A 247,816-nucleotide genomic window follows, 5' to 3' on the forward strand; every position below is an offset into this window, starting at 1 on the left:
AAATGTGAAAAATGGTTTTTTGTGTTTTTTTAATGATGGAAGTTACGTCAGTTTTTTCCTTTATACTTTTCTGTTTTTCCAATTTTCCTTTTTTTTTTAAAGATTTTATTTATTTATTTGAGAGAGAGAGAGAGAGAAACAGCATGAGAGGGGAGAAGGTCAGAGGGAGAAGCAGACTCCCTGCTGAGCAGGGAGCCCGATGTGGGGCTCTATCCCAGGACTCCGGGACCATGACCTGAGCCGAAGGCAGTCGCTTAACCAACTGAGCCACCCAGGCGCCCTCCAATTTTCTATATTAAAACAAATTAGCAAAAGGAAAAAGAGAGAGAGAGAAAGGGAAGCAAACCAAGAAACAGACTCGTAACTGTAGAGAACAAACTGACGTTACCAGAGGGAAAGGGGTGGGAGGATGGGGGAAATAAATGATGGGAATGAAGGAGTGCACTTGTTGTGATGAGCACCGGGTGTTATATGGAAGGGTTGAATCACTATATTGTACACCTGAAATTCATATTACACTATATGGTAACTAGAATTTATTTTTTAATAAGATTATTTATTTATTTATTTGAGAGAGAGAGAGAGAGAGAGAGAGCTTGAGCAGGGAGGAGGAGCAGGGGGAGAAGGAGACTCCCCACTGAGCTGAGCCAGGAGCCTCATGCAGGCTCAATCCCAGGACCCTGAGATCGTGACCTGAGCCAAAGGCAGATGCTTAACTGACTGAGCCACCCAGGCGCCCCCTATGTTAACTAGAATTTACATGAAACAATAAAAGTATATTATTTTTACAATGGATAAACAATTAAGTGAAATACTGTGTAAAGCATGCGATGGGAATAAGGAAGTGGGTCCAGGATCCCGGTTCTTGTCATCCATCTCTCAGTGGCATTTGCTGTTTATTAGGGAGCAAACAGCAAATATTATGCGGCAAGACACTCTGCTAGATGCTGATGATATAAAGATAAATGGGCACAAAGTCTGTCAAGGTGTGTGTGTGTATTTTCAGGGGTAAAAACTATTACTCTAATTTTAGTGTACAGGGCAATTGTTTTGTTTTTGTTTTTTTACAAACAAAACTGAACTTTCACATCTAAAATGATCATTGTCCTTTTCAATGTCAACACCCAAGGAAGCTATGAACCAATTTAATGATGCCTGCCAAGAAATAAAGTCGTTTGAGCTTTTTAAAAATTTGTCTTCACAGTCTGCAGAAATATGTTTTGAGTGTCCTCAATAGTAACAAATTCTGTAATTTACTGATAAATTTAAGCTTTCTAAACAAGAGACAACCTAGCATTGCAGCAAAGAATGTGGGCTTTACCATTACAAGTCTGAGTTTAAGTTCTGGTCATTTGACATTGAACCGTCGATTTATTCTCACGGCAAGTGAAATTCCTCAATTGTAAAATGAGATTGTGAATGTAGAGCAGTTCGCTTAGTACCCGGATGTGTAAGTTTTGAACGTTTACTTCTATTGTTCTCTTCATTATTGTTATTAGTAGACTAGTAAGGGACTTACTTGAGAGAAGTTTCAGTTGAAAAATGAAATATTGCTATCAGGGAATGAGCCCAATTTTCTTGTGTGCTTGGTAAATTTGTTCTAAAGATTCTTCCTAAAGGGAAATTCTTTTGAAATTCAATACTTTTTGGTTAGATCAATCCTGGTATATAGTATCTATTTAATCATCGTCTTACTTAACAGCCAAACCTTTTGCCCTCACACATCAGCACTGAGGAATTCCTAACATAAAAATAATAACATGTCCTTAAATGGTTTTTGAATTTGCAGAGTTCATTAAAAAAAGTCATTTCCTTTTTTGGTTTTTTAATTGTTTTATGATTCATTGACTTTGAACTTGTCTAATCTGAAATGAACTGTCTCCTGGGAACAAGGTCAGATCAGTTCAATGAGCTGATGTTCACTCATTTTTTTTTAAGGTTTGTATTATTTCACATCTACTTAAAATATACTTCCATATGTAAGGAACATTGTGCTTATAGACCAATGTATGGTTGGTTAGATCTGCTTTTACAGTTATAACCTAAGTTAAGGAATGTTTCATTTTAAATTTATATTGGGAATTCACTCAATCATGCATTCAACACTAGTGTTTGAGCACCTGCTGTATGTCATGTGCTATTTTAGGTTGGCGTGTATCCATGAACAAAGCAAACAAAAAAATCCCTGACTGGGTAGATCTTATATTTGATGATGGGGATAGGCAGATTGGCAAAAGAATAAAACAAAATAAGTGATTTAGTAGGTTAAAATGTGGACGGTGCTATGGGGGAAAACAGATCAGAAGAAGGAGACCAGGTGTGCCTGTCAAGGAAAGATCACAGTTTTAAGTAGGATGACCTCATTTGAGCTAAGACAGGCTAGAAATGAGGAAAGATGTGAGTAAGGAGTTAAACTCTTGGAAATCCTTGAATATTAACACTTAAAATTATTTCTGTAAAATGGTTCTATTGTAGGGTAGTTGTCATGCTTCAGTGTTTCTAGATTCATGGATATTTAGGTTTATAAGAGAAAGTAGAGGTCACTGCATGAAGTTCCTTCATTACACCAAGTCTCTAAAATGCTATGAAACTGGGGCACCTGGGTGGCTCAGTCAGTTAAGCACTGGACTTTTGTTTTCGGCTCAGGTCATGATCCCAGGGTCCCAGGATAGAGTCCCGCATCGGGCTCCCTGCTCAGTGGGGAGCCTGGTCTCCCTCTCCCTCTGCTGCTCCCCCTGCTTGTGCACTCATTCTCTCTGTCTCTCTCTCTCTCAAATAAAATCTTTAAAAAAATAATAAAAATAAAAAATAAAATGTTAAGACACTTGACCAAGGCCACACAATCAGTTATAAAAAGGACCGAGCCAACAACATAGGTTTTCTGACACTGAGTTTGCTGTTCTTTTAACGTATTGAGAGGGGATTCTGATGGTGAGGATTTCAGACTGGCTAGTATGGGATACTTGTTAGGGGAACAGGTACATTCATATTCTCTGGCTCTTTTACTTCATATTTGAGTAAAGTTTCTCTCATTTTCATTTTGTTTTTGCCTTTGATCAATCAGAGTAGCCTGTTTTAATTACCATCCTTCAGGACCCAGGAGAAGGGCTATCAGTTCCAGAGTGCATTCTATTTATTTGCCTTAATGGTGTTTGCAGTCCAATTATGTAAAATTTTGGGCCTGAGGTTTATTCTATTGTTCAATACTTAGAAAAAGATGAAAAAAATATCACTCATTGCAAGTTGCATTTTTGTTGTAACTACTAATAAAAGGATCTATGAAAATACCTTCAGTATTAACACATAAATTGAGGGGATGATGCTAACCACAATAACGTAAAAATATCGTAAAACTTGTATTGTGTGACCTTTTCATGATAGGCTGATGAAATCTGATTCTTATCTTTTAGTTTCCCTTGCATTAGTCCTTCCCAGTGAGGTATTCTATAATTCTGCCAAATATTTGACTGTCCTGTCTCTGTTGTGTGATATGGCATGACATTGTAGTTATCATGTTCCTTCTGATTGGCCATTCATACTACAGTGCTTTTTTCTGGGAACTGATAATAAAGTTTCCAATTCTGCTATCATTTCTAGCTTTGTGCCTTTTATTTTACTGATTACTATGCATTTATGCATTAAAATCAAATAGTGCTCACCCAAGCCAACTATAATTTCATCATATGGCAAAGGCAAACCTTCTTACTATTCTGTGATCAAGTTTTCCTCATCCCCCATCATCTTTGTTACCATTAAAGATAGTAAATTCTAAAGCACAGTCTGTGGAAATTGCCACCTGGGTTGCACAACAGGTCTCATGTTGAGCACTAAACTTTTGATCCTGTCCCCAAGTTGGTTTCTCTTTCAGTGACCACATCTCAATACACAACATTTACTTTGTGTCAGAAACCTGGGCGTGGACAGGAGTCATCCTTGAAACCCTTTTCCCTGCTTTCTTTGTCCAGTTCCCGAATCCAACTTCTTCTCAACAGTGACAATAACCTTGTCTGAACCACTATAACCACTATTCTTTCTTACTTGGGCCACTATCAGAGCTTCCTAAACTAGGTTCTCCAGTTCCATTCTAGATCCCTTCTAATCCACTCGCCACACAGCAGCCAAAACAACTTATAAAAATGCACATATGACCATGTTACACCCCCATGTAAGACTGGCAGTGGTTTTTCCATTGCCCTCAGTTTCTATAGTGAAGGCCCTTCATGATCTGGCTTTTGCTCATCTCTCTAGACTCAGGCTACTTCTCTCTTTGCTCCTTCAGGATCCAGCCATGCTGGCCTTCTGGCAACTCCTTGGAGCTTTGCTGTGCCCTGTGTTCCTACTGCCTGGACTGCTGACACAGTCTTTCTGTACCCTCTCCCACCCCTCCCAATTGCCCAACATGTGTTTGTGTGAACACACACACACACACACACACCTCATCACCTCACTACCATTTATTCATTCTTCTGGCTTAGTGTAAAAATCACTTCCTCAAGGAAATGTTCCCCATGCTTCCTGATTAGATTTGGGCCCCCTGATAGTAGTTCATGAAGTATCTTATATTTCTCTCACATCATAATCGCAACTTCTGCTCATTACAAAATGTGTCTTTCCCATTCCCATGTGAGCTCTATAAGCACAGTTTATCTCTGCTTTGTTCTGTTTCCCAGCAAATAAAGCACAGTGTGCACTCCATAAATATTTGTTTGAATGAAGGAATGACTGAATTAATATCATTGCTAGTTCCCCTCATTTCCCCCTCATTATATCCTACTGGGTAGGATTGAAGGATGAAGATTTTCAATCTTCATTCCACATTTGTAGAACAATATTACAAGGTCTTAGCTGGCAAACAACATGACTACTCTCATTTGTCATTCTCAGAAAGAGTCCCATCTCTTGAGACTAGGAAGAAAGTAACACATTAGTAATTTTTTAAAAATTGGCTAGAGCATGTCTGAAATTCTTGGATCTATGGAGATTTGCTTCTTGGGCTTATGTACATGTTGAATTAATTATACTTGGAAATGCTAATACTTCCTTAATATTTGTCATTAGATTTGGACATCTTCCATCTTTAGGGTTTGAAGTAGTATGTAAGTTTTGTGGATAGAAACTAAGTGACACGTACACACCTTTTTATAACTAAATGATGTTCTATGAACAAATACATCTCAAATATCAATTGTATGGTATCTGAGTATTATCTCTTAGATCGATGTTTAAAACAGATTGTTTTAGCATTTCTATAAGCTCTGAAAGATATTCACTGACCACCTGACTACAGAAAGTCAGCTAGAAAGGCAATGTTCTCATTTCATTGAGTGTAGAATAGCTCGTCATTAACTTTCCTTTTAAGAAATCATAGTAACTTGGGGCACCTGGGTGGCTCAGTCATTGAGCGTCTGCCTTTGGCTTGGGTCATGGTCCCGGGGTCCTGGGATCGAGCCCCGCATCGGGCTCCCTGCTCAGCCAGGAGCCTTCTTCTCCCTCTCCCACCCCCCTGCTTGTTTTCCCTCTCTAGCTGTCTCTCTCTCTCTGTGTCAAGTAAATAAATAAAAAATCTTTAAAAAAAGAAATCATAGTAACTCTTATCTACCTTGAGAAAAGGTCTATGCTTCTGGCTGTAGTTTTCTTTCTTACACACCATGTTTAGGACAATGATAACAGTGATAATATTCACTGAATACTGTATTATGTAAAGCCATTATCTTCCATCAACTCATTATTAAAAATTATGGGCTTATGGAATGTCAGAATGTGGAGGGGAAAAAAGATTTTAAAACATGTGCATTCATACCTTCCCGTTCTATGTATTTCCTAATTATCCCAATTATTCCCAATTTCTCAGACACTTGCCTTGCCTCCTTTAAAGGAAATAACTGCATAAATCCTGTAACCCTCTTGATGGAGAAGACTTTAGAAAGAAGAGGGGCTTTTTTCTTTTGTAAAGTTTAACTTTTAATTTATATCCTGACTTGAACTGCCTCATCAGAACAGATAAGGCAAATTTTCATGAAGTTTAATTGTAAGATAGAGGTTCTTGGAGTAGAATTTTCTCACTGCCACATAGATTGAAAACTCCTTTATGGTTTCTTCAAACACTGCCATGACCCTAGTATTGTGGATGAAGGACTTTAGGAAGGATACCTTGATCAAACTGACATTTAGATCCACTAGGGATTAACTCTCCAGGATTTTGCTTCTTAAACACCCTTTCTTTAAATTGTAGAAGAAAACATTTAAAAACCACAAAACCATTAAAGTAGGATACTGGTGTTTCTTCACCATCCTAGAATCATCATACGTGATACTCTTTTAGTCAAGAAGACATGAAGGAATACATGAAATTGTACAAATCAAACATGTAGACTAAGGTTCCATGCCATTACCCCCAGGCTATAACAGTATTAAAAACTGTTCCCATACACACTCCACTCACAGAGACTCTGAAAACACCTTTCTGGATTTAATTACCAAGCTTCTCATGTCCCAAGGCTATCTAACCTGAGTGCCATGTCATCCAGAAACTAACTCTGAAAATAACTCATCAAATCATTCAAATATACTCTAGCTTATTAGTTTTATTAGGCCTAATTTTACCTTTAAGAAGCTTGAAAATACATAACAATCACTAGTTCAGGTTGGCTTGAAGTCTTCATGAACTCAAATTGCTTTCCTCGTCATCTTGATGGAGACCATTTTAAGTTCTCCTTACAGCAACAAAACAATGCACCTCGAATATTTATCCTCTCAAACTCTGATATAGTTACATTTCGTATTAACTTATGTGGTCTACTTAGGGGAAAAAATCAAACATGGAAATATGGGTTCTCAAAAAAAAAAAAAGATGTCCTTCAGACACTGGCTGTCTGAAAAATCTAAATTCTGTTTCTTAAACATGTAATGTTGTTCTGAACCTGAGGAAGCATGGAGAGGTGGTTAAATATATGGATTCTAGAATTCAAATTTCTGTCTGGGATCCTGAATGCAAATTTCTGTTCTGCCACTCACTCACTGTGTGGTATTAGACAGCCTTTTAATTTCACTGAATCTTCATTTCCCTTTCTTTATAATGAATATAATCATAGCCCTGCTTGTGTCAGAATTGTGTGAAAAAACACCTGATTTATAGCTCAATAAATATTAGTCATTATTTTTATTTCCTTCCTTCAAACGCATTAGGAGCTCCTTTGAGGGAAAGGACTAACTCATTTCTCTTTGTATCCAGATGCTCAGTACAATTGCTCAATAAATATTTGTCAAATGTTGTTGTTACAGAATTCTTAGATCTCCAGGAACATCTGCAACATTCTATTAAAAAATGTTAAAATAATGTATTTCCTTTGGGATCAGATTACCAGGACATAGTATGTGGTGGCAAAGAGCAAGGAACTCCTTCCAATACTGGTCAAATCTTGATCATACCAGAATATCTAAAAACCTTCCAGGGTGCCTGGGTGGCTCAGATGGTTAAGCATCTGCCTTCGGCTCAGATCATGATCCTGGAGTCCTGGGATCGAGTCTCGCATCGGGCTCCCTGCTCCTTGGGAGCCTGCTTCTCCCTCTGCTTCTCTCTCTCTCTTTCTCTCTCTCTCTCCCTCTGTCTCTCATGAATAAATAAATAAAATCTTAAAAAAAAAATAAAAACCTTCCCAATTATGTGATTTTCTTCCTTAAAGGTAATTCATTATATGCATAACTACACATGATTAATGTATAACTCTAACATTTTTATGTAGTCATAAATCAAAAATGATTTCTTCATGAAATCTTATGTCCTGATTCTTTTATTTGCAAAATGTACACAAAACCAAAAGCCAAATCTGCATCGATCAAAGAATTTCAGAGAAGCACTTAAAAAAATTAATGCTTTCTTTTTTTTTTTAATTTTATTTATTTATTTGACAGAGAGAGACAGCGAGAGAGGAAACACAAGCAGGGAGAGTGGGAGAGGGAGAAGCAGGCTCCCTGCCGAGGAGGGAGCCCCGTGTGGGGCTCGATCCCAGGACCCTGGGATCACGACCTGAGCCGAAGGCAGACACTTAACGACTGAGCCACCCAGGTGCCCCAGTGCTTTATTTTCTTTATAGTACCGAAAGATGATACTGGCACAAACTGAATAATCAGAAGACAACAGTGTGGTGACTCAGAAATTAACTCTGCTGTATATTAGAAAATAACATGTAAAAGAAGCATCACAAGTAATGGTGAAGAAGGATTTTTCAATAAATTGTATTTGAGCAATTGGCTATTTATGTAAAAATAGATCCATTTAGATTTTTACCTCATACCACCTACCAAGATTATTTTGGACACATGCTTTAAAGTAAATAAAAAAGAAAGCACAGACAAATTGGAAGATATAATTAGATATGTATCAAACCTCCAAAGAGAGAACTTTGTAAATTTAGAAGTAATAGAAAAAAAAAAATCACAAAAGAAAGGGTTGACAGATTTGACAACATAAAGACATAAAACTTCTGTGGGTAAAAATAATTTAAAGGCAAGCCAGACTAGAGAAAATGTTTACAGCAGACATGAAAGACCAATAATTAGTATCTTTACTGACCAGTGAACATACTATTATAGAGAACCTACTAGGTCTCAATGTCTGCATCTGCAAAATGGAGATAAAACAGTCTCTTACAGGGTTTTTATTTGAATTAAATGAAATAATGTATGTACAAGTCCTAGCACATAGTAAGCAACTAGTGAGTTTATTTTTAGTTTCCCATTATACAAATATAAAGAAAATTAATGACTTTACAGTGCTGAGATAACACTAGATATATGGCATGTGGCTCTTGGCTAAACAAAATTAGACATTTTAAAAGATAGAAATATTCAACCCAAGGGCAAAATAATAGTTGGTATTTAGTAACAATAACTTGGCCTTTTTGTTGTGGTTTTATGTTTGCCTGTCCTCTATGGAAAGATTTTTTAAAAGTAATCTAACTGGTAAGGTGTGGGGAAACATGCATTTTTATGCATTGCCATTGTATTTGTTTTTGGGTTTTTTCTAAGATTTTATTTATTTATTTATTTGAGAGAGAGAGAGTGTGGAAGGAGGGGCGGGGGGTGAGCCGAAATCAAGAATCATACGCTTAATCAATTGAGTCACCCAGGCACACCAGCATTGCCATTATATTTGCAAATTAATGTAAACCTCTTGGAAAACAATTTGGCTTTAAATAAAACAAAAGACACAAACAAAAACCTTACAAGTGGGGCGCCTGGATGACACAGTCAGTTAAGCTTCTGACTCTTTGTTTCTGCTCAGGTCATGATCTCAGGTTTGTGAGATCAAGCCCCACATCAGGCTCCACGCTCAATGCAGAGTCTGCTTAAGACTCCTTCTCCCTGGGGCGCCTTGGTGGCTCAGTCGTTAAGCGTCTGCCTTCAGCTCGGGTCGTGATCCCCGCGTCCTTCCCTGCTTGGTGGGAAGCCTGCTTCTCCCTCTCCCACTCCCCCTGCTTGTGTTCCCTCACCCGCTGTGTCTTTCTCTGTCAAATAAATAAAATCTTTAAAAAAAAAAAAAAGACTTCTCCCTCTGCCCTCCCCCCAACCCCCACTCTTTCTCTCTCTCTCAAATAAATAATCTTAAAAAAAACAAAAAAATAACCTTACAAATATTAACATCTGTTCTAGTAATTAGACTACTAGATAAGGTTCTAGAAAAGTAATTCTAAATACAAAATACCTTTATGACAAAGGTGACTATCACAGTATTATTTGAAGTGCAAGTAATGCACTGCATTACTTAATTAATAATTAAGTAATAATTACATAATAATTATGTAATTAATAATTACATAATTAATTAATTATCCTACAATAAGGATATAAAAGTAAATTATGGTTTATGACTACTTTCATATACAAAAGGACTCTGAAATAACACAGCAAGAGTTTACAATCCAAGTAAGTAAAAAACACAGGATATAGAATTGTTTTTAGCATATGATTACAATTGTATAATCATAGCATATGATTATAATTGTATAATAATCTTTGCACACAAAAGAGCCCTGAATATTTGGGTAAAGAAAATGTGAATTATTCTTTCCAAGATTTAAAAATAAGCATGTACTATTATTTTATGAGAAGCCTGATACAACTTTAAGTAAAATTTCACTGAAAGAAAAACTTATGCTTTTAGCTTTTGAATTTTATAAAGTATTATCAGAATATAAAGGATTATTATTTAAAATGAAGAGTTTATATATTTTTAAAAGTCCACTTAATGTCAGTTTTCCCATTTGAATATTTGATTTTATGTAATGGGCAAGGCATTGTGCTCTGTGACACAGGTTTCGTGGCAGATAAAAAGGAATACAAATTTGCTCTTGGCTTTAAGAAACTCACAATTAGTAGAATAAGTGAAGTCTTGCCATATAATAAGATTTCTTTTTTATAGTTGAATTTAGTACAGGAGAAATGCACCCTTTAAAACTTTGATTCTGAGTTATTGAAGCATAAGACTAAGTTTGAGCTGTCTACCTGTTGGTATATCAAGGCTCATGGAGATAGTGAATGAGGATATGTGGAAACTATTATATTTAGGTTTAACTGAAACTCACATATCTTATGTCTAGGTGCACAGTGGAGAATTACTTGTCCCTAGGGGCAAAGAGGCACCCTGAGTGAGGGCACTCCTCACACGAATGGGTCTCTACTGGTCTCTGCCAACATTTGAGAAAACAATAGGCTTTCAGGGCTGTTTAAGCTAGGTACTAACTGTTCCCATTTTTTTCCTTATTAATACTTCCACATATATTGAATATATCTTGCTTTCCATATGTTTTAAGGTGTTTTGGTATATTTTTATTCTGAGTCATTACATGTAGGTTTTAAAATTGAACCATCAGAGGACAATCTGATATGCAGATTCAGTAGGAAAACTTCATTACAGCTCTTAAGAACAGAGCAAATACTTCAAACACAACTATTCCAAATAAACTTTCTTTTCTATTTTTCTTCTCCTTTGTTTTTGTCTTTTTGTAATTTATTTCCCAGAGATATCTGAACTACATTACAGGAACTTTATTTTAAATATTCTTTGCTCAGAAATAAAACTTGAATTTCTTTCAATCAAATATTAGTTCTGAAATGGGAAATTGCCAACTTTGAAAGCTTTATTTCTGTTTATTAACCTGTAAAAACAGCTTCTATTTCTATCCTTTAGATTCATGATAATATCTAATTTCCTCTACTTGCTTGCTCCTCATTTTAACCAAGCTACTCTAAATACTTTAATAATTCTTTTACTTTATAAAGTTAGTTCTCTATCCCAAACCAAAAAATAAAATTATAATATGATGAAAGAAAAAAAAACTTGACTAATATTTATGTACTGTAGCTTACATTTCCTAGTTTATAGCATTTCAAAGTTCATGCATGACCTTGCATTGCAAAGCATCAGATCAAATAACGATATTTCTCGAGGTAAATCTTATTAAGAAGAGCGTTGCAATCCAAAATAAAGCAAAATATAGTGTGTTAAAAGTCAGCCAGTTTAGATATTTACAACAATTAAACTATTGGTTTCACCTTTTATTTGTATTACTGGTTTGTTTCCTGTCTCTCCTGCTACACTGTAAATTCCTTAAGGAAAGGGCTCTGTATCTTGTCCACTTCTGTAATTCCTCAAAGCCTGTGCCCAGAATAGGGGCTTCATCTGTACTGGTTGACTTAATGAATGAATAAGGTTGGGCTGTGCATTCACTCCACGGAGTTAACGAGAGGCCTAGAAATGAAGAAGGCAAAAATGGGGAGTTACTCTAATATAATCTACCTGCTCCTTGCCCCCAATCTCAATCCCCTCCCATTCAAATTCTATACTGCACCAGAGTGACCTCTTTAAGGTTGATAGAAAAACAAATCTAACCAGGGTACTCTTCTGACTAAACCATTTCGATGACTCTCAACTGCTATCACAGTCCAAGCACTTCAGGGGAGGGAAGAAGCTGTCTTATTAATTTTTGTAACGCCAGCAAAATACTTAGAATACGGGGCGCCTGAGTGGCTCAGATGGTGAAGTGTCTGCCTTTGGCTAAGGTCATGATCCCAGGGTCCTGGGATCGAGCCCCGCATCAGGCTCCCTGCTCAGTGGGGAGCCTGCTTCTCCCTCTGCCTCTGCCTCTCTCTCTCTCTCTCTCTCTCTCCCTCTCTCTCTCTCTCGCTCTCTCTGACTCTCATGAATAAATAAATAAAACATTTAAAAAAATACTTAAAATACAAGCGCTTATCAAGGATGAGTGAATGAAAAAAGGGGAGATAAAGTAGGAAAAGAAAGCTGAGGCTGGTCTCATTGATTCAAAAAGTAACAATGGAACAACTATCAGATGTCAGATACTGTTCTACATCAGTGAACAAAACACCAAAATTTTTGCGCTAGTGAAATTTTATGTCGTAGTGAGAAGAGATAGAAAAGGAACAAATAGATGAGTGGAAAATACATAGTATTAAGATGGTGATAGGTGCTGCAGAGACAAAGCAGTGTAAAGAAAAATACAGGGAATTCAGAAGAATAGGGTTTGTAATTCAAATAGGGTATCAGGATGCCTCGCTGAGTAGGTGACTGAAGGAAGAAAGAGAATGGGCCCTGTTCTTATCTGGGGTACAACAGTACAAAGGCCCTAAGGCCCCGAGGCATGCCTGGAATGTCCAAGGACCAGCAGGAAGCTGGTGTGGCCAGAGCAGAGTGACCAAGAGGCATGAGCAGTAGGATACCATGTCATAGAATTAACAGTGACATATAATTAGATCCTGTAGGGCCTTTCACTTGGAGAGAGAAAACCGATGGAGAGTTTGGAGCAGAGGAGTAACATAATCATCACTGGCTGCTCAATTGAAATGAGACTGTTGGAGGCCCGGGGCAGAAGCCGGAAGCCTGTCCAGAGGAGTAGCAGTGGAGGTAATGAGAAATGTTCAGATTCTCCATATATTTTGGAGACACTGCCAACAAGATTGTAGAAGTGACCAAAGGAGGAAGGAGAAGAAGGGCAAGTGGTCATATCAGAATTTCCAAGGTTGATAAATTTGAAAAGGTACGTTTAATCTAATTTTATATGGGGAAAAAAGATTTTTCAATACAGACCACAGAAAGTACAGATCTACAAAATCTCCTTGCCTGGTGGGGCTGAAGGATACTCAGATTACCGAAGAGAGCATTAAGAGAGAGCCTAACAATTAACCTCGTTCTTAGCTTTGTTATTAAGTATGTTGAGCGCTGTGTATTGTGTGAGACTGTTGAATCACAGACCTGTACCTCTGAAACAAATAATACATTATATGTTAAAAAAAAAAAAAGGGAAAAATGAAGGGGGGGAAATCGGAGGGGGAGCTGAACCATGAGAGACTATGGACTCTGAGAAACAAACTGAGGGCTCTAGAGGGGAGGGGGGTGGGGGGATGGGTTAGCCCGGTGATGGGTATTAAAGAGGGCACGTTCTGCATGGAGCACTGGGTGTTATATGCAAACAGCGACTCATGGAACACTACATCAAAAACTAATGATGTAATGTATGGTGATTAACATAACATAATAAAATTTAAAAAAAAATAAGTATGTTCATAGTAAATAGAACGTGTAATTTGTATCTCTACGGCTATTGCTCCAAGTAAGTATAAGACATTTTAAGGAGAGTCGATGTTTTTAAACATTTTATTTATTTATTTGACAGAGAGAGAGAGAGAGCACAAGCAGGGGAGCAGCAGAGGGAGAGGGAGAAGTAGGCTCTGCACGGAGCAGGGAGCCCGATGCGGGGCTCGAACCCAGGACCCTGAGATCATGACCTGAGCTGAAGGCAGACGCTTAACTGACTGAGCCACCCAGATGCCCCAAGGAGAGTAGATTTTTAACATAAACTTTGATGCAATAGTAATGGGATAAAATAATAAGAAGCATCTGCCCTGAAACTTATGTACCTGAGTGTTATTTATATCTCATATTCAGTATTTTCTGTTACTTGGAATAATAAGGCATCTTAAGGATGAGCATATCCTGAGCTGTTACTGAGTTGTTGTGACTTCTGGGTTGTGAGGTCTTGGAGGTCTTGTGCAGTGTGAGTGTATAGAAGAAAAGGACAAAGATGATTCAGAATAACCAATTGGGCAAACTGGACAATTAGAGAACATTCTTTATAAAACTACGAAGAAGAGGAAATGTCTGATAAGGAAGGATAGATCTTCTGCCCAATCTGGAACTGACACAATTTCTTGTGTTCAAAAAAATAAAAAAAAAGGAAAGAAGGAAGAAAGAAAACAATATTAAGGTCAATTTCACAAAGGCTTTGCCAAGCCACATTACAGTTTCGGAGATACTGGCTGAATCCAGACTTGATGCTCTGGTCCTTCTTCCAGGAAGAACAATTAATAATAATAGTTAATAGCTAACACTTGTTAAACACTTCCTATACACTCTGTTTTAAGAGCTTCATTCGTATTTCATTTAATCTCTTCCAAACCCTATATAATAGGTACTGTCATCATTATACAAACTTCAGATATCGGAAGACTGAAGGACGTAGAAATGTCAGTTCCCCAAGGTGACATAGAGCTCATGAAGGACAGAGCCAAGAGTAATTACACAACTTCTTGGTAAGGGCACACAGAATTTGTCTGAAAAGAGTTCAGTAAACCATATTCACTGTATCCTTTGAGAGTTAACAGGAAAATCCACATATATCATTAGGGAGGACTAAGTAGAGTAATGCTTAATTTTGTCTCAACTTGACAGGCTGTTTGGTGCCCAGATTAAAATTACTTCTCGGTTTGCCTTTGAAAATGTTTTGGATGAGATTAGCTCTTGAATTGATGGATTCAGTAAAGTAGATTTCACTCCCCAATGTCAGTGGGCATTATCTAAGCCACTGAGGGCTTGAATACAGCAAAAGGTAGAGAAAAGAGGAATTCACCATCTTTTCTTTTTCCTCCCTCACTGCTGAGCTGGGACTTTTCATCTCATCGCACTTCATCCTTATATTATTATATAATATTATATACATAATATTTTATGCACAACATAGATTATATATAGTGTTGTATAATATAGTATTTCATATATACTGTTATTTTTAAAAAAGATTTTATTTATTTGAGAGAGGAAGACAGAGAGAGCATGAATGGGGGTAGTGGCAGAGAGAGAGGGAGAAGCAAGCTCCCCACTGAGCGGGGATACTGGTGGAATCCAGACTTGATGCTCTGGTCCTTCTTCCAGGAAAGAACAATTAATAATAATAGTTAATAGCTAACACTTGTTAAACACTTCCTATACACTCTGTTTTAAGAGCTTCATTCGTATTTCATTTAATCTCCTCCAAACCCTATGTAATGGGTACTGTCATCATTATACAAACTTCAGAGATCGGAAGACTGAAGGACGTAGAAATGTCAGTTCCCCAAGGTGACATAGAGCTCATGAGCAGGGAGCCTGATGTTGGGTTCACTCCCAGGACCCTAGGATCATGACCTGAGCCAAAGGCAGACACTTCACCAACTGAGCCACCCAGGCGCCCCTATATATACATATGTTTTATGTATATATAAAATACTATACATACCTATATATGATAGCATACACACACGCACACTATTGGCTCTGTTTCTCTGCATAACCCTGACTGATATAGGTAGAGAAAGTGTATGTGTGGTAAGGCAGAGCAGGGGGCAAGCCCGTAGGAATGAGATATGGGCTGATTTAGGTTATATGTTCTAATTTAGTCTATCCTATTAGAGTTCTGCCCAACCCTGCAAACTGGAATTCACAAAATCAGTAAAATAAGATTATCTAGATCTGATGGCCTGGGGTTCTGTTAAATGGTTTAAGACATTGGTCTGATTGCTAAATTTCACTTAAGTGGGGGGTAGCTGAGGCATAACCAGGACAATTCTGCACTCAGGCATTGCCTTTATTATTTTTTATTATGTTAATCACCATACATTACATAATTAGTTTTTGATGTAGTGTCCCATGATTCATTGTTTGCGTTTAACACCCAGTGCTCCATGCAGTACATGCCCTCTTTAATACCCATCACCGGGCTAACCCATCCCCCCACCCCCCTCCCCTCTGAAACCCTCAGTTTGTTTCTCAGAGTCCATAGTCTTTCATGGTTCGTCTCCCCCTCTGATTTACCCTCCTTCATTCTTCCCTTCCTGCTATCTTCTTCTTCTTCTTTTTTTATTTATTTTTTTAAAGATTTTATTTATTAATTTGACAGAGAGAAACACAGTGAGAGAGGGAACACGAGCAGGGGGAGTGGGAGAGGGAGAAGCAGGCTTCCCGCTGAGCAGGGAGCCCGATGCGGGGCTCGATCCCAGGACTCTGGGATCATGACCCGAGCCGAAGGCAGACGCTTAACGACTGAGCCACCCAGGTGCCCCTCTTCTTTTTTTTAACATGTAATGTATTATTTGTTTCAGAGGTACAGGTCTGTTATTCAACAGCCTTACACAATTCACAGCTCTCACCATAGCACATACCCTCCCCAATGTCTATTAAAGAAAATATTCACTAGTTAAAAAATAAAATAAAATAAAATAAAATAATAAAAAATAAATAGAGAGGAAAGAATGAGTGAGCCAGCATCCTTGAGGCTGGGTAAGGATGGGTCAGGGGAAAGACTGGGCATCCTGAGGGTCAAGAGACTGAATTGAAATGGACTGTCTCTCACAAGGACGTCCACCCACCAGACATCATCTGCCAAGCAGAGGCTCTGCTCAGCTTCCTCCTGTCTCCATCCCACACGAGCAGACCCACTTCCCACAAACAAGCTTCCATCACATGGTTTGGGCACAGAGGCTGAGGTCATAGATACCTGTGTGGGGCTATGGGCAGGAGAAATCCTCACTCCATACCCAAGCACATGTTAGAACCAGTTTGGATTCTCCCTATGAATCAGGCAGGACAGGCGTAGCATCTCTATCATAAAACTACAACTGGAAAATCAGAAAGCAATGGCGTATAGCCTGTGAGTTGATAAAAAGACAAACATTCAATATGTGACCTACACGGTTACTATACCTCAGACTAATGATTAATTCTGAACTTCCTGGCATATAGAACATAAAGAGACAAATGGTCTAATATATATATGTGCATATATATATACATATATACACACACACACACAAATGATCTAATATCTAAGGGTATATATATGTATATATATATCCTTCAAGGGAAGGATTGCCCTCCTAACAATGGAGTCTAAAGGAAATTGTTAAAAAAAGGGGGGTGCCTGGGTGGCGCAGATGGTTAAATGTCTGCCTTTGGCTCAGGTCATGATCCCGGGGTCCTGGGATCAAGCCCCACATCGGGCTCCTGACTTGGTGGGGAGCCTGCTGCTCCCTGTCCCTCAGCCTCTCCCCCTGCTCATGCGCTCTCTCTCTGTATCTCTGTGTCTCAAATGAATAAATAAAATCTTTAAAAAAAAGAAAAAAATTATTCATTGTTGCCCAAGAAATTCTCAAACTCTTGTCTTTTCTCTAATTTACTTTATTTTTTCTTGGGTAGAAGATGATAATGACCCAAACAACCAAACCTTGATGAGGTATATGTCAAGTGGGGATTCCCATATATTATAAAGAAGGGATTTTCCAACAACAATCTCACACACTGTATTGATGGTTAGAAAACCCTGAAGAATAACATGTAGGCTTCCCATATAAGGCAACACCACAGGAGTATTACTGCAAAAGCAGTGGAGGTCTTTATGTTTTTTTTCTTTTTTGGTATTGTTTTTCTTCTTCTTCTACAAAGTACAATCTGGCCCGGTGCGTGAGATTGCACAGTATGGGTACCTGTTATTAGGGACCTATTAAGGTTTTCAAGTGAGAACTGGAGTTTTCAGTCACAATGCCTAGGACCCTAAGTTATTAGCGAAACTCTAATGAAGTCTTGCATCCTGAGTGTTGTCAGATCATAATGCAGCAACACTTGTAACTTGCTGCTTTCAACCATTCTCCACACGGCAGCTGGAGTTATCATGTCCAAACTCAGATAGGGTCTTAGCCTTTTGCTACACACAGTTCCGGGGCTTCTCAGTGCTCTTAGGATAAAGATTAAAATGCTTAACGTGATCCATGAGGCTCAAGCAAATCCTATCCTCCTTTTTGGTTTTATGTCCAACCATACCCTTCCACTCCCCCTTTCACTATGAGCTCCAGCCACACTGACTTCAGGCACAGGGTATTTCCTCCAGTCATAGGTCATTTGTACATGCTCTTCATTCTGCCTACATGCTTTCTACCACCATAATCCCTTTTCCCTAAGTAATTCCTAATTCTTCCTTCACACCTCAGCTCTATTATATTTCTTCCCTGACACCCCTGCACGGACACAGGGTCATTCAACTCTGGGAGCCCTGTTGACGTCATATTCTATGGGAATAGTACCTCCTGAAGTCCTGTTCCCAACTTCCTCTTTTATAGGGTTTTGTCTCCTTTGGAGCATTTACCATAAATTTACATAAGTTTATATGTGTTTATTTCATTAGTTTGTATTAAAGCCCCTCTCTCTCTCATCTAAACTCAAAGAAACCAAGAATTTTTGCTTACCATTGCACCCTCACAGCCTAGCACAGTATCTGTCACAAAATGGGCAACTGTGATGATTCATTTTACATGTCAACTTGACTGGGCTCAGGGATGCCTTGATAGGTCCTAAAACATTATTTCTGCATGTGTCATCTGTAAGGGTGTCTGTGAAAGAGATTAACACTGGATCAGTAGGCTGAGTAAAGAAACCCACCCTCACTGATTTGTGTGAGCATCATCCGATCTGCTGAGGGCTTGACCAGAATAAAAAGGGAGAAAGGGTGAATTACCTTTCTCTGTTAGCAGAAACATCCACTGTGTCCTGTCTTCAAGCCTGTTGGACTCAGAACAGGACTTATGCCATCAACCCTCAGACTCTTGTGCCTTTGGAGTCAGACTTACATCACCAACTCCCTGGTTCTCAGGCCTTCAGACTTGGACTGAATCACACCACTAGTTTTCCTGGTTCTTTAGCATGCATATGACAGATCCTGGGATTTCTTGGCCTCTATAATTGCATGAGTTCCTTGCTATAATGAATCTCCTCTTATATCTATCTTTTTTAAAAGATTTTTTATTTATTTGAGAGAGAGAGAGAGAGTGAGCATGTTTGTGTGTGGAGGGGAGCAGAAGGGGAGAGAGAGGTAGAATCTCAAGCAGACTCCATGCTGAGTCTGCCATGGGGCTCCATCTCAGGACCCTAAGATCATGACCTGAGCTGAAACCAAGACTCAGATGCTTAACTAACTGAGCCACCCAGGCATCCCATATCTATCTTTTTATATACGTACACATACTATTGGTTCTGTTTCTCTGGAGGACCCCAGTGCAGCAATTGAAAATATATGTATTGAGTGAATAAAAATGACAAATGTTGTTTTCCCAAGACTTGGAGACCCCCAGTGGGTTGATGGTCTCTTTGAAGTTAGCCATATCAAAATTCCTATAAGAACAGCAATAGAAATGGTTTGGAGCCAGGAGGAAAACACCAAGTTAACAAACATTTAACAAAATAAATGACTTTAAGGAATGCATTGCTTCTTTTACCACTGTAGTAGGCAAAGTACTAAAACGTCCTTATGATCTCAGCTCTCTGCCTTTATGCCTGTGATTACATTACTTTATATGGCAAAAGGGATTTTGCAGATATAATTAAATTTACTAATCAGTTGACCATGAGATAGGTAGATAAGCTAAGTGGGCTAAACCAAATCACATGAGCCCTTTACTTTATTTTTTAAAGATTTATTTATTTGAGAGAGAGAGAGCTCAAGGGGGAAGGGCAGGGGGAGTGGGGGAGAGAGAGAGAATCTCAAGCACACTCCCCACTGAGCACAGAGCCCGATGAAGGGCTCAATCTTACAACCCTGAGATCATGACTCGAGCCAAAATCAAGAGTCGGATGTTTAATTGACTGAACTACCCAGGCACCTGCACTTTTTACTTTTTTACAGATTTATTTTAGAGAGCGAGCCCTCGAGTAGGGGGAGAGGCAGAGGGAGAGAATCTTCAAACAGACTCCCCGCTGAGTGCAGAGCCCAATTCAGCCTCAACAGGGCTCCATATGGGGCTCCATCCCACAACCCATGAGATTGTGACCCATGAGATCATGACCTGAGCCAAAACCAAGAGCTGGGCCCACTTACCCCACTGAGCCACCCAGGCACCCCCACATGAGCCCTTTTAAAACAGAGTTTTCTCTGCCAGTAGCAGAAGAGAAAATGAGAAGTTCAAAGCATGGGAGGGTTTCCATGTGTTGTTGCTGATTTGAAGATGGAGGAAGCAATATGGAAAGGATTTGAGAGTGATTTCTAAGAGTTGGGAGTGACCTCCAGCCAACAGCCAGCAAGAAAACAGGGACCTTACTCCTACAACCACAAGGAATTGGATTCTGCTAACAACCTGAATGAATTCATAAGTAGATTCCGCCCACAGCCTCCAGATAAGAACATAGCTTGGCTAACACAATTTCAGCCTTATCAGACCCTGAGCAGAGAACTCAGCCATCTACAGAACAGTGAATTAACAAATGGGTATTTTTAAGCCACTAAGTTCATCATAGTTATATGACAATAGAAAATTAATATAACCACTAAGCATTGGCTTCCAAAGTCTGCCAACCAATATCTGAGAGGATATTAACCTCATTATCAAGATCAATTATATGAACCATAATAAAAAACATAAGCTTGATAAAGAAATGAATGATGACCACAGCAATCTTTTTTTCCTTGACATCATAGTTTAAAATCCTATTTAGAAGTTTGTGAGTAACCCATTTCTCACCAATGTTTAGCTTTTGCCAAAATATCCCCAAGATGGTTATTTTTAAGAGCTTACATTTGAATATGTTGCCTAGATAACTTATAGAAAATTACTTCGTAGAATTTGTAAAATTGGTATTCACATATTTTTACCTATGAAAATAAATTCTTGATGTTAAAGAGATTTCTGTGACTGTACTAAACTCACTATTAATCTTTCTGTTTTTGAGCTAATGTCTTGCTCTTTTATAATGTTTTTATATACTTTACAATATATTTTAATATCTAATAAAGTAAGTCTTCTCTGTTACTTTTCTTTTACCAGATAGTCTTGGCTATATATGCATGTTTATACTTACAGGTGAAATTTAGAATTACTTTTCCAAGATCCAAAGATGTAAACCCACTTACTTCATCATGGACAATTTAGTCTTTCTGATAACTTACTAAGATAATTAATAATAGGAATTATAATAATTCCATGTAATGCTTATTGCATACTTAGCAAGTGGCTGTCAATATTATGAGTGCTACATGAATAAACTCAAATGATATAATTGTTTACCTGAGAACTAAGAGAATCAACTGAAAACTTATTAAAAGCAATAAGCACACTTAGAAAGGTAGTTGTGCAAAAATGAAGTTTCCCTGTATAAAAATTATATCTACTCAGAAATACAATGGAAGAAAAAAAGTCATAATATCAATCTAGAATTCTATGACAAAAACTATAAAACACCAAATGAAATAAAAGAATATGCAAGGAAATAAAGAGACATACCCATGGTCTTAGAACAAAGCAAATATCATAAAGTTGTTAATTTTTTTTTACCTAATCTAGAAATGTAATGCAATTCTAATCAGAATTTCTATAGGCTTTTTTGGGGGGGTGAGAATCTGTCAAAATGATTCTAATGTTTATATGAAAGAACAGGCATTCCAGAATTACCCAAGAATATTCTGAAAGAAATAATTAGGAGATACTAGTCTTACTATATGTTTAAAATAATTATAAGGCAGGGCACCTGGGTGGCTCAGTCGGTTAAGCATCTCCCTTTGGCTCAGGTCATGATCCCAGGGTCCTGGGATCGAGGCCCACATCGGACACCCTGCTCCGTGGAAGCTTGCTTCTACCTCTCCCACTCCCCCTGCTTGTGTTCCCTCTCTCGCTGTGTCTCTATCAAATAAATAAATAAAATATTTAAAACTAACTAAATAAAATAATTATAAGGCTTCAGTACTTATTATATTTAATAACCCAAAGACTTATTCAATTTTGGTAACACCAGATCACAATGATAAATCAATGGATCGGAATAGAAAAGCCAGCAATGGACTCAAATATATAGAAATATTTAGTACCTGATGAAGGTAGCATTTCATATCAGTGGAAAAGAATGCATTATTTAATGCCACTATTGGATAACTATTGGCCATTTGGAAAAGTTAGACTCTTATACTAATTGATTCCTACATCAAGATAAATTCTATATCAAAATATACAAATGCCAAAAAAAGGAAAAATAAACATTCCACAGAAAGATATGTAAACTTTTATAATCTAAGCATAACAGAAAGCTTTTCTAAGCATGAAAACTCAGAAACCATAAAAATGAAAATATGTATATTTGGCTGCAAAAAATACACAATTTTTGAAAGGAAGAAAACATTATAAACAAACACAAATAGTGACAGATGCTGAAAATATACATCAACTGTATGTAGCATGAGCCCATCTGGGTAAAATTAAGTACATATATCTCTTTTGTATTCCTGGAGAGATATCTTGAAAAAAGTTGCTGTGAAATATTTATGTTAGTAGTCTCCGTGGATTTATTATCAAGAACACAAACATTTATTGCAAGTGAAAATTACTATTTAAAAATGATTACATGATAAGTTTAATATCTCAAATCAGTAGGGAAAAGATGGACCATTTAATAAGTAGAATTGGACAAATGGCTAATTATTTGGAAAAAATAAAGTTATATCCTAATTTCACATCTTCATGTAATCCATATACATAACGTTGTTTTTTTCCATTCAAAAAATATTCATTGAATGCTAACAAAGATATACCAGATGCTAAACACAATGAACATGATATCTCTCCTCCTGGGGCCATAGCGCATATAAAATTTTACAGAAATATGTTTTTAAATAAGAACAATAGATGAGCTATTTCTGATAGAAACAAGCAACGATGAAATCTCTGTATAATCTTGGGAGTGGCAAAGTCCTTTCTAAAATGACCAAAAGAAAAACCAATAAAGGAAAAGATTGATGAAATTCATTTATATAAAACATTTCAATGTCTCTTTATATAATAACTTAATGGGCACCATAAATGAGGCAACCACAAACAAGAAAAAGTAGTTGCTATATGTATAGTAGACTGATATGATAAAAAGCCATTATAAAAAAGACTAATAATCTTTTAGAATATATAAGCAAAGGGCTCAAATAGGCAAAACCCAAAGACAAAATATAAGTGACCAATAAGTACATGAAATAAATGCGCAATTTCACTACTAATAAAAATTAAAATATAAATATGATAATGCTCTTTGCTTATTTTATTAAAAAAAAAAACAACAGCACATAGAATGATAGCTCCCAGAGTGAGAAAGGCTGTAAGAAAATGCTCTTATGTACTGTTAGTAGGAATGTAAATTGGTAAGACATCTCTAGAGAAACGTTTAATTTGTATCCGTTAAAATTTTTCATATTGTTTGACTCAACAATACCTCCTGAGTCAAAAAGTGTATGCAACCATTTCTCTTAAAGCAGCAATCATGGATATGCAGATATTGTAGTGCTAATGCTGTGTATAATCACATAATTGGATAAATGCTGGAAGTTCAACAATGTGGGGTTGATTGAATAAATAATGATACAAGTACACCATGGAACACTATTTTGTTATTATGGTGCTATAGAAGAGTTTTATTGTCATTAAGGGGACATAGAAAATATTGATGAACACTACATCAAAAACTAATGATGTAATGTATGGTGATTAACATAATAAAATTTTAAAAAATGTTGATGATACTTATCAGGAACACAGAAGAAGAGGGGAGTGGGTAAAAACCCAAAATAATGAGCTGGAGCATGCCGACAACGGTTCCCTTTGGTGTAAAATCAGTCAGTCTGGTACAACATGAGGCTAAGGCTCTAGTGCAAAGGGAAGGGTAGGATGGAGGAAAGAAATGAAAAGACTGCTGTGCTCCCTACATTGATGAGGTGACTTTCTTGCTAGCTCCAATGAAGAAACTCTTCCTACTTTTCCTATAAAGGATTATGGAAGCTTGAGCTCTGCTGCTTTCAACTCTGGAGACTCCACATTCAATGAGCGATGCAGCTGGTCATCATACACAACTCCTCCTGATTCTTAAGCATGATGTGTGCAAAGCAGAGGTTTTGTGTTTAGCCTCACCTGGAGCTACTTTCTTCAAAAGGTAGCAAAACGTGTTAGGGGAAAAGAATGGTCCTGATAAAAACAGCATGGAGGTTCCTCGAGAAATTGAAAACAGAAATACCACATGCTCTTGTAATTCCATCACTGGGTATTTACCTAAAGAAAATGAAAACACTAATTCAAAAAGATACAGACACCCCTACGTTTATTGCAGCATTATTTACAATAGCCAAGATAAGGAAGCAACCTAAGTCCATTGATAGATGAATGAATAAAGAAGATGTGAGATATATATATATATATATATACACACACATACACACATAAAATATTACCCATAAAATATATATATAAAATATGGAATATTACCCATATTTATAATATGGAATATTACTCACCCATAAAAAGAATGCAATCTTGTCATTTGTGACAACATGGACAGACCTAGAAAGTATTATGCTAAGTGAAACAAGTCAGACAGAGAAAGAAAAATACTATATAATTTTACTTATATGTGGAATCTAAAAAACAGAACAGCGAACAAAAGCAGAAACAGCTCCATAAATACAAAAAACAAACTGATGGTTGCCAGAGGGGCAAAGGGGGGGAGATGGGCAAAATGGGTGAAGGGGAGTGGGGGATATAGGCTTCCAGTTACAGAATGGATAACTCACAAGGATGAGAGATACAGCATAGGGAATATGGTCAATAATATCGCATTAGGTTTGCATGGTGACACGTAGTAGCTACACTTGTAGTGAGCATAACATAACATATAAACTTGTCAAACCACTGTGTTGTATACCTGAAACTAATGTAACTTTGTGTGTCAACTATACTTCAATTAAAAAAAAAAGGATGGCAAAATGAAAAAAAAAAAAAGAATGGATCTAATAGATCCATTTTCCATCAAGTAGATCAAGATTTTAATCTTGGCTCTGCGACTTACTGTGTGACTTTCTGCAAGTTACTTAACCTCTCTAAGTCTACGTTTCTTTGTTTGTAAATGGGAGAATATAACAGTACCTACTTCAGACTCCCTATATCAAGATTAATTGATATAATCCATAGCAATGTCTGGAGTCGGTAATTTTTCGTTTGTTAACAACCCTCTCCAAGATTTAGAAAGAAAGAAAGAAAAAAAAAAGGAAAGGAAAGGAAGGGAAGGGGGGAAGGGGGAGGAGGGGGGAGGGGGAGAGGAAAGGAAGAAAAAGCCCTCTGAAATAAGGGTCCCTGTTGCCTTCTTAAGGAAACTGTAAGACCAAATTCACCTTGTTTTGATCAGCCATTACCCAAAAAGTAAGTCTTAAAAAAAAAAAAACAAAAAACAATTTGTGACACCTGTCAAGGTACTCTTCAACACAGCCTGTAACGCCAGCCTCACCATCCATACCTTATTGTACCAACATATTTTGCACTTCTTTGATCTTGACCTTGTCTGCCACCCCTTCCATGATGACCTCTCAATTTTTGCTCTTTGGTCTTTCTACCCTCTTTCCTCAACGGAAGCCTAGATCTCCCCTGAGGACCCTTGCTTCCCTTGTACTCTCAAACAGATTTTTGTTTTGTTTAGTTTTGTTTTGTTTTGAAATATTTACATCCCTTTCATACCTTAGAGCCAGAAGAATAGTGTCCCTGCTGGTTTCTACTGCCACTTTTAGACCATTATTTCTCCACTCTCTTGTAAAAAGCAAGCAAACCAACAAAATTTGCTCTCAATCCTTGAGGTTTAGGTAATTTGACAATACCATCATCTACTAATCTTCCACTTATTCCTCCTAAATTATTGGAGGTACGATAATACAACAGCTACTGTGTATTCTAAATCCTGCCATAATTCTGGGTGACTTCATAAGAACATAAATAACCATTCAACACTCTGACTTCTGAATGTTTTTACCTGCTCTCATCATCAGACCTACCCAGATACTCCTCCGTTGCCACACAATACCATGATTACAAACCTTGGGTTTTATCATCACCCATAACTGCTGTAATCAAAACTGCCAATTTAAACCTAGTGCTCTCTGACCACAGTATCCAATCTCTTCTCCCAGTTTGCTTGTTTAACTTTGCCCATTATGATTATTCTTCAAACTCAACAGACCATCCAGTCCTTTGCTCCTCCTTCTCCACCTCATCACTTCCCTCCTTTTTTCTTTCCCTATATCCGACTTTAAGAGCATTAGAGCATTGTTAAGACAAATTCCTCGTATTTCTGTCTTTTCCTTTTACCCTCCCATAAAATCTCAGTCCTGCTTGAAATCAGTATCTTCCTTATTACCTGCACGGCAGCATTCTAACTGTTCTGGACTGAATGCTTGTGTTCCCCCCCACCACCACCCCCAATCCATACATTGAGGCCCTAACCCTCAATGAGATAATATTTGGAGACGAGACTTCAGGAGGTAATTAGGGTTAGATGAGCTCATTAGGGCAGGTACTGATGATGGGATTAGTTCCCTTCCAAGAAAAGACACCAGAGAGTTTGTCCCCAGCCTCATCCTCTGCACACAAAGAAGAGGTCATGAGAACACACAGGAAGATGGCAGCCACTGACAAGCCAGAGAGTTCTCACCAGGAACCAAATTGGCTGGCACCTTGATTTTGGACTTCCCAGCCTAGGACTTTGAGAAAATAAATCCCTATTGTTTAAAGCCACCAAGACTATGGTATTTCATTATGGCAGCCAAATGAGAAGTCTAGGACAATAACAATACCAAAGAAAATCACTTGACAGGGTGGATGTGTCTCAATGTGATTTCACCATCACACCCTCAAATGGGTCCTCAAACACTGACCAGGAGTCCTAGATTTCATTAGCCAACTTATTCTACTACTCACTCTTAGAAGGACTATTTCAATTTCTCAACTGGTGATGTCTTTCATCGCGTAGATAATGCAGAAGCTGTCAGGTGGCAACTTCCTGGACTTTCTAATAATAAAAGCTCAGAACTACTTACATCTGCACCAACACTCCCATTCTTTTCTCTGGTTACAACTGCAAATTGGTGTCTTTAACCAAAGCTGAATCCATCCTTCTGTGCCTTGGAACCCATGGCTTTTCTGCATTCTCTCTTCTGATCACTGTTTCTCTCTCTTGTTTCCTTCCTAGTGGATTCATTCTGTCAACTTTAAAATGTGCTGAAGTCACTTTGGTGAAAAAAAACCACAACAATTGGGATGAAATACCAACATCCCACTATTTAATATTCCTCTATGCCACTCCCCTCGTTCTCCCCTTTCATTTGGCTTCCACCTTCATTGTTCCACTGAAACAGTGCTTACTGATCTGCAGGAGTACTGTGTATATAAAGGAAATTGGTTTTTTGTCCATGATATTAGTTTTCAAGTATGTTTTCTTAGTCTGTCATTTTTCTTTTGCTTTGTTTATGGAGAAACTTGCTTTGTGAATTTTTTAAAAATGTTTTTAAATGAGAAAGCTGCAGAAATTTCTGTACATTCCCTCCCTTAGAAAAACTATTCCTTAAGATTGAGCTGGGGAAAGAATGACAGCCTGGTCTAATTTAGCGTAAAAAGTCCTCTGTGTGGGGCTGAAAGCAGCGCTCTTCATTAAAGTGCTGTGTAACATTACTATGACCTTGTCTAAGACAATCAAGAAAACTGGAGTCAATGGAGTGGCTCTTCCTCAGCTTACTGCCAGCTCAATGAGGACCAACAATGTGATATGCCTGCCCAGTTCCAACTGTATTAAGGAAAACCTAGAGACTAGAATAAGGGAGAAAATAGCCCCACTACATCCTCTTTAAAACAGATCACTTCTGGAATGATCTCTTTCTAGAAATGCACGTTGGGGTACCAGTGATACTACATCTTTGAGAAATTGTGCCCAAACATCGATGTATACTTTGTCCATGCTCTAAAGTTCTCAAAGTAGCTACATTTATTATCTCACTGATCCTCAATATAAATCTATAATGTACCATTATCCCCATATGACAGATAAGAAAACTGAGGTCCAGAGAGGATAATAGACTAGCTAGGGCGTGGAGCTTCCAGAATTTAAATATAAGCTTTTCAGTTCCAGGATTGGCTTTTTTTTTTTTTTTCTTACTATACTATGAATTGAACTGTAATAAGCCCAGAGGCAGGGGGCCAAGATTGAGGATTCTGGAAGCCATATTCCAGAAGGAGCTTTTGAAGAAACTAGAGATGTTTGGCCTGAAAGAGAGATGCTTTAAGAGGGTCTGTGGTAGCTGTTGTCAAATATTTGAAACCGATTATATGGAAGAGGGAGGAGACTTCTTTATAACTCCAGAGGGCAGAACTAGGACTAATTGATTGAAATTATGATGAACCCAGATGGTGAATACAAAACAGTCTAAAAGAGTGACATGTGTTGAGCTGCAGAACTGTGTCCAGATAGCTCAACAAAGTAAAGACTCAGAGCAACAGAGAACCAGCCTGGCTGCCTGAAGTTGGTCGGAGGCAGGGTCATCAGCACAGGTGTCTGCAGCTGGATTTTCACCTGTTTTTGTGGGCCAGCTGTCAGGCCAAAGCACCAGTCCTGCTCAGTTTTGATTCTGTTCCCTGCGGTTTCCTGACCTGGGCTCATGTCCTGGAGGGGAACCCTGGTGGGTCAGTTTGGAAAGTTCATATTTCAGAGCTGACTGCAGGCCCCTCCCACTCCCTGACTGGATTTGGACAAAACCTCTCCTAGTACCTGCACAGTTCTCCATAGGCCTGCAAATGTTCCCACCTATTGGCTATTTGCGATTTTCCTGCTCTAGGTCTGTAGATGCCCTGTGGCGTCCCTCTGCTTTCTCACAGCTGCTGAGAGCACCCAGGGCTTGCTGCTGTTGGTTGTTTATCCCAACCTCTTTGCATTAGGGGTTCATGGGAATATCTCATCAGCGAGTTTTGTGGTAAATGTTGTCCACAGCTGGGTTTCTTGGTTTTGCTTCTTAGTAGCTCTGTTTATGTGTGGGACTTCAAAAAGATCCAAAACCTTTGCTGATCCATCACCACCATCCGGCCAGAATTCTCAGGTCTGCTACTGTTACTTCAAGTTCCTTCTTCGGCTCTCTGGCTAGGTAGCTGCTGATTTAATTATGTTCAGTTGTCTCTTAGAAACGAGCATCGGGGGCGCCTGGGTGGCTCAGATGTTAAGCGTCTGCCTTCGGCTCAGGTCATGATCCCAGAGTCCTGGGATCGAGCCCCCGCATCAGGCTCCCTGCTCAGCAGGAAGCCTGCTTCTGCCTCTCCCACTCCCCCTGCTTGTGTTCCTGCTCTTGCCGTGTCTCTCTCTGTCAAATAAATAAATAAATCTTAAAAAAAAAAAGAAATGAGCATCAGCATATAATAATACACAACACTTCTGTGAAGGGGTTTGGAGTTACGAAATAAATTAAGCTCTGCTAAAACGTAACTTAAAAAAGGAACTCAAGAAGATTTAAAAACAAATACAGACTATTTTTTTTCACAGTGAGTTATGGTCCTGGGTGGTTAAGAAATGCCATTTATTCACATTTTTGCATTCTTCACCCCAGTAGAGAACAATTCTCACAGTTGGATGTCTGACTCAGTAATCTGTCAGTTTTGCCTGACTAAAGTCACATCACTGATTGATGCCAAATCTCGCTCAATTAAAGGTTCATTTTTCGTTTGGCTGTTGGCAAATGCAACACTGATTATGGGTTATTAGCACCCACCCCCTCAGATTTCTAATGTGCTGGGAGAGGCCCTGGGAGTGCTTGCCTGTATGCCAATTACAGCGGCCGCAACAGCCCTCTGCTGCACCTTTCTATTCTGGGCCCCAGGACACCTGCCAGTATGTCTAACTGTAGCGGGGGATATGTTTATTCAGGTCCTTCCTAGGGAGATTAAAAGAAAAAAGGGATCCTTTCCAATCTCCATCTCATTGCCAGCTCTGCACCTCCACACTAAGAAAAATGGTGATATTTTGTGACAACATTTGGTTCTTTTTAACTTGTCTATTTATTCACTTGTTCGTTTGCTCTTTTATTGTATTCATTCAATAAATATTTTTGAGGGCTGGCTCGTGAGGCAAATGAAAACAGTTCAGAGACCACAGAAGGATGAGACCGAGACTCACAAGCCATGTGGAAAGTAGTCTCTGCTTTCTTGCAGGAGGTCCTCAGCAGGATGTGGAAACCATGAGACAATTGTGGTAGCCACACCTTCCTGTTGGGCCCTTCCTCTGATGTTTTCTGAGGAGAAGAAAGACCTGGTCTGCCATTGGCCAGTTCTGCCAAAGGACTTTAAGTTTTTCACTCACTATCTTCCACTTTGGCATGACCCCTCATCCCCTCAACACATTCCGGCCTTGAACTGTTCCTCCATCCATATCAAGGCTTTATGAGAATGTAACGTGGCGGATCCTCCCTGCACGGCTGAGGCCTCCACAGGAGTGCACTAGCAGCATGGAGTCCATGTTCCTGGACTACCCCATCAAGTTTTCTCTGAGTTCTTGCTTCCATGCCTGATTGGGCCCAGGGGTCTCCACTATTACCCAGGGTATTTGTTTGTGAGGGCTGTTTTTCCAACTTCCATAGGCCCCCTGTGCTCCTTGGCTCCTGGCCCCCTCCCTCCATCTTCAAATCCAGCAGTGTGAGTGTCTTCTCTCTAACCTCTGCTTTTGTCTTCACATCCCCTTCTCTCACTTCGTGGACTTTTAAAAGATATTGTGTCTTCGGGCGCCTGGGTGGCTCAGATAGTTAAATGTCTGCCTTCGGCTCAGGTCATGATCCCAGGGTCCTGGGATCGAGCCCCGCATCGGGCTCCTTGCTCAGCAGGGAGTCTGCTTCTGCCTCTCCCCCTGCTTGTTCTCTCTCTGTCTCTCTCACAAATGAATAAATAAAATCTTTAAAAAAAATATTGTGTCTTCAAATTTATTCATCTTTTCTGTCTGGCTCCTGTGTATGGGCATGCTTAGAAAGGCTACTTCTTTGAGATTAAAATAAACAATGCTTTGGTAATCTCTCTTGCTTATAGCAATTTAGAACTGAGGATATTTAGATGTGAGGATATGTTACCGTTGTAATACCGTCTTTCTTGATGGGGAGAAAGAGGAGGTTGGGAAAATGGTGAATAAATATGGCCTGCCCATTCAGTTCTACAGCATTCCTATAATTTAAATTAGGCATCTACTATTTTCATTATTTTTCTTGGGAGTCTTTTTACATCTCTAAATAACCTTTGTTCAAATGCTCAGATAAATGAAATAAAGAACTGCCACTGGTGCTGGAAAAAGTGGAAAAAGTAGTGTGAAAACTCATGTGGCTTTATAATAGTATTATACTTTTTAGTGAATATAATTTCCAGATTTGTCTTCTAGAGAAAGGAGACCCTGGACATATCGCTCAGGACAATTAAGAAAAAGCATTATCAAATAAGGCCCCCATGTGGCAGCTTAATGATTCGCTGTACATACAAAAAAATGGCCTTTCTTAACGAGAAATCTTTTTCAGCAAATACCTATGTCAACTGAATCCCCTGAAAAGTAGCATTTGAAAAAAACTCTATTACCTGATCATCTAAGGTGAAATTTTACTAAGTCTTCAGTCATAAAGATAAATTTATAGCACAAACAACATGAAAATATACCTGAGTGTGCCTGGGTGGCTCAGTCGGTTAAGCATCAGCCTTCGGCTCAGGTCATGATCTCAGGGTTCTGGGATCAAGGCCCAGTCGGCTCCCTGCTGGGCGGGCAGTCTGCTTCTCCCTCTCCCTCTGTCCCTTCCCCTGCTTGTGCTCTCCCCCTCTCACATTCTCTCTCTCAACTAAATAAACAAAATCTTGGGGTGCCTGGGTGACTTAGTCATTAAGCATCTGCCTTCAGCTGAGGTCATGATCCCAGGATCCTGGGATCAAGCCCCCATCAGGCTCCCTGCTCGTGGGAAGCCTGCTTCTCCCTCTCCCTCTGCCCCTGGTTGTGTTCCTGCTCTTGCTGTGTCTAAAATAAATAAAAATCTTTAAAAAATAAATAAAAAAACCCCAAATCTTAAAAACATGTACTTGAGACTAGAAAGCCAATTTTGAGAATAATGACACCTCACTCTTCTGTATTTGACATGACCACTTGGTTTTGTCTCTTTTTTTAAAAGATTTTATTTATTTATTCATGAGAGACAGAGAGAGACGGAGGCAGAGGGAGAAGCAAACTCAACGCAGGACTCAATCTCAAGACCCTGGGATCACGACCTGAGCCAAAGGTAGACCCTTAACCTACTAAGCCACCCAGGCACCCTCGGTTTTGTCTTCTTGATAAGTGTGAAGGATGTGTATCTTCTCTCTACCACGAGACAAACCAGCATAGGTGTCTAGGAATTTTCTTGGTAATTGATGGCTTTCCACTCTTTTCCTTATGCAGTTTTCAACTGTGTTTAAACCACAAAAATTTCAATGTGAGTCGTATTTGTCATTGCCAGTGCAAATACTTTACGGAGACTGCCTCTGTAGTTAGTGCATCTGTTTCCTGATGGCTACTTCTGAATTCAAACTGTTGGTGTAGCAAGAGGAAACAAGTTAATTGGAGCTTCTAGAACAGCAACTCTCCTTAAAAGCATCCATGTTACCATGGAGAAGACAAGAGATGTTTGGGAACAAGTGCACCGACATAGAAAACCCTCCTGCTTTTATTATTGTGAAACAGAAAGTTTAAAGTCTAAGTTATTTTCTCTAATTTTAATGTGTTAATGTTTATTGCAGTAAGTTAGTTGAGACAAATATTTTTTTCCCCACACAGATCTTTATTCTACTATGATTAGACTTAGTAGCTGAAAGGGGCTGTTTTTGCCATAATGACTTTAAGAGATTTAAAATTTTTTACAAACTCAAATATTAGTCATCTACAGCTTTATTATACAAAACTGTTTTTTAAGCGTTCAACATAGAGCCAGTCCCTCCTTTGTATAATATACACAAAATACAAGGATATCTATACTAAACTGTATGTTCTATAACGATCTTCTTTGACAGAAACCTCAAAACCAGAGGTGGAAGTAATAAGAATTTTGGAACTACCGAAATTGTAAAATTACAGTAAAATAATGCTAAATGTAACTTCAAGTTACAGTTAACGAACATTTATTGAGAACCTGTTGTATGCGGGGCACCATGCTAGGCTCCACGGGGACAGTAGTTAGGGATTTCACTCTGAAATCTGAGCAAAGGGAGATAGACGGCCACTTAGGTGAGTGCCGGAGAATGCGGCAGAGGCTAGGACCTTCCTGCTGGTAAGGCCGGAGGGTGAAGAAGCGTTGCAAAGTGGGCGCTAGATTCCAAGCACACGCGACCAGGGCGGCACTCTTCTCCGGGAGCAGCCCAGAGAAGCCAAGGCCCAAACTGCCCCTAGACTCACTGTTCCTCACCCAGTTCCGGGGTCTCTGCCTAGGCCCGGAGAAGGGTGCACATCAGGACCGCGCTCGTTCTCAAGTGAGCGGTCAGTCCTGGCTGCAGGACGTGCTGAGGCTAAGGGAGGAGCGACGTGGCGTGGACGGTCAAGAAATCCCGCCATCAGACGCCCAAGGACGATATTCTACAGGCAGTTTCCCTCCCCCGGCTATTTGTGGCTGTTTTCCAGACCAGAGGGAGTTAGGACAAAAGGAATCCTGCTCTTTTCCTGGGAGTCAAGTCCTGGGTCTGTTGCGAGCGCCGGGCTGCTGCATCTTCGGGGCTGTGGACCTGAGAATAGGCTTCCGGCGTGAAAAAGATCAGCCGCTAAAGCTAGAGATCCCAGCAGTTAAAGCTGGGCTCCCGGCAACGATCAGCATTCCTCCCGGAGCTCTCCCGCGCCACGCATCCCACAATCCCCGTGCAAACTGCAGCGCTGCTCCGCTGCGTGCCGGCTGCCTGCGGCACGCGGGCTGCGAGCGCGAGCCCGGCGTCTTGACAGCTGCCCACGCGCCGGGGCGGTGCTCGAGCACGTTACTTTAAGGAGCCACGCGGCCGGCCCCGCCCCTCGCGTGCCGCGATTGGCTCCAGGTGGACTGCGTTGGCCTGATAGGTGCAGGGAGGGCGGGGCTGCGCGCGCGAGGCCCGTGGCCTCACCGCAGCAGTCGCGCCTGGGGTGCGAGTGGCGGCCGAAGGCGGGTGGTAGGGCGTGCGGGCCGGCGGGCACGCGCGCGTGCTGGCAGCCGAGATCCCTCGGGAAGCAGGGGAGCGCCCGACACCGCCCCGCACGCGCCGCCCTGCGGTCGGCGGCGCGCGCGAGGGCGGGGGAGGTGCGTGCCTGTGTGCGCGTGAGTGTGTGTGAGTGTGTGTCTGTGTGTGTGTGTGGAGCTTGGGTACGGAGCGCGAGCCGTCAGTGCCTCGGTACGAGTTCCCCCGCGGTCTTCCACACCCTCCGTCGGTCCCCGCTTCTTGCCCCACGACCCTCCAGTGCCCCCACGGTCGCAAAACGAGCGAGCGCATTGGGGAGCAGGTGTGGGGGCGGGAGGGGTCGCAGCAGACAAAAGGGGTGAGGGGGTCAGCCCGCCATGGCCTCCCGGAGCCTGGGGGGCCTGAGCGGGAGCCGCAGCGGGGGCGGCGGCGGTGGCAAGAAGAGCCTGAGCGCCCGCAATGCTGCGGTGGAGAGGAGGAACCTCATCACGGTGTGCAGGTACGGCTCGGCCCGCAGCTCGCAGCGAGGGGAGGGGGCCGCCGGCGCCGAGGGCTGAGAGCTGAGGGCGCGAGTCCCCGGGGGTCCCGCAGACTGGGGGGCCCGTGGTCCCAGGCTTTGCCGCACCAGGCGTGTCCGCGGGCGCCAGCGCCCTCAGAGGGGCCGGGGTCTGGGCACCGCGAGGCCCCGGACTTTCCGACAGTTTCAGAGACGAGCGAGGATAAGGCTTGGGGCGGGGCTGGGGGAGGATTTGTTTTGAATGTGTCTTCTAGTGTCAGAGTAAGAGAGGAGGACAGAAAGGAAAAGCTCTTTCATTTAGGGCTCATTAAGCTGTCAGCCAGCTTTTGGTAAAGTCGTTACTGTGTTGTTTCAAAATCAGAATGCATTTTGTTTTTGTTTTGGCTTGTTTACGCATATATTCAGTTATTTCATTCCACCAGTATTGAGGGTCTACTACAAGCCTGCCTTGTGTGTATGTGTGTGTGTGTGTGTGTTTTCTCTCCACTTTTAAATTGCAGAGCTAGTGCAGTTTCTGCAGTTGTTATAAAGAGTGGGACTTGTGGAGGATACCTAGTCTTCGTGTCAGTGTTTTATTCCAAGTCTGCCTTTCCTTAAAGAGTTTCTAATTATAAATGTAGTATTCCTTTACTCTAGGAAATATAGAAACATAAAGGGAATAATTAGTATCTGTATTCAGAAATAACTGATTTTTCACCAAACACCTCAGCAGCAACCATCGGTTATCCTCTAATAATTAAGAAATGACACCTTTTCCTCCTTTTCCATTTCTGTGTATTTCTTCTTGTGTAAAAATGTGTCAAGCGTCTGTCGCAGCACACAGATATTTATGCTAGGAGTTATATTCAATAACTTTGAGTGACTTTTTGTTTTTGTTTTTTAACCTGGACCATTACAGATGTTTGCCTAAATAGCAGGAAGACCTGCCTCCCTAACTGTATGGCACTTTGAGCTGTAAACAATAAAATAATGTGGACTTGGTTTAATTTACCACTTGTGCTGTCTAGGATGCAACCTTTTGAGGAAGACAGGTATTAAATTTTTTTAAATCCAGGCAAATCTTCCTTTTTTAGGTTAGGAAAAGAGAACAATAATCAAACCTGATTTATCTTACATATATTAAAGATTATTATTTTATTTTTTTAAAAAGATGATCATCTCAAGCAGGATCCAGCATTCTTGGGGTAATATATTTCATAAAAGCTCCCTCACAGTTAAACTTCACAGGACAGTTTTTTGCTCAATTGTCTTTTTAATTTTTTTTTAATTCTTCACACTATAGCATCCAATGCTATATTTATTGAATGAATAATTTCAGGGTGGGTACTCTTGCTTCTCCATTTTTGTCCTGGCTGATTTTAGGTTACTTGATGTTCATCTGCTCCCTCATCTGAGGCAGGCCAGAAGAAAGGACTTGTATCTCAACCTTATTTAAATAACATTTTAAGTTATGTTTAAGAAATTTCAGTCATATCACACTGATTTGTGTGGACAGCTGTCCGGGCTTGCTGTATTTTCATTAATTTTATTTGAATAATTATTTTCTATTGCAAAATGAATATAAGTGCTGACCTCAGGTATAATTTACACATAAATTTAGTGTTATAACTAAAATAAATTTCAATTTCTGGCTTAGATTTCAACGTGTGTATTTGGATTTACTACTAAGGCTGTTCTTCATGTACGAAGAGTTGGTGATTTATATAAATTATCATCCATCTCAATAGTAATGGGATCTGTTTGATAGGCTTTGTCTAAAAGGCTTTTACTTTTTGGAAAAAAGTCATTCTAGGCCATTTGTATGTTTTAAGTAGCTCTGCCTGAACAAATCAATATTTGTGCATTTATGTTTCTTTGCCTTTCAGAGTTACCAAATTGTGGTATCTTACCCTTGTCTCTTAATGAATTCATTTTTTAATTTTTATATATCAAGTTAGAGGTGATTTGATATTTAAGTTGTGAAGAAGTTGGTTTAGTTTGAGTTCTAAGTTTACTTTGTCGTTAACGAGTTCTGTGTCCTTTAACAAGCCATGCAAACATCTCATTATCTAGTTTTCACATCTGTAAAATCATCTTAGCCTACATCATTAGTAACCTTCAATAACAGCCCTAAAACTAATAATAGACTTCAAATAAAATGTGTTGATATTTTCTTTTGAATTTCCCCAAATATGAGCAGGGTAATGGTAGACATATATTTAATGATAGCTAGATGAGGTATGTGCCTTTTTCCCTCTAAAGAAAAACATTTTGAACTTTGCCTCCCATTTTATGTTTCCCTACTGATGCTCTAGAAAACTTGTGAATAATTTACCAATGCAAATCAAAACAAAATACCCCCCCCCAACCACCTCATATCATTCTACTGTATCTATAATATTTATGTGATATAATGCTTTTCTTTATCCCTTACACAACTTAGGCATATTTTCAGCTTTGTTTTAAAGCCTTATTATGTAACTAAGCAATTCTTTAGGTATAAAGTCTTGTACAAGAACAGTATTGTTATGGTGTGGAACTTTTGAAGTGGGTTGCTGGGTTAGGTAAGAGAGTCAGGACCTGAATTGAATTGAATTTCGATTCATTGTGATTATGTATGTAATTCTTTTGTCTCTTGTTTTTGTTCTATTGAACATTTATGTATTGTAGCCTTAAAAATACTTGTATGGTACTTAGTACTATTTTATCATGCTTTTTACAGATTGTGGTGGAAAGAAAGTAGTGAGGAGAGAAAGTCATTGAGGCCTCTAAATATTCCACATTCAACTCCAAAATATTCATAGACTGATTTTGGCTCTTTGTACCAACTAGTATTTTCCCTGCATATTCTTTACCGTTTAGAATTTTGAAAAATTAATTTTTTAAAGTCCTGCAGGCTTTTTTAAATCTCTATTTTTCATCTATAGAAAACCAGGTGCATTATTAGTCATTTTTCTGTCATTTTTAAGCTTCACATTTTATTGAAAAACTTACATATTCTTTTGCTTTTACTTCTGTTGACAAAGAATTAAAATGGAAAGTCTCTTTCTGTAGGTCAACATTGGTTTATGAGAAAGTTATTAAAGTATATAGTTTTTACATGCATAATCAGATTTTAATATAACATTTGTTTAACTTTTACAATCAATTCCTTAAGAGAAACTCCTCACAGTCATAATTTTCCTGTCTTGTGGATAGAAAGGATTAACAAGAGCCACTTAAGGAGAAAGTGTGATGAGTGGAGACAAATGATGGTTTTCAAAATTAAAGTACTTCTAATAAGATGTACATAGTTATTCTTGGTTTTCTGTAGGTGAAGATATTATTTCATAATTTGAATGTTATTTCAAGTAACAATAGGGCCTTATTTTTCCAGTGTAGTCAGGAAATGAGGTGCTTCTATTTTCCATGTTACTAATGTTTGAGTTAAGCTTAAAATTCTCCCATCAACTATAGTGCTCTACTCAGCATTAGTTGTGGAGTGCAGTCTTCTGTATAACTGAAGCTTATAATTTAAGTGTTTAAATTTAAGCCACAATAAATATTATTATTTAAAACATTTTGGGTGAATCACTTTTAAAAATGGATTTCATATTTCCCTACCTTCTTTTAAAAGACTCTGTAAAGAATAATAGAATCTTTATTGAGGATTTCACTCTGAATCTGGTTCTGTGAATATGTCCTATGCAGTGGCTGTCCTTGAGGACTCTTGAGATGCATAGAGCTTTTTGCAGCATGGCCCCAGAAGATTGTGTGTTTAAAGTTTTTTGTCTGCTTTTGCATTCTACTATTGCTTCCCACCAAGTTATCTATGTTTCTTACAACTCTGCCTGTTTCTAGCAGCTCTTTCCTTTGTGCTTCCTATCCTCATGTGCTTATTATAATTGGCTGTGAACTAGGAAAGCGGATAAGTAAATTTATCATGTGTTAAAAAAAAAAAAAAAGCAACCAGAGGCCTCGGTTAAATAAGTGAGCTTTAGCATTCTGAACTTAACATTTTAGTTGATGAATAATTAGAAAAAATGTCTCTTCCTATGTTTGAACTTAGTGGGTGAACTGCAGATAAGGAAAACGTTAGTATGATTGGCAGTATGATCCTTTAAAGAACTTCAAATTGAGTGACTTACTTTCCTTGTACTATTTGCTTGGGTATGCCTCATGAGACTGTTCATACCTTGGCTACAGTGATTCTATTTTTAGCTAAAGCTCTTTTAGTCATGCTCTGTGTGGCAGAACTTTGGGTTTGGTCTTTGATCAACATTTTCAGTTGTATTCTTTTGGAGCAGGTTCAGTATCATTTCTAAGAATTGTTAAGAGCTCTGATAGTAGGTATTCATGATGGAGGTAGCATGATCATCTTTTCAGCTATTAGTCCTGGATAAGCTTCTCAGCATTCATAAAAGGTCATTATCTCTTCCCCTAGCTAAAATGAGTTCCTACTCAACTTAGGGAGCATAGCTGTCCTCCACACATGTAACTTCCCTGCTTATCTTTTAAAGATTTTATTTATTTGAGAGAGAGAGCACACAAGAAGGCGGAGGGTCAGAGGGAGCAGCAGACTCCCTGACTCCATCCTGGGACTGCAGGATCATGACCTGAGCTGAAGGCAGTTGCTTAACCAACTGAGCCACCCACGCGCCCCTTCCCTGCTTATCTTAACTTCACTGCTTATCTTTTTTTTTTTTTAAGATTTTATTTATTTATTTGACAGAGAGAGACACAGCGAGAGAGGGAACACAAGCAGGGGGAGTTGGAGAGGGAGAGGCAGGCTTCCCGTGGAGCAGGGAGCCCAATGTGGGGCTCCATCCCAGAACCCTGGGATCATGACCTGAGCCAAAGGCAGATGCCCAACGACTGAGCCACCCAGGCGCCCCAACTTCACTGCTTATCTTAACTTCACTGCTGATTGATAAATGTCAGAAGCTCAGATGAAAGATTGGATATTCAAGGGGGAATATGTGACGCTTATCCACTCATGTATTCAGTCTTACAAGTTTAGGAGATACATATCTGAGCTGATCCACATGATCACAAAGCAGCTGGGTATGTAGACAGCATTGCTTCACACACTCCTATCACCAGTTGCTTTTTCACAATTATGCCTTGGTAAGTTTCCATCAGCCTATATTGTGTGTCATCAGGAAAAACCGTCACAGAAGGTCTTGAAGTTGTTGTCAGGGACGTTGTTTATCATGTCATATCATTTTGTGAAGATTTCTATGAGAAATAGCTGTCTTATTTTAGTGCCAAGAATTGTATCTCTAGGCATTTGGACTGGACACAAATGTGTAACTGACAACTTCTTTTTTCTTATACAGCTTTAGAAATTTTAGTGTTAAATTTGTGGCCAAGCTCTAAAAGATACATAGAACATGGGAGTAATGCATTTAGCATTATTCTTAGCTCTACTTTGTTTCCACATTTTTCATATAAATTATTATTGATTTATAATCTGTATACAGAAAGTGCACATAGCGTAAGTGTACAGGTCGGTGAATTTTTGTGAAGAGGACACTACATTGTAACTAACACTCAGGTCAAGAAAAAGAACATTACCCTTCATGTATTTAAATATTCTGAAGTTTTTCTCAAAAGTGTTTCTAGTTGGGAATGTATATATACATCCCTTTTTAAACTTATTCTTTTATATTTTTATATTGTAACATTAAATTTTATTCTTTTTTTGCTGATATATAGACATAAAATCAACCTTTTAAAATATTTGTCTTGTAGTAATCTTACCAGATTTACTTATTAATTCTAATAGATTTTCTGCAGTTTTTTATTTTTTTAAACTCTGAATACAGTCATGTCATCTACTTATTTAAAACTTCATGCCTTTGTTTTCTTGTGTTACTGCACTGGCTAGGACCAGAGTATTGCAGAAAACATTTTACCGTGACTATGGACTCTGAGAAACAAACTGAGGGTTTTAGAGGGGAAGGGGGTGAGGGGATGGGGTAGCCGAGTGACGGGTATTAAGGAGGGCATGTATTGCATGGAGCACTGGGTGTTATTTGAAAACAATGAATCATGGAACACTACATCAAAACCTAATGCTGTACTATACGGTGACTAACATAACATATTAATATAAAATTAAAAAAATTTTTTACCATGAGGTAGATGTTTGCAATCACATGTTTTTTTCTGTCTATCAAAATAAACATAATTTATCTCCCTTTTTTTCCTATTTATGTAGTGAATTATATTGATTGACTTTTGAAGGTTAAACTACTCTGGAATAAAAACAGTTGTACTGTATTATCCTTTTTACAGATCTTTGCATTCAATGAGTTATTATTCCATTTGGGATTTTCACATATATATTCATGGAAGAGATTTATCTGTAATTGTTCTTTCTTACAGTGTCCTTGTTTAGTTTTGTCATAAAGATTATCCGACCTTATAAAGCAAGTTGGGAAATAACTCTTCAGTAGAAGAATTTGTATAACATTAGATTATTTCTTTCTTAAACTTTTGAAAGAATTCACCAGGGAAGAAATCTGAACTGCTAATTGTCTTTGTGGGAAGTCTTTTAGTAACAGATTCAATTTATTTAATAGACACTGTACAATTCAGATTTCCTGTTTCTTCTCAAATCAGGCTTCAGTGAGTTTTTCATGTATATTACCAAACTTATTCTTAAGATCTTTCAAATATCTTAATATCTTTTTATTGTTTAAAAAAGTTATAGTAATTTTCCATTTTCTTTACTGATATTGCTAATCTCTGTTTTTTCCATTTTTTTTCTGGCCAGGAGTTTATGAATTTAATGTGTCTTTTCAAAAGTCAACTTTTGGCTTTGTTCATTTTCTCTGCCATACATTTATTTCTTAACCCATTGGTTTCTTTATTATTTCTTTGACTTTAAGTTCCTGTTCTTTTTCTAACTTCTTGAGATGGGAATTTGGATAATTGTTCTTCAGCCTTTCTTCATTTTCTAATATATGCCCCTGTTTGGCATTATTTGGAGATTGTTCACAAGATTTGAAATGTTATATCTTTATTATTAATTAGTTTAAAATGTTTTCTAATTTCTGTTGGGATTTCTTTGACTCATGGGTTATTTAAAAATTTATTATTTAACTTTCAAACAGTGGAGGATTTTCTAGTTATTTTTAGATATTGATTTTTAACTTGATTCCACTATACTTATAGAGAACATACTCTGAAAGATTTCAAACTTTTGAAATTTTGTTTATGCTTGCTTTATGATATAGCATATGGTTAATTTTGATAAATATTTCATGTACATTTGAACAATATATATGTATTCTGTCATTGGTTGCATGTTCTGTCTATGTTAGTTGTATCTAAGTATGTTGTGTTATTCATATTTTCTTTATCCTTACTAGTTTTTTATATGCCTACTGTATCTAATTTTGAGAGAGATGTGTTAAAGTCTGTCTTTGAGTGTGTCTTTGTCTATTTCATCCTTTAGTTCTGTCATTTTTGCTTTCAATATTTTGTTGCTTTATTACTGGGTGTGTGCAGATTTAGAATTGTGATCTCTTGGGGCGCCTGGGTGGTGCAGTCAGTTAAACATCCGACTCTTGGTTTCAACTCAGGTCGTGATCTCAGGCTCATGAGATCAAGCCCTGCATCCAGCTCTGCTTCAGATTCTCTCTCCCTCTGCCCCTCCTGCTCATGTTCTCTTTCAAATAAATAAATAAATCTTTAAAAAAGAAAAAGAATTGTGATCCTTCATAGGGGTTGGATTCCTTTGTCACCTTGAAATGTCTTTCTTTATCTCTAATACTGTTACTGCCTTAGAGTTTATTTTGTCTGCTATTAATATAGCTAAAACAGCTTTCTTTCAGTTAATGTTTGTATGGTGTATCTTTTTCCATCCTTAACTTTTAATCTTTTTGTCCTTGAATTTGCAGTGTCTCTTGTAGGCAGGATAGAATTGAGTTTGGGGTTTTATCTAATCTTTTATTTAGAGTATTTAGCCCACTTACATTTAATGTTGCTGTGTTTGGGTTTATAGCTCCCATTTTACTCTTTGTTTTATGTTTATTTTTTTCTTTTTCCTTGCCTTCTTATAAATCAGTATTTTTTATTTATTCCACTATTCCACTTTTTCTCTCAATGAACTTGTTAGTCATAAATTTTTTTCTTGTTCTGTATATATGTTAGATTCCTATCCTTTTGCAGTTACACTTGATTTATCACAGTGTAACATAAATATAACTCCAGCTGCTTCCCCAGTAGTGTTAGAACCATTTATTCCTTCTCATCTTGGACATTTTAAGTCTACATATATTTTAAATTCTGCAAGATTCTTTTATTGCTGTATTTTATACTTGATATTCAGGCAATACACATTTGCATTTACCTACATATTTACCCTTGTCGCTGTTCTTCCATCAGATTTGGAAAAATTTTGGCTATTATCTTTTTACACTCCAATTACATGAGTGTTAAATTTTACCAGGCTCCACTTTGACTTATGTTCTTTCTTTTCTGTATCGGCTCTTCTTTATTCTCTCTCTGCTTCACTTTATATATATTCTATTGACTTCTTTTCCTTTTCATTAATCTTGTCTTCTGTTTCTCATCTACTGAGTAAATTAAATGAGTTTTAATTTCAGATGGTTTTAGAATTTTTATTTGATTCTTTTTTAATAGACTAATCCTCTTATAAAAATACATATCTTTTTATCTATATCCATCTTTTCCTGTCTTCCCTAGATCATATTAATCATAGTTACCTTAAAGTTCTTATCACTAATTTAGAATATTTGTATCATCTTACATCTTTTTATTGTGTTTTCTCTCTTCCTCTTTTTGTCATGTAGTCTTATTTTTTGGCACATCTAGATTTTTTTAATTGAATGCCAGATAGTATATATGAAATTTTTTTCAGGACTTTTGTTGTTCTCTAAGTGCTATTGTACTTACCCTTTTGTCAACCATTGTGTCAAAAGTGTTATGTTAAAACATAACATATAGTAGAAAAAGACCACAGAGGAGTAAACAGGTGGAGTGCACCTGTCAATTTGAAGAAAATGTGGTCAGAAGCATACTAGTGCCCATGGCTCATAATATAGGGTAATGCTCACTTTCTTTACTAATGTTATCTTCCTCAGGAAGATAGAGTGGTAGCTGATCACCTTCATCTAGTCAGGGATGGTGCCAAATCCAGGCTAGATATCAACCCTGGGAAGTCTTGCTCAGCCTTTCATTTGCCCCTGACCATCCAGGGTTTTCAAACTATGTTTGGTATATTTTTCAGCACCCTTTCTCTGGTAGTCCTAAACAATTATTTTGTCTTCTGGAACTACCAGATGCTTTATTCTGTTAATCAGAGGCTTTCTGATTAGGATTTTTGTCTTCTGATGACAAGAAGGTGTTTGAGGCCTTCCGAGGTCTCCTTCAAAAGCTTTCCTGGTTTTTCTGTTCCCTGCTAGCAGCCTTTTGTGGGAGTTAGACCCTGCCACACTCAGAATTGGCGGACATTCCTGGGTAAAAGCCAACTATAGCAGCCCACTGATTTTTGAGCTTTCCTCTTTCTGGAGTCTTTACCTCTCTAATTCATACTGTTCAGCCACTCTCTCTCTGCAGGCTTCAAACATATGATTTCTGTAATTCCTCCCCCTTCTCCCAGTTTTTCTAGCTGTACTCTGTGGGAGCATTGGTCTACCACCATTTACTCCATCCTCCTTAGTCTGTTCCCACATTTTTCATCTTCCCCAGTTTTAATTTATACAGCCAACTGATGGTATTTTATATGCTCCCATAAGCAATCTGAAGTCTTTTCTGGAATAGCTTATATAAATAAATATAGCACCAGTTATGCTGTAATCTAATTATCATTTTGTCTTTTACTAGAATGTGAATTTCTCAAACACTGGAATCATAGTTTATTCAGCATCTAGTTTATTTACAGCATTTAGTACATAGTAGGCATGTTTATCAAATGAGGTAATTATAACTACTGAAGAATAATAGTAGTGGATGACCATTTCCAAAATAAGGTTGAAGGTTGAATTGAAGAATCATCATCACTTATTTTTTAAAAGTCACCCTAATGATTAATCTCTAATGATATTAGAGTTTTAGTTTGAGTCCTGCATCAGGCTCCTTGCTCAGTGGGGAGCCTGCTTCTCCCTCTGCCTGCTCTACTTGCAGCTCCCCCTGCTTGTGCTCTTTTTCTCTTTCTCACAAATAAGTAAAAACTTTATATATATATACACACACACATATATATGTTAAAATTTTAATAAAATTAAAAACATAAAACATCTGTGTTTAACATCTGAGGAAAATATATTAATTTATGTCATACATGCAGAATATGCTTTTTGGAAGAAAAATATTAGATGAACATTTATGACTAGTAATGAAAATTCTTTAATTGAAGCAATTTCTATTTCAATCAGATTTATTTTATAGTTAAGCCTAACATTGCCAGAATTCAAACCCAAATATATCTGATTTCAAAACCTATGCTTTCTCCTTATGTGCTTCCTTCAGTGTCTGTGGCTACATATGAACTGGTTCTAAATCGCGTGTGGGTATATGTGTTTGTATTTGAGCCATAGAATCAGAAAATGGGAACCTTCATTTTCTTAGCATTTCTGGTGTTCATAAACCATGATTGCTACCTATTAAGTCCTTTAGAAAATCAGTTTACATACAGACACTTGAAATTCTTGCCTCTTTTTCTGTGCTTAGATGTTATTCAGTGAAATGCTGATGCTCTAAAAAGCAAGAGGATATGTGCTAACACTTAGTAATTTTTGTGTAAGTTAAAAATTAAACACTTTATGTATGCTATCTCTTTTAATCTTCACAATAATTTGGTAATTGATTACTGAGGAAAGTGAGGTTCAGAGAGGTTAAGTGTCTTGACAGGAATGGATAACAGCAGAGCCAGGTGTGAATCCAAGGCCTTCTGATATTAAAGCCCCAGTTCTTCCTATTGCTGTATTGCTGCTGTATCTAGTTTACTACATAGTTTACCGATGTTAAAATATGTTACTTGAATATTTTCGTCTGTTATTGGATAAAGAGCATTTGGATTCCAGAAGGATATGTGGTCCAAGGGTATAAAGTATTCTTTATTAAAATGATTTTAATTGGGAGTTCTTTCATGTAAGAGATTTAATGAATTAATTTATGTTAAGATGGGAAGTTCTCTTGGTTTGATAGCTTTCTGATTTTCGATGTTTATTTTTTTGGAAAATTTTGTCTTATCCTTTTTTTTTTAAGATACTGCACTAATGTTATTTTTCATGTTGGGAAATCTGTTGTCATCAGTCTGCTTATATAGCAATACAAGATGTTAATTATATGGTATCTCATCCTTAAAGTACTTAGGTTAACAATTCTCTTTAAAGGAAATTTTGTCAACATATAGTACATTATTAGTTTTTGATGTAGTGTGTTGGCTAACTGAACGTGATAAAAATAAATAAATGAATAAATAAAATAGTGCACTTCACAGGTGCTTAATTGAAAAATAAAAGAAATTTTGTCAGTACAGGTGAGGAAAATATTTTAAAATACACTTTTCTCTCTCCTTTTAATTTTTATATAGGGTAAGAATTTTAAAGATAGTAAACACTAATAAGAGACTTAGGCTACCATTTCAAAGAAATTGGTTGGGACATTTTTTTTCCTGTGTTCCAATAAAACTTAATTTATAGAAACTGGCAACAGGTTGGATTTGGCCTGTGGTAGTAGTTGCAGACTCTTGCTAAAATTATATGTGTAAAGAATTTTTTTCTTATAAAAAGATTAAAATTATAGAAAAATTAAAGAGTGAAATATACATGATTTTTGGGAATTCTTACTTTCATAATACTTAAAAAAAGGCAAATTTCTGATTCTAAAAGATTTTTTGAGTTTCTGGTGTAAAATATAAGAAAGGAAATAAGCTATTATCTACAGTTACTGATATGAATTATATTTGGGTAAATTGTATCCTGTTTCAGGCATCCATGTCCTTGTTGATTATTGATAATGGATATTATATTAATGGCAGAAGATAGTTACCTGCCCCTTTGATAAAGACTACTAGCAGTAATAAACTTGTAAGGAATTCTGTAATTTTGGTGTGAAATAGTGGAAAGAATTCTATCTCAGGATTTGGGTAGTAATGTTCTACTTAAAAATACAACTTATGAATGACTTTTCTGAAATCCTTTTAGTTTTGAAATGTGATGATTCTAGATGCTTTTATATACTTTGGTTATCTTCAGATATAATTTTGTGGTAAAGAGATTTAATGGTATAGGTAAAAAAAATCTGTTCTGTGTGAAATTTATGTTTTTTTTTTTTTTTTTGTCTTTTTGAGAGGGAGAGAGAGTGGCGGGGGGTAGGGGGAAGACAGAGGGAAAGGGAGAGAGAGAGAATCCTAAGTAGGCTCCACACCCAGCACAGAGCCCGAAGGTGGGCTCCATCTCACAACCCTGAGATCATGACCTGAGCCCAAATTGGGTCAGATGCTCAACCAACTGAGCCACCCAGGCACCCTGAAATTTATGGTTTTTGAAGCATGTTTGCTTATTGTAAGGGAATGGGAATATATTTTTTCCTACTCGATCACTCTGCATATATGTAAATATATATGTATGTATTACTAATGCAGAGCCTTAAATATTAAACGTGGATTTCCACTTCTTAATAGTTTCTTTCCAATAATGTAGAGTTTAACAGAGTAATAATTTTTTTATTTTGTTGTCACATTTTTACTTTTTTAATTATTTATAGTTAAAATTATGTTACAAATCTATGACATGGGTGGAATTAGTTTAATGTAGTGTAATGAAGATTTTTTAAACATAGTTTTGGTAACTGTCTCATTTTTCTTGGTATGTTGCCAAAGATAAAAAGGAAGTTCATGCTTTCTTAGGTTTGAATGTTTTATTCACAATCATTCTTGTCTATTTCTGACCCAACAAATATTTTCTTTGGGCATTGAAAGTGGAAAAGAGAATCTGTTTAGACAGAGACATTTTAAAACTTGTGCTTAATTATACAACCCTTTTATGAACATTTTTGAATTTTTAATTCTTATGTAAAAGCTGTTACTTAGCCTTGATTTGGTATTTTTAGACATTCATCAAATTGTCATTTCATTATTTTAAAATCAGTCCTCTTCAGGAAATAGATGACTAATATTAATGTCATCATTATCAGGAAATAGCTCAGCATCTGTGTGATATTTTTTTAGATGTATTGAAATTCTTTTTACAGGTTTGGTTTTTATAGCACATCTTAGTTACTGTGTTAGGGAGGAAAAGATTCTCATTATTTTGGCATGATGGAGCTAGCTGCATGATTCTAGAGAACTAAGTGCTGAGTGGGAAGACTTGGCTCGTAGAAGTAAAACATGCATTCTAAGGAACTAGGTTACCTTCTGAGGTTTGGTTTGTGTTGGTGGAAGGGGAGTAGGATGTAAATGATGAAGCAAAGGCAGGAAACATTCTTTTTTTTCCTTATCAATCTTCATATAATAAAATATTTAAAATGCTTTCTCACCCTTAAATATCTTCATGCTTGGAAATAACAGAACTTGTGTCTAAGGGTATGCTTTAGGATATTTGGACTTTGTTTTTATTTTTGTTTTTATTTTTATTCAGGTGTTGGATTAAAAGTAATTTAGTACTCTGAGATTTACCATTTTAGGTTTTTGTCATGCACACAGTGTCTTCTGTAGGAATATAAGCTACTGGTAACATGATAAAAAGATGCATGTATTTTATTGACTATTGACTGATGCATGTATGGCTCTTGGTGCTACAAAAATATATGTATTAATATCCATGGCCTTTCTTCCTGTTATAATTTACAATGTAGATAATTTGTTAGGATTTTGTATTATTCCTGGAGGACATTAGTGACTAAAATCTTATCAGATTGTTATATGTACAAATTCAATACTCAGCGGCACCTGGGTGGCTCAGTCGGTTAAGCATCTGCCTTCAGCTCAGGTCATGAGCCCAGGGTCCTGGGATCGAGTCCCGCATCGGGCTCCCTGCTCAGCAGGAAGCCGCCTTCTCCCTCTGCCTGCTGCTCCCCCAGCTTGCGCGCGCTCTCTCTCTCTCTCTCTCAGTCAAATAAATAAATATCTATTTAAAAAAAAGAAATTGAACATTCAAACCTAGCTCTTTTTGATGAAATAAATACTGTGTTATTTTTATCTTTAAGTAAAATTTTCACTTCATTTCACTGATGTGCATTATGATCTTAAATGCCATAATTTTTTAAAGCGATAGATTACTTCTGCCTTGAATGTGATTGTAGAGTCCTACCTAATGAAGATTGGAGGGAAAGATTAAAACATTACAAAGTTTCCTTTTATTTAGGTCAAAAACCAAACTAGGGGTTTTGCTTATTCATTTTAGGAACATTTTTCAATCTCTTACTGAATAAGAACATTATACTTACTTATTCTTATTAAAAGTTTGCTAAGGAATGGCAGCATATCATTTTTCTCCTGTATTACCAGTGAGATGGACATAGGAAACAAAAACAAGTTTTCAAGTCCCTTTTAATCTGGTTTATCTGTTTATCTTCTTTTTGTTTCTATTCATTTATTCATGCATTACATCTGATATTTATCTAACTTGACTATCTTTTAGGTACCAGAGACCACTTCATCAGTGTTGCTTCTTTCTTAGCTGTTCTTATTTTTTCTTTACATAATGGCTTCCACCTTTGAGTCCTAGGTGTAGTTATAGATAGTACCATGTACTGAACGTTAATCCACCGCTGTCAAAGTTATTTGTCCTGACCAAAGAAGACTGAAAATTATTTGAATAATTATTTTCTCAGTGCTCTCAAGAATATATAATTACTAGTATTCTAAGAGAAATGTTATTTAATTACATACTAAGAATGCTTTAGGTCGTGGTTCTCAAAATGTGCTCCTGGACTCACCCCTTCAGAGGTCCAAAAGGTCAGAAATTATTTTTTTAATAGTTCTAAGACAGTATTTGCCTTTTATGTTCCCATTCTTTAACAAGTGTGCAGTGGAGTTTTCCAGAGGCTACATGGTGTATAATATTAAAATAACTTGAATACAGAAGCAGATAGGAGGATTTATTCTCTTCTGTTCAACACAACATTAAAGATATTTACAAAGAGGTACAACAGTGCTATTTTTGCTAATTTTTTGTTTTGGAAAAGACACATTTTATAAAATACATTATTATGCTAACATGTAATGAATTTTTCTGTTTGTAATTAATAAATTGGGTAGTCCTCACTTTGCACAGTTCCAATATGTACTATTTCAGTTACTACAATTCAGTTAATACCAGGCGTATAATAACACAGTTTGAGTTTGACTACTGGGATATATGAACTGTGAGTAATTGCATAAAATAAAATTTTGTTGCTGGCACCTTAGTCTACAGATCACTGTGTTAATAACAAATGCACATCATGATCAGTGACCAGTCACATCTCTTTTTTCTAAGTCTGCCTAGCATTGGTCACTGTTCATGTGTTATTAGTCGATGCACAGAAATCAAATCCTGTAGTTGTGTTGCTTCCTTGTGTCTTGGTGATAAACCCACATGATGTTTTACAAAAATGGATAATTGAAAGAGTGAACTGACCAACAAAGATGAAAATGTGGCGAAGAAACAGAAAGTGCTGACATTGGAAGTGAAATTTGAATTGAACTCAAGTGGAATTATAGAAGAAATAGTTAATCACAAGGGCTCCTGGATGGCACAGTTAAACATCTGACTCTTGGTTTTGGCTCAGGTTGTGATTTCAGGGTCCTGAGATCAAGCTCCGCAGAGTCTGCTTGAGATTCTCTCTCCCTCTGCCCCTCCCGCTGGTGCTCTCTTTCTCTAACATAAACAAATCTTGAAAAAGAAAGAAAGAAAGAGTTAATCATGGGAATACTGACACTGCTGCTATTCAAGGGAATTTAGGTATGCAGCCAGAGGAACTTAGTGAAGGTGAATGTATTGATATAAATGAACAGAGTGGTTATGACAAAAAGGAGGTCCCAGCAGAAGTGGTGCTGGCAAGCTACTTCACATTATAGGGCCTCTTTCAGATTTTCACAATTGAAGGTGCAAAGGATAAAATGTTGGAAACTGGTCCATACTTAGAAAGGAATAATTTGCCAAGGCATAGAAAATATGCTCGGTCCATATCTTTAAGTTATACAGTAAGAACACAAGCACTGTTCAAACTACTGTTGGTAAATTTTTTTTTTTTTACAAAGAAAACCCTTAAATTCTCAGTATTTCTAATGTTTTAAATCATAGTGTACTATATAAGTGTGTTACTGGTTTTTTTTTTCATTCCCCTACACATTATAACTGGCGATGAAGAGAGTTTTTAGTGTAGAGTTTTTAGGTGTAATCATATACACAAATCTCTTTATATTACCCTTTATACTTATCTCTTCTATTTTCTGTCCCTATTGAATAGTATAACCAACAAGCCTAAAACCTAAGAAATAGTTTGTACTCCTTTATCTCCTTCATAGTTTACATTTCTAATTACTAACAGCTCTCATAGTTTTCCCCATTGCTTCCTTCCTCACTGATTGTCCTTACTTAGGCACTCATTTGTCACCCTTTATAGGGTATGACTATAAAGGATGGCATGAGGCAATTGCTTGAGATGACAGAACTGTCCTGTCTTAGAACAGAACCATCCCAACTTTGATGCCGGTGACATGAATGTTGTTACATGTCAACAATCATAAACTTTTTTTTGTCTTGTCATGGTATGGGCATGTAAATGTTTCTTTGCTATTCTTTCAAAATGGGGCTTACTAATAAATCAACAAGTACTTACTGACAACAGTGTTCAAGGCATTGTCCTCTGTGCTGAAGCTGAGGAAGATATAAATGTGCAGAAGATATGTTTCTGCACATTTATATGTATGTCCCTGAAGGAATTTATATTCTAGTGAGATAGATACTACAGATAACAGCAGTAAGATAAACTGTAATTGTCTCTTAAAGGTCCGTACAAACAAAATGCTTGTGCTAGGAATGTGGAGAAAGATAATTCTTCATTGAAGAGGTGGCATTTGAGCTGTCTTGGAAAACACATTGATTATGACAGTCAAAAACAGACAAAGGACATTCTGATAAGAAGGAAAAATATAGCACACTCTACAGATGTGTAATTTTTCCTTTTTATAAAGCCCATAAAAACTTTGGATCTACACTTCATGCATACTTGCATCCTGTTTCATTCAATTTTGTATTCAAACTCTTAAAAGCATTTGCATCTGACACTTAAATTTCTTATAAGCAGTATAGTAGCTTTTGAGTTTTTGGATTTAATAATTTAGGTCATTTTTAAATTCTGATTTTAATGTCTGTGAAGACAATGAGCTAATCCTAAGTCTTATTGTGTTCAATAGATAGTAAATATATAACTAAAAGCCTGATATTTATGTAAAATTTTCTATTCACAGAGAAAATTTTAATAAGTAGAGTTTTCAGTATATATAATACTTATAAAGTATTTTTATAATACTTCCCCAGATGGCTTTCTTTCCATTTTTCCTACTTAAGTGAATGAATCAACTCTTTTTTTCACAGGTTTTCTGTGAAGACCCTGATTGATCGGTCCTGCTTTGAGACAATTGATGATTCTTCTCCTGAATTTAACAATTTTGCAGCTATTTTGGAACAGATTCTAAGTCACCGGCTAAAAGGTAACAGAATTAATGTATTTTTAGTCTCACAACAACTTTCTTTTTTATAAGCTTGAAATTTTAGAATCCACACAGTCTGGTATAATTTAGGTAATAGCCATATTTCATCTTGAGAAACATAAAACTGATTTTGGAATGCCTAATCTTTTGACCTATCCTTTGTCCCTGGAAATGAATTTCTTTTCTCCAGTTTATGCCAGGGTGCATTAAAAGTGTTGAGTGCATTAAGTGTCTCATACAGGGAGCAGAGTCACTTTCCGTAAGTAATTAAAATGAAAGCTTAAATTAAACAGTAGCCCATCTTTGAAGGTTACTGGATGGTATTTTAACCAACTTACAAAGAAGCGTCCAGGCATTAAGTTTGTTTGCTTAATCTCTACTTCATTAAACTTTGGAATCTTTGAAAAATTTTTCACCATAAATAGTTAAAAGAAGTATGTAAAAAAATATGCTCAACTATGGTTTTAAAATAAATCAGTAAATATATTTATATTAGAAAGATAAATCTCTTAAAATTTAGAAGGTAAGATGGGAGCAGTGGTCTCTCAGAATTATAAAATATGTTTACTTTAAAAATACCTGTAAAATATAGATGATTAACACCAAGAAACATTATGTAGCATAATTCTTAGTAGTAATAAATAATAACTTTATTACATTAATTCCATTATCTTGTCTTCCTAAAGGAAACCTGATCATCAGATGTTTTCACTTAACCTTTTATTAACTTTATTATCTTAATGGTATAGTTTCAAATCAGTAATCTGTTTTGGTAATATAACTTATTAGAATCTCAAATTTAAGCTAAAGGATAATTTTCTATGCTTTTTGATGGTGAAAGCCTCAAGTTTTACTCGTAGATGTTTAAATCCGTTGAGCAGTCCTGTGGGCCTATAACAAAGGGTTAAATTTAATTACAGACGAAAACAAAATCTGGACTCAGTCAACCTTTTGCAATTTAAAATGAGGTCCATAAAATCACTGATGCTTTTCTGTTAAAAGTTTGTTATTTTGCATTTAAAAAGTTATGTTTCTTATTTTTGCTGCTCTGTATTTCCTAAATTTTCTGCCATTAATGTTACCTTTTATATGAAAATAAGTTTTTATAAAAGCAAAGGATAGGAGAGTATGTTGAGATACTGTCTGGGTTACTATATTGTGTGGTGATAAAATTTAAAAATTTTATATATAAATTTATAAATAATACATGACTAAAAAACAGATGCAACACAGTAGACCTTGGTGTACCTTAATGTTCACAAATATTTTATCATAATACTTCAGTTCCCTTAATTCAGTATACTATTTAGCATATGATTCACTCATGAAATACATAAGCAGCTGTCAGCAGAAAACAGGCCATGTTGAGATTTCCATGCTGAGTGACTCATGACCACATACGTGGACCCCTCCTGCACACTAGCCTGCCATCTTTTGAGTCCTGCCTCAGCAAAATCTAGATGATAGACCTTTAGAAATACTTAAGAGTGAGTGTCATTTCTGAGAAGCCAGTGAACTACCATGTTGAAAATAGAATCCCTAATTGATTTATGGATAAGAATTCCACTAGTGTGACTAAGACAGTAAAAATGATGATACAGTGGAATTTGTGTTAATTTTTTACGCTAAGTAAAATTAGTAATTTAAAATATGCTCTTAAAAAAAGTTTCTGTAGATTGACTAATGTGGTCGCTGTGGTTAGTATAGATATGAATCATGAAATGATCTTTAACTTTTGAGATGAAGTATTTTAAAGACTCAAGTGTCTACAGACTTCCGACTTCCATATATTATTTTAGTATTCTAGCACATAGCAAATTGCTTTTATTTTTGGAGAAATTATATGATTATTTTGATAGTACACCTAAAATTTAGTATATAACAGCTAATTTTCCAGTGTTTGTCTTTATAGAAGTACAAATTTAAAATGTATAACTTTGTGGGTTTGTGAGATATACTTTTCTCCAGCTACTTTTTATTTTTTAAATAAAAGGGCATTTAGTTTAAATATTAAATTTTTCAGAGAAAGATAAAATCCACCCCCAGGCAGAAAATAAGCTCTAGTGACACAGGTAATGTGGAAAACTTGAAACAGTTATTTCTTTTTTTTTTTTATTAAAGATTTTATTTACTTATTTGACAGAGAGAGACACAGCGAGAGAGGGAACACAAGCAGGGGGAGTGGGAGAGGGAGAAGCAGGCCTCCCGCGGAGCAGGATGCCCGATGCGGGGCTCGATCCCAGGACCCTGGGATCATGACCTGAGCCAAAGGCAGACACTTAATGACTGAGCCACCCAGGTGCCCCGAAACAGTTATTGCTTTTTTCATTTTAAAAGTCCCATAATTGAGGAAAAGGAAACTTTTAAAATGACATACATTAATCCTGTTTGCAGTTATTATGCAGTAAAATGATGATCGTACTTTCCTGGAATATAGCTGAGAACTAGGAACTAATAATCAGAAAATATAGAATTCAAAGAGACCTCAGTTCAGATCTTCACTAATTTTTGGACTTTTATTTTTTTTAAAGTATCATCCTTCTCTCTACCCCATCTGCACCTGCCCTAATAAAAGCAACTATAGATGCTGGGTGTGTAAGTGGAATGTCTTGTTGAAGCAGATTGGGGAAATTGGGCGTTTTACCTGCTCAGCGGAAGTTGTACCCCACCCGACAACTCCATAGCACCACTTCAGGTAGCGCCATGAATCGCACATTAAAAATTATTCTAGGTTCTCTCCTGAAGCAATCCACTCAACGATATTTGTGATTGGTGGACATACAGTCTTTGTTTTAATACTTCTGATGTGTGGAAACTTAGGATAGTAAAGCAATTCATCACATTTTGAGGCAGTTTTGATTCTTAGAAAAATCTTATGTAAATAAAGCCAACCTCTCTGAGTAGCTTTGATCTATTTTCTGCCACTTTTTTCAGTATTGAGCCTAACAAATATTAAAAGATTGCTATTATATAGCCCTTTCTCCTCAGTCCCCCTTTTTCCTAGGTAATGTATCTCTACTTCCTTCAACATTCTGGAACCACCACTATCTTACTCTTCTGGTTTATCACTGGTTTATTAGTATTGCTCTTAAAATCTGATACTCAAGAGCTGAGTAAAGTGCTTCAGAGAGATGAACTCTGTATTAGTTCAGAACTTAAGATTACACTGACATTTTGATTCCCATATCACACTTTTGGTTCACACTGAAATTAAGACCATCAAATCCCATAGTTTTTTAAAAATTGAACTATTCCTTATTTTATGTTTTAGTTCTCTGATGAGTTGCCTGTGTACAGGTTTGCTAGGGATAAATACAGTATTATTTCCTTTGTCATCCACTTTAGAGATGGATGAACTGGCTATAAAAAAGAAATTTAGGAGAACTCCTAAAGATGAAGGGGACATACTTTTCCCTATTTCTCTCACTAAGTATATCTAAAACCCTGGACATTAGTATAAAAAATAAAAGAAGACTCCAAAAGGTAGAGAGAAGAAGGGAGACTTCCTAGGGACTGTAAGACTTCGGGAATGACTTGATGGGTTCTTTGAATTTTCTGATGGCCTTGTATAGCCAAGACTGGATAAGCCAATAGATTATAAACATCAGGTACAGAAAGCTAGGCAAAAGACTTTTATTTTTAATTTTTTAAAAGATTTATTTATTTATTTTAAAGAGAGAGAGAGCATGAGCAGGAGGTGCAGAGGGAGAGAGAATCTCAAGCTGACTCCACACTGAGTGCAGAGCCCGACGCAGGGCTCTATCTCATGGCTCCGAGATCATGACCTGTGCTGAAACCAAGAGTCAGATGCTTAATCAAGTCACCAGGTGCCCCAAGGAGGAACACTTTGACATTCCCTCCTCTACTTTAGCCAAATGCCACAGAAAAAGTGTGGTACCACCCCCACCCAGGCCAGAAAAAGCTAAATGAGGAACTTAGAATTCCCTCCTCATGAGATATAACAGAGTGTCCCACCACCACCATCAGAGTGGTATCAGAGAGGGTCAAGCAGAGAACTTGGACTTCTTCCCTCCTGGCTGATGGTGAGCCTTCTCTTCCCATTTTACCTCCCACCCCCACTATGTTAATGAAGAGCCTGGACTTCCATTCCCACCCAGCAGTAATGAGGGGTCATTTCCCTGCCATCCTGAGGCTGTGTCAGAAGAGACCTGTTGGAGACTTGTGTCTTTCACCATCACCCAGCAGTAACAAGACTACTCTCAGTGCATTGTCAGTGGAGACCATGTAGAAAGCCTGGACTCCCACCTCCACCCAGCAGTAGTGAGGGCTCCCCACACTCAAATGTCAGTGGAGGCCAACTGGGAAAAGTGGACTTCTCCCTCCACTTGGCAGTAATGAAGTTGTGCCCCCCTACACCTGCCCTTCTCCTGCTAGAACTGTCAGAGAAAGCCAGTGAAAACAGAAGTTTTAAATAAAGTCCTGAGACTTATAATATGAACATGTCCAGGTTTCATTTGAAGATCACTCGTCATACCAAGAACCAGGAAGATCTCAAATTGAATGATAAAAGACAGTCAATAGATAGCAACACTGAGATGTCAGAGGTATTAAGTGTTAGTGACAAAAATCATAAATTGGTCATGATAAAAATGCTTCAGTGAGCAGTTACAAACATGCTTAAAACAAATGAAAAAGTAGATAACATCACCAAAGAAATAGAAGATATAAAGAAGAAGCAAATAGAAATTTTGTTACTGAGAGTACAAAACCAAAATAAAAAACTCAATGGATAGGCTCAACAGGAATATGGAGGGGACAGAGGAAAGAATCCGTTGGGGCTCCTGGGTGGCTCAGTCGTTAAGCATCTGCCTTCGGCTCAGGTCATGATCCCAGGGTCCTGGGATCAAGCCCCACATCAGGCTCCCCGCTCGGTGGGAAGCCTGCTTCTCCCTCTCCCGCTCCCCCTGCTGTGTTCCCTCTCTCACTGTGTCTCTCTCTGTCAAACAAATAAAATCTAGAAAAAAAGAATCCATGAACTAGAAGACAAACAGAAATTTTTTAGTCTAAACAACAAAGACTAAAAATAATCTAAAATTAAAAGGTGGATTAAAAAAAAAACAGACCTCAGGGACCTGTGGGACTATAACAAAAGATCTAACTCTCTTTTCATCAGAGTATCTCTGAGAGGAGAAAGAGGAAGGGACTGAAAATGAGCTAAAAATATATGGCTGAAAATTCCCAAATTTGTCAAGAGATGTAAACATACAGATTTGAAAAACTGAGTGAATCATAGTGTAAATCCAAAGAAATTCATGCCAAGACACATTATAATTAAACTTTTGAGAAATAAAGACAAAGAGAAAATGTTGAAAGTAGCAGAAGTATTACACCCTGTCTGTAAGGGAAAAACAATTTGAATGACAGCAGATCTCTCATCAGAAACCATGGAAGCACTTCCTAAGAGAAAAATGCCAAAACAGACATCTATATCTAGCAGAATTATCCTTCTGTAATAAAGGGAAAATCTAGACATTCTCAAGTCAAGGAGAACTAAGGAATTTTTTGCCAGTAGACTGGCTAGAGAACTGTCTTCAAGCAGAAATGAGATGATAAAAGAAGCAAGAAAGAACACAGTAAATACAGTAAGCTTTCCATTTTATTTTTTAGTTTTGTTTTCTCTGTTTTTGATTTCTCTGTTTTCCTTTTCTTGTCTTCCTGTGGGTTACTTGAATGTTTTTTGGAATTCCATTTTTGTCTGTCTATGTTGTTTTTGAGTGCATCTCTTTGTATAGATTTTTTAGTGGTTGCTCCAGGTACTACTTTGTATATCTATAATTTATTACAGTCTATGAATGTCATCAATTTCCAGTCTTAAATTTAAAAGTCATACCTTTCTTCATTTCCCTTCATTCTCCTCCATTGATAATATAATTGCTTTAAAAAATTAAAAATAGAACTACCCTATAATCCAGTAATCACACTACTGGGTATTTTTCCAAAGAATACAAACACAGTAATTTGAAAGGATATGTGTATCCCTATGCTTATTGTAGCATTATTTCCAATAGCCAAATTATGGAAGCAGCCTGTGTTCATTGATAGATGAATGGATAAGAAAAATGTGATATATTGGGACACCTGGGTGGCTCAGTCAGTTAAGTGTCTGCCTTCAGCTCAGGTCATGATCCCAGGGTCCTGGGATCGAGTCCTGCATCGGGCTCCTTGCTCAGCAGGGAGCCTACCTCTCCCTCTACCTGCTGCTCCCCCTGTTTGTGCTTGCCCTCTATTTCTCTCTCTCTGACAAATAAAAAATTAAATCTTTTAAAAAATGTGCCACCCACCCACCCACACACACACACACACACACGCGCACACATAATGGCTCTTATTTAACCACAAGAAAAAATAGGGTGCCTGATTGGTTCAGTTGGTTAAGCGTCCAACTCAATTTCAGCTCAGATCATGATCTCAGCATGGTGTGATTGAGCCCTGCCAGGGGTTCCACGCTGGGCATGGAGCCTACTTAAGATTTTCTTTCTCCCTCTGCCCCTCTCCCTGCCCCCACTTGCACTTGAGCTATCACTCTCTTTCTAACAAAAACGAACAAACAAACAAAAGAATGAAATCTTGCCATTTGCAAAAACATGGATGGGGCTAGAGAGTATGATGCTAAAAAAATAAGTCAAGGAAAGACAAATACTTTATGATTTCACTCGTGTGAAATTTAACAAAGAAAACAAGTGAACAAAGGAAAAACAAAGAGATAAACCAAGAAAAAAACTTTTAACTATCTATAGAGAACAAGTGCTTAATTACCAGAGAGGAAATGGTGGTATGGGAATTAAGAGTATACTTATCATGAGGAGCACTGAGTAATGTATTGAATTGTTCAATCACTGTATTATACACCTGAAACTAATATAACAGTATGTTAACTATACTGGAATTAAAATAGAAAACTTGAAAAATACATATAATGGCTTTAAATATCCCCCTACAAAAGATTAGAACCGCATTAGAGTGTTATAATTTTTGTTTCCACCATTAAATTTAACTGACAACACTTAGGAGGAGAAGGTCAGCCTATTTCAGGTTGCTAATGTGTCTAGCACAGAGTCTGGGACATACAAGACAAGGAAATGTACCTGCTATGTCATTTTTGGGCTTCCAAGGTCCCTAACCAGTCTTCCTTTTATTCTCCATCTTCAGAATATTCTCATACTTGTTTTATGTGTAATGTCCAGAGTTTGTAGTTGTGTTTAGCAAAAGGAAAGTACATCTACTTTATCTTGTCTGGAACCAGAATTCTCCTTTAATTTTTTAATGTGAAGAACTATATCGATAGTTTTCCTAATGTTAAATCATCAATATATTCTTGGGATAAATCCAATTTGAGCCTCATGTATTGTTTAAATACACTTGGCCAGATTTAGGATTTAGTTTGATAATACTGTAGGAGTTTTGGTTCTGTGTAATTTCTGTTTTGTACTTGTTTTGGTTTTTGTTACCAAGATTATATTATCTTCACTAAATGAATCAGAGGTGTTTTATCTTTTTTAATTCTTTGTAAGAATTTTCCATTAAGTTTGGAATTGTCTGTTAGATTTTGCCAGTAAAAACCCTGGGCCAGGTGGGGTGTGTGTGTGTTTGTAGGTCTCTTTAGGTTGTTGACTTCTTCTCATTTATATTCTTTTCCACTATCAGTTTTTTTCTTTTCTATGCCCTCTTAATTGTTTAATCCCTAGTTAGTTGCAGTTTTTGCTTTCAATGTACCACATTTAAAATAGCTAAATTTATTTAAATGGTTTTAAAAAGTTGAAGCTCACTGAAGAGATCTAAAGACTAAAATTTATGGCACATGTTCATCTTTATAACATTGTTTTAAAACTGAGATTCTGTTTTTTAAACAACTTACACCCTACCCTCATTATTTGTGAACCATCTTCCCCCTCTTCTGAAGGATATGGTGTGTTTCATTTACGTTGCTCTTAAGGAATGAAAATTCCATCAGTGGATACCTGGTGCTGTTATCTTCCATGCAGTTGTCGGCCAGTTGGTCCCCTTTTGCATTTCTCATATTATTGGTTCTTTTTCCCTTTTTTTCATAAACAATATTGCCAGAGATTTGTTAATTTTATTAGTCTTTCAAGTAATTAACTTATGGCTTTTTTGATCATTTATGTATGCTAATCATATTATTTCTTATGTTATATTTTCTTTGAGTCTATTTTGTTATGCTGGGCTCCTAGCAGATTATTTTTCAAAGTTCTCTCCAAGTAATGCTTTGGTTACATGTATAGGTTGGGGTATGTAATATTTTTATTAATATTCATTTTTAGGTAAAAATAAGAATTTTACCTTTTCATTTTTACTTCTGTGTTAACGAAATTATCAAAGAATTTGGTCTGTATGGCAGATTTTTTATAATTTTTAAGTTCTGCTTAATGGCCTACCTTATGGTTAGTTTAATAAATGTTTCATCTTAAGAAGAATGTGTATTCTCTAATTGCTGATTATGTTCCTGAAGTGTTATTTACATTTTTGATAGCTTGATCTATTAATAACTTAAAAATTTGAAACTTTTATTATTCTGATGGATTTATCAAGTTACTCTTATAGATCTATTTTTGCTTTCTCTATTTTGAGTCTGTTTTGGTATATTCAGTTTTAGGGTTTTTATAGATTCCCTTATTTCCTCTTTATCATTTTTGGCTTCTTAAGGATTTCTGTGATTTTTTTCATGTGCTCCCTGAGAGGGAGAGGCAGAGAATCTGAAGCAGACATCCAGCTGAAGAGGGCTCTATCACACTACACTGAGTTCATGACCTGAGCAGAAACCAAGAGTCAGACGTTTAACTGACTGAGCCATCCAGGCACCCCAATGTGCTAACTATATTTTAAAGTGTGTTTGTTATATTTTATCCAGCATTTCCAATTTTCCTATTGTTCTGTGTTGCGTAGCAGGAGGATGTTCCTAAAATTCCATGTTTCCCACTCCATAGACAAATTATTGCTATCTCTAAAGAGATCTCCAAAACTTTCTCTTCTTTTCTTCTTTGAAAATTATCCTTGCCCTTTGTTGTTGATGTGAGTGAATAGCTAAACTTAATGGGCAAAGTATGTAACATCGAGATAAAACAACCGTGGCCCTAATTTTAAGTATTCATTAGTTCCTTTTAGATAGTCTCTACTATCATGTGATTAAAAATATTTTTCATTAAAAAATACTCAAGGGTGCTGGGTGGTGCAGTCGGTTAAGTGTTGGAGTCTTGATTTCAGCTCAGGTTATGATCTCAGGGTCCCTGGATTGAGCCCTGCATAGGGCTCTGTGCTCAGTGGGGAGTCTGCTGGAGATTTCTCTCTCTCCCTCTCCCTCTGCCCATCAATCTCTCTCTCCCTCTTAAAAAAAAAACAACACTCAGGCATGTATATATATTTGTACAGTATATATCACTTATACTGTAATATGTAGTCAGTTTATTGTATATGTTAATGTTTGTGTGATATAGTATATAATATATTATATTTTTTTAAGTTAAGACACCCCCTTTTTCCTGTGTCCCTCTATTTATATAAATCCACCTATTTCCATTCTGTGGTCTTGGGTTTTAATTTCTTTTTTTTCTTTCCCTTGGATGCAAGGTTCCTTTTTTTTTTTTTAAGATTTTATTTATTTGAGAGAGAGCATGTGCATGAGCAGGGGGAGGGGCAGAGGGAGAGGGAGAAGCAGATTCCCCACTAAGCAGGGAGTGTGCAGGGTTCTTTTCTACTTGAGCATGAAGTATACTCCTGCTTATTACCCATTGAAGCTTTTATTTGAGTAGTCATTTCATTTTCCAGTTCCATTGCATTCTTCTTCCTTTTTATTCCTTTCTTTCTAGCCAGTTCTCTCTCTCTTTTAAGATTTATTTATTTTAGAGAAAAAGAGAGAGCAAGGGGGGAGGTGGAGAGGGAGAGGAAGAGAGTTTCAGCACAGAGCCCAACTTGGGACTTGATCTCACAACCCTGAGATCAGGACCTGAGCTCAAACCAAGAGTCACACACTAACCAACTGCACCACTCAGGCACCCCTCCAGCTGGTTCTTAGTAAGCTTTTCTTACAGATGGTTTTTCTCTTTCCTCTGCTGTTATTATTGCATTCTGAGTTTTTCATTTCATTCTTCGTTTCTCTGGCAGATTTCCTAAGAAAACGTCCCTTATTTTTCTACTGTATCCTTTTTCAGGCAGCATGGGTTCTATTTAATCTTACGTCTTTTACTATACTGTACTCTTTATCATATTATAGCCTTCAAAAATTACAGTGGAAAAACCTAACTGAATTTACAGTTCTAGCCAAGATGGAGTAAGCCCACTACGATACAAACTGTTAGAGTCTGTTCAGGCTGCTATAGCAAAATGCCACAGACTGGGTGGCTTAAACAACAGAAATTTATTTCTCACAGTTCTGGAGTCTGGAAAATCCAAAATCAAGGTACTAGCTGATTGTCATTCTGGTGAGAACTTTTTTCCTGGTGAGAATAGAAGGTCACATTCTTGCTGTGCCCTCACGTGGCAGAGAGAAAGAGTGCTTTCTGATGTCCTTGCTTATAAAGACACTAGTCCAATCAGATCAGGACCCCACCCTATGACCTCATTCAACCTTAATTACCTATATAATCACATTGAGTGTTAGGAGTTCAACATGTGACTGTAGAGGGAGGTAATTCAGTCCATACCACTCTCCCACTGACTGCATCTAAAAGCTCTGGACAGAATACAGAAAACTGCCACTTGTATACTTTGAAAAACAAACAGTAGCAGCCAGATTGAGGAAAGATATCAAAATTTGAAGAGGAATTTTTATGGGAGTGAGTGCCCTGTGTATTTTTGTTCCTGTATCCTCGGGCTTTAACCCGAGATGGCCTCAGTTCTGTTTTGGCCTCAGTTCTTAATTGCACTGTGGATGCAGATAGCAAAAACTCCAAGAGTAACCTTCTCTTTCTAGCCAGAGGATAAGGAGTCAGGGAGTGTTGGAGTCTTCCCATTTTTTTTTCTCTTTTTCCTTGCTGCTTTACACCCAAGTGCAGCTTAAGTTGCCCAAATCTCTTTGACAGTGGGGGAGAAAGGTAAAAAAAGTTCTGATAAAAGGGAAAAACCTTTCATCAGGCTAGAGAAATTAATAAAGGAAGGACCTGGGAGCTGAAAATTGTATCAGGGAAGAGAGAGCTGGAAAAAAGACTGTCCTAGTTCTGTATGCTAATGAGCAGCATGAGTCCTGGCTTCACACCCAAGATTCTGAGCACTGAGCTAGGATACTGCCTAAGTCCCAGAATGGCATGTATATATGGGCAAGACCCAAAGAATCATAGCAAAGACTTAGCAAACTGAATATTGGAAACTCTGCCCATGTAAGAGGTAAGAAAGAACTTGGCTATCTGAATTTAACCAGGTTGATTGCCTCCCCCAAAAAAGCAAAACAAAAATCAACATACTCCAACAGATTTTAACAGAATTCAGAGTTTAAAGATAATATTAAAAACATCTGGTATAAAACCCAAAATTGCTTCACATTTGAATAACTAGGAAAATATGACCAGTTCTCAAAAGAAGACAATCAAAGATGCCAATCCTGAGATTAATTACCAAAGATATTATAGCATCCATTATAACCATGCTTCATGATGAAAACATTCTTGAAATGAGTAAAAAAAAATAGAAGTTCTGAACTGAGAAATACAAACCTTTAAAAAGAACAAACGTAAATTTAAGAATGCAGAAGTACAATATCTGAAAACACTATGTGGGGCTCTATAGCAGAATGGAGATAGTAGAAGTGTTTATGAATTTGAAAATAGATCAATAGAAATTACCTAGTCTGAAGAACAGAGAACAGAACTCAGAATTCTATATCCAGTGGAAACATACTTTAGGAGTAAAGGCAAAGAAATACTCAGATGAAGGAAAACTAGAATTGTTACGAGAAGACCTGATCTAAAAGAATGCTAATGAAAGTTCTTCCCTTTACAAAGGGAGATGATACTAGAGGGAAGCTTGGAACCTCATCAGTGAAGAAAGAACAACAGAAATGGTGAATATCTAAGTCAAGTAGCAAATTTTATTTCTCTTCTTAAGATCTTTAATATATGACTATTCAAAGTGAAAATTACCAACACTGGTTGGGAGGTTTTATATTTTCATGTAAAAGTGACATTTAAAATAAAAAGCAGAAAGTAAAGGGTCATCTCTTTTTCTTGAAATAGTAAAATAACTGTAAGTGGTCTGTTAAAGATTAGGTATGATTTTGTAAGTGTTAAAGCAGTGACTATAAAATCCTGAGAGATTTGGCCAAAAAGCCAATAAATAGATTAAAATGGAATGCTAAATATACTCAAATGATCTAAAAGAAGGGAGGAAAAAATGAGGGGTAAACAAAAAACAATAGAATAGTAAACCTAAATCCAGCCGTATTAGTAAATGCATTAAGTACACATTATTTATTGGAAATATAAATTGCATTAAATATAAATGATGTGTCAATTGAAAGAGATTGGGTAAAAAGAATAGACTCAATATATAAAGAAAACCACTTTAAATATAGTGATACTGATAGGTTAAAAGTAAAAGGATAGAAAAAAGATATTGCATGCAAAAACTAATGGAAAGTTGGAGTGACTATATTAACATCAGGCAAAGTAGAGGAAAACTGATGGGATTGAAGGTGAATATTTACATGATAAAAAGGGTTACTTTGACAAGGAGATAAAACAAATTCTAAACAACAGAGCCTCAGAGTAAAAGCCGATAGAACTGACTAGGGAACTAAAACAGAAAAATTCACAATTACACGTGGCATCTTCAGCAATCCTTTCATAATTATAGATCAAGTAGACCTAAAAGCAGTAAGGACAGAAAAGATCTGAACAGTATTATCAATCAACTTAATTGACGTTTATAAAACAACTTATTCAACAACTGCAGAATGTATATTCTTTTCAAGGGCAAATAGAATATTCAAAAATATCTAATTCTGAGTCATAGCACACAAATCTTTAACAAATTTGAAATAATTGAAAATCATATAAAGTATGTTCTCTGATTATAAACAATCTAGAAATTATAAACAAAGATCTGAAAAATCACCAAATATTTGGAAATTAAAAAAAAAACGAACTTGTAAATAACTCATGGGTCAAAGAGGAAGTCTCAAGGAAAATTACAAAGTATTTTAAGTTGATGAAAAATGAAAATGCATCATAGAAGAGAACATGTCACAAGAAAAAATTAAAGGCCAATATCCCCGATGAACATAGATGCACAAATCCTCAACTAAATATTAGTAAACTGAATTCAACAACACATTAAAAGTATAATATACCGTGATCAAGTGGGATTTATTCCAGGGATGCAAAGCTGGTACAACATTTGCAAGTTAGTCAGTGTGATACACTGCATTAACAAAATGAAGGATAAAAATCATGATTATCTCACAGATGTGTTTGACAAAATTAACATCCATTTTTGATAAAAATTCTCAACGAAGCGGATATAGACCATATATGACAAGCCCACAGCTAACCCCATACTCAACAGTGAAAAGCTGAAAGCTTTTCCTCTAAGATAAGGAATAAGGCAAGAATGCTCACTCTTACCCCTTTTTTTCAACATAGTATTGGAAGTCCTAACCAGAGCAATTAGGCAAGAAAAAGAAATAAAAGGGCACCCATATTAGAAAGGAAGAAGTAAAACTGTCACTGTTTGCAGATGACGTGACATTGTATATAGAAAACCCTAAAGGCTCCATTAAAAAAACGGTTAGAACTAATAAACCACAGTGAAATTGCAGGATACAAAATCAGTACACAAAAATCTGTTGTATTTCTTTTTTTTAGATGTTTTTATTTATTTGAGAGAGAGAGAAACAGAGATAGAGGATGAGCTGAGAGGAGAGGGAGAAGCAGGTTCCCCACTGAGCAGGAGCCCAATGTGATGTGGGGCTTGATCCCAGGACCCTGGGATCATGACCTGAGCTGAAGGCAGATGCTTAACCAACTGAGCCACCCAGGCGCCCCATCTGTTTTATTTCTATACACTAATAATGAACTATCAGAAAAGAGAGATTAAGAAAAGAATCCCATGTACAGTTATATCAAAAAGAATAAAATACCCAAGAATTAATGTGAGGTGAAAGATTTACATATTGAATGCTATAAGGCAATAATGAAAGAAATTGAAGAAGACACAAATAAATGCAAAGATATTCTGTGCTCATGGATTGGAAAAATTAAAGAAATTGAAGAAGACACAAATGCAAAAATATTCTGTGCTCATGGAATGGAGGAATTAATATGGTTAAAAAGTCCACACTACCCAGAGCAATCTAAGATTCAAAATAATCCCTATCCAATGGCATTTTTCACAGAAATAGAACGGTCCTAAAGTTTGTATGGAACCATACAAGACCCCAAATAGCTAAAGCAATCTTGAGAAAGAACAAAACTGAAGGCATCACACTCCCTGATTTCAAGCTATCTTACAAAGCTATATTAAATAAAATAGTCTGGTGTTGGCATGAAAACAGACCCATAGATCAATGGAACAGAACAGAGAGCCCAGAAATAAACCCACATATATATGGTCAATTAATTTATAGCAATATACAAGAATATACAGTGGGGAAAGGACAGCCTCATCAATAAATGGTATTGGGATAATTGGACAGCCACATGCTAAAGAATGAAACTGGACCACTTTCTTATACCATACACAATTAAATTAACTCAGAATGGATTAAAGATGAATGCAAGACCTGAAGAAACTCCTAGAAGAAAACATAGGCTGTAAACTCTAGGTCTGGGTGGTGATTTTTGAAATCTGACACTAAAAGCAAAAGCAATGAAAGCAAAAAAACCAATAAACTACATCAAACTAAAAGTTTCTGCAAAGCAAAGAATCCAACTAAATGAAAAGGCATTTACTACTACTACTCCCTACTGAATGGGAGAAGATATTTTCAAGTCATCTATCTGATAAGGGGTTAATATCTAAAATATATAAAGAACTCCTACAACTCAATAGCAAAAACAAATCTGATTTTAAATGGGAAGAATATCTATATGTTGGCTAACTGAACATGTAAAAATACATAAAAATTTTAAAAAGAACATCTAAATAGACATTTTTCGAAGAAGACATAGAGATGGCCAACAGCTATGTGAAGAGATGTTCAGCATTACTCATCATCAGGGAAATGCACATCAAAGCCACAGTAACACCTCACACCTGTCAGAATGGCTGTTGCCAAAAAGACAAGAAATAACAAGTATTGATGAGAAAAGGGAACTCTTGTGCACTGTTGGTGGGCATGTAAATCGGTGCCATCACTATGAAAAACGGTATGGAGGTTCATCAAAAAATTGCAAATAGAACTACCATATGACCCAGCAATTCTGCTTCTGGCTATTTGAAGAAAAAAAACACTGTGTTAGAAGATATCTGCACCCCCATTTTCATTGCAGCATTATTTACAGTAGCCAAGATGTGGAAACAAGTGTCTGTCGATGAATGAATGGATAAAGAAGATACGGTATATATACACCATGGAATATTATTCAGACATAAAAAAAAAAGGAATGAAATCTTGCCATTTGTGACATCACACATGGAGCTCAAGGGAATTACGTGAAGTGAAGTGAGTCAGAGAAAGACAAATACCATATGATCTCTCTTATATGCAGAGTCTAAAAAAATAATAAAAAATTTAAAATACCAAGCTCATAGATACAGAGAACAGATTGGTGCTGCCTGAGATGAGGGATGGGAGGGTAGGAGAAATGGGTGAATTTTAAAATAAATAAATTATATTAAGTATTTTGAATTGAATGAAAAATGAATATGCATCTTATCAAAATTTGTGAGATGCAGTTAAAGCAATGCTTAGAAGGATATTTAAAGCACTAAAAGCTTATATTAGAAAAGAAGGTCTAAAGTGGGATTTATTCCTGGGCTGCAAGGTTGGTTCAACAACTGCAAATCAATGTGTTACAATACATTAATAAAAGAAAGAACAAGAACCATATGATCTTCTCAATAGATGCAGAAAAAGCATTTGACAAACTATAGCATCCTTTCTTGATTAAAACTCTTCACAGTGTAGGGATAGAGGGTACATACCTCAATATCATAAAAGCCATCTATGAAAAACCCACAGTGAATATCATACTCAGTGGGGAAAAACTGAGAGCTTTTCCCTTAAGGTCAGGAACATGGCAGGGATGTCCACTATCACCACTGCTATTTAATATAGTATTAGAAGTCCTAGCCTCAGCAATCAGACAAGAAGAAGAAATAAAAGGCATCCGAATCGGCAAAGAAGTCAAACTCTCACTTTTTGCAGATGATATGATCCTTTATGTGGAAAACCCAAAAGACTCCACCCCAAAACTCCTAGAACTCATACAGTAACTCAATAAAGTGGCAGGATGTAAAATCAATGCGCATAAATCAGTTGCATTTCTATACACCAACAACAAGACAGAAGAAAGAGAAATTAAGGAGTTGATCCCATTTACAATTGCACCCAAAACCATAAGATACCTAGGAATAAATCTAACCAGAGGGAAAGAATCTGTACTCAGAAAACTAGAATACTCATGAAAGAAATTGAGGAAGAGCCAAAGAAATGGAAAAACGTTCCATGCTCATGGATCGGAAGAACAGATATTGTGAAAATGTCTATGCTACCTAGAGCAGTCTACGCATTTCATGCAATCCCTATCAAAATACCATCCACTTTTTTCAAAGAAATGGAACAAATAATCCTAAAATTCATATGGAACCAAAAAACACCCCGAATAGCCAGAGGAATGTTGAAAAAGAAAAGCACAGCCGGTGGCATCACAATTCCGAACTTCCAGCTCTATTACAAAGCTGTCATCATCAAGACAGTATGGTTCTGGCACAAAAACAGACACACAGATCAATGGAACAGAATAGAGAACCCAGAAATGGACCCTCAACTCTATGGTCAACTAATCTTCGACAAAGCAGGAAAGAATGTCCCGTGGAAAAAAGACAGTCTCTTCAACAAATGGAGTTGGGAAAACTGGACAGGCACATGCAGAAGAATGAAACTGGACCATTTCCTTACACCACACACAAAAATAGACTCAAAATGGATGAAAGACCTAAATGTGGGACAGGAGTCCATCAAAATCTTTGAGGAGAACACAGGCAGCAACCTCTTCAACTTCAGCTGCAGCAAATTCTTCCTAGAAACATCGCCAAAGGCAAGCGAAGCAAGGGCAAAAATGAACTATTGGGACTTCATCAAGATAAAAAGCTTTTGCACAGCAAAGGAAACAGCAAAACCAAAAGACAACCGACAGAATGGGAGAAGATATTTGCAAATGACATATCAGATAAAGGGCTAGTACCCAAAATCTATAAAGAACTTATCAAACTCAACACCTAAAGAATAATCCAATCAAGAATTGGGCAGAAGACATGAACAGACATTTCTGCAAAAAAGACATCCAAACGGCCAACAGAGACATGAAAAAGTGCTCAATATCACTCAGCATCAGGAAATACAAATCAAAACCACAATGAGATACCATCTCACACCCGTCAGAATGGCTAAAATTAACAAGTCAGCAAATGACAGATGTTGGTGAGGATGCGGAGAAAGGGGAACCCTCCTACACTATTGGTGGGAATGCAAGCTGGTGCAGCCACTCTGGAAGACAGTATGGAGGTTCCTCAAAAAGTTGAAAATAGAGCTACCCTATGACCCAGCAGTTGCACTACTGGGTATTTACCCCAAAGATACAAATGTAGTGATCCAAAGGGGGCACATGCACCCCAATGTTTATAGCAGCAGTGTCCACAATAGCCAAACTATGGAAAGAACCTAGATGTCCATCGACAGATGAATGGATAAAGAAGAACACACACACACACACACACACACACACACACACACACACACACACACACAGGAATATTATGCAGCCATCAAAAATGAAATCTTGCCATTTGCAACGATGTGGATGGAATGAGAGGGTATTATGCTAAGTGAAATAAGTCAATCAGAGAAAGATACGTATCCTATGATCTCACTGATATGAGGAATTTGAGAAACAAGACAGAGGATCATAGGGGAAGGGAGGGAAAAATGAAACAAGACGAAACCAGAAAGGGAGACAAACCATATGAGACTCTTAATCTCAGGAAACAAACTGAGGGTTGCTGGAGTGGAGAGAGGTGGGAGGGATGGGGGGTGGCTGGGTGATGGACATTGGGGAAGGTATGTACTACATAGTGAGCACTATGAACTGTGTAAGACTGATGAATCACAGACCTGTACCCCTGAAACAAATAATACAAAAAATTTTAAAAAAAGTCTAAAGTCAGTAATCTAAACTTCCACCTTAAGAAACTAAAAAAGGAGAAAAACCCAAAGCAAGCAAGCAAGCAAATAATGTAGAAATCAGTGAACTCAAAAATACAAAAACAATATATAAAACCAATGACATGAAAGGCTAGTTGTTTGAAAACAATGATAGAATTGATAAACCTCTACTTAGACTGACCAAGAAAAAGAGAAGACACAGATTACCAATATCAGGAATGAAAGAGGTCGTATTAGTACAAACCCTGTGTTCAAAAGATAAGTGAATATTATGAACAACTCTGACCATAAATTTGACAACTCGAATAAAATGGACCATTTTCTTGACAGACAAATCCTAACAAAATTTACAAAGAAATAGATAACCTGACCAGTCTTATATTTATTAAATTAGTAACTAAAAACCTTGTAACAAAATTCAAGGCCTACATAGGTTCACTTGTTGGTTGTGACCAACTGTTTAAGAAAGAAATAATAGTAATCCTTCTCATTCTTTTCCCCCAGAAGAAGATACAATACTTGCCAACTCATTTTAAGTCAGCATTAGCCTGATGCAACAGTAGACAAAATATTGTAAGAAAAGAAAACTATATACTGATACTCTTTGTGGACCTAGAGCCTCGATAAAATATTAACGATCAAACCCTGGAATGCAAGGGCATTTCAGTATTCGAAAACCAATTAATGTATTTCATCTTATTAACAGATTAAAGAATAAAAATCATAGAATCATCTCAGTAGATCATTTGACAAAGTTTCAACATTTATTTATAGTAAAACCTGTCTACCAACCAGGTTTTAGAAGAGAATTTCCTTAAAGGGCATTGTGTTAGTTTGGGCTGCCATAGCAAAATACCATAGACTGGGTGGCTTATAAACAACAGAAATTTATTTCTTATGGTTCTGGAGACTGATAAGTCCAAATCAAGTCACTGGTAGATGTGTTTGGTGAGGGTCTGGTTCTTGGTTCATAGCTACCATCTTTTTGCTTTTGTCTTCAAATGGTAGAACGAGTGAGAGAGCTTTATGGGGTGTGTGTTATAAAGGCTCTAATCCCATTCATGAGGGTTCATGACTTAATTACTTTGCAAAGGGTCCACCTCCAAATACCATCCCATTGGGGATTAGGTTTCAACAATGGGTGGACACAAATGTTAGGTCTGTGGTAGGCATCTATGGAAAAGTATACAGCAGAGTTTCTCCACTTTAGTACTATTGACATTTTGGACAAGATAATTCTTCTAAAACTGAACATGAAGATGTCAGTTCTTTCCATATTGGTCTATAGATTCATTTCAATCTCAGAGTCTTAGCAGGTTTTTTTGTAGATATCAAACTAATTCTCTGTATGGTCAGACAAAATAGGCCAAATAGTTTCATAAAGGAAGAACAAAGTTGTGCACTCCAACTATCCGATTTTAAGATTTACTGTCAAGATAGGTGAGTAAGACTGTGTGTTATTAGTGAAAGCTTAGATAGTAGTAGGTAGGTAAAGAGATAGAAAGAGAGGAATAGAATCCAGAAGTAGACCCATACAATGATGCTTGCTTGGTTTTTGGCAAAGATGAAAAGGCAATTCCCTGGTGAAATGGTAGTCTTTTTCAACAGATAGTACTGGAACAGTGGGATACTTATATGCAAAAAATGAACGTTGCCCCATCCTCCACGCCACATATAAAAATTAATTCAAAATGGATCATAGACCAAATTTAAAATAAAGTATAAAAATTTTAAAAATATAGAACACCTTTTTTTTGTTCAATTAGGCTAATGGATTTTAGATATAACAATAGAAGCTTAAACCATAAAAGCAAAAACATAAAGTGAGCCTTATCAAAATTAAAAATTTTTGTCCTCCAGAAGACGCTATTAAGAGAATAAGACAAGTCATGGGATAAAATAGTTGCAAATCACATCTTGAATCCAGAATATACAGAGAACTATAAAAGTGTAATACTATGAAAACAACCAACCCAACTTAAAAATGGGCAAAAGATTTGAACAGATACTTTACCAGAGACAATACACATATGCCAAGTGATCACATGAAAAGATGCTCCACATCATTAGTCATCTGGGAAATGTTGTTAAAACTGCAGTCGAGTGCCACAACACACGTATGAAGTTCTGATGACAGTGTGGGAAAATTGGAATTTTTATATGTTACTGGTGGGCATGTAAAATGGTTTCTCAGCAATCCCAGTCCTTTACTCCAGAGAAAAGAAAACTTATGTTTACCCAAAGACCTGTTTACAGTAGCTTTATCCATAATCATTAAAACTGGAAACAACCTAAATGTCCTTCATGAGGTGAATAGGTAAACCAACTTATATATCCATACAATGGATAGACTCACCAATAAAAAGGAAAAAAACCCATTTCTACACACAGCCATGTGGATGAATTTCATATGCATTCTGTTAAGTGAAAGAAGAGAGACTCTGAAAGTTAGGTATTATATGATTACATCTTTATGACATTCTAGCAAAGGACAAACTGTAGTCTCACAGAATAGGATCAGGTGTTAGAGGTTGGTGGGGCATGTTGACTATAGAGCACCAGCCTGAAGGAGTTGTTGTCGTGTGTGTGTGTGTTTGATGATGGAACTGTTATGTATCTTATGGTCTTCGTTACATTACTCCTGACATTTTTCAAAAATCATAGAACTGTACCACATTAAATTTACTGTGAATTTAAAAATATGACTCATCCAAATTCTATTGCTTCCCATTAAACCATTTTACAATGGGGGAAGGATCCTCCTTTTTCATTGTAATACTTAAAATTCCCACTCTTTGATCTCCAATTACTTTAGGAAGTTGGGTAGTTTGTCATAGAACACTAAAAAGAAACTCCAAAGAACATTCTTTTACCATTACCTTTCCACATTTTTCTTGGCTAAATGTAACTTTTACTTTTCCTCTTCTCTGGAAATGAATCATAACATGAGTTTCCTGTTCTTTTTCTGGAGTGTGTGTCTTATTGACATTTCACCTCTACTTTCCTCTTCCCCCCAGCTTTACCTTGTTCCCCCTGATTGTTTCTGCACATACGTATCCTCTCTCTTCGTCCCACTTGATTTCTCGTTCAGTAATCGATCTAGGCCCTGTGCTAGGGTCTTGGGAGATCAGTTAAGGTATGCTTTCCCCTGGAAGTCTTGGAGGGCAGAAGGAGGGTACATCAGTAATAGTGTGTAGGAGTGTCACTGAGTCATAACAGAAGCATTAATGAGCATAATGTAGCACAAAAGAAGGAATAACTCATTCTGCTTAGACAGGTCAGGGAAGGCTTTATATAGGAAAGAAGCGTAAAAGTGGCTCAAATTAAAATTGAATCTTTAAAATGTCACCTGTGACTTTGATTATAGACTAGTAGTATAGACAGTTTAAGAAAAGTATGAAATTTAGTTGTAAAGTGGTCAGAAACAGTCTTGTAAACTTCAGCTAGGTGGTGGGGGGATGGGACACAGTGGTGAATTTTGTCAAGGTTATATGGAATATAACTGATTAAAATGAAAAAGTTTCTGAGCATCATAAAGGATAATCAAATAGTAATATACACTTGCTAAAGAAAAAAATGATCAAGTATAATGAGGCAGTGTCAAACTTCCTGTGAATCTGCTAATTTTACTTATTAACATTGGGCTTGCTGACTCCCATTCACTTCAGATTTTGCCGCCTTGATTCTGGTATTATTTTATGGTTGTGCTTGGGTGCCGTGGATCCCTTTATTCTTTCTCCATAGCTGTGTTCTGGCCTCGTCAGTCTTTTGCTTTCTTGCACCAGGCAAATTCCCGCCAGAGTCCACGAGTATAGCGTCTGTTCCGTGTACAGAAAACGCTTCTGGATACCGGGAGGTTGACTCCCCCATCCAGTCAGAACTCCTCCTTGAGGCCCACACCCTTGCACCACATTTTAAATTATAATGCACTTCCTCTCCTCTCATCCCCAAGCCCTCCTGTCTTCTTTTTCCCTGCACTGTTTTTTTTTTTAAAGATTTATTTATTGGACAGAGAGCGCGAGAGGGAACAGGAGCAGGGAGTGGGGGAGGGAGAAGCGGGCCGCCGCCGAGCGGGGAGCCCGCCGCGGCTCCATCCCAGGACCGGGGCCGATGACCTGAGCCGGACACTTAACGACGGAGCCCCCGGGGCGCCCCTTCCCTGCACTGCTTTTTAAGTGTTTATTTCCAATGTATTATGTGACTGACTGACTATGTTTATTGTCATTAATTGTGTGTCTTTACTAAAATGTAAGCTCCACCAGGGCAAAGATCCTTGTCCGCTCTGCTCACTGATGTACCGGATCTCTAGTGCCTGGGGTATGGTAGGCACTCCGTGAGTACTTGTTGGAGAGTAGAATCCTTGATGCAAGCATAACCTCTGGGGTTTTTTTCTCGCAATAACATCTGAATTCAGATTCTTAAAATAAGTTAGAATGCCTGTGACTTAACATTTTATAATTTCTCCAATCCACGTGAACTGTTATGATACTAAGCATTGCTCAGGAACACTGGCTTGAACCTCAAAGCTTTTCCTGACTTTGGTGATAAATAGTTACCTCCCCATGAGGCCACCTTTTGAAGTATAGTATAAACACTGTTAGAAACAATGGACAAAGATAAACCTGTTCATTTGGCTTTTGAATTTTCTTTGTTCATTTTTGAAGGTTTTCCAATTTTTGATTTTTGGTTTGCACACAAAATGAGACTGGAATTTTTTCTGTGGTAACATATGACTGCAACTCACCCAATAAAAAAACCCATATTCTTAGGCCAAAACATGATATAAGAGATAAGAAAGTGGGTCTGAAGGTTACCAGAATTTGGCTTTTAGACAATGGACAAGGCCGTTCTGAGAAACATCCTTTTAAGTTATGTACTTGGAAATTTAGGAAAGCTTGAGCAGATTTTGTATCTCAGAAAATGATAATATTAAAGTAATTCTTGAAATACGCAGTGTTATATGTAGTGTGCTAAATTTGGTTTAGTGTCTTAAATTGTATAGGGAATAAAATTAACCTCTATATAATATAGTAAATTTAAGTTTAGTAGTAAATAAGTAAACAAATAGATTCTAAAGATAAAAAGCCTTAGTTTGTAAAGCAAGTATGATGGAAAAAGTAACTGGAAAATTTAAGTGTCACTCAAATTTCTCTATTCTTCGTGTATCTTTTCCAATTAAAGTTATATTCCTATACTTCATTTAATATTAAACTTGTAGCCCTGATTTTTTTTGTTTTTCTGTTGCCTTTTAAAAGCCTCATTCTTGGGGCGCCTGGGTGGCTCAGTCGTTAAGTGTCTGCCTTTGGCTCGGGTCATGATCCCAGGGTCCTGGGATCAAGCCCCACATCAGGCACCCGGCTCGGCGGGAAGCCTGCTTCTCCCTCTCCCACTCCCCCTGCTTGTGTTCCCTCTCTCGCTGTGTCTCTGTCAAATAAATAAATAAAATCTTTTAAAAAATTTTTTTTAAAAAATGAAAGCCTCATTCTTCCCATTAAGATTTTATCCTGTAACTGGCATATAATCTACTTGACTTGACTTTTGTTCTGTATATACTTTTATCTTCTTGGGCTACCATTTTTTGCCTTTCCTCTTCCCTTCTACTCCTCATAAAAGTGACCAGAGATTAAAATTTAGAGCTGCAGGAATATTAATAAAATCTTCCAGAAATTGTAGATATAATTGCAGCTGGTATAACTGTCACATATATATTTATATTTCCTTTGCTATGATCTATATTTTGCCCTTGGTATATTGTAGGCATCTTTTCATGGCCATATTGTATTTTCCATTTAATTTTATTTTTTGGTAGTTTTAAGTGAGATTAAACTAATGTATCATAAAACTCACCATTGTAACCATTTTAAAATGTATAATTCATTGATATTTAGTATACTCACAGTGTTGTGCAATTACCAGTACTGCCTAGTTCCAGAACATTTTCATCACCTAAAAAGAAACTCCATACCCTTAAGTGGTCACTTCTTTTCTCTCCATCCCCCTCCCCTGGCAACCACTAATCCACTTTCAGTCCTTATGGATTTACTTATTCTGGACATTTCATGCAAAGGAAATCATAAAATATATGACCTTTTGTGTTTGGCTTCTTTCACTTTGCCTAAAGTTTTCAAGGTTCATCCATGTTGTAGTGTGTATCAGGTATCAGCAGCTCTTTTTTTTTTTTTTTCAGCAGCTCTTTTTTTATGGCTAAATAATATTCCATTATATGGATATAGCACATTTTGTGTATCTATTTAATGGACGTTCGACTGTTTCCGCTTTTTTTCTCTCATAAACAAGACTGCTGTGAACATCTGTGTATAAGGTTTTGTTTGAACAAATGTTTTCTATTTTCTTGAATATATTTCCATTTCATATTTAAGTACATAATCTGTTGCATGAATTAACCATAATTAGTTTTGTATTTATTTTTTCCTAATTTTTCCTTTCATAAACATGCTGTTAAGTTCCTGAACATTTATGTTTACATGGTTTTCTAATTTCTTTAAAATTATTTCCTGTTAATGGTATTAGCTAATGAAGTCTTAAAGTTGTAATTACTGAAATACAGGGTATACACATTCTGATATATATACTATTATTTTAATATATGCTGCTATATTGTCTACCAGAAAAGTTGTACTAATAATAATGTATGTAATTGTTATTTTTATATCCTCATTGTATTATTGTTAATATTAAAAAAATTCTAATATGAAAAAATTTTAATTTGATAGGGGAAAATATCTTTTTGGCCTTCTATTAATATGAAATACATAAAATATTCTGTTATTTTAATTTGCATGTATATACAAATGAGATTGAGGATATTTTCATGTTTATTAAAAATCTTTTTTTTTGTCATTTCCTGATTATGACCTTTGCCTATTTATTTTGTGGAGGGAGTTTTCTTAATTACCCTCAAATAGAAAAAAACTATTTACATCACATAGAACTAGCTTTTATGTTGCCCATTTTGATCAATAATGGTTCTTTTTTTCTCCTTGATATTGGTCTTTCTACATGATTTCTATTGGTATTTTATTATTTCATTTTATGCTTATCATTTTTCACTTGAGAGTTTATTATTTGTTTTGAAACATCTGAAATATTTTTCCTGTCTTAGTTTTATAAGATCTTACATAATTTTGTGCATGTTTAAAATTCTAAAACACAATCTCCACATACTTAAGTACTTGCTTCTGTTTGGAGTCATAGGATTGTAGTAGTACTCTTAATTATGGTATTTGCTGTAAGCATTTCTGGGTGAAGAACAAGAAAAATATCTTCAGTATTTGTACTTATTTGGATATATGGTCTTTATGTTTTATAACCAAACTAGAATTTTCAAGGAGTCATTTCAATCCCCTAATTTAAATATTTATTTATTTACAGAATGAGAGATTTACTAGTGGTTTTCAACTTTGTTATTTCTGGAGTATTTTTAGATTTATTTTACATGAACTTCACTTTTCAAATCCTTTCAAATTAAGGAATCTAATCTAGATTTGAGTCCTGAATGGGCATACCACCTAGAAGAAAATATTTTTAAAATACTTAAATAATATTTACCATTGATAACCGTGCCTCAGATATTTTTGAAATTTTTTTTTAATATATAAGAGAGGTAAAGAAATTTATGATTCTACCAGGTCATACAGATTCTTGGATTTAGGAGGAATTGATGGTCTCTGATGGTAGTTCTTTCTTATGTTTATTTATCTGTGTTTGTAGCCCTTTGCATTTCTGCCAGAAAAATAATTGGACATTTCCAGTTTGACCTGATGATTTTTGTGGAATTAGCATAGAGCATCTTACAGTACTTATAATTATTAAATTATACTTATAATTATTAAATTGTATTTTTTTTATTTTCAGTAATGGAAAGTTGCTGTCTCATTAAATTTTTGTTATGTAAATTCAGCATTTTTTAATGCTCAAATATTTCTCATTCTTATAGAACAAGGAAGAGATTGCACAGTTTAATGAACTTTAGTTTATTTTTGGAGGGCATCATAATTTCACTTACGTCTTTCTGATTTTCTAATTTCAAGAGTTCATTCATATAACCTAATATTTTATTAAAATTCTTCCTACATGTGTTTCCTTTAAAGTCACTATTACTTTTAAAGGAAACATATTTTTATTTTTAAAGGAAAAATATTTTCATGTTTTTGATACTCAGGTTTTAAAAATTGTTGAATCAGTGAACAAATACTTTTGTTTCTAATGTATCTACCATCTACCTATAAATGTCATTTTAAAGCAGTCTTTTGAAAGCTTAAGATAAGTTTTATATGATGGTACAATTTAATTTCAGAATCTTAAGAGATGAAAAATTACCACATAGAAAAGATAATATTGTTTCATTGTTAGCTGAATACAATACATACTACAGTTGTAAATATTGCTTCACTGAATGATTTTTCTCTTACATATATATACATGGCTTCAAGATCCAAAATTTCAAACAATAAGAACTTGCATGAATATTATCAGTGACAAAATAAAGTATATTCTATTTGGTATTGCCAATTAAAAAAAACTTGTGAAAATTCTGAATTACTATCTGATAATTTATAATCAGTTTTGTTATTTGCCTTTCAAATGGCAATTTACAAATCCATTTAAGGATCTTATTTTAGAATCCATCTTGGATCATTTAAAAATAAAGTCATCTCCCTGTAACTTTATTAGAAAAATACATACACAGAGAAAGAGAAAAAATTAGAATATAGCAAAGGCAGATATTCACCTTCTGCATTTATCAAATTATATCAATCATGATAATGTAGCTTAGTCATCAAAGAAGTCAAAATGAATAGAAAGCTAAAGTTGGAACAAGAACTAACATGAAAAAAATGGCAGAATAAATGGCATATTCATGAACTAGAATTATATTCAGTCTTATCACCAAGGCAGATTTATTTGTGGTCAGTGATCTTTTCTGGATGAAGGCCAATTTCCACATTAATAAAAAGATTATAGTTGGATTTATTTTCAGTTGTTTTTGAAAGTTCATTTGGGGTCAGAAAATACTATCTTTAGGATGATTAAACATTCTTTTATTGTATCCATTTCTGAGTAGATTCTTTTGACTAAAATTTCAGAAATTAACACCTACTATAACTATATATGATATGATTGTAATGGTACATTTGAATGAATTTTGCTTTTTAACAAAACACTTTGGTATACTTAGTTTTGTTGAAACTGTTTTTCTGCTCTGCTTAATGGTAAAATACTGTTTCTCTTAACATTAATATATTTTATAACAACGGGTTTTATTTCAGTTGCAAATGAGACCCTTTTCTCCAAACAATTCCTTGGGCCACTCTGAAATAATGTGAGCTTTGTAGTTCACTTATTCATTTACTTTTTTTGGCAGCAACTGTGCTAAGAATTTAAATTTTATATCAAAAATATTCACCCCAGTCACACTATAAGTTTACTGCTCATTTTTTTGTTTTGTTTTTCTTATTTCTGAGGCTGTCAGTGAGAACTCATAACCAACCAGGAAAACCAATTGACTGATTCTCCTCCTGTCAAATCTTGTCTCACAAGTAGATAGCATGAGGTGACGGCAAACAGAGATGGTATAGGCATGCTCTCTCTGGCCTTCTGCTTTCTCATCTATAAAATGAAAGAGTTGTTGAAATTTAATTACAGATAATTTGGAATCTAGTGGATTGTTACTTAGTCTGGATGCTCCTGGTTCCTTATAACTGATGTAGAGTAAGATACTAAATTATGATTAAAGCAATTAAGGCCTACAAATAAGTGAAAGCATTTTAATTTTTTAAAATTTTCATGTGGTATTTTACAGCCAAAATAAAAATCATTTGCATAATGAAGACATAAAGGCTAACATACTAACAGCTTTAAAAAAATACTAATCTATAAATTGTAATTTATAATAGAGTTAGTAATTGTTTCTCACTTCATACCAGGGATTGATTAAGTCATGACATAAATCTGGACATGATATATCTTATTTAATACATTTTTTAAAAGATTTTATTTATTTGACAGAGAGAGGCAGGCAGAGGGAGAGGGAGAAGCAGGCTCCCCGCAGAGCAGGGAGCTCGATCCCAGAATCCTGGGATCATGACCTGAGCAGAAGGCAGATGCTTAATCATCTGAGCCACCCAGGTGCCCCCTATTTAATACATTTTTTGAAGTAAAATTCTTTTCTTTTCTTTTTTTATTGTTATGTTAATCACCATACATCATTAGTTTTTGATGTAGTGTTCCATGATTCATTGTTTGTACATAACACCCAGTGCTCCACGCAGAACGTGCCCTCTTTAATACCCATCACCAGGCTAACCCATCCCCCCACCCCCTCCCCTCTAGAACCCTCAGTTTGTTTTTCAGAGTCCATCGTCTCTCATGGTTCGTCTCCCCCTCCGACTTATGAAGTAAAATTCTTTTAAGTAAGATTTTCGTGGACATTGTTTTTACTCTGATAACTTTTTTGGTTATGTTAATGACTGCAAATAAGCTACATAATTTTGTTGTCAGGGCAAAGATAGTAAACGTGGTTTAAACATTTAGAATTGTCTTAATATTTGCAATGAAAAGCACTCTATTCTGATTTGCATCTCAATGCTGAGAAATTTTCATTTTTGTAGTAGTTGTAGCAACAACATGATCTTCTAATGTGGGTTCAATTAGAATACCAAATTATAGTTCCTTTTGGATATGTGTTTCCAAATTTAATAGTCATTAAAAATGTTATACATTGAAGTAGGAGGATAGAGAGTGAATGGTCAACACATAGATGTAGCCAATAGCACAAACTATCTACATCTTCTTCCTTTCATTTTCATACATTACCGACTGTGTGTGCTACTGGTTTTGTTTGGTTTCAGAAAGGGTATAAATAATTGGCAAGGTATATGGGACCATGTCCTGTTGGAGATTTCAGTGTTTGGTTATGAGAGAAGAAAAGATCATTTTTGGGGAATGCGACTTTAGAAATTTGGCTTTGGAGTTTTCCTGTATAATTATACTAGGAATTTCCAAACAACATAGCAAGGATTTACAGTACTTTTCCAGATGTGGTTGTTAAACAATAATTGGAAGCTGTAGGAAATAAAACAGTATTTTGCATGAAGTCGGCATTCAGTCAACATTGGTTAAACTGAAGAACATTCTACTTGATATCTAAGTGCTGTTCTCAAGTCACAAAAAAAAAAAAACAAAAATTTTAACTCTTCTTAGGCCCAAAAAATAAGAGCTGTTCTTCAAAATGAATTTTCTTATAACTTTTAGAAAAGTTAACAGTAAAATAAATGCATTTTTAAAGTTGAAACTTTATAAGACATAGTTTAATAATAATTTTCCTAACAAATCTTATAAACTCTGAGGTGCAAAGCTAGCAAATTCAGTCAAGCTTTTGCTCCTTTTGCCCTGTCATCATCAGCCTATCATGCTTGGGAAAGAATGATGGCCCTGAAAGCAAACAGGGAGCCTGTTTCTGTGACTTACAGATACACTCCCTTCTCCAGTAGAATAGGTGACAAGGGACCTGTTTGATTTACGTGCTGAGTATACCTCATATTCATCTTAACTGAGTTCATTTTATTAGGTAAATGTAGTGTTTATTGCATCCAGATAATGTGTAGCCATCTTATTTGGGCTATTCAGTTTGCAATTGTAAACTTGATGGCAGGTTTCTTAAATATCTGTATGTTGTTGTTGTTGTTTATTTTTTTTAAAGAGATATCCCAAAGTTGCAGATGGCTGGCTCATCTCCAAATACCTCTTCAAGGTACTCTATGCTGGTGATGTCTCCCGCCACTGAGCTGCGCGGGAGCATGGAATTGACTTACTGGGGAGGGCTGTATCAGTTAAGTGATCTCTTTTAGTACATTGCATGGGTTTTGCAAAGCTTTTTTTTTTTTTTTTTTGCTTTTGTTAATCCAGAGGGCACAAATATGCTTATGCTAACTTTTAAATTAAAATCTTGTTGTAAACCCACACAATATAATAATCCATTTACTCTCCTTCTTTTCTCATGTGACCCCCTCCGTATTTCTTTAAGTTCCCATGGTTTTAATCACTTTTATTAATCATGTGTATCTGTGCAATTATATTTTATTGTAACTCTTAACAATATAAGAATTATTAGTTATCTCCTCAATTTTGTAAGTGCTGTGTAATAATATTTGTATTACATGCAAACTGGGGGCTTAGGGAAGATGTGTGATTTTTCCAAAGTTACTCAATGAAACATTCATGGGCAGTATCAATAACTGCTTTGCCATTCTGGAATCATTAGTGGGAATATATTCCTTAGTTTCCTTTCTCCCAGGTAGAATGCATGCCTTTATTCACTTACTCAAAACTTTTTAATTGAATTCCTATTGTCTGCAAAATACTGCTAGGCTCTGTACTTAATGGACTAGCCTTTTATTATATTTTTTAATTAGAAAAGAAATATATAGTCATATTTCTAAGGATTACAATAAGGCAAAAGATGGAAAGTAGAAAACAAGCCTCTTTTCCTCAACCCTCATTCCCACAAGTAATCATTTTAAACAGTTTCGTTTGTTTTCTGTCCTCTATGTATAGCCTTAATCACTACGGAAACAGATTATGCTTGATTTCTTCAGGGCTCACATTTATGTGTTGCTCTCTGTATGGAGTTCAGCCTTTGGAACTCTAATTCAGTCTGCTGGTATTCTAAGCCTTTTGTTAAAAAGCTGGTAGAAGACAAAGATGGTAAAATTACTGGGCTAAAAAGTTTAAGTCAAATTCATTTTTCAGATTTTCGGTGAACCTGGTTATCTTGATTTTTTTTTGTCTTGAAAGATTGCAAATTGACTCATTTTTATGGTATTAGATACATATTATAGATATTTGCAATAAATTCCTTACCAGTGAACAAGACATTGTCAGTAACAAAGAATAATAATTATGTTTTGTAAATTAGTAACTGTGCTTCATAGTTGTTAAATGATTTACTTGAGATGTCCTGTAGGTAACATACAGAGCTAGCAATAGAAGTACAACTGAGTATCTAATCTAGACTCATACTTATTAAGATTCAGCTTAATATGTAATTAGTTATTTTTAAAGTATTTAAATTCCTTTTTTAGAATATTAATATGAAATTTTATTTAGAAAATTAATCAAGGTCATTATTTTACTTTCAAAGCTTGGTAGTCTAATAAATATGAACCTTAACTAAAAATAGTAGTTTCTTTTAAAAAAGGAAAAGACTCTCTCCTCTTGCAGAAATGGGAGTTTTCTCTGCTTAGCAAAAATAAAATAGAAAATATTAAACTGACTTTTATAAATTAGCAGTAAGAAATTCAAGATTGCTGTTAGAAAATTTAAAGTGAAAAGTGAAAAGTTGAATTCATCTAAATACTAATATATTGGCAACAATGAATCCACCTGTAACCATTTTCCTTTAAGTATCTGAAAACTTTTACAGTGATATCAGAATGGTTAATTAAAATTCGATGGGACTATCTTTTATTGCTTGTCTAGTTGAGTAGCAGTTCCAAGGTGATAGTCTTTGATACTGTCATCTAGGTGATGCATTGTAACACTAATGAGACTTCAGCTTGGGGAATGAGTTTTTCATTTGCTCTTTACATAGGTAAGCACTTATACAAAGAGTAGAGAAAGGAAGTCACTTAACAGATTCATTTATATTTTATATTATCAAAAGATGATGTTTCAGTCACTACTTAGTAGAGAACCACTTTAGAAAATTTAGTCCTTGATGTAGTGTTCCATGATTCATTGTTTGTGCATAACACCCAGCACTACATTAAAAACTAATGATGTAATGTGTGGCAATTAACATAACAATAAAAAATTTTAAAAAAAAGAAAATTTAGTCCTTGTTCTTAGAAGGTCTCATTCCAGCTGTGAACCAACATATAAGCAAAACACAGATACATTGCATGTTGTAAACAGACGTCTAACTTAAGAAATATAGAAGAGTAATTTTATTTTATTTTTTAATTTTTTTAGAAGAGTTATTTTAAAATAACCTTGGACCTTAGAGATCACAGGCCATTTTTAGGTGCTGAAAATAAGGCAGTTTTGTGGGAAAGATATCACATAGCTGGTCAGTAGCACATTACCTTTTAGTCCAGCAAACTTTTTATTTTTTAAAGATTTTATTTATTTATTTGACAGAGAGAGACATAGCGAGAGAGGGAACACAAGTAGGGGGAGTGGGAGAGGGAGAAGCAGGCTTCCCACTGAGCAGGGAGCCTGATGGGGGGCTCGATCCCAGGATCCTGGGATCATGACCTGAGCCAAAGGCAGACGCTTAACCCACTGAGCCACCCAGGCTCCCCTAGTCCAGCAAACTTTTCACCCTTTCTTTCTTTGCCTTAAAATGAATTAGAGTCAGATTGATGGAATGTCAATAAGTTTTGAAAAAGTTGTTTAACTTCATCAGTGGTAAAAGTTAACTTCTAAGAAAACATGTAACAGAAAGCATATTATACACCTATCAATAGCTTTTAAAAGAATTCTGTTAGTGACAGGATATTTCTTTTCCAGAATAAAATTTCTTCAAGATATAGACTAGTTGTTTCCTTGCTGTGTGATTTGCTTTTATAGTTATTTTTAAAGGAAATGAAAATATTTGGGGAGTGATTGTTTATTGCTTCAATAGTTATTTTAAAAGGCACGATCAGCTTTTAGCTTTATTTTTTAATTTTTCTGTTGAATAGTGATTACAGACTAATAGCCTAAGTACATCTTTTGCTATTAATCTGTGCTTAAGTAAAAAGGATCTTCAAATACTATCTCAAGTAACCAGTTGAATGCTTCCATTATTTTTAATTAAATTTAACTCTTTCATAGATGCAGAAATTATTTAATTATTTACATAAAATTCTAGGGTATATGATTTACAAGAAAGTTTGTTTGGAGGCCTAACAAGGGAATACATCTTCTCTTAATCAAAGCAGATTCTTCTGAATGTGAAAAATTCAGTGTCTTTAATTCAGAACTTCACTTTGGAAATGATGTACATGGAAGAGGAAGGAAGATAATCAAGCCAAGTCATCCTCACATCTAGTTTGCTAAGTTGGTAATAGTGTTGTGAAGATACTACAGGTTTATTTATTTAAGGCCTGCAAATTATGATGATATGTTATTCTGTTAATTGTTCAGTTTCTCAGTTTGTAATCTGGGAAATCTTGCCATGGTCTCTTGGGTGAAAGTCTTATAGACAGCATATCTTACCCATAGCAGGAGTCCCAAGGATTTAGTGCCCATTCCTTCTCTGTTAACCTTAGCCTAGATTTTGTTTTTTGATATCTTTGTTTCCTCTCCTCCAAAATGGGGCCTTGTTACATTCTTTTGTGATTTTTTTTGACAGCTTTATTTTAAAACTTCTCATAAATTATTTTCCTTAACCATGTCAAACTCATGAGAAGGTTTAAAATAAAGTCAACAGAGAAAACTTGTGATGTTCCCTTTTTTTAAGATCCTTTCTTGATGGAAGTCTGGCTGTACCTCTCATTTTAAATTATGGAATGATTTAATTAATAGAAGCCAAAGAAAATTAGTTGAGACTAGAAATATCTTGGGGAGGTAAATTTGAAATGGTTGATATGGGAAAAGGTTGCAGTAGGGAGTAAATTTTAAGCATTCTTCTAGATTCTGAGCAAGTAAGCGGGAAATTTTAATTTTGCATCCCATTCCCACTTTGTTTACAGTACAGAGGAGCTTAGGTCTCTTAACTATTTGTATGATAATCGCAATAATAGTGGTAATAATTGTTAACATTTGTACCAGGCTATAAACTAATTGCACATAGATTATCTCATCTAATTCTCTCAACAGTGTTATCAGGTAGGTACTGCCATTATTGTCAACTTACAGAAGAAACCCTGATTGATAGAGTGAAGTTAACTCATTTGCTCAAGATCTCATATTCTTAACCAGTAGACATCCCGCCTCCTCTCCAAATGGCTAACAAATTAATGACATGAATATTGTCCTAAAGACAAACTATAGTAAGGTACTGTACCAGGACCTTTTTTAACTCAAAGAACAGAGGGGGCAAAAGAAAGTGACAGGGAGAGATTGAGAGGAAGAAGGGAGATTATAAGTATTCCTATATATTTTTATTTGTAGGTAGTAAGATTTGATTTTTAAAGAAAATCTTTAAAGAAAATTGAGTTTAGAGACATTGAGTTGAATAAGGATTTGAGAAGCTTTTGTATTTTTATTTATAAAGACAAAGGTATGTTTGTCTGGAATGTTTGACATTTGTAATGTAGGACGCACATTTCGTAATACCAGATTGTCATTGAACTGTCACTATAACAAGATAGATTTTTAAAATTCAAATTTTATGTGCCTTGCAATTAAGATGATATTTTGTGTTGATTTACCGGTTGATTTGTTTAACAAATATTTACTGAATGCCTACTATGAGCCAAGCATGAAGTGTTGGAGATTGATTTGAAGTCAAACAAGACACAATCCCTGCCTTACTGATAATACCACTTAAAATGTAAGATAATCAAGTAAATAGTTATAAGGATAGATAAGCATAGGGTGCTATGTCAGCACGTAGGGAGGGATTGACCTGCTATAGAGATCATATGTGGGTTACAAGAAGAAAAGGACTTTAAAATGTCCTGAATAATGAATAGGAGTTACCTATCATGATATGTACAATTTCTATTGGTTAATTAACCATAAATACATTATTAGAAATACCAAGGGGATCTTTTTAAAAAATACCTATGCCTGGGCCCACCCTTAAAGATTTTGATTATTTACCTTGGGATGGAGTCCAGGCATAGGTATTTTTTAAAAATCAGCTCAGTTATTGTTACAGGCCACTGTAGTTGGAAACCACTGAACTATCATTTGAGACATCACTCCTAAAATGGTGCTTGTTGACAAGAATACTTTTGATGTTGCTACAGAGAAGCTATTACTGGGGATAGGAAGATTTAAGATAAATAATTAAGGAAGCCCAGATTTAAAATGTAAAAGCACATCTTTCTACTTTAAGATTAAACAACTTCCCTAGGTAAGACTAATCATTCCAGAATACTAAAGAAAGAATTAAGGTGTCTCTTATATCCTACTTAAAAATGCTCAGAGTACAAAATGGTGCCCATGGACCACTACTCAGAGTCCCATATAGAAATATTAATACTGTTGTAAGATAACACGCAAAAGAATATTTGTTCATGAGTAGACACATAATTACCTGAATCTGAAAAATTATAGTGGTAAATGCCTGAAGGACTTTTTCATGGGTTGCCAACTAGAAGAGAGCAGGTGAATGACAGAGAGGAACTTTATTGGCTTTTTAGATGAGAATGTTGGGTAGATTATGTTTGATCAGTGAACATAGCATTCTAATTCATCATGTTTACTTAGAAGATAGACCACAACATTGTTTCATTTCTTGGAAGTTTCCTTATGAAAAGGAGAAAAAGTGTGTTATTTTTTCTGTTTCTCTAAGTAGAGAAAGCTTTAGAATGCAACCTTTGACATGTGAATTAATGGTTAACTAGAACCATAAGAAGGGTTTTCTGGGAGGTATCTAAAAGACTGCCTTAGAATAGTAGAATATTAAACTATTTTGTTTTTTTTTTTAGTGTCTGGTCCCTTTTTCTTTTCATTTGTTTGATTTTGTTGTTGAGAAAACTATAATCCAGGTCTATTAAATAAATGTCCACAGTAGCACAACTAGTTAAAGGTAGAGCAGGACTAGATTGAAAGCTTTTTTGCTACTTGGGTTAGTGCCCTTTTCACTATGGCACACTAGGCTATCTTTTATTTTTCAGAATTTTATTCTTGCATTTCGAATTTTCTAGTCTAGTTTTCTTTTATTTTGTATTACAATTTGTCTCCTGAAGGTCAAGTAACCTGGTTTGGTTATGAAAGTCCTCGTAGCTTCTGGGACTATATCAGAGTGGCTTGCCGGAAAGTTTCACAGAATTGTATCTGCAGCATTGAAAATATGGAAAATGTCAGTTCCTCTAGAGCTAAGGTAAGACATAATTAATAAAATGCCATGTGTATAATCCGCAGTTTTGACTCAAATAGAAAATTCTGAGCTCTTTGCTATACAATTTTTTTTCTTGGTTGGGATTTAGCACTTGACCATGTTTAAAATCTTTTATAGGTTTCTATTTTTTTTTTAGTTGCATATAGTTATTTAGAATGCTCTTGAATCTTCCTTTGCCTTATGAAGAGCAAGAAGGTTTGAAGCTAGTCACTATGAATTCTTTTTTGAGAAGCACAATAAAATATTTCCTGTTCTGTGAAGTTTCTACATTTCTTGAGTTACCCAAACCAGTGGCTCTCAGTGTCCTGAAGAACCCTGGGGGTTCATAATGTCAAAAGTATTTTCATGTAGTACCACGATGTTATTTGCCTTTTACACTATGTTGACACTTGCACTGCTGATACAGAAACAATGGTGGCAAAATTGCTGGTTCCTTAGCATGAATTAAGGCAGTGTCATCTAACTACTAGTAATCATTGAGTTTTTCCCAGTGCACTCAGTCAAAAAAAAAAAAAAAAAAAAAGAAAAAGAAAAAAGAAAAGCTAGTTCCTCTTTTTTTTTTTAGCACAAATTTATTTACTAACCAAAGGGATGATCCTAATTAAATCAACACTTTGAAATAGATGCATGTAAAATGTTTATGATAAAGATAATTGAACACAGTAATGAAAAAAAAAGCAGTATGGAGATTTGCTCATTGAACTGAGCTTGTTCATCCTCATAGCTAATTCCTGTCCAAAATGATGATGGAATTTTTACTTTTTCATAGACCTGAATATAGGTGACATTATTCATGACGCATTCCACCACTGATTTCCCATTTTCCAATTTTCTTGTGATAGTGCTTTCCTTCCCATCCCATTCCTGATGTTGAACCAACGCACTGTCTGTGAAGTTGCATACAGCCTGAGTTTTTCTGCCATTAGCTGTAGTTTCTTCAAACTTCTCTCCCAGGTTACATGAAAATTGTGTTGTTTTCAAAGTGCTCTCAGTTTTTATGGTGAGGTTTTTGCCATCAGAAGAGATGATACAATCTGGTTTGGCCATTGCACCCACTTTTCGCAGAGCCATTCCCACTCCTACTTCCTTCATGTATTCGTGAAAGCCTTTGCTTTCCACTAAGCGCCATCTTCCTACCAGCTGCTGAATGGTGGCCATGATGGGCGCAGGCTGGCGGGCCTAGTGAGCAGAGCAGAGTGGGGCATCCGGAGTGTGGCTTCCCAAAAGCTAGTTCCTCTTAAAAATGTCTATGATGGTGCAGTAAACATTATTAATTTTATTAAATCTCAACCTTTTAGTGCCTATCTTTTTAATATCCTGAGTAATAAAGTGGAAACTATGCATAAAGCATTTGCAGCATACTGAAATATGATGGTTGTCTCAAGAAGAAGTACTCATGTAGTTTGAATTGTAAGCTAAATTAGACACTTTTGTCACGTAATACTATTTTTACTCAAAAGAAAAGCATACAAACTATATTTTTTAGACTTAGGCATTTGGTAGAATTTTCTTTAAAAATGAACAAAGTGAGCCTGTTAATTCAAGGGAAACAGCTGACAGCATTGGTTGCCAGTGGTAAAATTAAAACTTTCAAGTAAAAATTAGAATCTTGGAAAACTTGTATTCACCATCTTAAGCCTAATAGTTTTCCTGTACATATAGACTTTTCTCATAACAATGATGTTGATATTAGCAAATGCATTTTTTAATTGTTTAATGAAATGTGTTAGCATTTGGTAAACCTGCAAAACTCATAATTCCAATGATTGATGCATGGAATTATAAAATCTTGCATGGGTATAAGATTTATTCAAACCAGTGGTTTTAATGAAACACAGTATGAAAAGTTCATTGATATGGTTATATTTTCCATGTAGCAGTTAGCCTTTTAGAAATTATCAGTTACTGAGTTTTAATGTAGAATTAAAGGAGAATGTCTGCAATTATCTGAAAAGTCTATAAAAGATTCCCTTTTGCAACTATGTATCTATGTGAGGCTAGAGAGCCTTCAACCAAAACAACACATTATAACAGATTAAATGTAGCAGCTGATCCTTAGTTTTCTTTTATTAAGTCATACATAAAAAAGAATTTGAAAAAATGTAAAACAGACCCACTTTTGTCACTAATATTTTTGTTTAGGAAAAGATAGTTATTTTTCATAAAATATGTTATTTATGTTAACATATAGTGGGTTTATTTTTTAATTACCTAATATTTTAGTTTCCAGTTTTGACTTATAGTAAATATGAATAGATAGAGCCCATATGAAAGCATTTGGAGTCTTCAATAGTTTTTAAGATTATAAAAAGTCTGAGCTGCTCATATAAACTGTATCGGCTGTGGTTTAGGAGTTTTATTTTTTTTATTGGATTGTCAAACTAGGTTCCTTACTATTTTTGGCACTTAAGAATTATAGAATGAAATCTAAGTAGAAAATAAAGATTGAAAATAGATATGTACAGTTTTAAGATCAAGAGATAATTTGTTATTTAATAGTTACAAACTTAAAAATTACGTGTTTATAATAAATGAAAGTATAACAGTCATCTTTCAAAAGTATAGTTTCTGAGTTTATTGTTCCTGCATCTATTTTTATTTAGGATATTTTTTCTTCTGGAAAATTACTGGTTACTATAATTGATAAAGGTATATTGAAATTAAATATTTTGTAAAACAAAAACTGATTAAGTTTTTAAAGATGAGATTTATAATATTTAAATTTAGTGAGATGATTAGAAACATAGTTAAACATTTTAAAATTTATAATGTGGAAGTGTATTTTGGGGTAAAGTTAATAGCTATGATTTTTGTCACCTTGCGAAGACTCAAGCCTTGGATTTCACTGTCTAAAAGTGAAATCTGCTACTCCCTCCTTGACTGCCTTCTGCCAGTCCAGCCAGGGGGCTGTCTGAGCAATAGTTAACTTTCTGTTTCAGTGTCTTCTAACTTTTTTAGATTGAATCAGTTTTCCTCTCTGACTCACACATTTTTCAAGCCAAATGCCTTCATTTTGAAGTCAATCATAGCTAGATATTTAAAAATAATTTTTCTTATAGTTGTTTAAATCTTGTTTTTATATTAACAGCTTTCTTCATAGCTATAATATTATCTTAGTAGTCTTTTGGCCTCTATTTTCTCAAACTCTTGACTTTATGCATTTATTTACTTTCTAATTGATTGACTACAGGTCTGAATTCTCCTTTGCATCTTCGTTGAGTTTGTATCATTTTTCCTTTCATGTTTTCCTTATGGTTTAAGAATAATATCTTGGTTTCTGTAGGTTAAGATTAAAAGGCAAGCTATAATTTGAATGAATCAAGTCTATACAGATAGAAAGTACCCCAGGTGGCACATAAACTTTATTTTCTCATTTTCAAATTAAAAGAAGGAACAATTAACATGACAAGTATATTCTAAGCCTCTTAAATATAGGAGATAATACATTTGTAGAACTAGCATATACCAAAATACAAAAGGTAATTGAGAAGTTAACAAACATTAGGAATGTAGCATTTGGACCTGGGTGGAGCACAGAAATGCAAACCCCAGCTGACCACCTTTCTTAATGAGACCTTGGGACTAAGCCGTATGTAGCAAGATGCTGCCCAGCAGAGAGAGTTAATACTTATTCTGTAAAAAACCAGTGTTGAGTATAAAAACATCACAGAACAATCATGTTCCAAATCCTGCATTTATATCTTTGTTTTGCTCAGGCCTCAGACAGGTTCCATTTAGTGGGGAAAGAGAGATCTGTGACTTGTCTGGTGATCCTGGGGAAAGTCTGCGAGCAAAGATTACTTCTGTCTTTATTCATTGCAGTAGGCAGAGCAAAGTACTTAATCTACTCAGTAAATCACACCTGCCAACTGTCAGGATTGAAGGATTAAGCAAATACCTCAGATGGCTGGTTTATTGAGCCTTTGAGCTGCTTTCTAGAGTGACTACTAGCCTATATGGTATCCATCTCATCCAGCCTTGACACTTGTGAAAACAGAACCACAGCACCAAATTTACCTGCTAAACTGTGCAACTCCGTACACTTGGGATCTTCATTTTTGAATTCTATGTAAGAAGCAGAATACCTTTGATTACACCTTTCAGGCTATGTGGATGACATTTTAAGCAGTGGAAGACAAGGTACCTTATAGGGAATGACTAATTCAGTATAGAAACATTCTTTAAATTTAGTTTTGTTTGAATCAGGATTGTCTGTGTCCTAGAACTACTGTACAACATAGATTCACATCATAGAAATTTGCCACCATGAGAGATCTGATACTTAATCACTAAGCTGAGATCTATGAAATGCTGACAGTCCTTTTCTTTGCTCAGTCCATGACCAGCTGAGCCTATTTTCCAGGGCTTAAACAAAGCCTAACAATGGAATAGAATATTTGAATTGAAGATCATGTCTGTAATCTTTCCATTTCACATCTCAGTTACATTGGCAGATATTCTTTCTACAATATGCAGAGGTTCTGGGAATAGGATTTCTGTATACGGGATTTCTTTTTTTTTTTTTTTAGGTTTTATTTATTTATTTGAGAGAGAGAGCATGAGCAGGGAGAGGAGCAGAGGGAGAGGGAGAAGCAGACTCCCTGCTGAGCAGGGAGCCCGACGTGGGGCTCGATCCCAGGACCCTGAGATCATGACCTGAGCTGAAGGCAGATGCTTAACCAACTGACCCGCCCAGGCACCCCATGGGATTTCTTATTTAGGTTTCAGATTAGAACTAGCACGCTTAGAAAACTAACTTCATCTCAGCAGGCATTTATTTCACTCCCTTTTGAACACATCCACCTTTCCCATCGGCTCTTGGGCTGATTACTTATAAGCATAATCTATGATTTCTGACAAAAACTCCCCAATTGGATCTTTAGTTAGTGTTATTTATCTTACAGATATTTCCATTGAATTTTCATAGTATTCCCACTGATTTCAAGCTCAAGAAATCCTTTTCCTCCTTTCATTTTTGTTGTTGGTTTTGGCGTCCCAAATATGAGCTCTGCGCTGTTCTTGAGTTCTTCTTGCCTTCCTGTATATCTTACGAAGTTTTTTTCTTTTTCTTTGTTTTTAAGAACAGCTCTTGTTTGTGGCTGAGTTAGGCTTTCCTAGTTTGTGCTTGCTTGCCCTGTACATTCGTTCTGTTCTTGAGTTTAACATGTTAGACCAATTTCTGAATATGCTGGTCCCATCAGCCATTCATATATATATTCATGCATCTCTCCATCAGATAAATTTTTATTGAGCACCTGTCCCATGTCAGAACTGTGAATGTAGCCCTCAACATTCTTAGGACAGAAGTCCCTAATCCCTAATCCCTCCTGGTCTTTTCGGGTCTCATCCTCTTGTTCACTTTTTCCTTTGTTCAAAAGCTGATTTTGTCACTGCTCTTTCTTAGAGGCAGGTTAGCCAAGTTTCCTATGGGAGGAGGCTGAGGTGGGGGCAGGCGGTTATTAATCACAGATACACCCGAGTTAACAGATACTAGAACTTTACGGTAAGGTATAGATTTGTGAAGATGCCATTTTTATGATCATTTTCTATTACTCACAAATCCATCTCCTCTTTAAACAACCACTTGATAGTTCCCAACCTGGAAGAATGTCAGACATGCTTGGCGAGCTTTAAAAATAAAGAAACAGTTTCCCAGGCAGAAACCAGACATATTCTGATTCTGCCCATTTGTTTTATACTCTCTCCATTTTAAATACTAATTTCATATGAGTCTTTATAAGATGCCACTTTCCTCATATCATTCCTTTTCCCCACTTGTGAGTGGTGCCTCTTAACGCCTACTAGCAATGAGCAAGTTACTTATCTGCTTGAGTTTTCTCCACATATTCAACAAATATATATTGAGTACCTACTGTGTGCTAGAAACTGTTATAAGTACTAATGATACAGTGGCATTGCTGAAAAGATGGCAGAGAACAAATGTTATGTGTGGTATATTTTAATGATATAACAAATATATACATAATATTTGTATATCCTGGTTTCACTGGCAGTTCCCAGCTCCCACTTCTGTTTCTCTAGCTCAGGGAAACTAGAAGAGCCCCCAGAACTCTCTGATTAGCCTCTATACCATGATGTGAACAGACAAATGCCCTTAGGTTAAAAGCTAAGATGAATGTGGGGCTACCTCAACTACCATCCTTCTCTCCAGTACTGTGGCCACTGCAGTCCTCATAACTTGGTTGTTCTATTAGATCTTAAATTTGTTGCTCTGCATATTTTATCCAATCTTTGGGTTGGATGGGGCCATGAAAAATGAAACTGTTTAAGAGATTAGAAAGTGATCAGGGTGGTGGAAGAAAGCACTCTTTTAGATATTGTAGGTATGGAAGACTTGTGTAAGGCAACAATGTTTGAGCCAGAATGTGAGTTATGGGAAGAAATGTGCTGTGCAGATAGTGAGCAGGGGAAGCAAGGCATATTAACAGTTGAGATTTTATTCTCAATGAGGTGCTAACTTTAATTTAAAAATTAAAAAATCTTTAATTTTTTTTGAACAATAGAGTACTATAATCTAATTTACTTTTCAAAAAGATCCACTGAGTGCAGTATGGAGCATGCACAGGGAGGGAGAGAGAGTCATGTCAGAAGGGTATAACTTGAGTCAAAAAACCCAGATGATCCTGGAGGTGAGAAATGAACCAGTTTCTGCTTCTAGTGATGACAAAGTAGCTTATATTAGAGCAACCCTTCTAACAAGAACAGCTGTAAAGATTGGATAAAATATGCAGAGCAACAAATTTAAGACCTAATAGAACAACCAAGTCATGAGGACGGCAGTGGCCACAGTACTGGAGAGAAGGATGGTAGTTGAGGTAGCCCCACATTTATCTTGGCTTTTAGCCTAAGGGCATTTGTCTGTTCACATCATCAGTATAGAGGCTAATCAGAGAGTTCTGGGGGCTCTTCTAGTTTCCCTGAGCTAGAGAAACAGAAGTGGGAGCTGGGAACTGCCAGTGAAACCAGGACTTAAAATACTGAGAGAACCGCAGACATATGTGTCAGAGGTTAGACATGCAGTTTTCCCTGTGAGCTGTTTGCCAACTCTTAGCTACCTTAAGCACAGAGCAGAAGTTTCATAAACCAAGCTGAAAGCAGCAGGTAGGAGGCAAAAAAAGCTGATTAAAGATTTCACAGTCTTGTTCTGGAGAGACAGAGGTTAGAATTCAAGGCCAAACAAGTTGGCAGGGCCCTGTAAAATACTCTAGGCTTTTATTTGAGATCCCAGAAAGGCTCCACCTGGGGAGTAAGGGAAATTCAGATGAAGACCAGCCCAAAAAAGGCCTAAAAGTGGTGTCCTTAAATAGTGCAAAGTGATTTTCAAGTACACTCCTTGCCTACTTGAAAAATAAATCTATTCAAAGGAAAGATAGCATTAGTGCAGCTACAAATTTTTATATGCAGTGTACAATATTGGATCAGAAACCACCGCACATATCAGGAAACAAGATCAAATGACCAAAACTAAGAAATATAAAAAAGACAATTGAAACAGACCTATGGGAGAAGCAGATAATGAACTTTTAAGTAATTGTAGTAGAAAATATAAGGACTAGTAGTACCAGAGAACTGGAGTATATAATAAAGTGTAAATAGAAAACTATAAAATATTCATTCATACCAAACATAGAACCTACACAAAAATTGATCATTGGCTGAGTTATAATTCATCTCTGTGGATTTCAGATTGAAGTAATCTAAAGTGTGTTCTCTAACCACAATGGAATTAAGCTATAATTAATAACAAAAAGATAACAAGAAAATGCTTAGGTGAGTCAACATTGAGAAGGACTTCTGAATAACTCATGGATGAAAGAAGAAATTACACTTGAAATTGAAAAAATATGTGGAAAGTAGTGATAATGAAATATAACATGTAAAAATTTGTGCTTAGAGGAAAATAGGTTTAAATATAGGCTCTCATGTATATGAAAGACTAAAGGCTAAAAATCAGTGATCAAAGTTTTCGTCTGAAAAGCTATTAAAAAAGTAATATACTGAAAAAGAAGGAAAGAAATGATAAAGAGCAAAATTGAATTAAATGAAAAAATGTACACTAGAAGAAAATCAACCAAACAAAAATTTGGTGGTTTTAAAAAGATTAATACAGTTGATAAGCTTCTAGCAAGACTATTCATAAAGAGAAAAAGAGAGATTATAAATTAACAGTATCAGGAATAAAGAAGAGGCCAATGAACCCCATAGACCCTACAGGCATTAAAAATCCTAGAAGGATATTATGAATAACTTCATACCTATAAATTTTAAACTTTACATGAAATGGGCAAATTCTTTGAAAAAAATCATAAAACTAACATGAAAAGGAAGAAAACATCTGAATATTCTGATATCTTCTAAAGAAGTTGAATCTATAGTTGAAGTCTTCCCCTTGCAGGCCCCATTTTTAATTTATTCTTATGGATTTGTAAGAATTATTTTTATTTTACAAATGAGTCTTTTGTCAGATGCATGTAATGCAGATATCTTTGCCTACTATGTAATTTGTCTTTTTGTTCTCTTAAATGATTACAGTTTATCCCCTGAAGCAGGAGGGAAGGTAGAGTGTTTAGGTTTTTATTCAGTTAGGTTGGTTGGTTTGGTGGTGAGATATTTCCTATCTTCTTGATTTGTCTATTTTTTGTTTCTTTGTAGAGATGAGTAGGGATAATATTGTAACCTAACTCACACAATTCTTGGGAAGATTAAATATCTTTTTTTAAAAGATTTATTTGAGAGAGAGAACATGAGTGGGGGGGGCGGGTAGAGAGAGGGTGAGAATCTCAAGCAGACTCCCTGATGAGCATGGGGCCCAAAGGGGGCTTGATCTTATGACCCTGAGATCCTGACCTGGGCTGGGCTGAAATCAAGAGTTGGATACTTAACTGACTGAGCCACCCAGGCACCCTGGGAAGATTAAATATCCTAATGTATATAAATATTTTAATGTATCTTAAAATGGGGCCAAACATATATTAATTACAGCCTTCAGAAGTGTTGACTGCTTTTTATTTATTTGTTTTTCAAAAACTTTCAGTGACAAAGAAATGAGTATTTGTGTCCCTGGAGGAAAAGAAAAAAACCTAAGTGGTTCACCGTTATCCAACTTTGATAAAGTCTAAAATCTTAAACCTGGTTTTTCGACTTCCCCACTTCATGGCCCCTACATTTATAAGTCTGTTTATCTTCTGTTCTAGTAAAAGTTCTTTTGCTGAAAGAAAAGAAACTGTTAAAATTAGCACAGTGTATTATTATAATACAATAGAGAATTCCACAAACATCCAAGGACAGGAAATTAAGTGCAGCCCAGTTTTGCATGTATTGAAATTATTAAATCAGGAAGCAGGGCTTTCCCCCACATTTCTTATCTAGCAATAGCACAGTCTTCTGTGTCTAACTTTCTCTGGAGAGCAACTCTCCCAGCTTCTGCTCTGGTGAAATCTTAGCCTTTTGATTCAAGCTACTACTACCAGCCTCCTTGTCTTTCAAAGGAAATTTCGAGAGAGAAACTTGGGATTGCTGACCAGTGGCTTGCCTCTTCCTTCCTGTTAGGTCAGCTACAGCTAACTGTAGGTTCCTCAAGGCTTACTCTGCAGAAAACAATGGACTGAACACTGTGCAAGCTAAAAGGGGTTTTGAGCTTGATGGGCAAATTGACTGCCATGCTAATCACACCCATATCATTCCTTTATTTCCCAACAATACTGCTGCTTCTAGTTGGTCAGGTTTTACCACTGTCTAGATTGACTGCTTTTTGATCCTTCCTATCCGGAAGTTTGGTGAATTCATTAAAGTTGTAGACATATCTAAAGAATGCTTTTTTTCTCCATATGGGTAGTCAACCATCATATATATTGATTAGTGTCACCTTTATTCTCAGCTGTCATTGAAGTGTTTTGATTTTCTATTTCATTAATCTTTATGGATTTTCTGGAGATTTGTGGGAGGGCTGAGTGAAAATAAAAGTAATCGAATTAAAAAATTCTCATTACAAATATGACCTCTTATATTCTTTCATTCTAAACAAAGAGTCCAGGAGAAATGCTTTGGATTATTAAAAAAAAAATAACTGGCTGTTCTCAACTATTGAATGATATTACCCCTTTCAAAAATAAAATTAAATTATTCACTTTAGTCAGAATTGTCTTTTTCTGTGATTTTTCTGCTAGAAATTGGTTCTGAGTAATTTTGCTGTGCATTTGTTTTTTGTTTATTTTGGCTTAATATTCAGTAATAGTTTTTAGACTGTCCTGGGTGCAAACTCAGTAATTCATGATTTGGATGCATGATAAATAATGAAATTTGGTTCATTATTAGTTATCTAAAACCTCCCTCTGGAAGGATAGGTGGGAAATTTTCTTAAGTGGTGTGCCAGTGATTTTTCTTTTAGAAGAGAATGGATTCTGTTCATGTTTTATAAGGAGACTCATTTTAATTAGCATGTTGATTTGGGCATTGAGGCAGAGAGTTATGAAAAGAAGTCTCTGATCCAATATTAATAGTTACGTCCCTTCAGAGGATAGAAAGTTAGTATGATATACTGTATCCTGTATCTCTAGAGAACAAAGGTATACTATATGTAATAAAAATTTACCCATTCTTACCCACTTAAATATTTTTTAACCTTTATCAAATGTATATTTTGATTGAGTTCTTTACATATTAAAATGCTTACATTTTTGATGACACACTGGGCAAAATATATTTTTAACTTGTAATTATTTTTCACATTTGATTCTTTCTTCTTCCTTTTAGGGTAGAGCCTGGATCAGAGTAGCACTCATGGAAAAACATTTATCTGAATACATCTCTACAGCTCTGAGAGACTTCAAAACAACCAGGTTTAAACATCCTTTTGATTTTCAAATATGTATTTAAAACAGTCAGCTAAAGATTAGAAATAAAGATTAGAACGAAGATTAATTCCCTTCTAAAGTCTTCAACTATTTTATTTCCTCTTTTTGTACTGCTCAGGTAAATCCACTATCTTAGGAAAATGCCATTCATCAGCTAAACAGACATCTACTTTGGTTTATCTTTTGAGGCTTCACATTATGTCTAGAATATCTTTTCTCTCAATCATTTCTGTTTCTTACACTTTCAATACCTGAAATTTCATTCTCTCCACAGACTTTTCCCTGACCAGTTAATTTGAAGGAAAATCTAACTATGAAATTTCTACAGCATTCTTACTCTTTCCACATTTTATTCTTTGTTTTAATTCATATATGTAACTAATGATCGCTCAATTGTCTTTTTATGGCAGGCTATATGCATGTTGTTTTTCTTAGGTTGTATACACTTAAGAGATGACATGCTGTGCCATGTGAAAAACAGGACTTTATTATTTTTTTACGGTGGTAGAAAAAAGATTCATATTAAGACAACAGGCATTCCTATAAAATCCTGGTCTACTAATCTCTGTTTATAGCTTTTGCTAAAGAAACTACTTTTCTCCACTTCAAAAGTATTTGTAAATGAAAATGTTCAATAATTTCAATACCTTAAACATGTACTGTTTAACACAGTGGCCACTAACGACGTGCCACTGTGTAAATTAATACTCATTAAGAGTAGGTAAAATTACTAAATCACTTCTTCAGTTGCCATATCACATTTCAGGTGTTCAGTAGATATGTGCAGCTAATGGCTACCAAATTGCACAGCACAGATGCATAACCTTCTGTTGGACCACACTGCCTTAGACACTTCTAAATTACCATACTGATTTCTACCTCATAAATCATGTTTGTGAAAGAGAAGATGACAGTGACAACTATAAATCAGTTTTGATAGAGGAAATTAGGTCCACAGATAAAGAAATCATATACCTGGAAGAATCTTAATTTCCATGTCCTGATGCAATATTTGGCATTTTGGATTTTGAGAAAATCTCGACATTTATTATGATACATTCTTTTTTTTGTTTTGTTTTTTGTTTGTTTTATTTCCCACTTTACTTAGATATAATGGACATGCTGTGTAAGTTTAAGATATACATGTTTATTTGATATGCTTATGTACTACAAAATGATTACTGCCATATCATTAACTAACACCTCTATCATAGCACATAATTATTTGATATATAATTATTGAATTCTTTTATAGCAATATTCTTTAGGGATATTTCTAAAGATAGGCAGTGAAATGATGTTTGCGGTGAACTTCATGAAATGAAAAATTTTCTTTTATTTATTATCACTAGTAAATAAGTTTAGTTATGAAAACTAAATATTAAGGATACTAAGGCTTTGAAAATAATAGTATCAAAATCTCATAGATCAAACCTAATACTCCTAAATTAATGAAATCAAAACCAAGTTTACACAGAAATCATCTCCTGTTCAATAACAAGGCTGCATTAAGGTTATGGTAGTCTTCTGAGTAAAAATTAAAGCATTAATAATCTTAGTTGTTACTCTTGTTTCTTAGACAATTGGGTGGGGTAGAAATAATTCTCAAATAGATTATTTTTAGAATGAGAAGTTCAAATATTTAAAGGGAAATGCTTTTTGCCTTGTTCTGAGGTGTTAGCTGTCCTTTTTGATAAAAAGGAAATGATTCAGCTCAAAAAAGTCCATCAAGTAAAAATACTTTTGTAACAATATATAAGCATACCTTATTCAAACAGAAACATGGCTTAGGAAATGTTTATACATACATACATGCAAATATATAATGTTTATATATATACATACACACAGTACTTAAATGTGAATATCATGGCTCTAATTCCCAGGAAAGGAAGTAAGGAGTTATTTCAGAATTCTCATCTTAGAAGTTAACTGAAAAATGCGGTTGCAAAGTCTTCCTTTTTTTGTTTTAAACTATTTACACTGTTTTTTGTTTTTTGTTTTTATTGAAATCAAACCAAAGAAACTTCTTAATTTATAAGTAAACTTGATTGTGAACCTCTAGCCCCAGCGTATCTATTATTTGGAAGATTAGGTTTGTAAAATACAAGCAAACTATTGGAAAGAATAGTTACACCTTACCTTTTGTCTGGATGCTGCCTGATATAGTCTGGATGCTGCCTGATATAAGTGCTTGTAGAACAATGAGAAATGATCTCTGATCCTTTAGGAATCTTGAGAGTTTCTGAATCAAGTAATTTCTTCTTGTTCTACTCTTCAAAGATAAAGAGTAATGACTTTTGGTAATACAAGTGTTTACCCCAGTACAGAAGGAGGATCTCCATGGGCTAAGATAGGCAAGCTTGAGAATACTAATCAGTGGAAATCCAAGGATAAGATTGGGTGGAGGAAGTATGGGGATGAGAAATACAGGAAATCTTCTGGTAGGAGTACATCACATGGCTCCAGAGTATTAGAGACATTCAGGTGATTTTTTTTTTTTTCCTAAGGTGGAGGATGTCTTAGCTATTGAAAACAACCCTTGCAGAGTTTCATGGTTTAGGGATTGAGGTGTTAACTGGGAAATAACCAGAGTTGGGAGGTTGGCGGATTTGAGATTAGAATCCAAGCTAAAAAAAAAGGGGGGGGGGGAATTGTTTTGGTAGGTTACTGGGAAGACTGAGAAATAGAGAGTAAGATAAGGTAGGTAAGGGAGACACTGAATTAATTTGCTCCGAGTTTTAATTTCTCCCCATCCACAGACTGAAAAATAATTAGAAAAGTTAAGCTAAGAAGCAAAAATGTGACACTTGAAACAAAATTGAAAACATTCTGATAAGAATTTGAAGTAGCAAATATGGAAAATGTAAAGAGATATAATTAGTTTTATGGAGACCTATTTAATACTTTAAAATTGTACCACAGTACTTAATTTATAATGACAAAAGTTATGCTCAGAAGAAATATCAATTTTCTTGATATTATATAGGACTAAGAAAAGGAAGGAGTAAGTATAAAATAAAACTTCAAAAATTACTGAGCTCTCACAAAGTGAAAAAGGAGTTGATAAATACTTTTCTCACTTATAGAAAAGTAGATAGTGAACAATATAACATATCTTTCAAGAGCTAAGAAGGACTTTTGGAATCTGAATCTGTTTAAAAGTTTTACATTATTAAGATGAAAACCATTAGTAAAAATTGCTTGTATACTGCTGCCTCATAGCATATACAAAAATTACTGAAAATCGATCGGACTTACATGGAAAACTCTTAGAAGAAAACATAAATGTAAATCTTCATGACCTTGGATTAAGAATAGTTTCCTGGAAGGGGGGTGGGGGGATAGGTTAGCCTGGTAATGGGTATTAAAGAGGGCACGTATTGAATGGAGCACTGGGTGTTATATGCAAACAATGAATCATGGAACAAACACTACATCAAAAACTAATGATGTATGGTGATTAACATAACATAATAAAATAAAAAAATGAATTTGTAAAAAAAAGGGTTATAGTAAATGAGGTTTGTACAACATTATACTTCAGGTATAGTTTTGAGTGAAATTATTTCACATGTAGCAAGTGTTTCACTTATATTGTTTAACTTCAAAAATTATTAGTAAAACTAAAACCAAAAAAACTCCTCAAAACAATATTATATACACACATATGTAAGATCTTTAGACTTTAAGAAATCTCTAAAATTGGTTAGATTTGTGTGTGTGTTTGATATTCTTCAACAGTCCCTAAGTCAATTTTGACATTAGGAAACAAGCAGAAGTAATTTTGATCTGATTTTTGAAGAATGTACTTTTAAACATGGTGGACTCAAGATGGAGGAAAAAAAATAGAACTTTTCTTATAAAGGGAAATACTAGGAATAATGGGTGATTCCCAGTATCAAAAACCAGAATTCTTTCTAAGCCATGTGTCCCATAGAATTTGGGGATCTAGAGTCATTGTAATCATAGTTCTTCTAGGAGTCAGAATAGTATGTCAACAGCCAATTTAGCTATTGGGACAGTGACAGAATCTCAGGTATATAGATTTATTTAAATATCTTTATCTTTTTGTTAAATATCTTAGTTAAATATATAGAAATTCCTTCCATTTATTTTATTAATCTTTGTTAGACTGGAAGTCTTTAGTTTTTCTCTTTTCTGTATAAGTCAATAAAAGCAATTCCCATATTTCCAAGGAAACAGAAAACACCTATTCCAAGCCAGTCTTCCCACCGTATTTATTTGTAGCCTTATATCTGACAGAGGGTAGAATAGTGGTCTCTTATTTTCCCTTGTACTTTTTATTCACTTAAAATTCCTTTTGAACTATAACATAGGTTAAATTCTCTTTAAATATTTTTGTTTTATAGGAAGTGGTATGGTTTAATAGAAATGTATAGAACTTAAGAAGAATTAGGTTTCTTTCTTGAGCAGTTTATCTGCATGAGCTTGGGCAAGTTGTTTTAACCTAATTCTTAACTTTTCTTGATGGTAAATTTGAAATTAATGATAGTTTCCACCTTTGCCTCAGGGCTATTTGAGCAAGTATCAAATGATATGTTTGTAAAAGTATTTTTAAACTGTGAACTATGCAGAATTGGCAGTGGGATTATGAGCATATTAAAATCTTTTTTTACTGAAAAGAGTAAGACAAATTTCATTTACTAAAATGTTTTCCTTCTAGTTAGTGGGGTCTTACAGAGTGGCATCTACTATCTATATCTAATATAAATAGATATAACAATGAAATGGTCCCTGCTTACTGAACATAAAGTAGCTTTTGCACAGTATTATTTTTTAAAGAAAGTAAATACAATGATCTTACATTCTTTTGTGGAAAAATGCCTTTTGGCTCATATCATGATATTTTCTCAGAATATTTTAAGTATATTAAAATAAAATTTTAGTATTTTAACAACTAATATTAACTGAAACAGAAAGCTTTATAGGAATTAACACTGATAGATTCATATTCATATTTTGTCAGAGATAATGAACACTTTCTTTTTCATACACAGTCACCCTGCTAGCCCATTAGTATTTTAGTGTTAAAGGTTAGCATGAATTACTAATGATCACATCTTTCTAGTTCTTCATTTAGTTAATGACCCTTGGCATTACAGAAAAACAATGTGCGTTTGTGTTTGTTCTATGTATACCACAGTAGTCTACATAGTTTCAAAAAGAGACCAGTATAAATGACTGTGAGTTTGCCACCTTTCAAATTACATTCATACTGCTTCACTATTAGGGAAAAATAGTAGACAGTCTTAGCCCATTGAAAGAGTCACTTTAGGGATTCTTTTTAAGAGAAGTGGAAACACTTAGAATGATTTTTTTGTTAATGCTGGGATTTTTTTTTTCTAAATATCTACAAGAATTGGGTGATCCGGATAGTTTTTATTTTGATAAATAAAATTTAGTTCTTTCTACTTTAGCTTGGTCTCTAAATAATTTCTATAGATGAAACTTCAGTCTGCTTTTAATATTTACATATTTACCCATTTAATTTTTTAGGCGATTTTATGAAGATGGAGCAATTGTCTTGGGTGAGGAAGCAAATATGCTTGCTGGCATGCTGCTTGGACTAAATGCTATTGATTTCAGGTACTTAATCTAAGTGTATTCAGTTTTTAAGTTATACAACCTCATAATAGTTTCTACCTAGGTTTTTTTTTCTTGGTTTGCTAATAAGTAAAGCACACAGCTGGATATTGATATTTGATTCATGTTATTCCCTATCCAGCAACATCGGCTTTCTTAGTTTGCTCTCAGAATAGAGGCTGTCTCAGGTTAAGGAATTAACTGACATGTTTGCTCTCTAGCTTGGGCAAAACAATCCAAGATTGCATTTCCCCAGCAGAAAAATTATATACCCTGGTAGCACTGGAGGAAATTTTTGGATCTTATCTCTTAGTATTTTTAGCTCCTGCTTTAAAATAAAGAGATGCACTAAAAGTAGATTCAAAGCGAGAAAGATTTTTATTATCTCATGTATTGAAATAAAAAAGATCCTAGCATATCTTGGGTATCTTATGTTTGTATTATATATCTAGACCAGCAACCTTTCCCTGTTGCCATGGCCTCAAAAAAGATTGACTAAAGATTAAAAGGGTTTTTTTTTTTAGCATTCTTCTTAGGTCTAGGATCCAAGCCCTTTCACTTATTCAGATATTTTAGAAAAACTTTCATTTTCTAATTAGAACTTTTAAGGAGTTAGTCAATGTCACATAAGAGTCTGTATGAAAATGTGAACAAGTCTTCATTTGAAAATCCTCCAGTAACATCTTAAAATCCATGAAGACCAAGGTAGTGTCTGACAAATAATGTTTGAACAGATTTCTCAGAAAGTTTTTCTTTTGCGTGATATATTCATATTAGAGTGTATTAACTTGTGCAGTCCTTTGTCATTGGTAGTGAAAGTAGAGTATCTTTATTAAGGTGTTCATTTGTAACAAGTAATGTATGAATTAAATATGAATAAAATATAAATAAAAAAATTTACCTGCAATTTGATGAAACACGTCTCTAACAAGAGATTGTTTATAACACTTAGCATCAATTTAAAAGTTTATTATGTGACGTATTTATTGTCTCTTGTCTTAGCTTCTGCCTCAAGGGAGAAGGATTGGATGGAAACTTTCCTGCCGTAATAGACTACACACCATATTTGAAGTTTACCCAGAGGTATTTGACGTTTTGAAATATGTTACTGAAATCTTAATTTATAGTTGAATATCATGTGTAATATAGTCATCTGATTAAAACTGTTTTTATTTCAGTATCAGAAATCATTCAAAAATACAAAATCCATTTGCATTTTTAGTGTTTATGTAAATACACTTTTTGTGTAATTGTAATTCCAGCATAAATGTAGTTTTTAGAAAACAGCATGTATTTCTATTGCTATAGTCATTATAATGATAACTTTAGTAGCCCTGTTATAGTCCATTGAGAGTTCAAAACTGAAATCCATCATTCAGATTGTTCTCCATTTTCTTTTCATTATAAAGGAAAGAATAACGAACACTTTGTGCAAATCAATTTTCTTTTTGTTTTTACTGTGAATTTACAGTTACTCAGGCAAATACGATGAAAAATTTTATGGCCCTTAAAGTATGTCTGTATAAAAGAGTTGTACCAATTTATCCTACTACCAGGACTGTGTGAGAGTTAAGAATTTCCTGCAATCTCATCAGCATTGAAAATTAATCAGATGAAATCTGTGGATTTTTTTATGTGCATAATTTGTTTCCTGAATAGAATGATTGTCTTTATATATTTTAAAAATGTTGTGGTAAGGCCAGAGCTGTAAGGGAAACAGAAAGAGAGAGTAATATATGTATATTTGTAATGTACATACACACACACACACACACACACACACACACATGCACACTGAAGATGCATTTATTGAAGACCTAATGTAAGAAAGAAACTTTCCTAACTGCCAGGGGTACATAGATTGCAAGAGTGTAGGTGCTACGTGAAATTCTGAGAAGTATAGTCCTTGTCTCCAGGATGAGAGAAGTCACTATTGGAGAGATAGGACTGTGAAGATACTTCAGGTAGTGAGGGAGAAGTAACACAATATTATGCTACCAAGATTTCTAACTTGAGTAAATGGATTACTTGGGAAAAGGGATAATTCTAGTACATTAGATCTATAAAAAAATTACAGCAAGAATTTTTGAACAGGCATAAAATCACACTGTTTGGGATGTATTGGATTATAGGACATTTTATGAAGGTAACAAATAGTTCAAAAATAATACTAGTAAAAAGAATAGTGATAATACTTATTGAAAGCTTTCTATATATCAGGCATTGTTCAAAGTACTTTCCTTCCATTAACTCATTTAATCCTAAAAAGCCAGTGACATAGGCACCACTATTTTAATTTTACAAATGAAAAAACTGAAATGCAGAGCGGTTAAATAACTTGTCCATAGTCATACAGCTAGTTTGTGCAGAGTGTGCCACAGGCCTGGAATTATAGAGCAAGATGACAGCTGCACGTTAGGGGTTTGGCCATTAACATATAGGTGGAAAGGCTATTTTTAGTGATTTAGGAAGTGACTTAAATTAAAATATAAAGATAAGTGTGAAATCTCATTTTTCTCTCCTACTTATATGAGTCTGTATTAATTATTACAACACTTTATAATAATGGAACTTTCTCAACTGGTCCCCTCAGAATGAATTTGGTGATATATGCTCTGTGTTTCCAACTTGCTTAACCACTTTTTGTCTGAATTTTTATGCAACTTCCTCTTTCTCTGATGCACTAATCCAAACATGTATGTATAGTTCCCTCTCCTTTATATGCTGAGGGATTTCTCCTATCTTATAAAAAGAACAATAAAATGGGAAGGCAAATATCAGTTCAATCTAGTCATAAGCACATTTACATTACTGACCATGGAGATCTTCTTTTTAGAAAGATTTAAACTATCCTTATTGTCATAAAGAACCAGTATTTTAAACATTCAGTTGCTTCCATGAAATATGCCTGTATTAGACAAATTTTTAAAAAGCTTTATTGGGTTTCTAATTTTAAGAAACTGTAAAAGTCTATCCCTAACAAAATTTCTCCTTTTAATTTATTTGGAAAGTAATATGTACTAATTATAGAAAAATTAGAAAATAAAGACAGGTAGATAGAAGAAAGTTTAAGTCACTCATAATCTTACCTTTGAGAAGCAGCTGCTAGAAGCATTAACATTTTGATGGGTAGCTTTTCGGCACTTTCTATGCATAGATATATTTTTTCTTTAATTAAAATGGAATTGTAATGTACATGTAATACTTATTTCCCTTAATACTGTATAATGGACATTTTTGCATGTCATTAACTGTCCTTCCACAGCCTCATTTCCCTAAATGAATATAATTTAATTATCTATATAACGTGTTTACCCAATTATTGTTGGACCTTTAGGATGCATTCAGTTAGTTTGCTGTCACATGCACTATTGCAGTTAATAACCTTGTAACTACATCTTTTTATACAGACCACAATTATTTAAGTTAAACTCCTGGAAGTAAAATTTCTTGAATAAACCATATATATTATTTATTAAAGCTTTTGAAATATGCTGTCATATTGCCCTCCAGAGAGGCCTAGTATACTAGTTTAGTTTCTATAGGCAACATGAGAGATTGCCACCTTCCCCCCATTGCCAACTAAGTATTAAAAGTGTGGCCAATTCTTTAAGTGAAAAATGATATCCTGTTGGGGTTTTTTCCTATTGTTTTAATTTGCATTTATCTGATCACTGGTGCCACTGAATTTTTTTTTTTTTAAGATTTTATTTATTTGACAGAGAGAGAGAGAGCACAAGTAGGCAGAGCGGCAGGCAGAGGGGGAGGGAGAAGCAGGCTCTCTGCTGAGCAGGGAGCCCGAGGGGGGACTTGATCCCAGACCCTGGGATCATGACCTGAGCCGAGGGCAGCCACTTAACCGACTGAACCACCCAGGCGCCCTGCCACTGAACTTTTTAAAAATGTTTATTAGACATTAGTCTTTTGAAATGGAGCATTGTTACCTTTCAAAGTTAAATATATGAAATATGTTAATAGAAAACATCCTAAAATATATTTCATATTTAAAACTGGTTTTTAGTTTTAGGTTGTGTACCAGTGAGATGAAACTCAGTTTTTCTGAGTTACATCTTGATATAACTTTAAACATTTTTTCTTGAATGGATTTTAGGCCTGAAAAGTCCAGTAGCTAATTATTGTTGGTCTCTTATGATGCCTTCAGTTTTTTGCTTTTAAATATAATGTTGTCATAAGCATTCTTATAGCTAAGTCTTTGTACTTAAACAGGATTATTTCCTTAATGAGGCAAATTTCTACAAACAAAATGGCTGATTTAAAGAGACTGTTAAGTCCTGTATGTTGTTAAATTGCCCTTCTTAGACGTTCTGTCCCATACAGTCTGCATTTCCCTCGCTTCTTGTAGGGGTAAAATAATCATTTTGCTATGGAAGACCAGTCCTTTGACCTGTACACCACATCCCATCTTCTCTCTTATGTTAAGGTCTTCACCCCAAATAGTTGTCCTCTTCCATTTATTTTCCCTCTTTTCTAGATCTTCCCACACATCACAGCATACAAGCAATGTTGTTATTTTCCCCATGTTAAAAAACAAAACAGACTTTCCGCATAGTCACTATGAGCTACTTTTCAGTCACCTCTCCTTTATTATGAAACTGTGTCTCCAGGTTTTGTTTTTTGTTTTTGGCTCCATTCTGCCTTGCACTATTCAAATTGAGCTTTAGTAATTACCCCTGAAAGTGCTCTTGTCAAAGTCAGCAGTGATGTCTCATTGCCAAATCCAGTGGTTAAATCGTTTCCTCATCTGTCTCAACCTTTGAGCAGTTTGATACCCATGATTGCTCTCTTCAGCACTTCTCCAGTTTCCCTCCTGTTGGCTCCTCCTTACTTCCTGTCCCCGTTTCTCCTCACCTCCCCAACCTCTAAATGTTAGACTCTTTCAGAGATCATTCCCAAATAATCTTTTCTATGTGTAGTCACTCTCTAAGTAGTTTGATCCAGTTTTATGGTTCTAAATATTATCTTTATGCTACTCTTTCCCAAATGTATACTTCTACCTGGAGCACTGCCCTAAGCTCTAGACTTCTACATCTAGCTGCCAACTTGCCATCTCCACTTGAATGTGTGATAAGCACCTCGAATGAGCATGTACTAAGTTGAACTCCTAATTTCTCTCCTCACAACTTTTCTTCCTTTAGCCTTTCCCATTCCAAGAATTGTAGTTCTGTCATTCTGGCTGCTTATGCTCAAAACTTTGATATCATCATTGAATTTTCTCTGCCATAATCCACATAGGATCCATCAGCAAACCCTTTGGCACCATCACTTTTACCTCCTTAAATTAAGATCTGTTATTTCTTCTTTGTCTATCTTTGTTAAAAATAAATGTTTAATTATTAGAAGTAAAGGAATAAAGAAGGGGAGTGATTATAATTCTTACTTTCTTATCAAGTATAAATAATAAAGCATTAAAGATTTTTGGTAAAAGTAAATGATTTTTCCTTTTATATCACTATATTTCCTTCATTGTCTCAGTAAAAATTCTAAAACCATTTTTCTCTTTAAAATATAGGAATGTTTCTGAAATTCTTAAGTGTCATTTTCCCACCAAAAATGTTTGCAGAATTTCTTTGTCTTTTAAAATAAGAGATACTTTTATGAGCATCAACTTTTGTAATTGTGCATAGGATAAAATAAGTCTTAGCAACACATATAGACCATTCATGACCTGGCATCAGTTTACCTTCTTAGCCATATTATTTGTCTACCATCCATTCAGCTTTTTTGAACAGCTATAGGATTGTTGGTCATTGAAATGTTCAGAGGCAATGTAATATTGTTTAAAAACTTTGTAATGTACTACCAGTTTCCCTTACTAGTGTGAGCGTGAGCAAACTAATTATCTCTTACTCTTAATATCTTCCTTTGTTGGATGAATCTATTAAGTAGTGGAGCAACAATTCATGGGGTTATCATGAAGATTAATGAGATAATGTATATGAAGTGTTTATATAGTTCCTTGGAGTCACTGTGGAAAAGTATTTATTTTCTTTCTTGTCCTTTCAAGGAACTTATTATCACAGTCTTCCCTTTCTACTCTTTGAAGTTTTAAAAAATTACTAACTTAATTTCTTTGGTAGTCATATAATCATTCTGATTTTCTATTATTGATTCAATTTTGATAAATTTTATTAAAATTAAAAATATACATATATATCATGATGTTCAGAGATTTCTTTTAATAGCTCTTAAATCTCTTCATTTCTAGTTGTGTTACCTTTTGCCTTTTGTGTTCATAGCCCTTTTTTTGCTTAATTTTTAAAATCATTCTTGCCAAAGGTTTGTCATTTTTATAGTTTTTTTTCATTTTTATTTTTTTTTAAAGATTTTATTTGAGAGAGTGAACGAGGGAAAGAGAGCATGAGCGGGGCAGAGGGGCAGAGGGAGAAGGAGAAGCAGACTCTCCTGCTGAGCAGAGAGCCTGAAGTGGGGCTCCATCGCAGGACCCTGGGATCATGACCTGAGCCGAAGGCAGATGCTTAACTGACTGAGCCACCATAAATTTAAGGAATACAGAATGAAGGTTTGTGATTTGCACATATTGTGAAATGATTACCACATAGGTTCAGCTAACATCCATCTTCTCATATAGACACAATAAAAAAAAAGAAAAAGGAAAAAAAAATTCTCCTTGAGATGAAAACTCTTAGGATTTATTCTCTTAACAACTTTCCTATTTTCATACAGCAGTGTTAGCTCTGGTCATCGTTTTGTATGTTACATCCCTGGAACTTATTTATCTTACAACTGGAAGTTTGAACCTTCTGACCATCTCATTCCAGTTCCCCTCCCCTTTCTCCATGTCCTCCTTCCCTCTGCTCTCTGCCTTTGGTAACTCCAAGTCTGATCTCTTTTTCTACTAGTTTTGTGTGGGGGGTGTCTGTGTGTTTAGATTCTACATATGAATGAAATCATAAAGTATTTGTCTTTTGTCTTTCTCTGATTTATTTCACTTATTAGCATAATACCTTCAGGGTCCATCCATGTTGTTGCAAATGGTGGGATTTCATATTCTATTTTATATGTATCCATTCATCCACTGATGGACCCTGAGATTGTTTCCACATCTCATCTATTGTACATGGTGTTGCTATGAATGTAGGATGCAGATATCTTTTCAAGTTTTTTGTTTTCTTTGGATATATTCCCAGAAGTGGAATTTCTGGATCATATAGTAGTTCTATTTCTCAGTTTTGGAGGAAACTCCATAGTGGCTATTATCAAATTTACAATCCCACCAACAGTGCACAAGGGCTCCCTTTTCTCCACATCCTCACTAGCATTTGTTATCTTTTGTCTTTTTGATGATGGCCATTCTAACAGGTGTGAGGTGGTATCTCATTGTGATTTTGATATGCCATTTCCCTGATGACTAATGATGTTGATGATCTTTTCACGTACCTGTGAGCTTTTCATATATCTTCTTTGGATAAATGTCTTTTCAGGTCTTTAGTCTATTTGAAATTGGATTATATGTCTTTTTGCTGTTGAGTTTCTATTTTGGATATTAACTCCTTATTGTATTTATGATTTGCAAATATTATCTCCCAATCAGTAGGTTGCCTTTTCATTTTGTGGTGGTTTCTGTTGCTACGTAGAAGCCTTTTAGTTTGATGTAGGCCCATTTGTTTATTTTTGCTTTTGCTTTTATTTTCCTTTGTTTTTGGCCTCAAATCCAAAAATCATTGTCTGGATTGATGTCAGGGAGCTTACTTTCTGTTTTCTTCTAGGAGTTTTACAGTTTCAGGTTTTACATTCAAGTCTTTAATCTACTTTGCTGCGTCGATTTCTGTGTATGCTGTAAATAGGGGTCCAGCTTTATTCTTTAACATGAGACTGATCAGTTTTTTCAGCTCCACTTATTGACAAGACTATTCTCTAACTGTTGTATATTTTTGGCTCCTTTGTCATAAATTAATTGACCAAATATGTGTAGGTTTATTTCTGGACTCCCTTAGGTTCCATTGATCTGTGTGTCTGCATTTATTCCAGTACCATTCTCTTTTGATAACTGTTGATTTGTAATGTATTTTGAAATCAATAGGTACAATGCCTCCAGCTCTGTTCTCTCTCAAGATTGCTTTGGCTGTTCAGTGTGTGTGGTTCCGTACAGATTTTATGGTCGTCCTAGGTCTATAAAAAATGCCATTGAATTTTGATAGGTGTTGCATTAAACCTTAGGTTGCCTTGGGTAGTATGGTCATTTTAACAATATTAATTTTCTCAGTTCAGGAGCAGAGAATGTCTTGAAGTTTATGTGTGCCTTTCTCAGTTTCTTTCATCACTGTCTTACAGTTGCCAGTGTATAGGTCTTTTACCTCCCCTTTTACATCTATTCCGAGGTATCTTATGCTTTTTGATGTAATTATAAATGGGATTGCTTTCTTAATTTTTCTTTCTGATGGTTTGTCATTATTGTGTTGAAACACAGCTTATTTTGTATATTGATTTTGTACTCTGTGTCTTGACTGAACTCCTTCATTCTATCAGTTTATTGCTGGTGTCTTTAAGGTTTTCTATATACAATATCATGTCATCTGCAAACAGTTTGACTTCTTCCTTTCCAAGTTAGGATTGGTTAGGATTTCCAATAAATACTATGTTGAATAATAGTGGGGACAGTAGGTATCTTTGTCTTCTTCCTGACCTTAGAGGAAAGGCTTTCAGCTTTTTTACCATTGAGTATGAAAGTAGCTGTGGGCTGGTCAGATATGGCCTTAATTGAGCTACATTCCCTCTATACCCAGTTTATGGAGAATTTTTATGATTTTTTTTCTTTCTCAGTACTTAAATTTACCTCTTATAAGGATGTAAGGCTACAGATATCCCTTGAAGTACTACTTTAGCTGTATAAGTTTGATAAGTTGTTTTTATTTTAGTTGTTTTAAGTAAAATATCCATTATAATTTTTTTGACCAAAGAATATTTGAAACGTAAATTTTAATTTTCAAACATTTTGAGGGCTTTTGTTATAGTTGTGATTGGCGATATGGTCCACATAATAATAGTTTCTTGAAATTTGTTGAAAAATGGCCTAGAATTGATCAACATTCTAATGGTTGTGTCCTATATTCGTTAGATTATGCTTGATAATGGTTGTTCTAATATTCTATAACCTTTCTTATTTTCTTATTTTTCTCTTTGAATTGATGAATTAAATTCTTTCATTGTGGTATCTGATTTTTTCAGTTTTTTTCAGGTAGTACTTTCAATTTATGCTTTCTGGTTTTTGAATCTAACTTAAAAGATGCATCTAAGTTTTGAATTCTTAGATTTTCCTGAAATAATGAATTTTTTTGTCTGTATATGGTAGCTGTAAATACATAGTAATTTTTTATTCCTTAAAGCCCATTTTGTCTGATATAAATAGAGCCCCACCAATTTTCATTAGGTTAGTATTTTTTAGTATATTTTTTATCTTTTTTTAAACCATATTTCATATAACCTGACATGCCTTCCATTGTAAATGCATCTCAGTTCAGAGACATTAATATGTGAGAAAATGGTTTGAGAGCAGGTAAGATATCATCAATTGTAAGCTGTATCCTGACTTCAGATATGTTAATATATAAAAAATGTACAGCAGGAATTTATGAAATACAGTGCTTTTCCTTTTCGTGTCCTGTTTTTTTAAAGTATATCTTTTTAAAGTAGTACTTAACTGGAATTTTTTATTTCCAGTGTAGTTAACATACAGCGTTATGTTAGTTTCAAGTGTACAATATAGTGATTCAACAACTCCATATATTACTCAATGCTCATCAAAATATACTTAGCTGGAATTTAAAAAATCTAGTCTAAAAGGCTTTGTCTTCTTTTTTAATTTAAATTCAATTTAGTTAATAGTGTATTATTAGTTTCAAGGGTAAAATTTAATGATTCATCATTTGCTCATAACACCCAGTTCTCATTAAACTGAGGTGATTTGGACATTTGCTGGTACATTTGGATTGATAGCTACCATTGTACTCTTTGCCTTTTTTTTATCTTAAGATTGATTTATTTATGTTAGAGAGTGAGGGGGTGAGGACAGAAGAAGAGGGAGGGAGAGAATCTCAAGCAGACTCCCTGCTGAGCACGGAGCCCGACATGGGGCTTCATCCCAGGACCCCGGGATCGCGACCTGAGCCTAAATTAAGAGCTGGACGCTTAACTGACTGAGCTACTAGGTGCCCCTCTACTCTTTGCTTTCTCTTCCACATTTTTTGTATTTCTTTTTCTATCCTTTCTCTCTTTCTCCTTCTCCCTCTCTTTTCTTTCTGTAATGATTTTTCTTCTCCCATTTTATTTCTCTACTAGTTTACGAGTTACATACTATACTTCTCTTCTTGTATTGGTACTCCATTAATTTTAATATGCATACTTAAAAGTTAACAAAGTATAAAGTTAGTATCTTTACTACCTATCTGTATAAATGAGAACTTTGCATTGTTTTAACTCCAGTCATTTCATTCTTGACATATGCTATTACTGTCTAGAATTTTAGGTCTCTCGTTGATGTATTTAAAATTCCACAAAGCAGGCATCATTGTTAGTGTTTCATGCTCTCAGTATTTGTTTAGGTTTTCTTTTGCTCACTGTTTCTTCTTGGATCATTTCCTTTTTCTTGGAGTATGATCATTAGTTCTTTTAGGAGAATTTCTTGGTACAGCTCTCTGGTTTTAGTTTTCTGAGTATGTAAGCTTATACTGCCCTCTTTCTGGGAGGATAATTTTGCTGGATTTGCTATTGAGCATAGCAGTTATTTTTTTCTTAGCATTTTGAAAATCTTTAGTAAGTAATTGTAATTTCTTCATATTTTTTGTTAATTCCCTCTTCAATTGTATCTGCCTGTTAGCTCATCCATTTAATTTTTAATGTCAATATAATTTTTTTAAAAGGTCTGTTTGTTTTTCAGAGCTGGACGTTTATCATCAGCCACTGCTTTATTTTCTCTAGTCCACTAAAAGCCATGGCTGTGACAGGCAAATTTCCTTTGGTATGTGTTTGTTTACTGCTTTGTGACTTAGATCACTGACTGAGAGTGTCTCCTTGGAGGTAGGACTTTTCCTTATGCAGAGGTCTCTGATTCATATTTGCAATATACTTGGTCCCTAGACTCTGGAGCCCAAAGGTGTAAACACAGATCACAGAAAATGAAATATGTATCTTTCTTTGATCCTTATGATATTTTCCATTATATCTCTGTAAACCTATGAAATTATTATTTCTGACCTGGATTTCTTTTGAGTCATGTTTTCTTGATGTGCTTTCCATTTCTTTAGTTTTAATTGTTCTGTATTCATACGTATCTTGTAGACAACTTATTGTTGGTCCTTATTTGTCTTTTTTTAAGGTCTATTTATTTATTTTAGAGAGAGAGCATGTGAGGGAGAGGGGCATAGGGAGAGGGAGTTATAGAATCTCAAGCACTGATCACAGAGCCTGATGCAGGGCTTCATCCCCTGACACATGAGATCATGACCTGAGCCAAAATCATGAGTTGGACGCTTAACCGACTGAGCCACCCACAGCACTCCAGTCCTTATTTGTCTTAATTAAACTTAAACATTTGGCTCTGGCTGTTGAGTTTAACCCATTTAAGATTTTTGTAACTTATTTTGTATTAGGGATTATTCTGCCATCTTATTTTTTGTTTTGAATTTACTGTATTTTCTTATTCTACTCCATTTGATAGGTCAGAGGTTGTTTTAATACTTTGAAGATTATACAGAATATTTTTATGCTATTTTTCTTATGTTAATACCATTGCTTATATTTTAAAGTGTGTTTTTCCCTGTTCTTCTTTAAGTGTAACACCTCCTCTTTCTTCTAAACCAGATACCTGTTTTAGTGCATTTCTTCATTTAGTTTCTTCTTCTTCTTCTTCTTCCTCCTCCTCCTCCTCCTCCTCCTCCTCCTCTTCCTCCTCTTCTTCCTCTTCCTCTTCCTCTTCTTCCTCTTCCTCTTCCTCTTCTTCCTCTTCTTCTTCTTCTTTTTTCAACCTTATTCTGTCCTTTTCTACCATATGGATATCATTAGGAATTTCAGATATGGATTGTAAACAGTGTTTCCTCTCCTCTACCTCTGCTTTTCCTTCCTCCCCCAACGTAAAATGCTTAGGAGTGACTAGTTTTTCTGAACCTCTTATTATCTCCTCTTTGCTAAAGCTGAGCTGACCTCGAACATTGCCCTATTATACCCCACTGACGTTAGGCTTGTCGTGCTGTTTGTCTGCACAGCAGTGGATACTGGACAGGCAGTCATCTCCCTGAGACAGTAAAAAACTCATCTGGAAAGTTCTTTCCAACACATCTAGGTTTTCTGGTTCTCTTCTCTGGAAATCCTTTCTCTCTTCTCAGAACATTCTCACTTCTTTTATTTTTTAAGATTTTATTTATTCATTTGAGACACAGAGCTACAGAGAGAGAAAGCATGAGCAGGGGGAGAGGCAGAGGGAGAAGCAGGCTCCCCGCTGAGCCAGGAGCCCAATGTGGGGCTCAATCCCATGACCCCGAGATCATGACCTGAGCCGAAGGCAGATGCTCAACCATCTGAGCCACCCAGGCGCCCCATTCTCACAGTTCTTATGTTAATTCTTTAGCTTTATAAACCTCAATTGAACTTTTGCAGCATCTTGAGGCTTGACTCTCTGAGAGGGAGTCGGCAGTCTATACTAGATGGTCATTTTTTTCAGGAAGCTAAAGTCTTTGTAATATCATATTATAATTGTATATGGAGTGCTAAAAATTTTGCAGTTGGCTCACCAGTAGCTTACAAAACAGAGAAGTATTTCTTAATGGAGTGAAACATAATAACTTTATTTTGAAAATTTTAATCTTCCCAGTTCTGACAGCATCAGCAGTGACGAGGAAGAGCTGAGAACTTTGGGAAGCAGTGGTAGTGAAAGCAGCACTCCAGAGACTGTCGGGCCTCCTTTCATCATGGATGAGAATAGTTGGTTCAACAAGTGTAAGAGAGTTAAACAAAAGTATCAGCTAACCCTGGAACAGAAGGTATTTATCATTTGCCAAAAGTCATTTAATCTGATTCTCATTATTGCCTTTGGACTGTCACTGCCAAAAGATCTTTTAGCTGAATGTAAGTGTTGACCCATTGCTACTTCCTTTCTGTTCTTGAATTGTCCTTCTCTTTATTTATTTATTTATTTACTTACTTACTTACTTATTTATTTATTATTATGTTATGTTCTCTTAATGAAAAATCATGCAGAGTTTTAAAAGAGGTTTTTGTTTTTTCAACTTCTTCTAATTTTGTGTTTTTAACATAAAAATTAGCCATTTAGGGGCACCTGGTTGGTTCAGTCAGTTAAGCATCCGACTCTTGATCTCAGCTCAGGTCATGATCTCAGGGTTGTGGAATTGAGCCCTCGAGCTCCTCAGCATGGAGCCTGCTTAAGATTCTCTCTCTCCTTGTCTCTCTGCCCCCCCCCGCCCTCTAAAAGAAGTTAAAAATTAAATTAAAAAATAAGTCATTTATTCTTCTGTATGTGGTTTCATTTATATGTTTGAGATTTTAGCATTTATTAAGAGGGTAAAGGTAAAGTGGACAAATACGAAAAAAATTTTATGTTAATACCATTCAACATAGACCTTACGGCAAAAGCACTATTAAGACTAAAGAAATACATTGCTCTTGAAAAAAAAAGAACCAGTTCACCAGGAATGTGAACATGGTGGAGATGGGTAAAATAGGTGAAGGGGGTCAAAATGTACAAACTTCCAGTTTACCCACTGCAAGCAAACCTCTTATTGAACTTCAGGAAGGGCTTTAAGGGATGGAAGACATACGTTAAATTTTTGTATTCAATTAAAATGATTATTTTTTTACTATTTCATCAGTAATACTTTGAGATTGTTTCATTACAATATGGAAAGAATAGCATTTAACCTACTCAGTATTGATCTTCAAGAGATACATTAGAATTCTGCAGTAGCTTTATCTTGTTGGTACTGTATTTTCAGGGTTATCTTGAAGAACTCTTACGACTTCGAGAGAACCAGCTGTCTGAATCTGTCTCCCAGAATAAAATACTACTTCAGAGGATTGAAGATTCTGATCTGGCCCATAAATTGGAAAAGGAACAATTAGAATATATAATTGTGGAGCTTCAAGATCAGCTGTAAGTGAGATCCTTTCGGGAAAATATTGGCCGTATATAAACATAAGAAAATGTCATGTTTTGACATAGGATTCAAATTCTGAGAAATCTGACTGCCTGCTATTAAGTTTCTTTTCACTTACTCTTTTTAAAAAGTTTACTCTTCCTTTTATCATTATAGTAATGATAATGAGTAATCCATACTCATGGCAGAAATATTACAAAATACAGGAAGAAAATAAAAACTGTCTTCAAGTGTGTGCTACCCAGAGTTAACTGCTATGACTTGATGTGTATTCTCTCAAATGCATATACATAATTTTAGAAGTATTTATTTAGTCATTGATTGACTAATTGATTGATTCAAAAGATGGGATGTAAGACCAGTACCACTCACAGTACAATGATGGTGCAGTGTTTGTCCCCACATGTGTATCACTAAGCACACTTTAGTATAGCTTTTTTCCATAGCAGTAGTTTTTTTGTTTTTTGTTTTGTTTTTGTTTTGCTGAAGAAAGGTGTGTATTAATCTATACTCTGGTATAATCTCCTTAATTTGTGACTATTCAGAGCACCTGTACTAATCATACCATTTCATCAGACTTGATTTTATCAATTAATTGTTTATGGTGAAAATCTTCTCACATTAATATTTATTTAATCTTAAAGGATGATTTTAAAAGTTTTTATTTTGAAATAATTTCAAGATTTCAGAGAAGTTGCAAGATAGTACAAAGATTTCTGATAGGCTGTTTCTTAGATTTACCAAATTTCAACACTTTTCCACATTTACTCATGATTCTCTCCCTCTTGCATACATCACCACTCTTTACCCCATAATATTTCAGTTTTGTCTTTCCTGAGACCAAAGATATTCTCTTATATAACCACAGATCATCTATCAACTTCAGAAATTCAAATCAATGTAATACTTTCACCTTATCCATAATTCATTCCAATTTCATCAGTTGTCCAGATAATGTCTCTTATTGCAGCTTTGTTTTTTCTGGTACAGGATCCAGTTCAGAATCATGTTTTGCATTTGGTTATTCATTTCTTTAGTCTCGTTTCTTCAGTCACCTTTAACAGTTTCTCAGTCTTTGTCTCATATGAAATTGATATTTCTGAAGAATACAAGGTAGTAGTTTTATAGAATGTCCCTCAGTTTGAGTTGGTTTGCTTTTCCTCATGATTAGAATGAGTTTATCCATTTGTGGTTGGAATAGAAGTGGTGTGTCTGTAAGTGTTGGGAATATCATATTCAGAGGTCTGTGGAGTTTGTTGGCCTTTTATTACTGATACTAATTTTAATCATTTGGTTAAGATGTTTTTCTTTCGATATAGTTACTGTGGTTCCTTTTGTAATTAACATGTAATTTCCAGGGAGATCCTTTGAGACCTAGTAAACATGAAAGATGATTTTTTTTATTATGTTATGTTACATTAGTCACCATACAGTAGTCATTAGTTTTTGATGTAGTGTTCCATGATTCATTGTTTGCATATATGATTTTTTAAATAAAAAGCTTTTATTAACTAACATAAAATTTCAGTGTTTTCTAGGATCTTGTATCTCGATGAAAAGAATTATGTTCCCATACTCTTATTTTTTAGAGTTTGTCCTGTGGCATATCACTCATTGAGAGGCAAATTAATACCTTCCATAACTCTTTGCTTCTGTAAGCAGGGAGAAAAATATCCAGAGCCAAACAATAAAGATTTCTAGTTATTTCTTTACAGCTAAAAGAGTAGAAGATAATTTAATTTTTCTTTTGCAGTTGATACTGGTAATTTGTCTCAATGCTTTTAACTTAAAAATAATTGTGAAATCAGTTTTTATTTTATCAAAGAGATATTTTCATTTGAATAATAAAATGTATCACATTTATTGTACTTTTGATAATGTAAAGGAGAAGACTCAAACTTTTTAGTTTGAAAAAAGAATCTGAGTTATGGTTTTATTATACTTCTATGATAGAAGAGTATCATTGATACTTACAGTTTTTTTAATCCCTTCAAGGAGATTTCAACTAAATATTACCAGAGCAAAAAATAAATACTGAAGGTCACCAATCTGGATTAGGCTATTTTCTTGAGTTTAGGGTCAAAGATGTAATTTCACATAACATGGCTACACTTTTAGCCAGGTTAATTGGTATCTTACAAGATCCCTTTGTACAAAAACCACTTACAAGGATCCTGAACAGAAGAGTAAGATACATTCCTTTGAGAATCTTCTCAATTCACTACATTAACTGAATCATCTGTAAGATACAGAGTACTCTGGGCATATATGTGGCTATAGGGAGAGAGTGGACATTTTTTTCCTTCTTTTCTTACTGAGATTTAGGTTAGGACGGCCTGCAATGAAAGCTGGGTACTGGAATTTTCTTTGTAATCCTGAGAAGACAATAGTAGCCCTGAGAAGATTAAAATTTTAAATGTGGAAAGGAAAAGGTCAGGAGAGGAGTATTAAATGGTTTATCTTTGCTTTCACATTATGTTAATCATCTTTTCCTGGTTGATATAAATCCTTTGTCACTTACCTTATTCTTTTTATATATTTCTCAATGCTTAGATGTATTTTTGAGTAACTGTTAAAGTATGCTTTAATTCTTTGAATACTCATAAAATGTGAACATCCTATAGTTTTGAATAGAGTATAGGGAGTGTGGTGTACTAAAGGAGCATTCTAAAGCTTTATTACAAATATGGACTATGTTCAGACACTGGTTTTGTATTTGCCTATTATTATGAGTTCAATCTTAATTAATGTCTTGGAGCATCTGTCTCCTTATCTGTAAACTGGAGATAATACTTACCTTATGGATTACTATGAGTATTAAATGCTATCATGTATAATATAGTTAGAACAAGAAAATATTCAAAGATTATTCCTCTCTTTTGGTCTATAAAAACCTTAAAATATCCTTGTTAAATACACTTGGATAAATGGTAAATTTAAAATGTTTTACTTTATTATGCCCAAATGCTACAGATCAAACAAATGAGTTTAGACTGTGTAATACCCAAGTTTCAAAAAATTTGTTTTTCAAATCTAGTTTCCAAATGGCATTTGGATTAACATTTATAAATAAGGCTTGTGTATATTGGGTTAATATTTATAATTACAGTATAGATTGGTGTATATTAGGAGGAAGACATACATGGCTACTTACTACTTTACTGGTACCATTTTTAACTGTAATTCTTCACTGATCACTGATACAATACTAATTTGGATTATTTTAGATTATTAGTCTTTGACTAAGGTGTATTTGAGTGGTTACATTTATGTTGGTGGAATTTTAAAGTATCAGGTAATTTTAAATCTCCAAATACTGGTTAGGAATAATGCTATCATTTCATTGAGAAATACAGCATCATTCTAGATCTTTATTTTCATAGTCTTATTGAAATCTGTGACATACCTTTATTTTATTTTAGATAAGTTTTAATTCAATTTTGCTGGCATATTAAACTTCATTCAATAAAATAAATTAAAACAAGCTTAAGGTATTAGTTATACTTTGAATCATTACATGAAAAGTCTCTCTTAAGATTATGAAATGTAGTGTTTATGGCCTTATAAAAAACTTACTGTCATATTATTTATGCTAATGGTGGGAAACCTTTTCATTTTTGAGTTTAGTTTTATTCAGTAAACATTTATTTAAATGTATACTTCTGTGCTTGAGAGTACCGAGAATCCAGAGAATAAGAAAGATATAGTCTGTCTTCACAAGGAGCTCATAAGTTAATGAAGTGGACAGATGGACACCATTGGTCACATTGTTAAACTGATAAGAACAGATACTACACTTGATCTTAGCCGAAAGGCTGAGAAGCGATTTTGGTCACATTGTTATTGAAGAGAACCCTACACGGGAGGAAAGGTTTGTCCTCATCCACAGGTTTAGATCTTCAGATAGATGTCTTTGTAAAACACTAATTGCAAAGCCTCAGAACAGTGAGTAGAATCTAAATACCTTTGTCTTGATTAATACCAGTAAAATTTATAAAAAGGAGTTTTTGCTATTTGATGCAGTTTTTCTATTTATGGTGCAAAAAGCTATAGGAATAGTAACATATCCTGTAAGGCTCCCTCATGAAGGAACTGTAGAATCTAGCGAACAGAAGTAAAGAATCATGCATTGTTAAAACTAGGGCATTGTTATAGTTCAACAGCCATGTTTGTGTAGTTCCTGGTGAGTAGTGACGGTGTGATCTGTCAGCCTGCAAACCATAAGTCAGTGATTCTGTAGCATCCTGCTTCACCAGGTTTAGGCTGAGTGGTATAGATCCTAACAGGAGAATGCAATGATGTCATCCTGGCCCAGTTAATAATGGACAAATTATGATAATTCCTGATCATGTATATTTTTTGGCAGGTAACAATTATTATTAAGAGTTAACATCATGTTAATATATTTCGCACACTCTGTTATCCATATAAACACAGAAAAGTCAAGAAGATGCATCCGGAAGAGAAAAAAGCCAGATACCAGATAGTTAGTCAAACTACACTGTATTGTGTTTTCTTGAGTGATAATGGGGAATTAAATATTACAACAAGAAAGGGTACTGATTTGATATGGATGTTATTTCATTGCCTTTAGTCATGATGTTTGATTAAAACTTCTGGTGGATTCTTCAGTAGAGCAGATGTCAGTATATTTGGGCAAGGGGCCTAGCAACAGTTGGGACTACTACAGTTTTTCACATAGAAGTGACTCAGACTAGAAAAGAGGCTTGCTTTTGGCATCCTTATTTTGTAAAAGTTTTACACTGAGTACATAAAGAAAGGAATCCTCCTTAAAGTACAATTTGTAAATAACACACGTTAGTATTAATACATAAATACCATTGTTTTGTTTAATTTCCATTCTTTAACATGTAGTTGACCTTTATAAAAAATAAAATTAGCATTTAAATTCTAATGCTATTTTAAAGTTTTTATTAAAGAATTTTCAAGTGTACACAAAAAAGAGATTTGTATAATAAAGCCCTGATTACCCATCACTTAGGTTGAATAGTTACCAAGCATTTGTCACATTTCCTTTATCTTTTTTTCATTTTCCTTTTCTTTTTTTACTGAACCATTTTGAAGCAAATCCTGTCTTTTCATTCCTACATACTTCTTTGCACATCTCTAAGAAAGTGGACATTTTCTCACATAATCTTATAATCACACCTGATAAAATTAGGGACATTCTTTTTATCATCTAAGTGCTCATCTATAATAAATTTCCCCAATTGTCTTAAAAAAAAAAAACCCTTTTTAGAGTTGCATTTTTGAATTAAGAATCAAAGTCTTACATGACATATAATTATGTCTCTGAATACTTTAGTTTTCCCCACTTGTACTTATCCTGTCATTATCTATTTGCAGACTTTTCCTATAGAATGTCCAGTGTTAGTTCTTTTTCTTTCATTTGTTCTTTACCTGTGCTGTCCAAGACATTAGCCCGTAGCTGCATGTGGCTGGTGAGCACTTGAAATGTGAGTAGTGTGGACTGAGATGTGCTGTAAGTGTAAAATCCACATCAGACAGCATGAAATAAAGAATTTAAAATAGCTCATTAAAAACTTTATATTGACTACATATTGAAATGGTAATGTTTTAGACATATTGGGCTAAATAAGTTCATTATTAAAATTCTTTTTACTGTGGCTACTAGAAAATTTTAAATTATATATGTCACTCTTCTTATATTTCTGTTGGACAGCACTGGTTTGTATCCTCTCTACTCACAGGGGACTGGCTGCTTTGACCTCATCAGGGAGCAGATTCTTCGCACCCTCCCTACACCTGCTGAATGGGAATCTGTCCTTTAACAAGATCCTCCGGGGTTTCACTGACACATTAAAGTTTGAGAATCACTGCTCTATGCTGTATATCCTGTAAAGTGTATCCTCTTAACTCTGGATTAGTGGTTTTTCAACTCTGGTTGCATATTAGAAGCACTCAGGGAGCTTTTTAAAAATATTTTTTGAAAAATAAGGATACCTGACTGAGCCTCACCTTGAGAGACATTAATTTAATCGGTCAATGGTGGGGCTCAGGAAAGTGTAAAAAGCTGCCCAGGTGTTCTGATGTGCAGTCAGCGTTGAGAACCAGTGTCCTAAGAGGCTGGTTAAATATGAGTTTAACTTTTTTGATAAGAATGTTTTGTAGGTGGTCTTGTGGACTTCATATTGGGAAGTACCCTGGTTGGCCTACTTTTAACAACCCTAACATTGAACAGTGGATTCAGGTGGTGACAGCTTTATTTCTCCTTTGTAAAAGTTTCTATCAGCCTTTCATCTAGTGGCTTGAACCAAGAATGAGCACGAGCATTACCTGGAGCTGTTGATTCAGTAGGATTTGTAAAATGATGATTCCTAATTCTTTTCCCTCCATGCACATTGGCTGGAATCTGTACGCAAGACCTTCCCCTTACCAGTTAGGACTATAGTATATTAGTTCTTATAGGATATTATTAGTTATTACAGGATATTATATTAGTCCTTATAGGATATTGTTAACTTTCAGAAGAAGATGCTGATGCCCTCCTTAGTTACCAATGAAATGAAGATTTTGTTCTTTGTTTTGTTTTCTTTTATTATTGAGAATATGAACTTGCTGTATAATCACTTCTATAGTGTGAATTAACTCATACAGGATTCACAAATAAGGGGATGATGTCAGCATAGCAAAGAAATCACCTTGAGTCATAGCTGATTTTTCCTGGAGGTTAATGTTTCTCAATAAGAAACACCAACAGAATGCAAAATATACCAATATGGGTAAATACTGCAACACACCAATAGGTGGCATTCTCTCGCTGTATGTGTTACTCTTTCATCGTGCATTCCTCTGGTTCAGGTGAACTTCACCTTAAAGAAGCTCTTTTTGTAGTTACCCCAGTTTTGTGATTTTGTCCTTGCCTTCATGGCAAGCCTCAACCTCAGCAGCCTCAACCCTTCCCTCCACTCTTTCCTGTCAGATGGCTTTTACTTTGTTGTTGTTGTTAAACTTGTTGTAAAATTAATGTAATATTTCTTTACCTAATAGGAATTTAACCAATATTTTAAATTTGGTTTGGAATTTTATTAGTATTGTCACTTTTTCTTAGTGTTCTAGTTAGAAAGTTGAATAGGTTTTGAATTGTTAGCTCCTAACTCTGTTCTTCTCCAAAGGCCAGTTATTTGGAGTGTGATATTGCAGAACACTTTATTTTGTTTCTTCATTCTAGCAGAAATTCTTATATTTGGTGTGCTTCTATCAGCTTACATTTATTTTTCATTTTGATGTTCAGATTTTCCCATCTTTGTCTAGGGGAAACTTCTTTATATTCGCGTTTGGTGGCTTTCTCTTTCTTTGACCTTCAGGGCTTTCTGCACAGCCATTCTGTCCATCAGCATAAAATTCTGCATTCTGTAGTCATGATGTATTATATCTTTTATTTTCACGATGATTATAGTTTAAGATTTTTTTCAGTATGCCATGTCACATATGGCACTGGAGTATATCCTAAGAATTACAGCATATCTGACAATAAGTGATAAGTGGAAAACAAAACAAAGGTTTGCTGCAGTGGTGGTAGAAATTTTGTTACTCTCAGAACTGAACTCATAGCAGTGGGCTTCAAATGTGTTGCCTTACCAAATTAAAAATTGCTTCATATCACTCATCTTTGGGGTTGCTTAGGAATACTTGGAATCACAGATATTAAATCCTAAGTGCCAAGGGTCATATCCCTTATATATCCAGCTGCCAAAAGTTATACCCTCATGGGCATCAGCATAGCCTCTGAGGTAAGTGAGAAAGAAGCAAAGTGAGGGAGAGAGGATAACCCTCAAGTTTGGAGACACAAGCCAAAGGATAGAACAAATGAACAAAAGAATAACTTTGAATTGACTAAATACTACTATCAAAATAGAGATTATGGAAGTCTAGATCTTTTGCAAAACTTGTAAGTAACAGCAGTCTTGAAACTAATCTCTGAAAGGAAAAAGACCAAACTGTGGAAATTTTATCTTTTTCTCTTTTTTTTTAAATAATGAATGTTATATTCAGGGCTGAAAAGAACATAAAACCTCATTTTTAAAGACAGGGTACTCTGTATTTACAAGGAATCTTAGGAATTTGAGAATACAAGTGGAAGGAATCAGGAACACTAACGTTTAAGGATTAAGTGGAAGAATGTACCTCCACTGAGACCAAGAAGGAACAGCCAGATAGATAAAGAGTTTAATTATTATTTTGCAAGAGAAAAATAATTTCTATTAGATTCACTTAGGAAGCATTAAAAAGTGACATTGGATGGAGCCCACCATCATAGAATCGAGATGAGACTATGTATCAGAATTTTTTAAATGCTTCCCCAGTTATTTGAATATATAGTCAGGGTAGAGAACCACTAGACTAGAATTTTGTTGTGATGTTTAGTAAAGCACAATGATACTTATTATGCTCTTAATGGCAATTTAATTGCTTCCCTAGACATTAAAGCTACCCAAATGTTTTGTTATTTTAAAGAAAGATGCATTAGCATTAATTTCTAACAGCTTTTTTTAATTTAAATTCAGTGAGCCAACATACAATACATCATTAGTTTCAGATATAGAGTTCAGTTATTCACCACTTATATATAACACCCAGTGCTCATCATGTGCCTTCCTTAATGCCCATCACTCAGTTACCCCATCCCCCCTACCCCCCCAGCAACCTTCACTTTCTTTCTGATAGGTAAGAGTCCCTCATGGTTTATCTCCCTCCCTGATTTTTTCCCAGTTTTCCCTCCCTTCCCCTATGATCCTCTGCACTGTTTCTTTTTTTTTTTAAAGATATTATTTATTTATTTGACAGAGAGAGACATGGTGAGAGAGGGAACACAAGCAGGGGGAGTGGGAGAGGGAGAAGGAGGCTTCCCACTGAGCAGGGAGCCCAATGCGGGGCTCGATCCCGGGACTCTGGGATCATGACCTGAGCCAAAGGCAGACGCTTAACAACTGAGCCACCCAGGCGCCCCTCCTCTGCACTGTTTCTTATATTCCACATATGAGTGAAACCATATGATAATTATCTTTCTCTAATTGACTTATTTCACGCAGCATAATACCCTCTCATTCCATAGACATCAATATAAATGGTAAGAGTTCATCCTTTTTGATGGCTGGGTAATATTCCTGTGTGTTTATGTGTGTGTGTGTGTGTGTGTGTGTGTGTACCACATTGTGTGTGTGTGTATATATATATATATACACACACACACACCACATCTTGTTAATCCATTCATCTGTCGATGGACATCTGGGCTCTTTCCACAGTTTGGCTATTGTGGACATTGCTGCTATAAACATTGGGGTGCGGGTGCCCCTTCGGATCCCTACATTTGTATCTTTGGGGTAAATACCTAGTAGTACAATTGCTGGGTCCTAGGATAGCTCTATTTTTAACTTCTTGAGGAACCTCCAAGCTATTTCTCAGAGTGGCTGTATCAAACTCAACACCCCAAAACCAAATAATCCAGTCAAGAAATGGGCAGAAGACATGAACAGACATTTCTCCAAAGAAGACATACAAATGGCCAAGAGATACATGAAAAAATGCTCAACATCACTTGGCATCAGAGAAATACAAATCTAATAGTTTTAAAGTAGAATATATTCTGTGTTTGCTCTCTTCCCCTGCAGATTAAATTATTTTTCAAGGTTCCTTTTCTTTAAGATTCTGTGTTGTCCTTTGGATTCGAAAAAAAGTAGGCCATAGCTTATTTTGATAATGATAAAATTTGCTGATTTATAGTTCAATATTTGTTTATTCTGCTGACATTTATTGAGCCCCTCTTCTGTCCTAGGTACTTGGCATTGTGCTAAAAATACAGAAATAAATATGTTCTAGTTCCTGTCCTTATAGTGATTATGGAGACCACAGACATAGAAACAATAAGACCAATAAGATGTCACAAGTGCTATGATAGAGGTGTGTATGGGATACAGTGGGAAACTAAGGATTTCATTGTAAAGGAGAATGAAGGGGGAAGGGTTTAAGAAGGTTATACTAGATGCTTATACTAATTACTTAGAGTGGTTTTGACATCTGATAGACTACTATGGAAAACGATGGGCCTCCCAGGCAGAGAAGACAAAAGCAAAAAGAGATTAAAGAGTCCAGAAAACAGGGAAATGGATGTGGCTCCTTGTTACTCGAGGGCAAGCATGTATGTATGTGTGGCCAGATGAGAAAAGACTTTATATGCCATGCTAAGAAGCTCTGTGGAGTTGCCAGTATCACATCAGATCAGATTTCCATTTTAGAAAGATAAACCTTTGAAATAATATTTTCTAATGTATAAACACTTATTGAGTACCTACATCCTCATAGGAACTGTGCTAGATACTGAGAATTTAAATGTGAATAAGGGAGCACCTGGGTGGCACAGTTGGTTGAGCATCTGACTCTTGGTTTTGATTTGGGTCATGATCTCAGGGTCATGGGATCAAGCCCCTCTGTGGGGCTCCATGCTCAGTATGGAGTCTCGGGATTCTCTCTGCCTCTCCCTCTATCTCCCATTCATGCACGACCCCCTCCCCGCCTCTCTCTCTAAAAATAAATCTTTTTTAAAAAATTAAAAAATAAATGTGAATAAGACAACCTTGAGGATATCAAAGTTGACTGATATCCAAATGATGTGATGCGTGTATAGGAACATGTATATGGATGTATAGTAATGAAAGTATGTGGACTTCACAGAAGTAGAACAGGAATAGTGGTCCAGGGAAAGCATCACTAAGACGTTAATGTTTGAATAGGGCTTTTCAGGAGCTCTTTAGGTGACCAGGCGAGAGGAAGAAGAGGAAGGTTATTCTAGGTAAAGAGAAAAGCACATATGGAGACATGGGTACAAAACATATGAGGCAGATCAGTATAATAAAATATTAACTAAAGTATTTGAAGCAAATAGGTTTTCTGGAAACATTGAAGTATCTTTTACTGGGACTATACATTTTTACCTGAGCTGAGTCTCTAATAAAAATTAAAATGCCAAGGGGAACCTGGGTGGCTCAGCCATTAAGCATCTGCCTTCAGCTCAGGTCATGGTCCCAGGGTCCTGGGATCGAGCCCCGCATTGGGCTCCCTGCTCAGTGGGAAGCCTGCTTCTCCCTCTCCCACTCCCCCTGCTTGTGTTCCTGCTGTCGCTAACTCACTCTCTCTGTCAAATAAATAAATAAATAAATAAAATCTTTAAAACAAAAATTAAAATGCCAAAAGAACAAAGAAAAAGAAGAGACAAACCAAAAAACAGACTCTTAACTACAGAGAACAAACTGATGGTTACCAGAGGAGAGGTGGGTGGGGGGATGGGTGAAATAGGTGATGGGGACCACAGTCCTGGTTCAGTTTTGGGAGGTTATATGTTTCTAGGAATTTATCGATTTCTTCTAGTTTGTCCAATTTGTTGGCATATAATTTTTCATAATATTTTCTTATAATTGCTTGTGTTTCTGTGGTGTTGATTATTTCTTCTCCTCTTTCATTTCTGATTTTTGTATTTGAGTCTTCTCTCTCTCTTTTTTGATGTATGTGGCTATAGGCTTATCAACTGTTGATATTTTCAAAGAACCAGCTCCTTGTTTCATTGATTTGTTCTATTGTTTTTTATTTCTGCTATAATCTTTATTATTTCCTTCCTTCTACTGGTTTGGGGTTTTGTTTGTTTTTCTTTTTCTAGCTCCTTTAGATATAAGTTTAGGTTGTTCATTTGAGATTTATCTTGCTCCTTGAGGTAGTTCTCTATTGCTATAAACTTCCCGCTTGTAACAGCTTTATCTGTATGTCAAGGATCTTGGACCATTTTATTTTCATTTGTCTCCATGTATTTTTTTATTTCCTCTTTGATTTCTGGGTTGGCCCTTTCATTGTTGAGTAGCATGTTATTTAACTTCCATGTATTTGAGTTCTTTCCGATTTTTTCTTGTGGATGATTTCTAGTTTCATAGTGTTGTGGTCAAAAAAGATGTGTGGTATGACTTCAGTCTTTTTTAATTTGTTGAGTCTTGTTTTGTGGCCTAAAATGTGATCTATTCTGGAGAATGTTCCATGTGCACTTGAAAAGAATATGTATTCTGCTGTTTTAGGATGGAATGTTCTGAATATATCTGTTAGATCCATCTGGTCCAGTATGTCATTCAAAGCCACTGTTTCCTTGTTGATTTTCTGTTTGGATTATCTATCCATTGATGTAAGTGGGGTGTTAAAGTTCTCAGCGGTTACTGTATTACTATCATTTATGTCTTTTATGTTTTTTATTAGCTGCTTTATGTATTTGGATGCTCCCATGTTGTGTGCATAAGTATTTAATATTGTGATCTCTTTTTGTTGGATTGTTCCACGATTATGCATTGTCTTTTTTTTGTCTGTTGTTACAGTCTTTGTTTTAAAGTCCAATTTTTTTAATTTATTTTTGTTAATGTAACCTCTGTCCTCACCATGGAGCTTGAAATCACAACTCCAAGATCAAGAGTTTCATGCTTTACGGACTGAGCCAGCATGGGTACCTGTCTATTTTGTCCAATATAAGTATTGCTACCTCGGCTTTTGTTTATCTTCCATTTGCATGTTTTTCCATCCCTTTACTTTCAATCTCCATGTGTCTTTAGCTTTGAAATATGTCTCTTTTAGGCAACATATAGTTGGATCTTGCTTTTTAATCCATTCTGTCACCCTATTTCTTTTGATTGGAGCATTTAGTCCAGTTACTTTCAAAGTAATTATTGATAGGTATGTACTTAAATGCCGTTTTGTTACTTGCTTTATGATTGTTTTTGTAGTTCTTCTCAGGTCCTTCTCTTGCTCTCTTCTCATGGTTTGGTGGCTTTCTTTAGTGATATACTTGAATTCCATTCTCTATATTTTTTACCTATTACCAGTTTTTAATTTGTGGTTAGCATTAGGTTTATATATAAAATCTTATGCATATAGTAGTCTATATTAAGTTGATGGTCACTTTGATTTGAACCTATTCTAAAAGCACTACATTTTTACCTCCTGCCCCCCATGTTTTTACATATATGGTTTCGTACTTCACATCCTTTTATTTCATGAATCCCTTGACTGATTTTTGTAGATATACTTAATTTTAGTGCTTTTGTGCTTCCTACTTTTCTTACTCCTATTTATAGTCTTTCTACTCTAAGAATTTCCTGTAACATTACTCATAAGGCTGGTTAAGTGGTGATGAATTCCTTTAATTTTTGTTTGTCTGGGACACTCTTCATCTCTTCTTTTCTGAATGATAGCCTTGCTGGGTAGACTATTCTCAGCTGCACATTTTTCCCTTTCAGCACTTTGAATATATCATGCTACTTCTGGCCTTCAAAGTTTCTGCTGAAAAATCAGCTTATGGCATTAGTGAGTTTCCCTTGTATGTAACTATTTTCCTTTCTCTTGCTGCTTTTAAGATTTTCTCTTTATCACTACTTTTTGTCATTTAATTATTATGTGTCTTGGTGTGAACCTCCTTGGGTTGATTTTGTTGGGGGATTTCTGCCTCCTGGATCTGGATATTTGTGTTTTCCCCCAGATTTGGGAAGTTTTCAGCTGTTATTTCTTCAAATACATTTTCTGCCCCCTTTTTTTCCTCTTCTTCTGGGATCCCTACAATGCTGATGTTATTACACTTGATGGTGTCACTGAGTTCCCTTAATCTATCCTCATTTTTTTCTTTTTCTTTTTTCTTTATCCTGTTCTGCTTGATTGCTTTCCATTACACTGTCCTCCAGGTTACTGATCCATCCTTCTGCTTCTTCTGGTCTACTCTTTATTCTTAGTGAATTTTTAATTTCAGTTATTTTCTTCATCTCTGTGTGGTTCCTTTTTATATTTTCTGTCTCTTTGTTGAGGGTCTCACTGTGGTTCTCCACTCTTTTCTCAAGTTCAGTGATTATGTTTATGACCATTATTTTAAATTCTCTATCAGACATATTGCTTAACTCTTCTGCTGTGATTTTTTTCCTGTTTTTTCATTTGGGACATATTCCTCTATCTCCTCATTTTGTCTAACTCTCTGTATCTGTGTCTGTGTGTTAGGAAAATCAGGTAAGTCTCCTGCTCTTGAAAGTAGTGGCCTTACGAAGAAAAGGTCCTGTAGTGCCCTGCAGTGTAATGTCCCCTGTTCACCAGAACCTGGAGCTTCAGAGGCATCTCCTATGTATGTTGCATGCCCCCTACTGTTGCGGCTGAGCTGCTTTTCCCTTCAGTCATCTGCAGTGGCTCTTTTTGCCTATTTTAAGCAGTGTTTTATCCCTGTGTTGTTAGTGGGCCAGTGTGGGACTGCCTTGGACTTGAGTTGGGTCAGAGTAGGCATTTGCCAGAGCTGTGGTCACACCAAACTGCAGGTCACTATCTCTTTGTTGTCCCCTGAGAGACTTTCATTGGTGGGCAGGGCCTGCAGTTGGACTGAGTATCTGCCCCCAGCTCACTGCTGAGACTGCAGCAGAGCTGGTGTGTGGGTATATTTCTCTTTCATCAGGGCAGCAGTCTTTTGGAGTGCTGTTGACCACCGTCAGGGCTGCTTGCACAATGCTAGACTTGCGGTGCCTCTTTGGATGGACTCTTACTGGGGGCAGGTTGGATGATGTGGATCTGCAGAACAATGCAGGGATGTGGGGGGCACACTTTTAGTAAGGTTTGAGTGGGTCTGCTATGGGAGGGGACCTGGAGCCACTTTGGGGAGCTTCTCAGGGGGCATGAGAGGGGACAATCCACAAGAGAGTGCAGGGGTGGGAGGCGCTGTTAGCAAGCTACATGGAGAGCGTTTGCACTGGTTCTGCAGGTGTCTGCATATCCAGGCTGGGGGACAGGGTAGGGAAATGGTGCCCATCAGCTTTTTGTTCTTGGACAAGTCTCCTACTAAAGATCCCACCAGCACACATTCTGCTAATAAATAAATTAGTAAATAAATCTCCTTCCCATATATACCAGGTGTTTTTCAAAATGCTGCTTCTATGCTGCATCTGAGTGTGGATATTCTGGCTTTTTAAGAGCAAGGACTCAGTTTCCTATCCCTCTCCTGCTGTAGCAGAGCCAAGCACTGATTTTTTTAAAGTTCTAGGTGTTATGGCCTACTTAATTGTAAAAACTCGAGAAGTTAAGCTCCTCTGGTTTTCAAAGCCAGATGTTATGAGAATTAGTCTTCCCAGTGTGGGTTCCTTGTACCTAGGATGCCTGGTGTGGGATCTGTCCCTTTCCCTTCTGCGTGCCTTTGGTGTCACTCCCTCCCATGGACAGTCTTACGGGTCAGTTTAGTGTCTGGTACATCTTTGCCCTTCCTACTGTTTTCGATGTGACCTCTTCCCTACCATTAGCTGTAAAGATTCTGTTCTTCTAGTCTTTGTGTCATATTTTGAGTAATTTATACTGATGTGGGTATTATCTAGGTACATCCATGGGACATGGTGAGCCTAGGATTGTCCTACTAGCCGTCTTCCTGAGAAGTCACCTAAATATACTCCTTGATGTTTCATATTCATGTGACAAATTCTCAAAACTGGATTTTAGCAGATTATTTAATGAGCAATGTGGATATGGAATGCTATTTTAAAAAGACAGTAAGCAACAATGCATTCTTACTAGATTTGTTTTTTCTTTAAAAACATTGAGAAACAATTTCCTCCTGGGAAGGCACAGAGGATTCACAGTGAAGTAGTGTTGTGGTGTTTGTAGTCAATCCAGAGTCATATTGTGTTATATTGTACTTACTTAAGATAAGTTAAGAAAAATAATGTGTTTTGGCAAATTATATATAGTGTAAATACATAGGAAGTATAGGAACGTTTCAGGCTTTAGCTAGGTACTACAGAATAAATTGTGTTCATCGAATATTTCTGTCATGCCCAGGAAGGCTTAATACTGAGGTATTTTCCTTTGAAAAATAAAACAACTCCTTGAACTTTAACTGAAAGCTATACTGTTTTGTTTCAAACTATTTCTCAGGAGAGCTGGACTCCCTGTTTCATAGAGAGATTTTGTGTTTATAAATCCATGGTATTTTGAATTTATGTATATCCATCAAAGATATGCTCGGTCAGATAGTTGAGGTTATATTCAAAGGGCTTATGAAAAGGTCAATTGATAAATTAATAATGATGTATATTTCAACATAGTTACACAAAAAGAATCAAACTTTACTTTCACATGGTATGTTTTTACTAAAATGTCAAGTAAAATAACTTTATGTAAGCAAGACAAAGATTCTTCAAGGATCTAGAAGCCAATAATTGGGAAGAGTAGAATATAAGAGGAGAATTTAAGTTGTACTTTCTGGACTTCCTCTTTTGATAATGGTTATGAAAAAATATGATAATCACAGGTACTTTTAGATTGTTGATTCTTTATACATTTTAAGTGTATCTTCCATGACCTACTTAATACATTTACTTGGTATTAGTTATAAAAATGTTTTTTTCAATTTTCATGAAAATACTGACTGGGAATATTTTGTAGGTTTAATTTAAATTTTTGGTTAAAACTGAACTTGGGCATATGTACTTAAAAAATAGTAAAGCACTCTCCAAGTGCTTTACATGGAGTGTTTTTTTGTATGCATCTGAAGTTATCAACTTAAAATAGAAAGTTATAACCACATGCAATTTTATTCAAGACTCAAACTAATCACAGAGAATAAGCTTATAGTACAAACACAAAGGGTAGAAAGAATGGAAACAGATCACTACAAAAAATCATCAAATAACAAAGGAAGACAGAATGGAAGAGAGGGACAAAACTGCAAGAGACAGACAAAAAGCAATTAACAGAATGTGTGTGTGTGTGTGTATTAATCTCTGGATATTAAATAATATCTGGAAAGGAAATTTAAAAAATCCTATTCACAATAAAAACAAGAATAAAATACTTAGGAATAAATTTAACCAAAGAGGTGAAAGATTAATACCCTCAAAATTTTAAGACATTGACAAAGGAAATTAAGACACAGATGAGCAAAAAGATACCCTGGGTCAGCTGGGTAGTTCAGTTGGTTAAGCCTCCGACTCTTGATTTCAGCTCAGGTCATGATCTCAGGATCATGAGTTTGAGCCCTGTGTTGAGCTCTGTGCTGAGCATGGAGCCTGCTTAGAATTCTCTCCCTCTCCCTCTGCCCCTCCACCCCCTGTGTACATGCTCTCTCTCTCTCAAAATAAATAAAATATTTTTAGAAAGAAATCCTGGTGTGCCTGGGTGGCTAGTGGTTAAGCATCTGCCTTCAGCTCAGGTCATGATCTCAGGGTCCTGGGATCAAGCCTCATGTTGGGCACCCTGCTCAACCAGGAACCTGCTTCTCCCTCTTCTTCTGCCCCTCTCCTGCCCCTCCCCACTGCTTGTGCTCTCTTTCTCTCTCTCTTTTCACTGTTTCTCTCTCAGAAAAATAAAATCTTAAAAAGATAACCCATGTTCATGTATTAGAAGAAGAATTAATACTGTTAAAATGGGCATAGGACCTAAAGTGATATACAGATTCAACGCAATCCCTATCAAAATCCCTATGTCATTTTTTACAAGAATAGAAAAAGCAGTCCTAAAATTCATAGTTTAGACCCCATATAGCCAAAGCAGTTTTTGGAAAGAAGAACAAAGCTGAAGATACCACATTTTTTTATTTCAAAATATATTTTAGATTTATAATAAAACTGTGGTACTGGCGCTGAAACGGACATATAGACCATTGGAAGAGAATAGTGGGCCCCCAAGTAAATCCATGCATCTACAAGTCAACTGATAACTTTGACAAGCTTACCAAGAACACACAATCAGAACAGGAGAGTCTCTTTGATAAACAAGTGTTGGGAAAACTGAATATCCACATACATAGGAATGAGATTAGACTCCTTTTTTACCATTTACAAAAATCAATTCAAAATAAATTCAAGATTTAAGTCTTGAGACCTGAAACTGTAAAACTACTAGAAGAAAACAGGGAAATAACTTTTTGACATTACTTTGGGCAATGATATTTTTGGCTATGATACCAAAATCAAAGGCAATAAAAGCAAAAATAGAAAAATGGATTGAATCAAACTAAAAAGAATCTGCACAGCAAACATTCAATAGAGTAAAATGATAACCTACAGAATGGAAAAAAATATTTGTAACATCTGTCTGATAATGAATTAATACTCAGAATCTATGAGACTCATACAACTCAATAACAAAAAACTAACTCAATTTAAAAATGGGCAAAGGACTTAAATAGACATTTCTCCAGAAAAGACATAGAAATGACCAATACGTATATGAAAAGATGCTCAACTTCACTAATCATCAGGGAAATGCAAATCATAGTCACAGTGAAATATTTTCTTAGAAGTCTATTATCAGATAGATGGTAGATGACAACTGTTGATGGGGTTGTGGAAAGAAGGGAACCCTCGTGCACTTTTGATAGGACTATAGACTGGCACAGCCACTTTGGAAAACAGGAGCTTCCTCAAAGTATTAAAAATAGAACTATCTTACATTTAAGCAGTCCCACTTCCAGGTATTTATCCAAAGGAAATGAAGTCAGAATCTCAAAAAGATATCTGCACTCCTTATGTTAACTTCAGCATTATTTACAATAGCCAAAAGGTGGAAGCAACCTCATGGATGGATGGATAAATGGATAAAGAAAATGTGATATGTGAAGACCCTGTGTTTATAGCCACACATGCACACAATAGAGTATTATTCCACCTTAAAAAAGGAAATCCTGCCATTTGAAACAACACAGATGAACCTTGAGGAAATTAGGCTAAGTGAAATAAGCCAGATGCAGAAAAACAAATAGTACATTTTCTCACTTATATGTGGAATCTAAAATAGTCAAACTCATAGAATCAGAGAGTAGAATGGTTGTTACCAGTTTGGGTCTGGAGAAAGGGGTAAGTGAGATGCTGGTCAAAAAGTACAAAGTTTCAGTTATGCAAGATGAATAAATTATGGAGATCTAATATAGAGCAACATGACTGTACTTAATACTGTATTGTATACTTGAAGTGTTCTAAGAGGGTGCATCTCAAGTGTTCTCATCAAACAAAAGAGGTAACTGTGAGGTGTTAGATATGTTAATTAGCTTGAATGTGGTGATTACTTTGTATATGTCTATCAAATCATCACATTGTACACTTTAGATGTATACAGTTTTTAATTGCTAATTATACCTCAGTAAAGCTTTGGGGGATTGAATTAGAATTTTTGTGGCCAACTTCTTACATAATTCCTATTGAAAATCTAAAGAGAAATTATCTACCTAGCAATTTAAGGGTAGATACCACAGGAAAGTTCTTAAAATTAGCTGTGATAAATATGTTACTGCCACTTTCATAATAATTTTCCTGTATTATATCTTTCTGTAGAATTATTACCTTAATGAGAGATGTTCAGTTGTTAATGAGAGACTTGTATCATAGATAGAAGTTACAAGTAGAATCTATCTCATATAGAATGATTTAATTTTTAGATTAGCTTATTAGTGTTAACATTGGTTAGAATTTTAATTAAAGTTAAATGGTGAATATCACATTTTACCTTAAATTGCCGCTGATTTCACACTAGGAAGTAACAGTAATTGTTGAGTAAGATGAACCTATTTTTAAGCTTGGCCAATGAGAAAAACATCCTCATTTTTCATATTAACCTCATTTAGATAACTTTTGTGTAGGTCTTGAAGTTAACTCTAGGTACGTTTTCCTTGTTCTCAGTGAGTAAATAGGATTCTTTGTAAGAAAGTAGAGTCAACTCTTAAGCATAAATGGAATTCATTAGATTGATAAAAACAACTCAAGGAAGGGAAAGAAAGACGGGAAAAGGAGGCTTGGAGAGAGGTAGGCCGAGCTACTTCAGAGGATTAGCACGTAGGAACTTCAGGTCTGTCTCTTTGCTGGTACATTTTGGTCAGGGCCTACTGCTGGAATGAATAAACTGCTTTGTCTCTGCATTATCTAAATAGACAGAGTCAAGATTCAGAATTCAGGGGTGGGGTTTTCAATGTGCCTTAATCCACTTGCCTGCCCCTTAGTGTACTAGAGTGATGAGAGAAAGGGCCTTACACAAGGCTTCTCCAGGAACCCTTCCCTTTCGTAGTGGCAAGGCAAGAGCCAGCATTGTCCGTCTCCACATTCGTCACAGAGCGTGGAAAGCAGATGCAGCACAGATGACACAGTATACTGCAGTTTCTATCTCCCGTTTCAAAGGACTGGGCAGCTGCCCATCAGAAACAATGTAATTGGGATTTCTAAACACAGAAGTCTAAAGACAATACGATAAGTTGTCATTAGGCAAAAATTTTCCATGGACAAGTAGTATGTAAAAACTGTGAAACTTAGTTCCTTTTTTCATTTTATGCAGTGTAAAACTTTTCACATTCCAGAATATATTCTAAATGGGAGGTTGTTCAATTACTTACATTAACTGAATTTTTCCAATGTCATTTCCTCACAGATGCACATTTGCCTTTCTTGCATTGTGCTCTGAATATTTTCTGTAAACCAGTGATGATATTGAAGTTGAGTTTTCCAGTGACATGCACTGGAGACCCTAGAGAGAGTGACTATGTGAAAGAGAAGTCTAATAAGAGAAGCCAAAATAATGGTGACTTATTTTAATAGGTTCTCTGGCCAGTATTACCCATTTCTGCTTAACGTGATTTTTCTGTCAGTCTTGAAGTTTTTCTGAACTCTTTACTGTTTTCATAAAAACCCATGTTAAAGTACCTTAAAAGTCCTTTTTAAAATTTTCATTCTTTTTCCAGTGAAATGAAATTGTTACAGATAGCCTACAAGAATATCTTAATGTAATACCTTCTCACAGACTTCTGCCTGTTTCACTTTTTTAGTATTCCATCCTGAGATAGAATCTAGTCTTTGCATCAAATAATGTTTCTTTGTGGACATAGATGGTGCAAATATTTTTAAACATACACAGATATCCTGTAAAATCAGAAATATTCATAGGTAGCCTGTTTGAGACATTTAAATGGGGTTTTTCCATTTGAATCATGGTTCAATGATTCACTGGTTTCACTGTCTTGTGACAGTGATTAATTGGTTTGTGAGGTTTAAATTTAGGCCAAAAGTTAGCTCTTTTGCAAGTGGTTATTAATGAGTTAACAGTTCTATAAAAACGAAAGTAAACCGTCAGCTGTTACAATGGTTTCATTCTGTAGATGAAAGATTTCCAGTGGGTTATATTGTTCAGTCCAGTTATCATTGATTTAATTATTTTCATAAAGGTTTATTGGTAGTCACTTCTCTTAAAAAATTACAGAAACCTTATGGATTTTTTTATTTAGTATTTTTCTGCATTTAGTTTTATTTTTTAATTCATTTTAATTTTTTGTTTACTGAGTTAAGAGTGTGGATGTTGATGCTAGAAAATCATATACATGGAATCATTTTAACTGGAACCTGATTATAACTAAGATGTCAAAATTTTTTGGGTAAGGTGTAAAATCAGCTTTAGTCTTTTAGTAATATCTCTGTGGAAAAGATAGAAAGTCTGAATTTCACACATAGTGATTTGTTGTAGCCTTTACAGAAAGAATAAAAAACACATGTTGTAAGAGACATTAATAGCCCCAGCCAGCCTTCCTATAGCTCTGTTGACAATCTGTTAGCATACCATTTTAAAAAGATAAATTTAGGGGGCCTGATTGATACCATTAGGTTCCTCTGCCATTGCAGAACAGTGAAGACAAAAGCACTCACCATCTTAATATTCACAGGACTGTGCTAAAGAATAATGATTTAAGATCAAGACAAGAGTTAACTGCCCACCTCACCAACCAGTGGCCTTCCCCAGGAGCTCTGGATGTCAATGCTGTTGCCTTGGATACGTTGCTTTACCGAAAACACAATAAACAGTGGTATGAGTAAGTGTAATACTTTTTTTCCAACTAATTACAAATTTAGTTGTACCAAAACGTATGGTTATCCACTTTGGTTTCTCACTTATTCTTCTTTCTGAAATCATCATTAGGGCAAAAGTAGAATTTAAGACTACTTTGGCTTGATAAAGTCAGATTAAGGTAGTGAATATGTTAACGTTTGAAGCCAAGGCACCCTGGGGAAGTAAAATATCTAAGAAATTCTTATGAAGTATTGTACCAGCTACCTGCTTCTCCCTTAAGTCTTCAGCCAGTCCTTCAGTTAAGTCCATGAGCTCGTATTTAATGAGCCATCTATTTTTGAATTTTAGCTTCGGTATTTGTATTTGCCTTAGGATTAGTTTTCCTGCTAGTTAGAAAACACAAAATTCCATCTCATGAAAGAATGAAAGGATCTTTGTTCTTGATGGGTCAGAGGGAGTTTTGTTTATTTTCAAGAAATTAATTTTTGGAGGCTATAGAAGATATCATCACCCCACCGGTGGGCCATGAGATTCTTTTTGTATTTCTTTGTCCCACTGTTTAGGACTATTTCATTAAGTCATAGTGTCAAAATGTTGAGAGAGCTGCAAAGTCTTAGGCTACATTTCCTTTGGAGTATCTTCATTTTGAAACTTATAAATTGTATTACCTTCTTTTGGCTTTTAGCTGATCTTCCCATCTTGATAACTTTTTCAATATCTTTATTTTCCTATCTTAAGCTAGTTTTCTAATTATCTCCTTCTGTCCCTCCACCCCCTTCTGTTCTCTCCCTCTCCTCCCTCTTCCCGCTCCCTTTTTCTCTTTCTCCCTTCTCCCCTCCCTCCTTTTTTTTTTTTTATTTTTATTTCTTCTCCACTCTTCTTTTAGAGCCCTTATTTTTAAACTTCACTGGTAGAGCTACACACTTCCATTTGTGCTTCTTAGGGTGCTTTTCCCTAGGTAGTTAGTAGCCAGACATTTGTACAGGGATTGTTTTAGCATAGACATAATTTCTACCTGCTTTACTGTGTGATTTTTTTTTTCATTTATCAAAGGGAGTACTCAAAATAAGTTTGACCTTCTGTTGCTAAAAAATGCTTTTTTTTGTTTGTGTCACTGATTGCTAGAGATAGGCAGGGAAAGTGAGCAGACTGTAGAATAAATCAGTAGAACTCTCTTCAACATCTACTAAACCATGCTGCCTAGTATGATTCAAGGTGTTGACTGAGTCTTTCACGGATTGGATCTAGTTCCCTTATATACCCTCTGAGACTTATAAATAACTAAAGTATATCTTCTTACGTTGGTCTATAATTTTATTTTTCTATGACATATATAAATAATAAAAGAATAGTAGTTTATTCCTATTTCTGATATATGATTGAAAAATGGAATCTATCGCGATAATTGGTCCACTTATCTCTCTGTAACACATGAGATGCCCCTGCTTTTATAACTGCAAAAATACTATAACATTAACTTCTGACAAAAGACAATAGTATGCTTTTTGTTGCAATATCCACATTGTCACTTTAGATAGTAGGAGGTAAAATATTTTAGCTAAAAGACCCTGCCTGTAGAGCTATGTCTTGAGGAACCAGTGAGTCTAAGTGGAAGAGTTATTTCGAGTTTACCTTTGCATGTGGTGGTAACAATGACTGGCTTTTACAAAGTATTCTAGCAGCAGCAAAAGTAATTGTAGTGTCAGAAAAGAAAGTAGTAAAACTGCCTGTTGGTCTGTTTAGCATGGATCCAGACTTTATACTCCTTGACTCAGCTACACCATTAGCTGAAGAAGGGGTCCCCTTGCCTTCTCAGCATCCTCCTTTCATCTGGCTTTACCATCGATGTTGGTGCTGCTTTTAGATGGCCCTGTTGCCGAATGGCTATATTTCTGAACAAAATGTATGCAGCTAGGGTGTAGTATGGAGATCCCTGGACCCAGAGTTTACGGTCAGGACTTGAGAGTAATCTCTGCTACCCTACTTGCTGTGTAACAACACTAAGCAACACCTCTTAACTTCTGTACGTGTAATACTGGGGGTAATGCCTATTCGAGTCAGTAATAAATTGCGTGGCACCTACTACTTCTCAGGGGATCTTTATTTATATTCTATGTAATCTCTTTTGTTTATGTTCTTAAATAACTTTTTATCTTCCATGTTTGGAGAATATACATACACTCACCCGCCGTCCTAAACTCTACTTTGTTAGAGAGTTTGTAAAATTTATGTAAGATTAAAATGACCAGCAGATCCCCAGTTGTTCTGAAAAAATAATCCCAACTTTTTAATGTAAAAATGGAGACTTTGGATTTCCAGAATAGAGTAGTGCTCTATAAATCATGTTTGAAACAAATCATAGCTTTTCTCAGGATCTAGTTTTTGCTCCCCCCACAAATCTGTAATATAATCCAAAACTCTTGAACTAACCTCATCACTGATTCCTCTTAATTTGACCAGTATCTTCAGCAAGTTTAACAAACATTTTTCAAGAACCTATAAATTATGGAAGAGGTGGCTACAATCCCTAAATAAGGAATATTAGTGCTCCTGATAATTTGGAGAAAGAAACTAGCCCAATAATTATCATATGATATTATAATTTTGTGCTAAGAATATGGGATATCTGTATTTCCCTAGGAGCTCTGTCAAGTTAGCTTTGAAAAGAATGATAATGTGCTGTTTGATTTAATTTCTTGGTCTAGCTGACATTTCTTAAAATGAGTGATGGGGTAACTTGGCTGTGTTGTCACCTACTCATAGAAGAATCCTTTTCACAGTAGAAGATCTTAAATTTATTTTCATTTACTGTACTGCTTATAAAACTTTAAAAATATCACTTCCAGTTTTTTCTTGATTATTTAGACCTGGCAAGGTCTAATTAATTATGCTGGATTTTATATCTTTTCCTTTATCTCAAACATAGGAATATCATGTTAAAATTTTTTAAAGCATTACAGGCTGACTGTAAAAACTCAACAATAAATAAGTATATAAAACATACACATAGAGCAATTGGTTACTTTTTTGTTTCCAGTAAGTTCTGTTTAGTGTTTTTTATATGTAAAGCCTAGGCCACATGGATACTGGTTATATAAATTTATTAGAGTATATGTTCTATAATCTTGTTAGATTATTGCCTAACCCACTCATTTCCATCCTAAAAGATCAGATTCATTGTCATCATATTTTTATTTTCTACTTAAGCTTTTTTAATATTCTAAATTTATCATTGCTTTTAACTATCATTCACAAAATTACTGAGAATTATGAGCTTTTATATGCCCTTCAAGTTCTATGTAGACTAATTTTTTTGATGACTTATGAGTGGATATAATTACTTCAGGTGTGTGTAGGTTCTCTTTCCCATGTGCGTTTTTCCAGTATTTTTGGAGCAGAACTCCCTGAAGCAATGAGGCTTCAAAAATCTTTTACAGCTTGTAAGGTTTGCATTGACCTCACTCACATATCCCTTCCCTTTCAGGCTCTCTTGCATCCTTCCATTAATTTTAGTAGATTAAGAGGATATAGATGTTCTGATAAAGGAAATGCTTATTTTGTTCATTAAACACATTTCTATGAAAATCAGACCAAGAATAAAAAGAATAGCCCATCTCTGGTTCCATGCACATTCATGTGCCTCTATGTCTACAGTGTGCATATTTGTGTTTTTATTTTCTTCATGTGGATAATGTCTCCTGAGCCTAACACTCTTTTTTGCCCAATGACTACGAGATAATATAAGTTATTATTGACCTCAGTACATCTATTGGGTAAATAGGTGATATCAATTATCTATATCTTGACTTCTGATCATTAATACAAAGTGTAGGACTGTAGAAAATTTACTAATAAGTAAATTCAGGCCTCTTGCTCAGTTTCTTTTAATTTGTCTTTATTTGGTATCTAGTTTCTTTGTATAGTAGCTTGTATTTGAGTGATTTAAAATTTTAAATAATTAGATATTGAATACAATGGGTTTTATTATGTCCCAGAGGCTTATGACACTTGATATGATTCCTATCTTACTGTCTGGGGTTCTTACTTTGATTAAGTAAGATATTGCTATTTAAAAAAATATGCTCCAGGAAATAGACTGTTGATTGGTTTGATGTGCCTGGTGGGTTACATTTGAATCTTACAGTATGATGTTAAGGAGTCTAGAATTCTAAAATAGGACTTAGCAGTGACCTTTTAAAGACAGATCCCATAGACAGTTTACTCCAGGACAACATGCTTGTCAGAGGGAGCTACCAGTTGTATTGGCAGTCAGGTAAGAATGTGGAAAACCCATTTCTTCTCATTGTTGCAGACAGCTAAACTAGACTCCTCCCAGGTGGTGGGTCTGTAATCACCTTCATGCAAGGAAGATATTACATGGTACTCTTATGAATATCTTTTGAATAAGGGGCCTCATTTTGGCTTGGATTTTTTATTATTGCTTCAGAATTCATTGTCTACCAAGTTCTGTTTCTATATTCATTGGCATTTGGTTAAGTGAAGCCTGGAAACTATAGGGTTATTCGCTAAATGTAACAAATTGAAGGGTAGATAGTTTCCACAATCACTTTCCATTTGTTAATGTGATATCTAAAAGGAACTTCAGTAGGTGATGCAGAAAACTCATTTTGTGTTGCTTTTGTCAGAGGCAGCTTTTATAGTCTTTCCTCCCCCCAGCTAGTGACAGTCCTGGATTGCTGTAAATGTGTGCCGACAAGCTCGCAGTCCTTATAATTTTTAAATGAATTTTATGTCTTTTTTGCTTCTGGGTATTTTGTTTGTAAATATTTCTATAATTTTTAAAATTTAATAATATTAACTATCAAGTTTCTTACAATGAAAAAAATCAGTGTCAGAAACTCATTTAAAGCCAAAAGTTTAAAAACAAGCCTTCTACCTATTAGGCACAGAAAAATAATTTTGAAAAGAAATTTATAACTTCCTTTATTGAATTCCTGTGTTCCTGCTTTCTTCTATAGCTAAAGAAATAAAATTTTAATGAAAGTCAAGTGAAATTTTCAGTGATACAGTTCAGTACAGTATAGTTTACATAGTCTCAGACACAAGACTGTTCTTTAATAAGGTTTTTAATAAAACAGAAAACTAAATGTTTTCTTTCTGTACTGGAGAAGGAGATAGCATGGAAATTAAGGGGACAGAATTAGAGCCAGGCTACCAGGGTCAAATCTAATCTCTTCTTTGTGCCCGTTTACTCTGCTATAAAATGGGAATAGTAGTAATTCCAACCTCTTAGGGTAGTTATGAGGATTAAATAAGTTAATATATATAAAATGTGCAGGGACAGGACTTAGCATTTGGTAAGCATTATATAAATACTGGGCATCCTTCTTTATTACATGTTGTATAGTTCATATATGTTTTATCTATTATAATAATTATCAGAAGTTTCCTATAATAGAATTTTCTGCTACTTAAAAATCTAAGAACTCTTATACTAGACATTTGAAAAGTCATCATGTTATAAAGTGAGAACACTGCCTACATTGTAAACTAGTAAAGTTATTCCATCATCTCATCCTCCATTTCTTAGATGAAAAAAAACAAATAGATACTGTTGTATATATCCCCTCATACATAATATGTATGCTTTCAATAAATTCATAAGTTTACTCTGTATGAATAGAGAATAGCTTTGGAATAGACCATTTAAATTATATACACTTTCCTGTAATGTTATTATAGAATATATGATATTTCTAGGAAATTAGTTAGGGTTTGGTTACCTTGGGAAATAGATGTTAAACCTAAAAAGCGTATCCTTTCTCCTGGATTGCATGTATTTGGAAATAATAATGAATCCCATTTTCTTCCTTGAAATGTCAATAACACCAAAGCTGCATACCTCTTTTGAGTTGTTTTTATCCTGACAAAACAAATATGAGTAAGGTTTAATAATAAACCTTATTAACTTTCCATTTATAACTGAATTTTTCCTCTATTATCCATTTCTCACTAACTTGTTTAATGGAAATTGCGCTCACAGTAGCAAATACATGAGGGAAGGAGGTTAATTATCTTGATAGTGTATTAACAGAAGAAGCTATTTTATTATCCGACATTTTTAAACTTCTAAATTACAGGAATTTTGATAATAATTTGTAATTACTGTTATGTAAAAACCATCTGTAAAAATATCAAGACATTGAAGAATTTTGTAGTGCCTAGGAGATACGAGGTCAATATTAAGTTATGTCATTTTGGTTTCTGTATTAAGAATAATCTAGATTTTGTGCTCCTTTGAAAATTGGCAACAACCAGAAGGTCCCCATTTTCTCACTAGCTAAATAATCAAAAATTGGTGTAAGGATTTAAATTAGTTTGACAAATTGTTTCTCTTTTCCTTTTTTAATAGATTAAACACACAGACGTCCAGAGAGTGTGGAGGGAAAAGTATAATGGAGATCATATTGCAGACACAATAGAGACAGAGTTTAGGGGAAGAACTTGGGAGAAATAAACCAGAAATTCAATAAATTGAAGCAAATCATTAAAGAATATCTCTAGAAATTCTGTTTTGTGAGAAGAAATCCAAGTAGTATTTCACCCTTGTTTTACAGAAAAAGTTATCAAAGTCTTGACCAGTTATCAGCTGAAGTTAGCCTTTCTCAGACTTCACTGGATCCAGGTCAGTCACAAGAAGGAGATGGGAAGCAAGACACATTAAATTTAATCAGTGAAGGTAAGAAAAACAAACTTTATCGGGAAATTACTTTTTCCTGCACTGTGTGTGCTGTGGGTACAGAATGCTGAAGAACAGCGGCGACTTTCAGTTAAGCATGCTGGGAATGGAGCTGCATTAGGATTCAAAAAGGTTTGCTTTTGGGTTTTTTGGTTTTTTTAACCCATGCCGATTCGGCTTTCTGTGTCTCTCTCCCATACTAAAACAACTTTTATCAAGGTGTTCGACCACTGCTGACTTGCAGTTCAAGTCGGTTCTCGGTCTTCATTCTGTTAAACTTCTCAGCAGCTTTGGATACAGCTGACCACTTCCTCATTCTTGAGTCACTTTTGGTACCTCATTTATTGGGTATTCTGAAAACCTTGGGAACAAATATGAAAGAGTTTTAGTTTTTCCTGTTCCTGCTTTTGGCTGTGCTCTGTCCACCCCTCTTTCCCTTGTGTCGCATCTTCCTGAACAACATCTTGGTTCCATTCCAAAACTTTTCAGGCCATTTTCAGTGATCACATTTCATTTTCTAAGACTCAGCCTGTGCATTTTTAAACTCCAGTAACTTAGGTGATTCAGAGTCACTTTCCCCCCTGCCCCCAGCACAGGCTCGGGCCGTGACTCTAGCACTTTGGGTTGGATGAGTGAGTGGTGCCGGTATGATACGGCGCTCACGTCCCTTATCTCTGCGTCCCAGTTCTACACGGCTGTGTGTGAGGTGGGGGCTGGGGAAGAGTTCCCTACCGCAGGGGGACCTGCACTCCTCTGGGTCTCCGATTTCTCCCCTGTTCTCCGCTGCAGTAGATGGCACCACCACACGCATTGCCAGATTCTACTCTTCCCCTTTACAACTGCACGTCCGTTTGTCAGCGCTCCCTGCAACACATGCTGTCTACACTGATCATCATCTTCACTCTTACAATGCTCGTCTAAGCCACGTGGAGCAAGCCTCGTGGATGGACTCCTGCCACAGCTCTTTCTTGGGTCTTTCCTCTCTCATTCTTGTCCCCTCATAGTCCATTCTCTGTATAGTCATCAGTGATCTTAGAAAACATAAATGAGAAAATATTATACTCAGAATTCTCCAGTGGCTCTCAGTGACAATCAGAATACAGTCCAGACTGCTTATCATGGCCTCCTGTATGATCGTGTCCTTGTCAGCTTCTGCCTCAACTTACACCGTTCTTTTGCTTGCTCCCTGCACCCCAGCAAACTGACCTCCTAGCTGTTCCTTCAGGTTGGTTCCTGCCTCAGTTATCTTTGCACTTGCTTCTCCTTAGTGCCCTGAAACTTCTTTCTTAAGGTCTTTGAATGGTAACCTCTATTGGAATATCTCTTTAAAGAAGTAAGTGATCATTGACTGCCATACCTTCAGTAAACATCATCTCCATGTCCAAGTCCGCCCCCCCCAGGCACCCTGTCACATCACCCTCTGGTGTAGTATGATTCTGTCCCCAGCTCCCCACTGAAGCATACGCTTCATGACGCTAAGGAACCTTACCCATATTTTCCACCAGTGTATTACCAGAGCCTGTGACATTATAGACAATTATTAAGTATTGGTTGATATTAGAATAAGTATATAATGAATGAATGTCACAGAATGTGAGGAACAAGGTAGACACAGTATAAAGTAAAAATTCAGTTAACAAGCAGGCTTAGGCAATGGGAAATTATGTGAAGCTGAATTTTCTGCTTCTTTTAAAATAGTTGTTGGAAATGGTCTCAGAGGGCCTTAAATCTATTTTAATAGTTTAGTAAATAGTGTATACTGACTAAAAATGAATCTTTTTTTGATGATGTGGATAATAAAGATAGCAAAATAGAGTATCCTAGCGGCATGAATGTAGGTGGAAGAGAGTAAACGGAATTCACTGTCATAATTTAGAATATGTATATTTTAAAAATTAATCCATTCTCTGGATTTATTTGTGATGACTCTTTATGTAAAAGAAACATTTAGGATTTAAATAAGTTTATCACTATAGGCATATTAATAGTAATAGGTCAAGATTGATAATGGGTAATTTTTATACTATAAAAACAAATATATAGAAGAGTGATGAATGGGTGAAGCACAAAGAATTTTTAGGGCAGTGAAACTATTCTGTATGATCCTAAAATGGTGGACACATGTCATTATAAATTTGTCCAACCCATAGAATGTACAGCACCAAGAATGAACCCCAGTGTAAACTGTGAACCCTGGTTGATGATGATGTGATCATGTAGATTTATCAGTTGTAACCAGTGTACCACTCTGGTGGGCGATGTTCATAATGAGGAGGCTCTGTACAGAGATACAGAAATCTTGGCACATTCTGTTCAATTTTGCTGTGAACCTAAAACTACTCTAAAAAATAAAGTGTGTGAATACACAGAGAGCAGGAGAGAAGAACTGGCTTTCAGAATTCAAGGTTAATTAACAGATTAAGTATTACTTACAGAATTTCCCTACCCCAAATAGCTAATAAAATGATCAGAAAAAGAAAATATATGCCAAAAAATGCATCAACTGAAATCCAGCAACAAAAAAGAGCTGTAATATATTTAGGATAGTGTAAAACTAAAGAAAATTTTTTTAAAGATTTATTTATTTATTTGGGAGCAGAGGGGCAGAGGCAGAGGGAGAGAATCTCAAGCAGACCGCCCTGAGTGCAGAGCCCAATGTGGGGCTCCATCTCATGACCCTGAGATCATGACCCTGAGCCAAAGTCGAGAGTCAGACACTTAACTGACTGAGCCACCCAGGTGTCCCATTAAAGAAGCTTTTTCAAGACTTGAAGGACACCCATTGTTTCTACCCATAGCATCCTTCCCACCCTCCCATAGAAGCCATATGGTAAGGAAACCATATTTTGATACACTGATACAAGAGAGTGCCCTTGAGTTAAAAATTTCACAAACCAGCCAAATCAGCTAGCCCTCCTATGTATACAAAATTACTATTCTTTAAAAAAATCACTTAGGGATGCCTGGGTGGCTCAGTCATTAAGCGTCTGCCTTTGGCTCAGGTCATGATCCCAGGGTCCTGGGATTGAGCCCCGCATCGGGCTCCCTGCTCAGCGGGAAGCCTGCTTCTCCCTCTCCTGCTCGTGTTCCCTCTCTCGCTGTCTCTCTCTGTCAAATAAATAAATAAAATCTTTAAAAAAAAAAAGATTTTTTGGCTGTTCAGGTTCCACTGAATTTCCATATGAATTTTAGAATCAACTTGTCATTTCTGAAAAAAGGCAGAATTTTGATGGGGATGACACTGAATCTGTAGATTAATTTGGGAACTATTGCCATCTTAACAATATTGTCTTCTAATCCATGGAAAAATGGGATGTTTCCCCACTTATTTCAACCTTGATTTTTTTTCAAGAATAGTTTGTAGTTGTCAATGTACAACTCTTGAACTTCTTTCTTTGAATTTATTCCTAAGTATTTTATTTTTTTAGATTCTATTGTTAATGAAATTGTTTTCTTAATTTCATGTTCTGGTCATTCATTGCTGCTTTTATTATTAGACTTTAAGCATAGGTTTAAAAAATTAATGTCACTCCTCTGTATCTATAAGAAGGAAAAGAAAAGTGAATTCAGTTGTAAAGAACTTCATATTCAGAGTCAGTATCTTCTGAATCATTTCATCAAAAGACATTGGCTGTGTCTGCTCATAGTATATCATTCTCTGTGCCGACAGCAAACCATTTCCTAAAACAATCCTCTGCTGATACAGGGATTTTCTCTCAAGTTACCAAGTGTCCTGCACATTTTTACATGAGCACTTTCTACTCGCCTAACTTACAGTTTTTCTTTCTCAAATCAAATACTTCTAGAAGTTAAAAAGCTTCTCTTCAAAGGCCGCAGGAATTCCATGACAAATTGAGGTTTCACATCTTAACAGAAACCCTGCATGAATCAGTCACACCAATTGCTATTGCTTTAAAATTTCTTGTATCTAGTCTAAGGAATGTGTTCTGCCTCCATTTGTGCACTTGGCGCGTGATAGGCAGTCCTTTTGCGGATGTTGTCAAGCTTCATCTACTTGTAGGGTTTTTCCTAAGTGCTTTGTTTTACCAGAAGTGTGAATTGCAGTAATTCTTGTTATGGGTATTTGCTTCAGTGAAATTTACATTCTACTATCTGTTTTCATGCTTTTCTATGAACAACTATTAATTTTAAAGGAAAATTATAATTTTTGAAGGCATTTTAAGCAGTATATAAATATGAGTAACTCCGTTGAAGAGATATCAATATGGACACCTGTGGCCCAGTTCATACATGGACACGCCAAAACAACGGTCAGGGTACTGCCTCCTTGCCAGCTACAACTACCACACACAGTGGTTCCAGGGGTTTGAAATTTTATTGCACAAAATGATGACCACCCCTTTTCTTGACCTTTGGTCACAAAAAGGTAACATGTTGCTTACATAACAGGTTAATAGAACATTTTCCCCATGTTTATAGGTTTACGCTAGTGGCTAAGGAATCTCTGTAGTCATTCCTTAAAATTCGGATACAATTTACTGCCTCTTCGCTTCCTCATTGACCCCTTCGTCCCCATTCAGACTTCCTTATAGGGTTGGCGATCTCACCTTTACTTATCTTTCTTACTGCACTTTATGATAATTTTCTGTTTGTGTCTGTTTCTACCTTACATTAAGTTCCCTATAGGCAAGAAGTAGTTCTTAAATTTTTATTTTTTATCATGATGTCTGGCATTGTGACGAATGAATGACTTTTTTTTTTTTAAAGATTTATTTATTTGAGAGAGCGAGAATGAGAGAGAGAGTACATGAGAGGGGGGGAGGGTTAGAGGGAGAAGCAGGCTCCTCACCGAGCAGGGAGCCCGATGTGGGACTCGATCCCGGGACTCCAGGATCATTACCTGAGCCGAAGGCAGTCGCTTAACCAACTGAGCCACCCAGGCACCCTGAATGACTTCTAACTTAGTAACATTTGTAGCAGTGCCATCTGAAGAGTTGTAGAGTCCAGACTCTATGTCAATAAATTTAAAACAAAACGCATCTTTCTTGCTATAAAACGAAAATCTGGGGGCACCTGGGTGGCTCAGTCGGTTAAGCCAGTTGTTTTGTTAAATGTCCAAAGATTTAGATTTGTCTTATGTTATTATCATATTCAGGTTAAACATATTTGCAGTATGTAAATAATGCATCTTTGTCAGCACATCTTATCAGGAGGTCACTGTCTTTTTTGCATTGAGAGACCCTTAAAGATTACTCCTGTGTCCTTTTGACACTCTATTAGTCTGTGATAGTGTCTTTGCTTTGTGGTACAAAAGATGTTTTGGGTTACTTTGGTATATTTCACGCCCACACCCAGGATCAGCTATTTCTTCAAGTCTTACTTCCTTATACTGGCAAATGTTAGAGACCCTAGTGTAGGCTTACAGAGGTGCCTCTTGTTACTGGAATGGTCATTGTTTCTAGCCTGTGGAAGAGTTAGGAATTTTTTTTAAAGAAAAATATACTTTACATTTATTTTACAATTCAAATTTAAGACTCAAGGTTTCTATGTACTTGATTTTATATTTTGATATCTTATGATGACACTACTGATTCCTCATTTATATGAACATAATTACTTATTTACTTTTTCCTATTATATTAATTTCAAAATAACAGTATATTACTAAAATACAATAACTCAAAATAGCTTAGGATTTCTCATTATTTTGAGAATATATGCCAGAGTCAAATTACTGTGCTTAAAGTTCATCTCAATTCTGTTTACTTCCACTATCATAGTTAACCAGTTTTTGTGTGTGTGTATGTTTTTAAGATTTTATTTATTTGACAGAGAGAGAGACATCAAGAGAGGGAACACAAGCAGGGGGAGTGGGAGAGGGAGAAGCAGGCTTCCCGCGGAGCAGGGAGCCCGATGCAGGGCTTGATCCCAGGACCCTGGGACCATGACCTGAGCCAAAGGCAGACGCTTAACTGACTGAGCCACCAAGGCGCCCCATAGTTAACCAGTTTTATTAGTTTTTGAATTATTTTATTTATTTTTTAAATACAAGTAAATTTAAATAATTTATGTCCCCCTTTTCTAGATAAAAGGCAACATGCTATACCCTATTCTGCACTTTGTTTTCACTTGACAGTGAAATTTCCAGATATCCTGGAAATCAATACCTAGAGGTACATAGAGATCCTTCTGATCCCTTTTACAGCCCTGTAGTACCTCATTGTGTAACTATGTTAGACATTTAGATTGTTTCGTCTTGTGCATTACTGTATGGTAATCTTTAAATGTTCTCCAAGTATATATTCCCAAAGAATTGCAAACAAGACTCAAACGGATACTTGTGTGTGTTTGCAGCAGCATTATTTACAGTACTAAGGTAGACACAACCCAAGTGTCCACACAGATGAATGGATAAACAGAAAGTAATGTATACACACAGTGGGATACTATTCAGCCATAAAAAAGGAATGAAGTTCTGATACATACTACATGGATGAAACTTAGAAAACATGCTAAGGGAAATAAAGCCAGACACAAAAGGGCACAAATATTACACGATTCCACTTGTAAGAACGATGTGTGGTAGGCAGGTTCATTGACAGAAAGTAGATTAGTTTCCAGAGACTGGGGGTAAGGGGACAACAATAGTTATTGCTTAAATTGGTAGAAAATTTGGGGTGATGACAATTTTTGGAAATAGTGGTGATGGTTGCACAATACTGTGGATGTAATTAATGCCACTGAATTGTACACTTAAAGTAGAAATTTGGAAGGATTATCTAAAGCAGGTGAGTTCCAGGAGCATTTAACAAGAACTCCAGAAAGTTAATTCTGGCCTGAAATGTCTCTAAGCTTAAACATTAAAAGGGTCCTTGAAACATCTAAATGTTTTGACCCCGAGATAACATGATAAACATTTTAAATTGGAATTTAACAATTCCTCTTCCATATCTTTTTCTAACGTTGTTATATTTTCCTGTATTGTATTTGTCACCAAAACTATGAAGTTAACATAGCTAGTCATCTTTAGTATTTTACAAAGGAAAGGACAGGCTTAGAGAAGATGCCTTTCCTAAGGTCATACAGCTAAAAGGGACATAGGTCCCAGTACAGTTCTTACTGAATCATGACTCGGTAATTACATCATTATTTAATGAGCATCTCCTATGTGCTAGGCACTGGGAATGTAACAACACAACAGATTCCATGTCCTTTCTCAGTGTATAGTTTAGAAGAAAAGAGAGCCTGGCAATTATCATACAGTGTAACTAGGTGGGTTGTTAAGAGTTCAAAGGACTATGGGAACACTTCAGAGGGGCCATTTGAAACAATAGATAGCATTCAGAAACACCTGCTATCTGGTTCACTTTATACTTCAGTAACTGTGTAAGTAAAACTTAAGCTTTTTATCTACTTTGGGAACCTACTAATTTGCAAAGACCTCAGCCATTCACAGCCTCAAACCAGCCACTTCTAGCTGGTATTTGCAAACTTAACCAGCTCTGGAAAGAACTCATGTTTCCCAGCTGTGAAAACAGATCTGCCAGTCTTCCTTCATGGGCGAACCAAAGTCCAGGACATGACAAATTTCCTGATGCAAGGTAGCTGCCGAGTAAATGTTCAGTAAGTGAGCCGAAGCTCTCCCAGTGCAGCTCCTCCTGAACTGAACCAGTTTTGCTTCTGCTGCATTACTTAACCTGCATAGGATTTCCTGGTATTTCTGTGGCCTGGGCATTGGTACTGTTAGTTTATTATCCTTTACTAACTGAACATGAACATATTCTGGAAAAAAATAAGTTTTACTTTTGTCCTAAAACACGGCATCTCAAACTTCCGTATCTAGAACTGTTACGAGGAGCACACATACTCCTCTGGTAATGTTTTTTGAAAGGTGACACTGAAGCTACGGAAATACATAATTAGGTATGTTCACGGTATTTTGTGACATTATGTAAGTTTTTAGTTTTATAGGATCTTTTGGTATCATTCTTCAAGGGCAATTACATATTTGTTATTTTATCTTAACTTTCAGGTAAAGAAGACACTCCCTCATTACTCGGTCTCTGTGGATCTCTAACATCAGTGGCAAGTTACAAATCTCTAACGAGTCTCAAATCTAATGACTACCTTGCAAGTCCCACAACAGAGATGACGAGTCCAGGCTTAACTCCATCCTGAAAAATTTTATGTCAAAGCCAGAAGTTTTTATGTTGCAAATGTTCTATTTACATAAGTTTGACTGCTGGGAAAACCTTTGGAATTTTATATTGTTCTGGCACATGTCTGGAATTCTATTGCTTCTATTAGAGAATTCAGTGCACTCCACGTGCCCTTCTGAGTGAAAATGATCCTGCCATTTTAAGATTCTTATATTTGTCACTGAGGAAGATTAAAAATGGATAGGCTTAAAAAACTTTCAAATATCCTCTAAATTAATAATCCATTGCAAATTGTGATGTATATTTTTCAGCTGATTTTCATATATTTAAATGTACCATAATCGCCAGAGACTGAGTTCAAGGTTTTATTTCAGAGACATAAGCTAAGTATTTTCTTTTACTCTTTTATTCAAAGATTACATTTTCTAAAAATGACTTAATTTCATTTTTCATTCATTTCTTCCTAGGTTCTGGTGTTTAAATGCCTTGTTTTTCATATGAGGAGGTTCTCAGCTGGTTTCATAGTGGCTTACTCAGTTTTTCTTTAAGTTATCATTTGGTACAACATTTATAAATTTTGTAGGAATGTGTCTTTAGGCCATTACTAAATTTGTCAGGGTCATAGGGAAAGTATTTTACACCATTTTGGTAAAATGAATAAATCGTTTTCCCAAGATTTTCTTAAAGGGTTATTTAAAAATATCAAATATTCCTCAGTAGTTGGAAACATTTAAAAACGTAGAACAGATGTTGGAAAGTATTTTATTAGGAAAGATTCCGAGTTCATTTAAGGATTTGAGAACCTTCAAGTAAGGATCAGTAGAGTCTCACCATACTCAACAGTACGTCTGACATAACAGTGCTGTTTTGTTCTCCCTTGTGTGCAGCAATGAATCATGCCATGTTAATGTTAAAAACTGATGTTAATGTTCGAAATCCCTGCACATCTACAGGTAAAAAAAAATTAGTTTTCTTTTTAAAAAAGTTATGCGCTATAAAATCTTTTTGCAGTTTTTGGAACTATATATTTCATCCATCAAAATCCCACCATATTGAAAGAGAAAACGTATGAAGTGTATTTTCTAATAAGTGCTATGAGGAAAATATCAGTTGTGCCAAAGAAGTTTTATACATTGTTTACATGAAGAGGACACAATATTTAATGGGGACTTCATACGCTATTTTTGTTTATTAATAAAACACTGCATTCAAACTCAGTAGCTTAGACACGTAGGAACAGTGTTTCCCCTACAATTTATTTTATTCAGAGGAGGCAAGAGCGCTGAACTTATTACATCATTCTTTGTATTAGAAATGTAGGAGTGTGGTGGTTCTCTGCAATATTTAGAGCTTTATTCTCATAATTCGGGATTTAAGATAATAATAATTCGGCCAGTCTTATATGCAAGACAGTTCAAAGTCATTTAAAGGACAAAGGGAGGCCTGGAAGCCATTAAAATAAGTTATTCTAGATGTACCAGAACATACTCAGAGCTTTATTCCTTTAGCTTAAGGCTTTAGTACTTGTTAAAATGCAAATATTCTTGAAAAATGGTACCTTTAACAATTTACTGATACCTACTTTTAATTCTGCATACTTTCTTATGAGTGAGGTACCCAAAGCAATTTTTAATGAGCATGGGGATGGAAGGAAGATACAAAGTGAGGACAGTGGAAACCTTGGGAGGAGGGAGTAGGAAGTGGCTAAGGAGGGGAACTTGAAAATTTTTAGGTTGGCCTTAAGCAATTGTTGCTTTCCTAAAAAACGATCAGAATGTTTAAAATGCTTTATCATCCATGGTCCACTCTCACCTGACATTTATTTCCTCAGTAATTAAAAAAAATCATTAAATTTTTTTCCATACATTTTATAATATAGGAAGGAAATTCAAGATTCCATAATTGACATTTTCCAGATTTGTCTAATGCATACAGTAACTTGTGCATCTTAACATACTGCCAAATGCAGATTTAAACATGACATCTGAGGATCATGACTTTTCCTCCTTTCTTGGAGCTCTTGGTATAAAGTTCATCTGCTAATGTGAATTCAGGTTTCTATACATTTCATTTCACACTAGTTATACATGTAGCTAATGTTTGCATGAGGAAACAATGTATGTCTCAATCTTTAATTTTAGATGGTAGTGTTTACTGTTTACACACCCTACCCAAAACAGAATGCTGAATTATATGCTAATAATTCCATGTGTATTTTGTTGCCTTGATGTACTATATTTGTTGCATGTATATTAAACGTTTTGTACCATGCAGTAGTGCTTATATTTTTACTTTCAAGACAACTTACTGGATTCAGCTGTACACTGTACTTTTTGTTTTAGCAAATACGGTAAATGTATATTACTCAACACCTAAAATACTAATATGACAAAAGGTTTTGGACAAATCTTTATTTCAACTCAAATATCCTTTTATTGAAAAAAAATTACACGATCTGCTTTATAATACACAGTTATCGGTTGAAGTTGTACAATACAGTAGTGATTTTGGTAGTTGCTAACATAATTATATAAGAGCCATGTTTGTTTTCTCACCTATAAAATGGAAACATCATCTTCTCAGAACCTATGATGGCATCAAGATGATGTCAGCATTAAATGAAATTATATAAACTAAGTTATTTAAGTCGTATTTACTAGACTTACACACAGGTTTTCAAGTGGTTAAAAGTGTGTCTCAAATTGACAACTTAGGGAAATTCTTGGTCAATTCCCTCTGAAATGTCACACAACTGCTTTGAACATCAGGGCTCTTAAGTATTTTTTAATTGGTTCCCTTTGTTCTTCTGGAAGCAAAGCAGTTTTTCTTTTTTAGCATTAGTTCTTTTTAACTGATAGGAAGGGGCAGATAAAAATCACATCAATGTTATTATGGTCCCTTTTCAAAGTCTATTCTGGTCCAAACCAGTCCTTACTATTTAAGTCCCCATTTTCTATAGTGCTGCTGATTTCTCTAAAACCCAACTGAAGCTAAAGTTTCACTACATAAGACTCAGCCTTACTACATGTGACACATTCTGGTGTGTGCTGTGCTGTGCTAAACTATGCTACCCTCTTTTCTTTTCAGTTAAAATAATTGCTGGTCTTGGGGGGGCGGGAAACCAAACCCAACTCTGTAATTCTTAGACCTGTGCCAAAAATACTTGCTTGGTTTCCAGTTGCTTTCCTGTTTTTCCCTCCTTGGGACTAACTTCCGTTGCCTGACTGAGACTGCCCTGTCCAGGTACGTTTAATTGTCTTCATCTTAGCATTTCCCGACAGTCCCTGCAAGCTCAGTGGAGAATCCCTCAGCGCTCCCAGCGCTCCCTCTGCAGCCCTCTGTCAATCACAGCTCAGCCAGCTTTGTAGCCAAGTGAGTATCTGAAGCACTTCCTATCTCCAGTGCTTCTTAAACTTGAGGCGGCCACGGAAAAGATCAGAGATGTCAAATGATAGGTTAAAATTTATTTAAAAAGTTTGTTTTGGAAAAAAAATGAAAACCTGATATACTAAACTTTCCCATATCCCTGGAATTCATGCTCCAGAAAGAGGGAAGAATTTATTTATTTTTAAAGATTTTATTTATTTGAGAGACAGAAAGCACAAGAGATGGGGGGAGGGTCAGAGGGAGAAGCAGACTCCCCGCTGAGCAGGGAGCCCGATGCGGGACTCGATCCTGGGACTCAGGATCATGACCTGAGCTGAAGGCAGTCGCTTAACCAACTGAGCCACCCAGGTGCCCAAGAGGTAAGAATTTAAAGGAGTCTAAGCATAGTGAATAGTTTCCTAGAAATAAAAGAAAAATTTAACTTCATATCTGCTTGTTCAAAAAGTCAAATGTGTATTATATGGAAGGTGGCAAAGATGTAAAACTTGAATTTCTTTTTAAAAAATGTACACACACATAAGGAAGTAAACGTATTTGTTAGAAAATTTCACGTAGATCGAAACTATTAGCTTTCAGAAACATGACCAAGATTATAATTTCTAGCCAAGTGCTTTTCAGTTGCTACTATTTTTTTTTGTTTAAATAAAGCATTAATGCTTCTTTACCACTTAAGTATAAAGAAAGCTTCAATTCACCCTTTTCATGCAGATACATGGCTGTAATATGTACTAGAAAAGCTACTAGGGAATTAGATTTATTTTAGGCATAAATGCTAAGAATTTTCAATAAGTGCAGTCCGTTTTGGGGGTGGGAGGGCGATGGGGATTTCCCTACTGGTATTTCTATTAAGTTGAAATATGTGACTGCTTCTTAATAATTATAAATTTAAATTTTTCTCTTTTCTACCAGTTACCAAAAAGCATAACAGAACAAAGGTAAATTTAAATTTAATACCGTTAAACAGCAGTGTTTATAAAATACAGCATTAACATAATGATTTTATATGAAAATAGCTTGAAGCACAGTGATAATTTTAAGCATAAAATACTTTAATGGAAATGTAAGTTAAAGTCATAAACATTTATGATTTTATAGATATGTATGTTAAAAATTTAAGGGAAATCAACACAGGATAAAGTAAACACAAGATTACATACTAACCCTATAGAGTTTATTTCTGACGAAACATACGAACTTCTTTTCTCCTAAAATACAAAATACATAATTCCTCTACCAACACTAGAGATCTATCACCTAACTATATTACTCTATTTTAGGAAAAAAAACCAAAACTTCACATTGTCATAGCATACACATAGACTGCAATAAAGTGCTTTTTCTTATAGGATATAGATCCTGAGAAAATAAATCAAAAACAAAAATAACAGAACATTTCTGTCCCTCCATCATAGTCCTGTTTCATTCCTACAGCCATGAGCTACATTACTGAGCCATTAGCCTGTAGTGACTAAAAGCTGTTTGTTCAAGGAAACAGTGGCCTCTTTAGTCTCTTGATGTAGCATACTAACATGAGATGTGTAAAATCAAGGGACACTGTGGAAGTACTTGTGGCTTATTCTGTGTTAATTTCAGTGTTGTTAAAAGACAACAATACGTGTGACCTCGAGAGCTCCACAGTGATACCTGGATTCCAAGACAGCTGAAACCAGGGCCCTTCCCAGGCTGAAACGTTCTTTTTACTACTCTAAATATAATGTGGTTTTCCAGTGCACACCCAAGATTCACTGTGCCAGACATTTAACACAATCAGTAAAGACTCCTTCTCTCTTGTAGAAACAGTAGATAATACAGAGTCTTTAGTCACCAAAAATATCTTTATCACATAAACAGTTATATTCTGGTTCATAAAGATAAAACAGCCATACCTGTAGGCAGAGAAATCCTAATACTGGTGAAGCCTTATCACAGCAACAGGAGGTGTAAAATAAAAAAACTAATGCATTTGAATTAAAAAAAATCTAATAGGTAATTAGGTAAATGCGAATAATGTTATTTAAAGACTGCCATCTATTATCTACTTTGTTGGAATACTTAAATATCTATGTGTATGATTTAAGTGTGAGTTAGAGACAGGAATTTTTCTTCTAGACTCTGCACATCATTCAGCACACAATTCAAAATGTTCTGATATATCTGACACATTCCCAATGACGTTATACTGAAATCTGTAATATCAAACTCTCAAGAGATTATCACTTTCAGTGCTAAGGAATAATTTTTCTTTTCTTTACAGGAACATTTAATGGTGTGACTTCTGGAATATCTTTTTCAATATCTCAAAAATCAGAGTAACAGAATTTATTTTAAAATTAGGGTTATGATTCAGAGGCAAAGTAGAAATTACTGCTCATTTAAATCATAAGAAAGAAATATATAAAACCATTTTAAGATAATGGTGAAAGAGTTTTTGCCCAAGAGTCTCCATCTTACTATTTGGCTTTGGTTGTTAATTCAAGTTGAAACAGCATCACTAGTATTGTTGTCTTCGAGCATTTTGCTTTTGGAAAAAAGCCTTCCCAAATTCATAGGTACTGATCATAATAGCACAAGCAGGAGCAATTTTAATTAAACGGGGAATGAGGCCTGAAAAGAGAATAGAAAAAAAATCAGAACAAATTTTACCTTATGTTTAAAAAATATAATTTTTAAAAGAGATTTTATTTGAGAGAGTGAGAGCACAAGCGCACGCATCAGCAGAGGGAGAAGCAGAGGGAGAGGGAGAAGCAGACTCCTTGCTGATCAGGGAGCCCGATGCCAGGCTCGATCCTGGAACTCCGGGATCATGACCTGAGCTGAAGGCATATGCTTAACTGACTGAGCCACCCAGGCATCCCTAAGATGTTTGCTTTAATATCATAAATGTGGTATGTTTTCATAAATGGGGAATGTTTTCAATAATTTCCTGCTTAAAGTTAATTTAGGAAGATGACAGATGTAAAAGTAACCATTTTATTCAACAATTTGGTAAAGCACGTATTTTTACCTGTAAATAATCCTGCAAATCCATTCTTAGCAACAATGTTCTTCATGATAGTCCAGGTTGACATAGGCAAAGGCATAGAAACTAAATGTTAAAGAAATAATACTTTATAAATTATCCCTTAATAACTTATAATACACATAATACACATAAAAATGTTTGACCTTTGGGCATGTATAATCATTATAATAAGAACAGATCTATTTACCTAAAATTTACCCAAAATCTTATTTCTAACAATTGGATTCATTAAAAAGAATTAGAAGAAGGTCTTTAAGGTGTATACAACTGGATATAATCAAGGGGGAATATACAGACGGAGTCTCTGAATTAAGTTTCTTAAGCTTGGTGGTGGGTAGTATCCTTTATACATATTTCCATGCCTTAAAATGAAAAATTTAAAAGATGTACAGAAATTTTCATGGGGTCCCCAAAGCCAAACAGAAGCCCTGATAACCATTTTTCATTACATTTTTATTGCACATCTTTCAAAAAATGTTTTTTTCCTAAGAAGTTCTGAAAAGAATAGCTCACTCTCCCTAGGGAGGTCTGTCTGCCTTTATTAAAACCTTTCTGAACAGATGTGCCAGTCTCTCTCTTTTTTTTTAAAGATTTGTCTGACAGAGAGAGACACAGCGAGACAGGGAACACAAGCAGGGGGAGCGGGAGAGGGAGAAGCAGGCCCCCCGCTGAGCAGGGAGCCCGATGCGGGGTTTGATCCCAGGACCCTGGGATCATGACCTGAGCCGAAGGCAGACGCTTAATGACTGAGCCACCCAGGCGCCCCTAGATGTGCCAGTCTTGATATCAATCTTGTCTCCTCCAAAGGGCAGACTTAGCCTTTTTTTAAACAAAATTCTGCATTTTTATAAAATTTGATGAAAAAAATATTTCAAACTGTACAGTCACTAGAAGTACATTTGGCATCTCCAGCCTTTAATTAACAGTAACGTCTCTCTTATTTGCAACCACTCAAATATCTTAAAGTAAAAAACTATTTTTTAAAAACAAAAATAGATGTCACTGATGTTCAAACACACAGCTATGAATGAGCTATTCAAAGCTATGCACAAAGTTTACTTACCTTCATTTTACACAGTGATTCTAAGCAGCTGCCTTAGGTCCCAGATTACTAGATCAGTGGGTAAAAAAGGAGTCTGCTAGGAAGCAGGCACACTACACCACGTGAACACTGTGACAGCTGACACACTGAGGTTATCAAAGTCTTGGTTTGAGATCAGCTGGATGAGAGGCAAACACTGCTACAGTAACCCCATTAGCTGCTCAGAGCTGCATTTATAAGACTATGATAGTCAATGTGAACGTGGATGACAAGTCGGAGTCATTCAGAAAGATTGAGCTATGTATTATTAAGCATGCCCAGGGGAAAAAAAGAAAAGGTTGGAGAAAGACAGCTTTTAAAAATGGCTTTTTAGAATTTTACCACTTAATGGCATGGGCTCATTATCTCAAATCTCATTTGCAGAAATACCAGATTCTCTGACCATGAAGATAAATGAGGTTTTGTGATTTATTTAAGACGCTATATGATCAATATAAATCTGTAGGTATAAAGATAATAACTACAGCAATCCAACAGGACGGAGGCATTTTTGAAACCAAGACAAAGTATTTATGAATGAAATTTAACTTTCTAAAGAAAGTTAATGACAAAAATTTTATATGACAAGTCGGCAACTTCTTCATGTTTAAATTATTCCATTTACATTTTGGAAACAACTAGTGAAAGAAAGGAAGCCCAGTAGCCAGGTATTTCTGATCTTGTAGAATTCAAGATCCAAAGTGGTCCCTATTTAAATAGCAGGGTGCAATCAGTGCAGAAGAGAATGGACAGAAAGTGTTACCAACTGAAGGTAAGCCTCGGTCACACACTCATCAAATCTCCAAAGTATCTCCTGCCTAAAGTTCCAACACTCTAGAGCTATTCCTACAGGTAATAAGTAACTTCTTACGTTGTAAGGAAACACTGGTTATTTCATATTTCAAGCATAGACAACAATAAAAGAAACACTCATTTACTGACCATCCACATGTATCAAATCCTAGCAATTATGCAGCAAATATATTCCCTCTCAGTATTCTTCTTCCTCTTTCCTGAGAGGTAAACACTCTCTTGTCTTTCTTTTTTCCTTTATCTTTCTCATGCTTGTGTTTAAACTTTATTACATCTGAACATATCCATAAATAATATATACTCTTGCTTATCATGCTCTTAAACTTTGTATAAATACTATCACACTGCACATTTGTACATTAGGATTATCCATATTGGCAATACAGCTATATTTGATTTATTTTTTATATGGATTATCACAGTTTGCCCATTTCCTTGCCAGGGACTATTTTGGTGCTTTCTACCTTTTTGAAGAATCCTGCAGTGAGTATCCTTGTACACGTGCAGACGTTTCTCTAGGGTACATATCAAAGGTGGAAAGCTGCTTGTTCCTTTTTTGAGACTGCCAGATTATTTTCCAAACTCAGACTCCCACCTGCCCGGCATGAGCACTCCCGCCAACAACCCAGTGCATATCAAATGTCCTCTCGCTGCCCTTCTGGTTGGCATCGTCCGCATGACTACTAAGATGGAGCCTTTCTCTTCACAAATTTGTCACATATAACCATTTTTTAATGGTTTTAAAATTTCTGTTGAAGTATTTTAAAATACTGAATATGTTCATAGAAAAAAATTTAACTGCAACTGTCGAAAACAGGTGGATCTGAGCTAGGTTTAAAAACCTGAAAGGTGACATTAAATTTTTTTAAATTATAAATGATGGGCTCATAAGTGAGGAAATAGTTGTCTCTATTATGAAATCTGGCACTCACTACATCCTAATATGTTTCTTTTCCATTACATTATGAGCTGTTTGAGGACTTAGAGACGGCCTCACTAGTCTATATAGACCAGCATGGTGCACTCAAATCAGGAGTCGACTAATGGATGGGAGACATGGTCAAAGTGCGCTGCTACAGAGATCATATTCTTACAAGGAACTCAGCATCATTTTCTATAGAACACTTATTTTTCTTTTTGCTTAGAGGTAATGGATTTGCTGTAGCTGAGCTACAGAGTGGAGAACGCCTCCACTCTTTGGTGGGTTAAAAAATGATAAAATGAGAAAAAATAGGGGTTGTTTATCACTCAAATCAGAAGTGTAGTTTGCAGTAAAAGCATATCTTGCTAAATATACCTGGTTTGTAGCTGAAGCAGAGTAACAGGTAAAAGTGACCAATGATAACCATACAAAATAAAGACCTAAGACTTATTTAAGGTTTCTCCTTTGGGGTTTACTGGAGAAACACTAGAAAAAAAAGAGTGATAGGTAAGAGTTGAATCTAGTGAAAGAAGATGCCTCCTTGATGCCAGTCTCAAGGAGGATGTACAATCACTATCACCTAGGGAACATTTTCAGAATACACAAGTTAAGAGTCCCAGGTTAGGTCTTTATGACAGTCCACTGGCGGTGGTGCCCAGCTTTAGATGTAATGAAAAAGCACCCCAGGTGACTCCAGTTAAGTGGCTCTCAGAAGAGAGCCACTTAGAGCATCAGAATCTAACTGTAGAGATTCCCATCTTTTCCCTATCGCCACGAGTCATGAATCACACCAAAGACCATATTCCTACTAAATTAAACACTTCACGTAATAGAGGAAACAGGAATTCTGATGAGTTGGAAGGGAGAATAAAACAAAATAATTTTGAACTATCAGGGGAGAACAGATAGGGCTTAGGCAGCTAGAAGGCTCCCACCCAAAACAGAAGTGGGAAGAACCCTGATAATAAACTTTATTACTTTTCAGGTTTTAGTTAGCTCCTATTACAAGAATGGACTAAGAGTCTGGAAAGTCAAGGACAAAGTAGTCACTAATATTCATCAGATTCAGGTGTTTGTTAACAGTGTTTCTTTCAACAATTGTAATACCTATTTTACTTGTATAGAGAATATGCTGGTGGGTTTGAACAATAGAACAATTTATTAACATTATTATAATAGATTTATCAATCATGAGGTTTACATGACACATTTTTGTAATAGATAATTTCCAATGGATTTGCCACACCTTCTATAGATAATAATGACAGAGGAATCTAGCAGAAGCTCCTTAGAGTGTACTTTTGTTCTAGAAGAAATTACAGGTTATAAAGAGGTAAACATAGGATAACAGGTAGGAAAAAACCGTATCAAAAGGAAGGGAAGCTAAAAAACATTAAGACTGAAATGTATACACAAAACTAATGAAACAAAGCACACCAAGAGAAAAAGCATTCCCATGAATTTCCTATCCTTCACCCTAATTTGTCTAGATTTATTTGAAAGAATAGTTATATAGTACGTAGTTTTCTCTTTAGCAGGTATAAGACTTAACTGATGGCAGGCAAAATATATAGATTTTTAAATTTCTTAAGTTTTGAAGGGAGTTGAGAGTATTTTTTTCTCTGGGCATTCCATTCTAACAGTATAGTAGTTTCAGTTAAAGCAGCAGAGGTTGAAAAAAAAATCTTATTTTTCTTATTTAGATAGTCCCATCTGGAAAGAAAAAACCGATCATGGCATCTTGAAAATGTTTTAAATTACTTAAACTTACTTTTATGACTTTCATATGTCCAAAGTTGAGTCTGCTTTTGTGTTTTTACCACATCGAATGGCAAAGTTGCAACAGCTGCAAACTAGCAAAAAGTACAATTAATTTAAATCTACCTTTAAATTTTTTCTTAATATTTTTATATTCTTCTAAGGTAGCACATTATTGAAGTTTAAAGAATGGAATCATAACTAAACTTAAACTTAAGATGAAACCAGACACATTCAATGAGAAGTTTTCATTTGGTTCCAGTAGGTCAACACCTCACTCTAGGTCATCACAAATTCATTTTGTAAGTATGTGGAAATAAGAAAACTCTGTGGCCAAGATCATGATGATATGAACCTGCATAAAAGACCACTACACAGCTTTACATTACGTGGAGGAGTGGAAATAGTGAACTCTCTACTACCTAAAAATGGTCATTTGAGATTCCTCCCTTCTGACTCTAATTTCTGTTAAAATTCTTTGTTTTTTTCTTTTTTTTTCCTGTTAAAATTCTTCTAAGAAATACTTAGCCAAAGAAACAGGAATTAGCAGCAGAGGATGAAATGACTTCTACTCAATCTGATTATATATATGAAATAACAAACACTCCATGAAATATTACCTAACCAGATATACTGGCATTAATTTAATGAACTGACAAATATTTGGTAAGTAATAAAGCACTAATTAAAATATTATAGCTGTAATGATCTAACAAATCAAAAAATTTTCAGAAAAACATAATAATGTATTTGTAATATAATAAAAACATACACACGAAGTACATTTAAAAATATTTAGTGGCTAGGGGCGCCTGGGTGGCTCAGTCTGTTAAGTGTCTGCCTTCGGCTCAGGTCATGATCCCGGAGTCCTGGGATCCAGCCCCGCACTGGGCTCCCTGCTCAGTGGGGAGTCTGCTTCTCCCTTTCCCCCTTCCCCCACTCATGCTTACTCTCTCTCTCCCTCTCTAAAATGAATAAATAAAATCTTTTTTTTTTTTTAAAGATTTTATTTATTTGACAGAGAGACACAGCGAGAGAGGGAACACAGCAGGGGGAGTGGGAGAGGGAGAAGCAGGTTTCCCGCTGAGCAGGGAGCCCGACGCGGGGCTTGATCCCAGGACCCTGGGACCATGACCTGAGCTGAAGGCAGATGCCCAACGACTGAGCCACCCAGGCGCCCCAATAAATAAAATCTTTAAAAAATAAAATATTTAGTGGCTAAATAAATGATTTCCTCAAAATAGGAGAGTCAATACTTAGAAAATTTTTAAAGCACTGCAGCCCAAAAGTGATACCTCAATAATATGAAATGCTATCTAATCTTTCATTGTTTTAATAGGACAATTACCATTATTCTGGAGTATTAACAAGAAAATACCAACTTACAGAACCAGACAATGCCCCTGAAGTAAAGTTGATCATAAATGTTGGTTCGTATAAACCAGATTTCGCACACAACCACTTCTTTAAAACTTCATAGTTATACCAGTACATTGCTATAAAAACAGAAAATGAAATAAACACATAATTTAGAAGTGAAATGGGGACTTTAAATATATAAGGTTATATATTAAAGGAAAAGGGAAAGTCTAACCCTGATACATCCTACTTTCTCATTGGACACACATACTAGGTGAGACTGAAAAATTCAAAGAAAAGGAACCAAGTCCTCAGAAATATTCTAGCAGTTTTATAAACAAATATACAACAGTAAAGTAGGACTTCAATTCTAAAACCTGACAAGGACAACAGAAGAAAGGACAACTATAATTCAATCTCATTCATTAACACAGGTATAAAAATTCTTAAAAAAAAAAAAAAAGGCAACCAAACCCAGAAGTATTTCATAAAACATCATATACTATGACTAAATTGGGTTATCATAAGAGGAATGCAAAGGTAGTAAATGCTAACAAACCCTTTAAATGTGAAACGCCACATTAAAAGAACCATGGGATCGTCTAAAATTGATGGAAAAGAATTTCATAAAATTCAACCCATTTTCATTTTTAAAGCAATTTCTTCGAAACCTTGAGATAACAGGAAATTTCCTTAACTAGAAAAAGGATATACATCAAGAACCCTTAGCAAAAGTAATTAATGGTGAAACAACAGAATTATTTCCTTAAGCATGAGAAAAATGATAGGGATGCAACATCATTGCTATTATTCAAAACTGTTCTAGGAAGCACAGTAAGATACAAAAAAAAATAAAAGCTCTGTTAATTAAAAATGAAGAAACAAAATAGTTACAATTTACATATTTATGTATATATAGGAAATCCAAGATAGGCAAAGTAAAATTAATAATAGTTTTAAAAGTAACTGAATATTAAATATAATCTAACACAGGAAAATTAATTGTAACACTGCACTGGCCTAAGATTTGGAATTTTTATTTTAATAGAGCTTTTAAAATAGCTACCAAAGTTGAAGGTGGGTGTAACTATAAATAAATCTTAAAAAAAAAGGTTGTATATAATATTTATGAAGAAAAATTTAAAACTCTACTAACACACTTTAAAGAAAAATTATATAATAGAGATGACATTCTTGGGGAAAAAAATAAGGTAACATCAAGATTTTTAATAATGCACCAGTAGTTTAGACAACACCAGTATCAGCACAAGCTCAGACAAACTGGCCAGCAGAACAGATGTATGCATACGTGAAGCTCTGATGGGACAGGTAACCCTGCAAATCCCTGGAGCAAGTGTGGTGACTCATAAATGATGCTGGGACAACCATCCATCCATATGAGGGGGGGATAAAGTTGAGTATTTATCTCAGTTCTTAACTGCAAATCAATTATGGATAAATGGCCAATGAAATGGTGCACAACCTCATCAATAGGCAGGCAAATATAAGTTAAAGTGAGATACCACTTTAAATTACTGGAGAAACAAAACTTAAGAGCTTTGACAGTAAAAGTACTGGTGAGGGTATGAAATGAAGGAACAGGAAGCTGGTAGGTGTACTGATCTATATAGTCACTTTAGAAAAGAATCTGACATTATGTAATAATTAAAGTGTGTATATTTATATGAACTAGCAAATTGAATACTGGAGAAATCCTTGTATGTGTACAACAAGAGTCTATTAAAAATATTCTTGTTTTTAGCACTTTCTTGTTTACTCATAAATGAGTAAAAATGAAAAAGAAGTTTCACATAAAAAGAAAAATGAAACAAGATTTTTGAGTAAAATATGCATCTTTTAAAGCTCAAAAATAGGGGCGCCTGGGTGGCTCAGTGGGTTGGGCGTCTGCCTTCGGCTCAGGTCATGATCCCGAGGTCCTGGGATCGAGCCCCGCATCAGGCTCCCTGTTCAGCGGGAAGCCTGCTTCTCCCTCTCCCTCTGCTCCTCCCCCTGCCTGTGCTCTTTCTCTCACTCTGTGTCAAATAAATAAAATCTTAAAATAAATAAATAAATCTCAGAAATAGGCAAAACTAAGTAACATATTGTTTGGCAATAATACACATGTGGTAAAACTATTTTTTAAAAATCAAATGAATGATAAAGTTCAGTATAGTGGTTACCACTGGAGATGTTGACAGCGGAGGTGAATGAATATTATGTGGTTTCATGATTTAAAAAATTGCAGTGTTCTAGTTCACAGATTGAATGGTGACCTCACAAGTGTTCATTTTATTAATATACTTCATAATTTATACTATGTTACTTATGTGTCAAATATCATATAATAAAAAAAGAAAAATTGGCCTAGGAATCTGTATTTTTAAATCACATAACTAAACACAAAATGCTGAAGAGGAATACTAATGGAAAGGGCAAGATGCATAGAGATGTGAAGAGAGCACAAGAAAAGGATTAATTCGAAGGGAAAAAAAAGGAATTTTGAAGCATGCACATTTTATAAGTTGTTAGTTTTGCACTTTCTCATGATTTTCTCCCTCTTAAGAATTCAATAATTAGCACAACCTCCTGATTTATAATAGCGTTTTACAGGATACTCATTTAAAGGGGAAGATTTTTATCTCTAATAACTGAAAAAGTAGAAATCAATATAATTCACAGGTGCTCTTAAACATTTTATATTTTGATTTGTAGTTGTTCACTTACCTTAGTAATTATCGCATTTAGGGTAAGATTAAAGGTAGTTTGTTTTATCTAAATGTGAATATATACCGATTAATAGCTTTAAAAAAATGAAACAGAAGGAAAACAGAAAGTTAGGCTTGAATTAGAAACTACCCGTCCAATAAAGACTCATAAAGATCTGAGGGCCCAACACTGAACTAGAAGTCTTGGTCACCAAAGAAGATAACTTACCTTTAGCCATAAAGGGCTTCAAATTTACTTAATTTAAAAGTGATATATATAATGAATCATTGAACACTACATCAAAAACTAATGATGTACTACATGTTGGCTAACTGAATAAAAAATAAAAAAATAAAAGTGATACATAAGACAATGCTACCTAAAATTTAGCAGATACTAAGATAAATCCTACCTGAGAATGGTACATCTCTAAGAACAGTAGGAATCCAGCCCCTCCAAAGGGAAATCCAACCATCTTCAGATACTTTCTTGCTGACAAATTGATGCAATTCTTTGTAAGAAAACTTCTTAGATTGCATCTTGGTTCTAATCAATTCTAATGGACTTATCACAGTTACTGCACCTACTAATATAAACAAGCAGATATAAGAAAACAAAAACAAAGCGATGTACTATGCAAACACACATGCAAAAATATTTCACGCATTTTATATATGTATCTTTCATTCTGAAATGTCTGCAAACCTTAAAATCAAATAATCTAATGATGCCAACATATTGGTGCACATTTTTTCTCCTTGATAAAGGTATTTCTTAAAAGCCTGCTTTCATATAACTTACTCTTTCTGGTTTCAACTCTTTAAGATTTTATTTTTTTTTAAGTAATCTCTACACCCAACGTGGGGCTCGAACTCACAACCCCAAGGTCAAGAGTCGTGTGCTCCACCAACTGAGTTATCTATAAGGAAAATGATTCAGGACTTGGCATCAATTTGACATCAACTTGACATCGGATATCTGACATCTGATGTCATTCTAAAATCTAGAATCTAAAGTCTAAACTCTCCGGTCCAAGATTCAATAGGGATGGGTTGATCCCATCTTATTCTGATGGCAATTGCTACATACTATATGACTTCTAGAGGAGAGGTATTAACAAATTAGTACAAGCTACAGTGCAAAATGTACCAATACTCTGCATTTTATACAAAATTATCTGTGACTGTCAAAATTGTAAAAAGTTTTAAACAGAAGTCAAAATGAAAATACAGTAAGTTTATTACTTACATCTGGCAACAATTCCGGCAATAATTGGTATACGACTTTCATTTTCTCCTAATTTTGATCTCAGGAGAGCAGATAATTGATCATAGCAGGTAAAATAAATAACTGTGGCAGGAACTGCCATCACTCTGTTAGAAAAACACCAACAAAAAGATTTATACAAAACTGTCAAAGGCTTAAATGTATTATTTATAAGCTAAAACTGAAAACCATAACGAATCAGCCAATGAAATCGATTTTTCTTTTATTTTAAAATTATTAGTGTTTAACTTAGGCAACAGAAAGATGTACATTAGTATCTGCCCTACAGAAGTTTAGAGTCTAGTTGTGAAGGTAAGTTACAGAGCACTTGCTCAGGTCATAAACAGGAAAAGACTAAAGACTACCTCCTTGATTTGTTCTATTGTTTCTGGTCTCCCAAAAATCTTCCTTCCCAATTACATTCACTGTAATATGAAAAATCCCTGAAGTAAAAAATACAAGAGCATTTGTAAAATATTTCTGAACTTTGGACAGAGTATCATACCTGCTTGTATCCAGAAATAAATTACAATTAATGTTGCCAGAATATATATAGTTTTGAGGAAATTCCAGTGGCATATTCTTTCAAATGAAATCATCAAAAGGGAGTTATTAATAAAATTACACACAAAGTTGCAGGCACTGTCATGTTATATATATTAATACAACAAGAAACCAGTTTATGTTTATGGTCTGACTAAGGGACATTCACAGACCATACTTTGAAATGCCTAATGTTCCACAGTGAAGATTGATGATGAGAATTTAGAAATAGAATTGACTGCCGGTCTTGGATCAGCCACTAACTTTATAACCTTAGGCACTGTTTAAAATGTATGCCTCAGGGGCGCCTGGGTGGCTCAGTCGTTAAGCATCTGCCTTCGGCTCAGGTCATGACCCCGGAGTCCTGGCCTGTGTTGGGCTCCCTGCTCAGCGTGAAGTCTGCTTCTCCCTCTCCCTCTCCCACTCCCCCTGCTTATGTTTCTTCTCTCGCTGTCTCTGTCAAATAAATCTTAAAAAAAAAAAAAAAGTATGCCTCAAAGTGACTAACTGCTCCACAAAAAAGATACATTAAAAAGAAATGAAGCGAAAAAAGGTATTACTTGGGATTTTTACATTCAGCCTTACTAGTTTATCATATTAACTCATATAATAGCTAGTTAGTAGAGAATTTAAATTATCCAAACAAGGGAAAGTATATATCACAGTATCTCCTATTATTTTTGTAAAACAAACAAAAAGTCAAGTAACACCAAGTTCTTAATTTCTGAAAATGAAAAATAAATTATGCTTGTGCACCAAAGACTTACCACAACAGGCCTGGTTGCTCAAGTCTTCTTTATCTTCAGGGGGACCTTTTGCATGTTTGACCTTTCGCCAATTCCAAGGAATGTAGCCCTTGGAATATTCCATATAATAAGGTTTTTTTTGGTATGTCTCGAGCACAAAATCAACTTGTTTAGGTTGTTTTGTGCAAATGATGTGACTTTGGTAAACATATGCTTTTTTTTTTTTTTAAGATTTTATTTATTTGACAGAGAGAGAGAGAAAGAGCACGAGTAGGCAGAGTGGCAGGCAGAGGGAGAAGGAGAAGCAGGCTCTCCGCTGGTAGGACTCGATCCCAGGACTCCAGGATCATGACCTGAGCCGAAGGCAGCCGCTTAACCGACTGAGCCACCCAGGCGCCCCTAAACATTTGCTTTCTTTTTGGGGGTATGGGTCTTGGTAATCACAGGTGGTCACAAAGAAAGAATTTGCCTATGTCATCAATCCCCAATATAAGCACCAGACTCTGCCATCGAACACTTTGCACACGCCACTGCAGTTCAATGCTGGAAGAATAAGCCTGTCCTATGGGATGTCACCAGGGAGGGCTGTGGAAGTCTTATGCCTGCCTGGTCAGCTACTGTTGTGCCTTTTCCTTTCCTGATTCTGCTTTGTAGCCTTTTGCTGTAATAAGTCACAGACATGAGTATAACCTTCTTTAGGTCCTGTGAGTCCTTCTAACAAATCATCCAATGTGTGGGTGGTTGTGGGACTCACAAAACAATGCTGCAGAAAATGAAAAAGTCCCAATATTATAAATGCACAATTTTATCCAACCATGCCACTTATAAGGCAAAACAAAACAGCAACCATCATTTAGTGAGAAAATATTAAATTACAACTTACAAGGTAGGGGGAAGGCCACTCCACAGGGATTTAATGCCCTCATTTCGAACAATTTTCAAAAAGGCATCCTAAAATTATAATAGAAAAAAGTAGTCAAAATATATCCTTGAACCAGATATATAAACTTTTTGATAAATCATTGGTACTTTTATTCTTTCAAGCATTTATTTCCAAAATGTGAGCTTCTCAGATGTATGTCATATCCATTCTTAAAAAAAAAAAAAAAAAAAAGGAATTTTCCTCAACTTTCACATACAAGTAAAACACTTCTGAATACTTGCTGTTCACAGAAAAAAATTTATGTTACTCAGCTACAGAGTATTCTACTTAAGGCTTAGATGCCTAGTTTTTAAAGGATTATTATAAAAAGGAAATCGAGTAATGGCAGAGAATAGGTCAGATTAACTCTCTTGACCAACTACAGAATCTGAGAAAAAATTATTTAAACGCAGTACTTGAAATCTCTGGAGAGGAATCAAACCACAGGTAAAAATCAGTGGGGAGTCTGTTGTTAAAAGACAAAGCAAGGAGGGAGATTTGCAAATTTGCAGCTTTTGTCTGTAGAAGTGGCAAAGAACAGCCCATTTACTTGCTTGAGATGGCAAATACAGAGTCCAGGCTGACAGAATATTCAGAAACTTAGGTAGGAAAAGGTGGCACTACAGAAAACATAAGCCCCAAAGTCTGCATACAAAATCAGCCACCAAACTTGGCTCACCGATAAATTACACAATCCCAGAGCAAGACAACAAAGTCCTGGACCAAAAAAAAAAACAAAAAAAAAGAAGCTAAAGGCTGAGTGGAAATTTCAGCTGCAACCCAACACAGGGGAGCCTGACTTTGGAGTGTTAATCCAGCCAAAGTTAACTGCCTTCTAGAACAAAATGGACTCTTTAGCAGAATATAAAAGAAATCCAGAGTTTTTACAATGCATCATTCATAATGTCCACTATACAATCAAAATTCCTAAGACATAAAAAGAAACAAGAAAATGTGCCCATATATAAAGAAAAAGTAGTCAAGAGAAACCAACACTGAAATTTCAGATAATACAACTAGCAGGCAAGAATTCTAAAGGAGCTATTATAAATATATTCAAAAACTTAAAAGATGATAAATAGATAATGAATGAACAAATTTGGAATTTCAGCACAGAAACAGTTACCATAAAAACCAGCCAAATGAAAATTCTAAACCTGAAACGAAAAATTCACTAAGTGGGCTAACAGCAGAAAGGAAACACAAGTAGAGTCACTGAACTTGAAGACAGATCTTCAGTCTGAAGGAGGAGGAGGAAAAAGAATGAAGAAAAATGTAGACGCTCAGGGACCTGATGGGAAACATCAAGTGGTAAAACTGGTTTATTTGGAATCATGGAAGAGAAGAGAACAGGACAGGAAATAACCTACAGAAATGACGGCCAAAAACTTCCCCAAATATGTGAAAGACATCAATTTACAGAGCCCCAAATCAGAAAAGATCCCAAGCAAAATAAAAAGACAATGAAACAGAAAAGGAAAAGCAAAAACGACAAATCACATCTAGAGAACGGATGAAACAAATGAAGGCTAACTTCTCCTAAGACACAGGGAAGGTCACAAGATAATGTAATGAATGGCATGTTTAAGGCACTGAAGAAAACTATGCCAGAATTTCGTATGCTGCCAAAATAGGCTTCAAAAATGCTTGACAAAGACATTTCAGTAGAACAAAAACTGAAAGTAAAACTGCCAAAATACCTGCGTGAAAGAAATGCTGAAAAAACGCTCTTTGGGAAAAAGGGCTATGATGCTACAAAAAGCAACTAAGATCTTCAAAAAAGGAAGGAAGTAAAGAAGAAATGGTAAATATACAGTTATATATGAAAAAAATTATTTTTCCCCTTCCTCCTTTTAACTACTTTAAAAGCTATGACTCTTTAAATAAAAAAGTTCTAACAGCGAGTTGTGGAATCTGTAATGTACACGAAGTCACAGCACCAAGAAAGGAGAATGCTGTCAAGAACTAGGTGGGGTCTAAGTATATGGACCCTACTTGCAAATTACCAAGTTAGCCTGCCACAGTATCATGAGAGCTGGCCGAAGGCAAGAATCTCGGGCTGAAGAGGTAACGGACAGTTTATTACTCACAGGAACAGCAGCAGCCAGAATACCAGCATTTCTGTACCAGTTTCCCGAGCCCCAATTTCCACAGGACACGTGAGGGAGTCTGGACGACATCGAACACACAGTGGCCTGCATTACAACAGGGGAAATCTGACCTGCGGGGACCTAAATCCTCTGTAATGGGAGTGAGGATACCTTCCCTTTGCTCTAGAGGGAGACAGTGTATCTTCCAAGGTTATTCACTATACAAACATCCTGGAAAAGATGGCAAGGAATATTAAGGGCAGTCAGCACCTTGCTCACAAGATACGTAGAAACGTGAAAGACTTGGGAGAATTGTCTCCCTAGAAATGGGAATAGAGAAATCAATGTAATATTATAATCCAACTAATCAAAAAGAAGGCAAGAAAGGAGAAGAAAACCAAAAAGCAACAACAGAGGGAGCAAAGAGCAAAAAACAAAGATAGTAAACTGACACCCAACCACGTTAGGAAGTCCTTTAAAGGTAACTACTAACTTTTCCAATTAAAAATCAGAGATTGTCAGAGAGGGGACTAAAAAAACAAGGCCCAGCTGTATGTTGTCTTGGAGGAAAAGGATGGAAAAAGATACACCTTATAAACACCAGGAGAAAGCTGGAGTGGCTGCATTACTATCAGACAAAAGATTTCAAGATAATGAGTATTACCAGTGATAAAAAGAAACACATTTCATTAAAATAAAATGTATCAGAAAAATGTATCAAGTATAAATGTATATGTCCCTAAAACAGGGCTTCAAAACCCATGAAGCAAACCCGACAGAACTCAAAGCGAAAAGAAACAAACTGTCAATCATAATTGAAGATTTTTATATCCTCTTTCATTGACAGAATTGAAAAAAAAATTAGTAAGAATTTAGAAGATCTAAATGAAGTACCAGCCATCCTGACCTGATGGTTTACAGGACACTATATGCCCAACAATTGCAGAATATAGGTTTTTAAAGTGGACATAAAATATTCACCAAGACAGATCATATGTAGGGCCATTAAGCAAAACTCAATAAATTTCAAAAATCTAAATTTACAGAGTATATTCCTCTGACTGGAATAAAAGTAGAAATCAGAAACAATAGGATTCTAGAAAATATCCAATTATTAATAAATATTATACTTCTAAATAACCATGGCAAAAAAAGAAATTACAGGGGAAATTAGAAAATATTTCAAATGACTGATATTAAAAATTGGGATACATCAGGGGCACCTGGGTGGCTCAGTCGTTAAGTGTCTGCCTTCGGCTCAGGTCATGATCCCACGGTCCTGGGATTGAGCCCTGCACTGGGCTCCTTGCTAGGTGGGGAGCCTGCTTCTCCCTCTCCCACTCCCCCTGCTTGTGTTCCCTCTCTCGCTGTCTCTCTCTGTCAAATAAATAAATAAAATCTTAAAAAAAAAAAATTGGGATACATCAAATTTAGCGCCCTGAAGGATAGTTGCCACTTCTGTCCTCAGGACAAGAAAAAAGTTCAACAAACTGAAAAATTAACAACCCCTCTTAGATTTAAAAAATAATCGAAGTCACAGGGCAAACTGCTACCCTGAAAACTGGATAAACAGATACAGAGACTCACAGCTTACTAGAGTGGAAGCTTGCAGTTAGAACCAATGTTAATAACTACACTTTAAAGTATAAATAACAAATTGCTGAAAGCTCAGTGTATATTAACTTGAGAATCAAAAACTGAGGGGGGCCTCCCCACTTTCATGAATTTTAGCTCTGTGAGTCCTACCAGATTCTCACTGTGATGATCAGAGAAAAATCTCCTCCTGCTTCCACCAGGGGAAGGGGAAATGTAACCAGTTTTGAAATATACCCCAAACCTGTATTCTCCTTAATAAAGCCTATACTCAAGGGAAAATATTTTATCAGAGCCTAAACCACTGTAGTTTTACCAAAATCTAACCAACCTGGGGCAAGGGAAACACCCCACTCATGTTCCTAAAGAATAAGACCTAATCACAGAACTATAGAATATTTCTCTTCCTCCATACCTAACACCACATCTCTAGGGCTCCTGTAAAACAACAGAGGATCATAGCTTTGACAGAACCCTAAGCCTCAGACTCTATTTGAGCAGTCTCTGGGGAAACTCAAAGATGACAGGCAAGACAAAAAAGAGGACACCAGAGGGAATTTTATTCTCTGACAACAAAGCTACAACAAGCACTTAACACAGCCTTACCTGTAATCAGATAAACATTATCACCTGACAATAAAGCTGCATTGACCTCCGTTTTTTTTAACCCAATACAACATGTGTGGCTTTCAACAAAAGAAATTGCAAGTATGCTGAAAGGCAGAAAAACACAGTCTGAAGAAACAGAGCAAGCGTCAGAACCAGACTCATATATGGCAGAGATTTTAGAAGTATCAGACTGAGAATCTAAATAACTAAGATGAATACAGCAAGCATTCTATTGGTAGTGTCAGAGGGGCAGAGAAGAACAGAGAGTGGGATCACCCCACCAGGGTCAGTGCAAATGATAAGGTAAGCCAGAACTCCCTCTCTGCTCTCAGTCTGTTTGGGCTGCTATAACCAAGTACCTTATAGATGACAGAAATTTATATCCCACATTTCTGGAGGCTGGAAGTCCCAGATCAGGGTCTCTGATTTCTTCTTGTATCCTCACATGGTCGAAGGGCAAGGAGGCTCTGGGCCTCTTCTACAAGGTCATTAATTCCTTAGGTCTCTGCCCTCATGACCTAATCACCTTCAGCTCCACCTCCTAATACCATCACTTCAGGCCGTAGGATTTCAACATATGAATTTTGGGTAGACAAGACACAAACATTCAGATCACAGCACCTGTCTAACAGTAAAGAGGTTCTCCACAACACAGTGTGTCTGTGGATGCTAAGGGAGAAACCTGAACTTCCAGCTATACGCAGCACTAACAACGTGGCACCCCTCTTCCTCTGAGGTGTCAAAGAAGCCAGGTAAAACAGAATGTTTAAATGAGATTCACAATGTAATACGCAAAATTTCCTGGTTTCAATAAAAAAATCACTTGTCATTCGAAGAACCAAGAAGATGTCTAAATGAAAAAAGACAACAGATGCCAATGAGATAGAGTATTAAAATTATCTGATGTACATTGTAAAGGGGTCAACATAAAAATCACTGAATGATCATTTATGAACACAACCAAAACAAATGAAAAATTAGGAAGCCTCAGCAAAGAAATATATACACAAAAACTCGATAAGATGAAATTCTAAAGTAACACATAGAAAGGAGGAAAAAAAAACAGCAAGAGAAAACAAAGGGAAGGGGTGCCTGGGTGGCTCAGTCAGTTAGGCATCTGCCTTAGGCTCAGGTCATGATCCCAGGGTCCTGGAATCAAGCCCCAAGTTGGGCTCCCTGCTCAGCATGGAGTCTGCTTATCCCTCTTCCTCTGACCCTCCTTCCACTCATTCTCTCACTCACTCCCTCCCTCTCTCTCTAATAAATAAAATCTTAAAAAAAACAAAGCCAAAAAAGGAAATGGCAGGTTTTTAACGATGAGACAACAGGACCAAAATGGAGTCACTTATGCTAACCCCCATGTCAGCACACTGCGACACAGTACGTAACCTAAGTGCAGTTTCAGCCTCTCCCAAGAACATGACCTTAACCAGTCTATGTGTAATTACCAAGTTAATAGTGAGGTAATCTGCCTGAGAGAACCCCCAACTTCCCTCAGAAGATTGTTACATTGCCTGTAACAATCCACTGTTAGAATAATAACTTTCTTGCCCCATCTTCTTCTGCCTATAAAAGTCCTCTGCCTATTAAGTCTCCTCAGAGCTCCCTTCTACTTGCTAGAGTCAATGCCACCCAAATCATGATTTGTTGAATAAAGCCAATCATATCTTCAAATTTACTCAGCTGAATTTTATTTTTTAACGAGGGTTAAGTTCTACACTACCCGTAACTCTATTAAATATAGTCTAAATGTATCAACTAAAGATAAAAACTGACAGAGTAGTTAAAAAAAAGACTCAATTTTATGCTCTTATAGGGGAGCAAAATTTGGTACCACAAAATGCAACTCTTTGGCATGCAGATTTTAGGCTATTTTCAAGAAACAGAAGCTTCAGGAAGAACCTTTGACCTTCCCTCTGTCTAAAAGAGTTTACAAAGAGGAACTGCTCTAGGAAGGGAGCTATCACCATAGATAAGTATAGTGTAATATAAACTAGGTGTGGTAGACAGGGAGGAACCTGTCTGTTCCTCTGTGTCCCACTGTTTCTATGTGGCCCAGCACACATCTGTTTACCAAACATTTACTTTTTCATCTTGCAGTGAATTGTCTTCCTTCCTTGAAACCCCAGACCCTTTCCCTTTTTTAACTGTGGATGACAAATAAACCTCAACTGCCCGCCTATGCGCTACATTTTCTTTGGAGCCCCTGTACATATGTAGTTAACTTTGATTTTCTCCTGTTAACCCAGTTCATTGTCAACACAGTAAAGATGTTATTTAGGTTTAACACAATTTCTATAAAAATCTTAGCAAGACTTTTTTATAGATATAAAAACATTATTCTAAAATTTATATGAAGAGACAAAGGAATTTTAGGAATGGTTAAAATAACTTTGAACAAGAAAAATAAAAATAAAGTGGGAGAAATCAGTCTACCTGATTTCAGGACTTATCATGTATTTATAGTAATTAAGACTGTGTGCTACTGATATAGGTAATAGACAAATAAATGAGAAAGAATAAAGAACCCAAAAATAGCTCTACCCAGTATGCCCAACTGATTGTGGACAAATGTGCAGAAGCACCTTACTGGAGGAAAGACAGCTTTCAACAAATGCAACTGGATACTCACAGGCAAAATGAACAAAAACAATGAAAAAAGTCAATAACTCAAAATGGATCAAGGACTTAAATATAAAACATAAAGCTATAAAACTTATAGAAAAAAAAACAGGAGAATATCTTCTAGTCTAAAGATAAATAAAGCATTCTTAGATTTGACACCTAAAGCAAGAAGAAAAATGATAAACTGAACATCAAAATTAAACTTTAACTCCATGAAAGACCCTGTTTAAGAGGATGAAAATAAAAGAGAGTAGAAAAAGATATTTGCAAATCCACTCTCAAGAGGATTATTGTCTAGATTTTATAAAGAATTCTCAAAACTTAATAGTAAAAATACAAACAGTTTAATTGGAAAATGGACAGAAGACATGAAGAGCCATTTCACTGAAGAGGATATACTAATAAATAAGCATATGTAAAGATGTTCAATATCAGTAGCCACTAAGGAAATGCACATGAAAACCACAGTGAGTTATCATTACACATCTCTCAAAACTGCTAAAATAAAAATAGTGACAACATCAAAGGCTAGTGAGGATGTGGAGAAATTAGAATAGTTACACACTGCTGCTGGGAATGTAAAATGGTACCACCAGTCTAGAAAACAGTTTCTTAAACTCTGAACATACAACTACCATATGACCCAGCAACTGCACTCCTGGGCATTTATCCCAGAGAAATGAAGACTTATGCTGATACTTTGATTTAAAATTAGAAATATACATTTTGGTCTTTGTCCATGGTTCCTGGCAAACAGTTCCTAAAATCACTGTAATTTCCTAATTAATAAAGAGCAACAGAAGCATCTTTTGTTATAATATTCAGCCTTTTGTTCTCAGTCCTAAAATAGCTCCAGAGAATACAGGTGAGAAGAGTATCTTTTGTTATTCATAATAAATTTGATCAATCACGTCTATCTAAGAAAGCCTCCATAAAAATCCCTCAACTACAGGGTCTGGAAGCTTCCAGGTTGGTGAACACATGGAGGTACAAGGAGGGTGACACACCAAGAGAGGGAAGCTCCACACCCACCCCCCAAGCCTTGCCCTATGCATCTTTTCTAACTGGTTACTCCTGAGTTGTATCCTCTCATAAAAAAACTGATCATCTAGTTAGTAAACTGTTTTCTGGAGTTCTGTGAGCTATTCTAGCAACCCACTGAATCCAGAAGGGGGTTGTGGGAACCTCTGATTTACAGCCAGTTAGTCAGAAACACGGGTGACAACCTGGCTTGTGAATGGCATCTGAAATGGGAGCAGTCTTAATGGTGTCAGTATTGACTTAAACTGTAGGATACCTGGTTGGTGTTCACTGGTAACTGAGGAATTGCTTGGCACGGAGGGAAAAAAACCCACATATCTGGTTTAGAAGTGTTGTAAATAGTGTTCCCAGAGAAAAACAGTGAGTAGTTTGTTGTTGTTTTAATATTTATTTTCACACAAAAACCCGAGAATGAATCTATGTAGCAGCTTTATCTTTTTAAAGGTTTTATTTATTTATTTATTTGACAGAGCGGGGGGGTGGGGGTGGGGAGGACACAAGCAGGGGCAGAGGGAGAGGGAGAAGCAGGCTTCCCGCTGAGCAGGGAGCCTGATGCGGGGCTCGATCCCAGGACCCTGGCTGGGATCACAACCTGAGCCGAAGGCAGATGCTTAACCAATTGAGCCACCCAGGCGCCCCTGTAGCAGCTTTATCTGAAACAGCTCAAAACTGGCCACAACCCAGAAAATAAACTGGTACATCAATACCATGGAACTAGTGAGCAATAAAAGGAACAAACTATTAATAAATGCAACAACTTGGATGAATCTCCAGATAATTACGCTAAGTGAAAAGTACTAATTCAAAAATGTTATATATGTTGATTCCATTCTTGAACTGAGAAAATGATATAAATGAAGCACACATTAGTGGCTGCCAGGAGTTGAGGAGCAGCTGAGAGCACAAAGGAAATGGTGGTAGCTGTAACAGGGATGCAGGAAGGATGCTTGTGCTGATGGAACTGTTTTATACCTTTAATGTATCAAAGTCAATATCCTGGTTGTGATATTGTACTACTTTTATATGATGTTACCTCTGAGGGGAAGGAGGAAAAAGGTACATGGGATCTGTATATTTTTCTTAAAATTGCATACTATCTACAATTATGTCAAAATAAAATAGTTTAGGGGCACCCGGGTGGCTCAGTTGGTTAAACAGCCAACTCTTGATTTTGGCTCAGGTCATGATCTCAGGGTTGTGGGAACAAGCCCAGAGTCAGGCCCCGCACTCAGCAGGGAGTCTGCTTGTGGATTTTCTTTCTCTCTCTCTCTGCCCCTCCAACCCCCTTGCATGTGTGTAATCTCTCTCAAATAAATAAATAAATAAATAAATAAATAAATAAAATTTTTTAAATAAAAATGTTTAAAAAAATTGACTCCGTTTTTTTCTTTCCACATAAAAAAGCATGAAAAGATGACAGTTAATAACAAGTTAATTAAAAGCAAAGCAGTACTTCCCTTTTCCTGCCTCAACATCTACGTTTTAACTGTGAATAAGTGTGCTAACTATATCATGGACTTAATACTCTCCTGCAATTGGAAAATCTTTCATACATAGATTAAATATAAAAACAGAAAACATGATGTTATTATAAATAACATAATCTCCTTACCAATGTACCCTGGAAACGTCCTGGTTTCTTATACCATGCTTTGTTGCCTCCCTCTTCACAGACACATAGATGATCCATAAGTCCATTACTATACACAAAACATTTTCCTAACAAAGAAGGTCCCAACAGTCAAAAATCATTTCACACAACTACTATTTTTACAGAGGAACAAAATCAAAGTACAATGAGTAGACTAGAAAATTATGAAAAGAGATACAACTTTGTTTTCATCTTTTTGGATTAAGAAAACATAAATTGATTTACTTAATGACAAAGCACTGGCCTCTAAACTCAAAGTGGTGAAAGTAATTGAGTAAATTGATGAATTTTATGTTTTCAGAAATGTAGTAAGCAAATGCACACAGAAATAAATTCTTTTAGGGTATCTGAGGAAATGCACAAGGAATATAAAGGAGGAAAACCTGTTTTGAAAAGAGAACATGGGTGTACATCTTCTCCATTTGACAAGAAGAAAACTCTGGTACCCAAGGGAAATTCAGACAAAAAATTTTTTTGAACTATACATACATGAAACATACATACACATATATACACACATATATAAACATATATGCAAAAATCTAATGGATATCTGAAACTTAAGAGAGTAGATCTTAAAAATTCTCTTCACAAGAAAAAAATAACTGTGTGACGTGATTGATACTAACTTACTGTGGTGACCTTTTTTCAATACATACATACATCAAATCATCATATGGCACACCTCAAACTAATACAATGTTATATGTAGATTATATCTCAATTAGAAAAACAGACGATGAAAAAAGGTTCTCCTCTGTCAATGTAGACAGTGCTATGCTGTCTCTTTCTCTGTATTTATACTGCTCATTCTAGACATTCGTCAGCTCCCAGCTGATTTACTTCAACTTTCCCTAACAGCAACTCTTTCCCATTATTGGACTCACCCTGGCTGCCAAAATTATCTTTTCTGGTCAACCATATATGTGAGTCTCGTAATACATAAGTCCAGTGTCTCCTGCTTTTAAGGATTTCTTAAATGTGTAGGAAACTGCTTTCCTTTCAGTCTTCTCCTGCAATCCATCTATCCTGTCCTCCACCTGAACTATGACTGTTGTTCATCCCATCTCGGTACTGTGTTCATCAGAGTGGCTTCTGTGTCTGAGCCAACACTCTCACAGTCCAAGCAGTCTGTTTTCTGCTTTTTAAACATGTTTGTAATGTCATTATCTTTCTAACACTGTAAAAGATTTATCAAGGAATTGCTATTTTTGCCCATCTAATAAAGATGTATAACTACTCTTTTCAAATTCATATAAAGTACACCGTCCAACAATTAACCAAGTTGCCTGATAAAAATAATCATTTCCTACCACTATATTCAAGCAACAGTTAGATGACTGTTGGATGAATGTTTCAGAATGGGCACAGCTCTTGGACTATGGAGGAAGCTAGATTCTAAGGCCCCTATGCTTAGAATTCTGTTCTTACTTGTGAGGCACATACTCAAATATTAAATCATCCTATGCTTTAATTAGGTACATAAAAGTGTTATAACTGTTTTATATATATTTGTTTTCTGGCTAAAACCCATCATGTACAACTAAGTACTGAAAAAACATTTCTGCATGAGTATAAGGAGGTATGAACTTTTAAAAATGAACCAAAAAAAATTATTCAAACAAAAACGAATAAAGTAATATCTAAAAGCCTATTGTAACATTTCCAGGATAACTAGTACACATACCTTTGGAGAATGGGTTGTTTTGGGCTTGGAGTCGAATTTTAACAACATCGAGGGGTGTCACTATGAAGAAACATAAATTTCAATTAGGACGTGATACCTATAAATTGTACAGACATTTGTCCAAAAATCACAAAGTATGTCAAATCAACCCCTCTTCATGACTATATAATAAGATTATTTATCTTAAAATGGTTTTAAATGTAACATTCTCATTTTTTGCCCTTGAATCCTGTTTAGAGGATCAATGAGAAGACAATGTAATTACTTCTCTCATGACTACTAAACTGTCACTTATTATATTTCTACAATAATAATTCCATTAGTATTAAAACTAAAATACTAGTATTTTAAAGAAAATACATCATCTAAGGTAAAGAATAAATGTTTTGGAAGTCTATTTAAAAATTTGAGAATAACTATATTACAAGTAATCAATAATCAATGTTAGTCTTCCTCATCTGTTAAATTCAGCTGTATCAAATAAAAACTATACATAATGAAGATTTGAGTAAGCTAGCCATAAATCATCTTTACTACCACACAGTGTTACTCCATTCAGGAATAGCACAGTAAGGGAGAATGGTTTTAATTTGTATGCTACTTTATCCAAGTAGGAAACAAGTGCCAAAAGGTGGTTCTAAGAAAACTTTTCCTCACCTGAGAACGAGGAGGTCATATTAGATGATCTCTAAAATCTTTACAACACTAACATTCTGACCTGAAGTAAGATACTACACTCGAAAGCAATACGTTTGTTTGTTCTAATCATCTGCTATCTTATTTAAATAAACTAGCCAACTTAAAAACTGTCACCTAAGTCATTTGTCTTTCTCTAAAAGAAAGGGACTATAAAAAACCATAAAAACGTGGCCCAGAGGAATTTAAGAAATTCACTGTTAATGCAAGCAAAACATAATTTGTATTTGTTTCTATTATAAGCTGCCCAAATTCTGTATTATTCATTATACTAATATTTTATTCTATCTTCTTGTTTTCTATTTTTAAAAAGGCTAATAGAGTCATAAAAGGTCAATATTGATAGGAACCTCAAAGAACTCCTGGTCTCAGCCCCTACTTCTATAGACGAAAAATGAAATTCAGAGAGAAGTAGGGACTATCCCAAAGTGCACTCAGCCTGAGAACGGCAAAGCAAGGGATAAAATTCAAGTCTCCTGAATCTCTGTCCAAGGTTCTTTTCATGTTATCATGCTCATAGAGAGAGAACATGAAGCACCATGAATGATAATTTTAGATTTATTTCACAGATGGTAACCTCAAACGGAAATCATTCAGTTACATAATCTACAATAGTAATATTATTTTACCCATTAGCGAAGTCAGTATAGCCCCAGTGCAAGAAGCGAGCATCTGCTGAAGAGGTGTCACTTTGGTAATCTGCGGCCCCTCTGATTCAGGATCCATATTTTTAACTGACTGAAGAAAAATCTGTTAAGGAAAAGATGTAAAATGAAAGTTTAATGAAAATGCCCTTAAGTTGGATTGCTATAAATTAAACTATAAAAACAACCAGTATTAGTATCGAAACACATGTTGTTGACCAGTATCAAAAATAAATACTTAAGTTCTATACAAAGGCAATACACAACTGTCATTAATAAAATATGTACTCTGATTTTCCAAAAACAACAATGCACTTCCGCTGTGTGAGCAGCAACAGATTTGTAAGACATGTAAGAGAGCAAAAAGAAAACAGACTCAGGCCACGTAAGAGAAGGCAGGCACCTGACCAGTCAGTCTCAGACCCGGGCCACGTAAGAGAAGGAAGGCACCTGACCAGTCAGTCTCAGACCCGGGCCACGTAAGAGAAGGAAGGCACCTGACCAGTCAGTCTCAGACCCGGGCCACGTAAGAGAACGAAGGCACCTGACCAGTCTCAGACTCGGGCCACGTAAGAGAAGGAAGGCACCTGACCAGTCAGTCTCAGAATTTGTGCATTCAGCCTGAGAAGAACTACTCAGATATTTAGCAAATATATCACTATTTGTACTGCATACCAAAAGCTGCTACTAAGGTATAAAATAAAAACATATAATCTTCAAAAGAAGCATTATCTTAGAAAAATTTGATGAGAAAATATATACTCCTTTGTAAAAAGCCAGTTAGTATAACCACTAGCAACATAAGGCTGTCATCTTTTCAAATGTCTATGTCCACACAAATACATATATATGTGTGTCCATATGTATATAATATATACAGACACACATGTACATGCAAATTACATAACTGATCAAATATGTACAAACATTCACAGATCTGTGTACATGCATCTTTTTTAAAAATCTTGTTTAAAAAACATAAATAGGTTCTGATGCCTCAGTGGCTCAGTTAAGCATCTGACTCTTGGTTTTGGCTCAAGTCATGATCCCAGGGGTCATGAGAAGAAGCACCATGTCCAGCTCCACGCTCAGTGCAGAGTCAGCTTGAGATTTTCTGCCTTTCCCTCTCCCTTTGCCCCTCCCCCTACTTTCGCGAGCAAGTGCTCTCGCTCTCAAATAAACAAAATCTTTAAAAAAATAAACATTCCTATTGTTTAGTGGCCAGAGTGGACACTTAAAAATATTTTGCAGACATTGCATCAGTAAATATAGATGTACATTATCATTTTTAATACAGTTTTTGATTATATTTAATCAGTCTCATATTGTTAGACTTATGTTACTGTCAAATCTTCCTTATTCACTTGTTCATATACTCTTATATAAGTATCTCCATATACACAACCTTTTATAGTCTTCCTAGAATTACTATAGAAGAAAAAGTAAGATTGTGAGGCTCAACTAAAAACTTGAGACAAATTGCCAAAATGCTTTCCAGAAAGGATGGACCAATTTACACTTCCATTGGAAATAAATGAGTTCCTATTAATCCAGAATTTCACCAAACTCTCATTACATACCACTTATTTTTTTACGAACAGTTTGAAAGTAGTTTGCATATAACACACCGTTATTCTAATTACCTCCGAATATTCTTGTATTTCACAGTAACATTATCAAATTGAGGAAACTCAGTACTCTATAGTTTATATTCCAATTTTATCAATTATCCCAATAATGAATTTTATAAAAATGAATGGTAGTTTTATTGTTTCTTTAGACTTTTATTATTACTCACCTGGTTTAAGTCTTTTCCTCAACTCTATGCTCCAGTATCTGATTGTCTGTAACATCAGTAGCTGAAAATCTATAGTGAAAAATGAAAGTAATTGTCTTATCTTTTCACACAAGAAATGGAGAACCTAAAGGAAAGGAGCATGTAAAAAAACCTTGGGTGCCTGGGTGGCTCAGTCGTTGGGCGTCTGACTTCGGCTCAGGTCATGATCCCAGGGTCCTGGGATCAAGCCCCGCATCGGGCTCCCTGCTCCGCAGGAAGCCTGCTTCTCCCTCTCCCACTCCCCTTGCTTGGATTTCCTCTCCTGCTGTCTCTCTCTCTGTCAAATAAATAAATAAAATATTTAAAAATAAATAAATAAAAAATAAAAAAAAACTTAAAAGACAAATCAAATATTTACTGAAACACCTCCTATTAAGTACTTTAGGAATATGAAGAGCATTCCACAAATGCTCACATTACATTTATTAAACTTCATTTATAAAACTTCATTTCGTATAACAGACTTCAGGGCACCTGGGTGGCTCAGTCAGTTAAGCTTCTGCCTTTGGCTCATGATCCCAGGGTCCTGGGATCAAACCCCACGTCTGACTCCTTCCCCAGAGGAGAGTCTGCTTCTCCCTCTCCTTCTGCCTCTCCCCCTGCTCGTGCTTGCTCTCTCTCTCTCTCTCAAATAAACAGAATCTTAAAAAAAAATAGTATAATAAACTTCATTTATTAAACTTCATTTATAAAACCTCACTCTGTCCCGGTAAATTTATTCTGCTTAAAAAACAAACAATTCTCAAGGCACCTGGGTGGCTCAGTTACGTGTCTGACTCTTATCTCAGCTCAGGTCTTGATCTCAGGGTCATGAGTTTAAGCCTGGTGTTGGGCTCCACACTGGGCATGGAGCCTACTTAAAAAAACAAAACAAAACAAAAAATTCTAGAAGCTGAACACTCTGATCAATCTTGGTATCATGAGTCAATCAGATTTTGAGACACAAAATTAAGTAACTGCATTATCTATTAAGTATTTTTTTTGGGGGGGAAACCTTTAATTTTAATCTAAACAATCCATTAGATCTAAGTTCCAATTTATAGAAAATTAAGAGACTAAAGTAACAGGGTAAAGGATACCACAAAACAGGATAAGTTGTAATACCATATAAGACTACTGTCCTGGTTCTTCAACAACTACCATTAAGGTGGGAAAAGGTAGCAGGAAGGGAGAACTGTTCTAGAAGAAGGGAATCTTTTGAGAGTTACCAACCAAATACATCCTGGTTCAAATAAATAAAATTTTAAAAGTCAGTTTGAGAGTACATAAATCTGAATATGGGCTGGATATTAGATAATATTAAAAATTATTTTTTGGAGAGAGAATGGTACTACAACAATAATAGTTTAATACCAGTTATAATAAAAGTGTCTTCTTTTTTTTAAGAGATTCATACTGTAAATATTAAGGGCTAAATTTTATAATAGTTGTAGTTCACAATGCTTCAGAAAAAACAAATATTCTAATGTTAACAATCTGCTAAATCTAGGTGGTAAGTATACCATAAATATTTTTACTGTTCTATTATTTTTCTATATTTGGAAAAATGTGAACAACAGGATTTTCAGTTTGTGAAACAGTAGAATCTTTAGGTCTAAGAAAATACTTCTAACATTCGTTTATATGAACATGCTTAAGTGGGAAAATAATGTACATATGGTAGAATATGGGTACACTCCTCCTCCAGAAGTAAAAAGTAAAAAGGCCTACAATGCTTTATTTTGACATCTATTTGAGCGAAGTTGTCACCTGGATTATGCTCAAACCTGAAACTAAAGCCAGAAAAACTGATACAAAAGCAAAAATGAACTCTTGGGACTTCAAGATAAAAACCTGAACAGTGAAGAACAGTCAACAAAACTAAAAGGCAGCCTGTGGAATGGAAGAAGATATTTGCAAATGACATATGTGAAAAAGGGTTAGTATCCAAAATCTATAAAGAACTTATGAAACTCAACACCCCCCAAAACCCAAATAATCCAGTTAAGATATGGGCAGAAGACACAAATAGATACTTTCCCAGAGTAGACATCCAGATGGCCAACAGACACATGAAAAGATGCACAACATCACACATCATCAGGGAAATACAAATCAAAATCACAATTAAGACACCACCTCACACCTGTCAGAATGGCTAAAACTAATAACACAGGAAACAACAGGTGTTAGCATGTATGTGGAGAAAGGGGAACTTTCTTACACTGTTGGTGGGAATGCAAGCTGGTGCAGCCACTCTGGAAAACAATACGGAGGTTCCTCAAAAAGTTAAAAACAGAACTACCCTATGATCTAGCAAATGCACTAATAGGTATTTACCCAAAGGATACAAAAATACTGATTTGAAGGGGCACATGCACCCTCATATTTATAGCAACATTATCAACAATAGCCAAATAATGGAAAGAGCCCAAATGTCCACTGACTGATGAATGGATAAAGGAAATGTGGGGGATATATATATACACACACACATACACGCCCAGACACCATAGAATATCACTCAGCCATCAAAAAAATGAAATCTTGCCATTTGCAATGATGTGGATGAAACTAGAGTGTATTATGCTAAGCAATATAAATCAGAGAAAGACAAATACCATGTGATGTCACTCATGTGAAATTTAAGAAACAAAACAGATGAACATAAGAAAAGGAAAAAAAAAAGAGAGGGAAGTAAACCATAAGAGACTCTTAACTATAGAGAACAAACTGAGGGTTGATGGAGGGGAAATGGGCTGGCAATGGGCTAAATGGATGATGGGCATTAAGGAGGGCATTTGTGTTGAGAACTGGGTGTTATATGTAAGTGATGAATCACTAAATTCTACTCCTGAAACCAGTATTACACTATGTTAACTAACTAGAATTTAAATAAAAATTGAAAAACAAAAAAGGATTAGGGGAATATCCAAGTCAGAAGATAGTAAATCACACAAACTTCGTATCATCAGAATTTTTATTTTTTCAAATTTATGTTAAATGCAATCTCATAGTCTTGATTTACCTTCCCCTGCTCAGTAAATGATGCTGAACATCTCTTCACTTGGCAACCACCATTCTACCTTCTCAAGAATTTTACTACTTTAGATACTTATGTAAGTGGAAATGTGCAGTATTTTTGTTTCTGTGACTGACTTATTTTACCCAGCATAATACTCTAAAATTTCAAATACGTATCATATGACAGGATTTCCTTCATTTAAAAGGCTAAATAGGGGCATCTGGGTGGCTCAGTGGGTTACACATCTGACTCTTGGTTTCAGCTCAGGTCACAATCCCAGGGTCATGGAATCAAGCCCCGCACTGGGCTCCATGCTCAGTGTGGAGTCTACTTGAGATTCTCTCTCCCTCTGCCCCTCCCCCTGCTCATGCATCCCTCTCTCTCTCTAAAATAAATAAAAACTTTTTTGAAAAGGCTAGGGGTGCTCAGGTGGTTTAGTAGGTTAAGCATCTGCTTCTGGCTCCCCTCATGAGCTCAGGGTCCTAGGATAGAGCCCTGCATCTGGCTTCCTGCTCCACAGGGAGTCTGCTTCTCCCTTCCTCTTTGCTCCTCCCCCTGGCTTGTGTGCACGTGCTCTCTCTCAAATGAATAAAATCTTTTTTAAGATTTTATTTGTTTATTTGACAGAGACAGAGAGAGAGGGAACACAAGCAGGGGGAGCTGAAGAGGGAGAAGCAGGTTCCCCACTGAGCAGGGAACCCGATGTGGGGTTAGATCCCACAACGCTGGGATCATGACCTGAGCTGAAGGCAGACACTTAACGACTGAGCCAACCAGCACCCTCATATGAATAAAATATTAAAAAAAAATTTTTTAAAGGCTAAATACTTTATTTTATGTATATACATTTTCATTATTTCACCTACTGATGGGCAAAAAATTTAGACTGTTTCTACCCCTTAACTGTGTATAATTCAATGAACATGGGATTTCAAATATCTTGAGATTCTGATTTCAATAATTTTAGATAAATATCCAGAAGTGGGATTGTTAAATCATATGGTTGCTCTATTTTAAATTTTTTGAGGAACCATTTTCCATAGCAGCTACACCATTTTACCAACAATGCACAGGGTTCTGACTTTCCACATCTCCATCAGCACTTGTTACTTTCTGCTTTTGTCTTTAATAATTGTCATCATAAAAAGTATGAAGTGACGTCCTGTGACTTTGATTTCATTTGCCTGGTAATTAGTGATGCTCAGTGTCTTCATATTTCTGTTGGTCATTTGTATGTTTTCTTTGGAAAAATGTCTATTAATGTCCTTTATCCATTTTTTATTCTAGTTATTTGTTTCTTACTGAGTTGTAGTTCATTCTATATTTTGGATACTAATCTCATATCAGATGTATGGTTTGTAAATATTTTCTCCCATTCCATAGACTGTCTTTTCACTCTTGATTTTGTCTGTAGCTGTATAGAAGCTTTTTAGTTTGATGCAGTCAAAATTGCCTTTTGCTTTTACTGTCAGCGCTTGTGGTGTTATACACATGAAATCATTGCCAACATCAATGTTATGAAGTTTTTCCTTATTTTTTCATCTAGGAGTTCTATAATTTTAGGTCTTACAGTGAAGCCATTAATCTACTTGGAATTGATTTTTGTGTGTAGCGTGAGAGAAGGGTCAAAATTCTTACCGTTAACATAGGGAAGTTTATCTGTCTTTCCCTTTATAGACAACACCTTTCTGATTCTTCTTTAAGCAATCTTTCTTTACTCAAGAGTCCATAAGATACCTGCCTACATTCTCTCCTTATGTATTTTAAAGTTGTGCTGACAAGTTTTAAATCCTTAATTTATGCAGAATTTTTAAAATAGCATGTGAAATAGGGAACCAAGTTTTTTCCCATGTGAAAACAAATACTTTCTCCAAGCTCCAATTTTTTAGAAAGATTTTATTTATTTATTTGGGGGGGGTTGTCTGCTGCGGGAGGGGCAGAGGGAGAAGCTGACTCCCCTGCTGAGCAGGGAGCCCAATGTGGAACCTGATCCCAGGACCCCGGGACCATGACCCCAAGGCAAAGGCAGACACTTAATGACTGATCCACCCAGGCACCCCCAAGCTCCAATTATTAAATAATTCCTCTTTTCTCCTCTAAACTGATAACTACTTTGTTAAACCTAAATTCTATTCCTTTGTGGAACTGTTTCTAGGCTCTCTATTCTATTCTCCTGATTGACTTATCTATCCTTAAAGTGTATCAGACTGTACCACTAGGGAGTCATAAGAAGCCCTTATATTTGGTAGGGTAGGTCCACCCTACCTGTTCTTCAGAAGTGTCATGGTGGCTCTTGGCCCTCAGGTCCTTCACGTAAGTTTAAAAATCCTCTAAGTTCCTTGAAAAATCTCTTTAGGATTTTAGTTGGAATTGCACTGAATCTATAAAGATAGTATCTATGAATACTGTCTCTTCTTACATTTATTCGAGTCTTCCTTTATGTTGTAAGAAGTTTTAACATTTGTCGTATAGATATCTTTGTGCCATTGCTGTGACAGATCCAACTCTAGCTATCCAGTAGTCACTAATACTAATATAAACAGTATTTTCCTTCTAATTATATATTCTCTCTGCTGTTAAGATATGGAAATAATTTTGTACATTAACTTTATATCCAGCCAACCTTACTGAAGAAAAACCACTGATTGTAATTGATTTATAGACTCTAGTTTTTTCCCATAGAAGTTTACATTGTCTGCAAATAGTAAGTTTAATTTCTGCCCTTCACACTCAGCATATTACATTTTAGTTTCCTTATTGTAAAGGCTAGGATCTTCAACATAACATTAAAAAGTGGTGAAAATGAGTATTCTTATTCCATTCCTGAATTTTAAAAAAAATTCTAAGATTCCACATTAGGATAATGTTTGCTCTGATACTTTTTATTTTTATTTTTTTACAAGATTCATCTTTTTTTTTTTTGATTCCCCATGTAAGTGATACCATGCAGTATTTGTCTTTCTCTGTCTTGTTTATTTCACATAAGTATAACCTTAAGGTCCAACCACATTTCCCCAAATGGCAGGATTTCCTTCTTTCTCATGGCTGAATAATATTGCAATGTATATACACATGTATCACATTTTAAATTTTACTTATCTTTTCAACATTTTAAACTGAAGCAGAGTTGACAGAATATATCAATTTCAAGTGTACAAAATGATAATTAGACAATTATATATGTTACAAAATGTCATGATATAGTTACAATCTGTCACTATGAAGTTATTAAAATGTTATTGACTATATTCTCTATGCTGTACTTTTCATCCTGCCTTATTTTAGAACTAAAAGTTTGTACCTCTTAACCCTGCTCACCTATTTTGCCCAGTCCCCCACTGCCCTCACGTCTGGCAACCACCAATTTGTTGTCTACACATGAGTTTTTGGGTTTTCTTTACAATGTCTTCATTTGTTTTGCTTTTTTGATCCCACAAATATGTGAAATCATATAATATTTGACTCTATTTGATTTATTTCATTTAGCACAATACTATAGATCAAATCATGTTGTCAAAAATGACGATTTTAATGGCTGAGTAATATTCCAATGTAAATATATGCTACATCTCCCTTAGCTATTCATCTACTGATAAGACATTTAGGTTGTTTCCATATCTTGGCTATTGTAAATAACACTACAATAAACATAGAGGTGCATATATCTTTACAAATTAGTGTTTTGTTTTCTTTGGGTAAATACACCACAGTGGAATTATTGGATATTTCTATTTTTAATTTTTTGAAGAACCTCCATCATGTTTTCCATAGTGGCTGCACCAATTTACATTCCCACCAATGGTACATGAGGGTTTCCTTTTCTCCACAATCTAATCAACATTTATTTTTTTGTCTTTCTGATACTGGCCATTCTGACTGGTGTAAAGTGTTAACTCATTGTAGTTTTGAATTGCATTTCCCTGATAATTAGTGACAATAAACACGTTTTCATGTGTCTGCCATCTGTAAATCTTCTTTGGAAAAATGTCTTTTTGGATCTTTTGTTCATCTTTACATTTGTCTATGTTTTTGATATTGTATGAGTTCTTTATAAGTTTTGGATATTAACCTCTATTGGAAAAATCATTTGCAAATATCTTCCCCATTCACTAGCTTGCCTTTTTGTTTTGTTGATGGTTTCCTTTGCTCTACAGGAAGATTTTAGTTTCATATAGTCCTGTTTATTTTTGCTTTTTCCCTTGAGGTGACTGATCCAGAAAGAAATATTACTAAGACTGACATCCGAAAGTTTACTATGTTGTTGTTGTTGTTAAGTTTTATGGTTCCAGGTCTTACATTTAGGTCTTTAGCCCATTTTGAGTTTATCTTTGTACATGGTCTAAGAAGTGGTCCAGCTTTATTCTTTCGCACGTACCCACCTAGCTTTCCCAACACCATTTTTTGAAGAAATTGTCACCTCCCGTGGTATATTCTTACCTCTTTTGTTATAAATTAATTGACCATGTTAAGTGTGAGTTTATTTCTGGGCTGTTCCACTGATCCACGTGATCTTTCCTGTTTCACTCCTGTTTCACCATACTGTTTTGGTTACTAAAACATAGTATACTTTAAAATCTAGGATTATGACACCTTCAGCTTTGTTCTTTCTCAAGACTGCTTTGGCTATTCAGGGTCTTTTGTGGTTCTACGAAAATTTTATTATTTGTTTCAGTTCTGTGAAAAATGCTATTGGTATTTAAGTAGAGATTGCATTCAATCTGTAGACTGCTTTGGATAGTACAAACATTTTAACATATTAACATAAAATATTAACATGAAAGTATTAATTCCTTCAATCCATGAGCATGGAGTAACTGGAGTTCATACAGAAACGAGAGCACTGGCAAAGGTAACAAGGATAAATATAAAAGAAAATGGATAAAACAATAAAGTAAATTTCTGCTGATAAGCATACACTATATAAAGATGTAATCTGTAGGACCACAAAGGCACAAAGGCGGATGGTAAGGAATGGAGCTATATGAAAGCAAATATTTATATACTACTAAGATTAAACTGGTATTAATTCAAACCAGATTGTTGTAAGTTAAAATACTAATTGTAATCACCTCAGAAACCACCAAAAAAAAAAAAAACCCAAAACAAGAAAACAAAAAACCCCCCAAAAATAAAAAAAAACACACATCCATAAAATGTACTAGAAGAAGTGGAGTTCTGATCCAAGATGGTGACAAAGACCCTGAACTCCCTTGGACACACTAAATCTACACCTATTTATAGAGCAATTCCTCTTAAAGAACTTAAAGCTTCTGCACAAAAAAAAGATAGAATATATATAGAAAGGCTAGAGAGACCACATAAAGGATAGCAAAAGAGATGGAGAGAAGATAATGAAGGGAACCCCCAAATGCAGGGAACTGTAGTGGAAGTGTAGGAGTGCTGACAATACTGATTCCATCCTTGGACCTCCATCTTGTTCTTTTCACTCAATGATCCTTCTTGGGCTATGTGTTCCAGGCCCCTTGGAGACTAATCTATATACCTTAGAAATGCCTGCCAAGGTCACAATAGGGGAAGACTTGTTTTGGCCTCCCCTGAATCTGTTAAGGATAAGTCTTTCCCATTCCTGATACACAGGTGGTGCCACAAGATCCAATTAAAGGCAGAATTCTGTCAATTAGGTGCAAACAAACCCTTCGAGGTACATGCCAACCCTTTAACCTCACAACAGTGCCCTTCTGCATGTCCACTTATTCTATAAAATCTGATTAAGGTCCAGACTTTGCAGAGAAAAACTATGCAGTTGCCGTGGATCATCCTCTAGCTAAACCTCCCCTGTCAGTAAGTTACCCTGAATAAAACTCTGTGTAAACTGTACAAAATCGCCTGCTTTGTTTTTCAGTCTCAAAGTACCTTTTCAGTTTGGGGAGACTTTACTGTCCGTCCCCACCTTCTAAAAGGGAAGGGATAGTACTGAGGAACCTAGAGCAGATTTGTCTGCCTTGGGGCATAGGAAAAAAAAAGGCTTGGTTTAAAAGACCCAGCCTCAGAATTCCACCAGTGGGGAAGCTGCTGGACCTCTCTTCAGGTTGGAGGAGCTGGTGAGTGCTACAGTTTATGTTCACCCTCTGCCCTGATAATGCAGACTGGAGCAGAGTTCTGGGCACCACTGCTGGCCTGCCACCTTAGTAAGCCCTGCCATAGCTCTGGATGACCTGGTACACAGAAAAAACATGCAGGTTTAAAAGAGCAACTAAAATATAAAGGATCCAGTCCTAGACCTCTACCAAACAGCGAGGGAGCTACTGGAATTCTCTCTCGGTCAGTGATGCTGGTGAGCACCATGGTTTATATTCCCTTCCACACTGATAGCATGCACAGGAGCAAGGTCCGGGTGCCACAGCTGCCCTACAGTTTCAGTGAGCCCCAGGTCCCAGCCCACACTGGACCTATCAGTCCCACCAAGGTAGCCCCAGTACAATATATACCCATCTGGTGGGTGCTCACTACAGCTCTGGCTGTCATGCCAAGGTGACACAGATGTAAGCACCCCAGAACACCTCAGGCCTACACCATTTCAACTCCTACAACATTTCACCCCCAGCACAGAGCACTTTGAGACCTCCTGGCTCATGCCTGTTTCAGCTCCAATCACCCTGGAAAGCTGTCCCCTTCATGGAGTGCCCCAGGACACCCCAGCCCATGCTGGCCTTGGCTCCAATCACCTTGCCAGGACACACTCTGCAATGAGCACCCTTGGACACCCAGGCTTCAGCTTCAGCTGTCCTCCCAGGGCACTTTCTGAGTGGAAAGCCCAGGGACCACCCCAGCTCAAGCCCACTTCAGCTTCGGCTATCCTGCCAGGGTGCCTTCTTCATGGAGAGCCCTGGAACTGCCCTTTACCATGCCTGCTTCAGCTCTGGTCATCCCACCAGAGCAGCCCAACATGGAGTACTCCAGGCCCCCAGCACATGCCAGACACAGCTCCAGCCAGTCAAAGTCACCGGGCACACACAGTCCACACAGGATTTGACCATACACAAGACCATTTCTTCATGTGTAAAAGTACTAATTTCACCAATTCATAGAAATAAACACAGCAAAATCAAGCAAATGAGGAGACAGAAGATGCTCCAAATGAAGGAATAAGAAAAAAAAAGAACAGTAATAAGTAATATGCCAGATATAGAGTGGAAAGCAGTAATCACAAAGATACTAACCAGACTGAAAAGAACTGAGTGAGAATTTCAACAAAGAGATAAAAAACATAAAAAAAGAAAAAAAAATCCAAAGTTAAAAAATACAGTAACTGAAATGAAAAATATACCACAGGGAATCAACAGACTTGTGGATGGAGAACAGTTATGCAACCTGCAACACAGGGTAATGGAAAGCACCCAAACTCAGCATCAGAAAAAAAAAAAAATTAAAAAAATGAGGATAGGTTAAGGGATCTCTTAGACAACACTGAGTGAACAAATGTTATGTTATAGGGCTCTCAGAAAGGAGAGAGAGAGAGAAAGGAGCAGAAACCTTATTTGAAGAAATAATAGCTGAAAAATTCCCTAAATGGGGAAAGGAAACAGACATCTAGGATAAGGAAGCATAGAGAGTTCCAAACAAGATGAACCAAAGGAGGTCCACAGTAAGACACCTAAGTATTAAAATGACATAGGTTAAACACAGAAAATTTTAAAGCCAGCAAAGGAGAAACAAAAAAAGTTACAGATAAGGGAAACCCCATAAGGCTATTTGCTGATTTTTCAGCAGAAATTCTGTAGGCCAGAAGAGAGTGGCATGATATATTCAGAGCTGAAAGGAAAAAACCTGCCACCAATACTCAATTCAGCAAGGTTATCATTCAGAATTGAGGGTTGTCCAGATGAATGAAAGTTAAGGAGTTCATCACCAGTAAACCACCCTTACAAGAACTGTTAAAGGAACTTCTTTAAGTGGAAAAGGTGATACTCAGAAGCAAAAAAATTATAAATAATAAGATATAAAACATGACAAAGTATACATAAAACATTGAAAAGGGAGTAAAAAAGTTCTTTTAGAATGTGTTTGAACTTAAATGACCATCAATTTAATATAAATTCCTATATGTCTAAGATTTTATACATGAATCTCATGGTAACCACAAACCAAAAACCTATAATAGTTATACAAAAAATAAAGAGAAAGCCAAGCAAAACACTCCAGAAAGTCATCAATCAAGGGAAAGAGAGCAAGAGGGAAAAATAAGGTAACAGAGAATTACTAAAAACAATTAACAAAATGGCAGTAAGTACACACCAATCAATACTTTAAATGCAAATAGTCTAAATATTCCAATCAAAAGACATAGGGTGACAGAATGGATAAAAACCCAAGACCCATCTATATGCTGACTACAAGAGACTAATTTCAGACCTAAAGACACTGAAAGAATGAAAGTGGAAGGATGGAAAAAGATACCACACAAAGAGAAGCAAACCAAACCAAACCAAACCCTTTGGTGTAAACACTTAGAAAAAATAGATTTTAAAACAGAGACTGTAATAAGACACAAATAAGGGATTTATATAATGATAAAGGGGCAAATTCAAACAAGAATTTAACAATTGTTATGATTTAACAATTGTAAATATCCACAAACCTAACACTGGAGCACCTAAATACATAAAGCAAACATTGGGGGGGGACTTTAACACCCCTTATATCAATGGGTAGATCATCCAAACAGAAAATCAATAAGGAAACAGTGTTTTGAACAAAACATTAGACCAGATGGACCTAAAAAATATATACAGAACATTCCATCAAAAAGAACGTACATTTTGTTTTTGAAGTGCACATGGAACATTCTCCAGGATAGATCACATGAAGGCCACAAAACAAGTCTTAATAAATTAAGAAGACTGAAATATCATGCATCTTTTCCCACTACAACAGTAAGAAACTAGAAATCAATCAATCACGAAAAAAAAACCCCACAAGAAAACACAAACACATCAAGGCTATACAACATGCTACTAAATGGCCAATGGACACCAAGAAATCAGAGGAAATTAAAAAAATACATCTAGACAAATAAAAATATAATGGTCCAAATTCTTTGGGACGTAGGAAAGGCAGTTCTAAGAAATAAATTTAAATGACAGAGGCCTACCTCAAGAAAAAAGTATCAAAAAGCAATCTAACCTTACATCTAAAGAAACTAGGAGAACAAAAAGAAAATATGTAAGATCAGAGAATAAATGAAATAGAGACTAGAAAAAGAAAAAAAAATTGATGAGATGAAGAGCAGGTTCTTCAACAAAACTGATAAGCCTTTAGCCTAACTCACTAAAAAAAGAGGACAGAAAATGAGAAACAAAAAACAGTAACAACTGACACCATATAAATACAAAAAAAATTCTAAGAGAATACTATGAAAAATTATATGCTTGGAATTTAGATAACCTACAAAAAATGGATAAACTCCTAGAAATACACAATTTTCCAAAACTGAATGAAGAAGAAATAGAAAATCTGAACACACCAATTACTAGTAATAAAATGGAAACAGTAATCAAACAACTTCCAATAAACAAAAGTCCAGAACCAGATGTATTCACAGGTGAATTTTACCAAACATTTAAAGAATAGTTAATATCTGTTGTCCTCAAACTATTCCAAAAAACAGAAGCAGAAAGAAAGCTTCCAAATATATTCTATGAGACCCTCAATTACCCTGATACCAAACCAGACATGGATACTACAAAAAAATGAAAACTACAGGCCTATATCTCTGATGAACACAAATGCAAAGATTCTCAACATAATATTAGCAAACCACACTCGACAATACATTAAAAAGATCATTCACAATGATTAAGTGGGATTTATTCCAGGGATGCAAGGATGGCTCAATATTTACAAATCAATCACTGTGATACACCACATCAACAAAACAAATAATAAAAATCACATGATCATTTCAACAAATGCAGAACAAGCATTTGACAAAATCCAACACTCATTCATAATAAAAAGTCTCAAAAAAGTAGTGCGTTTTTTTTTTAAGGGGGGAGAGGGGGAGAGGGAGACAATCTTAAGGAGGCTCCACATCCAGCACAGAGCCTGATGTGGGGCTCGATCTTATAACCCTGAGATCATGACTTGAGCTAAAATTAAGAATTGGACACTTAACTGACCGCGCCACCCCCAGGAACCCCCAAAATGTGGGCTTATAGGTAACATACCTCAACATAATAAAGGCCATACAGGAAGACTTAAAAGCCCACAGCAAACATTATACTCAAAGGTGAAAAATGGAGATATTTTCCTCATGTTCAGGAACAAGAAAAGGATGTTCACTTGCCACTTTTATTTAACATAGTACTGGAGTCCTAGCCCGCAGGAACCAAGCAATAAAAGGTATCCAAATTCGTAAAGAAGTTAAACAGTCACTATTTGCAGATGACATGATACTATACACAGAAAACTATAAGGAGTCCACCAAAAAACTATTAGAACAAATGAATTCAGGGCGCCTGGGTGGCTCAGTCATTAAGCATCTGTCTTCGGCTCTGGTCATGATCCCAGGGTCCTGGGGTCGAGCCCTATATGGGGCTCCCTGCTCAGCGGGAAGCCTGCTTCTCCCTCTCCCACTCCCCCCTCTTGTGTTTCCTCTCTGGCTGTCTCTCTCTGTCAAATAAATAAATAAAATCTTAAAAAAAAAAAAGAATAAATGAATTCTGTAAAGCTGCAGGATATAAATTTAAATGCAGAAATCGGTAGCATTTCTATACACCAATAACAAAGTAGAAGAAATAGAAATTAAGGAAACAATTCCATTTATAATTATGCCAGAAAGGATAAAATATCTAGGAATAAACTTAACTGGGGCGATGAAAGACTTGTACTCCTGAAAACTATACAACACTGATGAAAGGCATTGAAGGCAACACAAACAAACAGAAAGATATCCCATGCTCAAGGACTGGAAGGATATTGTTAAAATGTCCATACTACCCAAAGCAATCTCCAGATTGAATGCAATCCCTATTAAAATGGCAACAGCACTTTTTTACAGAACTAGATAGATAATACCAAAATCTGTATGGAACCACAAAAGATCTCAAATACCCAAAGCAATCCTGTGAAGGAAGAATGAAGCTGGGGGTATCACAATCCCAGATTTCGAGATATACTATAAAGCTGTAGTAATCAAAACAGTATGGTACTGGCACAAAAAACAGACACATATATCAGTAGAACAGAAAAGACAGCCCAGGAATAAACCCAGACTTATGTGGTCAATTAATGTACGACAAAGGTGGCAAGGATAAACAAGGGGGAAAAGACAGTCTCTTCAATTCACGGTGCTCAGAAAACTGGACAGCTACATGCAAAAAAATGACAGTGGAGCACTTTCTTACACCATACACAAAAATAAACTCAAAATAGATTAAGAATCTAAATGTGAGCCCCAAAATCATAAAACTCCTACAAGGAAACGTAGGCATTAATTTCCTTGACATCAACCATAGCAACATTTTTGTAGAAGGACCTAGAAAAGGGAAACAAAAGCAAAAATAAACTATTGGGACTACACCTAACTTTTCAGGAAAGGGAAACAAAAGCAAAAATAAGCTACTGGGACTACACCAAAATAAAAAGTTTTACCTGTGACAAAGGAAATATCTACGAAAGAAAAATGCAATGTCCTGAATGGGAGAAGATATATGCAAATAATTATCCAATAACAGTGGAAGCAAAATATATAAAGAACTCACACAATTCAACACCAAAAGCACAAATAATATGATTTAAAAAATGGGCAGAGGACCCAGATAGACATTTTTCTAAATAAGACATACAGATGGCTACAGACTTACAATAAGATGCTCAGATATCACCAGGGAAAGGCAAACCAAACCACAGTGAGATATCACCTTACGCGTTAGAATGGCTAGAATGAAAAAGACAAGAAATAACAAGCACTGGAGGGGATGTGGAGGAGAAGGAACGCTTGCACACTGTTGGTGGGAATGTAAAATTGGTGTAGCCGCTGTGGAAAATAGTATGGAAGTGCCTCAAAAACTGAAAAAAATAGAAGTACCATATGATCCAGTAATTCTACTGTGGTGTATTTTCCCAAAAAAAAAAAAACCCAAAAACACTAATTCAAAAAGATATATGCACTCTTATGTTTATTGCAGCCTTACTTATAATAGCCAAGATATGGAAGCAGCCCAAGTGTCCATTAATAGATGAATGGATAAGGAAAATGTGGTATATATTTAAATATACATAATGTAGTATTACTGAGCCATAAAAAAAGGATATCTTGCCATTTGCAACAACACAGATGGACCTGGAGAGTATTATGCTAAATGAAATACATCAGATGTAGAGTCAAATACCATATGATTTCACTTATATGTGGAACATAAAAACCAAAACAAACAAAAAGCATAAAAAGACCCATAAGTACAGTGAACTGATGGCTGCTAGAGGGGAGGAGGTGGGGGAATAGGCAAAATGGGTGAAGGGGAGTGAGAGATAGTCTTTCAGTTATGCATTGAAAAAGTTACTGGGATAAAAGGTATAGAGAATTGGGAATATAGCTAATGGCATTGTAATAGGGTTCTATGACATCTTATGGTAGCTATACTTGTGGTAAGCATAGCATATTGTATAAATACCATGAGATACCACTTCACAGAAGTAAGGTCATAATTAAAAAAAAGAAAAAGAAAAAAAATAACAAGTGTTGATGAGTATGTGGAGAAATGGGAAACCTTTTACATACACTGAACGGGAAAGTAAAATCATGCAGCCACTGTGGAAAAGCTGGACAGTTTCTCAAAATGTTAAACACAAAATTTTCATATGACCCAGCAATTCCAGTATTAGATATATAACTAAGGGAACTAAAAACATACAGTAACAAAACCTTGTACAGAAATGTTCAGAGCATTATTATCTATAACAGCCAGAAGTAGAAACAATCAGAACAAATGTTCAACTGTGGCATGGATAAACAAGATGTGGTGTATCCCTACAAGGAAATTTTATTCAACCAAAAAAACAAAAAAGAATGAATTACTGATACATGCTACAACATGGATGAATCTTGAGATAACATTATACTAATTGAAAGAAGCCAGACTCAAAAAGCACCTATTTTATGATTCTATTTATATGAAATGTCCATAATTGGCAAATCTGTAGACAGAAAGCAGATTCGAGGTTGGCAGGGGTTTAGGAGAAGGGGGTTGGGGGAACGACTGCTCAATGGGTACTAGATTTCTTTTTAAGGCGTTAAAAATGTCCTGCAATTAGATAGTGGTTATGACTGTACAACATTGTGAATGCAACCAAAGTCACTAAATTATATACTTCAAAATGCTTAAAATGGTGAATTTTATAATGTGAATTTCACCTAGGTGAGATACCAGTTCACTCTCAATGAATGACCAGGATGCAACTAGGACTTATATACATTGCTGGGTCAGGGTTAAAAATTTAAGTAACTTCCATGGCGTTAAACATTCAATAAATACATGATTCAGCAATTCCAAGAAAAATAAAAACACAGGTCCACAAAAGGAACTGTATACAAATGTTCATAGAAACATTACTCATAACAGCCAAACCCAGGAAACCACCCAAATATAAATCTACATGTACAGTATATTCACACCCATGGGATACTACTCAGCAATAAAAACAAATGAACTACTGATATCTATAGCAACATGGATGAATCATAAAAGGTTTATTTATGTTATGCAAAATAATGCAGAGCTACAACATAAATTTTATGATTTCACTTATATTAAGTTGAAATACAGGAAAAACTGTAGCAGTCAGACATAAATCAGACTATAGCAATCAGAAAAGTAGATACCTCTGATGGGATGGGAGACTGGAATGAAGAATGAAATAACCTTCTGAGAAGCAGAAATGTTCCATATTTTGATTGTGGTAGTAATTACATGGATATGCATATTTATTAGAACTCAATCTGTATGCTTAAAATGGGTTCATTTTATGGGACTGTATCTGCCAAGGGATATATTCCACCACCCCCAGTGGATTCCTGAAATTCAATGTATGGTTTTTCCTATACACACACACCTATGACAGTTTAATTTATAAATTAGTCACATTAAGAAATTAACAGTAACCAAAGACAATTAAAATAATATACTATAATAAAAGTTATGTGAATGTGATCTCTTGCTGTCTCAAAATATCTTACTGTACTCTACTCACTCTCCTTCTTGTGATAATGTGAGATGATAAAATGCCTGCGTGATCAGGTAAAGTGAGGTGAATGAAGTAGCATTAGGCTACTACTGACCTTCTGACAATAGGTCAGAAGGAAAATCATCTGCTTCTGGACCATGGCTGATGGAGGGTAACTGAAATCTGGGATAAGAAGGGACTACTGTATTAGAAATTCTTCAAATTTTCATAATGAGATTTCCATGTAAAACCAATCTCACTGAGCATAGCACATGGTAGGTGCTCCATCAATGCAGAAGGAAAGAAGGAAGTGGGGTAACTAGGTAGATTATTTTATAGTCATGGCCCAATAGTATGTATGTATTCTTTACCACCGTTAAGGAATTTACGATCTAGATCAGAATGACATATCACCTCTGAACCAGCTCATTATCTTTAACAGTTCCCACAGATGCCATAGTAGCCTCTGAATCATACTGTCTTAGGGGAAAACATTTTCAAATTCTGAATCCTCCTGTCTTGCTTATTCTCCATTTTTTACTCTTCACTGAGGTTGTGTTCAAGGTCTAGATACACTGAATTTTCCCTGGTTTCTGAGCCCACCATCACCTGAGACAGACTTCAGTGCCACAGCTATCTTTTCATATGTTTAGCCTGCAAAACTAACAAATTAACCTTCGAAAACCCTTAGGTCCTCCAACTCACCAGGGTATTGAGACTATCAGAAGTGAAAATTAAATTTAAAAAATAGCAAGAGAACATATTTCAGAAGATAATATATCAATAGTTGGCATATGAATCAAACAGGGATATTATGTAAAGCCCTAAATGAGCAGGAGATAAAGCTCAATCTAAGCTAGGCTTGCTCTGAACAGGGAGAGGAACAGGTGGAGAGGCTTAAGCAAAAGAAAGACAATAGGAAAGTGATGAATATTACAGAAGAATGAACAAATCCATTCATTTTTCTAGGCTCTAGAGCAAAAAATTTAAGTTTGGATATATGTGTGAGGTAGTCTGAAAAAGCAGATTAAGGCCTCATTTGATAATTACAAAAAGATGTGGGGTACAATAAGCAGATACTGTCATTTAACTATAAGAGGTGAAATTGTCCAAGGTAATAAAACTTCTTAGGAAAAGAGCCAGTACTGAATGAAATTCATTTCTCCTGATTTACAGCCAAATTGTTCTTTTACTTAGATCATGATTCTGCTCAATGTTCTCTAACTTTGCTTAATACAACTCTTGATTTTTTTTTAAGATTTTATTTATTCATGAGAGACAGAGAGAGGCAGAGGGAGAAGCAGGCTCCCCAAGGAGCAGGGAGCCTGATGCGGGACTCGATCCCAGGACCCCGGGATCATGACCTAAGCCGAAGGCAGACGCTTAACCAACTGAGCCGCCCAGGTGCCCATAAACAAACTTAACAAAAATAACCTTGTCCCTCCCCCCATTCAGTTCTTCTTGAACCTACATCCTTCACCTGAAGCATACTTTAAGATATACTTTAACATAAATTTTATTATCTTACCAACAGTCCTGATTATTGACATGAGAGGTAAGGGGGTTTCTATGAGTACAGGCCATAGATACATGACCAAGTCTTTCCTATAGCTACTAAAAGATCTGAATTCCAATAATATTTTTTAAAATTAACCTTGAGTTACCGATTAGAAAATTATTAACAGTGACCAGTAAAACAGACTTTCTGCTTACTCACAGATTGGCATTATCACTTATAATGCAGTCAAGGGTGTGTCTAAAAGCACAGGGTACAACTATGTTACTGCTTCCTCATTATAGTAAATATGAGAGGTAACTCAGCTTTCACTGGAACATAAAATGAGCTTTCATTTTTTATGTTCAATAGAAATATGTTTAAATCTTTCCCATATCTCCTAAACCTTCCAAACACCCTATCTTCCCTTCCTATCACGATAATTCCCTACATTGACAAATTTTTTCAAGAGTACACTCAACTTGTCTCCACTTCAAGTCCCTTGTTCTTATGTAGTACTTATACCTTAGTCATCTACTGAAATTCTAAGGAAACCAATGACATCTTTTCTTTTTTCTTTTTTTTAAAGATTTTATTTATTTATTTGAGAGCGAGAGAATGAGAGCGAGCGAGCACATGAAGGGGGGAGGGTCAGAGGGCGAAGCAGACTCCCTGCTAAGCAGGGAGCCCGATGCGGGACTCCAGGATCATGACCTGAGCCGAAAGCAGTCGCTTAACCAACTGAGCCACCCAGGTGCCCTCTTTTTTTTTTTAAGATTTATTAATTTGAAAGAAAGAGCTAGAGGGAGAGGGAAAGAGAGAGACAGAGAGCACGCACGAAGGGGGGTGGGTGGGCAGAGGGAGAGGGGAAGCACAATCCCAAGTGAGCAGGGAGCCCAACGTGGGGCCCAGTCCCAGGACTCTGAGATCATGACCCAGCCAAAGGCAGACGCCTACCCCACTGAGCCACCCAGGCGCCCTGGAAAACAATGACACCTTAAACACTGGAATTAAAGGCCTATTTTTCAAATATTGGCCTTTTTGAACTCTTGAAGATGGAGGAGCTGGTGTAGAGGTCACCAGAATGATATACTCACTGAGCTCTCACTCTGTGTACTAATTAAGCTTTCAAAAATGTTCCATTTCATCCTCACATCGTATTAATTACCCCCCTTTCATTGATTAAAATTGAGACTCAAAACTACCCAAAGCCAGACAGTGAAGCCTGCACGATCCCAATGTTTGCAATTCTGGGATATTAAGTTTTGTTCCCAGTTCTCTCTCTGGCCTTTTCTCCATCTTTCTATTTCATCATCATCTACTCATCACTGCTTCTCTTGTTTTAGATGCTCTCCTGGGCAATTTCATTTCCTTCCATGACTTTAACTACATTCTATATTCATGTTTCTCAATCTTAAAGCTTTTTATAAACAAAAAGTTTTGTGCTCTTTCTGTAGTTTACATTTTTTTAATTTTTATTTTTTTAATTAACATATAATGTATTATTTGTTTCAGGGGTACAGATATGTGATTCATCATTCTTACATTTTGAAAACAGCTTGTCTTCCCCAGATAGAACATCTAACGTTGAGTATGTTTTGTTCAAACTACACCTCCTCCTGCCTCTCAAGATCTGATACCCTCTTATGCATCACCCCGTGGCTGAGGGTCTGTATGTCTCTCAAATCAATCTTTTTCTTCTCCTCACCCCACCCCCATCTCTCCTGAGTTACAGACAAATATCACCAACTGGATAGTTCCATGCTTCTCTCCCTTGGTCCTTCAACTTAAAGTCATCCACAACTAAACTCTCCTTTCCCTTAGCAAACCTGTACTACCTACCTCTTTGGATTCTCCATTTTGGTTAAGGGTTATTACAATCCATCCTGTCTATGCTTTAATGTATTTATTTGTGAAACAGTGATATTGGCACTAAGTTCTCTGATCTCTACTAGCTCAAAAATCAACCATTAGGGGCACCTGGGTGGCTCAGTCAGTAAAGCTTCTGACTCTTGATTTAGACTCAGGTCATGAGCTCAGCCAGAGGTGGGACTCCACGCTGGGCCTGGAGCCTGCTTAACATTCTCTCTCCCTCCCTCTCTAAAAAAAATATATAAACCATTAAACAATGATTGACTATTATAGCCAAAAGCTGATGAATGAAAAATCCCACAAGATTTAATCCTCTTCCTCTTTCACAAGTCTATAAGCAGAAACAAACCCAAAACAATTTTGTGAAGCGTTTTTTTCCCACTTACAAAACAAAATTAACTTTACAAAATATTTTAATGGAATCCTTACTATAATCCCATTATTACCCCCACTCTACAAGTGAAAAAACTGGGACTCAAAGGGATTAGGTAACTTAATTAGAGTTACGTGCTAAGTGGTAGGTCTAGACCCCAAACCCTAGGACGTGAGATTTCAAATTCCATTCTTTCTATGATTGTAGAAACAAACTTCACAATAAAACGAAAACAGGTCTGTGCACAACGGCGGTCAAAGGAGCAGCACACAGCCAAATACGAAGTGGCCCAAGGCGACCTGAACTCGCTCTAGGTTGGGAGGGGCCGCCTGGCCCGACCCTTGCTCCGACGCCCCCCTCCCAGGCCTCTCCCCCCTGGAAGTCCCTCTGCGGCCTGTCCCAGGCCGGCCAGGTCCGCGGTGACGGCAGGAAAACCTCGCTCCGCGCCTCGGGGCGTGCTGGGCAGAGGCTCACGCGGCTAACCGGTGCGGCCCGGCCGGAGGCTGAGTCCTAATTGGGCCGCAGCCGCCGCGCCTTCAGCCTCCGGGACAGCCGACCCGTGGGCAAGAAGCGTACCTGGTGAAGGAGGCAGCTGAAGGGCACGCGGTCCCGGCGACCCTAAGAGGCGGGAATGACCCTGTTGGCGGGCTAGCCTCCGGGGCTAACTGCATTCACTACGTTAGGTCAACAGGAGTAACAAGGACTCTTCAAGGGAGCGGACGGACCCGAAGCCACGAGCGAAGAGCCGGGACCTGAAGCCTCGAAGGTACCAACGTGGGGGAGGGCCAGGGGGCGGAGACGCGGCCCGTGGGGGCGGGGCGCGCGGCGCGAGGAGGCGGGCACGTGGGGGCGAGCGCGAGGCGGGGCGCGGCGCGAGGCGGGGCGCGGCGCGCGGCGTGAGAGAGGGCGGGGCGCGCGTATGGGCGCCGCGGCCGCGTGACGCGTTTTCAAATCTTCAACCGCCGCAGCCCACTCGTTTGTGCTTTACCTCTTCCTCCTCCGCGCCTTGGAGTCGAATCCGGCGCCGGAAACCCGGAGGGTAGACGCGGCATCTCTTGCGTGGGTGTGGTAGTCTGCGGAAGGGGAAGAGGTGACCGTCTGATCAATCGGCCTCGTCGAGCTGTGTTTTCGTGGCCGCCCGGCGCGACACCCTCCCGAACCCAGCATGTAGGTGCCGGGCGGCTGCCATGAACTCCGGAGCCATGAGGATCCACAGCAAAGGACATTTCCAGGGTATGAAGCCCCTCCTCCGCTGCGGTCCCTTTAATCCTTTCCTCCCCTCGTGGTTCCACCATTGATTCTTTAGTTCTTCCCCTTAGGTCCCTGCTCCTTTTCTTTTCTGGCTTGTGCGTCCTTCTCTGTGGCCTGAAGGAAGGCTCCGTCCAGGGCTTTGCCTCAGAAAGGGAGAGGATCCCAGCCGGGCCCCTCGCGCTGTTCACGCTCCCGCCGCGGCCCAAAATTCCCGGAGGTTGTAAAACGAGAAAACAATGTGCGGACCCGGGACCTGGCCGGGCCTCGGACAGATGCTGAGACTCAGCACAGGCCCTTTGAGGCTGCAGCTCTGTCCTCAATTTGAAAGCAGAGGTGCTCGTGGCTTTTAGGTTCATGATTAAATTGGGTGATTGTGGGTGGGTTTTGGCCTTATTTTTAAATTTATTTTCCTTCACTCGTAAAGTTAAGGTATAGCATTTGTATTTCAAATACATCATTGCTGTTTTCAACATTATAGACAGAAACAAAAGCACGTTTCCATTTCGACTACTTTGGTAAAACATTATAGCTTTCAAGTGTTTTTTCTTTTTTAATATGTCTAGAATATATATGTCGTATATATATAGGAATTTTCAACGTATGAACAGATTGTGTTATGAAAGTTAATTTTTAAAGCAGTTGTTTCGATCTCAGATCTGTTTTGAAAGGAAATAATGAAGGGAATGGTGATTTGGCTCTTAAATGGACCATTTATTTCTTAATGCATAGACTATAGGAAACTAAACCTTGGAAACTTTTGAGGACTAGGTCATCATGTGTAACAGGTTTCTTGTGTAGGTAAGTGTTCAACAGAATGGCAGATGCTCCATAAATATTTCTGAGTAAATACCCCATGGAGTTTACATCGTAAGGAGGAAAATCTTTCAAAAAGGTTTTAGTTTCCACTGTAATACGTAAAAACATGAACAAATACATAAATATTTACTGCAAATTCAATTATTGCCTGTGAACAATAATTATTTTACAATATAGTATCTGTTAAAACAAGTATGGTATTTTGGTTTTTTTTTTAAGATTTTACTTATTTGAGAGAGAGAATGAGAGAGAGCACGAGAGGGAAGAGGGTCAGAGGGAGAAGCGGACTCCCTGCAGAGCAGGGAGCCCGATGTGGGACTTGATCCAGGGACTCCAGGATCATGACCTGAGCTGAAGGCAGTCGCTTAAACAACTCAGCCACCCAGGCGCCCTGGTGTTTTGGTTTTATCCGAAGTGGTACTACAAAGAAATACATTAAAATGCTATTGAGTTTTTAATTGGTGGGATTATAAAGATTTTTTCCCCTCTGTGATATGATGATGCCTGTATAAAAAATATTTTTAGAACAGTAGAAATTTTGTCTGCATAAAATGATCTAATTCTACATTTTTTTAAACAACAGGTGGAATCCAAGTCAAAAATGAAAAAAACAGATCTTTAAAATCTATGAAAACTGATAACAAACCAGAAAAATCCAAATATAAGCCGCTCTGGGGAAAAATATTTTACATTGACTTACCTTCTGTCACCATATCTGAAAAACTGCAAAAAGACATTCAGGATCTGGGAGGGGTAAGTCAAAACTATGTACACTTTGACAAAAAAGGAAAAATTTGTAACAAGTATTTTCTAACATGTAATCATTTTAGATTATCATATTGGGAAACATAACCATATAAGCACCAAGTTTAAAACTTTTATCAACTGTTTATTATCAACTGTTTAACATTAATGAAAAACTATTTGTTTTAACCTTTTGTAGCCTAATAGGACTTCCGGGTTTCTGTGATTTTTAGTCAAGTGTAAAGTTCACAAAGTGTGAGAAATGTGACTCTCTCCTTTGTCCTGGTGGAACCTCTGATTGCCTTCTCACTGTAATGTTTGTATGTCCTCCAGATAGCAGGAACTCCTTGATAGTGGTTATTGGGGAACTATATAAATTTGTCTAGACTAGCATAACAGTAAGAATGTTATTTGCCGAACAAGGAGAACCTCTTTGAACCACAAAGAGTTAAATTACTTGGAGTGGTAACAGTCTCAACAGAATGAATGTCATTGGGGAACAGAATTTGGGTTAAGAATATTGAAAGCTCTCTTTCTTAACTTATACATTGAGTAAATGATTAAGAAATTAGAAAATTTGAGTAAAATTCTAAGATTTTTCTTACGAGTAAGGTTAACATTGGGTAGGTTTTAGCAAGTGAGGTTAAGAATTTATTAATTTCTTTACTAATTCTTTCTATTTAAAAAGGTTTTTGCTACACTTTGAATTTGTTGAATAATCTTTGAAATAATCTGCCATTCCTAGAATAGAATTTTGCAGAAGAACATGTAACAAATTTCTCAGAGTTGTTTTTTGGTGTGATCTTCATTTATTTATTTGAAAGTGCAAGACAACATGGGCACGGGGGGTTGGGGGCACAGAGGGGAGGGAAAAGCAGATGCAGGGCTGGAACTCAGGACCCTGGAATCATGACCTGAGCCAAAGGCAGATGCTTAAGCGGTCGAGCCACCCAGGCATCCCTTGTTACTCATTTTCTTAAAACATTGTCACATTGTCATAACAGTATATCATATCATAATGACCATATGACTGCATCCCTAAAAATCATGTTTTATAGGCCAGCCACCTTTGAATAAAGACTCCTTTCTTTTATTCATTTAGAAAGTAAGTGCTTAAGGGTCCAGAGAAGTAAAATGACTGGCCCAGTGTGGGATTAGCCTCCTAATTCCCAGACTAATATACTACTGCATCGTTTTGCTCCTCTAGCAATTAATGGCTACAAAACAGTTTCACAGCTTTCTCAAATATGATGAATAACCCATTAACCTTTTATGATCTAAATCAGTGATTTCAGGGGTGCGTGGTTGGCTCAGTCAGTTAAGCATATGCCTTCGGCTCAGGTCATGATCCCAGGGTCCTGGGATCAAGCCCCGAATCCAATCGGGCTCCCTGCTCAGCTGGGAGCCTGGTTCTCCCTCTGCCTGCTGCTCCCCCTGCTTGTGCTCGCGCGCGCTTTCTCTCTCTGTCAAATAAATAAATAAAAATCTTAAAAAAAAGTAAATCAGTGATTTTAGATTTGTATTTTTAGCAGTAGAACTCTTCAAGCAAATCATTCAGAAGTCTAATGTATAAAGCCAGTAAAAAGGAAGCTGTTAAGGTAAAACAGCAGTTCTAGTTAGTACAGGGATGCATGCCCTGCGCCCTTTTTCTCTCATTCCCACAGCAGTTGCTGAGGCACTACAAGAAACAAGTTTTGAATTAACTTATGCATTTGATAATAGTTGGGAGACCTTTTGGTTTTATACACTTCAAATTTTTATCATAAAATGGTTTGAAGTAGACCAGTTAAGTGAAGACCATATTAAGAACATAAGTTTTCACATTTTTTCTTCGAGTTGTGGATTTTCAACTGAATATGACTTGTTAACTGTACTTCTTAATTTCTCTTTTAAAAATTTTTTTTATCAGATTATGATCCCTCCCCACACTATCTTTCCAATACTTTAGTGACGTACTGATTTCTGTTCTTATGACATTACCATCTCTATCCCTAAAATAAAAAGACTTCTTTCTGATGATCTGTTACATGAATTATAAAGGAATCTTGATCTCTAGACACTTCAGAGTTTTAGGGTTCAACTTTAAGAAATACTTCGTTAAATAGATATTCCTTGAAAAGATGATTCTTGTTACTTAATTTTTAGGATTACTTAGGCCCTTTATCATTTTGTAACTTATCTTCAGATTATAACCAGTGTTGTCTTTTTCTGTCATTGTCCACTTTGTGCATTTGTTTTCTCTACTCTTAATGAACACATACCCCATTTTCCTGGAGAGTACACTTCTGACAAATTCAACCACTGAAAACACAGCAGTGAAGTCTGACATAGGGAAATATCTTTTAATAGTGGCAAGGAGTGTAGCTGTTACAAGACCATCTAAAAAGGACATGGAACCAACCATATTTAGGTCCATATTTAAACATTCTGGGCTAAAATAAAGCATTTGGAGAAGAATAGAGATGTAAGGGTAAATGCCTTGCCATAAATGAACTTGAAGACAGAGTTACTTGTTCATTATAACCTTGAGTGACTCAAAAATATTTCAAGTTTATTCTTTAAAAGACCTAAATTCAACAATAGCTAATAAATTGAAGACCATGATGAAACTAAGTTAGTACTTCTGGGGTATGGTATTGTTTTGGTAGATTTCAAAAATGAATCTTATGTCCATCCTGCCTCTGATCTAGGTAGAGATTGCATGGATACAATTAATTGTAACACAACATGTAATATCAACAAGAGGGAGAAATTACTTCCAATTAAGAAATCTTGGAAGCTGTTGTACAGACACAATTTGAAGTCGGCTTTGAAGGATGATTATGATTTGGGCATGTGGAAATTCATCCAAAAATTACTCCACTGGCGTCTTTAATATGCTAGCACTTTTAGCTACAGGGGATGCAAAAATATATAAGATGTAGTCTACTGCTCTCAGTCTATGGGAACATCAGACACCTAAATCATTTATTGTATAGATCAGTGCTTTAACAGAAGTTAATGTAGATGTTGCCATTAAAATACATTGAAGTGGGGCGCCTGGGTGGCTCAGTTGGTTAAGCATCTGACTCTTGATCCCAGCTCAGGTCTTGATCTCACGTTTGTGAGTTCAAGCCCCACGTTGGGCTCCACACTGGGCATGGAGCCTACTTAAAAAAGAATATAGAGAAGAAAATGATTAATTTTGCCTTTAGGAATCATAGCGGAGATAGAACTTAACCTAAGTAAGTCTTGAAAGTCTAGTAGAAATATACCAGATAGAATGGACAAACTAAATAGAGGGAAGAATATATTTAAAGTTAAGTATAATTTGAGCAACTACTGATACTATAATGTGACTTGAGCTTGGGATTTAGATGGGGAGAAATAGCAAGAAACAATGTTATATCAGGGCTAAACTGTGAAGGATGTTTTATTTACTACTGAAGAATTATAACTCTTTCTATAGGAACTGGAAAACCAAAGGAAGTGTGTGGTACTAGCATAAGGACATAGAGACTAATGCAACAAAATAAGAGACCCTAGAAGTAAACCATCGCATATATGGTCAGTTGATTTTCAGCAAGGGTGCTAAGACCATTCAGTGGAGAAAGGACAATCTTTACAATAGCTTATGCGAGGAAAACTGCTGAAGAATGAAGTTAGACCATTAGTGCACATCATATGCTAAAATTAATTAAAAATGGGTCAAGTTCTAAATGTAAGCTAAAACTCTTAGAGGAAAGTATAAGGAAAAGCTTAGAGGAAAGTATACGGAAAAGCTTCATGACATTGGATTTGGTGTTGATTCTTTGGATATGAAACCAAAGGCATAGAGAACAAATGAAAAATAGATAAATTGGACTTCATAAAAATGAAAAGGTTTTGTTCATAAATGGGTAATATCAAGAGGGTAAAAAGACAACCCACAAAATGGGAAGAAAAGATATTTGCAGATCATATATCTGATAGGGGATTAATGTCCAGAAGGAGATACCATGTCACATCTGTTAGGATGGTCAGTATCAAAAAAAAAATATGTGTTGGCAAGAATGTTTGGAATTTGGAACCCTTTTGGGTTGGTGGATTTGTAAAATGGTACAGCTGCTATGGAAAACAGAAGTTTAACCCAAAAGAATTGAGAGCAGGGCCTTGAAGAGATATTTATATACTCATGTGCATAGCAGCATTATTCACAATAGACAAAAAGTGGAAACAACCCAAATTTTCATCAACAGATCAATGGATGAACAAAATGGGTATACATACAATGAAATATTATTCAACCTTGAAAAGGAATGAAATTCTTACCCTTGCTAAAACATGGATAAACCTTGAAAACACTGTGCTAAGCAAAATAACTCAGACACAAAAGGACAAATATAGTATTTAATATATATAATTCACCTATATGAATTATCTAGAATAGTTAAATTTATAGAAACAAAGTAGAACACAGATTAAAAGGGGCTAGAAAGAGGAGAAGGTGGGGATTTACATTTAATGGATAGTTTCAGCTTAGGATGATGAAAAAGTTACAGAAATGTACAGTGGTGATGGTTGCACAACATTGTAAATGTACTTCCTGTCACTGAATTGCATACTGAAAACTGGTTAAAATGATCAATTTAATATGTATTTCATCACAATTTTTAAAAAATGTTTAGGAGAGTGTGTTCCTTTTGAAAAATTGGAACCTCTGGCAATGCTAAGGCCACATATTTATGAAAATGAAGAAAGCATTTGATGTGTAAATTGTGCATTTATATCCCTGCTGGCCCTCGTAAGCATTTAAGTTGGTAATCCCTGAAATAAATAAATGTGGATATCTTATTTACTGGTTGATGAAAATACTACTTATAAAAAAGGGAAGTAATGATTTACACTTAAGGGGGCCACTGGTGTAAGCAGCAAATTCTGCTTAATGCTTAGACGGAATTCATTTGTTAAATATTTTGCTTCATTTTTTCTTTATTATTCCCCTTTATGTTGTGAGATACTACAGAAACTATAGCTGTTTAAAATATTATAGAAATACTTCATTATGAAAATAGTTATGATTACTAGTATTTATTTCTACTTTAATTTTCCTGCCCTTGGATGGGAATGATCTTTGATATAACATTGACATCTGGTACTTGGGTTTATAAATTCAGGATTTAAGCAGTGGTTTTCAAACATTTTAGTAGGGAAATCATCTTCAGTCTTACACTCTGAGGGTAAGGGTCCCCTTCTTCCTGTTAAAATCTTATGGTAAGATGTTAACTGATTTTGAACTGTCCTGCCCTGTATGATAGCCATCAGGGACATGTGACTATTTAAATTTAATTAATACTGTATTGAAGAAAACTTAAAATTCACTTGCTCAGTCATATTAGTTACCTTTGTTACATTTTAAGTGCCGAGTAGCCACATGTGGCGAGTTGCTACCATATTGGATAATGCTGATAAAGAACATTAGCCATTACATTCAGTTCTACTGGACCAGTAGTGCATTTAGAGCGTGGACTTGAATCAGAATATCTGTATTCATACTCTGTTATTTACTACTCATGTAACCTCAACCAAGTCACTTCTCTATTTAATTTTCTTTTCCACAAAATGTGGATATTAGTAATACTAGTACCATGGGGTTGTTATATGCGTTAAATTAATTGGGATATATAAAGTACTTAAAAATAGTATTTAGCATATGCTGGTTGTTACCGGAATGCCCATTGTACTTCCTCAGAACTCAGATTCAGAAGAACACAGTATGAAAACCACCAGTTTTCAAAATACTGAAATGCATCAAATTGGTATTTTACACTGTACCTGAAATATGAAACAGTTTATGGTTTATATGGCTTATTTGAAAATACTTTGTTCTCCTTTAGCGAGTTGAAGAATTTCTCAGCAAAGATATCAGTTACCTTATTTCAAATAAAAAGGAAGCTAAATTTGCACAAACGTTGGGAAGAATTTCTCCTGTACCAAGTCCAGAATCTGCATATACTGCAGAAACCACTTCACCTCATCCCAGCCATGATGGAAGTTCATTTAAATCTCCAGATTCAGTAAGTCTCTTAAATGTGCTTTGAGACCTTCAGAAAGACTGTAGCCTGAGGATCTCATGATTTTCAAGAGCAGACTGGCAGCAGAGTTCACTTAGGTAGAACAATATCTACATTATGGGTGGCTTTCCAATCGATAACGTTACTGTCGTATAGAAAGGTGATTTGTCTCCTAATACTTTGGGGTCATACTCTGCTAAAATAATATTTTTTGCCTTTGGGGATGGCTTTTATTTTTAAGAGTTATTTACAACTAAAAAGTAACAGCAGATCATATTTAAAGTAGAAATGGAAACCTTTGTTTCACAGCAGGAGTAAGCAAACTATGGCATGGGCCAAGTCCAGCCTGCCTGTTTTTTACAGCCTTTGAGTTAAGCATGGTTTTTACATCTTCGAATGCTTGGGCAAAAATTGAGACTATTTTATGACAAATTAAAATTCAGATACCAGTGTCCGTAAATAAAGTTTTATTGGAACACAGCCAGACCTGTTCATTTGCATATTAACTGGTTGCTTTCCTGCTATAAAGGAAGTACTGGATAGTTAGGACAAGTACTATATGGCCTGTAGAACCTAAAACATGTGCTATCTGTCCCTTTACAGAAAAAGTTTGCCAGCCCCTGTTTTAGGTACTGGTATCACATCTCTGTTACTCCATTGACAAGTTAGAAGATACAGTGAAGGTTAAATTGGGGAGGGGGAAAAATAGAAATACAAGAAGAAAAGTCAAGGAAGGTTCATGTATTTTTTCACTTTAATGCTCTTTTGGAGGAATGAGATTATATACTAGTGACTAGTTCCAAATTAATTGTTCCTCGCAGCATTTCAATTGCTTTTCCAGTGTTGTATTTAAAATGGGAAATACCAAAATATATATATGTATATGTATATAAAATTTAGTCATATTTTCAAATCTTCATTTGAATACAAAATTAGAATCTAAACTTGTTAATTATAGACAATTTACTACAGAACTGAACTTTGTTATCATTCAGTTGTTTAGTTGCTCTATCAAAAAAAGCAAACTTTTTAATAGATGTTATTATAAAGACCCAAAGGAAATCGTTCTTTACTATACTTTATTGTGTTGATACTTACTGAGACTTGTACAAATAAATTTTGTCTATTTTAAATTTTATATTAAAATTTATAGATTTTATCAATTTATTTTAGCTATTTTATATTTTTAGGTTTTTTTCCAGTGAGGCACTGTGTTACAACTTTTTAATGTTTGAGCTCTGATTTTTTTTATAGGTGTGTTTGAGCAGAGGAAAATTATTAGTTGAAAAAGCTATCAAGGACCATGTAAGTATGAAATTTAAAAATTTACTGTATAGATTCTATTAACTCAAGTGGAAATAGAGATGTTCCTGAAATCTTCCTTTTCTCATTTTTAATAGGAAAAGCCTAAATAGCAGCATGTATCTCATTTTACAAAGAACAGAATCTACTTTTCATGAAGAAACATCTCCATCTTGTGGCCTTTTAAAATATTGCTGGAGATGTATAAAGCTTTTGGCATTTTTGTTTTTTAAATGAAATTTCTTGAAACTGTTAACTGTAAGACTACAATTGCATTAATTGTCAAGCATATGGGAATATATTAAACAGGGTTAATTTATAAATTCCAGAAGGAAAAACTGATGTACTGATTGCTATTGTAACTATATAGAATCTGTTCTGAATACCTTCCTCAGTGACATTTACCTTCAAGTAATTTTTTTAGCTCACTTAAATTCGTAATTTTCTAGAAAAACTCTTAAGCCTTTTTTTATTTTACAGGATTTTATTTCTTCAAATAGTATATTATCAAATGCCTTATCATGGGGAGTAAAAATTCTTCATATTGATGGTAAGGATGTTGTTACCAGTTTTTTTGACAGTATTTGTTAAAAGTATTAATTTGTGCTCTTTGGTTCCTGATTTTACATAGGCAGAATTCTGATAGCAAGAGATAGCTATAATGGTAAATCACCTAAATCTAGTACAAAGAAAATAGCAGTGTTTAACTCCAGAGGTAAAAATGCTAATCTTAAGCCTTTTTTTTTTTTTAAATGAAGACATTAGATACTACATTGAACAGAAGAAAAAAGAACTATATTTACTCAAGAAATCAAGCACTTCTGTGAGAGATGTGGTATGTTATTTTCCTTAACTTTTAAACTAATTAAAGAAAGTGATCAAGGTTGATTTTTTTTTTTTTGTATCTGTAAATTTTTCTTACCAAGTAGAAAGTATTACTGCTTGAATATCCTAAGGGTAAACCTTTGTGCTGTATTCATGTTTCCATTATTTGAATAAATTATTGTGTTATCATTTAACTTAGGATTTCCTCATGAGGTAAAAGTTGTTCCTAGGAGGATGGCAAGTTTTATTTATTCTTTCTTCTTTGGTTGCTGCTGCTTTTAACAAGCTACTTTAGTTCATTCTGAAGGAAAACATAATGGCTTATTGCATGAAAGCTTCTAATATGTAAAATAGACTTCTTTCAATTGCTGTAGATAGCATATTTATAAATTTTTATAAAATACTGGGTGAATATTCCTTAATTGAAGTAGGTTTTAAATACATATAAATTATCTTTATTGCACTTTACAGATTTTTTGGATTGTATATAGAAATAAATGTATGAAAATGTAAACTCACAAGGACATTATGGTTTCAGAATACACCAGTATGTCATTTCTGTCTATATGCAGTGTATATAAATATATATTTGAAACAAGTTTCATGAGACATTGCTTATCCTTAATGTGATTCATGCCAGTATTTCTATAGTATTCTATTTTCATTTTTAAAAAATACTAGCCACAACTCTAAATTGATATTAAATCTGCTAATAGGTCACAGTTCATAGTTTAAAAAGTATTCAGGGGAGCACCTGGGTGGCTCAGTCAGTTGAGTGTCTGACTCTTGATTTTGACTCAGGTTGTGATGATCCCAGGGTTATAGGATCGAGCCCCATGTCATTCTCTGTGCTCAGCAGGGAGTCTGCTTGAGATTCTTTCTCTCTCCTCCTCTCCCTCTGCCCCTCTCCCTGCTCACTTGCTCTCAAATCAATCTTTAATCAGTCTTTTTTTTTTATTATGTTATGTTAATCACCATACATTACATCATTAGTTTTTGATGTAGTGTTCCATGATTCATTGTTTGCGTGTAACACACAGTGCTCCATGCAGTATATGCCCTCTTTAATACCCATCACCAGGCTAACCCATCCCCCCACCCCCCTCCCCTCTGGAACCCTCAGTTTGTTTCTCGGAGTCCACAGTCTCTCATGGTTCGTCTCCCCTCTGATTTCCCCCCCTTCATTTTTCCCTTCCTGCTATCTTCTATTTTGTTTTTTTAACATATAATGTATTATTTGTTTCAGAGGTACAGGTCTGTGATTCAACAGTCTTTGACAATTCACAGCACTCACCATAGCACATATCCTCCCCAATGTCTATCACTTAGCCACCCCATCCCACCCCCCAGCACTCCAGCAGCCCTCAGTTTATTTCCTGAGATTAAGAATTCCTTGTATCAGTGAGGTCATATGATACATGTCTTTCTCTGATTGACTTATTTTACTTAGCGTAATACCCTCTAGTTCTATCCACGTCTTTGCAAATGGCAAGATTTCATTCCTTTTGATGGCTGCATAATATTCCTTTATATATATATATATATATATATATATATGTGTGTGTGTGTGTGTGTGTGTGTACGTATATATACATATATACGTACACACACACACACACCACATTTTCTTTATCTGTTCATCTGTCGGACATCTTGGCTCTTTCCACAGTTTGGCTGTTGTGGACATTGCTGCTATAAACATCGGGACGCACGTACCCCTTCGGATCCCTACATTTCTATCTTTGGGGTAAATACCCAGTAGTGCAATTGCTGGGTCGTATGGTAGCTCTATTTTCAACTTTTTTTTTTTTTAATTTATTTATTTGAGAGAGCGAGAATGAGAGAGAGAGAGTACATGAGAGGGGGGAGGGTTAGAGGGAGGAGTAGGCTCCTCGCTGAGCAGGGAGCCCGATGCAGGACTCAATCCCGGGACTCCAGGATCATGACCTGAGCCGAAGGCAGTCGCTTAACCAACTGAGCCACCCAGGCGCCCTATTTTCAACTTTTTGAGGAAACTCCATACTGTTTTCCAGAGTGGCTGCACCAGTTTGCATTCCCACCAACAGTGAAGGAGGGTTCCCCTTTCTCTGCATCCTCACCAACATCTGTCGTTTCCTGACTTGTTAATTTTAGCCATTCTGACTGGTGTGAGGTGGAATCTCATTGAGGTTTTGATTTGGATTTCCCTGATGCCGAGTGGTGTTGAGCACTTTTTCATGTGTCTCTTGGCCATTTGGATGTCTTCTTTGGAAAAAATGTCTGTTCATGTCTTCTGCCCATTTCTTGATCAGATCATTTGTTCTTTGGGTGTTGAGTTTAATAAGTTCTTTATAGATTTTGGTTATTAGCCCTTTATCTGATATGTCATTTGCAAATATCTTCTCCCATTCTGTCGGTTGTCTTTTGGTTTTGTGGACTGTTTCCTTTGCTGTGCAAAAGCTTTTAGTCTTGATGAAGTCCCAATAGTTCATTTTTGCCCTTGCTTCCCTTGCCTTTGGCGATGCTTCTAGGAAGAAGTTGCTGCGGATGAGGTCGAAGAGGTTGCTGCCTGTGTTCTCCTTTAGGATTTTGATGGACTCCGGTCTCACATTTAGGTCTTTCAACCATTTTGAGTCTATTTCTGTGTGTGGTATAAGGAAATGGTCCAGTTTCATTCTTCTGCATGTGGCTGTCCAATTTTCCCAACACCATTTGTTGAAGAGACTGTCTTTTTTCCATTGGACATTCTTTCCTGCTTTGTCGAAGATTAGTTGCCCATAGAGTTGAGGGTCCATTTCTGGGCTCTCTATCCTGTTCCACTGATCTATGTGTCTGTTTTTGTGCCAGTACCATACTGTCTTGATGATTAGAACTTTGTAATAGAGCTTGAAGTCTGGAATTGTGATGCTGCCAGCTTTGCTTTTCTTTTTCAACATTCCTCTGGCTATTCGGGGTCTCTTCTGGTTCCATACAAGTTTTAGGATTATTTGTTCCATTTCTTTGAAAAAAACTGATGGTATTTTGATAGGGATTGCATTGAATGTGTAGATTGCTCTAGGTAGCATTGACATCTTTACAATACTTGTTCTTCCAATCCATGAGCATGGAACGTTAATCAGTCTTTCAAAAAAATATTCAGGGAGAGGCAGCTGGGTGGCTCAGTCGATTAGGTGTCCAACTCTTGGTTTTGGCTCAGGTCATGATCTCAGGGTTGTGAGATTGAACCCCATGTCCAGATTCTGCTTGAGATTTCCCCCCCTTCTGCTCCTCCCCACACTGTGTGCTCTCTCTCTAAAATAAATAATAAAATCTTTAAAAAAAAAAAGGTATTCAGGAATATTTTGTTTACACATGCAACCATCAATATTCAACAGATACTCAGTCCTATTAGGTGCCAGGCACTGGGAGTATTTGCTCTCATGAAACAAAAACAATGGGAAGTGTGATAAATAGCCATGAAACAGATCTTACTTTTCTCTCAAAACCAAAAGGATTAGAATACCAAGTATCTCTGTAATTCAGGATGTATAACTGGTCAATTTGATTCTAATACTTGAAAATTTTTTATGTCTGTAAAAAGAAAATGTTTTTGGAAAATTTCTGGTTTGTCAAGTACTAAAACATAAAACTTTTCACTAAAGATGCATTTGTGGGTCTTGAGTCTTGAATGGACATGTATAAATTTTAAGCACACTAAAGGCATAAATTTTAAAACAGTAATTATATTTTCTTAAATACTCTTGTTAGCATTTATCTTTTTAAAAAGTTGAATGAATGTATTTTGTTTCACTATTTAAAGTGCTTGGAGTTTTTTTTTTCTTATTTTATCTGAAACTTTGAGGATTTTTTGTGTATGTATACATGAGGAATGTTGGTCTTTTACTTTTTTTTTTTAAGATTTTATTTATTTATTTTGACAGAGACAGCAAGAGAGGGAACCACAAGCAAGGGGAGTGGGAGAGGGAGTAGCAAGCTTCCTGCTGAGTTTGATCCCACTACCGTGGGATCATGACCTGAGCTGAAGGCAGACGCTTAACAACTGAGCCACCCAAGCGCCCTGGTCTTTTACTTTTTGATATCTTTGGTTTTAGTGTCAGGGTAATGCTACTCTCATGAGATGCTGGGACGTATTTCCACTTACATTTTCTAGACAAGTTTTTATAGAGTTGCTTTTATTTCTTAAGTTTTGATAGTATTTACCAGGAAGGTTATCTGGGCCCATAATTTTTTGTTGGAAAATTCCCAACTATGAATTCAGTTTCTTTATTAGATAAAAGAAATTCAGGTTATTTATTTCTTATTGAGTGCACTTTGGTAGTTTGTATTTTTTAAGGAATTTGTACTTGTTTAAACTGTCAAATTGATGGTAAAAGTATTTGTAATATTCCCTTATTAAGCTTTCAGTGTTTATGGAGTCTGAATGATGTCTTTCATTCCTGAGATCATTATTCCTTTTTTTTTCTCTTTGATCAGTTGGGCTAGAGTTTTATCAATTTCATCTTTTTTTTTTTTTAAAGATTTTATGTATTTATTTGACAAAGAGAGAGACAGCGAGAGAGGGAACACAAGTAGGGGGAGTGGGAGGGGGAGAAGCAGGCTTCCCGTGGAGCAGGGAGCCCAATGTGGGGCTCTATCCCAGGACCCTGGGATCATGACCTGAGCCGAAGGCAGATGCCGAAGGCAGATGCCTAACTGAGCCACCCAGGTGCCCTCAATTTCATCTTTTCAAAGAACCAGCTCTACTGTAAATTCTTTTTTAAGCTCTGCTTTACTGCTATTCCACACATTTTATGTAAAACTTCGTGTGTGTGTGTACACACACACACACACACACACACACTCTTTCAGAGCACCTGTAGGTTCATAGCAAAATTGAGTAGAAGGCACAGATATTCCCATATACCCCTTGGCTTTCAGTAACACACAGCCTCCTCCACTATCAACATCCTGTACCACAGTGGTACATTCGTTATAAATTGATGAACCTTTATTGACAAGTCATCCTCACTAAAGTCCATAGTTTACTTTAGGGTTCACTCTTAGTGTTGTACACTGTATAAGTTTACACAAATGAATAGTGACATGTATTTGTCATCACAATATCCTACAGAATAGTTTTCATAAAAATGTTCCATGCTACATCTGTTCATCCCTCCCTCCCTCACTTACTCCTAACAACTACTGATCCTTTTTCCATAGTTTGGCCTTTTCCAGCGTGTCATATATTTGGAGCCATACAATATATAGCCTTTTCAGATTGTCGTCTTCAGTAAGTGATAGGCATTTAAAATTTCTCCATGTCTTTTCATGACTTGATAGCTTTTTTTTTTTTTTAATTGCTGAATGATTCCATTGTCTAAATTTGCCACAGCTCATCCACCTTCTGAAAGACATCTTGGTTGCTTCCAAGCTTTGACGTTACACATAAATTACGTATATAAACATCCATGTGTAGGTTTTTGTGTGGACATTAGTTTTCAACACATTTGGATAAATACCAAGGAGCATGATTGCTGCATTATATGGTAAGAGTATGTTTAGTTTGGTAAGAAGCTACCAAACTGTCTTCCAAAATGGCTGTACCATTTTGCATTTCCACCAGCAATGAATGAGCTGTTACTGATTTCTTTTTTAATTCTGTTATGGTCAGAACACATACTTCATGTGATTTCAGTTCTTTTAAGTTTGTCAAGGTTTGTATTGTCCAGAATACAATCTGTCTTTTTTTTAAGATTTTATTTATTTGAGAGAGAGCGCACACATGTTGTGCAGGAAGAGGGGAGAGGAGACAGGAAGGGAGAGGGAAAGAGAGGATCTCCAGTGGACTCTGCACTGAGGGTGGAGCTCAACACGGGGCTTGATCTCACAACCCAGAGATCATGAACTAAGCCGAAACCAAGAGTCGGACACTTAACCCACTGAGCCACCCACGTGCCCCCAGAATATAGTCTGTCTTAATGCAAGTTCCATGTGCACTTAAAATCATGTATTCTAAGGTTAATGGGTAGAATGTTCTATAGTTGTCAAATAGGTCAAATTGTATAGCTTTTCTGTATTCATACTGATACTCTCTTATTCTAGCCATTATGGAAAGAGAGGGGAATATTGAAGTTGCCAAATATGTTGTGGGTTTGTGTATTTTTCCTTCTAGTTCTATCATAGTTTTTGATTTGTGTATTTTGAGCCTCCTTAGATGTGCACACATCTGATATTCTCTTGTCTTCTTGGTGAATTGACCTTGTTACTATATAACATCCCTCTGTCCCTGTTAGTATTCCTTGTTCTGAAGTCTCTGAATATACTATAACCACTCCAGCTTCCTTTTGATTAATGTTTACATGGTCTTTTTTATTCCTTCTACATTTAACATATCTATGTGTTTATTTTTAAAATAGGTTTCTTATAGATAGTTGAAAGTTGTCTTTTTATCATATCTGGCAATCTCTATCTTTTAATTGGTATGTTGTAATGATTTACACTTAATAATTATTAGGATCATTTAATTTAGGCCTGCCAATATACTAATATTTTTCTTTTGGTGTTCTCTGCATTTTATTCCTCTGTTTTCTCCTTTTTCTGTTGCTTTTCAGATTGAAGATTTATCTATTGGCTTTTTGGCTATATCCATGTTTTTGTTTTTATTGTAGTGGTTGCTTAGGTTAAATTATACCTATGTAATTTTTCACAGTCTATTTAGAATTAATATTTTACCTACTTCAAATAAAATGTAGAAGCCTTAAAACTTTTTGAGGTCTTTATCCTCTCCCACCAGTCTTTATGGTATAGTTATTTTTGTTACATTTGCATTTGTGTTAACCTCTTTCCTCGAAAAAGTCATGTAGAAGAGAATGTGAGAATGTATTTTGCCTTCATTCCTGCAAGATCGTTTCACTCGATAACGAATTAGGAATAAAAAATTCTTTACTCTTAGGTCAGTACTTTACAGGTGTTCTATAGCTATATTCTGGCTTCCACGGATTTTAATGAAAAATCTGTAGTCATTGTTTTTTTTTTTTTTTAAGATTTTATTTTACTTATTTGAGGGGGAGAGAGTAAGAGAGAGCACAAGAGGGGGTAGTGTCAGAGGGAGAAGCAGATCCCCGCTGAGCTGAGAGCCCAGTGCGGAACTCTATCCTGGGACTCTGGGATCATGACCTGAGCCGAAGGCAGCTGCTTAACTGGCTGAGCCATCCAGGCGCCCAAATTGTTGTTTTCTTATAAATAATGATCATTTTTCTCTATGTACTTAAAAGATTTTTAATTTATCTCTGGTTTTCAACAGTTTGGTTGTGATATGCCTTGGCATGGGTTACTTAGAGATTATTCTGTTGTTCACTAAGCTTCTTAAAACTGTAAGTTTATGTTTGGAAAGTAGGCTATTTTGTTAAAAATCTTCACCATTTTTTTTTCTATTTCTACATTTCCAATAATACTAATTTTAGATCTTTTATATTAATTATAGCTAGAATACAAAGTACTTATTGGGTCCCTGAGACACTGTTCATTTTTTTTCCACATTCTTTTCTGTTCTTCTAATTAAAAATTTCTACATCAGTCTTCCAGCTCACTGACACTTCACTTTGTCATCTATGTTCTGTTTTCAAGCCCATCTAGTTAATTCTGTGTTTCAAATCATGTATTTTTCACTTGACTTCTACACTAGTCTTCACTAGACTTCTACAGTTTTCCTTTTTTTATAGTTTTTCTGCTGAGAATTTGTATCTTTCCATCATTTTAAGTCTGTTTGCCCTTACCTTAGAGTCTTTCTGATAATTTTGACATCAGGAACATCTTGGGGTTGGCATCTGATTATCTTTTTCCCTCAAGAATTGATGATGTTTTTACTGGTTCTTAATGTCAAATAATTTTTGACTTATATTAAATATTCTAAGTGTAATGTTGTATAGACTTCAGAGCTATTATAGTACTCTGGAGAATGCTGATTTTGTTGCTGTCGTGATTGTTGTGTGTGTGTGTTGTGTGTGAGTTAAACTGTCGATTCTATCTCAATTTCTTTACATGGCAGTTCTGCTCTCAGTTTTGGTTTTCAAAGATCTGTATGTAACTGTTCTGCACATGCATCATTTATAGGTTAGTCTAAGACTTGGGCAGTGGTTTAAATTTTAGTTCTATTTTCAAAGCCTTGATATTAAGTCTGGCACTTATGTGGGTTTATATAGGGAATTAGGGATCCCCTTTTCCAGTTTGCTACTTTCTCCAGTTTCCCCTTCACTCTCCATCCCACAATGACCCTGTCGCTAGTTCTTCTGTTCAGAAAGTTAGGGTTCCTCAATTTTAGCTGCCTATGGCACCTACAACTGCAGTTTCATAACTAGGGTCCACCCTCAGGATAGAACTGTGGGAGAAAAGAAAGATATAATAGTCCATGGTTTCCCTTTGTACTCTTTGGACTACAGGAACCTCTTTCCTGTTTTTTTGTTTTTTTTTTTTTTAAGCCAGAAATATGTGATTTATATAGGCGTTTTAGCCACTGGCTCCACTACTTTCTGCCAGCTCTGTAATTAGAGGCTCATCCTTTAGGCAACATTGTGAGAAAAAGAGGATGGGAAATACACCCTCTTAAACTTGGTTTCTCAGAGTTTGACTTCTTTGTACAATATGCCTGCTTTTGCTTACTTTTTAGTCCTCGTAGTTGCTTATTGTATTTTTCCTAGAGTTTTAGTTGTAATCAGTGGGATTGTTTGACCATACTGGACATACTCCACCTGGACAGGAATCAACAGACTAATAAATATTTTAATAATTCCTTTGTTCAGTCTATCACAAAAGTTTGCTCAGTAAGGGCATAAAAATAACTTTAGGACTATTTTTAAATTATTTCATTAACTGTACTTTTCCTTATTGGTTGATTTCTTTCTGTAAAGACAAAAACAATTATTGCCAGAATGCAAGGTATTTGTTGGGTGTATTATAAAAGTGAGTTTGTATTGTGTTCATTGTTTGATTTCTTGGGTTGAGTTGATTTTTAAAAGCAAGTTTTTCTCTTTTTTCCCCCCACAAAACTATAGTAATCACCCTTCTTTTATATAGTTCTTTTCCTATATGATTATCTTCAGGATAAAAATGAGCAGTTGCAGTTGCTGCTTTCATTGTACTTTCAAACCCAGTCTTTTCACCTTTTTTTTTTTAGGGGAAAAGAGTAGGTACTGGGACACAGAAAGCAAGAAGTAAGTATTTTGATATCCTTAATTGTATTTGATTTGCTTTTAGAAAATAGAACAGATCTTATAAAAATCCTCTGGAAGATCATGTAAACGACCCTGCAGGGAACGTGTTCAGTAGGTCTTAGTTTTTTTGGACTATGGACCCCTGTGGGAGTCTGATGAAGCTTATGGACCCCTTTTCAGAGTAATGTTTTTAAAAAACATATAAAAAAATTATTAGGTTACTGAGAAAGTAAATGAAATTCAGTTGTCAGAAAATTTTTAATTATGAAATGGTGATATACTTGATTTTTTTACACATTTAAAACAAGTGCTAGCAGTGATTCTACTGTAATTTTGAAGTGGTGAGCATAAATGATTCTTTGAGATCTGTAATAACTAATATGATATGAAAGTATTTCTTTCATTTGGTTTCAGAATTACAGGCACTGCTAATACCACTGTGATCCTGTTGCTTAAATGCATAACTAGAGGAAATGTTAAATTTCAGTTAGAGATTAGTGAAATTAAAAGTTGGATTTTTTTCCTGTTTTAGCTCATGATTCTTCTGAATTCTCTTCATAGATCCTTTGCAGGGAATCCTTTCATTTTAAGAATCTCAGAATGTAGAAAGAATTTCTGTCATTTTGGAAATGGGCTGATATTGTAAAATACCTCACCTGAGACTTAACTGAATTGAAATGAAAGGGATAATGGGTACAGATGGTCCTTGACTTATGATGCTTTGACTTTAAATTTTTCACCTTTACAATGGTGCAATACACATTCAGTAGAAACTGTACTTTGAATTTTGAATGTTGATCTTCTCCTGGGTGGGCAGTATGCCATATGAAACTCTCCTGATGCTGGGCAGCAGCAATGAGCTGCAGCTCCCATTCATTCATGTGGTCACAAGGATAAACAACCAATATACCTAAAACCATTCTGTTTTTCACTTTTAGTACAGTACTCAACAAATTACATCACATATTCAACATTTTTTACTATAAATGGGCTTTGTGTTCAATAATTTTGCCCAACTATAGGCTAATATAAGTGTTCTGAGCATGTTTTAAGTTAGGCTAGAGCTAAGCTGTGATGTTTGATAGGTTAGGTGTATTTAATGGATTTTGCGACTTACGATGTTTCCAACTTACAATGGGTTTATCGACGTGTAACCCTAATTGTAAATTGAGGAACATCTGTACAGTTTGGTGGGATTTTTTTTTATTTCCTGGATTTGTACATATCTAATAATATGTTTTGTATATTCTCAAGCAGGTAGACTCAAAAAACCTTTTGTAAAGGTGGAAGATATGAGCCAGTAAGTATCTAAGTTCAATTGGTAATTTAAATATAATATTAAAAGAGAAAATCTAATTAAGCTATCTCCACTAATACTATTAGGTTTCTTTATGTTAGATTTATATTATACTAATACGTAGGTGGCACAAGTTGTAGAAAGTAGCATTAATTAATTTTCGCTCAAAAATTAAGCAATTTTTAGCTTAATTTAGTTTCAGTATGCTATAGGTGATAATTCCTTGAAATATCTACTTTAGAGCAATCATGAGACCAACTCATTTTTGTAGTATTTCAAATAACCATTCACTAGCTAAATGGAGTACCATATGATCAAAACTACTACTTAAAGATTGCTTCTACTTTGTGAAATATATTAGTAGGTACTATTTGGAAGTACAAAATCTGAGTATAACATTTAATTTAGTAGTTTTCCTGAACTTACTCTGAAGGTTTATAGGGTAATCTTAAGACTACAGTTACAAGTAAATTAATTTGGCATGGAAGATTTCAGTAACTTTTTCTTGACCTCTTCCTTTAGACATATGTGATTAATTCTTTTGAGTACTCACTGAAGTGACAAAGATGTATCGAATGCTTCTTTTTATGAAATGTATTATAATGAAAAAAAATTGCAGTTCAAAATTAGGCCTAGAGAAGGTGCCAATATATGGAAAGACATCCAACGTCACGGATTGGAAGACTTCATATTGCTAAGATGTCAGTACGCCCAAAGTGATCTACAGATTCAGTGCAATCCCTGTCAAAATCCCAATGACTTTTTTTGCAGAAGGGGAGAAATCCATCCTAAAATTCATACCAAATCGCAAGGGACCCCAAACGCCCAAAGCAATCTTGAAGAACAAAGTTGAAGATCTAAACTTCCCTGATTTCAGAATTTACTAAAAGCTTCAGTAATCACAACAGCTTGTTAACAACGTAAAGACAGATGTGTGGACCAATGGAAAAGAATAAATAGCTAAGAAATAAATCTTTACATTTAGGTCAAATGACTATTGATAAGGATGTCAAGATCATTCGGTGGGGAATGGACAGTCTGTCTTCAGCAAATGGTATTGGGAAAACTACATATCCACGTGCAGAAAAATGAAGTTGGACTACCATGTATAAAATTAACTTAAAATAGATCAAAGACTTAAAAGCATAAAACTCTTGGAAGGAAACAAGGGAAAAGCTTTATGACATTGGATTTCACAGTGATTTCTTGGATATGACATCAAAAGCACAAGCAACACAATTATAAATTTGTGTGCACAACAGAGTGAAATGGGATGGAACCATGGAATGGGAGAAGATATTTGTAAATCACATATATCTAATAAAGTGTAATATGTGAGGGAGCTTGGGAAGATGTTGGAGTAGGAGGACCCTGAGGTCACCCCTTCCCTTGTTTACAACTAGTTAGCACTTGCATCCAAATAAACTAGAAAATGATGTGAAGATTGGCAGAACAAACTTAACTATGTGGAGAAGAAGCTGCATCTGAGAGCTTAGGAAGGGCAGAGTTGGTGATTGGGAGCTGTCTGCAGGAGGGAGAGAGTTGTAGGCTATGGCTCAGAGAGGTGAAAGCACCAGGGAGCCCACTAAGGGAAGATAAATCCCCATGTCTGGCTTTGAAAACCAGAGGGGTGAAATCCCTAACTTTGTATAACCAGTCAGGCTTGGATTCTGGAGCTTTAAAAGTCTGCTGACTCAGCACTGGGTGAGCTGGGAGGGCAAGTGATAGATGGGTCCCTACCCTTAAAGGGACAGCAGCCTATGGAGAGGCAAATGGAAGCTATAGCTTGAACAATGCCTGGGGCAAACAGGAGCAGCCCTGGGTGATGTAGGGAATTGTTGAATTACTGTATTATAAACACCTGGAACTGATATAATACTGTATGTTAACTATACTGGAACTCAAATAAAAATCTGATTTTTTAAAAAAAGTATAAAGAAGTCAACAGATAATCAAATTATCAGGTTTTTGTTTTTGTTTTTGTTTTTTTTGTTTTTAAGATTTATTTGCGACCACCCTTGTGCACTTGAGTATGGAAAAGAGCAGAGGGAGAGAATCTTCAGGCAAACACCCTGCTGTCCACTTCGGTGCTCTATCAACATCCATGAGATCATGACCAGAGCCAAAACCAAGAGTCGGATGCTTAACCAAGCCACCTGGGCACCCCTCAATTTATCAGATTTAAAAAATGGTTACAGGACTTGACATTTCTTCAAAGATGTACAGATTGCCAACAAACACATGAAAAGATGTTCACCATCACTAATCATCACAGAAATGCCAGTCAAAACCACCTTGAGATATCTATCACTTCACACCTGTTAGGATACAAACAAACAAAAACCCCCTAGAATAATAGGTATTGGCAAGGAATTGGAGAAATTGGAGCTCTTGTGCACTCTTCGTGGATTGTAAAATAACTGCAACTACGTGGAAAACAGTATGGAGGTTCTTCATAAAACTGGAACTATGATATGATCTCGCAGTTTCACTTCTGGTTATTTTTCCAAAATAATTGAAAGGGTCTTGAAGAGATGCTTGCACATGCATATTGGTAACAGCACTATTTACAGTAGCCCAGTGGTAGAAGCAGTCCATATGTCCATCAATAGATAATGGATTATGTGGTATATATAGAAAATGGAGTATTACTCAACCTTAAAAAAAGGAATGAAATTCTGACAAATGCTCTTCAACATGGATGAACCTTGAGGACATTATGCTGAGTGAAATAAGAGGAAAAATACTACAAGATTCCAGTTGATGAAGTACTTAGAGTAGTCAGATTCATAAAGTAGAGTGAGTGATGGTTGTCAGGGGTGGGCAGAGAAGGGAGAATGGGGACTTACTGTTTAATGGGTACAGAGTTTTTGTTTTGAAAAATGAAAAGGGTTCTGGAGATGGATGATGTTAATGGTTGGAAAACACTGAATGTACTTAATGCAGCTGAACTATATTCCTAAAAATGGTTAAAAATGGCACCTGGCTATCTCATTTGGAAGAGCATGTGACTCTTGATGTTGGTTGTGGAGTTCAAGCCCCATTTTGGGCATAGAGATTACTTTAAAAAAAAAAAGGTATTATTAACATAGTAAATTTTGCGGGTATTTTACCATAATTAAAAAAAGATGTTTATGTTAAAAAGATATTAGGTCTACTCACTGATATGAGGAATTCTTAATCTCAGGAAACAAACTGAGGGTCGCTGGAGTGGTGGGGGTGTGGGAGGGATGGGGTGGCTGGGTGATAGACATTGGGGAGAGTATGTGCTATGGTGAGCGCTGTGAATTGTGCAAGACTGTTGAATCACAGATCTGTACCTCTGAAACAAATAATGCAATATATGTTAAGAAAAAAAAGAAGAAGATAGCAGAAGGGGAAGAATGAAGGGGAGTAAATCGGAGGGGGAGACGAACCATGAGAGACGATGGACTCTGAAAAACAAACTGAGGGTTCTAGAGGGGCAGGGCGTGGGTGGATGGGTTAGCCTGGTGATGGGTATTAAAGAGGGCACGTTCTGCGTGGAGCACTGGGTTTTATGCACAAACAACGAATCATGGAACACTACATCAAAAACTAATGATGTAATGTATGGTGATTAACATAACAATAAAAAACAATAAAATTTAAAAAAAGATATTAGGTCCATGAATTGGGAAAGGAAGCCTAACTGATTTCTGTTATTTATTTCAGATTCCAGATGAATTCCTTGATTTGAAATATAAGATTTCCGTTGTATTTTTTTCATGATAAAGAATCTCATGTATTTGTCTTTTTATTTTTTTTAGACTTTATAGACCATTTTATCTTCAGCTGACCAATATGCCTTTTATAAATTATTCTATTCAGAAGCCCTCCAGTCCATTTGATGTAGATAAGCCATCTAGCATCCAAAAGCAAACTCAGGTTAAACTAAGGTTTGTTTAACCTTCAAGTAATTTTTTCTTTTTAAGCAAACATTTAAAATAATTAATTAAATGCTGTGGTGGATGGGGGTGTGTGTGTGTGCACGTGTTTGATCACTGTTAATGGTTTTCCCACCTGTATATTTTTAATGCTGGATTAGAAGTCTGAATCTTTCCTAAGTATGTCACGTTAGGCATGTTAGGATCAAGAGATTAAGGTTGAGGGGTGGCTTGCAAATATTTACAAGTAATTAAAATGTGTTATTTCTCCTAAGTGATCTGAAATATTCTCCAGAAAAATAACTACATTTTTAGTTTGCATCTCAATTTCTTAAAAAGCAATAAAAGTATTTGTTGATATAAACATCTGTGGAGATTATGGCAGATTGATAGGTGAGGACTGTACATTTTATAAATTCTTAATATTCAGCAATTAATTCTTTTATCATATATTTCTATCAGAATCCAAACGGATGGCAATAAATGTGGTGGCATCCCAGTTCAACTCCAATTGAAAGAGAAGAAAAAAAAAGGATATTGTGAATGTTGCTTGCAGAAATATGAAGATCTTGAAACTGTAAATATGATTTTATATTTAGGGGGTTGATGTTTCTAAGTAAATATGAATATTTACTAATGTAAATTTTAGCTTACTTTTCTGATTGTGGCTCACAACTTCATAATGACTAAATAGCATATATTTCTTTTTGATAGAATTATCTTAAATTTTAGGAACCCAAGGTGGGAAAATGTTTATTGAAAACTAATTTTTATTCATTCATTCAACAAATTTTTATCAAGTACCTGTGTTGTACCAATCACTACTCTGAACAAACAGCATTGAACAAAAGAGGCCAATTCCCTACCTTTATGAAAATTACATTCTATGAAAGGGGAGGAGAGATATGTAACCACGTAGTAAGAAAGTAATTAAGTATATATAGAGAACAGCAGATCACTTCATTAAGAAACTGTAAAGCAGGAATGGGGGTGTAGATATTTATTTAGACAAGGAATAGCTAACTGATAAAGTGATATTTGACTAGAAACCTAGGAAGTGAGGGAACATGACTTGTGGATATTGAAATTAGCAGTGCCAAAGTGCTAAATTAAACTGATTGTTGGGATTGAAGAAACCATTCAGCTAATGGTGGTGGCCTGGTGGAAGTGATGAGACTTGGTTAGATTGTGGATATAATTTAAAAGTGGGGCAAAGAGGCTTTGCCAGTGGATTGGAAGTTGGGAGTGACTAGAGTAGAAGATGCTTCAGGCCTGAGCAATTAAAAAATGGGCATATGCTTTACTAATGGTAGGATGAGAAGAAAGTAGAGATTACTCTTTGAAGTAGCAGAAAGAGAAATAGAATAGTTGGAAAGGGACATTCAATGAAGATACAGTTTTGAAGATGGGAACTATTTATGGTTTGTAAAGTGATAAAACAAAAACAAAAAACAAGGGCTTTGGATCCATGCTACCCAGGTTTGAATCCTGGGTTCCTTTTTGTGCGACCTTGGACAGTGGCAGGCTCTGTGCTTATTAAATTTTAGCTGTTATTATTTGAGTTGATTTCAGTAGAGACGTATGTTTCAGTGCTTGGTTTTGTAGAAGATGGTGGGGAAGTTAAGGAGAAAGAATGATATTTGTAAATACCTAAGAAATAAACTATCTCTCTTTAGACTCTAAGTTGAAGTTTGTTTTATAAGTCAAAATATATTAGTGTTTTTTATTAGTTTATTGTGTTTTGTTTATATAATAAAGGAGCTAAAACTATCTCAACTATTTCCCCTTCCCAAAAGTCATTTGAAATTTAAATTATAGATTTGTCCCAAAATTTTACTTTGCTATTGCTACAATAGAATAATTTATAATGAATGTTTTCCTTAATATCAATTTGTAATCCTAATTTAATGCTCAGAAGATGTTGGGACTAAAAAATGAAAACCTTGGTCACTGATTGACACAAGGAAGGAAAATTAGTAGTAGATGTTGGGGTTGATATTTTAAAATCATTTTTTATTACATTCTTTTAATCTATGTTTCTTAGTCTCTGAGAATAAAATATTCTTTTGTTTTTTGAATCTTAGATTTCACAGTGCTTCATTTCCACCTGTATCAAGGCATTCATTTAGCCAATTGGATTACTAGAGATTAAGCAACAACAAACAAGGCAGACATATTCTGTTCCCTTAGATATCTTATGGTTCAACGGAGGAGACAGATATAAAACAATGCATTTACAAGTAGGATAGTGATAGTGTCACAAAAGTAGAATGTACAGTACAATGGTAATAATGAGAGGGTACTTAAGGTAGGATGAGAGACATAGAAAACTCAATGGAGAAAGTAACATTTAAGGCAAGACATAGAAAAGGAGGTATGATAAGAGGTGGGTGGAGGTAGGGGGCAACTACACAAAAGTTGGAGATTTCTCCAGAAGAACATGTATAAATGTAATCTGAACTTAGAAAGTTAGTGTTTCTTTTTAAATTTTAATTATTTCTCATTTATTTAACATGATTGGACATAGATAATTTGTGTGTGGTAAATTTGCAAGTAAGGAAGTAATAGTCCAGAATACTATTTTTTTGTGATCATTGGAGAATTTAGTTTTTGGAAATAAAATCAAATCATCAAAAGTTACATGAAACTAGAGAAACAGAAATGAGATTCTTGCGTGATCATCCTGGTACAGCCTTCTAGGTGCAGTTCCCTGATCAGCTGACAAATAATAGAATTAGCCTGGAGAGTCCACCTATTTAGCAGGAACTTTATTTCTTTTGAGTTTTATCCCAATACACTGAGCTTGTTTACTTTTGTTCTTCACCACTCTTAGACTGAATAACTGTCAACTAGTTCCAATTTTTTAAAAAAAGGAAGACTGAGAATAACTTCTATATTCTCCGTTATAAGCATTGGGTAATTGAGATCATTTACTTGCTCATTCTCAAATGTGTTCCTCAATAATGAATTTTTTCTTTTTTTTACTTCACAGCATTCATTGTACTTCATTTTTTTGTAATCTACCTTCTGGATTCTTGTTTTGGAATCTTATATGTTAAAACTATAACATTTCATTTATTTAATATTTTATAAGACCTACCATATTTATTTAGTGGTAATTGTATAAAGATAAAATAAAGAGGAAGATTTTCTCAGTATTAGCATACTGTAAATGTTAAATGTTACTGTTGTATTTCTCTGTCTTCATTTCCTGATGTAGTTCATTCGTTGTCAGTTCCATTTAAACCACAAATTTATTTTACTTAACATTCTTTGAAGTTGTAGTAAAGGATATTTCTATGGAGTAATTATTAGAAACCTAATTTTTGGGGCATGAAAATATTGGAAACTTAAAAAGGAATCTCTTGGTTTAAGTATATATAATTACATGATTTTATGTGCTTTTTTGTTTTTGTTTCAGCATCTTCTAAGTGAGCAACACAGAAATTTTGCACAGAGTAATCACTATCAAGTTGTTGATGATATTGTATCTAAGTTAATTTTTGATTTTGTGGAATATGAAAGGGACATGCCTAAAAAGAAAAGGTAATTTATCAGCCTAAGTTTTAAATTTTACCAGAATTTTAAACAATTTCATTAAACTAAAAATAAATCCAAAGTTTTGTTCTTAGAAGGAATATATATTTTTAGAATGTATATTTGGTGAAGAACTTACTACTTCTTTTCTCTCCACTCCAACCTTCTCTCTGCTACCAAAAGTGCTTACTTTAAGATTACTATTAAGGTCTTCATCTTAATGTTATAGTCTAGAAGAGGAGTTAGCAAATTTTTTATTAAAAACCAGACAGTAGGTATTTTAGGCTTTGTGAACCATAACATACCTGTTTGAGCTACTTAGCTTTGTCATTGTATAATGAAAGCAGCTACGGACAATATGTAAATGAATGGGTGTGGTTGTGTTCCAATAATACTTTAGATTTGGTCCATGTGCTATATAGTTTATCAACCTCTGGTCTAGGACCATAAAGTGTACCATTTACTTGGACTAAAAAACTAGAATTTTTAGTTGATCTTCAGGAGTTTAAATAAACTTTCCTTCACTTAACCTCCATTAAGTCTTCTTTATACTTTCACTGAATACTTTTGCTTAAATTCTACTTGCCAATAATACTTACTAATGGTACTGACAGGACTTTTAAATGTGAATACAGTGCTATTCTTTGACAGTTTACTGCACATTGACTAAATGATCCTGGTTAGATGGTTCCCATAAATCCAAAATAAAAAAAAAATCTTTGAAATGCTAAAATTGATGATAAATCATTAGGTTATTCAGTCCTTATAGCTGTTTTTAGACTAATCTTGAGGCATAAAGACTAGAAAATAGGATACCAAGGTATAGCTTCTGAAAATTAACTGGAAAGTCTTTTGACTGTATCTAGGTAGAACAGTTTCTAAACTTATTTCTGTAACATTCAGAATGGTTGTTCATGACTGACTTAATAATATATTTGGAGAGGAGGCATATTTTCAACTATTAAAACTATATAGGCGGGGCGCCTGGGTGGCTCAGTTGGTTAAGCGACTGCCTTCGGCTCAGGTCATGATCCCGGAGTCCCGGGATCGAGTCCCACATAGGGCTCCCTGCCCAGCAGGGGGGTCTGCTTCTCCCTCTGACCCTCTTACTTCTTGTGCTCTCTATTTCTCATTCTCTCTCTCAAACAAATAAATAAAATCTTAAAAAAAAAAAAACTATATAGGCTACTGTAAGAATTTAGAATTCCCTAAAAATTTAATCTGCAGCAAAATTCTGAACTAGTACTTAATATATAAGTTGGTTTTTCCTTAATTATATTATCTGCACGATTTTTATCTGTGTACAAGTCAACTAAACATCTCTAGACATTGAAAGAGAGAGAGGGCGGTGTTGGACTAGTATTTTTGTATTTTTAATACTCCATTTGTTCAAGAGGAATCTTAAGTGAAAGTATAAACAAAATAAATATAAAAGTGTCCATGCTGGTCTTGAAAGGGCAGACTGAATTCTATATTCCTATAGTGTTATCTGTGACATGTATAACATAAAACATCAGTAGTGAGCTGGTAATATATAATTTAGGATTGTGTAATACAAACTGGTGTTCCAAGGATATTAAGAGACTCCATGAAGAAGAGGTTTTCAGGTCAAATACATGTGTGAAACTTCAGGATTACTATTTTGTCTAAATACTCATTTTCTACATTGTTAAGCAAAATGAGATGATATTAATGTAAATGAAAGCTTAGAAGTTAGGATATTTTTCAGGATAATGAAAACAAAATTGGGAGCAAAACCAAATCCCTTTACTTTCATCTTTCTTTGAGTTATATGGTTGAAGTAGTTTTAAACACCATATTTAAGATAGTGGTTACCTCTGGGAGGAAGGGGAAGAATATGGATGAGAATAGGGGGTACACTAGAGTTTTCAGCTGTATCTGCAAAGTTTTATTATGAAAAACATCTGAAATATATTTAGCTGTTAAGATTTTAGTATTTTTGTAATATTTTCTAAGTTAAATTTAAATTTCATAAATAGTTTTAAAAGATTATTAATTTGACTTTAAACTACTCAGGAATTTTTTATAGCAATTTCATGTTTTCTTTTTGTTTTATAAAGAATAAAATACAGTATTGGATCACTTTCTCCTATTACTGCAAGTGTCCTGAAAAAGTCTGAACCAAAAGAAAAGCTAGAATTGCAGCATATTCCTCAGAAAGATTTCAAGGAAAATAATGTACAGGTAATTGAGCAGCATTTCCTCTATAAAGAAATCCAGGAACCTGAACAGAAGTTTCTGTTTATTTCAGAATGCATCCCCTACCCTTCAAGTGAATTGAGAGGACTCGAGAAAGTAACTAGCAAATGTTCCATGTTAAATACAGCTGAAAATGACATAAAACAAAATTTTACACATCTACCTCTGCATAAAAATAAACAGGAATGCATCCTTGACGTTTCTGAACATAAATTAATGACAAATGAAAGTGACTTAGAAGAACTAAGGGTAGATCATTGTCCATGTAGGCTACAGACATCTGTACAAGTTTCTAACGTCAGTATGGATAATACTGCATCTCACCCAAAACCAAAGTCAGATATTGTGCTTTTTCCAGCAAAGGATCTGAAGAAAAAGGACCTTCATTCAATTTTTGGTCATGATTCTGGTTTGTTAGCAATAAACAGTTCACAGGAGCACGTAACAATTCAGACAAAGACTCCATCCCGAAGTACCCCTGAGGAAACCAGTGAATGCGACTTGAACAATATGGATGGTTTACCTTCTGGTACGATCCATCGGAAAGTGAAAATATTATTAGGAAGAAATAAAAAAGAAAATCTGGAACCAAATGTGGAATTAGATAAGAAAAGAACTGAATTTCTTATTACACAAGAAGGAAACAGGATTTGTGGTTCCCCAGTACAATCTCTACTAGACTTGTTTCAGACTAGTGAAGAGAAGTCAGAATTTTTGGGTTTCACAAGCTATACTGAAAACAGTGGTATATGTGATGTTTTAGATATTTGGGAAGAAGAAAATTCAAATAATTTGTTGTCAGTATTTTTCTCTTCCCCTTCAACTTCTACATTTACTGGCTTTTAGACTTAAAAATGAATACCTTTCAGAAGTGATAAAGATCATATTCTTGAAATTTTTATAAATATGTATGGAAATACTTTCTTTTTTGCCAACTTTGTTTACAGAACCAAGTGTAAATATTAATAAAGGTGATGTTTGCATTTTTCTACAGAATTGGATACTTATTATAGAAAAATAAAATAAACTTGTGGCTCCTTTTACATACTATGTTTTAGGAATTATGAATAATTGTTTTATGTCACTGAAAACTAATTTCAAGTGAAATTTTGGGAATATCAGTATTTAACATTATAAATTTAGACGGTCTAGTTCTTTCTAAAGTCTATTAATAAAATAGATTACCATAACATGAGAATATTGCTTTTAAAAATCTAATTTTCATACTAAAGGAAAAATATTAATTTTTGCGTTCAGATTCTGGAAATCATTAGTACTTGATATTTGACCTAATTGGACCATACTGGTGTATTGGCACTGAGGAGTTAGGTTATTTGCAGGGGTAAATAAAAGCCATGAAAGAAAAACTTAACCAGATTACTACATGGAATAAAACAATTTTTCCACTGTTCTTAATTATTTACCTTTAGAAATAAAGTCTTCCAAAAATGACTTATTATCCCCTAATTTGGTGTCAGGAAATGAAAGGAGGAGGATGGCATTGAACTCAAAGTATTGAAACATGTGAATATTGCCTTTGGTCAGGCACTTGGCAAGTCAATAGTTTAGAAAAGAGAATATTCAAATATAAGAAAAATTTCAACTGTTATCTTTAGTTGGTAGAGGCATTTGCTTTTGAGTGTGTTCTTACAGGAGTGAGGCATTTACAGCCAATGACATTTTTCACAATGAAAGTTGGTGCCATTGAGTATTCTATGAATATATTATCTTAAAAATTAACTTTGTCAGTCTTAAATTTTTGAAACCCTATATGGCTCCCAATATATTAGTTCATGTGTTTTGATGTGTATTTTGACTGTTTGGACAGTCTCAATGAGAAATACTAGCTTTTCAACAACTTTAGTCAGTCATACCAGTACTTTAAAAGTAGGGTCACTGAAATATTCTTTAGAGTGCATCCATGCAAACCTTGTTTCCATTGTAAATTAGAATTTTCTTTCACAAATGCATGTGTGTATATAGTCAGATTTTACAGACAGCCTTCTAAAAACCTAGATGCAACTTGGAAAATTATTTGTAGAAGGTATTTTTTTCCCTTTTCCAGATAATTGAAAGGTATTTAAACTTGCTCTATGATCCTTGTACTTTAGAGTGACAGTTTCTTCAATTTGCAGTGGCACTGTTTGCCTTAGTTGTATTTAATATGGAGTAAAAGACTCAGACTGAACCCCTCCAGTAGTTAAAAGTTGTTAAACTTTATTTTCACACTATTTCTGAAGTACTATTTTGAACACTGGACTTTAAAACACCCTCCCTCAAGATCTTCATGATAAGTATTTCACACATTTTAAAAAATGCTTAAATTTCAATTGGTGGTAGCAGGACCACCACATAGGATTTGTGTGGGTTGTGTTATGCAGATGGGCACTCAACCAAGCAGAGGATGTTTGGGAGTAATTCAGCTTCCAGTACTCAGTAAGTACTATGCCCTGGCAAATGACATTGTCTACGTAGAGGCATGAGTACTTTTTCTTAATTTTTACCAAGGCACATGGTCACCTTGTCAAGGTGCCTTTGGGGTTGTGTTTACCTAAGCACTTAACTGTGGTTTGGTTCCCAGATTTGTTCACCAAAGGACACTTAATCTTTAAAGGAGCAAGACATCTTAAGAAGTAGGAAGCTTCAAAGATCCTCAGCAGGGTAGATAGAAAACTTGGTTTGTTTGATAGAAAGTGACTGGCTCTGCCAAAAGGGTCTAGACAAACACATCCCAGCAAGCACATGGTAAGTTTTCCTTGATAACTAGAGCATTGAAGTGGAAAGGTGTTAAAGAAAAAAAGATACCCTAATTAACTTTCAGCTGTGAGCAACAGATGGTGTAGCAAAGTTGGTGGGTCTTTTTCCAGGAGTAGCCACCAACGGGGGCAAGTGAAGAGAGTGTGGTTTTGTGTTTTAAAATGCTTATTTTTCCAAGTAACAAGCAGTTGTAGCAAAGGGGTATTTTATGTGTCAAGAGAATCTTTTAAATGGTTTTTGAAGCCAGTGACTTCTTTGCATATATAGGTTAGTATATTAAAATAATTTATGGAACCATGTATAGATATTATAGAGAACCTTGATGCATGTCAAGACAAAATCTACCTACTTTTAAAAGGAATAGGAAACAAGCTGTTACGTTTAACACTTTAACCTACAACCACTGAACTTGAATCCTTATTTCTGGAAATGTGAGATTATAGGTTATCAGATAAAAGTTTAGGTTTTTTTTTTAAACACTTCGGTGCTAGCTTGGATGTGTAGTTAATACTATTCTGCTATCTAAGGAATATATTAAAATGTATTTAAATACTATCAATTTCTATAAATTGATTAATGTGAGACCAAAGAAAGTTTTATGTTTCATTTTTCAGTTAGGAATCATTTCAATGCTATGTTTCATTAGTAGAGTGAAAAGTAAGGATGATAGGCCTCTCCCAAAGGAGATGGAAAGATTTTTTTTTTTTTATAATTTTAAGTAGGCCTCCATATCTGCTTGGAGCCCAACGTGGGGCTTGAACTCATGACCCTGAGATCAAGACCTGAGCCAAGATCAAGAGTTAGAAGCTTAACTAACTGATCCACTCAGGTATCCCAGAGATATCTGAAAAGATTTTTAAGCATAATGTGAAATAAACCCTCATTGGGCTAGCTAGATCTTAAATCATGGGATTGCCAAAGATTGAAAGAATGCTGGTTACACAACTTAAGAGATACTGAGGCCAAATTAAGTTAGATATCAGCTGCTATAGACTTGCTGTTGACGTCTTTGCTATGACCAGTAATGTAATGCATTAGCCATATGCTGTGATTACATTATTTGTCATGGAGAGTAGGGCAGGAACTGGGGAGAAGGAATGGCATAGTATAAAGACAACTAGATCAAATAAAAGGGAACTCTAGCCTTTTAGCTGCATTAGTTACTGGGAATGTTTAATGCTGTTACACAAAAAGTAGTATAGCATCCATGTTTCCATGAATTCCAACCAAAAAGTCTTCTGCATAAAGAGGCAGTATTATGCCCACCTACATGACTATACAAAATCGTAATTCTGCCCAAGTCAGGTTAAAAAAGCAGAACTTAGAACCTTGGAAACAAGGGCCATTAACACTAATTTTGTAAGCAATATTATAAGTAGCCTTAAAATACTATGCAAAAAAAAAGGAAAAGTCTAGGAGGAGCCCTGGGCAATTAAAAATGCAACAAAAATCTGACACAAAATGTGTTACTCAAGCAAGAAAAACATACTCTACTTTTGAACATGGAGACTAGTGTGTGACCAAAACAATAAAAATTTGAATAATAACCAGGTTAAGACAGCCATATCTATTAAAGGATGTCACAATTCCTTTGTGAAGAAAGTAGTGAAAATTATCAAAGTCTCTTAAGTTCATTTCACGTGGTTGTGCTTAAATGTATAGCAAATGGCAATTTAGTTTATGTTACTGTGCCCGGTGTGATCAACGTGCCATCTGGTGCCTGGCTGGTCTTGGGGGATTGTGCCATGTCAGCATTGATCTCTTGTTTCTGGCAGTTTGAACATTTGACAACAGCAGAAACTTCAACTTCAGTGAATAGGAGCCCATGCTGTCAAGCCTATACATGACTTTTTTCCTGCCACCATAATCCTTTTGCCTCATGTACCCATTGTGCCACGTTGGGGTAGCATTAACGTGTGATATGAAGATTCTTACACTTCATGCCCACCCCCATATGCCATACGCCTCTACCCTTGTACTCAATCTTCAGACCTTTTTTTCCTAAGTCCCTTAACAGACAGTCATGTCATTTCTCACTTCTCAGCAGTCCATATATATTCTAAACTTGGGCCAGTTTTCTTTCCATACAAAGCTGATGACCAGAGGTATACCACTTGAATCTCTGCCCATCAGGAAGATTCTCTTGTAACTGGCTTTCATTGCCACCACTGAGTGGAGCTGTATGGGTGGCTACCATGTATTTTCATTTTGCACCCACAGAAGCAACTAATCCCCTGATTTAAGTTTGGGTTTCTCCATCTAGTCCAAAGGATGTGTACATACACCTGTACATGCAACCTGAGGGAGAGGAACTGATGTGATAGCAGTGGATGACATGGGCAGCTGGGCTGCCTGCTCATTCCTTGAGCTCTCTGGTCTTGTTCTAGCTCAATCCTGGATGTACCACTTCCATTTTACAATGGATTATTGGTGCACCTGCCCAATTTGATGACTTGATAGGTCTAATGACAACCTCAGCTCATGACTGGCAGTTGTGACCACATGATGGTTTTTGCCCCACAGACAGGCACTTCGTCTCTCCTATGTCATCATCTACAACAAACTATTTTCATTTTTCCAAAAGTACATCATTCTCCACTGAAGATGGCACAGCTTTACTCTAAGCCCCCAGGGAAAATTGTCATTTCCCTTTTGGGGCTTTCCATAAACTCCAGTTTTCCTACCACTGAGGCCTCTCAAACCTTTGAACCTGCCTGGTTATATGACTGCAGAGCTATTTTTTGCTTACAGCCGGTAGCCTTTCATGCCCCTGGGTAGAAGTAGTACTCTCATTTGGAACAGACTCCCTCCAGAATCCGAAGAGGCTTTCCAAGCATTATGTTTCCTTCATGTTTTGGAAGTTCAGGATGCCATATGCCTTTTACTTTGGATGGGATCTTCTGGCATGCCCCTGACCACTGGAACTCTAAAAATGTTACTGATGTGACAGGTCCCTGAATCTTACTAGGGTACATATCTCACGCCCTGGAGGACATGTGCCTTACCAAAGTTCTAGTCTGTTAGCAACTTCTTAATCATACGGTCTGATAAATATGATATCATCAATATAATGGATTAATGTGATGTTCTCAATGGAATCCTCTTCAAATTTTAACGGAGAAGTAAAATGTATACTGTAATCGTTTCCCTGTGAATGCAATCTGTTCCTGATTTTTTTTTGACCGGGATGGAAAATTATCCATCTGCCCAAACAGTGGCTGTATATCATGTACCTGAGGCTGTGTTCATTTGCAATGAAAAGGATATCACATCCGGCCCTGCATCGGCAGTTGAGGCTACTACTTGGTGCAGTTTGTGGCTATCTACTGTTACTTTTTTTTCTTTTTAAATTTTATTATGTTAGTCACCATACAACACATCATTAGTTTTTGATGTAGTGATCCACGATTCATTGTTTTTGTATAACATCCAGTGCTCCATGCAGTACGTGCCCTCCTTAATACCCATCACCGGACTAACCGCCCCCCCATCTATTGTTATTCTTTATAACCCAGATGAATAGGATGGGAATCAACCATCTTTAGATATTTAACAGGCATCAATTTCCTCCATCACTACCACCAGCATCGCCCCAGATTAAGATACTGTTTTTGATTAATTCTTTGGCTGAGAGATAGAGGCAGTTTCAGATTCTCACTTGGTCTTTTCTTCTTTTCAATTTTTTTTTTTTTTTTGGTCTTGTCCACTATAATTCTTACCCTACATAGGTCAGAGATACAATGTGGGTGATTTACTGAAGTACTAAGTATTTTCTAATAAAACGTTCAGAGGCTAAGCAAATGACATTATTGACCCACTATGAGCCAAAGCTTGGCCAGGACTCCATTTATTACCTGACTCCCACATGTCCCCACTATAATAGGTGCTTTGGGTCTCAGGTATCACTATCAGTCCAGA

The 247,816-nt window shown here is 35.9% G+C and overlaps 3 protein-coding genes and 2 pseudogenes across 10 annotated transcripts; 2 read left to right on the top strand and 3 right to left on the bottom strand.

The window, feature by feature from the left end:
- The first annotated feature begins 34,655 nt into the window (after positions 1–34,655).
- RUNDC3B (RUN domain containing 3B) lies at positions 34,656–156,138 on the top strand. 6 transcript variants are annotated; one of them, XM_028120382.2, is made up of 12 exons: positions 34,656–34,810; positions 52,348–52,463; positions 82,535–82,585; positions 88,680–88,813; positions 99,605–99,690; positions 105,226–105,315; positions 106,315–106,395; positions 118,157–118,325; positions 119,295–119,452; positions 141,175–141,321; positions 147,878–147,999; positions 155,993–156,138. In XM_028120382.2, the coding sequence occupies exons 1-12, from the start codon at positions 34,689–34,691 to the stop codon at positions 156,136–156,138; spliced, it is 1,422 nt and encodes a 473-aa protein (XP_027976183.1). In that variant the 5' UTR covers positions 34,656–34,688. The 6 variants fall into 6 exon arrangements, with proteins under 6 accessions (XP_027976183.1, XP_087874563.1, XP_087874565.1 ...); XM_088018437.1 differs by having other exon boundaries at positions 34,689–34,810; positions 147,884–147,999; XM_088018439.1 differs by lacking the exon at positions 141,175–141,321 and having other exon boundaries at positions 34,689–34,810.
- On the bottom strand, positions 89,438–90,027 carry LOC114219874 (fatty acid-binding protein 5 pseudogene; annotated as a pseudogene).
- On the bottom strand, positions 123,176–123,283 carry LOC114222522 (U2 spliceosomal RNA; annotated as a pseudogene).
- SLC25A40 (solute carrier family 25 member 40) lies at positions 147,582–210,819 on the bottom strand. 2 transcript variants are annotated; one of them, XM_088018440.1, is made up of 14 exons: positions 210,622–210,819; positions 189,230–189,394; positions 189,079–189,147; positions 187,266–187,386; positions 185,941–186,000; positions 184,215–184,321; positions 174,606–174,673; positions 172,416–172,540; positions 171,580–171,753; positions 168,489–168,598; positions 167,116–167,197; positions 162,511–162,591; positions 161,958–162,110; positions 147,582–148,360 (listed from the first exon to the last, which is right to left on the bottom strand). In XM_088018440.1, exons 4-13 carry the CDS (start codon positions 187,360–187,362, stop codon positions 161,998–162,000), a joined length of 1,017 nt encoding a protein of 338 aa, XP_087874566.1. In that variant the 5' UTR covers positions 187,363–187,386; positions 189,079–189,147; positions 189,230–189,394; positions 210,622–210,819; the 3' UTR covers positions 147,582–148,360; positions 161,958–161,997. The 2 variants fall into 2 exon arrangements, with proteins under 2 accessions (XP_087874566.1, XP_027976202.1); XM_028120401.1 differs by lacking the exon at positions 189,230–189,394.
- Positions 210,820–211,027: 208 nt separating this feature from the next.
- On the top strand, positions 211,028–242,137 carry DBF4 (DBF4-CDC7 kinase regulatory subunit). Of its 2 annotated transcripts, none has more exons than XM_028120141.2 (12): positions 211,028–211,278; positions 212,696–212,865; positions 218,712–218,891; positions 220,143–220,193; positions 220,671–220,740; positions 220,949–221,025; positions 230,146–230,182; positions 231,437–231,482; positions 235,268–235,396; positions 235,847–235,961; positions 238,806–238,930; positions 241,003–242,137. In XM_028120141.2, exons 1-12 carry the CDS (start codon positions 211,233–211,235, stop codon positions 241,985–241,987), a joined length of 2,031 nt encoding a protein of 676 aa, XP_027975942.1. In that variant the 5' UTR covers positions 211,028–211,232; the 3' UTR covers positions 241,988–242,137. The 2 variants fall into 2 exon arrangements, with proteins under 2 accessions (XP_027975942.1, XP_027975952.1); XM_028120151.2 differs by having other exon boundaries at positions 231,440–231,482.
- Positions 242,138–247,816: the final 5,679 nt, after the last annotated feature.

This window comes from Eumetopias jubatus, unplaced genomic scaffold (assembly GCF_037043125.1).
Source record: "Eumetopias jubatus isolate StellerSeaLion01/CBP00866 unplaced genomic scaffold, mEumJub1_p1.0 scaffold_14, whole genome shotgun sequence".
In the NCBI taxonomy this organism is placed as follows: domain Eukaryota; kingdom Metazoa; phylum Chordata; class Mammalia; order Carnivora; family Otariidae; genus Eumetopias; species Eumetopias jubatus.

Excerpts from the sequence above, each read along its gene's own strand:
- RUNDC3B (XM_028120382.2), top strand. The coding sequence starts at position 34,689 with ATGGCCTCCCGGAGCCTGGGGGGCCTGAGCGGGAGCCGCAGCGGGGGC. Across the intron at positions 88,814-99,604 it reads TCAGTTCCTCTAGAGCTAAG|GGTAGAGCCTGGATCAGAGT; the intron begins GTAAGACATAAT and ends TCTTCCTTTTAG. Across the intron at positions 118,326-119,294 it reads AGCTAACCCTGGAACAGAAG|GGTTATCTTGAAGAACTCTT; the intron begins GTATTTATCATT and ends CTGTATTTTCAG.
- SLC25A40 (XM_028120401.1), bottom strand. The coding sequence starts at position 187,362 with ATGGATCCTGAATCAGAGGGGCCGCAGATTACCAAAGTGACACCTCTT. Across the intron at positions 186,001-187,265 it reads TATACTGACTTCGCTAATGG|TGACACCCCTCGATGTTGTT; the intron begins GTAAAATAATAT and ends GTTTCTTCATAG. Across the intron at positions 174,674-184,214 it reads GACGTTTCCAGGGTACATTG|GATGCCTTTTTGAAAATTGT; the intron begins GTAAGGAGATTA and ends TTATAATTTTAG.
- DBF4 (XM_028120141.2), top strand. The coding sequence starts at position 211,233 with ATGAACTCCGGAGCCATGAGGATCCACAGCAAAGGACATTTCCAGG. Across the intron at positions 220,194-220,670 it reads AAAAAGCTATCAAGGACCAT|GATTTTATTTCTTCAAATAG; the intron begins GTAAGTATGAAA and ends TTTATTTTACAG. Across the intron at positions 235,397-235,846 it reads CAAACTCAGGTTAAACTAAG|AATCCAAACGGATGGCAATA; the intron begins GTTTGTTTAACC and ends TATTTCTATCAG.